General features: G+C 39.3%; 1 protein-coding gene across 1 annotated transcript; it reads left to right on the forward strand.

The window, feature by feature from the left end:
- Positions 1-83,903: 83,903 nt before the first annotated feature.
- On the forward strand, positions 83,904-218,714 carry LOC124163504 (protein bowel-like). The gene is made up of 4 exons (XM_046540456.1): positions 83,904-85,593; positions 142,090-142,598; positions 143,721-144,300; positions 214,599-218,714. The coding sequence occupies exons 2-4, from the start codon at positions 142,130-142,132 to the stop codon at positions 215,836-215,838; spliced, it is 2,289 nt and encodes a 762-aa protein (XP_046396412.1). The 5' UTR covers positions 83,904-85,593; positions 142,090-142,129; the 3' UTR covers positions 215,839-218,714.
- The last annotated feature ends 69,644 nt before the right edge of the window (positions 218,715-288,358 follow it).

Here is a 288,358-nt window from a genome sequence, read left to right on the forward strand (position 1 = left end):
CTGCTTCAACTAAAGTGTCCTGTTTATGGCTATGTGTATAAAATTGTTGTGTGTCCAATAAATTTGGTGAAAATTGACCCAGTTTTACTGTGATAGATATATTATTGAAATAACAGGTTGCAGCATTTTCCCACAATTGTTTAATGCGTACGACGCGTTTAGGCACCTAGAGCCATCATCCGAAGCAAGACAAGGCCTGGCGCAAGAAATTCCTGCATTAGTAATTTTTTTTATCCGGCTAGAGAAAATGCTTGCCCCCATTGCTTTGCAGTCCGCAACGGTCTAAGATTATCGAGTAAGTAATAAATCTTCGAGTATCGATCCTGGTTGTGAGTTTAGTCCGACTAGTTTAAATCACTTAAGCTTCCTCTTTCAGCATATACATAATACCCTGTGATCCACCTTCTGGGTGTTAGCCAAAGGGTGAGTTTTCACCATTATGGCATTGCGCTTCTCTCTTCCTTTCAAACTCCATTACGACCCAATAAAACAAGATGATAAGTAAGTCTTGCTGTTTTTTCTCTGAATAAATTGAAACATAACAGAGAGTTTGAAGTCCCCTGGTGATGATCAGGAGGGATTAGTCTGTGTGTTGTACGAAGGCAGCAAAGATCCAACCCCGTCCAAGGAATAGCTACAACGTGTTATTGGGAATCTTGGGTCAATTTTGCATCCATTAACATTGAAATTAGGCATTTTCGAGAGCATGACTTGATATTTCACACTCTCAGTCTTTTATCCTATGCTGTAATAGTTGTATCTTCCTCGATTTTTATCGATTTGAAAGATAAGATCGATGTGCTGGATTTCCTAGGTCAAAATCTAGTGGGAACGCGCTAGTGTGAACTCTCACAGGATAGCTACAGAGAATTGAATAATTCATTTTATCCCATGAATAACTTGCTTGAAATCAGATCGTGATACCGCTTAGAACATTAATGTGTCAATCATGAGCATAACATAAAATCGTGACTATGCGTTATGTACCACTCTATAAAATCGGGAATTCATGCTTCTGAGGAATAATGCAGAATTCAAAAGTGGTGAGGCCGCTCATGTTAAATTTGGATGATATGAATGTGAACATGATTGTATTACACACTGGGCTAGTTCGTCAATTTCAATTCGAAAAATAAGTGATTTATTCGGAGAATCACGATCATTGTTACCGGCGTGAGCAATTGCCATTTCCAGAGATTGTGAAAGTGTACTCAGTTTTCGTGTACGTGGTATATTCATCTCGATCGACGCCGTATTAATGAATTGGCTTTTGGATCATGCTTAATTGAAAAAATAATATTTGTTCATATACATTTATATAATACGTCGCAAGCCACTCCATAGGCCTGTGGCGAGGGGTGTAAGAGCACCAGCCGTTTGCAAATAAATAGGAAATTCTCTAACGAAATTACGCCTATCATTTATTAAATCCTTTATTGTTCGTGGGGAAAAGGAATTCCCCTACCTATCCGTTCGGAAAAGTATCCCTCTTCATTTATCGCCTCTGTCGGATCTGTAAACATAGTGGGGTTCTAATACGATGCTTGCCAGTAACGGATGCTCAAAAAACTTAAGGGGGGAGGGGGGCAAGAGATATCTTGAGGTAAGTACCTTTACTTTTATCGCAATGAAAAATTATGAAGTTACATGCAAAGTTTAAGAAAGTTTTATTTAAAACGATTAAACACATTTACATATCAATGCCATCTTATAATATAAAAAAGTTAGAATTGTGGTTCTGCAATGGTCGGCAATGCGGGCGGACCCGCAAGAGGGGGGGTGGGGGCGCGGGGCACCCCCAAATGTATCTGCCACTGTGCTTTCTGTGTCGCTCCTACCTATTCCCATTTACTCAAGCAATCTGCTACTGCCATGCCTCCGAGTTTATGGTGGTTCCTAGCCTAATTAATTTAATATCTGAGTAATGCTTTTCGTGCGTCCGTAGATGTTTTTGACGAATCGCGCAGCTTTCATAAGTATTTTTTTATTATTTAGCTCACGGATCAAGTATTTCTGCATCGTATCCCATACGCTCGCTGCATATTCAAGGTGTGGCCGGACGAGTGTGATACAGCGCCTCACTTTAACTTTCCCGTCCAAAGTTCTTCCCACGACATGTTTGACGAATCTTAGCTTCCTCGGGGCTCTGCCACAAATAGTTCTTATCTGCTCCCTGCGATAGGGTTGAAGCTATTATAACTCCCACCTGAAGCATTTAAAGATTTCTTTAGAATTGAAAGTACATACTTAAGGGAAGATACTTACTCTTACTTACTCTTACTCCCAGGGCCATACATATCTAAGTAGATATTTGGCCGCACCAACAATCCTCTTCCATCTATCTCTATTTCCTGCGTCCTCCTCGGTCGCTCCTAATCGCTCCAGGTCTACCTTCACTTGGTCCCACCACCTTCGCCTTGGTCTTCCTCTTGGCCTTCTTCCTTCAGGATTCCTCATTATAACTTGTTTTAAATGATTAGTGTCCTCTCTTCTCAAAATGTGCCCAGCCCATCTAATTCTTCTACATTTAAACTCGCACACTACATCTGGATCCTTGTATAGCTCTCTTAATTCTCTATTGTGTTTTCTCCTCCACTCTCCTCCTTCAGAGATTGGTCCATATATTTTCCTAAGGATCTTATTTTCAAAAACAATTAATTTTCTTTCTTCCTTTTTATCCAGTTTCCAAGTTTCACTTCCATATAACAGTACGGGTCTTATGATTGTTTTATATATTCTGGTTTTAGTAGTGTGTGATAGTAATTTTGAGGACATGAGTTTGTTGCAGGCGTAGAAGCATCTGTTAGCCAGATTTAGCCTGTTTTGTATTTCTATTGCTTCTTTGTTTTCTCTTGAAATAAAAACGCCTAAATACTTAAAGGAGTCCACTTTTTCAAATTTGTGGTTGTCTATGTAGAGAGGATTTTGATTCCTGTTCATTTCATTTCTTGTAAAGTGTATATATTTAGTTTTTCCATCATTTACTTTTAGTCCTAGCTTAGCTGTTTCTTCCATGAAAAGTTTTGTAAGCCGGCGTATGTCGTCTAAATTTTCTGCTAGAATTACCACATCGTCTGCAAAAGCAAGTATATTTATTCTGGAGCCAATTGTTACGCCTTCGTCCATTTTTGCTACTTTTTGAAGAGCTTCTTCTATTGCTAAGTTGAATAGGATTGGGGATAGTCCATCACCCTGTCTTACGCCTGCCTTTATCCTGAAAGGTTCCGACACCCGTGCATTTATTCGTACTGAGCATGTGGAGTCTGTCATACTTGTTTTAGCGAGGTTTATTAGCTTTTTTGGAATTCCGAACTTGTCCAACTTTTCCCACAGTCTCTCTCTATTAATACTGTCATATGCTTTTTGGAAATCGATAAATATTGCAAAAAATCTTTATTAAACTCCCAGTACTTCGATATAATTTCTTTGAGAATAAATATTTGATTTGTTGTGGACCTGCCTTTTACAAACCCTGCCTGGTGATCTAGAATTATTTCACATGTATATTATTCAATACGATTTAATATTATCTTAGATAGGACTTTATAAGGAATGCTAAGGAGTGAGATTCCTCTAAAATTACTGCACTCTACTTTCTCTCCTTTCTTGTGTATGGGGACAACTATTGCTTCCCTCCAGTCTTTTGGCATTTCTTCTCTTTCCCATATTATTTTCATTAATTCACATAGCTTATCTATGACTATATCTCCTCCCGTCTTCAATAGCTCTGCAGATATTTCATCCTTACCAGGAGCTCTATGGTTTTTTAGGGCTTTAACTGCTGCTTTGACTTCTTCTCTAGTTGGTATTTCTACTTTGGGTTGTACATGATAGTAGATATCTTCGTTATCGTAGTCAGGTGTGATGTCCACTCCTTCTTCATTTAATAGTTCACAGAAATATTCTCTCCATCTTTCTACAACTTTCTGCGTCTCCGTTGCCATAATTCCCTCTTTGTTCTTCACACCGTATGACTTCGGGGTGAATCCTTTTTTAAAGAATCTTACTTTTTTATAAAACTCTCTTGCATTATTTGCTGTCCGCTCTTGTTCTGCTTTTTCAATCAAACTGTTTATGTATATTCGTTTTTTCTTTCTTAATATCTTGTTTGTTTCTCGATTTATCTCATTGTATCGTATTTTATCCTCTAAGGAATTGCTGTTCATCCAGGTTCTCTTCTTCTCCCTCCGTTCTGTTACCTTCAGCTCACATTCTTCATCAAACCAGGGTTTTTTTGTTGTTTTTTTTGTTTTTCCCACACACTTCTCTTGCTGTTTCCAGAATATTTTCCTTAAAGTCGTTCCATTTTTTATCCACATCTTCTTCTTGTAGAGCTTGAAACCTATTTTCCACTTTCATCTCGAATTCCTTTGCTACCCGTATATCTTTTAGTTTTCCTGTATCTATATTTGCATTACACTTTTCTTTAAGGGAAGATAATGTGATATTAAACCTTCAAAATCAAATTTTTCGAATTAATCAACCTGAGCCAGAAGAAATAAGAAAAATTGATTTTGTAATCTCAAAGCACATCCTGTTATTCTAGTCCGACTTTTTCCACGTGTCGGGTTCTCCGATTCTCTTAGAATTCTATTTACGGATGGATAATCACAGCCCATCTGTTCCACGTATCTACCTGGCGATTTTTTCTTGATAATTAACGCATGAAGAGAGGGTCTAAATATCATTTCGTGACGATTCAAGCTTTGGGTTCACTCAAAAAATTTAATCAATTTTGTCATAATGAATGTACACGCATAAGATAGGTTGCAAAAATTATATTTTAGTAAACCGTCAAAATGAATTTTTCGAACTGATTATCTTCTCAATCAACCTGAGCCTGTAGGATTAAGAAAAGGCGACCTTACCGCCTTATATTTAATCTTACTAATCATTTTCGGGTCCGAATTTATTCATGTTTCGAGTTTCCCAATTCTCTTAGGATTCTATGTACTTACGGATGGATGATCATAGCCCATCTCTTTTCCACGTGTCTACCTGCCGAGTTTTTTCTGATCATTAAGTTATAAAGGGAAGGTTTAAATATTACTGTGACGATTACGGCTTTGGGTTGACCTAAAAAATTTAATCAATTTGTCGAATTGTAAACACATACTTACATAAGTGTGGTCACGAAAATCGTAATTATACTGTTAAAATTAATTTTTTTCGAATCAATCAGCTAATAAACCAAAGCCTGAAGATATGTATCTTAAATGTTCAGGCTTTACTTGGTGGAACCAGATATCTGTAATTCTAAATAATTCACTTAGTAATTTTCCACAAAACTGAATTATTTCGAAATTTGATTTCAACTAATTACCTTTATAATGACGATTTATTTGCTGAAACCCAGGATCGGATTGATGAAGTCATATATAAGGGTATACAAAGTGAGTTATTTCGCACTATTGAGCCGGTAGGACGAAGAAAAAGTGATTTTTCTCCGCGCACTTCGTCTTATTCGAGTTCGACTTCATTCACGTTTTGGGTTTTCCGATTCTCTTATAATTCTATGTACGGATGGATGATCATAGCCCATCTCTTTTCCACGAATCTGTCCGCCGAGTTTTTTTTTACGATCATCAACGTATGAGAGGAGGGCCCAAATATTAATCCGTGACGATCGCAGCTTTGGGTTCACCTAAAGCATTTAATCAAGGCGGTTAGGTCCACTCACTAACATAAGAGGGCGGAGGCGGATGTAAGTTACCGCTTGCCGCGTGTGAGAACCTCTCTGCTCTTGCAACCTGTTATTCCCCTTCGTCCGATTCGCGGAGCAACCTTCCCAGAACGACCAACCGCGGGGTCGTCAATACTCGGAATCTTTCCCGTGCCCCGGAGCGTTTGGGATAATTCCGGTTTGAGATATCATCGCCGTGCTCCGTAACCTCTCTCACTTCTTTTCTGGTAGCCGGCCAAGAGGAAGGAATATCCAATTTGTTACCGATTCCTGTCCTGCGTTGCCGGGTGCCACCTCATACGCGACGCAGTAGCTTTTAAGTCCCTTTTTCCCTCGTCGCTCCAAGAATCATGATTCATGCCTCATGGGTGAGGTCACTTGCACCGTTTTGGATCAGATGGTTGACGAGGTCTGATCAGCGGCGAGTCCAGAAATTTTTATTGAAGATTTATAATTTCACCTCCGCACCAATTTCAATAGGTCGGCTAGAATACGCTGATTATTGTTGACATCAGAGACCTCTGTATAGGTGCCTTTATTTTATTGTTGGCCGATCCGTACTATAGTAGTATGATGTTACGTTGGCCTTTTCATGATAGAGTAAGGTGTTACCAAATGCTGTTGCTATGCAAATGCTATTTGTCAATTAAATATTAATTTCGTTTGTTAATATCGTTTTTTTAAGGCTTTGAGTGGAATAGGGTGGTTTGCTATTATTTTTTTATTGCCTAAATCGAAAGATTATCACTCATGGAGTACGAATTTCACACTTTTAGATTTTTAAATGACGATATCTATTTTTCGCGATTCAACGAAAATTGAATAATTTCAAGCGCGCTAAAACGCGACGGCTAAGTAGGAATGATGGAAAAAAGTCCGTGTGACGTATTTCTAGTTCCCCCTGCCGCCTTGTGAGGTGACCTTGGAGCGAGGCTTGAGCGCTGATACGACGCAGGCTGCTAGCAGGTAGCTGAGTACCCCGCTAGCTGGTAGCGCTTGGCTTAAATAAGGATTATTATTCCCCTATAAAACGAAGGAAACTTTCCGAACTTAGGTATTTTTAATATGTGATTATTAAGAGATGTTTCCCCGAGCTTGCATTAGTAATCTCAGACGATGTAAAACTCCTATCTACTCGTATAGAAACTAGGTCCCTGTGACGTCACGTGGAGTGGCATCGCATGAGCGCGCGACCTATTTCAAATGAGGTTAAAATTGACCGTTGCCATTCGTCTAGACTGGAATTTCTAAAACTAAATAATTTTTATATTATGAATACACTAATGGTGGGTAAGGAATCGCAATCATTACATTTCGTTTTCTTTGATGAAGGAAACTACCCTATTGTTTTACGCTAGTGAGTTGAGTATTGGGCTACTGACCGAAGAGTTTGAATTTCGGGTGAAGTTCTAGGATATGCTGTACAAAAATCCTCTCTGGAATAAGTTTTTCCTCCAAACAATGAAAGACATTAATAATGGCTTTGTAGAACTAAGAAGCCAAAGCACTCTAAAGCGCCCCTTATTTTTGTAAACGGTTGACGTAAATACCTTTTTACCCAATACCCTCACGCCCATTGAATCGGCTGGTAGGGTGTACTTGTAGACACCAATAAGACAGGCCTGCAATGAAAACATTTTTTTACTGAAAATACCTTATTCTTATTTTTTTAAAGTTGCCGAATGCAAATATGATGGTTTTAAAGTTGGATCATCCACCATTTATTCACATTTTACAGTTAAATTTATGAAATGAAGCAATATTTTTAGAATTTAACAGCTTTTTATAGTTGTTAAAATGTAGGTCTAATGAACGAAGATTAAGGGGGATTAATGTTGGTACTTCACCGAGAAGTTCAGCAAGCGATTCATCGCAGAAAAAGCTACACAAGAAGCTTCAAGGAAAAAAGGGAAAGAAAATGTAGACCAATTCCAGTTGATAAGTGAACCCTGTATTATCACGCAGTAGTAAATACAAGCAATTTTATCACGATTTAGTGAACCGTAAATACAAACAATTTTATGATGTAACACAGTGTTTCATTGATTTTCCTCCATACAGTATAGGGGTATTAGACTGAATATTTAATACGTATTGCTTGGAAACTAAGGCCAGGTTTCGATTCGGCACATAAAAATCTATAAAGATCAGCTACTAAAATAAAAAAGTTTTCAAACAAAATTTTTTTGTTGGCCTGTGTAACTATTCACCGCCGCGATGCCGAGTTCGAAAGGATAAAATCGTGAATCTCTCGAAATTTACGCAGTGTTTGGATGCATACTTAATATTTAATCAACGGAGCCCAATTTCAGTAGTTAATGACCAGATTGCGCCGTATAGACCATTGGAATGGACTCAGCGCGCCGCCGGCGAGCGTCGCAAAAATTACCATCGGACGCCTTCGCCACCGAAGAATTCTGCAGTCAGTGCACAGGCCAACGCTACATGCTGGGAGGGAGCTACGGAAACGTTATGAATAAATTTCTGAACCTTTCACCACTTCATATTAACTTTCAAAGAACTCGTTCCTATTCGCAGTGGTTTAGTTCTGTTTACCTTATTATGAAGAGTGAATAAGCTGTCGTCGATCTCTACAGTCAGCGCACAGTTAGTGTTAATATGGATCTCACGTAAAAGTATTTTCTTCGGAAAAATTTATTCTTGATTGTAGAAAGCATTGAAATTGGGATATTTTGAATGAACAAGTTTATCGAGACTAGTAGCATGAAAAAGATGAAGATCACGATGAATTTTAGATGTCACTAACGAATGGAACAACCAAGTTTATCGAGATCAATAGTATGAAAAAGTAAACAAAACACGAATTGCTCAAAATTTCGAATTTCAGATGTTTTTTTAGAATGTTAAAAAAATTCCACTTCTCGAAAATAATAAAAGGGCCTAACTTCACAAAATTAGCACCTGCCGTAAAAATGCCGTAACTACGTGCGTACCGTGCCGTTGTGTGGAGCAGTAGCGCAGCGAGGGGGGGTTTTCTGGGGGATATACCCCCCCCAGAGCTCAGAGGGATATTAAATTTTAATCTATTTCACTTAATTGGATTAGAAATACTTATAGGATAGTGTTGGGATTAACAAAATATAACTCAGAAAGCCGTAAAACTCGCCATTTTGAACCATATTAAACTTAAAATTTTTCTGGGGGAGGGCTCCCGCAAATCCCGCTTACCCTAGCGGGTATGCGATACCCCCCCACCTCTAAGTATTAGTTACGCCTAAAACCCCCCCTAGCCTTAATTCTTAGCTGCGCCCCATTGCGTGGACAACACTGTTCATCGGTTGAAGCCTAAACCGCCAACGCCCTCGGCGCCTTTCGACCGGGCGACCCCAGGTTTCCCTCCGCTCTTTTTTTCCTACCCTTCCGTTGAGATACAAATGACATCTATCTATCTGCATACTACCTAGCTAGCCGCCTCAATGGGCGTGCGGCGGGAGATGCTAGATCACCAGCCGTTTTCGTGTAAAACAAAATAGCAAAAAAAGGCGCGTGCTATGAGTGATTTGACTGCTTAACTTCAGTCTAGCCTAGCATCAATTAAAGTCGTTTACTTTTCGCGAAAAAGCGAATGCCTGTACCTATCTGTTCCGCAAAATTTCTTTCAAAGTATGTTCTGTAAATATAGTTAATTTCTAAGATAATGTTCTCCGTGTCGCTCTGAAAGATATGCATTCGCTCAAGTCATCGTAGCCTGGAAGGTAGCCTCCGAATCTCTAGCAACTCGCAGCATAAATCGCGTAAAAGTTGTGTCACGGTTTCAGTTCGCTGGTGGGAGTGTTAGACGAATCGCCTAGCTTTCCTTTGTATTAAATTTAGTTCACAAAGTCAATCTTACTGCGCCGTATCCCATACGCATGCCTTAGTTACCAGTTACTTCCTACGATATAAAATTTCATGAAAGAAAGTTTAATATGGTACTGACGTAGTAAAATATAATGGGCATATTATTGTGGCGGGCAGCTTATTTTTGTCTCCATTTTTCATCCAACTCGCTCGCCGAAATAGCACCTCCGGCATCAATTCGCATTTGGATGACTCCCATGTTTGGCATTTCCTTTCCCCGGGCGCGTGTAATTATAGGCGAAAATCGCAGCGGTCATTCCTCTTCGAAACTGACACTAATTCATCCAATATAAGGCATTTTGAAAAACTAGGGCTATTTTTGCCATATTACATGTACGGCAAACACTATGAGCCATAATTGTTTCCTCAGCATTGAATCCTCATACATGGCTACAGGATTGGTTTGTGATTCGGCCAGGATTCCAGTCTTGTGGAAAAGAGAATTAAATCTCGTTAACGCGTACACCTGAAGATGTATTCACAATAGAAATATCCATCTTCGACGGAACCGCTGACCTTCCGCGATAAGCAATCATAGATTTCTAATTCTATTGTAAATCCAATTTCAATTATGAATGAAATGAATAAATGCTACGATGGAAGAAACCAATTTCTTGCCAGGGATAAGCATTTTTTGTGACAGGGGTAAATATTCTATGTGAACATTTCATGTAATTGTTCATCAACCGTTCAACTGCGACAGGGTTCAACTTGAATGAAGTGGAAGAGCGGAATGCGATGGAAAATGAAGCATATTAGTATGGTAGGAAATAAAACTTATTTCTATATTTTTAATCCTTCAAATGAGAGCCAACCAAGTCTCCAAAATGCTGTGAAATCGACCTTGCGATCAAAGCGATACCATAGTGCTCGAATATGCCAGAAATATGATGATTACGATCCCATTCCTCAGAAATTTAAGTATACCGGGACTAGCCACGGTGTTAACTTTACGGAGTCACCCGCAAGGCACAAATTGTGTGAATATTTCACATAGAAAAATATCATTCGTCATGACTGGGTTCGAATCCCGGTCAAGGCGAATGATTTTTTCTCTGTGGAACTTTCGCACTATTCCCAAGCAATACTGCTCAGCATTGTTGTTCGTATTCCTTGTACTTCGTGAAATACGGGAGGAACACTTGAACATTATGAACCTTGCACGAAGAATAGGATGGAATCAGTGCTGTAGACGCCGGTACGGCGTACCCCCTAAAATCCAAACTCGTTATATGCGTACCGGTTCAAATACCTTCGCGGCCAGATGTATAATACATGTTCAGCTGTTGGAATTTTTGGTGAGTACCGCCAAAATTTTTTCCAACTACAGAACTGGGTGGAATAGGATGTTGTAACAAGGAAGGAATACTGATGGATACAAATTTACACCAAAGGAATAGTAATAAATACTGTTGCCTTTTACTTCGGGGCATGGTACTAAGCCGCAGTTGTGACTAAGCTTATGTGTCATGCCTGAGAGAATTTTACGACATCATTTTCTTATTCTTAGCACGGAGAATACGAAAACAAAGGTTTAGAGAGCTCTCCGCTTTTAGATATTTCCATTTTTCCTCGAGTGAAACACCTACCATTCCTTTCACGTGTGCTTATGCGTAGTTTCAGAGAATTACGCCGAATGCGCTAGCATGAAAATTTTGAATGGCCATTTGGCTCCGTAGTCGATGTATATTGAAACATCAAATATTTCTCTCGCGGCTACCCTCAGGCATAACGTTCCGAAAATAATCCTGGGACGTGAGATTCCTCTACTCGCGTGGAATGTCGGTCTGAGACGCTTCTTTAATGTGCCGTATGGATCTCTAGCGCACTTGATCCATCTCGCATTACCATACCCACGCCGGTTCAGAATTCAAATGAGAGCCACTCAGGTCTCCAAAATGCTGTGAAATCTACCTAAGGATCACAGCGGCGCTGTAGGGGTCGAAATTTAAGCTTACAATGACCTCGCATCACCACAAGTCGTAAGAACCAAACCGCTTGTGAGTTATGCAGGCACGCGGTTAGAGTAAGGAGGTTGTAGCCGAGGAATTTGAAGGAATTCAACCCGCAGGGCCTAATACCGAAAACTCATAATGAAGCGAGTTTGATATCGCTCGGAACGGCAAACCACTCTTATTATCGGCATCCAAAGGTTACTTCGCCGAAAAGACCATTCCAGAAGGTCTTATAACTTAGATTTAAGTTAAATTAAATAAATAACAAATACGCATTTTTCAATAACAGTACAAATTGTACTCGAAAGTAAATAGTAGTTGATAGAAACACAAAAGATAGGGTTCAATAGATTGACACCCACGCCAGAGCGATAAGAGGATATTTTCCCCGTGTTACATTCTAATTTAAGTAAAGAGTGTGATGTAAAATTTTAGGTTTCCCCGGCGTATAGATTGATGATAAATTTCTCGGGATTCCTAATAATAACGGCAACCAGGAATATGAATATATTAACAAATAATTGAGTACCCTAGAAAAAGTACCATTAAGAGTCAATCGCTGAAGACTATGGCAGACTCAGCCATAGATACATTGGGAGAATTAACCCAATACCACACCCAGTGGTATTCCCTAGAAATGTTTCATCAAAGAGTGTGATGATTTTATACATCTGTTATAATTTAATTTTAGCTTTTCCTTATTAGCTGTGAATCATATAATATATTTTTGTTTATCTCTTAGTTTTTGGCATTGAATCTGCAAAAGATTGAATCTGAAAACAATCGTATTTAGGAATATTTTTAATAAAAATCATTAATGTGAGGAAATAAAAAATTAGATAAAAAAAAACAAAATTTTGGAATCACTGGGCCCGAGCTAGTCTCCTTCGACAACTTTTAGTGACAAAAGTTCTGTAAGAAACTAAGGCCATCTACTGATAAAACATTAAACTACTTATTCAAGTGGAAATTTATTTATTAGAGCACAATGGAACCAAATATCAAATGTCAGATTATAGAATATTATATTGCCAAAGGAAAAAAGCAAGTGTGCAAAATTTAAAGCCGATCAGACTATGGGAAGTGTGTAAAAAATCAAATACCAGGCGAAATAAGACAAACAAACGAAGCAAGTTAAGAAAAAAGCGTGTAAAAATTACGCATCTTTTCCACTCGTCCTGCGCATTACAGACACAGATACATGTTTACTAATGTGTAATCTATATATACCCAGAAAATTTCAAGATTTGTCGTAATCGACAGAAGATAAAATACAATCAGAGGGAGCAATTCGTCCTTTAAGGGGTTTTCATGGCGAAACGAGGTATATCTAACAATTAATTCATAATTCCAAAAGTCCGTCATGTTATATTAAATCCATTTTCGGTCTTTAAAATAAGCCGCTCCAACGCATGTATTTTGGAGATTTTATTTTTTAACATCGGAATTTTACGAGGAAATTTAGATTTTTTTTTCAATAAAATTTCATTAAAAAAAACAGTTTTAGGTGCCCCATAAAAGAAGGTCTAGTAATAAAAAAAATATGGACACTTCATATCATTGAGATTGATGTGGCGACTTAGTGCTTTATTGGAAAACGAAAATTTCTCAACTACCGAAATTAAAAAAAAAAAAAAAACGACTCGTGTATCCGAAAATTATTTCTTACCAGAGGGTCACATCACTCGACACCCGGGTCATTTTTTCTGTTTAATTCGTAATTTTTTAATCTCTCTTTTTTTCGATTGAATTCTGTGAATTTGGATTATTAAAAAATACAAAAGTGTTATTTAATACAAACTTTGTGCTGAAATTTGCTAAGGAATTTTGGTGGGCTTGCATTAAAACATTTGTGCACTCATTATTTTTTAAGATTTTTACTTTAGCCATTATTCATTTCATTTTATTACTGATTCCGAAGTATCAATCATCAAGTTTTTGAAGGATTGATGACCAAGCCTGTGAGCCACTAGTTCAAGCTCAGGAAAAGCTCCTGCGAATATCCCCGCTGTTAAAATGCTCGAGGCACAAGTTTTTATTACATGAAATTACAGATTGCCCAGGGAAAAGCTCCGCCTTAAACTGATCGAGTGAAATTCAAACGCCATTTGTAACTTGATTGCCAGAAACCCATAAATTCGATCATTGGCCTTGGGTTACCATTTTTAGCCTGCAAGGAGCTCTGCCCTCACAAATAAAATTAGATTTGGGTTTGTATTAGGGAAAATGTATGGTGACTCCATTAGGTTGGAGAAAGATGCTGAAAACACATGCACAGCAAATGAGAATTGATAATGGGTGTGAAAAGTCAATGAATGTATTTACCAATCAATGCTATTATTAGGGTATTATGCAGTGAAGGTATCGATATAGCTGACAGCTATATCGATACCTTCACTGCAACAACCCTCAATAATCGCCCACCGAATCAAATCCGCTCATCTAGTAGCCCAACAATACGCTACTGTTGGTACAGAATTTCGAAATTGTCTTCGCTTGAGTTTTCGACTGCTAAAAATAACCGTGAAGCTGAGTTGGCGTTAGCATAAATTTCATTGCAGTTCAAATTGCATTTGGACTCAAGCTGGGTTTTAACGTCGACATTGACTGCTGTGGCAAGTGAATATTATCGACTCCCATAATCAACAATTACGTCTGGACAGTGACTGGTAATTACTGCGAAAAGACTACGAATAGATTGATTTCGTCATAGATCATGATTCCATCTATAAGTAAAGTTGAAGCATTTAAACTTCGAACGATGTAGGAATCGATGATTAAGAATACGTCGCCGCACCAACTTGGAATATAATAGCTAGAAGAATATATACATATGGAAAAGAATATATTACTTGCTAATTTTTAATGTCGTACCATTGAGGAATTAATTATCTCTACAGCCCGAATTGGTCACTGATAACTAAAAATTGAGTTCCAATCGCCGCGAAGAAGAAAATAAAAATTAAATTATGAGTTTGAATCTTTGGGAGATCCACGATATTATTTTGAGCAGACTCGGAGAGGTCGTCGGAATCACCACACATAGTTGTCCGGAACTAGAAAAAAGGCGGTCGAAATTCATTTTTTCCACTTTTTTGAAACTCGTTTCGTGCAAAGAGTTTAAGACATGCTTATATTATATAAAAGGAGTTAAATTTCATTGAAATACTAGTAAAATACTAATTTTATGATTAAAGATCAGTCCAAACAGCAGTTCCTCAAGAAGCCTCAGATTTGCACTTCTTCAACGTAAATCAATGCGCCCAACAAACTTACCTTTAGCCATTGTTTTTGTTATTTAGTAATTTCAAAGATCATCAATTCTAACTATGTAATGGATTTTAATTTATTTTCATATTTAATCATAACTTACATTTGTCTATGCACTCAGTGTTATAATTAGCCAGTTAATAAATTACTGTTCCGCAATACCTTCTAAAACTATAGTTTTTTCGTAAATGTATACGCAGGAATAAAAATTGCTCGTAAAAAAAACATGAAGGGCACAATTTCAAAGCAACCCGACAAAATCTGATTTTTTTCCCTCTATTTCGCGATCCGGACCACTGTAAGACGTGGATGCAGTTTTCGATGATAGCGGATATTCACATGTGTATTTTCACAATGCATCGCGATGGTACGAAATAAGTACTCCATCTTCAAGCTTTCTATAAATTGAGACCCGTGGAACTGTCAGGAAAAATATTAGTATCATCCATGGTCGGGATCTAGCAGACAGAGGTTGATTTTCCGTGCAAGGACTTCGGCCAAGTCAAGGTTGAACCTCACAACCGAGCACCCGCGGTCTTAAAACAAATGGAGTCCATATTTATACAGAAAGCCTCTGTTGGATATGCCTTTCCGAGTCACGTCATTCGAAATAATGAGTCACTACTTGAAATTAATTACTCGCGTGGGAAGTTAATTTCTCAGATGGAGGCATCAGGATTTCCAGCCGCGATGACCTCATCCAGACTACTGATCCAAGAGATTGTATCGCTGCCGTGATGGAAGGCGTAACATCCGGCTACTTTTTCTCTTTATCTTCCATTATGCAGCAATTTGAGTTTATCTTGAATAAATATTCTATCGAATCAACTCTTTGTTTATCTTAATATCCGCCAGAATATGCTTGAGAGCCTTTTTCAGAAGAGCATTTTTTGAAAAGAGTTTTCATTTACTCAAAGGGTAAAGATTTAATCAGTCAGGGATTTTTCAGAATCCGTATAGTATTCTCCTTAAGGTTTTGTTGCAGTAATTTTGATTGCTAGTTTTATTTTAAGTCGTAAAAGTAAAATAGAGGTTGGCTTGACGAGGAAAGTTTCTATGTTAAAGAATGAGAACTTCATTTTTGATTATCATTCGTTGTCGATTTACTCAGTTAATGAGTGCTTCAACATGGAGGTAGTTTTACATTTTCATTGGCTTATGAATACATCTTGACCAAAGGTCAAAAATTAATAAATAATATTACAAATAGATAATTGTACATTAACGGAGACCATCTCCTAACAACGTATTGGCAATCGATTTTGCAGGATCCATCGATTTATTTTACCGTTGGAAATTAATTAAACATCGCCAATTGACCAAGCTTACTATGGATTATTAAAGTGGATTAGTCATATGATTCCGTATATCGCTTCTCGCAAACCATATCTTTGTCTGAAACACATATGAGATTTATAATAGCTCAGTTTTTTCTGTCGTTAACTAAGTATCTCTTTTGATGCATTTGTAGCATTTATTATTTGAAGATTTTTTCTTGGATGTATGTTTCGCTCATCCCATGGGCATTGCGTGGCTGAAAATATAATGGATATCGATTGCTAATCGTCGTCAATCGCCGATGCCGATCTTTTGGAAGTTGTGCCCAATTTACCTTTTTTGAAAGTAGTATTCTGCTGTGGTTAGTTTTATTATCTTTCATCGACTGTTAAGTAACAGATTTTGTTCTCCAATACGGGGGACTCGAAAGAACCTTTAAGCATTAATCAATTCATCTTCTTATAAGTAGGTAAAGTAGAAAGGAGCTGATAGGATGGAACTGATCACTGGCCGAGTCCTCCCAACAAGTTACGGAAAAATGTAGGTATGTCAAAATGATTTTTTGAGCAATCGATTTTTAATCTAAAAAAGTAAAAAACTCCACCTTTCAACAAAAATCGAAATTCAAACAGGAAGATCGATTAATCGAAAAAATACGGTTTGTACAAAAACACGTTTATTATACATTCGATTAACATTCAAAATCCACATTTGAGCAGAAGAAATAATCTACTGAGAATACATGTTTGAATTACTTATAAGTAGTTAAAATTTACAAAGGTACGCACATTAAGGAGTTTGTACCACCGCTTGGAAGCATTCGGTTTCAGTAAAATTTTTAACAAAGATCAACAGATTGCGATGTCTTCTTGGTGTTGGAGGGCGTGCTTTCCAATCAAACCGGCGTTAGAGCAAAGTCTTTCTCATTGACGGATGAGTTCATCATAGTGTCTCTGCTGAGATGAAAAGGAATGGTCAAGATCGAAGTTTAAAAATCAAGTTTGGATAGAAACTCGATTACCAAACCTCGATCTCGATTTCCTCGGTCTTTGGCATTTAAAACTCGATTTCCTTTTTAAATCGAAATCGATTTTTCTATCACCACTCACAACATGGCCCACGACCTTGTATTTTAAATGCCAAAATTCAGTAAATTCGCGTGGGATTATATTGATTTTTGACTTGTTTCGAGCTACTGTTCTGTTCTTTGAGCTGCTCTTTTTGAGCTATTAAGGTCGGTTTCCATGGAGTAGGCACTTCAGAAGCATTCTGGCAGCCTCACTATCCTCCATTTTCTTCCCTCTTCCATTCACAATAAGGCCTGCTCCATTTCATTCTATCTAAATATCCCATTCTTTACCTTCATATCCCCCGCAGGGGCGCAGCTAGGAATTAAGGCTTGGGGGGGGGGGGGGGGGGTTTAGGTGCAACTAATACCGGGGTGTGTGGGGGTATGGTATACCCACCAGGATAAGCGGTAGGTGCGAGATCAACAAATTGCTGAATTCTAAAGATAAATGGTTCAAAATGGTGAGTTTTACGCCTTTCTGAGGGATATATTTATCCTTAAACTATTCTATTAGTAATGTAAATCCAATTAATTAAAATGTATTAAACTTAAAAATTTCTCTGAGCTCTGGGGGGGGGGGGGGTTTATCCCCCAAAACCCCTCCCTCGCTGCGCCACTGCTCCCTCGTATACCTAAATTTCTACCCTCTAACACTGTTTTCGACATCCCCTCTCGGCTAAGTACTCGCTCCATCTATACCTTCTGGCTCTTCCGTTTCCAGCAACTCTTCGTTCCTCCTCTTTTCCGTCTACTTCAACTTCTCCATTCTCCTCCACACCCACATACCGAACGCCTTTAGTCTTCTCTTGTCCTCCTTCCTAAATGTACATGTTAATGCACCGTAAAGACTACACGCCAGATCAAACTCTTCACTAACCTTTTTCTTTAATCTCTTACTGTGTTTATATAAATTTGAATTAAAGCTACAGTCATTCATTATATTAGAGCGAAATCCAATGGATGAGCACTTATGAAAGCGAAATTTATGAAGAAAAACGTGAATAGATAATGACAGTATTGAGTCCCTTATCCTTTCTATGGACACCAGATGACGTCACAAAGGACGCGGGCAGAGTACATTGAGGAATAATGAAAAAACTTACCTTGGGCGGTAGTATCTTGACTAGATTATCATCGAAAATTTCGATTTTGGATTCATTTATAGATCAACCAATCTATGCTCAACTTGGCCTGGCTACTGCGTCTGACTTAACGTAAAACTGTCTATAATTGAGGAAATGGGCGCTAATCGACTAATTCCCAGTACAACATCCCCCATCAAGTCTTTTTCAAGCTTTGCACCGGAGCGGATCCCGCGTGGAAATTGATCTAGATGATGTCCCAAGAAGGGATGACCCTCCATCGTCTCGGTACCTTTATCGTCCATCTAGGCTCATAAACATCAAGACGCGACGCTAATTTATGAGTAAAAATACAATTTACGGTGGGGAGGAATTGAAGAGTGCGTCAAAGCAAAAAATAAAAATAAAAATCGGGAAGAATTAGCATTTAAATTGAAATCGACTGAAAAAAAACCAAAACCGCTCATCCCGTGGAATGGGTAACTGTACCCAACTATGGCCATCCTACGAGCTACCTAATAACTTCCCATTCTTTCTATTCGAAACTCAAAGAGGCGCAATTTTCCCATTTAACAACCCCTGAAGCACCATGAGATCCCCTTGTTTCACACCGGTCCAAGAGCTCTCCCGTTTTGTCCGAGAGAATAACCTCTCTTGAATCGGGGGAAATACGTTGTTTTAAAAATGAGAGGAGACAGTTTTTTGGGGCGCTATTAGCAACCGTAGGAAACAGAAATTGGTAATGACCTCGCTGCCGTTTAGATTGAATCACCTGCTCGCTGGTTGTGAAATTAATTTTACGCACTAGTAAGAATTCCGAAAATAGCGAATCCATTATCATGTTTCCGTTGGGTGATGCATGAATACTTTCCTGGACCATCCGGGGAATAGGAAAACTTGATAAACCAGAAGGCAAGGAAATTTCGTGGTTAGTTAATTAATTAAATTTCGGCTTCTTCTTATAATTTCCTCATTAATTGATAAATTTGCCGGTCTAATTGAAAATTGGAGATTAGAGTTAATTTCATTAAGACTTCATCCAGAAAAGTTATAAGTAAATGGCAGATAGCCCTCCAAGTGGAGAACCAATACTCAAGCAATGATAAGAGAGATTGAAAGCCTACTACGTTCATACCTGCGGTCATTCACATTGCACAACCCAGCATGAATGTGCATAAAATATTGCTATCAATTGTATTTGAATCAACAGGGCATCATATTTGTGACGACAGTTTAAAATAAATAGCCATTTTATAAGCCAAGGTTGTTTACTCTTACTCTGAAGAAAAATTTTATTTATAAGTTCTGTATATGAATTTGATGGATAGTCTTTTGAAATTTTAGAGTGGATATTTCACTGGTAAATAGTTAATATGTTTGAATACAGATGCAAATGTTAACTTCAACCGAAAATCCACCTTAATCTCGCATCTATATTTCAATTTCAGAGTTAAGCAGACGAAACGTTATTTTTATTTGATACCCTGAAAATGCTCAACATGAGGTATCCTTTGAGTTCACTTACCAATATTGAAATTAATAGAACATTAGCACTTAAACAGTAAATTATACTTAGGAAAATCCTTTGGGAATTCATCTCTTTTTATCTAGAAACTGTAAATTCTAGCTCGTATTCACAAAAAATCCGCCCCACGGTGTCTGCAACCCGAATTACTCCATTCTTGCGTACATTAGGACCATAGATGCCGAAAAGACTTTTAATAGATGATGAGTAGGCTTTTTGAAAGAGAAGTCCCTCAAGTATTTTAGAGCAGAGTCCGTAAATTTCACTTTGTCTAGCTACAATTTTTCCTCGCCTCACTCATTTTACCTACAAGGCCAGGAACGACAACTTCAATATTGTCCGTATGCGCAGATCATTGATTCTTCGGTTATATTCACGCGAAAAAAATATTCATACACTTCACCATCGAGGCAGTTGGTCTCAGCATTAACACTAACGACTTATGGCACAATTTTTATATTATCACCTCATGAGACCATTCATAACAGTTTTGGGTTAGCGTCAAATTTTACATGCGCAGGGCGCCTCATGAGATGTGTACTGTACTTGGCCCACACCGAACTCCTTATGACTCCTCATGAAAAAGTCTGACTATGGGACCATTATTTAACCCTAGCCACCCATTTACTGTTTACGTAATAAAAGCATTCTATCAATGAACTGATTCAATATTTTGATCCTGGGATGTGATGCAGATCCCAGAAAATATCATGAAGAACCAATCAGGTATTCTATAAAGCCTATCTAAAAGTAATTCATCTGCTAAATTCTTCCTTTTCCGGAAAAATATATAAAAAGCCTCAGTTCTTGATTACTGTGCACCTAGATTGAGCGCTCTTGTATTTCAGATGAATATGGGGATATTTATGCTTAACTCTGCGCTTTATATAATTCGACCAAATCTGCCTAAATTGGAAGTATAGGCGGGAGGTCAAGGCGTATTTTTGGTTGTAGTCCACACCTACAACTATATAAAAACATATGAACCATTTACCAGCCTACAATCTATATAGGAAAGCACCTGGGCTAATTAGCTTAAGATGGAGAGCAACTCGTCCTCCGATAAGTCAATTTCATAGATTGTTCAAATCATTTGCCAAGTGGAAGAACTGCGGAAGGAAAAGGCTAGACTCATTAGCTCAGGCCCTGATGACAATGGACGACTTATTCGTCGAAACGTCGGCCGTTATGGAGAACCTGAATATGGTAGAAATCCCGAACACTCTTGCACGATACAATAAGGAGATTTGTTGGAATATTACGCAGTCTCACGTAGGGTAACTCTGCTGTTTTCCTTCTCTGCCAACCTTAGAGCTGAAATGATTTATGTTTCTCCGCCACCTGTCCCTTCCTCCGCTGTCTTTCCCCCTTCCCTTGAAGCTCGCGTCCGTCAAACTCCGTTCTCCCCTGTGCGTTAGCCTTCCGACATTTTCGGCTCCGGGGAAAACCCTCAATTACGTTTCCTCCTTACTATTCCGTCCCCTCCCATGGCTCCCGAGCGACGGCCACTGCTCTATTTCACGGGATCACCGAGCATGGCTTCCACTCCTGCTTTACCGCCTCTAACTGGACAGAAGCGGATCCAGAAAAAAAGTTCAAAGTCAGAATCCCGACATAGATAGGGGTGTTTCAGAAGGAATCTGCAATGCCTTAGGAGGTGGTAGGGGAGACAATTTTAAGCATTTTCTTGTCCATAAACGTGGAAAAAACGCAACTCCTTAGTTATTGCTACTATGGCAACGCAAAAATGTTTTGGATTAACTTTGCAGTCGCCATGAAAACGTTTTTTTTTCTGTATTTAGTTTTGCGACATTTTGTTTAATACTAAGGATTTTTAAGGTCATTAAATAATTAAGGTTGGACGAAAATGTGCGATTATAATCGTCCAAAACCATCAATGTTTTAAAGCGTTAATTAAACGATGGTATTAGGCGTAGATTAATTTATTTGAATTTTAGGAGTGGAAAACCGTTTTGAGCGACAGTCAACAATATGATAGCGGAATCTCACCTATCTTGAGATAAATTGTAACGAAAAATTATGATTATAATCCGGTGAGGGGTAGCCAATATGTTTGAACAAGATTTATTAGACATCTTATTAAACTAAGAAGGGGTTTTAGTGTAATATTACGTAGTGTTACGCAATTATGCAGTGTATGGATTCGAAAAATCTCGATATTCATCTCACGTATTGCTTGAAGGTGTCATTTGTTTAAAATGGAGAGGACTTTAAAATAATTTATATTTACGAGAGAGAGGTATTAACTGTTTGCTCAACTGTTACCACGTGTTTGAAGAGACGGGGCCATTAAATATTAGTGACATACACACTCTCACCACACTCTCTGTGAACGTATTATGAAAATCAGTATCATTTTCGTATCGATGCGCCATATTGGTGTGAGCGTTTGGATTTAGAGAAAATATTATGAATTTATCATTAAGTTGAAGAAATAAGTCATTTTCTTCCCCAGGTTCCTACAATTTTTGGCAAAATGTCACTGATACAGGATGGTATTAGGCGTAACTTAACTTATTTGCATTTTAGGAGCGGAAAAAATAAGCGATACCGAACAAGTTTTAATCTTCTTACGCTCAGTGTCAAGCACTGTGATGATAAATGCAGGGTTGCTGACAAACAGAAAGGGAGTTTTTCATGATGTATTCCGATTTTGGGGCGATGTCCATATCATTTCACGGATACTATCTAAGGTGGGGAAACTCCGTTTAGTCTAAATTGACGTCATAAAACCATGATAAGGAAATCATACAGGGAGATAAACGACAGGCATGGCGAATACAAATACTTCCTGTCTATTAAAACTTGATGAGTTTGTAAGCATGTTTATCTCAGATCAGATTCCATCTGCATAGTTGGTAAGATGTAGTTTTTTTTCATTTTACGGTGGTTAGATGTTATCATTGGTCTTTTGAACACCAGATAAATTAATTTTATTTTCATCATTATAAAATATCGCAGCTCCAATATGTCTTACGTCTATTACTAAAACCTTATTAAAACTCTTCTCTTCAGCTTGTACAATCTTTGCTGAGAATGTTTTTATTGTACAAATGTCAACAAAAAATAGCTTTGAGGTACTTATCGGAGGGTCCTGGGTTTGATTTCAGGGTAAACCCCGAGAAAAACTCCTAAAAATGCGAGGTGGCTCAGAAAAGGAACTCCATCAAATAAAATCTACCTTCACTTACGGTGGTGAGGGCCGTTGTGTATAATGCCGAAACTTGGCTGAAACCATTAAAAATTTGTAGAAAATACAATATTAGTGTATACATGATTATGATTCTTGTGAATTGAAGTACTGAGGTAGAGTAAAACTATATCTACACTCACATCAACCAACGCCTTTAGCTTATAGCCTCATCATACTGTCCTCTTCCAAACCTCATCCAAAATTATTTTCTACTCCTACAGTATTTGCGCAATGGGATTGAGTAGCAATTTATTGACGGAAAAATCGATTTCGATTAAAATCGAATATCGAGTTATAAATGCCAAAGATCGAGGAAATCAAATCGAGCCTTGATGTTTGAGTTTCGATCCAAGCTCTTTCACTTCTATATTGCCCATTTCGTTTGATCTCAGCGGCAGCACTACCGGCCTATGATAATGTCATCCGTTCCATGTGTAGAAATTTTCTCTAAGGCCGATAAAATTGGAAAGCAAGATCGATCAATCATCGATCGGTCATCAAGAAAGATTCGCAACCAGTTCATCTTTTTTAAGAATTTTTGTGAAGCCTTATGGTTCCAAGCGGCGATCCCAATGCTGTAATGTGCGTGCACTTGTAAATATTTACTAATAGTAGTTCAAGCATCTATACTCATTTGATTTTTTTTCTACAAATAAAATGTGTATCTGATGTGATTTTTCGGTCGAATTATAAGCATTTTTGAACAAACTTTTTTAATAAAGAACCTCCGACTTTTTCTACTAATCGATCCTTTAGTTTAAACTTCAATTTTTGGTGTAAAGTCGTTCCTTTTATTTCGATTAATCGATCTTTCGGTTCAAATTTCGATTTTTTAAAAAAAGTCGATCTTTTCATTCCGATTAAAAATCGATTTCTCGAAAAATCGATTTTGACCGATATTTTTCTATCACTATATCCGATTCACGGTGTGAGGATTCATGTCTTCATTTTTTTCCGCGCCTCCCTCTAGCGCAGGTAGCACTACCAGCCGCCCCCTTCCCTCCGCCCCTACTTGCCTCATTAGCGGAGGCGGAGGAGGTTGGGCGTAAAGGTGGGAGCTGCTGGCAGACGGGAGGCGCCCCCCAGGTGCCCCCCAACGGAAGCACTTCCTCTTCTTCGCCCTCTGCCCCACACCGCTCTGACCCAAAACCACCGTTCACCAATCAGCCCACCACCACCACCTCCAGACCTTTTCGGTCGTTTTCACGGAAAAAAACAAGGGATTTCACGGCTGCTCCGCCAATAGTTAGACGGCTGGATGCTCCCTGTCCTTTCTTTTTTTCAAAGTTTTCAATCAATCATAATGGTTCTCTATCGGGGCAGTCGAGGATACTCTACCTTTTCTCAACTCTTGGTGGGTTTCACCAATTTTTCCACGTAATAGTAAAAACTGAAATTTATTTTTTCAAAGTATTCACATACTATTAAAAGGTGAAATGTATTTTTTCAAAGTTTTCAATCAATCATTTTGGTCGTATGCGAGAGCTTCAGGGAAAATCTTCAACCGTAGATTCGTTATTTGACAAAGATGGTAAACTTGTCACCGAAAATACTGACAAAGCTAACACGTTAACTTCCCACTACAAAAGTGTACATATACCCATATGACGATAAGTAATGAATTTAATTTTGACATCCCATGTACCTACTGCGAAACCGTTGGAAGAAATGACCCAGGCATGACCCAGGACATGACCCAGGCAAGTACCGTCCAATATAATTAACATCGATTATAGGCAAGATACTTGAGCATATCGTCGTTAGCAATATCATGACTTTCTTGGACAGTCGTAACTTCTTCCATGGCTGTCAGCACGGATTCCGAAAAGGTAGATCATGCGAAACACAGCTCGCGTTCTTTCTTCACGACGTTCTCAAATCCGGGGAATCGAAAATACAAGTTGATGCATTATTTCTAGATTTTAAGAAAGCTTTCGAAACAGTGCATCACAATAAACTGTTGTACAAATTACAGTCATGCGGATTAAACGAAACAGTGGTAAACTGGAAACGCGACTTTCTGAATGATCGTAAACAAAAAGTAGTTCTTGACGGGATCAGCTCTGATGTAGTTAAAGTGACATCAGGTGTTTCACAAGGAAGCGTGATCGACCCAATTTTGTTCATTATATACATTAATGGTCTCTGCTCCCGAATTAGCAGTAAAGTACGTTTATTTGCTGACGACGCTATCTTTATATTTATCTTCAGGCGCAAATTATGATTTGTTTATCTTATTATTGTTACCAAACTTTATACTTCACGACCCCTTATTATATATATATATATTTTTTTTATATCACGAGATGTGGGTCAAATGTAAATATTATTTATTTTTTCAAACTTTGCCTACGTTTCGGACATTATATTTGTCCATCCTCAGGGCTATAAAAATGATAATGTATGATACAAAATTAGTTAAATACAGGCACTTTTACAGTTGTTATACATTAAAATACATGGAAATACATATTCAAAATTTACCTTTAAGTCTGATGTTGTTTTTATTTATTTATTCAATTCCATGTAAAGACTGTGATAAAAATTATATAGGCCAAACATGTCAATATTTAAAAAATAGGATCTCACAACATAAAGCATCAATTAAGACCAAAATTCAAATTTGTGCATTAGCAGATCAATCAATTACAAACAGTCACTCATTTCGTTTCGAAGAGGCCAAAATTTTAGATACAGAACCAGTTTTATCAAAAAGATTATTCAAAGAAATGTACCACATATCCAGAAATAAAAAAAGCTGCAATAAAAGAACAGACATTACTTACCTTAGCAAAATTTATCATAATTTAATAAATGACATAACCAACAAAGAAAGAAATCCAAGCAACCAAATTGTAAATAAATAAAAACAACATCAGACTTAAAGGTAAATTTTGAATATGTATTTCCATGTATTTTAATGTATAACAACTGTAAAATTGCCTGTATTTAACTAATTTTGTATCATACATTATCATTTTTATAGCCCTGAGGATGGACAAATATAATGTCCGAAACGTAGGCAAAGTTTGAAAAAATAAATAATATTTACATTTGACCCACATCTCGTGATATAAAAAAATATATATATATATTATTGTTACCTAGTTACTTGATGAATTAAAAAAAATCTGGCGTCGTTAACATATGACATCGTGCATTATCCACGTTCATCCAATCAGCGTTTTATGGGTATAAGTCAAATATCCTCAGGACCCTTTACAAATTAATAAATCCCTTAATAAATTCTGGCGTCAGTTTTAAAATTCATTTGCAAAAACAAACAAAGCATTTGTGTTGTAAGATTTTACACTTTCCCGGCGAACAGAGTATTTAAAATTTTCTCGGGATTCCGCGCGGGTAAGATTTTCTGAGAGCGCCGACGTTTCGGGTTCCGACTCATTGCCCATTCTCACGGCTACTCTGTGTTAGTGCCCTGTAATAATAATCTCTAACAGGTCGGAACCAGAAATGTCGGCTCTCTTAGAAAATCTTACCCTCGCGGAATCCCTAAAAAAATTGAAAAACTATAAAACATTTGTGCTCTCCAATTCTATAAAGAACATATGCTACCTATGGACACTGTTTGGAATAGCAATAGGGTGGTTTCCTACTTTTTATAAATTGCCTAAATGGAAAGATTATTACTCCTGGAGTACCTATTTCACGCCTTTAGATTTTTTAATGACTATACATATTTTTTTCGTGATTAAGTGAAAAGTGAAAATTTTCAAGAGTGCGAAATTTCGACGGCAAAGTAAGAATGCTAGGAAAAGCCCGTGTGACGTCATTCTGGTTCCGGCTGCCGCAGTGAGAGGCCACCTTGGTGCGAGGCCATGAGAGCCCGCTACGATGCAGGCTGCTAGCAGGTAGCGATTGGCTTAAATAAGGATTATTAATACCCTATCAAACGAAGGAAACTCTCCGACCTAAGGCAGTTTTAATAGGTGATTATTAAGAGATGTTTCCCTGACCTCTGTGCCTCATGCATGCATTGATAATTTTAGACGATGGAAAACTCCTATCTACTCGTATAGCATATGGGTCCCTATGATGTCACGTGGAGTGGCATCGCATGGGCGCCAATCTGGCCTTTTTCAAATGAGGTTATAATTGACCATTAACATTCGTCTAAACTGGGATTTCTAAAACCAAATAATTTGTATATTATGAATACACCAATGGTGGGTAACGAATCGCAATCAATGTCTTTCGTTTTCTTTGATGAAGGAAATGATCCTATTGTTTAATATCACGGACATTACAGCTTGATTGTATATGTAACGTTATTTTTACAAATCGTCGTAGATGCTACAAATAACTGTATGTAACGTTGCCAAAATATCCACCGTGTATTAAAAACGCATTTTGGATACATCAACCTTATTTAGATATCCAATGGATATTGTCTGCTGTTTGCGTATTCAAGACTCCGGAATCTTTCTGAAACAAAATGCCGTAGTTTCCCGTTCGCTTTCCAAATTTCCTCTCTTCAATTTTTTCCCTTATCCCCTCGAAGAAGCGTGAGGACAGGAAGTTCGCTCCGTAGGGAATTTCTGGTAATCTCCCGGTTAAATACAGGGTTAGGTTGCTCTTCGCTGCCGAACGGGGCCGTCTAGAAAAAAACTGCCTTCGCAAGGAGTAATTTTTTTTGGAGGAGTAGGGCAGGTGCTGTCTTCATTTGCGTCGTCGGAGAACTAAGATGGTAGCCCATCTAGCTTCCTAGAGAAATCCGATATGAATCTGGCGGAATCATGATTACGGTGTGCGAGGTAGGAAAAGTCCGGTGGTTGGAGGCGGGACTAGAAATTAATCAGACCATCTGCAGAGCACGCCGTTGTCAGCATGCTGCCACTTTCAGAGGCCACAGATGAGCGATTAGTCATAAATGTGCCATTATTATACAAATCCCGCTTTCGATTTGTCGTCGATTTGTTTTCGCTTGCCGATTATCTCCAAAATTATACATTTGCGTAAATATTTGCTGTGGCCAAAACGAGTGCATTAATATTCATGGGGATTAACAGATAGAGAGCGACTTTTATCATAGAAATAAGCACATTTCTAATGTCCATGGAATTTGGATAGCGTAGTAGTTCGAGCTGTGGCCCATGAAACCAAAGGTCCGAGTTTCGAAAGTTTGCATTGAATTTTTAATCTACGAAAAAAAATAAATGAATGGTGGAGGCTGATGTATTGTAGAAATCCATTGTAGTATATGAAATGTATGCTTTGCCATTTTCCGTATAAATCCTTATTTCAAAGGAGTCAACAAGTTTCACTGGACTACAGTATCATCAGGACTTCTGATAATCATCAGCATATTCAGGCCTTCCAGTCCTGTTGATGCTACAGTACATTGAAATATGTTGACTCCATTGAAATAAAAATTAATGTGGAACACTGCAAAGTATTATTACCTCATACACTATGACATTAAAATAGCTTCAAAATATGTGAAATTCTCATTGCTTTTTTCCCAAAATAATAGTATTTCATAACTGGCTTTAGCCATCAGTCGTTAAAGATATGTATGGGAAAAATTTGCCTTTAATATCGGTCAAATAGACCAAGATCTGATCCCTATAATTGGGCAGATGAGTTACAAGTTATACTTGCAAGAGAGTGTTCCGGTGGAAGATATTGTGGTACGTTGATCGTTTTTAAATCTGATCGAAAATAAAGAGTATAGGCTACATTTTCAGTTCTGTGGAATGAACTTTTAATTGTATATTTCTACCCTTGGCCAATGAAAGGGAAATATTTGCTACATCATAAGCTTATTAAATACCATTTAGATTTGATTAGTCCCAGAAACGTCACTTCGGTCAGAAATCATAAGCATGATTTCTTCTTCTCAGCAAACATCTGTATATTGTTATCAGGACTCATGTTCAGCGCTCCAAGAATGCTCGCGAAAGATTACAATCTACTTTGCGAAGTATCGTGGGAGTGATGTTTTCAGGCTAGTATTATAATAATTTTAACCTAATATACTTATTGTAATACTTTTCCAGCATTTCAGGGCCGAAGAAGTGTGAAAGGTATTCCAACGATGCGCCGGTCGTCATAGAGATATTATGATGTGAAATTCATCTGGACCATACAACAGCCTAACCTCAAATCCTTCATTTTATTTCTCCAGTGATTTCAATTAGGTGAATATGCTTAATATTCAAGCTATATCATGCCCAAGCTATGACACAATGACCCTTGGGACACCGCGATTAGAGAAAAATTAGATTCAGTCGACCCTTCCTCCAGCAATTAGTGTTTAGTTCACTTAGCCAGCAATTCTAGTTTAACTTAGCTAGTTTTAATATACATGGCACGTTGCTACTTCCATTATAGCTTATATTTGCAAACAACTCGGAAATTGGAGTGGCAAGGTGTTTACGTTTTATTTTTACGATGATTTTAATGTTGCGATGCTCCTTTTGAAAATTTTCGATTCCATCATATTATATAATAAATTAAAATACTATTTTATTTTCTTTAAGGATGCCTCTTGAATGACGAGACGTTGAAATACTGGTTTGCCGGAACATTTTTTACTAAAAATGTCGATGTTTTTTGCGTAACGTTTTCAATAGGAAAGTCTGTTTCCATAAAATAACATCATAAACATCCTAATCATTTTATTCTTCTTTCAAATATTTTACAGGTAGTAATTATTTAAAATATGCCCTACTTTATTCTAATGGCTCTCCTTATATTCTCTCATTCCTTTGAATGATCGCAGCGCAGCCATCAGATTTTGGCGGCCATTTTTGCTCTAATCTCCATATTTAATTTGAAATTTTGAATGAAAATCGAGACAGTTGAAATCATAATAAAATTTTTAGAATATTCCATTGTCAAATGTTTCTGAATTTCCCTGAAAATTTCAGCTTGATAACTTATATGAAAGTGGGTTAAAATTGAGTGCACGATTTAACCCAGACAAGATAAGAAACAGCAAAGCGAGGTTATAAAAATGTTATAAAAAGAGTTTGGTCCGGACACGCTAAAGTAGTCACTTTGAATGCGGCCCTGGCTGTGGAGCGAAGCAAAATGTACGCCCAGAAGAGGAGTAGTTTTCGGGTTTTGGGGGCGTGTCCGAGGACTGGCGATACATCTGTGCTCTCTTTTTCTCGCCACGGTTCTAATTATTTTTTTTGTCGGAAAAAATCTCCCTCCTTCCACTCTCTTGTTAGCCTTAATCCTTGATCTAAAATTAAGGCCTTGGAGGGTTCCTTCCGTTCCTGGGGTCTCATGTTCCGTTCCGTGGAGTTTGGAGGGATAAAAACTGCCCGGAGTAACATCAGGTGCATCATGGGGCAGATGATGATGACCACCTAGTCTGAAAATCCTCACCTGTTCCACCAAGCATCTACCGCTGGCCACTCCGAGATGAAATCTCTCCCTAGCCTCTCCGGACCTGCGGTAATTAAAAGGCTTCCACATCAACCTTCGCCACCGACTCACAAGGACTCTCCTGGCTTGGCGAGAGCAATTTTTCTAAAGTTTGCTGCCGCAGAGCAGCTGTGGCTCATTTTTAATGTCTCTCTGATGGGATAGGTTGACCTGTGGGTAGGTAGAATTGAGCGAAAGGGTGCGTCGACGGCAGGGTCATTTTGCACCACTACTAGTTTGATTCAAGACGCATTATAAATGGATCTTTACTACGCAATTTGTTTACATAAAATAGAGGGGAACTTTTAAATTTTATTAAAAAGACCTATTTCCTTGAGAAACAAAATTGTACTACTTAAATTGGTGGGGTGGTCTCCTAGAATAGATTCTAGGTCCCCATCTAGTTTGAACCGTGTCCGACCGTCACGGTATTTGTCGCACTCTTTCAAGATATGTCGGATACTTAAAGGGCACCTACACTCATCACATTGAGGAGCTTGCTTCTCTTCGGTAAAAAGAAAGGCATGGGTCAGAGGGCAACCAATTAACCACTACTACAGGTCAACCAATTAACCAATTGGTTGACCTGTAGGATAGACCAATTGGTTAATTGGTTGACCTGTAGGATAGAATGAAGCCGATTATATCCTTGAACAGACATGAGTAACTGTAGTCAGCGAGTTCTTAAGGGACCTTGATGATAATAATAATAATGTTAAAATTCCCCTCAATAGCTTAGGGTTAGAATAGTCGAGCTGAAATGAAAATTCTCACTTAGAGGAAACAATGGTTCAGGAAAATTTGTCCTTAAGAGAGGTTTTTCTTAAGTAAGTGGTTACCAGGAGAAAACTTCCTATTTTCTTGTTGGCTTAACCTCGCGAGAATTATTGGCACAGAGATAAGAGGTTGGTGAGAAGAATACTTTGATGCCAGATATCAAACCTGAAAAATCAATCAGAAAAATTCGTTCGAATCTTGACTTTCAAAATTTGGGTAGTTATAAACGCAAATGTCACCTGTTCTAAATGAAGTCCATGGGTTACTTTAGTGTTTATGGGCCGTGGAAAAGCGATCAAGAGAAATTTTACCACGTGGTAAGAGATCGTTCTGAATTATAAAGGTTTAATATAATATATTTTAGAATTAGGAAAAGACCCTCACTCCTATCGAGCGGTATGCAGGGGAAGCATTTTCCCGTAAAGAGCGGTGCCTAAAGTTCGCGTCCTACGTAACTTTTGAATATATATTTCTAAAGATATTCTACATGTCTTTTCCCTATTTGTGTCCTTTATCTTTACTATTTTTCCATTTTTACTGTCCTAATCCCTCAATCTAATCATAAACTAATTATAGATAAGAAAATACAATTCTTAGAGATGCAACAAAAAGCCCATGCCAATATGGTCCCTTTAAATCAAAATGAATGGCGAAAAATATTCCCATATCCTGAAGTATGCAAAATAAATCCGTATGCAAAAGGCTCAATCCTCGTGCAAAACAACATCCTTTTGCAGGAGAGTTTAAAACTGCACCTAGATATGAGGTTTCCGGATGCATATGATAGGTAACTATGAGAATAAGTGAGGATTATGTGTTCCTTTTGTAAACTATCCTTCAATCATCCCATTCATTAGATGATGATAGCTGAACCTCGAGGCACGATCAATTCGTGTCAGCTCGTCTTTTCCCACGGATGAGACTGCAAATGAGAGCTATTCGATTAATCAGTGGCGAATATTTAGCGTTTTTCTTTTCCCAGTGATTCTAGGCGATTGTATAATTTGATATATCAGCAGGAAAGCGCTTAATTTAATGTGAAATTGTTGATAAAAATCAGACCAATGATTTATTGCCCATTGTTTTCTTAAATTTTACTTAATTAGTTTGTGCGCTGAATAATTTCCATTCATCTGTTTGTACCACGTGTTTAAATTATTTACGATTTCATTTGAATAACCTGAAATTAAATACGTTTAAGTTGAATAAATTTATATTTGGTGAGATAGCAGTGTAACATATCCAGATATAAGTTATGCTCCGTCGGAAAGAATACTGACGGATATAAAACGATTTTTTTACCCTAATCTTACATTAGTGGTAATTTTTTTCCTTGAATCGCTCTTCCAATCTTCTTATAATTATTATTATTTTTTTCCCTTTTCTTGACCTTGCTTAATATATAATATAGTATTTCTTGGAGTTTAGGTCATTTATAAAATAAGTTTCAGCCAACGTTTCGATTTATTTATTAAATCATCTTCAGGGCTATGTAAGAAAAAGTGTGAACAATATAAAATACAGAGAATAAAACTATACACATAATTTATACATAAAAAAGGTACAATCGGGTTTTTTTTATGCAATGTAATTTAAAGATCTGCATGTAAGCATTTCAATGCGTTCAATCAAGGAGTATAGATAATTTAGAATAGAATAGAATATATATTTAATATGCCGTGGGCATGCCCTTAGAGAAAAACACAACACAATTTACAATAATTTGCTCATCAGAAAGCTCAAAGTGCATGAAAAAATCAAATAATAACGATAAAGCAGTCTGATATACAAATAATAATGAAATAACAAGTAAACAAGGATTTGAATTTAACAACGCACTTAATATGTAGACTGTTTTTTATGAAGTGGTTTATTTTCGCTCTCTATTGAGTAGAGCTATGTATAATTTATATTTAAATGCATGGTTGGAGCCCTTCCGTTTCAGATCCTCAGGATGAGAATTCCAAAATGTAGATGCCTTAACTAGAAATGATTTCTGGTGGGCAGTTGTGTGTGGAGTTGTATTTACGGTTACATTTGTTTAATATTTGTGAATTCGCGAATTCCTCAATAATATTCAGATCTGTATATTACATTTGACAGTAGTATCAATAATATTTTTAATACTACCGCTGAATTATGATGGGATAATAAGTAATAAATGCCTTCTTCTTTCCTGTAACATTCAATGGCCTCATAAGAAGAGGGAATGTTAAATCTGAATCTCATCGTAAATAAGTCATTTTTTTAATGCCGATACTTTTATTACTCCTATTATTGTAGAAAGCTCATGCCTTGATAATAGAATTCTTTATGGAGAGATAAATACGCACGAAAAGAGGAATTACGCTAACAAAAATAGAATGAGTATTTTTTCCCCCGCAATTACTCTCAAGAGTATAAAAAATGACATGGAACCTCTTTAAATTTCAAAAATGGCTTAATACTCTCCGGTAATCACCAGTGATACCTCCACCTGGCCTTCTACTTGTTGCGTCTTCATCGTTTTTCTCAGAAATCTCTCGCTGCCCCTACAAGTAGAATCATTCGCCGCAGGTGGAGCGCCCCAGATAAACGGAGCAAGCAGTCTTTTCAAGCGAGGCTCAGCTGATATCCTCCATCCCAAGGGTCCCGTAAATGCAATGCTTCCATAAGCTTTTATGACGTTATTGCGCTTCTAGGCATCCATAAAACCTTAATTACTTACTTAGCCCCAACTGCTCATCCCTCCAGGTTATATAGCGTGATGGAATAAGCTTCTCAAGGCATGAGAACGGGATGAGAATGACAGTTTGCAAAAGAAAACTGAGTTCTCGTCATTGCCCGTTTATGCTGTACATCCTCGGCATTATTCGGCTGTAAAATGAGCGATGGCTTTTTTTTCAGTCGGTGTTCGGATCGTTAATGCTCCCTGCTGATTGCCGAATTGTTCCGCGAGAGATCGTTAAAGCTCTGTCGGAGGCGGTTTTTAAAGGAATTGTGTTGGACTTGCGTGCAATACTGTAATAGTTTTTTTTTTAACTTCAATTTCCTGGAATGCATGGAGCGAATGAGCATTTTATAACTCATTATGATTTCATTCCTGGAGATGAGACTTCAAGTACCCAGCCACATTGGATGGGTTATGAAACTAATTTCTCCGATTCATCGGGGATAATGAGTATGGATTAAAACTTTTAGTTTGCCAAAAAAACTCAAAAATATGCTACAAGGCAAACGACATATGCGAACGCAACTTGGCATGTCAGAGACTTTCAGTATAAATTGAAAATTTTCCATTTTCAAATGCATATCAATTTTTCATCATTTATGTACATCAGCAAATTATAATTTCAATTATAAAAAAGTGTTCGATACGGTACAACTATGTCTCTTGAACGTTTTCATCTATATGCTCTCGTCCTAGTGCAGTATTTCGTCGTAGATTTCAAATTTAATTTTAAGTTAATTTCTTTTAATTATTTTTATGGTATTTAATTCTCCATGTAAGTTACACCCTTCATAGTTTTAAAAATATTTTGCCATATATTTTTGTCTGTGGGCTAAATTAATGCAATGTATAGGGCAATATAGTGTCTGTTCGAGGGAAACCAAGAGCAGATCCCCGCATGACAATAGGGGAATTACAACGAATTGATTTGCATAAGGATTTCAATGCTTGTAATGTTTAACTGGTGTTTATTTCACAAATGTGAAAGTTCAATCTACTTTTGTAAATTTACCGCACTTCTTCGATATAATTTAAATCGTATTTTTTATCCTGCAAATTATTTCCAGTCCTCCATCATATCAGCTAAGTTACGACGGAGTCTACCTCCCCTGCGCTACCGTAGAACGGTCGTAAAGCCAGTCAGCGAATTCATACTAATAGTTAGCCATGTAGTTTGCAAAAAAGTATTTGGAACTTTTCTTTACCGTTCATTATTTTTTATCTTTTTTATCAGTTATTACCATTTATCCTATATAATTTCATAATAATAACAAACATGAAGAAGGAATTAGTTCCATTTTAAATTGATATTTAAAGGGCTGCAAATTCTAGTTTCTAGGCATACAAATGTGTGCGATCATATGAATGCAACTCGCTATGCTCGCTGGGGGGGCTCTGCCCCCCCTAGGCCCCCCGAAAAAGGCCTCCGGCCTGTTATGCTCACTGTGGGAGGTCTTACACTTTTAGTTTGCTACTTGTTTCTTAAGGATCGTTTACTTTTAAGCTGGGTAGGTAGGCTAGCTTAGGTATAAGCGATATTTCCACTTTCACGTAAAACGAGGTACGTAGGCTACAATGTGAATGTAAATATTTATAAAGAGAAACGTTTTTCTGAGGGGCTATAAAAAAGTAAAATAAATTTCTACGAGTTTCTCTAACTTATTCAATTCAAATACAAAAAACGTTGAGACCACGTCCCACTGTAAAACCCAATGCATACGTAATATCATAACATAACGACTTTACGTATTACAATTAAAAAACACGTTTATTAATTATTTTCCACAAAACTCAACCAAATTCATGATATACGAATAAGATGTAACAGCTGTTCCCCTTCGTAAACGAATTACGTAGGGACTGAATATCAATATTTAGAACAAATGCGCCTTAGCATGAATTGGGGCTAGTATGACGAATTTTATCGAAATATTATTTATCGTGATCGCGAATGATTTCACTTCAGAAATACCTCTATTTAAAGTTTTAATGAATCGGGATACACAAATATCTCAGCCTCAATATCCCACGCAATGCGCAATAAATCTGGTGAGTAACGGATCACAGCCTTTGGTGTACAAGACATTGTGAATGTCAAGACTTCGATAATTTTCACAGTTGAATAACTTTATCACTCAAGGAAACGTGATTTTCGCAAGACAAATAATTGAATAAGAAATACCTTTATTTGAACTTATCTTCCATATTGTATTATTCACTGCCTATTCACTCCTGCAGCTCACGGATAACATTGAACATTAAAAAGGACATTAACGGAAAAAAGAACGTAAACAAAAATAAAAAGTTATCACCATCACAAAAAATGAAAATAAAATCATTTTCACCTACCTATATTGTGTAAGACTTGTTTAAAAGTCTTTCTACCACAATCGTGTATCGCCAACAAGATACGAACTATAGTCAACAGCACGAATCATATTTCTAAATTGGCATTTAGTGCAATTGTTAACTTTGAAATTAATAACCACCACACTTTCGATGTAATATACCAAAAACAACAACTAATTTCCTACCTTATATTTCTCCGCTTTTCATTTGAATGCGCTTTGATTTAAATAGATGTTTGTTCTTGCGGAAAGAAGGCGCAAAGCAATAGGCACTTCAAATATTACTTTCTTAATTTCCTTCCTTATATTTATCAGTTTTTGTTTTAATTCCTTTATCTTCTTTCCCAATTTAGCTCCTCTTGTTTGCATAAACAAATATGTTGCTATGATTGTTCGTTTGTATGACTGCCGCGCCGCCATTGGAATTTGGTGGCCATTTTTTGAACTAATCCCCATACACTCAATTTTAATTGAATAGACGGATAAATAATTGTAAATTTAGTGTTTTCATAATTTTTCCTGGGGTTTCAGACAATTTTAGTGGGGGTCTTCATTAGACTTTTTGCCGTATCTCGTCTCGTTCACCCCAAACATTTGTATACGTGAATGAATGAATGAATGAATGAATGAATGAGTGGTCGTTAAGGGGCTTCATGGGGGCCGATTGTGTAACTTGGCTACCTTTCGTTCGTTAGAGATCCGTTCACTCTCGATTGAGTTCCCAGTATTCGAACGTTAGCTGTAAGTGCGATTGTGTATGGACGATCGTCAACAAGCAATCGAAAGTTACGACGTTGTCATATTTACTTGGAATTGGGAATAAGTTTCGCGATTGTTTTCCTTGAGCGCATGCGCAGTAAGGCCGAGAGTGGCTGTGTTTGTTTTGAATAGCGAAACTAAGTTAACAATATTGGTTTCAGATACAATCGGCCAATTAAGTTTATATTATTGAAAGAATTTAACTTTGCGTATAAATCAATCTTTCTCAATTCAGTATTAAATACCTTCCTTTCCGTTGGAGCGTAGCTGATATTTGGGATAAGTAGTTTTTACTCAGATATCGCTGACTATTTAGAAATGCCGCGGTAAGTCTCCATTTCGTTACTTTTGCAATTCGCGAAATAATAACTTGTATCATTTGTAATTGACTTAATTCCTTTAGAGGAAATATATGAGCGGATATTCGATATTGATAGGCTCTCGTCTTCGCCTTTGTGTGTCTGCAAGGAGCAATGCCGCAGAATATTGAATATTTGCTAGAAATAAAAACTGACGAGTGTGAATTAGTACGACGTCTTAATAATAGTCGTAAGGTAAACAGTTAAAAAAGCACGTAACTCATGAAATAAATAAGTACGTTAATATTCTCAATCAAAAACATTCTCATCATCACAAACCTTTCACCTATTACTTGAAAGAAAAAGCAAATATGCAGAGTCATCTTTGATATCTCCTCTCGCCTCAAACACCCGAATATCACTTCAAAAAATTTACCCTTTCTGAGGAAACCATATCGCATCAGAGACATTAATTGAAGTACATAAACCATATAAATTCAACTTAATTTAAGATGTCATTGAGAAGTTAAAATAAACTATTTGAATACATAAATTAAATCATTTACTTGTCAATAACTGCCCGATGATCCGAATTAAATTAAACATTGTAGAGAATATAATTTTGGCAATGTATTATAGCACAACTATAATTTACCTAATATACTATAGTGGAACCACGTTTAAATCAAGCATACAAAAACGATAATTTCATTTGAATTGCACACACATTACATAGCGAAGCAATTGTAAACGTCCTCATCTTTGTATCGTATAGTAAACTAACACGTACAAATTGTATTTATCGATGTAATTTCACTACTTATTCACGTTATTAAAAACATAACACAATGATGCATAAATTAAATAGAATGTTTAATTCACTTAATTCCACATGAGTTATCGTCAAGTGATGTGTTGACGAAGAGATGCTTTCGATCGAGAGCCGGAATACTTTCGAACGTAAAGTTACACAATCGGCCCCATGGGGCCGATTGTGTAACTTTACGTTCGAACGTAACGATCCGGTTCCCGTGGAATTTTGATCAACAACTCGAAAACAATTGAAGGAGCGATTGTGTAACTTTACGTTCGAAAGTATTCCGGCTCTCGATCGAAAGCATCTCTTCGTCAACACATCACTTGACGATAACTCATGTGGAATTAAGTGAATTAAACATTCTATTTAATTTATGCATCATTGTGTTATGTTTTTAATAACGTGAATAAGTAGTGAAATTACATCGATAAATACAATTTGTACGTGTTAGTTTACTATACGATACAAAGATGAGGACGTTTACAATTGCTTCGCTATGTAATGTGTGTGCAATTCAAATGAAATTATCGTTTTTGTATGCTTGATTTAAACGTGGTTCCACTATAGTATATTAGGTAAATTATAGTTGTGCTATAATACATTGCCAAAATTATATTCTCTACAATGTTTAATTTAATTCGGATCATCGGGCAGTTATTGACAAGTAAATGATTTAATTTATGTATTCAAATAGTTTATTTTAACTTCTCAATGACATCTTAAATTAAGTTGAATTTATATGGTTTATGTACTTCAATTAATGTCTCTGATGCGATATGGTTTCCTCAGAAAGGGTAAATTTTTTGAAGTGATATTCGGGTGTTTGAGGCGAGAGGAGATATCAAAGATGACTCTGCATATTTGCTTTTTCTTTCAAGTAATAGGTGAAAGGTTTGTGATGATGAGAATGTTTTTGATTGAGAATATTAACGTACTTATTTATTTCATGAGTTACGTGCTTTTTTAACTGTTTACCTTACGACTATTATTAAGACGTCGTACTAATTCACACTCGTCAGTTTTTATTTCTAGCAAATATTCAATATTCTGCGGCATTGCTCCTTGCAGACACACAAAGGCGAAGACGAGAGCCTATCAATATCGAATATCCGCTCATATATTTCCTCTAAAGGAATTAAGTCAATTACAAATGATACAAGTTATTATTTCGCGAATTGCAAAAGTAACGAAATGGAGACTTACCGCGGCATTTCTAAATAGTCAGCGATATCTGAGTAAAAACTACTTATCCCAAATATCAGCTACGCTCCAACGGAAAGGAAGGTATTTAATACTGAATTGAGAAAGATTGATTTATACGCAAAGTTAAATTCTTTCAATAATATAAACTTAATTGGCCGATTGTATCTGAAACCAATATTGTTAACTTAGTTTCGCTATTCAAAACAAACACAGCCACTCTCGGCCTTACTGCGCATGCGCTCAAGGAAAACAATCGCGAAACTTATTCCCAATTCCAAGTAAATATGACAACGTCGTAACTTTCGATTGCTTGTTGACGATCGTCCATACACAATCGCACTTACAGCTAACGTTCGAATACTGGGAACTCAATCGAGAGTGAACGGATCTCTAACGAACGAAAGGTAGCCAAGTTACACAATCGGCCCCCATGTTATATAGATTCCTATAAGAATGGGAAACCTTTTGTGACCGAGGGAGGCGATGGGATTTTCTACGCCTTGATATCCTCGTGCCGCAAGAATCGGGATCAAATGTGCAACGCATTATCATCAGCTAAAATCGACAGTTATTTTTAGAAGTTAATTTCCTCCTCCGACTTCCCGTGTTTGAAACAATGTGCTGCCTTTATTGGTGAATATCCGATTGAATTTTCGAGCTCCTACTTATTACTTGGTCTGCTGAGTTTCCTGCCGAGCTCTCCGCTTCCATATCTTCATACAACTGTTATATCACCCCAATCTAGGCTTTGGAAAGAAAATAATCCTTTGAACGGACTCCTCAGAATATTAAGTGTTGCCCGTTAGAGATGTATACCATTTGAGTTGATCCAAACATGTATCCCAAGATCAGTAAAAGGTTGATCACCTTCCAGTTTCGCAAACAAAAGCTTGACTAACGAAATACTGCATGAATTTTAAGTTCCAAATGCTTCAATAGCAAAATACTGATTGTAGAAACAGTCGTGATGTACACTAGTACATCTGTATTCTATTCCGTAGACAGCTTCATTGGTCATGTGCGGAGGACGTTTGGAAATGCACCGTGAGATTGAAAAAGGGCACTTGAAAACATGATACATAAATTATAGTGATAATACTTCTAGAATGAATTTTTTCCATTTATTCATCATTATTATCAGGTCCTTTAGTAAGAAAGAGGAATTATTGATCCTCACTGCTTGGAGAGGTTCTTGTGCTATTACGTTGTTAATTTTTGTCACAGGCTACTCTGATACGTGCTAGCTACAAGTTTTGCAACATAAAAAGGAAGATGCTGTATTAGATGTCATTTCTTCCTGGAGCATCGATTTTTATGAAAATCTAAATTCTTTGTTGGCTATTTGGTGACCCTTTTCTTAATATATATATTTTGAGAGATCGTTTAAATACAAGACATTGATAATGAAATTCACTTTACAGCTATTCGCAGTTGCAATAGCATGTTGACTTGAGTTACGTATAAGGAGGTGGCTTTCTATCGATTCTTTCCAATAGTATTCTGTCCGTGAAATCCTCTTTTTCCTTTTGATACTTCTGCACTTCTTTTTGTATGGTTTTCATTTGAGAAAATGTGTTTTAAAAGTGCATTGAACCCTTAATTTCCACCCTCTCTTTAGTCTTTAGTCTTACATTTACCAAAAATATGTAAGTTTATGTATAGTAAGAATACCAAGAGAACGCTGCGTAACGGATGGAAATGAATATTTGAAGGAAGAACCGCTGAAGCTCATTTGCATTTAGTATTAGTGGAAAAATTTATGAAGGAAAACTTCAGTACTTCCGGGAAAAATAGATAAATTGTAAATGAAATGGAAAACTCATCGATTATGCCTTGTATGAGACTATTATATTTTTTACCATTTAACTTACAGAAACGTGGAAAATTTAAGGAATTTGATGACATTAGCCAGGGAGCTAAATCGAAATAGGTACTAAAAAAATAACAACATTGGAGGAAAACCTCGATCTATTGTGAGTTAAAGAAAATAATGTTATAGGTACACGGGGTGCTAATGCTTTCACCAAATGCGACTGCCTGTTGGTTTAACTGCGCATCAACAGAAAAAAATCCATTATCACCTTCGGTAGGACACGTGATCTCGCGCTTGAATCACGCAACTAGGTCGTAGCGTAGAATCTTATCTTCATTGCAGTTTTCTTCCTTTTTTACGATTCTTTTCCCAAAATATCATTACTTTTTGTATCATTTTACTGCCGTTTCACGAGTAATGGAAGGGAATGAGATGGCATATCTGACTAACAAATAGCTTTCGGGTACTGAGTGACCTCAATTTATGCTCATTTCACTCATTGCATATCCTCATAATTACAAAAAATGTTTGATGTATCTCTTACCGCCAATTTGGCCTCGCAGTACCGACTACGTAATGACGTGGTATATCTTGATTAGCCTGGATTGTGCTGTTTTGCTGTGCTTATCGTGCAATGAGTTTAAATGAATAGTATCTGAATATTTTTCTTGGGCATTCTTCTATTCAAAGTGGGAGACTAAAGATGAATCAGAAATAAGAGGGTAACTAACGGTATTAAGGTCATAATAACAGCACTAGTTCCAAATTTACTCAAGATTTTACGGTGGAGGTTCATTTTTTCCTGGGTTTGACCTTCTTCTCATTATGTTGAAAAACCACTTTGCGGGAGAAACGTTGCACATAAAAATTTACGTGTGAAAATAATTCGTAAATACGTGTAAATGGAACTGACTGTAGGTGTGAATTTGAGCGTTTTTGATAGGTCTCTGGATGAATGGGCTATTTTGCGTCATGCCCAACCAGCCACGTCAGACATTCTTCTACTTCAGCATTTGATCGTTGAATTGGCTTGGTGCATTTTTCAAGACAACTTTTCTTTATGTTTTTTTTGTTAAAATTTTTGACTTTCTTCAAGTCTCCCATCCCAGGTCCACCCTAATCCTACCGAGGTCTTTCGTTTCAAATATTTTCCCCCATTCATATTTTCTGATATCATCTTATCGTACAATAGTCCCCACACGTCAAGTATTCCAGTTTCTTGCGTATTAGTCTGAATTATTCATTACTTTTAATGAGGCAGATTGCTCGAAATTTATCTTCCCAACTAAGATTGAGCAATCTCCCGTAGCACCTATGGTTAAAGCACCCAAATATCATTTTTTTCTAACTACTAAATTGTCCAGGTTCCACATCCGGGAAAAATTTTATATGCATGCTATCAAATATCTTCTCCTAGTTCACATATTTGTATTGTTTGTTCTATAGAGGTGTTATTTCTTCCTTACTGCTCTTTTTGCTTACCTATGTTATGTTACTTTTTATCTCCCTTTTTCTTCTAGTTACTGTAATAGCTAAAATCCTGGATAGCTAAATTTTATCGACCACCTTCCTTGTATTTTAGTAGCTGTGTTTAGTTAGTCCAACTTATGTTTGACCGACCATTTTTTAAAAATGTAGTGTTTTATATTCATCCCCCATGCGTGTCTCAAATTTTTAGCATGAACTCTTGATCCCTTTCACTTTATGACATTGCCACCATAACAATTCGAATGATATTTTACTTTTACCCCCGACCTTTTATCCCTTAATCTATTGAAATTCTCTACTCTTTATCAATACAGCTTAAAAAAAAACTCCCACCTTTAAAGGTGAATATAAATTTAGGGAAGAGAGCTCATTCATGCCTTTCTCCTGTACATATTTATATTTCTTTCTGTTCATTTTTTGTTTGTATCACTTTAGTTTCATTTTCAAACAATCTACCTCTCAATTATCAAACAACCTGTCTCTCTGCTACATGCTGTTTTTTTAATTTGATAGATTGTTGATCATTTGGCACCATCAAAAGCTTCGCCAATGTCTACGACGACTGAGTAGATTTTTATACATTTTTTAAAGTTTGATTAACAATATAAATTACAGTCCCAAAATGTTTTCTCTTGTTCCAACACCTTTCCAGAAACAAAATTGATCTTTCGTGAAAAATTCATTTTTCCTTTCTTTCCATTCGACGCAGTAACATTTAGGAGACAATTTTTGCCGCAAGAGAATCAGGCTAATTGAGTGAAATATATCAATTATAATTATCTTCCTGCTTCCTCGGAATGGGAACTATCACCTTTCACCTATGAAAACTCAGCTCATTCTTAAATTCTATTTTACTAAAAAATATGATACCAATTCCATCGGATGACCACTTTTCTTAGCTCTGATCTTATTTGAAACCAAAGTACTTCTCATTCTTGAACTACTAATAGAGTACCAAATCGACTGAGACCAGTATAAGCTCATTTGCAGGTCGAAATCTACGTACCAAGTATTGTTCGCCGTTTCTTTCTATATCGGGCAGAAAAGGGGAACTAATGGGTAGTGCTCTAGTCTTTTCACTGAATAGTCCTGAGTTCGAATCAAGGGTGAACTCAGGGGTGGATCCAGGATTTCTTTCTAGGGGGGGGGGGGCAAGCAAGGCCGTATCCAGGATTTTGTTCTGGAGGGTACAAGGATACCTCATAATATAAATAGAATGCAATGATAATGGGACCGTATTAAAATTTTTGCTTATATTTTAGGGTCTGGGGGGGGGGGGCACGTGCCCCTCTGCCCCCCCCTAGATACGCCTATGGGTGAACCCTTCGGACAACCTACCCGAAAAATTCTCCATATGCGAGGTTGTCCAGGGAAAGGAACTACCACCCCTACATTGATTTTGTATCATGCAAACTTCAGTGGTTTAGAGCAGGGGTGGCAAGTGAAACGAAACCAAATCTTTCGTTTCGACCCGGAGGGAAACTAAAATACGAGGCCTAGGTTTAGTTTCGTTCCCGCGCGAAATTAAATTCACCAAGGAGTTTAGTTTCGACCGGGGCTGAAACTCTATTCCCAAGAACGAAACTAAATTGATCGGATGTCCGCAGCTCTTAGCTAAGTTTCGATCCCAGAAACTGAGTGGATCGGGATAAGTGGGAATAGTTTCGACCCATTATGTTTGACGTACGTGTAGAGAGGTTAAAACATCGAGCTTAAAAATCGAATGGCCACTTTATGTTCACCGTTCTCTTGTTAATAGTAGTAATATGAGTGTCCCATTCATCTCATGGCGGTAGGGTGAACCTCTACTTCATTCAACCAAACCTCGTACTCGGTGTGTGGGTCGAAACTAAACTGTTCGAAGGTGAAGCACGTGGTCTTTTCGGTGCGAAACATTATATGTGTTTCGTTTCGTCCCAGAGTTTTAGTTTAGTGTCGACCTGAAGTAATTTGACTCCGATTTCGTTTCGACCCTGAGTTTAGCTCCTCAGGTTTAAATCCGTTTAGTTTCGATTCTATATTTCGCTCCTGGGAATGTAGCAATTGAAATTTTGCTGGTACTCTCGTTTACTTTCTTTTGCCATCCCTGGCTTAGAGTGGGGTATAGATTTACCTTCATCCATTCAAACCAACCTTCGAATTAAAGCACTGGGTGACGGGTTTTAGATCAGATCGAAAGCTGACTGCGTGAGCTAAAAATAAACTCAGATAAAATTTTTAAAAGGAAAGCTATCAGCTAGGGCCCGGAAATGATCCTTGTTTTTCTCGATTCACCCGAAAACACGCACTTGGCTTTGGATGTGTGGGGGTTCAACCGATCCGGATGAAAATTCCCGTGTATCGGTCCATTATCGGCACTTCTTGGAGACGGGATGGAGTCGCCGTCATCGGAATAGGTTGGTCGCGGTTGGGAGCCGTGAGAAACGAGCCTTTGGGGCCAGTGGGAGGTCATGCCGACCGCTTCTCGGAAGGCCTCGCGCCAGACTGCGTCCCGCCCACGACGAGAGGGCCTTTGCCGGGAGCGTGGGTGGAGGACTCCGCCTTTCACAAGTGCATGTTGGTCGCAGGGGTGAGCGTAAGATTGACGAGCAGATTACCGGAATTTGTTACGTTTTTAATAAAGCGAAAATATCCTAAATGGAAAAATACCGGTTCCTCGCGTATTTCTGCTCAACTGCTTCCCATATCGACCGCTCCTAGCCGCGAAGTAATATCTCAAAAAGTCATTTCTTGAAAATATCCTTCCCACATAGAGGAATAAAAGAGTGGAATGACCTACCTGAAGACATTTTTTAGATCTTCCCCGTAAATGCCAACATTTTTAGGAAAAAGTGCTCATCGATTCTTGTTTGATGACATTTCGTGGTTCGTGGTTTATGATGGAGAGTTTTAAATTGGGTTATTCGAGTCAATCTTCATCTGTTAGTTGTATGACGTTAGAATTAATGTATTATTTTATTTACTGTAGATGTATTTTCTAATTTTTTACTTTGCTATTAGATTGGTAGACCTGTCATTCATGAATTTAAATCTAATGCTGCCACCAAACAATAGCCTACTTGCAATTATATGTAATGAATAAATATATTCTATTCACGCGCATCTTGAATTTTTAGTTCAGAAATAATATGTGTAAAATTTAAGCCATTAAATAGTGTCTGAAATTTCATCTATAAAATCGTACATCGAAAACCAGACCACGAATCTGAAATGTCCAAAATTTTGGGCGGAAGTCCAACATAAGTTAGAAATCCATATCATCGGAATATCATCTAATCCTAATTATGAAAGAACTGCAGGAACAAGTGACTTTGTACGCAGTCACGCGCAAGGGTGCAAATTTAAATACACCAACGGATGAAGTTCGCCATGAAAAAATATTAAATAAAAAATACGTAGACGTCACAAGCCCACACTGTTGCACATGTGGCGAGGGTCGCACTTACTAAGCCACTGTTGGCCAGTTACACCACCAAGCCATTTTCTCAATGGCTTGGTGGTGTAACTGGCAAACACACATGACCGGCAATCGGGAGATCCGGGTTCGAATCCCGGCTAAGTCAAGTATTTTTTCATGACGAACTTCATCCGTTGGTGCATTTCCCATAATTATGCCTTATTTCCCCGTGAAACTAGGATCAATTTGTCATTCAGCGACACAAGTGGCCACTTCTGTAAACTCATTTAAATGTGGCGGTGGGCGACAAGTCGACAACACGATATGAGGCCGACTAGATGATGCTCTATTTTAATATTCGTGACTTTTTCTACGATCCTCCTGGTCATTTCCTTTTTCCAACGAAGCATTTTCTGATTTACGACGATGAGGGTTACGACGAAGCGATTTTACTTTTATACCGTATCGCCTTTTAGGTGAGCGCGTGTTGTCCTTTCCGTAAGTAGAATTGCCCTTGCACCGAGTGTATTGCTGCAAGGCTGAAATCCCCCACGTGCTCTGCGTGTGGGCGTGAAGTCGACCCTGGATGAGGTGGTGTTTCCGCGCCAAATACCGTCATCTTCGGAGCAGTGCGAATCCATTCACTGCGCCCGGGGATAAGAGTGTAACGTCGTCCTGGTGATTCTTCGAATCACTTCATCTTGTGATGCTGGGAAATGTTAGCGGACGGCCACGCCCATTGCATCCAGCCCTTGCAAGTCATCCCATCGGGAGAAAGTATAATTTGGTCGAATTTATTTCAGCCGAGAAATTATCGGCTTTTGAATTTCACACCCACGAGATGCCGAGAAAAGTTTTCACTTTAATTATAACGTTGATTAGTGTCTTGGAGTTTAAGTAATGAAGAATTGAAATGCATATTTTTGCTAACGTTTCGGTATGTTTATGTACCTTCATTAGGACTTGTTTTTGCAATTAATTGGATTTGCTTATTGTAAAATAAATATAAAAACACCAACACGCCAATAAAGATATACTATTATTATTTAATCAAGAAATCCAATTCATTGCAAAAAAAGCCCTGATGAAGGTGTATAAATATACAAAAACGATGGCAAACATTTGCATCTAAATTCTTCATGACCCTCACTCCAAGACTCTGATCAAACGTTAAATATAAAGGTGGAGAGGAAGAAGAGATATAATTCGTTTATGGTCTCAATGGGACGAAAGAGCGTTGAACCTCGTGGGCCATATTATGTGTGATTGAAGTTCTTTTACTCATTTTACTTATGAGTGTTGTTGTAAAGGTATTGCTTCGGCTATTATCGTGTGAAACGATTTATGGTGATGCTGTCAGAAGAGCACATATAAAATCACCTGATTCTTTTTATAAACTTACTATTGCTGGCATCAGGGGGGAGGGAGGGGAGGGGAGACGGGGATAAGCTTTAGCCTGTCCAAACCTATGCTCGTGGGTTCGAGTCCCGCATGGGCATGGATGTATTTTAATTTTTTGTCCAAATATATCAAAACGATCGGAATTTGGGGAACCTGTGATCATTACGGACATTAAATTCATTAAAATAAACATAATATTAACATTTTTTAATAAAAGTTAAATATGTACTAAGATCGGTACATTATACGGATAAGGTAACGGTACAGTACGGTACGGATACGGTAAAAATCTTTGTACCTACTCGCGAATAACGCCTTAGCATCTAAATGCGTCGTACCACATAAAATAATCTTCATTCAGCTAAATAATAATTAATAACGATGCATTAAAAAAACTAAATATCTAATTGGTTTCGGTATAAATATAGAAAATTAAAATTAGTTATTAGATTAAATAAATGAGGAGAAAATGAATTTAATGGCTTCCATTTTCCAATTCCACGAAGAGCCATCACAGATAAAATATAACTCAACCCAGTACTCCTCTGCCATCTTAGTAAACTGTCGTTAAAAAATATTTTTTTCTCTGAGTTTAGGTACTCATTACTCATGCTTGTTTTTATTCAATCTCATTCTCCCTCGGGTGCAATCACAATCACATTAGATCAGAGATATATTTTATTGAGCATATTAAATGATTACCGCTACTTTTCGAGGCACTGAGTTGAAGCGAAGTTATTTTGACAAATGATTTCGCCGCGAAATTAATTGATTCCATCGCTAACGACGATAATATTTTTCTTTCTTCGTCGGTGCGAATAACATTTTCACACGCCCAGTGCTTTAACATTCGGATATAACGCGAGCGTCATTGGTGTGCGAAATCAGTTGGGGCGCCGGCTCACCTCCTCATCAATCAATCACCACTAAACGTGTGTACCGATAATCCCTTTCACTTTGGTCCATCGCAGGCATTTCATCATGAGAATGACCCGGGAAAATTTGTCCTTCACTTCCTGTTCACCATTTTCGTCAAGTCTTGGTCACGCCCGAGTTGCTTTTGCTATTGGTCAAACCTTTCATATTGAACTTGAAATGACTTGACCTTCGATTTAACGTCGTACTTGAAAACTTTATACGATCATGTGGTGAAGATTTATGCATAATAAATACGTACATCGTATTTTTCAATAGCGGTCGATGATTGGGTGGTCGACCGCCGATGGAATAATTAGTTTGCGGATAATGAATATTGTTACCGTGGCTAGTTACTCGCAAATGATTTCAATTGTAAATTTACGCGAAAGTTAAAAGTAGCCTAAGTCTTTACGAAATAGATAGAAGACATTATATGAAGCATAATCCGCTATGGCATTACGAATTCCCCAATTTTGTATTTTATGCTAAGTATTTTCTGCAATGGTCTCTAAAGCGCTCTTCTGTTGGCTTGAACTTGGCGTTATCACTTCAATTCAAGAAAGGTTTGGACTCATTATTCGTTTTGAATACTGTCTAAGATCTATTTTTGTCGAAGGAAATTATATTTTTAGGCTAAAAATTAATCAAGCAGGTAGCTATTAATGATGTGTTGAATGCTGAAGCTTAGTCGAATTTACCTGGCACCATTGTGAGGAAATTTCCACCTTAAATATTGAAATAAATGACGAAAGGTAATGATTATCTTCATAATGAGTGTAAAAATATTGATAATTTGGTAGTTTTAAGAAGCCAAAACGTAGTAAATGGCATTACTGAGTTCTATCAAATCCTTATATAATTGTATCTCATTTGAGGAAAATATCGTAACAAGAGTAATCCTGATAAAATAATATGTGCATATTTATTTATTTTTTAATTATCTTACTTCTCAATTCGTTTCTACCTCCATCTCTCCAGAGCTTGCTTTTGGTTACGCAATAGATAAAACACCCCGTTCATTTATCAAAACGTTTTAAATATGTTCCCGAAATTTTCAATAAACCGTTTAGGTAGGCAAGGGCAATGGGAGAATTTCATATGCCGTGGATACTTCCAAGGGATCATATGATTTACCGATTACAATGCGAAGAATTCGTGCTGTCATGTGGTAGGCCCTCGCGCTCCGCGTACTGCAACTAAATGGTCGTAAGTCAATGAGCGACCGGGAACTAACCGTCACCGTTTTAGTGCCTGCCTACTCGAGGGAATTAAATACTACTTGCCCTCTTCCACCGGGCGTTGTCGTAAAGAAGGAAACATTTACATTTTGTGCCAAGTGTTTGGGACCACCCATGTGCCAGTGGCCGGTGGAATTGGTCATGAAAAATAAAAGAGATGGCCGAGGGAGGCGGTGTCCCTCCAGCGAGACCACGAAGGCCTCGCTCCAGCGACGAGGGGTCGCCCCGGACGTTTTACGGGGCAATTTCGTGAAAATGTGCGCCATAGGCCGTCCGCGGGGGCCTGTCAACCCGGGCGGGGATACGAAACTTGTTGCTCGCTGTTCCAACCCACCGTTCTCGTCTACGTTGGTGTTGTACAACCTTCTTCTTTTTTTCGCGCGAGCGCGGGCCGGGGCGGAAGGCGTTATTGCATTGTTTTGTCGCCTCGGAGTTGCGCCTCTTAAATTATATCCCATGGAAAATCTTCAGAATATCTACTTGACTATTTTTTTTACCGACCCATGGTGCATCAACTGTGAAAATGTTGACTTTCCCAATCATTGGCCAATGATATTCATAAGCAGGTTTGATTCAATATTATTTATATCATGAACAGGTAATTTGCCTATAAATACTCATATTCACTTTCGAAGCACGTTCCAGCAAGGGATGACTAGGTAACGGCTATTTCAAAAAAGATAATTAGGAGATTTTCCATCAAATAAAGTTTAAGAGGTGCAACTCCGATGAGATGGTATAACGCAACGATAAATATTTTCAATTAGACCCATGTAATGTACTTTAAATCTAGGTGACCTATTTATAAATGAATTTTGCAAAACGATGACTGGTTTCATACCCAAATAACATTTTTCATCGCATATAGTGTAATTTATCGAATGTTGTGTATGTGTTTCATGTTCGTACTTCCATCTCATCGGAGTTGAACATATTAAACTTTATTTTTTGGAAAATCTCCAAATTATCCAATGGAATTAGTTTTTACCAAGTCCTCCATTGATTAAATGTACTTCGTGCGTGAATATGAATTTCTATAGGCAAAGTCCTTGTCATCGACGAACAAATTTCGAATATCCGATTATTGATAGAAAGAAACGCTCCAGAAAAAGATTTTAAAGACATCTAATACATTAATAGTAATAATGACATACTGGTAATGATTTTTAGATAAATAAATTGTTACTAATAATGAGTAACGAATTATGATGTGATGAAAACCGAATACAGGAACAACGCATGACATTTGATTTGAGGAGTGACGATATTTGTACCTGAAATTTAGCATATTTACATATTTATGTTGAAAGCAAAGAACATCGCGTCCCACAAGAACAGTGGTAGGCTACTTTGTCGTGGCACAGTGTAAATAAGTGGATTTGAAATAGTTGCGTGACCTTAGAACTAAAACAATAATGCATCATTTTATAGCAATATATCTTTTTTCGAATAGTTTGTGAATATATTTCGATAAATAACACAAATCCTTTCTAAGGTGAATAAGTATTTCAGGTTAAAGTAAAGTGGCATTAATTTCGGCCTATACTTACATATATAACCTACATTCATAGAATTCTAAAGGATAGTAATTAAAATTAGCAAAATTCTATTAAATTGCATTGTTAAATTGCTTTTTATTATAATGGAAACAAAATCACTTTCATTTTCATCTAGTTCTGCCATGAGAAGATTAAGACGAGGAAACTCCCACTCTTTTTCGGCGGACTCTTAGACATCCACTCGCGGCCCGTATGTGTCTCGGAGGTTAGCGAGAAGAAGAAGAAGAAGTCATTGCATTGTTCCCCCCCACTTCCTCCCATTCTACCCTCCACTCTGCCCCATTAAACTCTCTCATTTTGAAATCCCCCACCAGAGAGCACCACCACCGCTGGTGAGACGCTTGCCCGCTCGCCACGGGAGTGCCCACACCTCCGGGCTGAATAAGGTGAGGCTGAAAAAATGCGAAACAAATTGCCTTGGCATTGTGGAGGGAGATGACCGGTGCGGGGTGGACTGGAGGAGGGGGTGTTACCATGGAAGGTGGAGGGAGGAGCCGGAATGAGTGTGGGCAATTATGGGGAGGGATATTTTCGTAGCCAAGGGATGGGGGGAGCGTTAAAAGATGGCGTCTAATAGATTGTCACTACCTATACCTTTTCCATCTTCAGGATAGGTTTAAAACAGACATTACGACAGTCGCATCGTAGATTATGTTAGGGAAAGGATACCTTCGTCGCCTTTCGATTGTAGACCAATTCGTACGTGCAGGCCTTGCGCAGATATGCTCTAGATCTGGCGCGTCCATATGGATGGCGGAATATGAAGGCTTAGGTTTTCATGTAATCTTGTATCACTCTTGTTGAAGCTTCTTCAACAAGGGCAGCTACTTTGAACTTCGAGCTGGAACTCCAAATCGACGTTCAAGCTCTATAATTCAGTAAAACTGAAAATTCTTTTTCGCAAAACTCTACTTAAAAGGGTATCTTGTTAATTACTTCGTCGAGATTCTAACTTTTGTAATTATCGGCCCGAAACCACAATGGAAATGCAGGAAAATGGATACTGTTTGGAATTTGTGAAACATGACTGCGTAACGTACGTGGGCGCCCCTGTTGCATAAGCAACACTCATTGCACATGGAGGTTGTTTAGTTCAAGAAATGTCGCGTGTATCACAGAAATTCTGTCATCTCATAGGATGGAAAGATATTTTCCTTTTTTCTCTGTTCCAACTACAAAGAATAACGTCGACTGGTTGAATGTTTGTCTGAGAGTAAGTTTCCATAGGAAATGCGTGATGTTAATTTTTTCTACTTCATCAGGTGATAGAGAAATTGATAGGAGAATAGTTAATGTGTATAAATGTCTGTCTCTCACTTAGCGCTAGAATTAAACTTGTCAGTAGGAGTGATAATATTTTTTTCTTTCTATTTCTTAGCTTGGGAATGAATCCTGTATCTTTCCTAGCATTTTAGATATAAATTAATTACTAATGCCTATCATTATCTTACAACGGCGTTACAGTCAAGCGGTTAGAAAGCATCTACATCGGCTGAAGATTTTCGAACTCAAATCCATGCGTAAAATTATTTCGACATCCCCAGTTGAATTACGCATAGTATTGGTGAAAAACCTATCATTTTATAAGAGTAGGTTTTCTTAATGTATATCAGTCTCCAAAATTCAAAAATGATACTAAATCATCGTATCACTCACAGTTTTTCCGCGAATGGTATACTTAGAAAAGGCCGAAGTATAAAAGTTTTTGTGGCTTGGCAATTTTTTTCTAGTGTTATCGGTGTGAGTGTCTGAATCAGCTTGTTAGAAATCTTGTGTACCTGCGACCCAAGATAAGTCACTCTACCCTACCGCCGTCCCTCAATTTGCGACTTTAATTTTCCTATGGCTTTATACGTGATAGTCTCTACCTTCTATAAAGTCTTAATTTCTGGTCGAGACTTTAGGAGCGAGATGGAGACAGTTATCACAAAAATCGCTTTCATTTTTCATCCTATTAGCATTCCAACTTCAACAACATAAGAATTTTTGCTTTTATCTCCCTAACAATAAATATAAATCTCCTCTTTTACCATTGCAGTACTCTAAATTTGAAAACCATATGAGTTGTAAGATTATTTTTTTCTGCTCTATTTGATAAAATTGTCAAATTGAAAATTTGTTCGTGAAAATTCACCCATGTGCGTTCCAAACTACCTGTTTAAAAAGAACAGTGGAAACCAATCCTCTCTATGTATTAGCATCGCATCGATTTTTTCGTGACGGCAGAGGCGCCAGGCCACGACTAAATCCATGCCTGACTTGATCACATCTCCATAGTGCGTGCGTCGAGGGACAGCTGCAATGTGGTGCAAGATTGGAGAGCCCTTTCGAAAGATTAGTGGTGGAAAAAGAATTAGTTTTTATGTTCCCACCGCCAGGGCTAAGGGAAAGGGTTGGCTCCGTACCATCGGAATAACTTGTGGAGGTGGGGAAGAGGGCTTCCGATGGCGATCATATTTTTGATGCAGATAAATGGGTGCTTTAAGGATCTTGGTTAGACAATCCTGCCCGTCGGAATATATATATTCTCTGCCCTAAGGGGGGGACCGTCCCTGGTTGAAAAGGGGTGGACCTTGGAGAGAGGTAGGAAGACAAGGGAATCCAAAAAAAGATACATATTTATATGTATAAAAAAACTGGGACTTTAGCCGGGAGCGTGTTATATGGCATTCCGTGTTCGAAAACTCACCCCCAAACGACCCGGGAGTGGAAAAAGTTGGGGTAGAAATCTGTGACCGTGGATTATTTCCCTCCTGCCCGTAACACCGTGTCCTTAATGAATCCTCTGGATGCCGTCCATACGGTGGCAACAGCTTGGGCTTTCGCCCCCCCGCAAGAAAAACGCATGCTCAATCCGATAATTTCCCGTTGATTTCCGTCCGCCGAAGGAGATTATTACCATGGCGCCCGAGGCTGCGTGCGAGTCTTCGAACGATCCCCCTTCACGCCATCTCGGAGGAAAAAAGTGGTATTAATTCCGGCCGTCTCTCCTCATTAAGCATTCCGGGTAAATCACGCGACGTTGCGGGAGCGCGTGGTGGCTTTTTCCCCCTAATGCGAGGCTTTTACATTCCACCCTGTTTTTTTTTCTTCCCCGGGACGAAATTCGTCCACAGCACCCGTGCCTACGCTGGCCATATGGCGATTGTGTTGTATGGTGGAAGAGAGAATGATCTGGGCGGGCTGTCTCTCACAAATTCGTTTCTTCTTTTTGGAATGATGGTATAATTCGATCACATCTATAATATTATTCAAGTGTTTTGAATTACTGTTGCTCGATCATGGGTCGTATATCGCCTGGAGGCTTTCTTTTTACCCGACTGTGGTGATCCGGTAGCTCAGGACTCTTATTTTTGTTTTCGTATTTTTTTATTCTTCGATTCCGTGAAGATCTTGAATATATTGTATTACTGAGACATTTCTTAGCACAGCATTGTTATTTGATCGCCTTGATTCTTGAATTTTGCTGCCTATTTATAATAAACATGGATTCTGCAACATTGAATACCTTTAAATCGTAGATGATTTCATATTTTTTGGCAGCTGGAATATGGAGATACTTTTCTCATTACAATGCGAAATCAGCGAAAAGCCATGCCCGCAAGAAAAGAAGATACTGGGGACTGTTGGATTCAAGAAATATAGTACTTAATATACGAGTAAATAATTGAATGCATGGAATTATTTTCTCTCTTCTAAAAACTATTTTCATATCGGTCAATCAAATTTATGAATTAAATCACGGGTTCTATTAGAGTGGCTGCTCATTATGTAGCGTACTATATCAAAGTTTATTTACCAACGTCTTCTATCTAAATAATAAAACGTTATTGTACTTTTCCACACGATTTAATTAATACGACCGGTTTCGTCGCAGAGGCGACATCATCAGGTACAGAATCCGTTATAATAACAGTTATTTTGTTCTTGTTTATCTGGTTGCTATTACGTTGGTAGGGGAGGGTTGCGTTGGGGTTGTAGCGTCAATCAGCTTCAGGGGAATCTCCAAGAGCGGGGAATAGTTTACAAAAATATTTTCATTTGCTAAAATTCCATTTTTTAAATGCTTCCTTATCTCCAACTCCTCCAAGCAGTCCATCCTTCTTCCCTTTCCCTCAAGGTGGAGAATTTCCGGAACAAAATTGCTCCTGTGGTCACTCTCCCATAGATGTTTCGCAAAATGCGATTTTTCTAACTCCCCGTTTCTCAAATGCCTTCCTCTGCTCTTACTCGGAACGAACGTCCAGTCTGGCCAATGTAATAGGTCTCACAGTCACTGCACTTGAGTCTGTAAATGCCACTTCTATCATTTAAGTCAATTTTATCTTTTGTATTGCATAATAACGCCCTTAAATTAGATGTGTTATAATATGCTATTTTAAAGTCTTCTCTGGGAAAAAGGTTTGCGGTTGCCTGTGAAATATTTCCATAATAACTCAGTTTGCACCAGCGTTTCTTATGCTTATTATGAATGGATGAATGGTATATCATTTTCTGTACCCGGAGGGAGTATTTCTTCCTTAACAATTTATCTATGACACTTTCTTCGTATCTGTTTTTAACTGCAATGCTTTTGATGGTTTTGATTTCCATGGCGAGGTTCTCGGCAGAGAGGGGGATGTTGAGTGCTCTGTTTAACATGGCATGAAAGGCGGCTAGCTTACCAACGTAATAGCAACCAGATAAACAAGAACAAAATAACTGTTATTATAACGGATTCTGTACCTGATGATGTCGCCTCTGCGACGAAACCGGTCGTATTAATTAAATCGTGTGGAAAAGTACAATAACGTTTTATTATTAAGAATGGATTTTCACAAAGTAAAGCCAGAAACAATCAAGTCTTCTATCTAAGTTGGACATTGTCTCCTGAAATTGGCTGTCCCTGAAGTATTACAGTAAAGCTATTCAAAAACTAAAGCAGATGATATCCTATGAATATGAAATGTTGCGCTAAAAATATTTTGACAAATGGTTGACGCCTGATGGATTTTGTATATATGAGAGGGCGATTGCTACATTCTTTCACTGCCTTGTGAAGGTAATTGAAACTTCTAACGGGAACCTAGAAAAGAGCTTTTTCAAACTCATCAAATTTTCCTTCAGGACATAATGAAGGACGTTCTTGCTCAATCGCCATTTACTCTTTTCTGGAAGCGGCCACATCGAAGCTTAGTCATCATTGTGTTTTGCCACTGAATTTAATCCCATTGATTGTGTCCCAAAACTATTGCTTACTTATAGATATGGCGTTGCCGGCCTCAGTGGCGGCGGGGTAAAGTCCGCAAACATTGGCAGGCGAGGACTTTATCGTTAATCGTTACTCAAAATTAAAACAAAGGAAAATAGACGATTTCTTTGTGAGCTAAAACGAAAGGTCGCGGGTTCGGGTCCCTCCTGGGTAATTTACCCTTGTCCAGGGCATGGATGTTTGTGAACGCTTGACTGTTAAATGTTATAAACCCCGATGTAAAGGGCGAACAGTGCTGTTTTCGGTGGTGTGTGAAATAAATAAATAACTAAACACACAAATAAATAAGTTACAAGTCGTCTACAATAGTATTATGCTAAACTGATGACATTACTATATCGAGCGACCGATATTGCCGTTCCTTTTACATGCGTAACGATGTGTACCTCTTTCTGCAGCAGTATCAAATTTTACGGCATAGGAAAATGCCGGGAAAGAATACGCAGGCTTGTATCGCCGAGATATAATCCACTCCTCTTCGGCGGTCCTTTGATGTCACTCGAGATATCTCGTCATTTCTTTGGCAAACTTAAAATGAGACAACATCTCACACCGCTCTGCATTCCGGGAATCGGAAGTATCCGAAAAAGATGGGTATCTCTGAGTATGATCTTGCACACGCAGTCCCACAAAATGCACCAACCATTTTATATTATTGTTTTTATATTGCTATTTGGTTTTGAAAGGTCTAGAAATTGATTTGGAAAGGTGGTACAGTAGAATCTCGTTTATCCGGACCTCAGTGATTCGGTTCTCTGGTTCGTCCGGATGAAAGACCTGGATCAATATTCCACGAAAAGTACCGTATAAGATTATCTTTTCCAATGCGGCACTGTATCTTCACGAAAATTAAAACAAAGGAAAATACATGATTTGTTTTTCACCTAAAATTAAATACTTTTCTCCTTTAAATTCTATTTTTAGTTTATTGTACAGTTAGCTGTGCTCATGGTCTACATTATGATAAATATATGGTAAGTTTTCCATTAAAAAAATGAAAAAAAAGGAGCATAGACGATTTCATTGTAAGCAAAAACTAAATACATCGCTCCTTTTATTTTTTGTGTATTGTGTAGTGAGTTGTGCTTATGGTCGATATCATGATAATTAAATGATAAGTTTTTCTATTACAGTATAGTGCTGACTGTTTTTTATAGATATTCCTATTGCTTCCGCTTTATCCTGATCATGTTAGGTCCCATTTAATCAGGAGGAACGAGGTTCTGTTGTAATTAAGATTTAGTTCAATTTCATTAAACAACCTCTCCAGTCAGCGGTGAACCTTTGGTGAATCACCATCAATCAAAGCGCTCGGAGCATGAAATTTTCCGTGATACAGTATATATTTTTACTGACTTAAATGAGAGAATACATTTTTTTAATTTCTTCAGAGGAGTAAGTGGAAGTGGCCGCCTTCAAATCTTCCAATAAAATCAATCATGTTGGTATCAATAAATTTGGACCCTTTGAAACTACCCAGATTCCCTCACTTAGGGGCCTCTATTGGAGCCCCTCATAGTTGATTGAATATTCTATTTCCTATTCTTACATAGGTATTTGTCTTTTGCGCCATTGGAAAGAGTAGGGAGGGATGGAGATAAACCTAGCGTCATCATTAGTCTGCTTTAAATGAAAGGTGCAAAGGGAACCACGGCTTAACATCCTATCCGTTGGACAGAGTACTTGACGTGTATAAAAAGTACTTCAAGCAAGGATCGGGCAGTTTAGATAATAACGGTTTCACTGAGTGATAGATGATTACGTTGCAATTGAAACATCATAATTTTTAAATTGAAACCACGGCAACTCAAGATGTCGTTCCCGATAATGCAATTACTTTTACTTGATTAATATATCATCTAAGATTAATAGTATGGATATCATGGGAAAATTCAAAGGGACACAGGGGTCCGGCTCTCCGCAAAATAAGGATTATTTTTAGCTACTAAGCTGTCTGCTTTCCATCGTTTAAAAATATCTAAGTACCTACCTATCTGTTTTTACTGCAATACCTCCTTCTTTTTAATAGACGTTATTTAAAAAATATATGATATTATGATAAGTCCTTATTTAACATTACTTAACTCAACCTTACTCCCTCCAACATATAATGGTGTACTTTACTGATGGGTATAATTGAGTATGACGCTTAAGCGTAAGAGGGAGGGAGGGAAATGAAGTGATCTCAGTCGGCAAGATGAGCGAACGGATTTCGTACTTCATTTTTTCCTCTCTCAGTTTTAATCCCGTCCGCGAAGTGCTTTCCCGCAGTGTGCAAACAGCCGCGTTTCACCGCATCCTTTACCGCCGCCGACGAGAACAACCGTCACCCGGAAAGCGCAAGTTCAGTATGAGTCTGCATCGAACATGTGGATAGAAGGTACACGGAAGGGGGAAGGGGGTTTGAGAGGGGCGGTGGGAAGGTGGGGCATGTGGATCTTCAGAGGATGGGAGCAAGGTGGGAGAGATCAAAGGAGATTCTTTTGTCGGGCCGCACACGTCGCGGAAGAAATAAAAAAAAACAAGATGGCCGAGAGCGCAATCTCTCACAATCCCGTCGCAAACTAGGCCTCGCCCACCTCTTCCTCCTCGTATAGGAATCATTAAAGTGGCTTAATGCTCGCGGCACGGGTGAATAATCCCATCTACCGTCTGACGAGCGGGTCTCGAGTGAAGTGCACATCGGACTAAATCCTACATCCAAGGGGATTCCGCCATCCGGGTGGATATAGAGAAAGGGTTAGCGACAAGGCCCTTCCTCCGGTTATCTCGGAAGCGTTATGGTTGCGTCGTATCCGAGCGGCATCCATGGAGACGAGTTTGCCTAAGCGGTGAGGCAATTGGCTTATAACGGAATGCTGACAGCCTCTAATCCCCCTACCATTATGAGTAGGTACTATTTCTTTATTACCCCCGTGAAAAAAGCTCGAGACCATTTGGGGAAATTTTTCTATTTTTCGCCAAAGATGGAGAAAAAGAATTATTCATTACTATTACTTTATTACCCTTGTAAAAGAAGTTCGTGGCCGTTTGGAGAAATGTCTCCATTTATCGCAAAAGAAGGAAAAAATAATTATTCCTGAAATAAGATATTTAATACGTGGATAAAATTCTAGGAACTATATTTTTTCAACTATCTATTGCGTGCCGATAAAAGAAAATGGTGATGAGCGATGTACTATACCAACGAGTCGTTTATAGTACTTACTGCATATACAGCTTTTTGGCATAGAATTTACTGGATAGAAAAATAATTTGCAGCGAAATTTTATCACTGGGTAGCTAATGCCAGTAGGAACCAAAATTACTGAAGAAATTAAGGTCGCAAACGCACCATTTTTTAACTTCGAGCCAAGCGCTCCGATTGCCCTGCTGCCGGATGCCTTGGATACACGCAATCTCCAGCAGGCTAAGCATTCGAAGCGATGAGTTGTTAAGGGCTAAAATTTCGTGTCACAACTTTCTGCAGAGAGCTAAAGATTTCAATAATAGACTGGCGTACTATTTGTTTCAGATTTAGATTTCATTTATATATTACCCCGGAAACCGACTCAATAAGCGTGTGGCGGAGGCCGTTAAGACAATAGCCGATAACGGAAGAGGAAATAAATGAAGAAAAAGTAAAAAAAAAAATAGATGCACATACTGAGTCCCAGAATATAAGTCCTTAACTGGTCGGGAGAAGAAAATCCTTTACCTATCCGTTCGGCAAATATGTCTCTTAATTTTTTGTTTCTGTCGTACAGCGAAATATGGTGAGATTTTTTGTCATACCCTTAATATATTGCTTTATTTTATGTTGGTGCTTTTCATGTACGTTTCTACAAGGCAAGAAAGAGTGGTGGGGAATTTCGCCATCCGGATGGAATCAGAGGAAGGGCTAGCGACAATGCTCTTCCACCGGTTATCTCGGGATCGCTATGGTTGCGTCACGAAAGAGTTTACCTAAGCCATCAGGCAGTTGACAAATCCTAGGAATTGCCTCTCAAACTCATGCTAACAGCCTATGACCAACGCTCACATTTATAGATGTCATTTTCCTCTGATGCGTAGCCAGCTGAAGACAATTTAGTCAAATTTTAAAAAGAGAACAACGAATCTTTCTCGGCATAAGGATTTTTACTGATATTTGTGATTATATTTATATAAAGTCAAAGAATGATATTCTGAAGCCCCTGATGGCTAGTAGAATAAAGGAAAACGTGACAGGTGATTTTTTCGCCTATGAGTCATTAATAATATAAGAAGTACCAATTAAAGACTCAGTATTATATTGATAATATTATTTATTGAAATTTCTCTCATACGACATTTCTGCCAATTCACAGTGATACAATAACAAACATGATATATTAATTCGTATTCAACGCATCATTATTATTATAACCTTTAGTAATATAGAGCAATTGAGAAATTAGAGACTAGTTGATGCTTTAAGTGAAATTATAAATGAATAGTTAAATAGAGTTAGAGAAATTAGTTAACCTGGAGAGTAAGAGAGCAGGAAATCTCGCTATCCAGGTGGAGTTTGAGAAAGGATTAGCCGCAAGTCTCCTCCACCAGGGTTATCTAAGGAGTATGGTGATGATAAAATCCGCTTGACATCCTGAGATGCCAGAGCTGCGAGGCAATTGACAAATCCTAGGAATTAGCCCATAAACGACTGATGACAGCCTTTGATCCTTGCAACTTAATAAATCCTTCTTTCTATTTAGTCCCGAAAATATAACACGTCTATGTAAACTGTGAAAAATGTCTACTTATGTCACAGAAAATAAGCAAAAAATTATTCCTGGTGTTGGGCTTGACATTATAACCATAAGAATAGGAGAATGATTGAAATAAAATTTTAATGCTTATCCAGCGAATGCTGTGGGTAAATTTTTCTCGGGATTCCCACCGGGTTGAAAACTCGATTTTTGCCGACGTTTCCAGCTTTGACTCGGGGCTCATCTGAAAAAAAAATCACCACTCACCTTTTCCTTTATTCTACACGCCATCGAGGACTCAAAAATATCGGCTTCTTAATGGCGTTTAATTTAAAATAAAACGAAATTCAGTAACCTTGAGGATGAGCCCAGAGACGGAACTCGAAACTAAACCAAAAATGGAGTTTTTAAACCGGTGGAAATCCCGAAGAAAGTTTCTCCTAAGGAGAGTCATTAATTTTCATTTTGAGGAAGTGAGCTTAGAACAAAGATACCAGAATAGTTTTTTTTCTTACACAGATGAATCGCATACCACATATACACAAATATAGCCTTTTAACCAAGTTACGGTGAACATAGAATACCGTGGTATTCCTAGAGGTATTAGGGACTTTGCTACGTTTACCCGAATTAGGACGCATGCCATTAAAGTCCATGGACGTTCACACCCCTGGTCCTCGGAAGGTGTTGGATTATGGGAATGATTAAAGAAGAGAGTCTTAACCGTGGCGAGGACGGTGACGCCCCCGCGTTGGGGTAGATTTGGAATCTCATTGGCGGGAAGTGCTGCCACTGGGGAAATCTGAGATGTTATGTTCCTAGAGTGATTCTAGTATGCCAGGACTAGCAACGGTGATGACTTAACGAAGCTAACCGCAATCCATAAATACACGAAATTACTCAAAGAAAAATCATTCGCTTCGACTGGGATTCGAACCCGGATTCGGACCCCTCGATTTCCGGCCGAGTGCTTAAGCCAGTTTAGCTATAGAGGATTCAATTCCTGCAGTGGATATTTGTGGACTTAACCGGACAAGATGGTCCCGGTCTAGTGACCAGTCCTTGTAATCAGTCAAGAGCGAACACCTCTAGTGTTCAAAGCTCGGGGTTTGCACTCCAGCAGTGTATTACAACTTGGACTGCTAGTCAAATAATATTCTCAGCAGTCCAGGGTTGGATAGCTTTACTGGCTAAAGCACTCGTCGGGAAAACGATGGATCCGGATCCTAATCTCGGTCTGGGCGAATGATTTTTTTCCACAGTGGTATTTCGCACATTCCCAGAGGACCGGATAAGGGGCTAGTTGATACTTTAAAACTTTATAAACGTGTAGGCAGATAAAATTATGCCGTCAAATAGAAACTGACAAGAAAGATAGCAGGAAATTCCGCTATCCAGGTGAAGTTTGTGGACTTAACCGGACAAGATGGTCCCGGTCTAGCGACCAGTCCAAATGTACTGTAATCAGTCAAGAGCGAATACCTCTAGTGTTCGAAGTACGGGATTTTCACTCCAGCTGCGGCGCATTGTCGCACGAATTGGACTGCTAGTCTCATAATATGCACAGCAGTCCAGACTAGGTGGCCAATAGATTTTTGTCTGAATTTACTCTGAGAAAAGTCTCCGTTCCTCGTGCTTTCAAAGTGGTCGTAAAAGCGTAGCTACAGGAAACGTAGGCGATCCGGAGGACGCCAATATGAGATGGGTTGTCTGGTACCGAAAGGGATGGCGGAAGACGACACCTGGCGAACGCGTTCGGTGGCCCATTTGCGGAAGCCATGCGGAAGAGGCTGGGACGTCGAGGCCTATGTGATGGGGAGGCTGAAGAAAACGGATCCGAAGCCCCACGCTGCCCTAAAACATGAGTAACGCAATCTAATTCAGCCAGCGGAACGGGAACTATTTATCAGGAAGGGCTGTAAAACACTAGTTTCCCGAACGTTTAATCCAGTGGAGAAAAAGGGGCCTCTGCAGAAGCCTAGGATAGGTTCGACGCGACGTGGCAGTCCCTCGCGTCCTTTTACTGGTATGCTCTGACGTTATTTACTGGTCTCTGGGCCAAACAAGGAATTATACAGACAATCCTTCAATTATTTGGGACCAAAAATATTTTGCTCACTACCCCCGGATCCGACCAAAATTAGTTGTAAAATGAAGTTCATGAAATACGTAAAAATTACTGGTTGCTTGATATTATAGTGGTTAAGTTTTTGCTCAATTCTTTTGAATAGAAGCGAGCTATCGCCAACACACGAAGAATGATGCAGGTATGTTGTAAAATAGTTAAATGTTTTCTTTTCTATTTATACTTAAATTCCAATTTTGAGCAATTTTTTCTCTATATGTCTATTTTGTATATTTTATCTTTGTTTTTACACTCCAGCAGTTAGTGTGTAAAAAGTGTATAAAAGTGAAAAATATGTATGCACCACAGACCAGTTTAAACTTTGAAATTTGGTATTATATGGTAATGAGTGAGTCGACAACCCTAAAGTGAGGAGAAAGTCTCAAAGAGCTTGCAATTCTAAATCTTTTATGTATAAATTTCATGCAATATTTGTTTTATGAGGAATAAAAATTATTGTTATTATTTCGGCAGTCAGTGGCGTATAAATGGGGGGGAGGATAAGGGGATAGATCCCCCCCAAGGCCTCACAGAAATTTAAAAAATATGCCTGATGCTATTCACCACGGTTTACAATTTGGCTCTAATATGTTTTCATTTATTTAAAGTTTAATATGCTCCCGAAGAAAAAAAGCGAGATAGATTTCTTTAAACAATAATCGTATCACCGGTGGCACCAACCAGTCGTTTTCTTTTGGGCCTGGTTGACACTTGCAATTCGTTGTAGAAATCACAATTACTACTTTTCGTTGACGAATAATCCTGATAATTTTTGGAGCTCAATCTTTTTGCTGGTAGAAGGCTCTAAGTTTTTATTAATTTAGGTCGGTCCCTCAATTGAATAAATTACTAGCGTTCTGAATATAACGGGCATAAGAATCTTTGGTATATGCTCAAGAGGGTATACCTATATCTATTTTTCGAACTCTTTCGTCAATGGTGAACAAGCCCACTGTGGTAAGTAAATATCGCTTTACTGTATAAATCCTTTCCTGAAGACAGATCGTAAAACTAACTCCATCGTAGACATGTTGAAATTTGGGTTATTTCCCGAGCGGGGAATCAATTTCAAGCGTCAGTGCATGTAAATATTGCTATGTTAGGAATGTATTCCGTTATTAAAGTTCGGGATAGAATCACATGATGAATAACATATTTCGCTAGTGCAGCCAAAATGACCTGTATTTGAAATTTTAAAAAAGCGTGCGCAAAATAACCAAGTCATAAGTCATTACATTGAGTTCATCTGTTCTCGATTTCTCAAGCTCAATCTAATCCTAGCAATTAGGGTCCCAGTCTCTAGCGGCTCGTAAAAATTTTTGTTACTTTCCTCTGTATTTTAAAGGGGCCACGGATTAAATATTTTTTGTTAAATATTTAAAGATTCTGCATGTTCAATCATTCAAACTTGAAATCAATGACATATGTCTCATGTTTCTGCACAGAATCTTTAGCGATTCCCTACGGACAAACGAAATTCTCCCTCTTTTCCGTTTTCATATTCCTCCTCGCCCCTTACGAAATAACTCTCTGCTTCACATTCCGCGATTCCGTCTCTCCATCTCTCAACGCTCTCTGTTCTACCGAATCCCCTCCTTGTTTAACTCCATAGCTTCAAAAATCCCTTCCCTGGACCTATTTTCCTCTGCTACTAGTTACAAAGCCACCTTAAAATGCCATCTGAATAATTCACCATTGTCTAATAAATAGTGCCCCTTCTTATGTTCAAAAATTTTGTTTTATGTTAGTTTTTATTTATTGTGCTATTGTTTGTTATCTTTTAGGTATTATTTATTTAAGGAACAGCCAATTTAAAAGCCTTTGTGCCGTTTTTGGTGATGAAATAAATAAATAAATATATTGTGTTAGTGCAGATAGAATTGGTGAAATTTGAAACTTTAAACAATCGTGGGCAGAATCAAACCAAATCGCCAGATAAAACCATCATAAGTGGAACTTATTGTAAGCCGGGGTCTTACTTTATGTAGCATAGTATATTATTTCGACGTCATAAGTGTTTTGCGAGACTGAGGTTTCACCCTCATCCTGCACGGTGCGGCGTCCGACCTTTCAGGGGCTGGTGGGCGTGGTCGGACCATCACGAAGGGGTGTGCTGTGTGGCAGGGATTAAAGGGGGAGAGGGGCGTGTTCGCAGGGGGTGGGGAAGGGAGGGGCGGCCTGGGGGAAGGGACGCCGTCGAAAAAAAAATGAAGGCGAGTCGACGCCGTCGGGCAAAAATGTTTTGGGACGCTGCAGGAAAAAAATGAGACCATCCATCTCCGTGCACTCCCTCCAAATCCTTCCTCGCTATCCCTTCCCAAAAGTCCACGTCGACCATCCCTTAACACAAAACACCCCTCTATCTCTCTCATATCGACTCCAGAACCTATTCCTTCTTTCTCACCCTGCCCTTTTTTTCACGTTACCTTTTCCAAAGCACCGAAGCTTGAGAGATTTCTCGGATGCACCTCAACCTTCAACGTGCGAGCTCAGCATCTTGTTTCCCGTACGGGTTTTCCTTGTTGAACAAACTTCCCTCTTAAAGTACTGCGGGGGTGTATATCATCTACATCTACGTACCTCTCTATTACTATTCGTACTAATATTTCTCTGATGCACTTCAACGTACGATCCCCACCAGGGGCGCAGCTAGGAATTAAGGCTGGGGGGGGGGGGGGTTTGGCACAACTAATACTGGGGTGTCTGGGGGTGAGGAATACCCGCCAGGGTAAGCGGGAGGTGCGGGGGCACTCCTTTAGAAAATTTTCATGATAAAGGGTTCAAAATGGTGAGTTATACGGCTTTCGGAGGGATATTTTATTAATATTTACACTATTCTATAAGTAATATTAATCCAATTAAGTAAAATGGATTAAACTTTAAAAAAGGTCTGAACTCTGGGGGGGGGGAGTTATCCCTCAAAATCCCCCCTCGCTGCGCCACTGATCCCCACCTCTATGCCTCCTTAAGGTTAACCTTGTCGAAATGTTTCAAGGCCGTTTTACACGGGGCACGAGATTGCGCAGGTTAGAACAGCATTAATTTCTAAAATGGCGTGGAATTGCGCGAAAGCATGAATGAAATTGGAACAGGGGCTATTTTGCCATCTCATGTCCACGCATTCTCGCATGTGTTCTAGCAATTCACCGCTTTACACGACGCAATTTTGACTGCGCCTTCGTACACACATCAGATTGTACAACTACGTGCCCCGTGTAAAACGGCCTTTACCCTTTGGGGTACTGGAGGGGTGCTTTTCATCCACATTCCACCCCGCAAGTTGCCTCAATAGGCGTGTGTCGGGGGATGTTTGGACACCATGCGTTTACAAATTAAAAGGAAATTCTCTAATGAAATCCCGAATAGATTTTATTCAAGTCTTTTATTGTTCGAAGGAAACACAAAATCGCGTATCTATCCTTTTGGCTGAACATCTCGAAATAAGTTAAAGCACTCGGCGAAAAAATCTAACAACCGGGTCATGGGGTATTTAAAACGGATTTTATAAGAAGTAACGTATCTCTCTTAATTTATCGCTTAGGTCGGACTGGAAATACAGTACGGTTCTAATATATCTATTATGAATTGCTAAAGCAATCTTAGCTTAGCGCACAGCCTGCGAGTCTCTATTCGTCTTACATGGGTGTAACGCTTTCTGTTCGGCCGTAGCAGTTTTTGAGGAATCGCGCAGCTTTTCTTTGTATTTTATCAAGTTCATAGACTAAATCCATCAGCACCGGACCCCAAATGCTCTTTACGTGTTGAGCATAATAATCGCGAATGGGTGGTTCTCCAGTCGCTCATTAAGTGCGCTATCACCCACCACGAATTTAAATTGGTTTACCAAAGTTACCTTTCTCGACGCTGCCGGGCCGAGCGCTCCTATTTGCACTTGGAAATGATTTTTGCGGAAAGTTAAAAGTGGTATAATAAAATAAACCGAACTCACAACTTTTATGGTGATTCTCGCCAGTATAAATGAACTGTTGCAAACGTTGGAAATATTTGTATCATTCAGCGCTTATCTCCGCGCTGCGGGCATTTTAGGAAACCGATTGAACTGCGAGCGAAGTGGCTCATGAATGACGCTTATGCGTGACGGTCTTGGGCCTCCTCTATTTAGCCCCTTTGATTGCAATGCAATAACTAAAAATTATCGATTGCCTCTAACGTTGATATTGTAATTAGCCATCGCCACGGTGTAGTCATTCGTCAATCGATGACAATCGTATCATGGTCATCTGTTGTTGACACGGTTCTCTATAATAGCATTCAATCGATAGGCCTAGTCATGCCTCTATAGAAATTGCCTGTATTGATAGATAATCGTTGATTTTCCATCATCAGTCACTATAAAGGCGATAGAGGTCCAATGATGTACAAGAATTGGTTATCATGAAAACCTTTGACTCTCATAGGACTAATCTTTGATTTAAAGTTCTCTAACAAGTGAGGCATCTTAATGATAATGATAACTTGAGATGAGTGAAAATCGCAAATGCGATAAATGCGATATAGATGCGATGTGCACAAATAAATGCGACATAGATGCGATGACTGGACTTTTTAAAAATATTTTTACGCAAATTTGCCTTTTCTACGGCAAAATTCGTACATTTTGTGCCGAGCGCAGTTTAAATGCTCCGCCGACACTCAAAGTATGTGAGCGACTCGCCAGCTGCTAGTTGGCTGGGACTCTACGTGGCCGCGAACTACAAGTGGGAGCGGGCAAGCTACACCTCCGCCATTATATGTCTTATTCCTTAATTTATTATTGTTCTACAACATAATTATTTAAAATATTCTGTATTTTTTCATATAACTGTGTTTCACTACATTTTATCGTCATCTACCTGATTATGAAAATAAAAAAATAGACGCTACAAAATGCGATAAACTGTTATTTAAAGTGCGATAGAATAAAAATGAAAGTGCGATTTTCACGTATCTCTAATGATAACTATTCCATTGGAATTCGATGTCAATAAATGATTAACAATCTGTTGAAAATCAATGATCGACTTTCGAGGAAGTAACGACGTATTCCTTACCTTTTATATCAAAGGTCGCGGTTAAATGTTTTGGCTTGACGGTTGTCATGTCCTCTCGAATCCGCTCCTGTAATGTCAGGCGTCCTGCCCTCTGGGCCGTTGTGGGAAGCCAAAAGACATTCGGGAAGGAAGTGGTGTGCAACCGATGCGATGTATGAATTTCACGTGGGAAGGAAGGGGCTTGGCAAACGGCAGTGACACTTCGTCTCATCCTGTTATGGCAATTTTCAAAACACCGGATAAATATTCATTGCCTAATTATTACCAAATATTTAATGCTGACGCCGCTGATATTTTAGTGTGATTCACAAAGATTGTATGATATATTATTATTTCATCAAATAGATTATTCCTCAAATGGGGAAAAGGGCTGAAGGTAATGTATGATATATTTAACGGCTTTTTATGTATCATTTGAGCCTAAAAACATACCGCATAAAGCGAAAACTTCTAAAGGTTTTACATAATTACACTTCACTCCAAGGGTGAAAATCGCTAAGAAAAAAAATCATTTGGCTTGACCGGGATTCAATCCCTGATCTCTCGATTGCCGGTAAAGTTTACTATCATTTACACACAACCTGACCCGAAATCGAGATATCTGGGTGCGAATACCGGCTTAGCCAAACGTTTTTTTTTCTTGATGAATTTCACCCTCGGTGTAAACTTTGCATCCGTGCGCGTGGCTTCATGCAAAGCCACTTGTTACGGCACTCCGTAAATCAGTGGCGTGACAAGGAATATGTTTTGGGGGATGAGGGTCCTAGGGGGTTACTCCCCCCCAAGCAATCGGGGTCCGATAAAATTTTTGAAAAATTACCTGCCTGGAAATGCATTTTACATCATTTTGATATTTAAAATTTAACTTTAAGTAGATGCATTTATTATGCATCAAAAATAGGCAATAGTTTTATAATATTTTTTCTCTGAGGGGGATATATTTTGCGGGGGATCTATCTCCCCATAGTTACGCCACTGCCATAAATTTTAACGGAAAAAGAAGGCGTCCAAGGTATATACGGTGAGCATGAGAAGAAAAAGTACCCGTTTAACCAGTTATTACCCAGAACTGATTCTGGGAGAAATTAAATTTCAAGATTTTTCATTTTGACAACTTGAAGATTTTACACTCAATGATAATTATCGTGGCAGCTAACTATTTCATCATTAAAATTTACACTACAAAATAATGGGTATTTTAGATATTTCCTGAATAGAGCTGAACGTTTGAACATTTTTGATGTTGCTTAGAAGCAACATTGGGTTATTAAGGGTTAGGTATTTCTTCCACATTTTATACTTACCTTGAATTATAGACAATTACTGATTTTCGATCGTCAGCCATTAGGCAGACGACTCTGGTTACGAATTGTGATCTCGAGCTCTGGCTATCAAAGGTGATTTCTAATGCCCCTGATTGAAAATTGATCGGAGATTACTGAATTAGGCAGATTGTCTATAGACTACTATTTGGAATCAAAGTTCAGGAACAATTGAAGTAAGTATTAATTATTTGACATTAGTATACCCGCGTACTCTGCTTACAATTACAGAGTAAATAGCTGCATGACGCAAGTCATAGGGGATTCACTCAGCTCACGTCATTTTGTGGAGTTGAATTGAGCAGTATAAGCGGTGTGAGTTTTGTGAATCTATATACCTACTACTGCGCTTAACGCTACTACGCGCTGCTATCTGCGCCAACCGTTGTCAGCGCTTCCTCCATTTGTGCGAATTGGATTCCAAAATAAGCTATTGCTTTATTCGAGATTCTCATCACTTGGACTTGTCGTCGCATTTCACCGCTTTATTTTATCATATTTTGACTCATCTGCGTCTTAATATTCTTCTTTCTGCTCCTTCATCAGGATACAAAGGAAGTTGGACGAATCATTGAGTACTAACTGTAGTCATTTATCGTCGTGAGAAATCACCCGTTGAAAATAACTCCTGTTCGGATGCACTTTAAAAAATTTATCGAGGTGAATGAATAATTTCGGAAGTTTTTTTTTTAATTACTTCCGTGTAACATGACGCAAATCCCTCAGAATTAGCATAGCCTGGCTCAATGCCCGTGAACGGGTCCATTAACTTCGCCGAATGATTAGCAATTTCCCATGCACGAGAAAGAAGGGGAGATAATGTGGCCCCAGGAGAAATTCCGTTTTAAATACCCTAACACCTGGTTGCTAGATTTTGTCGCCGAGTGCTTTAACTTATTTCGAAGGTTATGCCGCGGCATTGAGCATGCCTTAACAGCTCGATGAAAACTAATACATCTAATAAAAGTACATAATATATAATAATAATATGTTCGTTTTTACGCTTTCAATGTCATCATGGCGCTGACATCCAAGGTGTTTCTTCAGATGAAAAAACGTGAAAATCATTTGGCGCTAGGTCGGGACTGTATGGAAGATGGCCAAATTATTCCCAACGTAACAATGCAATGAGATCTTGAGTTCAATTGGCTGCATGTGGAAGGGCATTGTCATGTATGTCTTGACATTCCTTCAGCGTTATGATGGCTAAGGTCAGGATTATTTTTAAGCGAAATTGTCATAGGCAATGAAAAATGGGTAGCCTACGTTTCACATGCATTAAAACAGGAATTCATGGTGGCATTCGTCATCGCCCAAGAGAGTTTAAAAATGGCATTCTTGCAGTGCCTCTCCACTCAGGCGGCAATTTTCTACGACGGTAAGCAAATTCTTGTAGGTCGATATGAACAGTGCCTTAATATTTAATAAACGTAAAACAAATTGTAGAAAATTAGTTTAAAGTTTGGGCTTTTATGTAAAAATAAAATTTTTACAAAAAATTTACTATTTTTTTAAGTTTAAAAACGGTAGTTACTCAAAAAACGCGCCTAGTAGTTGACTATACGAGGCAAAAATTGAGTACGAATAGTGCGGAAAACTCAATATTTTCAGTGAAACCTTTCTCCGGTATTGTGAGCCTACAGTATCGTCATTTTAATGAAAGTAACGTATTTAGCATTAAATTACTGTGCTAATTTTCTTACAGCTAAATATATTTGCTCGACGAGCTGTCTTGTCTTCATTTTATCACGATTTTATAATTATGACGGGCTCAATATATCAGCAGTTATCTTATTGAAACTTTCATAATGTGATCGATACCTATATTTTGCGACGCATATCTAAGCGCATCGCTTTCGCCAAATTAATAATTCTAGCCCCAAACTCGCAGCCGCCATGGCTTTGCTTTCATCAACCAAGTAGCCACCTTGCCATTACACGGTCTTCCCTGCCTAATTTTTGTCTCTACAGTTCGTCTTGCGGTGCCGGCCATGGATTGTTCATTATTATTTAACCAGTTTTACCAAAAAAATTTTCGTCGGATCCATAATGTTTAGTTAAATTTTACGAAGTACCTAAGTTAGTCGGTTGTAGATATTAGCAAAAACTCTGAATTTCCTTATGCATATATTGTAATGGAGAACCTGGATTTCGTTGTAGAATCAACAAGTAAGTTCGAAGCATAATCGGGTTCATTTTCAATTTTTTTTTCTAATTAGGTGACCTGAAATCCAAAAAAGTGAAAATTTACCTCATAATGATGCTATTTTGTGGGAAAACGCGGATTGTGCCATAAAAATTATGAATGTGGAACTGGTATTATTTAATTTCAATGGATAAAGTCCACAAAGTTACGCCTGGAATTGCTAATTTTACTTTTGCTGACGATTTTTAAATTTATGACCACGAGTTTCACTTACCGTAGTTTCAAGGTATTTTGCCTTAGTTAACTTTCATTTGTCACGCTACAAGCTATCTCAAGTAAAGTTATGGGTGTATCACGTGACGGTTAATGCTGACCTGGCATCATAAAATGAAATGGTGAAATTAATGCATTGTGTTTGAGTGCTTGCTGTGAAATTAATGCATTAGTTCTACTGCATAAAATGGTTCGATTCAAATGGGCTCAAACAGGAAGCTCCTAATTATTTCGCCGAGAACTATAACTAGCTTAACTACTAAAATACTTCTCTCCTGCACCTTTAATAGGTTCTACAGACAGGAGGGCGTGTGATTTCCGGTCTAGGTACCCCTATTTCTTTAGAAAAAGGATATATCTAGAACTAAGTGTCTACTTCAATTTTGGCATTGGCATTTGGCATTATCTCCGAATGATTTAAGCCCATCTTTGGCTTAAATTCTTTCGAGAATCCTAAATTGAACTTAAATTATAATTACTTCCATGAACTCAAACTTAAATGATACATTACAAGAAGGTCTGGAATGTATGGTTTTCTGAGAAACGACTCCCTGTTCTGTTTTCCTTATTAGTTTCTTCTGTTAAAATTAATCTGTTGAGTGTCGACGCCCTGGATTATTCTTCATTATTTTAATAAGCAAGGGATTTTTAAAATAATATTTTCATAAATATTTTACTGCAACTATGTAATTTTTACCGTCATTTGTCTAGAAACTTGGATACTAATAGGGAGTGTTGACTTAATTTGCTAGTTTAACATCCAATCCATGAACTCTGCCCGTTAACAGTTATCTAAGCTTATAAAACGTTATTGTTTTTTTTTTTTTTAGCAGTATGAGGGCGAAATAAATGGCGAAGAGTGTTGCTAGTTTAACATCCATGTCTCCAACTCCAGGTCTTTGGCTAAAGGATGTCTTTTACGAAGTAATATTATTGGCTCTAACAGACTAATATATAATAAATGGAGAGCGACAGCCATAAAGCTCGCCGAATTGCTTCAACATTGACATGTCTAGACCATCACTTAAGTATTGACTTGATATGTCAATGGAATAGAATTTTTCAAATACATTGTGGCTATAGATAAGAAGGATTAAATACAGCACTCATGAATAAAAGAAAAAATCGCTACGATAGATGCTCCAAAAATCATCAGATAAGCAAAGAAAATTCAGTCGATCCTTTCAACAATCGATTTCTTCGGATCGAAGGTTATGCTTCCGTGTTTTGGCTCATAAAGGTGTTTTGCTCGTGGATTTCATGCCGCCGATGACAACGTTAATGCAGCTGCCTACTGGGAAAAATTATGCACATTCCCGTTAAAAATAAAAGAAGAGACATGCTGACTTCTGGAAGTGTTCTGATTCATGACAACGCCCGTCATCTCAGCGCTGATTCAGCCCAACTGATCCTTAAGCAACTTCAATGGGACATTTTCGATCACCCGCCGTACAATGCCGTCCTAGTGCCGTTTGATTTCCATCTGTACGCTGTAATAAAAATGTGGCTAGGAGGGAAGCGTTTTCAAACGGGCGATAAGCTTCAGGACAAAGGCAACTTTCATTTGAAGTCATTGGTGTGAAGAAGGTATGGTAAAGCTTGTCCATAGGCACAACCCCATCCTCAATCGCCGTGGCTATTATGTCGAAAGGACGTCACAAGTGCGCTCAATATTGAGCTATGAAATAGTTTTTAATCAATCATTTCGTCTTCTGTTCATGGCCGATCGGAGCTTAAAAAAACGGTACTCGTATTTCAGACTTTGTCATTTATCGATAAAAATCATATTGATATTAATGCCCATTTATGCTTAATCAAAACTGGAGCTTCGTACAATTTAAGCATTCGTAAAATTCTAAATCATGCGTATCTACTCTACATTTATTTTAGGCGATTCATAGCAACTACAGTATACCAGTATCATTTGTTAATGCAAATAAATTTACAGAAGAATGTGACTGATCTCATTAGGATTGGGATCTCGGTGAAAAAAATGTACAGATTCTTTTCCATTCCCACGATCCTGAGGTTGTGAGGGTATGGAAAACGCGGCAGCAATCCGCCTAAATTACGCACCAATGTTCAAGATATTTTAGTGACCCCAAAATAGGTTGCCATAACCCGCAATTTTTGCAGATAGTTACCTAAAACAATGCCAAATGCAAGATAGAGCGGCGGAAAGCAATAATCAGGTAATGAAAAGGGCTTCAACAAAAAAAAAAGGAATTCAGGAAACATCCTACGACGAAAATGGCTCCAAAACACAGACCCAGATGTAACTGCTGACCTCAAATACTTATAGACCAATTCATTGAGCCGGCGCCTCCGAAAGATTAATAAAAAACCAGTTGGCGGACGGCGCATCGGATAGATTTACCTAGAACGCCATTTCGAGATCGCCAAATTCATTATATCTAACGTAGGATAAGGATAGAGACCAACTTCGGCCGAAATGGACTCGAGTTCGCAAATAATGAACCGAGAAATTTTGTTCCATGAAGACAGTCTCTCCCACCTCCCACCTAACCCTGTATTAGGCGTCGGGTTGAAAATTGCCTTTTGACGTCTTCCACGAAATGAAAGGGAATGGGGTATAAGGGCTGGGAGGAAGAGGGTGGTAGAGATAGGTTCAAGAGGAAGGTCATGGTATGAAGAAGACGCATCCCTTACCTTCAACTGTCTTTTTATCGATGGATTTCTCGCTTATAACTTATGCTATCATATGGAAATTTACAGGGTTTATACCGGAGCACGTTTACGCGGATTTTTTTCCATTGAATATTCTAATTTTTATGTTTGGACTCAGGAAATTTTAGACATTGTGGTTTTATAAATCAGTTAATAAAGCTAAAATTCGTGTAATCACCTTTTGGCCCGTTTGTTATTTTAACCATAAAAGAAAATGTCCAAGTAATTTAAAATATTATTTGAGTCTTTTGCGTACACTTGCGCCAAAAACGGGCACAGTTTACGTAGCAGACTCAAATTAGTTTTTCAATTTTAGAAAATTATTTAAAAAAATATAAATAATGCCTTGCCAATTGTAAAGTAAAGAAAATTTATTACAGGCTGAACATCATATTTAAGCTAAATAGGCATGATGGCAGAACTATATTATCGTAAGTCATAAGAAATCAATCTGTTACTCAATTAAACAACAAATGATGATTGTCCAAAGTATAAAGTCTGAAAATACTAAAAAGGTTTTTGACAGAAAGAAGCAAAAAAGCTCCAGGCGCGCGTTTGCGTAGTAAAAACAAAAAGGTGCCTCGATGTCAATGCGTAAATGTGCCCCGTCACTCCGTTTGGATTTATTTTTAACGTGTAACGAAAATCGGTAACATTCCTGTTCATACAAAAAAGTTCCCAAAAAAGAATAAAAATCTGCTACTGTTTATGTATTTGTTCATACTCAAGTAAGTATTATTAGTTCATAAAAAGTTTTGATAAGTGCAGCACAGAATTTACTCATCTTGACAGAAAAAATGTTATCCTTTACGCATGCTAGACCGATGTTCGACTGAAGCTCAAAATCTTGTGAGAATGCCCCTTATGTCAGGGCTGGTGGCGCGCCATTTAAAACTCATCTAGGGAAAAGTGCACTGCTTAATCGAGCCCCGATCTATCCTAGACTCTTGACAACCATGGCTGGCATATAAAATTTGAAAATTTCGTGTCAGTATTTTCTCAGATTTCATACTTTTACGTTTGATGCACTAGAAAAAATTGAAAAAGTTCTCCTGCGCATACCTTGAAAATGTCAAGACGATAGCACTAGTTTTAAACTATCTAGTCATCTTGAGGAAGGAAAAATGCGACCGGTCGAGAGGGTGTAAGGCGTCCTCATAAACATATTCAACAGAAAGGTCTATATGAAATATATATTTCATATTTCCTGGCACTCGTTCGATACAGTTGCCATCGGTTTCTTTGTTTCTGAGTCCAATTCGTGTATCTTGGAAATTTTACAGATCAGAAAACTGAATCCATAATGAACAGTTTCATTTTCGCGGAAAAACTATTAAAAGTTGCTCGTACAACGTTTTAACAATATCCATGAACGTAAAAACCAGGTGTTAATACGTGAGCATAAACCAGTAATTACAGACACAATAAGAAAAAAAATATCTCCATGAAGATATTACACATATAAATCAAAGAAAAAAAAAAACGAAGGGAATATGCCAAATAAATAATGCATGCAAAAATTAACAAAAACAAGACTCTTTACCTTAAATTGATTTACATTTTCATTCATTGCATTGCATGTGTATACGGCCGCTTCGTTAACAAATTTATATTTTCAGTGCACCTTATTGCTCCCGTAGGGCATTCCACGACTAATTCCGTATTCCATTTACAAAAACCTGGTTCCTTACAAAATTTCGCTATCACTGGACCTCAAGATACTACACTCGTAATGTGCGCCGGTTGAATTTTGGCTAATTTTTTTCTCTAATTCAGCCTTCACTCTGATCTTTCTTCAAGGTCCTCATAAGGTGGAGGGTGCATTTATTAGGTTTCCATTAGAAAGCTGGATTCGGCCGCGAGAGCAAGTGGGAGCATCCGTGGCTGTAGTGATGAGCAGGCGCGATCGATTGAGGGATATCAATCACCCGTGACCCTTTGAGCTTTCCGTGACAGTTAGAATGAAGACATCAGGCTGGTAGGCGACTTCACTTCGTGGTCCTCTCGGCACACCGAACGGTGTTTGACTGACGTATGGTAATGACACACTTTGCGTTGGCAAATGCGCATCTTCACCATCTGTAAAGCCCATCGATGGACCGCACAGTTCCTCATGCCGATCTCACGATCCTCTCGCGAAAGGCGGACGAACGAGACGCAAAAATTATGAGGACTCATCACTTCCGCTCAATGTGTTTTTGCGGCGAACTTCTTTCTCAATACTTTCGCTGTATTTTGGAAATTTTCGAGCATATGTGGAAGCCAGTTTTAAAGTTTGCATGTATTTGAAAATAAAAATAAAATGTCCTCGTCATTTTCTTTAAAGTATATTTTTTGTGTTTGGGTAAATAATCACATACCTAATAATGCAGTGTATATAACTTTATTTTCAAACCACCGAATACAGCTCATATTGGCCATTTTAAATCGGGGAATTCAACAAAATTTTACAAGTAAACGTACACGAACAACAATGCTCTGGACCGGGGAAACGTACCCAAGCGGGTGTCGACCCGCGGCCTTTTGTTTGGCAGGCGAGGACGTTACGCCGCCGCCACCGAGGCCGGCATATGTAGTAATAATATATATGGTAATAAGGTAGCGGGCGTGATTTGGTGGAAATCCGCTACTGTAGGAGTTAAAAGAATAAAAACTTTGCTTGTCCCACATGGTGATTTCTTTTGTCCGACCATGGTTTCGTTACATTGCAATATTTACATTGTAATTTATAAAAGGTTTTTCAACATTTAAAATGTTATGCTCAAACGAAAACATACTCGGGCAAAATAAATCACAATGTGGAAAAAGCAAAAATTTTATCGCGTCAACTCGTAAAATAATCAAAAGTTGATATGGGTTTGATTTAGACTGTAAACTCTTTCAAATAATCAATTTAAAAGTAATAAATGAAGAGTATTTCCAATTTGAGCTTTGTTTTCTGAACGCTTTCGATTTCCTGGCGTCCTTTCCAATAATGTCATTTGAAGAAAAAATATTGGATTAAATCATTTAAAATATTAATGAAAAAATCCTGAACGTAAGAGTAAATTGTAAAAAGACACCGCGCTCAGAAGACGCAACTCCCGTACCTATTTTTTATTTTTACGGGGAAGAACTCGTTAAAAACTTACGCAATCCTCTATTTTAGGCAAATCTTGATTACTTATATATTGTAGAGTAAAACGTAGTCAATATTTTTTTTTATCTCAAGCGTAAACATTCTTTGTAGATAATTATCTGAAAAGATAATGAGGTAAAATTTTCAAATGTGAGACAAACAGTAAAAAGTTCCCTGATTAGCCTGAAAATTTAAAGTATGTGTATAGATTTAAATTAAAAGTGTGATTTTAATAAAGTGAGGCCTCGTTCACGGCGGCTTGATTACATTTTATTTTGTGCGAACTGGTAATTGAAAACCTGAAAATATCTTTCACGGATTTACTACAAGCGAAAAAGTTGTAACTCGACTTTTAATGAACATTAGTTGGAACAAGAACTTTCTTTTAAAAGTAAGCAGTAGCGAGGAAGAGTAATATTTATCGACAGTTTTTACGCAATCCAAAAGCTCTTTCAAATCGACTTTATGATTAATACACAGTCTGAGCTGTGATTGCTTGATTATTTCACTTATTAATCTGTGAGTAATATTAAGTCAGTATAAGAAAATTAAATTTTAAGTGAACGGGGCTCAATCTGTCGCGAAAAAATACCAGGTAGAACAAGAGTGATGCGTTCTCTAAACAATGCCGTTACCACGTGCTTTGGATGGATCCAGTTCAATTCGTCTCCCGTCGGATTTTCGACGCTCTTTCTTCCGTAGGGGCCAAGCGGGTGAGTTAGGTGGTTGTAGCCAAGGCCCCTTGCCTGAGCTGACATTTGTTCATGTTCGCCGGGCAATCCTTCAAGTCGGCTCGCAATCTTTCATCCACTCTCAACTGATGGGATTGAAATAAAATACGGCGATAATTTTCATCGAATCGCGATTCTTCTCGGAGCGGACCACTTGTTCCTCGCCGGTCATTAATCATCTCGTTCCGTTCCCGGCTCGTTTTTCAGTGATTCGGCACCCATCATCTTTGAGATCAGCTCTGCGTTCTCTAGACGGCCGTAAAACCCCTGGGGACATCTCATTGTCGTCCACCAGGTGAGCGTCTAAATGTTTCCGGGTCAAAAATGAGAGTGCAAAGTGCGACGGCGAGTAGAAACTTAGGTGAGATAGAACTTAGGTGAGGGTAGAAGCATGGGAAAAATTAGGGGGAGGGCTCGGGGGCACGTGCCACCCAGACGCTTAAAAAAAGATAAGATTTTTTATACGTTTATCATTATATTCGTTTTGTTTTGTATATTACAGAGCCCTCATCATTTAACTTCATATTAATAACTTTTTTATTAATTAATAATATTAATAAATTTCACATAGAGAGAATATTCCGCATAGTAATTGTTGTTAATCCCAAATATATGAAGACCGTTTGTATGCCAGGCCCCCCCAGAAAAATTCTGGATCCGGCCTTGGGTAGAAGGCTATAGGGTGGAAGAGGGGACTTCTTAGTCTCAACCTCGCCCGAATAAAGGCATAATATTATTATTATGATAGACCAGGCTGGGCAAAATAGAGGCTGAGGAGTGTTTGAAACACAAAATACCGCTCCAAATGCATTTGAAATGCAAAATACAGAATACCTTTCACTTGGGGTTTTTGAAAAACAATCTAGAAAATAGTATTTTAAATGCCTTTGAAAATACAAAATACATTTGTAAGGGAACTAAGAGATCATAAAAAGTGTCATTCTTCGTAGATCTTAATCATTTTCTCTTCATAAATGCAGCCTACTTTTATGAGAAAGTTGTCATTTTTTCAACTAACGGACATTCTAAAATATAACCTGCCAAGGCAGGTTTTGGATAGTTGCAAACATGAAGAAAAAGATTTCAACGAAAACGAAGTAATCTCTGAAGCATATTGCTACAGCAGTGTTATCAGAGCTATTTCAAAAGTATTTAAAAATGTATTTTTATTTTAGAATAGGAAAATACCAAAAATCTGTTTTTGAAATACAAAATACTAGATACGTTCAGGTCGTGTATTTGAAATACCAAATATAAATTACAAATGTATTTCAAAGACGTATTTTAAATTACTTGCACTTGAAATACTGCCCAGCCCTGGGTAAAGAATAGAATAGATTCGGTTTATTACATCCAGTCAGTATATACAGGGTGGTGAAAATTTTTGTCACTAAATGTTAACCCTATACAGCTGATGCCAGAGGGAACCAAAATTACAAATTATTTTTCGTTCCAAGGCGCACCATTTTTAAACAATTGACGGATGCCTTGGATGCATCGCGATCTCCGGCAAGCAATTCAGTCGAAGTCATGTGTTGTCCAGAGCATCCAGCAAAAAGGGTAACTTCCAGGCCAATCGGAGCGCTTGGCTCAAAGTTTCTTTAGTTTAAGAGCGGTCGATCTAAATATCGGCGTTTTCGATGTAAAATTTAGTGTATGTAGTAATTTTGGTTTCTACTGGCATCAGCTACAGTGACGTCATGGTAAAATGAACAATGCCGGAACGCACTTTCCTTAATTTTTTTGGAAGTGAAATATCACTCTGTGTTATATTTGTTGCAAGTTATTTTATTACATTTTTTGTTTTGGCTACAAATACATCTATTAGAAATTTTGAAGAACAACAAAATTGATTAAATTGTTATTTGACTATTATGACTTTTTTTTAACCAGTTCCGGCACGTTCCGCCCCCATGACACCACTGATCAGCTATCCAGAGTTAAAATTTCGTGACACGATTTTTCTCCATCCTGTGTAATAAAATAATTAATTACTGAATACAAAAAATAAATGTTTTTTATAATCATTTTAGGTTATTGCCTGTGGTATAAATCATGAGTGCGTGCGTATGTTGGTATCTCTTACGCGGTGTGCGAATTCGGGAAACCCGGGTATTGGTACAATAGGCAAATGGGCCAATTATAACGTCTATAGTGATAATTAAAATGAACTAAGTTTACAATAATAAACGTGATTCAGCAAAGTCTCATACTTCCTCCCAATATAAAGGCCTTTCATGCCCGCGATGAAAAAACAGATGGACTTGTTTAAGTAGGTGAAAGATGTTTCCGTTCGTTGATAAAAATAAAAAGTAAATTCCTGAGTGTTTTTATTCGTGACTGAGGTCAGAAAATGTAACTTTTTCGGTGTATTTGCAAAAGACATTTTACCTTCAATTTGTTAAGTTATGCAAAGTCAAATATTTACCGATTTTCATCGTACTGTGTTCTTAAAGTTGCGTTCTATGCGAATAAAAGCAAAGCGGGCATCAATTTTTTTTTTTCAAAGATACATGCATCGAAACCTTTAATTTTTCTGGACGTTCGTTTTTGTCACATTTTTTGGGCGAATGTAAAATCTAAACTTCGCTAAATCGTGGATAGTATATTTTTATTTTGACCAAAAGATAAGCAATATTTTTAAATCAGAGCGGTATTTCATTTTTCTTCACTAAATATTTCCAGATATACTGCGTCTTAAAGTTTCCAAAACTGCCGGCTCATGCTGCTGCAGGAGGCAGCGAATTTGGGTCAAAAAATGGCCCCATCTCATCAAAAATTCAATTGGTGACTACAATATTTTACCAATTATCAATTAAACCATTTGCTAGTACTTTCCGAAAATTTCATCGAAATCCGTGATGGTCGAGCGGGTAATTCTCTGAAATATAACCACCTGACATGGAATGCCCCGATATCACTACATAAGTATGTAAGCGAGTTCAATGGTAGTAGGTGCGCAGTGAAACAGGAAAAATTAACATGCATGCAAAATTTATTTTTTTACGGAAATCGATGTAAATCAACGCGAAATCTTACAGAAAAAAATTGAAAGCGCATTAAATAAGAGTAAATTCGTGACCAGTCTATGACAAAAGGTCCGTAGAGCACGATAAAATTCGTAATCCTTGTGAAACGTGTACAGAAAACGAGAGCGTCTTAAGCAAGACACAGAGTTCACAGGCGAAGAAGTTGCATAGATAAACTGAGAACAATTTTCTCAGGATTAACAGTGATTAAAAAGCTATTTTTCTGGTTGGCCCTGAAGGGATCGCTAAAATATGAGCCTGTTTGATAGTAAAGTTTTACGATTTACTTTCTCTTCTTTTAATCGAGGTCGCCTATGTCATTGTGAGGAATGAAAAAAAAAACACACAGAAATCTACCACGCTACTCTCGGTCAGAGTTGCGAAATGCCACGCCTTGTATTTTTAGTGTATTTTTTACATACCTATTTTCTGTAAGTTCGTGTTGTATTTGCAATTATTTGTGGTAAAAAGAATGGAGGATTTGATTCTTCATACTAATTTAAACTGACGTTATCTGGCTTTCACACGGATTTGAGTTTAGTAATGCCTTCGTTATCCTCGTCTTTTGAGGCTTAGGAAACGGAGGTCAGAGGTGTACCTGTTAAGGTCTCCAACAATAGGTCAAGATGGCTTCGAATAAAAGGCGCCGATATTATTTATAATGGCACTCCAGGTAAACTATTGCAGCCATGGTCCTCTTGGGAGGCTTGCCCCTTCTCTTATCCAAGCCCATATTTTTTCTCGGAACCTTAAAAACTACCTTAATCCTCTTAAGGAGACACATCACTGCCGCTCTACTCCACAAGGACGGATTGCCAACTCGCTACTTAGCCTTTCATGTTGAAAATTTCAGAGTAAATTGAAGTGATGTAGATAGTGTGAACAGAGTGGTTCGTAGTTAACATTTTTCTGTGAGGAAAATTGGAAGATTTTACCTCAGTGTGTTCTCATTCGTAATATTTGAATCAGACAAGAAGGTATTTAAACAAGAGTATACTCTACCTGCGATGAAAATTTCAAGATGATAGCGTAAGAATCAAGCGAGTAAATTTTCGCGATAAAAGACCGTCAAAGTGATATGTCCCCTTCAACGTTCGTTAATGTCCACTATCCCATTAATATAAACTATACTCCAGCCGCTATTAGGCATCTTCTCGAGGAGAAATGAATGCTACAAATAATACTGCAGCTAAATGCGAAAAAGCAAACATACCTATTCTTTTTTAAAACGTATTCATAAAACTCTAATGTGAGCTTCAATGGTAGGCTTAATGCCTTTTCACTTTTAAAATGATTGCCTCTGATCGATTTATTAACACATTACTGTAGATAGTTCTTCGAATGAAGCTTGGAATGGTACTTGTTATTTTATTCTACTCCTTGCACCTATTTCATTCTAAGATATTTAATTTACCTGTACGCAGTAGCGGATACAGAAAAAAAACTCAAGGGTGGGGGGCGCAAAAGATATCTTGATTTACCTTTCCTTTTATCGTTATGAAAAATAATCAAGTCACCTGCAAAGTAAAAGAAATTTTTATACACTGATTACACACATATAAAAGACTATGTCACATTGTAATATTAAAAAGTTACAACTGTAGTTCTGAAATGTTCGGCAATACGGGCGGCACCGCAAGGTAAACTTGGAACTTGGGTTTTAGACCGAATAGTGATGTAAGTAGACTGGATAATTCTGAGAGAAGACTTCGCCATCATTTACGTATTACGAAACGCCAGATTCACTACTTGCTCCAGCCTCTTGTCCTTTTTGTAAAGTCCTCCCTCTTCCCTCTCACACAACCCTACTTTTTTCCTCAATCCCTCATCCTCTCCACCTTTATCCTCTTAAGAGTCCGTCCATCGTCCTCCACTCCTTTCCCAACCCAACCTCTTCCCCAAGCCAATCTTTAGCATCTTTCTTCTTTTTTTAACATATATGTATGCATGTATACCGCTTAACCCATCCCTCCCCACTTCCTCCGACTTCTCCTACACTCCGAGGAGGGCCGCTCCTCTACATCCCCTCCCACTATTCATTCTCCCCTCCATTCCTCCACACTCATTCCACAGGGCCTCCAGTCTTATACCCCCTCCACCGCTTCCCCAAGAGAAGCACTCTCATTCCACACACACTGTCTCTCAGCCCATTCCAATCTCCCGTCTTATCCTTTCTCTCCCCTCACACCACCGACCTTTTTCCCTCCTGCAATCCTTTAGTCCTCCCCATCCCCCTCCCCGTTCCCTTTCCCCGCCCGCCCCCACCCCCGTACTCCATTTCATCCGCTGCCGCCGCCAGCACACAACCTCCCCCCCGCCTCACAGATTCCCCATCCCACCCACCCTTCCCCTACTCTCCCCAAGCGCCACTACCGCCTCCTACGGACGCGGACACCGCCGCTACTGCCGCCTGATCAAAAGCTTCCAGGCGAGGAAGGAGTTAGGGAGTCCGCCACAGCTTATAATGCTTCTCGATCGTGGGCCAAGTTGAGGCCGTGAAGGAAGAAGGCTGCGTCGTTGCCTGAATGCAAACCGTCGAGTTTTTATCGTTTGAGTATTTCGTTTTATCGTTGTTATTGCGTTCGAGTCAACCTGTTAGGCAAACGGTGGTCGAACTTTGTCCTCCAGATCGGAGGGTTTGGGTGTTTTGGGTCCTCTACCCAATAAACAGTCCGGGCGTGTGCAAGATCATCTCACAATCACGCGGTGCTCGAGCTGTGTCCTTCAGATTGGAGAAAGTGGAATAGTTCTGTGACACTCTTGAAAGAGAATCCTACATCAATCAAGTGAGGTGCTCAGCTCATCGAATTCGTGACACTGGACTGATCTTTTTCCTCCTGGACCGGATCGGCACATCGAGGCAGTGCTCCCAGCCGGCCAGATTAGAAGGTCAGAGCTGCTGAGGTCTGGTAGCGGAGGCTGCTCAGTGGTCCATTCCAAGGATCCGAGAGACCGCCTTGGATTTTTCTCTCCTCTCATTGAGACGGCGTTTTTATCAGAAGCGGGCTCTGCACGGTTGGTGCCACTGGCGTATCAACGCGCAAGGTGTGCTCGCGAAAGGGTCGTCTTATCGGGTTTGGCGTAGTTGCGAACGTGGATTAGCTGCAAAAGTGTGCTAAAAGCTGCTGATGTGCTCAGAGGAATTTGCAGAAACGTGGGTGCACTGTTTTGTGTCCATGAGTTTGTTGCGCGTGACGTCGTCGGCTTCACTTGGGAAGCACCGGCCGGGTGCTTGACTTCGTGTACTAATGTTACGTTGTTGTTGACTTCACAAGCCTCACTGTGTACAGTGGGCCAGTGCAATTTCTACCGCAGTGGACATGTGACCCAAGCATCGTCAAAGATGACCTGAACCAATGACCCCTCTCGTTTGTTTGTGTCCCACACGGACGTGTTTACTCGCGTGAGTGAATGATATGTTATTGTGGTTACGACTGTGACGTACTACAAAGGGGCAGAAGGACATTGACGAGTTTTCTGAACCATAACCTGTGCACCTGTTCTATTTTGCCCAGAAAGGCGAGAAGGACCTGAGTGGCACTTAAGTGTTTCCTTAAGTGCGGAGACTTCTACCCACCATTTAAACTGCAGTGCTCTTCGTTCATTCCCTGGATAATTGAACGGAGATCACTCTCCCCTATTGAGATGTTAAATAAAAAAAACTTTAAGCACGGCTAAAGCAGTAATTAGATTACCGAACTCATGTAAAAATCGCTTGTCCTTAAAACCAGCGCATCAGTGGAATTGCTTGTAAAAACACGATTTGTCGAGACCAACTGGTTGCTAAAATATAGGAGAGACTATTGGTGACTACTTTTTGAAAACAGTGCGCATATATCGAAGGATTCCGAAATCTCACTCGATTTGTTTGTGGAGAAAGAGAGAAAGGCCTTAGCCTTATTGAACGGGCCTACATTTCCCAGAAATTTCGTAAAATAAATAAAACAAAATCAACGGAGCAGGAGAAATCAGTGGATTATTTACTTAAAAGAACAAACATTTTCCGGGAAAATCAAACTTCTTCGGTGTCCTCTTCTCGGAATCCCATCCCGTCGTTCCAGACTTCGGAGGACCAATCTGGACCATAAGAGGTGAGGGAGAAATTTGCTCTATTGTGAGAAGTGTATCGGGGGAACAGTGTACTTTGTTGATCATTTGTTTGTCATTTTTGTTGTTGTCGTCCGGGAGGGAGGAGGTGAATGTGATCTGAAGTGAACCTCCCGACCCGCGCGATCTTTCTGGAAGCATTCCTCCCGTTGTGATACAGTTCCATTCGTCCCCATGATTTATTCGTATTGCGACTCCCAAGCCGTGACGAGTGATGGAGTGAGAGAGTGGTAGGAATAACAATAATATAAAGAGAGCGGCGGGGGAGGAGAGAGAGAGAAAGAGATCGTTTCTAATACACAAGAGGAGAGCGGGGAGCGGTGACGCCGGATCCCACTGCTGCCCTCTCCGCGTTGGAAGTTGTGAGGGAGACAAGGTTCTTTCTTCTTAGGGCTTCGGAGTAGGAGGAGAAGGAGGTAGCCGTCTTCTCCCTGCTTCTCTCTTTTGAGGGGGAACGCCCAAGTCGAGAGAGGGGGGAGGAGAAGGCGGTTGAGTTGGCTGGTGGGGAGCAGCAGCCAGCCGGCTTTCTTGGACCCGCCAAGGTGAGCGGCAGGAGCATCTCCTCTCCACATTCTCCTCCTGCTCCTACTCTGCCTCCTCCTCCTCCTGATCCTTCACCCATCCAGTCGCCGCCGCCAGTTCGCCCCTTTCCTCCTCCCCAGACCAGCCTCCTCCTGGTATCCAGTCATTCTTTAACCTCCTCCCACCCAACCGCCCCAACCTCGCGGCATCCCATCACTCTTTCCCCCACCCCACCCCTCCTGCCGCCCACCTCCTCCCCCTCTCCCCTGGTCCACCATCCCGGGCAGTGTTGCCAACAGTCCCGGGATGAAGACGGTGTGGATGCGAGAGAGGAAAGAGCAGCGGAGCTAGGTTTGCTCCAGACTCCTTCCTATTGTTTTTATAGCCTTTCTTCCGTCTACGATGTTTCCCCCGTAGGAATACTTTTTGTTTTGCCTTTTCCTGTATTTCCGTATTACGTAACAGCAAATGTAGCAGTCCAATGTTTCCCTCACATTCATGGGCGTACCCAGTAGGGGGCAGCTGCTCCCTCCCAAGAAGTAAAAGTAAATTTAGATCGAAACGAAATATTTGAGCAAATTTTCTGTAAATCCAAGAAAAGTGATATGAGTATAAAACATGTAATTAATATAAAAATATTTTTAGGAGCAAATAACTTCTAAAAATAAAAAAGCGCTGTTATAATTTTCTTGAAATTTTGTTTTCGCAACCTTATCTGTGTTACTACGCGAACGACCATGGCTTACCCCTCTCTAGTTTTGACCCTGGGTATGCCCTCCTCAGATTCATTGACAGCTCTGAAATGTCCCTCAAAGTATAATATATCTTCAGCCTTTGCTGAAGTGAAACAAGTTTCACCATGTCTCGTTGGAAGCAATATCTCTCCACTCCTCTCCGTGGGAAGACTATTTTTTGCCTGTTTACGTTTTCAAGCGGTACTGAACAGCAAATCTAGCTTGCCAAGGTGTCCCTCATTTTCAATGACAACTCAGAAAATTTCCTCAAAGGATAATAGCCCTTTATCCTTAATTGAAGTTTTACCGTAGGTATCCCGTTGGAAGCAATGCCTTTCCACTTATCTCTTATTATCTTTTATTATGCTTGCCTGACATAGATGACTATTGAAGTTTGGCAGGGTTCACTACAACGCTTTGGTTTTATATTTTGTCACCGGCTCGTACTGATATTTTTCGCTGTTACCAGTGTGTCGTTTGTATTACGTGGTATTACGACGTGATCGTTTTCAGTGACTATTCTGTGGGAAAGATAGGAAAACAGCTTTTCTTAAGCCTTGTCATTTTGTGCATATTATAATTGCAGGAACACAGTTCTATCGCTTCATAGGAGCTTTTGCAGTTTTAATTGAAAATGTTTCGCCGTAGTACCTTCCATTGGTATTAATCAGGAAATATAGCATCAAGGCTCGTATTCAATGCAAACGCGAAAGTTTCCCATATATATTATGTGTTAAAGCGAAATTCTTCTTTGTTAAAGTTTTACAAAATTCTGCGCATCTCCTTTGAGGCAATACCTCTCCTACTATCTTCAATTTCGCTTTCCTCAAATCGATGACAGAGTTTTGCAATTATTCGCGTTAGTTGTTATATTTAATGGTGATAGTTACTTTTCTTTATTAAATCATATATTATATTGCTGTGCACTTAAAGGTTTTAAGTAGGATTGCTTCCTCGGATCTCAAGATTGGTTTTAGCTATTTTTGCAATGTGATTCATACTTCTCCACAGATTTATTTATTTACTCAACGAATTTAAATGTTTTTACATTTTACGTATGTTGCCTTTCATCAAAGACCTTCGAGAATGAAACTAAAATAATTCAACAAGTCGAATCGCTGATAAATGCGAGGAAACTTGGACGCTTAATGGCTAAAAATTGTTGTCTTTTATCTTTTGGAGTTAAAAGTTATCCAACGTATCCGGCTTGACTTTCACCTTGTATTTTACCTTCCTCGCCTTATGTTAATGATATTTTAGGAAGCCAATCTTTAGTGATAATTACTCATGTGATCAATTGCTCCTTTGATGCATGAGAAAAGTGGAGAACTGTATAGTCTTCTGCGACCCAGTGTTATCCACTCTCTCCCATATTTATTTTTTCCTCAGAAAGTCCACAACTTTCAAAGTTTTGAATCCTGAATTATGGCACTAGTTTAAGCTGAGGTTGTTGCGTAGGAGTCTGTAAGTAGTTATTGGCATGAAATTTCAATGAGGGATTAGTTACACCTCGTGTGTCACTTATTTTTTTGTAGTTGTTGCCGCTTATAAGGAAACTATTAACCCGGCTGATATATTGCGTGTGCTCCGTTAGTTTCGTTGTGAAGGGTTTGGAAAACCATTAAATTAGAAAGTAGGCTGTTCTAGATGGCTCGAAGGGTGGTCCACACTTCATCCTCCAGACTCCATTTTCAGTGATTTTTTTCTCTCTGAATACCAGTGTGTCGGGTAAGTTATTTTTTCAAATGGTTGTTGTATTTTCGTCTCCTCGAATCTTGGATCGAACGAATATTTCGCTTACATCCTGCTGTTAACTATCTTCGACCGCATATTTTAAGGAATAGGGTTAATTTAAGAAACAAGTTGTTGTTAATTTTTTCTATGGAAATTAAATTTGGGTTATTAGTAATTCTGTTTGTATTTGGCAAGATGCAAAATACAGATGGAATTCCGACAACCTTGTCCTCCCCTTCCCACGAAGTTGAACTGCACAGTTTGGTTGTGACTATCTTGGATTTCAATCGTGAAGTAGCTTGCAAATATACTCCCACTACTGAGTTTCTCTCGAACTCAAGTCAGTGTTTGATTGTTAAAGCATTTTATTACTTTTGAAATGAGTTCTACGTTTTCATTTGACTACCGCTTTGTTCAGCTACTCATTACGTTGTGAATGATAGGGTTGCATCTTGCTATATACCTCCGTTTATGTTTTGCATTTAGGTGAGCGTTCGAGTGGCATATTTTGTAACCTTGGCAGTCGCTAACCATAGTATCGTGAGCACTCGAGTGTTAAAACACTTGCGCGTGACAGACGTACAGACACATCGTGGAAAGATTTGAGAATCGTTTCCTTAAACTCCGTTTGAACCTGCGCCGCGGCGTGCAAACAGAAGACTGTCAATTTTCGGAATCGTAAAGTGGCGCTGTTGGTAGCGATTCTCGGGATGGATGGTGCTATTGCGTATTGCCGGTTGCATTTTGCACCCAATCTCTGTCTCCTTTCTCTTAGCGTTGTTGGCGCGTGCGCGATAATTCCTTGCATTGACGTATTCTTTGGAAAAACAGTGTGACACTTTGGGAATGTCATTGATATTTGGAATTTCGCGTAATACTTATTCTCAACCCTCGCGTATTGTTTTTTCGTCGTAAATCGGGTACTGTTGTTTGTGTTTCCTATAAGTAGGAACATCACACTTTATTACGCATTTTGAGGTATATTATCGAAAGAATCACCAATATATTAGCTTTGTGTAAAGTATCTAGTTTTCGTACGCTTTTAGATGTCAAACCATAGTTCAATTCCAGTGTGATCTTGATGAAAAGGATTCTGATCTCTGATCGGAGCTATCGAACATTTGTTTACTTACGCTGGCTAATTGACTTAGTTTATATCGATATTCAATGGGAAGCGTGTTGCTTGTCATTTTTTGTGTTATGTAACTCCTATTTTCGTACATATTGACATTAGTTAAAATATTGAAAAATTATGAAACATTTCCTTCCTGAATTTCCAAAAAATAGTGGAAAAAATGGAAACTAATGAGTGTATATAACTTTTTTTCCCTATGGTCTAAACGATAGCTGTCTCCTGGTAGGTAGAAGTGTTTGCTGCATCAATATAAATGCATATTTATCCAGCCTCAGAGTCGTGCTTTACGCTAATCCAGGTTTTATGTGCCTTTATTTCACGACTATGGAATGTTCAAGGTATGATCACGTTTCTTAGTACGTCAGTCGATCTGAAATTCCCAGCGTTGCACCTGGGTTTGAAGTTACCATGTGCTGTCAGTAGAATTAGGATTTCAATGCTAATAACCGTTTTCCTATGTCTTTTAACGATTCAGTTGATTGTAGAGTCATCTAACGTGTGCTGGAAACTTCCATGTCCCCTGCTTTCCCCATAAACTTGAAGGGAAATGCGTCCTAAAACACTTTATTATTTGAGTGCTACCAAAGAGAATCCCTCTGTCGTGTTACGTAAGGGATTTTAAGGTAACGATTTCAACAGTTTGAATGAATTCAACGATTTTTGATTCCTCCTGATTTTTGTAACAAAAAGTGGACTACTATATGGGCTAAAATAAGGTGTGAATGAAGTTGGCGTTCATTCTCAGTTACGTAATATTTCTCGACGCATCTTCATGTTGCCATTTATTTTAACTAGCAGGGGGGAAATCTCGGTTCTTTCCACACTTGTGAAAAAATGTACTTTCACCGAAAACAAGATTGAACTTGATCCTTCCGAAGGCTATTACTCATCTAAAATCGATCCATAATTTGTTGTGCCTGCAGGCAAAGGTACAAGTTTTCTGTAAACTGGTTTGGAGGAACCTCTTTCGTCATGTACGGGTCCCCTCGTAAATCAATGCAAAGTGATTGTGTTCCTACTTAGCAAACCTCTTACATTGTGTTTCTTATTGCCCAAAAATGTGTTCAATATCGCTCCAGGGAAGGTTCAAAGTTTCTAGGCGATGGACGCGGCCCTCTTCTTCTATATTTCATCGTGATTGAGGATGCTGATATTGAACTTAGATGGTAGAGGTCAATAAATATAGTCAAAGAATGTTTACTTTTTATCCGGAATATTTTTTATCTACTCAATGATTACTGATGTAGCCTGCAAAACCATAAATGTCATAATATCTAAGCATCGATCCGCTCTAGTGTGTGTTGGTGGAACTATTCTACCAATTGTGTTCAAGGTAAATATTTAGTTGGGTAGACTTTGACTTGCTCTCAACTGCAAAACATAATTTTATTTTAATTGATGTGTATACCAATTTTAGTTTTTCATTCTGTATACGGGGTACTTTGAAATTATATCACATCGAAATGAAACACCTAGAATTTCATTAGGTTATAATATCTTGTGTTTTTTTAAATGGAGGTCTGTTTGGCTGTTATTCTTGAAGATGTGCTGAACTTTGAAATTTGTGAGGAATGTGTTAATTTATGTAAAAATATCACAAATAATTGAGTTGCAGCTGACATTCGGCTTTCAAAATATCTCCCACGTCATTCCTGATTTTACTCTTATCCTTATGAACTTTGGCAAATCAAATACCACTCAGTTTTGAAAACGTAGTAAAAAATTCGGTGCTGAAATAATTAATATATATATTGTCATGTCTCAATTTATTCACCGTAATGTTAATATCACTTTTTAATGTTAGTTATCACAGCATCAATGTTTTTATCGAGCCAATAATTTTTTCTATATTTTTGCTTACTAGCGATGCCGCTTGAAAGAACGATTTAGGTGATTTTAATATTTTACTTTATACGAAATTGCGTTATTGGAACTAAGACTCAACTGTGATTTATGCGCGGATTGCATGAGGGATGGTAAATATTTGGCGAAAAACTCAGAAGGCTCTCTTTTGGTGGTGGACATTGAGACAACAGAGATTTATGAGTTGCTATGGCCAAGGCCATAACGCAACCAAAACTGAGATGGAGAACTTACATATTGCGTCGAAGCAAATCTGCCTCAGGTGGCATTTTTCCTGCTGGAAAGATTATTCCAAGGCACCTCCAATAATTCTTGACGAACTAGGTTTGTTATTTACAGCCACTAGATGTTGCTCACATTTTAACTCCTATCTCAAATGCTTCAGCGTCTTGAAATGGCATTCCTGAAGGTGTTTAGAAAGGGAGGTATCATATTCCGCGGATGAGTTTACAGCTGGGACTACAAATGTTGATGCGTAGAAATGAATTTTTTTCTGCTCTAACGTTTGCGTCTAAAACGAAATATGACATCTTCAAAGATTTTCCTTGCAGGTCTTGCCTTTGGCCTATTCAGAGAATGTTGTAACTGACTCAGTGGCTACAGGTAATGTTAAAGTCGTAATATACATATTATCATTTTGCACAGAAAACTTATTGAATTGGAGTGAAATTCAGCTACCTACAGACATTTGGTTGTTCCATCTCATGGGGCAGTCAGTCAGTGACAAGGTTACCTGTTGGAATGGAGGCAGAATTGGATATGGGCCCGGAAACATTATGCCAGAAATATATCTGAGTAAATCATAAATTTGCTGTTGTTAAGTTACGATTGTAAAATCTATTGTTACGAAAAGGAGTACAGATGGAACTATACATTTTCTAGGTGCAAGTTGTAATGGAATAATTTCATGATCCCATCTGTGATTTTTTGATTCCGTGGCAAAAAAAAACCCTTGTGTTTCTCAAGTTATGCAACCAAATTTCTTCCATTCTTGCTGCTGCATGCGACGGATTTAGTCCATTAGAGGATATGAAGAAGGGTTGGGCAATTTACCGATGATAAGACTGCGTAAAGAGGTCTCTGGCCTGCCTTCGTTCCGGAAACTGGACTGCTGCCGACGTTTCGACAACCTACTCGGAAATCGTATTTTGAAATGGTAGAGTGGAGAAGAATTATTGATTTGTTTATACAGAGCCACATGTACTGTTCAACGTGATTGTATTTGAGCGGGTCAGTAATTTTCCCTCGATACTCTCACTCCTGAAGACGATTGCCAAGTAGGTCGTCGAAACGTCGGCTGCAGTCCAGTTCCAGACCCAGTGGCAGTCCTGAGAACTCTAAAGGACCCAATGGTGTCACGTTAAACTACTATAGTGAAAATTTCTCGGCATTTTGATCGGGTTAGATTCACTATGTGTACCGACATGGGGAGCTTACTTGGTTGAATCAAGCCCCAAGAAAATTTCATTAATATTTTTCGCTGCCATCGAGAAAGTTATGACCAGGGGTGTAGTCAGAAGTGTTGGGGACACGACATGGGGAGTCAGGAGATCGAACCCTCCTCTTGGGACATTGTGAACATTTTTATCTCCAGAAATCACATTTTATGCTATTTTAGTACTTAAAATTACGGAATTGATATGCCGTCGGGAAGCTGTTTTGCTGAAACATATTGGTGAAGTAGAATAAATTTGTTTTATAGGTTAATATTTTTCTGCTTAAACTAATTGGTTTAGGGGGGCACGTGCACCCTGCGCCCCCCTGGCCACGCCACTCGTTATAACTCTCAGGTAATTAAGACTTGTTCTTCTTAATTCGAAAAAAGGAAACCGTATATCTACCTTAAATTGTAAATACTGAGCTAGTTATTTTCCATCACTACCCGCCCGATGGAAAGAGTTAGTGCCTCGAGCTGGACGCGACCCAGAAACGTCCGAAGCCGGGCCGAGGAGGAGAAGGAAGACGCGGGGGGTGAGGGGTCCGGGAGGGTTGTGCGAGGTTGAGCTCGGCTTCGACTGCTGGAGCGGTCACTGCCCTTCCCCGATCGCCTCCTTACTTCGCCCCACTCCTCTTCTCGATAGAATTCCAGAGCAGCACGAGGGATCGGCCGTCAACTCACCTCCTCCTCCCCCCCCCCGCGCCCCCCGGGGGGGTACGGGAGAGTGGAGAGCGGCCCGCGTTGTTGGATCGTGGACTTCGCGTGCTCCGTCAGCCGTGTTAAAACCTCGTCTTCTTCTCGCGACGCGATGCCGAACAACTTCGCCTCTCGGAGACTTCCAGGGTGAAGAACCATCATCGGTGCAGGGAGGGCGGAAGCTATGCTCGCCTTATTTCTACGTTAAGAGAACGTTTAAAGGAAGGTTGAAGGGTTTGGAGGAAAACGATTTTGATGGCATATCAAACAAAGTCTACAATTATAGCATTAATAGTAGTTCTTTACATTTTATATTCATTAAGAAGCTTCAGAATTTTTGTCGTCGAAGTTTATTAGATGTTTCTGTTATAATAGTGTTCTACATGAAGAGATTGCGTGAAGGAAGATAGAAGGATTTAGAAGAGAACGATTATGATGACATATCAAAATAGTCTTCAGTGATAGCTTTCATAGTAGTTCTATACAACTTGTGTGCGTGCAGAAGCTTTAGAATTTTGGTCGTCGAAGTGGTAAGACCCATATTTTAATAATAATACCGTTATACGTGGAGAGAAAACTTAAAGGGAAGTAGACGGATTTTGGAAAGAAGGGATTTTGATCACATATCAAACGAAGTCTTCAGTTATAGCTTTCATAGTACTTCCATATTTCTTGTGTACGTTCAGAAGCTTCTGGATTTTCGTAATTGAAGGGTATAATATCTGTTTTTCTACAACCATAGCCTTCTGCAAAATAATGTTAATATTTTCTTGCCGTTTTGCCCTATTTCAGACATTAAAATATTTTTGCGTAAGACTACTGTAAGCATTTAACTTGGCCTCTCGGAGGCTTATAAGGGTGAAGGACCAGTATCGGAGGAGGGAGGGCGGAAACTACGTTTGTCTTATTTATACGTGAAGAGAAAGCTTGATGGAAGGTGGAGGAGTTTAGGATGAAAGGATTTTGATCCCATATCAAGCATAGTCTTCAGTGATATCATTCATAGTACTTCATATGTGGTGTTAGTTCTGAAGCTTCAGGGCTTTCGTCGTTGAAGTGTATTATATGCACGGTGTTCCAGGAATCTGTAAGATAAGCACCGAAAAAGAATCAAGTCCTATTTTGGGGCTGCAAGGTCCTAATAATTGAATACAACAAACGGTCTCCTTTACGGCTTTTTGTGATAATCAGAGCGTTTTCTTTTTAAACAGATCTTACGCAAGCCAATAATATTTTTCAACTTATCTCTTTGTACTATGCATATTTCGCTTACAATTAGATGAAGAGCAAACATTGAATTAAAAACTCATGGCTGAGATTTGAAAAGAACTAGCAACTCCAATAATCACTCTAAATTTGTATCTATCCCAAGTCTCTCTTTTAAGATCCTTGAAGCTGTCTCCCGCTCGTCAGCTGTCGGTCCTATCACGGAACCCCATGACGCTGTGAATTTCAAATAAGGCCATCAAGGAAAATCTCAAATCAAGTCCACGGCGTTGGAAAAGTTTTCTTAAGGGTGTCGTAAAAAATATAAGCTTCTAATGCATTAGTATTCGTCTTCCCTTTCAGTTCTCATTTAAAGTTCTGCCACGTTTTGGTGGCTGTATTCTCAATCTCTCGATCAAATTCTTTAACTGCTTAATGTTCCCCCTATCTTTCCTGGTCGCCAAAGAACGAGTTGGAAGATCCAGTGAATGTTGATATAACCTGAACCCGGAGAAAAGTTAATTCTTCTTCTCCTGCGACTCCCGGTTTATTTTTTGAAAGCATGCGCTTGAAAAGTGAACTTGAATTTTGACTGCCAATTACAATTGAACCTCGATTAACTACTTCAATTAATAGAAAAAGCTGCGAGGATGAGTAATGTCGAATTAAAAAAAATATTTAGTCCGTATTTTACGTTAATTGAAATTGGTTGAAAATTTGAACAATAAAATTTTAAGTAATGATGTTAGTATTAAAGCAAAAATATGCTGCCAGAGTTAATAACTACAGAGGCAACGGAGAATAACTAGTCACCTCGCTAATTTTCATAATACCCGTGACGGGATACACGTCTTCCGTTGGTGCAAAACTTTTTGCTTGCTTCAGTTGCGATGGGAAAACCGTTTGAAGCTCTTTGTAATTTTTTTCATGAATACTTTGTGATATTGGCACAGTCATCGTCTCATTATGCGTATCGCAAGCTTCATTGTTCTCCCAAGATTTCTTTGCGAACCTAAAGTGGATCTTGTCCTGGGTGTAGGCGGAAGTATTTTCACTGCCTCTGGTGTTCAGACTGTGTAGCCCTGACGCGGAAGTGTATCGGCGCCGGCCATTGTTGGAAACGATCTCGGGCTTTCGTAGCCCCAGGGCTCCAAGCCGCAAACCGCGTGCCGTGGTCAAAGAAATGGGACGATTACCACTCTAGGGGGTGGAAGTCCATTTCGTTTTTTAATATTAACATAACTGTAACGGAATGAGCTCCATAGTTGACTCATGGTCTTTGGCTAATGCAATCTTCGTTCATGCGATGGTTTTCTTTCTCAACTTCAATCAGTGCTATGAATGTACCCGGAATACTGAAAATTTGTCGTCATTGAATTGCGCTCTGTAGATTGATCATTGAATTGCTGTGGATGATGAAAGTTAAATTTTTGTTCCATATAACCTTTGTTGTATTCCATTCCTTTGTTTTCAAACTATAAACCATCTCTGATTTATATTCGTCACCATTAAGAGATAGACGATTAGAACCACTTAATAGTGACACGAGTGAAAATGTGAGGAAATTCCTTGAACAATTTGAATTTAAACATTTGTAACCAGTGGTTTAAAATAGACAAAAAGAGAAATTATTTATTCACTACCCTTAAATTTACTCACCTGATTATTTTAGTGATGCATTTATTACCCTGTATGCGGGGCGAGTTTCAGTTTAAGAACATTATTGTGTGAATAGAATCTGTTTCCATTATATTTCGGCGTTCTTAAATATCATTGAAATATGCGCCGAAGTGTACACGTTTACCTCCCCGTCCGCCTTAATGGTGAGAGCGTTGGTCACTGGTAACTTCATCGTTTTTATTGATAAATTTTTTTGGCTATAAATGTTTTTAATGCGATGACTGCCATGAAAAGGTAAAGGAGGGTTTCGAATCATTGTTAGATCACTTGCTGCTTTACATACAATGGAACAAGAATATCCTATCTTCCCGGTGCTGAGTTGGGTGAGAAAGGTTTATTAGAAATCCATTGTTAGGGATCGTACTCTCGGTAGTAAATTTGACTTAGTCACTGCAAGAACTGTTCTTGTCATCTTCTGCACTTCTGTTTAATATGCAGCATGTCTAGAGGAAAAATCAAATATTTTTTTGCTCGTTGTTTCTTTGTTGTTTTTTATTTTACAAAACAGCGAAGGGGTGTGCAATTGTACGTCGTTCTCTGATGACGCACGTCTAACATTTCATTAGAATGGTATGCACTATTGCAGCAATTCTCTCGAAAGCCTTTCCTGGCAATAGGTAATGCAAAATTCAAATCCTTGTTCACGAAGGAATCTTCTTAATAGGTCAATGTGATTTTTGAATCCACCTTCCATTGTTGCATTCGCTTACTAAACTTATCACTGTTGTATGAAAGTATTTGTGGTACTCTCTTATGGAAAATACCTTGAATTTGATATTTTAGCTTGGGAAAATTTCGAAAAAATTAAATTCACGATAATTTATCTGATGACTTAAATTTCTTGGTGTGTTTCTGGATTTTTTATGATATCAAGGTTTTGGATTGAGCACTGGGTGAGGTTTTAGATAGCTTTTTTAGAAATAGAATCGAGGGTTTAACAGGGAATAAGTTTGATATTGTCTAAACCTTTGTGATTAATGAGGTCACCGTAATCGGACGGGAGAACCGATGCGCGCGTTGAAGTCTCCAAGGTAGAGAGGACCTCCATGGAAACTTCAACGCCCGAATAAGTCACGTAATTACCCGTTGTTATTGGTTGCAGCTCTTTTTGTCTCTTACTTTACCTCGGGAAGGATATTTTAAACTGTAGTAGACCAGACTCTTAGAGTGCCCAGTATAATACTTCCCGCATGATAACTGGTGGGCAGAATGGTACTCCTAGATTGAGTTTAAAGAGGATTATCTGCAAGAGTTTACTGCGCGTGAATTATCTTGCGTGAATTATCTCATGAAGTGGACGGGGGAAATGTACCTGTGGTTGCCTTCGATAGCGGCCGTGGTCAAGGATAACTTGTTATGACGAGCTGGGATATTCGCACACGCACACATACATACGCTTTGGGGTTTGTTCTCGTGCGTTGATCTTAACCACGTGGCGAGAAGTGCATAAAAACCTGAAATGCCTTCTTGCGAGCGTGCAACTCATCCCTCCTTTGTCCTTCGACTGCAACCATTGTCTGACAAGCAGCAAATCCGAGAGAAAACTTATTGTATCAACGTATGCGCTCTGATTAATACCACTCTCTGAGGAAATTTAGGCTCTTTTCTACTTGTTATGGATAACTTTTATTAAAGTTACTGTACTGAACGTAGTTGATAAAACTGTTTAAGGAAACCCGAATAGAAAGTTAAGACGCTGTAAATATGTGTGAACGAAAACCTGGCTATAAAATCTTGTTATATAAATTGAGTTAGTCTATTGCCAACGTCCACTTTTCCTCGCAAACTACGTCTGAATTCGGCTCAGTTAACATTTAGATATTTTTTTACGTGTTGGCTTAAGCTGTCTGAGGAGCAGATACCTATCTACAAAAGCGCAAATTCAGACATAAACCTTGTCTTCTACGTTTATTTTGGTAGAATAACGTGTCATGCGAAAACATTTAAACATTTATGCATGCGTTTTTGCTTTATGGAAATCTATGCTTTCATCCTCGTATTTTCGTAAGTTTAAGATCATTTCCTATTCACCCCATGTATACCTTTTTCCTCATTAAATAGATTGATGAATGTAAAAGTGTCATGGGTGAGGCCAGTATAAAGGATTCGTCTGATTTAATTGCATAAGTTGCATAATTATCTGCACGGAAGTTATATATATTATATTGAAAAATTTGAAGACCAAGTGACACACCGCACTCCAAAATTTGATTGACGGAGACGAATACCGATACGCGCAGCATTCGATAGGATTATTTGAATTTAGCTTTGAAGAAAACAATTTTTTAATGTTAAATTTTATTACTTTTGCCTTTTTTGGAACATAACGATAATGCTTGCTCATATTAACTCTGAAAGTTGAACTGAAGGCTATTGTACCTGCTGCTTCTTCGCCTTCATTGAAATCTATTGTACCTGCTGCCTCTAATATATTTCTCCTGATCGCAGTAAATCCTTCTCGGGATTTCTTCCGGGTAATCTCATCAATCTCCATCGCTGCCGACGTTTCGATGGAATTCTTTTCAATCGTCATCAGCCCTGATGACGATGGAGATTATCCGGATGAAATCCTAAGACAAATTAGCTGCCACCATTCGCCTGAAAAAGTCCTATATTTCCCTTGGTGTTTATAGAAACAGCAAAATGAATAAGGAACCGTTCTCATCCGTTCTTCGCGCGTTTGTGTGAATAATAATTATCCCCGACTGCGCGTCGTGTAATATAAGGATATGACCCGCCGTAGCGATTGCCACAAACGGCGGGACTGTGAAGTTGAGCCAAGAATTCCTCCCCGCGGTGCGTTAGGCACCCAGCGACGCCCACGGCTTCCCCGGCGACGTCGCCGTCGGATGAAGCCCACCCACTCTCCAGACCTCGGGCCATGCGACCCTTTTCTGTACCTCCCAACACCTCCGCTTCACCCACGATGCCTGTCGTGGAGTCGAGAGCCAAGATAGGACGCCCCCCCTGCTGAGCTGCTAAAGCAGCCAACACGACTACCAGTCTTCTTCGTCCCTTCTGTAATGGCTGGCTGTGCTTTCAGTCGCATGGGCGTGGACTCACCTCCTGTCGGACGAAGGACGTTAAAGATGCGATGCCATTGTGGTGCAAAATGGAAAAGAGAGCAATGTCTCGGGGAGTGTCGCGAATGGAGTCGGCGGCTCTTCCGCCCTCGTCACCCGCCGTCTGTTGTCGCCTCCCCTCGCGTGCCATCTCCGGCATTTGGATTCGCGCCCATGGCATCGTGGGTGGCAGTCCTGGCTGTGTGGGTGATGAAAGATTTTCAGACTCTATTTCAAGGAGGTATTTGTAATATAGTATTTTCCCCATAGTTACAATCACAATGGCGCAGTTTAAGCGCACAGAAGGATTGTCTGTGTTCGAAGGATTGCGCAGGGTATATTTGTCGTCCGCCAACCTTACGACTGCAAGATTAAGCCTTAAATTTGCAGGATTCCCATTACCAAAGGGAAATGCATGCACTCATCTCCATCGCTAACATTTTATCTGTGATATCGTCTGATGGAATGTACAACGAAGGGTTTCCCACCACCACGGAAATACATTGTAGGAGCTGACATCTTTAATATGCATGAGATGATAATCGTAAATAGTCCATATAATCGAAGTAGTAAATGTTGCACACCTCACAGAAAAAGTAGGGGAGTACTTGCGCTATCTTAAGGGAGAAATGCATAATCCAATGTACATGCGTTTGCAATGGATATAAATGCAGTTTTATTTAGGCTGTCAGACAATCCTTCTATACGCCTTAAATCTGATAGAACATGTGCATTGTGCAGTAGCAAATGAAAGTAATTCATGAGATTAAATTCAGCTTCACAGATCAAACTCTTCGAGGCCCTATCTTATCGAAATTTCACAGTGAAAAAACTTAGTTTATCCGGAGAGTTTCTTGGTTTAAGCTTATTATTCAACCAGATTTCGTTGATAGGTCTGTGGCGAATGAAACTCGGCAGCATTAAAATGTAATCTTTGGGCTTAGAAAGTTTTTCTTTAAGGCGTTAAACTGTTCTTATAGCGATTTTTTCGGACTATTACGACAATTATCTCACGCAGATTGAATAAAGATGTTAGCTCCTAAAATGTATTTCCGTGGTAGTGGGAAACTCTTCGCGTTACATTCCATCTGAAAGAGCAACAGGGACATAATATCACTGATATAACGTCAGCTATGGAAATGAGGTGCATGAATTGCACTTTAGTAGTTGAAATGCTACAAATATAGGGCTCAGTCTTTTGGTCGTTAGGCTGGTGGACCTCAACAGTACCCTTCTTTCTACTGAGGTCCGAAACTGTTAGAGTTTACGCCCGTGTGTGTGAGACTAGGGCATTTGGGGTTGCCGGGAGCACCCTTGACCTCTCCCCGGTCACGCGCTCTCCATTAAAGTGCTTCCTTAAGAGGATGCTGTCGCTTTTCCCATTTCCTCGCCTATTTCCTCCGCTGTTCAAGTGGTCGACTCGGCGCGGGCCTTCCGAAAGGGCTCCCGGTGAGCGATGGCCGCCCGCCCTGCCTATTTTTACCGCCACCGCTCCCTTGTGATTGTCCGTGCTCTCCGGAGCGGCGTCCCATTACCCGTCGCGCCTAATTGATTCGAAAGCCGTGAGAAGTCGCTGCCTTACATCGTCCCTCGCACCCAGGGAGACCGGAGTCGGAGTATTTGTTACCCCTCAATTACCTCATGCGTTTTTTCCGTAAAAAGACTACAGAAGACTCCGGTCGTGAACGCGGGGATTTTAAATCGAGCCTAACGTGCATAGTATTTTAATACTGTTTGATACATTTAATGAAGTGCCTCCCTTGGATGACGCACCAGGTCCTATGAATTTTCAACGCTTACTTCCCAACGCACATTGGCATTTTTATTCATCAATAAGACAAAACCTACGTCTACGTCTAATACATAAAACCCATGCTAGAAGTGTTGATTTGGGATGGTTATGACTACACACAGCGTTTAAGAATGTTGAAAAAGTATTTTCTGCATATTAATAACTATAAATAATCCTATATAGAGTGTAGTTCTATACACACTATTCGTGTTGCCCGACAAATATTTCTCCTTACTTTCAGTTATTCACCACGTTCTTCACGCCAAAAATTTGTTTTACTCAATGGCCAGGATCTTTCAGTGTAACTGTAAATGATGCGATAAACACATGCCCGTCGTTCAATTTCACAAATAATGCTTTCTCGGACTTGAACCGAGATCCCGCATTGATTCGGCGTCGGATCGTGGGGTTGGAGTCGGTCGTGGAGAGTCGGGAGCAGCCGCGGGCCGGGCGCAGTGACCCGAGACCGGTGCACTCATTGAGGAGGAGGCAGCGGTAATGGGGGTTTTGGAGTGCGGCCATGCGGAGAGGCGTCGGCGGGCGTCACCTCTCCATCCGCCGGGATTCGACGCCTCGCCCTCCTTTCCCACCCGAGTGCGGTGCGAAGCCCACACCATGTCGACCCGTGTGCCGGAAGTGCCCGATTATGCGACAAGCACCCGTGCGATCCTCATCGGGCCGACTCGCACCGCATCGGGTTACCTCGGGTCTGGGGAGCGGCAGAAGGAGAAATATCGATTTTGGGAAGTAGCCAGCATTCGCTCAACAAAACCCTAAACACTCTATTGACACCACTTTGGAACTATACAGAAAATCCACACTGTAAATATTCAAGATCAAAAACCGCAATTACACGCCCAATACAGTAAAAAAAAAAACATAGCCACATAAAACAATAACGCCACACGTAAAATAAAAAGCCAAAACGTCGATTACCAGCAACGGCTGAACATCGAAAACATAACTGATAGCAGTTAACTTTTAGTTAACAGTTATCAGTTTAGTTAAGTAGCGGTTAACAGTTATAACTTAACGATATCATTGGTAAAAGAAATTCTCGGTAAAGCTATCAAATCATTGTTAATGTGTCCAGTTTAATGAGTTCATATTTAGCGTAGCCTAGCCTTTCTAAACCAATTGTTCTCATACCCAATGTAGTCTGTGGATCCCTCGTCGGTCGCAATGATGTTCTTAGGCGCCGCCGTAGTAATGATATAAGTTGACCATACTTAGGAGGAATCGGCCCTTTTATTGTGAGAATTTAATTGAAAATGGTTGGATGATAAAATTCTCCGACTTAAACAATGTTCAAATCAATGGATTTCGAGTTAAATTCGTGGAATAGTGACGTGATAGATTAAAAAATTAACTTTGTCGTATTCCATACAGTATTTATTAAAAAAACTGTACCGGTTTCGATATTTTCAGATCATCATCAAGAGGTAAAAGGTTCTTAAGGAATGAGTTGTACATTTTGTTGTTTGAATAAGGTGTTCTTATGATTACATGCGGTCGGCTGAGTTGGCCGACAATAAATTAACGATACCATTGGTAAAAGAAATTCTTGGTAAAGTTATTAAATCCTTGTTAATGTGTCCAGTGTAGACGATGGTTTTTCCTCTTAGAAAATGAGGCCCAAATTTATGTTGATTTCTTTTACATCTCGCTGAAAATTCTTTAATTACCTGTATGTAATTTTTCGCGCTATTTAAGATGAAAAGAGCGAACTCGCGATCGGATACAAGAAATTGTGTTATATTAGTGGGCGTGACTTGGTTGAAATTCTTTTTTGTAGGCGTTGAACGAATTAAAATTTTGTTTTTTCCACTTGGTAATTCATTTTGTCCGACCATGGTTTCGTTACAGTGTAAAATTTTCAAGGTGTTACAATACCTCGAAAATGTTACACTGTAACGAAACCAAGGTCGGATAAATCACTATTGGAAAAAGCAAAGTTTTTATTACTTCAACTCCTAGGGTACAAAGTGAGCAAATTTCATCCAAAATACATTTCGTTTCAAAATCTTCACTGTTTACAGCCCCCATGTCACATGTTGTGTCCATGCGCTATGTTAATGTCCTCTGCTGCTAGGGTATTTGATTGTGATGTCATATTGACGTTTCCCCATGATGCTCCTTTCTCCACGTGGTCGTCGCTGGTATCTCCCCCACCGGACCGTCGGGCATGTAAAAGGGCTGTAGGGAAAAAGGGCGGTCGGCCAATAAAAAGGGGCGAGGCCCATTTGACGGCTTGGGGGGATGGTAAGAACTGGTCTCCCTCTCTCGCGGCGGAAGCATTAAAAGGCGGCAAATGACTTTCGCACTTGACTCGGAGGAGAAGGGAAATTACGGTGGATGCGTACTCAATCATTATGTGGCGACCTCCCGTCTCAAAAGTTTCCGGTACTCCGAGCTTCACCTAACCGTTTAGCGATCGTGTAAAAATGATAAACAGTTGTGTTTGCGCTTCGGCGTCACGGAAAAAAAGAGACACGTTTTTGATACACTCGATGGGAAACTCAATCACCACGCCCGTTCGAACTACGCGGTGCAGTCTAGTCATAAGGCCTCTGGTTTTTTTCTAACTGGCTACTCTCCCGAAAACTATGAACCTAGTGTTACTTCTCGACGTAATCTTCCTGCACTTACGTGGGCGTACCCAGCGAGGGGCAGGAGGGGGCAGCTTTCCCCCCCCAGAAGCAAATATCGCAAATGTCTCTTAGGAAAATAATATTTTTTCAAGCAAATAATTTTAAAAACTAATGAAGAGCTGTTACAGCTTCCTTAAAATTGGTGGGTAAAATAAATAAAGGTCTGTTTTTGACCACTGGAAAATCACCTAGATTGTTTTGTTCTTGTTGTCACTCTATGTTCTACTATCATTAAACTGTCGCACCCATGGACGCACTTTCGACTCATCCATATCTCTGTAACCACATCTCTCATTCAAATGTCTATGAAGTTCAAATGGTGTCGTTCTATGAAAGTGTAGAAAACGAATGATTACACGCTGTTCGTTCAAAGAAAACGTCGTCATTTTAAGTACCTGTACTTTGACTTGATATGAACCCTCCTAGCCATTTTGTTGTACAGTTATTATTTTGTAAACTTTTCTCATGCCATGTAAATAACTTTTTAGATGCTGAATGCAATCATTTCATTTTGTCATTTTGGTGTGTTTTATCTATAACAGTTCTCATTCTACACGCTACCGAAAGAGTTCTATCTTTCCTACTGTTTAATTTCTCTCTGATTCCTCGCGAGTGCTTGATTCATCATGAGTACACTTCACTATGCAAAGTTTACCTGGTAATCAATGAAAGGGTAATCCGTAACAGTGGCGCAGCGACGGGGGGGTTTTGGGGGATAAAACCCCCCCAGAGCTCACAGAAATTACTTAATTGGATTAATACTGCTTATAGAATAGTGTGAGGATTATTAAAATATCCCTCAGAAGGCCGTAAAAATCACCATTTTGAACCATTTATCTTCATTTTTTCGGCGGAAGGCCTCCGCCTCTCCCGCTTACCCTGGCGGGTATGCAATACCCCAAGCTCTCCAGTATTAGTTGCGCCTGAAACCACCCCCTAGCCTATATTCCTAGATGCGCCCCTGATCCGTAAAGCGACTGTTTCCGACGTAAAGACTTTGAAACCAGTATTTCCACTTTCCGGGAAGACAATCTATCAAGAATGATCGGGAATAGATTTTGCTATGAAGATCTAGGCTTAGATTTAGCTAAGCATTGCTCCAGCACCCCTTTTCTTCTTCATTCCCGGTGAATCACCATCTCTGCCTCTAAATCTTTTCTAATAAATTCTTTCACAGTATTCTTCTTTAATGATATCGAATTTATTAGTATTATTTAATGCCTGTAATGAGTAAAATATGGATTTTAGTTATTGAATTTATACAAGCTTTAAAAAGCTGGTTTCTACATAACGTTTCGAGCGTACCGTTTTACGACCTGAACTTTGCCTTTCACACGTCAGACATTTCGTGGCAAACAGGCTGCCGTCGCACAAGTATTAAGTATGGAGACCTTACTTACTCATCCCGTGATAATCATCCAAGTTTGATGTAGTAGTAATAGTTTCAAGGACTTATGCTTTACAATACTACTTCGTTTTCCATGTTGCGATGTTCACGATGTTTCTGCCCTTATCGACGTTGACGAACCATTTCCTTCCAAGTTGAGTTTACGGCCAGGGAGCGTTATACTCTAGAACGTGGACCCGCAGGGCGAGGGGAGTGATCCAGCCGTACCTACAAAAGATCAGTGTATCGCGTCCCTTGTTAGCGGAAACCGTAAATTCACATTAGGATGGTAATAGCGTCGGTTTTTTTTCGCGAATCCAGAGAGGAAGTTGAGGTTAGGTGGAAGTTCATTCGGCCCCTTTAGATCGCCCATGGGAACGGCTGAAATTACGCAGCCCTCAAAGTTTGTTCGCATTCGCGGTCCACTTATGCAAAGCTGAACCTGTGCGTAAGACCACCGTATCTTCATGTAATTTACTTTGAACTACGGGCGGGATACTACACGTAGTAAAATTTACGTACGGCAGATTTTAATTCAATGTTTATTAGGAATATCGTATTTATTCATAAAAAACAGCTTTATCCTCATGTGTTCCATTTTCTCACAAGTAAAGAAAATTAAAATTCTGAAGTATTCATTTAAGTGGGAAGTAATATATTTACGTATTTACCATTCAATTAAATAGGTAATGCATGCATGTATTTTCGGACAAATTGAGGTACGGTTTTGAGGGATTTTCAGTGCTATGCGATGGGTATATTCTGTTTTTTTGCCTTCGTTCGGCTATGAATTATAGATGAAAGTAGATGAAATTTGAAAAATAGAAACGGATTAATCCGTAAGATTTCACTAAACATCATAGAGCCCCGCATGCTATGTGGTGGATTTCAGACTTCCGAAATCAACTCATATCCGATAAAATGCGAGTGAATGAAACATAATTGTGTAAAATTTGTATAAAAAACAAACACCAATTATGCTTCGTGGAAGAGGAGTAATAATTTTTATACTCAGCAAAAATAGAATTTATCATGGTTCCGCTGCCAATTGCATTATAATATTTTGAAGCTCCTTGTAACAAATGGCCGGGGTTCATTATGAGAATTTATATTTTTAACATTTTGACGGTTTTCTTTCCAAATCCTTCCAAAATTCTTACCCAAAATTATCTTTTCCATCAAAACATCGCCGTGATAGATTAAGGAAAAAATTTGTCTGGTAAAAATGGAAAGATGCGTCAAAGTATGCAAACAGTCAATACGAAACAGCCCAAAATCCTTGATAAAACAGTGTTAAAAACCATAATTTCCGTGTAATTTAGCGATCAAAACGATAACGAATGTTATTTTGGGTGCGGGGAATTGATTTTGTTTTGTTTCGAGAGCTTCCTCGCGCCAAACGTTAGGGGCGTTGTGAACGTGACGCTTTAGACACGCCCAGAAATCGTTTAAACGGAGTTGAATCCATTGATCTAGGTGGCCCATTTGACCTCCCACTACCCGATTCCTCCCCACCCGCCTCGCTTCTGCGTTGCTCTGGCTCCCATACTCTTCTTTCCCTATCTAGCCTCGCCGCTCGTCGACAGTCAATTGTCCCTCGTGGCGGCAGTCGCCGTACGTCACCTTGATGGATGTCGCCCATCGCTCAAAAGACTTCGCCGCGATAGGGAAGGGTAAAAATGGCCCTCCCAAGCTTGCCTCGTTTGCATGCGCGAATGCAGCTGGGCAGCGGTCTCTTTTATGCTCACACCGCTGGCGTTTCGTCACTTGAGTCTTTTTTTTCCTCTCCCGGGAAGAGCGAAATAACGTTGTCAAAAACATGCCGAAAGCGGTGAAGTGAAAGGATCCCAGGGGCATAGTGTTGTTCAACGCTTTGGAATCTGTTGAAATTTAAATGACTCATTCGGACACACGCCGAAAAAATCCAATTCCGCTCGTGTTGATGACCGGCTATGATTCGGTGGAATAAAAATGTTTGTTGCTTCCTCTCTTTTCAGAGGTAATCCTTACCGGTTTCAACTTAAGCGTGCTACTCTCAAGGAGCAATTATGTTGCTTCGTATAAGTGCGGTTTGCAGTAGAATGAAGGCAAATGACGTGGAACTGCACGATTGTTGCGTACTTCTTGTGATTTCCTAAGTTCTTAATTCTATCCACCCCCGAACAATTTAAGAAATGCCTGTTGCATTTTTTTAAGGATGCGTTATTTACATTTACAGCACAGTACAGATTATATGAGCATTTAGTGGTCCCTCGATATATTTTTTTTTAATTCTGCTTTTATTTTGTAAAGTAAGTATATATTTTTCTTCGCTTACCGTAAATTTATAGTAATAAAGAAAATTAGGTTTAGATCGCTATATATCTGCTTTTGACAGTGTTCACTGAACATATTATTCACCCTTTGACGGGCAGCAGAACTGTTCATTGTGGTTGGAATCTTGGATTCTTTACTTGAATGTGACTCTTTAACAGTTACTAATAAAAAAACCCGTGATTTTCCTTTATTAATTACTCGTGGAAAACCCGCTTATACAATTGATATTAAGCTAAATTTACTATCTATCTTTATTTTCGCTTACTTTGGATACATTTTCCATTTCTCTTCTGTATGGAATAGCATGTATTTGTAGTTTCTCTTAAACATATACACTCCTTTTCAGCATTAAAATTTCCAATTATATAATAAGTGTTATATGATATGAATCTTACTTGCTGGAAGTAATATCTAATTCTCATCCTCGAAAAATAGCTTAGTCTTTTGAAGTCCATTACACAGTGTGATGCTAAAAACAAAAGATTCCTCCAGAAGATATAACTATAGATCGAAGTTTTTTTTACCTTATCAATTGTTAGACTTCTAGTTCTGTTATTCTGAGCTGGTTTATGATATTATTGTTCGATCTCTAATAATGATTAATTCAACAAGGGTGAACATCGCCATTACAAATTAATTAAGCTTAGCCTAGATTATTACCTGAATTTTCTATAACGGTTAAGTACGCTGACAATTACACCACCAAGGCATCTATCTCCAAAGGATAGTTGTAGACTAGGACCGTAAATTAATTATTCTTCAATTCCCTCGGAGCTTATAGCGTTCACCTTTGGAGAAATCATTAAATGTATAGTTTTATTTTGTTTAATATTTTTCTCCCCTGCTGCAAAAACTATTTTCTGAGGGAGAAATTTCGGTTTTATTTCCCTGTAAGCACGTATTTTTTTCTGCCCGAGTGAAGTGTCTTAAAAGAGTCTCCGTTTGGCAAGACGTTGGAATTCACCAGTGGGCCGGAATTCTCGGAGAGTTTATGTAGGTATTTCTTGTGGTCGTGTCTTCCTTCTCGTAATTTACCATCCACCGAGACTCTCAGCGTCATAGGCCGCGTCGTCGTTTTGCTGCTTCCAAGCAAAGCATTGAAAGCCATGTTTCTTGCGAATTCAGCATTCACCACTTCCTACTAGCGAGGTTTCTGGAGGTATTCAACGCAATTTTTTAGCTCCCTTAGCTTATATCAAATGCTCAATTATTAGACTGTGAATGTTAATTATCAGCTCACTTACCCTACTCGTATTGCGGCTTAAAATTTTTCTTATGCTTACAAAAAGTCTGTCTGTCTTTTTGTGCAATATATTCCAAACATATGACTTATTTATGTATTTTATGGAATTAAAAGTAGTAAAATTCATCAAAAAAATGGAAATCCACAGTAATGATGTGGACATTTTTTGTTTGGGTTCTATTTACATACGAATATGTCGCACAAGTTAAGCATGCAATATTAATTATTAGATGATGATTCTTCGAGGTTCTATTGAAGCGGTAGTTGCACGAATGTGTATAATAAGTCATCAATTTTCTTCTTATTATGCTCTTCTACTAACCTCTCGGTGAGGGAAATCTTTATGATCCCGTGGTAAGTGAATGTCGATCGTCGAAAGCAATTAGGCCAACTTAATCATAATTAAATTTGCCAGCTAATTCTCGCGAGCCATCACCGTCGTGCACCTTTTCGCCGCTCTCTGCGTGCCCGTCGATTAATATTCATTTGTCGGCCGTCGCTTCCGACTCAAAGGCGACGAGTCCGCGCTCCTCGGCAGTCGCGTCCCATCAATCCACGCGTCTGTCTCTCTCTCTCTCTCGGCCCATTCGACCAGGTAGTGGATTTCGTCATCAACCCATAAATCGCGCTCCATTCATTGTTTCAACGGACACTGTGCTGAAATCACCCTGGAAAGCTGCTCACATTGTCCTTGCTGACTATTTCCTCTTGAAATAGGTACTAGCAAGCAGGGGCGGTTCAGGATTTTTATCTGGAAGGGGGCGCAAGGGTCTGGCAGGTCATCCCATGTTTGAGATTATAATCAGGGCACAAACATTTCTGTAAAAATATTCTCTTTATATTGTTATGAAAATTATTAATATGAAATTAAATGATTGAGGCTCCGTAATACACAAAATAAAACGAACGTAATAATAACCTTATTAAAAATCTTGTCTACTTTTTAAGCGTCTGAGGGGGGGAGGGGCTTTCAAAAATATCCGCGGCGTTGTGATGAGTGCAATGCGATCCACTTTTTTTTCCAATATTTTGCTGTATAATGTTTGTCAGTCCGATTAAAATAGCATGAAAGAGTTATGAATTTAATAAATCATGCCTAATTGAATGTAAATTTCGGTAGATACCCTTATTAACACCTTATTTTCCCGTGAAACTCGAATCAATTTGTCCGTCAGCGACCCGAGTGGTGACTTCTGTAAACCCACTTAAATGCGCGGTATGTGACAATATATTTAGGGGCCGACTTAAGTATCCTCTTTTGTAATATTGGTGGGTACTACATTAGGACCGTAAATTACTTTTCCCTGATTTCCCTATGCGCTATTTACATTCGCCTGTGGGGGAATCCGGATGAGGTATTTCTCTATTATATTCTCATTTATAATTTTCTTTTCTTTAATATCTTTACCCCTTATTGCAAAAGTTATTGCATGGGTTAGTGTGTTTGGTTTAATTTCCTTCTAAGCACGTATTTTTTCTACCTAAGTGACTAACTGCCTAACTATTCGACGCCCATTTCAAATCTCTCCAAGAAGTTATTATTATCAATATCATGTGAGCTATGGCGATGGTAATTTTTGTTTAAAATTTTTCTTCTCCCCGAAACTTACTTTAATCATGCTCTTTATAAGTGTGGATCTTTGTGTTGTATACAGTGAACAATATAATGTAATTGGAATTATTTCATAACTTCTTATCGCCTTTATGAGGAATCTGAAAGTTAGCTGATATCATTGTCCTCCCATAACGCTAAAGTTCGACTAATTGTTTCTCGTAATACCTCTCCTAATTTGTCTCTCTTTTATAATGTGTGTACTGCTATTTTTCCGTGGAAAAACATGAGATTATGAGTACCAATACGTATTTAGTTTAATCATAGACTTAAAAAAGGGATCTAATTGATAGTTTATGCGCGGTATTTGAGTTACCTACCAGAACATTCAGATTTATGTATTCATTGTCTCTTCGTGTTGCTGCACTCATTTTCAAAGATTTTCCTCTCATTTACGGTTGATGGGGTAGGACATGAACAGTTTTTTTTATCGTGAGATATTAAAGCTACGATTTATATTCTGATGCTAGATTAGCGTCTATTTTGAATCTATTAATATATTTTTACTGCATCGTTTATAGAAACATAAATATACTTTTGTCTTAAAATAATTCAGATATGCACACCAATTTTTATAATTACGATTGATCATGAAATTAGAACTCATGGACCTAATACTATTTTGTATAGCTTTCGACAGTTGAGGACTATTCGGCTGGAATGTAAGTTATTACTAGCTCATATCCTAATAACACCGGGATGGAATTTGAACAAGATTACTATAGAAAGTGTCCAACTTTCTGTCTTGAATGAATCGGTATTGATGTCGGCTTACGCCTCAAGTGATTTTCAGCGTGTTCTGCCGAATTTTCATTTTCTTTCTTAGATTCTCTCCTTTTGGGAAGGATCACGCCATTAGTAATTCCACCGCAATCTTTCCATCTTAAACACCCGGAAGGTTTCCATTGCGTGTTCAGCTCGTCGAAGGTATGCCATTCTCATTCTCCCGCCGGCGCGGGCGGTGGGTCCGTGTGTTGATTTCGTGTTAAAAATGCCCACAGAAAACTACTTGTTTTCTTTGTGTTTTACTGCGTCTACGTAACGTACAACGCAGCATAACCTCTAAACTCTCCTTAGTTCAATTTTGTTTTCTGTGTTCGATTTTATTCATCATTGTTGAGTGATGATTCACAAAACAGGTTTTTCTTAAAAGGATGTTTTCTTTTTCGGCAACCCGACCGCTAGGAATTTCATTTTTATGCGTTTTGTTCACCTTTTTAAATAGTAAAAGAAACAAGGTTTGATATTTTTTGTCCTGCAATGTTAACATGAAAATTTACACTGTTTCTTCTGGCCAAAATCATCATTTCTGTTATATTTATACATTCGGTGTTAGAGGTTTAAAATGGCTGTTCTTTTGAGAGCTTCGTTGAGATATAGGAAAATATTTCGATCATTTCCGTTATCTGAACTGGTTTTGTGGTGGGAATGATAGGCCTATGCATCTCTGAAAGCGAAAGTGATTGCTAGAATGTGGTATCTCAGGTATATTGAAAGTTTAAGAAACGTCCAGGGAAATAGCTCTAATCGGTATCACAATGTTACTGGAAACAAGTGTTATCTGTCTGTTAATGATTTTTACCTGGGTTCGTATTTTAAAGGTTTTTTATGTTTATATGTGAACATAAAAAAATATTGTAGTTTAGAACAAATTGAAAACTGATTGTAAATTATTTTCCCCTCCATAATCCAATTCTAAATACATTGGGTTCTTTGTAGGCAAGTACCTGGTTGCTTTTTGCATGGTATTAAGCATGAGTTAAGCTCCACTGGATGTTTTCATCAATATGCAATATCAAATTATTACGGAGGCTTCCGCGGTTAGTTGATTGGTGATGGTTTTATCAACGCTATCAACGCGGTGTAAACCCCGGAAAACCATCTCCAATATGCAATATCGTATTGGATAAAAAATTACTGGCTTATGCATGTATTTGCACGTGAATGGAGTTAACTTCCTCACTAGGAATGAGCTAACCCTAAATATTTAAAACTAATAAGTTACAAAATATTTTTCAAGTCGACCCTTAGTGTTATTCCTTCCCTTGAACTGAATGTTTTAACAGTGGTGCCAATTTTAGTCTACTACTCTTTTTTATAATTGGTATGTCTTATTGGTGATTTTAACTTATCGGTTACATACTCTTGTCACATGTGTTCTATTTGCTCTTTTTATTTAACCAACGTAGCCTCAAGGTATCAATATATTCATTTAGTAAATTTTAAAAATATCTTGGTTAGAATATACCCTGTTATATAAGTATTTTATTGAACCTTGGAATGCAGACAATGCAAACCATTGCCCCAAGGAACATAGGTAATATTATCCCTTTGATTGACTTAACCCACCTAAACATGCAAACGTTGTGTGGATGCATGTATGTAGGTGAAAAATATGCATGTATTCCGCATCGTACGTAGCAAAGCTTGTCAGCGACAGGAGTTTGTAAATCTGATAATGCGAGCGTTTCCGTCTCTCGAGGAAGATTTCTCCCGCCAAACCTGTGCTATACCACGTGGCCGCTTGCAATTGAGATGTCCGTTTTTCCATCGTGCCCCCATACCACCACCCGATCTTCTCAGCTTCAAAGCCAGTTTTCGAACTGTGAGGTAACCTTTGGTTTATGACCAGCAGAAGATGTAGTAAGAATTCCCCGAGTGGTCAGTTCAACACTGACTCTTGCTGCTGCAGTGTTCTTGCATAGGTGCGGAAATGTATTCTATGGCTTAATTAAAGTGGCTTTCTATATGTACTCTTTTATTTTGTCCTATATTTGGTATGTGCTTTCTCCATTTGACGAGATTGTTTTGTCTCCATGAACCGTATCTAATATCTATATCTTTTATCTTACTACACAGAGAATATCCGGTATCGAAGGAAAAAATCCTTCCTTGACGATATTTCTTCGAAGCTTCAAAATAGATCGAGGAACTCGAGAGATTTTTTGCTGGCGCATATTTTTTTAATATCCTTGTAAATTCCACGCTTAGGTGTTCATTGCCTTCTAATATTTTCTAAGCACATACAGACGTCAGTGCTTTTTCTTAGAATCGTGCTTGAAGTATGCTTTTCTTTGGCAGACCGACCTCTAGGAAATTGGGAATTAAATTTTTATGTCCTTTGTTTGCTTTTAAAATTTGTTTGATTTTCCCAAAAAGGAGAAACATCATTTGAGATTTTTTCCCGCAATGTTACCGTGAAATCCATGGAAGTTTTAGCGGCACACATCATAATTTGCAACACTATTTTGAATGTACTACACAATTTACATTTGAATTAATCGTTTAAACCTGATTTTCAATTAAAATTACATGATGTGGCTTTAAAATACGAAACAAAACCGGAAAGTACTGTTCAATTGACAGTAGCTGGTCCCAGAATGCCTACAAATTTTTGGCTTCATGAGTTACTTTTTGGAAGTTTACAAATATACTAGCATACTCAAAATATCTTCTCTAATCCGTTAGTTCCACATTCTTTATCCTTGCCAATAAATGCCATTGACGGGCCAAGAACCTTCAGCCAAGATTTATTCACTTCGCTAAATTTCAGTTAATCAATTTTGCGATGCCTATTAGCCAATATTATCTTTTTCAATGGACATTTCGAGATGATGCTAAAAGTTTATTCAGAGCACGTATCGGAGAAAGCGATAGCTCCACCGATCGTCGGGAGATGGTGAAGTTGTTTCGGGAACCTTGGGAATTCTTTAGTCGAACGTCATCCGAAATCACCTCTTCGCTTGTGCCCAGAGGGTCGGGGGGGAGTGAAGTTATCGCCGTAATGTTGGTAGTACCGTTCCAGCCCCGCGGCGTCCCTCGTTCTCGCTCCATCTGACTCCCCCTCCCCTTCCCACCATCCCTCACGCTCCGACACAAGTCAACCCGCTTTCACGCGCCGCGCGTCCATTTTTTTCTTCTTTTATTCATCTCTCCGAGTCTTCCTCCTCACATTTCCTTTTACCCTTTCAGGAAAGTGTTTCTCATGCTCCGTTCATCCAAAGCGTGTACCTATGCTCGATCTTCGCAGAGCGCTGGTTATGTAAAATAGCCAGGCAATTATGGCTGGCGTGTGTGCGAAAGCATTACCTCCGGTTTTACCTGGTGGAAATTATGATATCATTCATAATTTATCATTAAATTTTGTGGAGTAGAATCAAGTCTTATTATTTAGCGTAATTGACTGAGTGTCTTTCAGATTCATTAAAATTCGGGTCATCATCATAAGTCAACCGTCCAAAGATTGGTTTGAAGCAGCTCTCCATTCTGCTCTCGTATTCGCTATCCTTTTCATTCTGACGTATTTCTTATCTTTTACATCCTTTATAACCTGTCCTATGTAACTCATTACGGGCCGTCCGTTACCCTCCATCCCTTCCACCTGTTCTACGATTGTTTTCATTAGGGCATCATGCCCCACAATGTGGCCAACTTAGTTGTTTCGGGTATTCATGATTAAAACGACATTATCTCACCTCAACTAGCGAACACCTTATATACAGTTGTGAGATAGAAGTCTCACATGATATGGATTTCTATCGAGGGAAGCTGCGTTCACAGTATGCATGGAAGCGCACCTAGTTTCTTTGCTGGAAGTGATATAATATCATTAATTAAATGTTTTTGGAATGAAAACTGGAATTGCCACTCTGGTGGCGAGGGAATCATTTTTTGGGCACATGTTACTCATGAATTTTTTGTGTAAAAATTAGCTTAACTGCTTACAAAGACCATTTTTGCTAAAACTTGCACACTGAAATTCAGAATCATTAAGAATTTCTTTTTTTAGTTCCGCAAATGGAAATTCCTCAAACCCTGTTAACCAACTTTTTTTTTGGCAACATTTATCCATGATATGTCGGTATTATATTGTTTATCGTGCTCATGGGTTGTCCCTTGCTCGACTTCTATTTGTTGTATTCTCATTCTATATAAAAACTCTATTCTTTTTCTACCTCTCCCTCATTCTGCTGCTGTTGTTGAAAATGACGATGAAAAGTCTATACAAGGATTTCGTATGATTCGGACCTTGAGGATCTTGCCGACCTCGCCACTTACGACACCCGCCCTTAAGGGCCGGGTCCCGGGATTGCATCCTAGGCTCGTTCGATCAAACTCCATGTTTTCAGGGAAGGGATAGTTGGCAGGGTGTTCCAATTCCATTCCAACATTGTTTTTTTTACGTGACACCATCACGTGGACTACCTTTCGTATGTCACCTACCCTTCGACCAGTTTGGCATGGGCGGCCCTACCGGGAGTAACATATAATTAATACCGCCAGTGCAGCTCTAGGGATCATAGAAACGCGCAAGCCTTTCCACCGCGGCAAGGTTTTAGCCCAAGGGAAAGGTTTACTTATCTTAAGATCTAACAATTACGTGCGTAGCCACAGGTGTCGTGTGAACAGTGAACTATTCTTCCTGATGCAGAAAAGTTTCTCGGGTTTTCCACCGGTTGATGTCGTCTATGTCTCCCGACGTTTCGATCCGCGACTTGCTGATCATCCTCAGGGGATCTTCCGAATCATCCTCAGGGATCCGATCTTCGGAAGATCCCCTGAAGAGATCAGCAAGTCGCGGATCGAAACGTCGGGAGACATGGACGACATCAACCGATGGAAAACCCGAGAAACTTTTCTGCAACTGATACCCCGGGAAAACCTAAGATCATACATATTCTTCCTGACTTGGCTTTCATTTTCCTCCTCCACCTCCTCCTCTTTAAGTCCCACTCTACCTCTAGGAAACCCTTTGAAGAGAAGTGCTCATTCGAAGCCGCTCTCTCTCCGAGACGAAAAGTGCTGGAGCTCTTTGCCTCCGATGGGAGAAGTGAAGGAACTCGCGGCTGCAGTACGACGCGACGTCACTCGCCTCAAAAGCTTGGAGGCGTGCTGTAATATCGCCCTTTAGGATGGTCGACGCGACAGGAGGCATTTCTGCCTTGGAGCAACACCGCGGTAGAGTTCAGAGGAGAGGGAAGGATTCCGACGGCTCAATTATCGGGGACGTGCCAGGTTTCATTCATGGCCCCGTCGCTGCAGATTCCTTTGAGAAGCCAGGATGCCCACGCTGTTGTAGTTGACGCACATTCTTGTGTTTTTGGCTTTAAGCGTCCTCGGCTATTCAAAAATCTTCGGGTAGCATGCACTGTAAACGTCCTAAGTAAGCCGAAAACGCTAAAATTCTTCTAATTTTTAATGAACTTTGAATATTATGAGAGTTTGAAGAAAATTAATTGCTGCTATTTTCACTCACGAATTTATGACGACATTCGGATCATTTCTTCCCTACGCCGTGATGTCAAGGTGACCGTGAATAATTTTTCAGCCAGTAGCTCGTGCTGTTCAACGTATAGGTACTGATGCTAAAGTATTCTAGGGACAAATGTAATAAATAAGCATAATTGAAATTCTTACCATGAGAGTAATTCTGGTGTTTTGATCATTATTAAATGTTGAAATAGCACTTTTTTGTCGCCAAGAATATTTTATTATTATTTAGAAGTCTTTGGGATTGCATGGATATTGATTGGATCTCTCATGCTACGGTTTTCTTTCGGGGTAAACTCATCCGCGTGTACAGCATTAAGTGACGCGCTCCTTTTATTTATGTTAGAAGTGATGGCAATGTTTTAAATTCAGTTTTTTAATAAATGAAAAAGCTAGAATAGAGCTAAGAATTAGATATACACAAAGTTGCTTAATCCCTATTTAAGGAGTTGAGTTATTCTCTATTGGAAGTTGAAAAATCAATTCCAGAAATTAGATATACTGATATTAATTTTATCTTGAAATTTATTTTATAATTATAACTCTTCAGAGTAGGGTTCCAAGAAAGTCCTACATCTTGGCTACGAGGCGGTTACTATGCGTGATATTTTGGTCACTCTTATAAAATTCAAGTTCTGTGGTACAAGTAGCTGCTTTAAAGTCATGGTACGTGAGAAGCCTCTTAATAAACTAGGAGTGTATTCATCAGTGAAGACGTGTAAAAAAAACGATTTTGGTTATTTCAAATATGAACTCATTTCATTCTACAATTTTTTGATGGCTAAATTTCAATACAATGCCTGCTCAAGCACGCATATTCTGCTGATGATAAAAAAACGCATATTCAGTCATCATTTTTAATAAAGCGCGCGCATCATTAGCCTCCTTTGAATTTGCGATGAAGTTAAAATTCACCTTCATTAGGTTTTTTTTAATCAGCGCCTCTTGGTCACATTGTTGCTGCCAGTAGAAAAATGTGTGTTCATATCTGAAATGGAGTGCGTTTGAGGACTCTACTTTTACGCATAGAGACATTTAATTTTCTTGAGTGTAAAGTCAATTTTTTTACGATAGTTTGGTAAGTGCTAAGGAAAAAGTGCTAGCAGTTGCGTGACTATGGGGAGGAAAGCCTCTGAAAGTTTTGTAGTTTACTAATGCTTTCCTTGCTGTGATAATTTCCCGCCGAATTGCGAGTGAAACCCAAATTTTAAGTGCAAAAACGATGTAAAATGTATTTCCAAGCAAGTAATTTTTAAAAAATTTCCCCTCCAAAGCATATTCTTAATCACGCCAGTGGTTTGAAGTAATAATCACCAAGTTAAAATTAGCCTACTAATCATAAATAACTAATAGAAGTATTTCCTGGAAGGAAGATTTGGAGATGGAAAGAAGTATTTAAGAAGGGTGTAATTTTTTTAAATTTTATGAGTGAAGGACTGGTACATGGAATTTCGAGGTCCACCCGTTCAAATACTGTATTTTTGAATTATACCGAGTTATAAAATCCGTGTGTGTTTGCATTATCGGTTTTTGACTATAGACTGTGACGGAGAATTATGACGACCTATGTTGGGGACTACGAGGCGATCTTAGATCATGTTGAAATCCATGGTTGCTCACCAGGTGGCTTCTGCGTTCAATGGCGCCCTCAAAATTTGACACTTACGTATTTTGTTTCATTCAAGCCCTTGCCATATCGAGCGACAGCGGTTACCACGTTACCATAATACAATGGGGTGCTCTCATAAAATTAAGAAGGTAATTTTTTTTACATGTCTAGATAAGTAAGTTAAATTTATTAACGTATGCGAAGCATGACTTCATAATTCTCTATATTCTTGTTGCTAGTGAGCTTCAAAGTTCGCAAAAATTAATAAATTCTTTCGCGCTACGAGAACGCCCTGTGACATCAGAATGCGAGTAAGCAGACTCGCTCCATGGCAATAATAAAACATTAACGACGATAACAAACATCTACGACGATACTGATTAATAACTTGAATGGTGTGCGAAAACAGTTGTGAATAGTTTAATAGTTTTACGGTGCGTGTATTGCGCAATGGTTGATTCCGACTTCGAAAAGACATTTTCTGCGATCATTCTGAAGGTAGATTAATTTAGTAATTTCCAAATACTGTGGAAATCGCCGTAGATAAAGATGATGAAAAAGTAATGAGCGCTATTTGTCAAGACTGCTTCATATTCTAGCATGCTTACATTCTATAAACCTGTCAATTATTCAGGATAAATATTCCACATGACTGATGATGAAATTAGCATATAAAAAAATAAATTGTACAGAGAGATACACAGGTTTTTCTAAAACTGGGACAAATAGTCTACTCTCTACTGGCACCGCGTAAACGTATTGTTTACTGGACTCTGACGTCACGATCAGCCAACATGGCGATGGGTCGTTTGGAGCGCAAGATTCAAAGACAATTTTCAAATTGGAATTTTACGAATAATACGGAGGTTAGAGAAGAACTGCTTTCACTGTAGTTTTCAGCAGGAAGGATATTTTTTATCGCATAATCATCCATTTTCAGTGGAATTCCCCATTCCATCGCTATAGATTTTCGAAACGTCATCGTCCGCTTTGTACGAGCTAATTTATTCTTCTCTCCTCAGTCATCGATGGGATGGGTCAAATTAATAAAAAAATAGGCAGCCTAGGCAACTCGCATTGTTTGTTTTTCGGTTGGAGATAGAAGTATGCCTCCAGTGAGGAGGTCAAATCCATTTTTTTATTTCGTCAGAAAATAGGCTGTGATTGTCTATTGTTTTTTTTCAGTATTGTGACGTGTGGCCACGTTCAATCGGTGTATTGCACCAAGATTTGGTGGGTGGTGTCATGAAATTTGAATTTTAACGCCTTGACATGGCAATAATAATTATTACCCCTAGTCTCCTGCTGAATGAGTGATGAAAGGTAGCATTGAAGCTATAATCATTTATTTCCTATGTTGCAGTGATGAATATTCAAGCTCCGTGGGATTGAAAAAAAAACTTGTTTCGCTATGGAACTTGGACGATTTTTGCGGTCGTAATAAATTTTACGTCTTCTATTGGTTGTTATATGACGTCAAGTGTTTTTTATGGAGGAAATACGTGTAGAAGTTATAGGGCTGTACGTTCACACCTGAATACGGGGAACTTTTATTTCTTTGCGCTGTTGATGGATCAGGTGTTATTAACATAGTAAAGCAAGAGTTTTTATTGATAATGAGCAGTTATTGGTCGATTCAGGCATTCTTATGTGTCATCTAGGAGCCTATATTCTTTCTCTACGGCTTTGAAACGGAATCGATGTTAGATAAAATAACTCCGTGCATATTATTATTATTATTTTTGCCCGTTAAGGGTTTTCAGCGATTTACCGATCGATTGCCGATTTCGCGTTACTGTTTACTTCAGTGGCGTAACTAGGAACGTGCTTTGAGGGGTGATGGAATGTCTTGCGGTGGCGACCCCCCTCCCGGGTAACGGGGGGTCCGGGAAGATTACTGAAAAATGACATGGTTGGAAATAAATTTTACGTCATTTTGATATTAAAATTCAACTTTAGGAAGATGCAATTATTGAATGTCAAAACTAGGCAAAAGCTTTAAATATTTTTTTTTATTTATCCAAGGCTTTGGGGGGGGATCTATCCTCTCATCCCCCCCTTAATTACGCCACTGGTCTATTCTCATAATTCCCTACAGTTTACTCATCCTGTTTCCTTATCCTATGCCATAAGCTTTTGCGACAGCTGTATACAGAAATTTGGGATGTGGTATTAAAAAAAAATATTTGTTTGGTATTTACTGCTAGCGGCTCTGTGAGAATTCCAGAGGTAGTGTTGCAGCGGTGTGAGGGGGTTGAAGGTCGTCTGGGCCTCTCCGTGGCATTCTCATGTGGGAATGAGCAATGTAGCGCGTCAAGGTGGTCGTGTGGAGAAGGATTTACGTTCAAATGGTTGAGTAGAGTTGGGTGCCGTTGACGGAGCATGTGGAGTCATCCGGGGACGTAGTTATCGCGCGCCTAAAACACTCGCTCCTATCCCCTAATCCATCATCTACACGAGCCTCTTGTAAGAGTGGCAAATGATATCCTCTTCCAACTCGTCACGCGGTGTGCGAAGGTACTGAGTTTTCACCATAGAGTGGTTTTAGTATCGAGATTGAGGGTTTTTTGAAAAAGTAATTTGCTTTTTGCCGTACCATCCCCACGACCAAGAGAATTCATCAACCTGCCAGCTTTTTTTTCACAAATATTACTTGCTGAAATGTTTGCAGTTGTCTAGAATTTTTTAGGACACGTAGTATAAGCCCCCGAATAAATTTTCCTGCCCCAAGCATTTTAAAAATTTTGCGTCTATTTTCTCAGATGTATGTATTATAAATTCAGACGAAAAACGAGAATTAACGAAAGTTTATAATCGGAAAAACGCAAGAGCATAGGACTAATTTTTAACAATCGTTGTGTGACCTGAAAGATTTACATCGCTTTTTCTTTTCTTTCATATTTTAGTCTGTGAAAAGTAATGGTTCATTTTTCGTTCCTGCACTGAGTGTTATCCAAGTTTGAAATCGCCCAAAATATTTGAGTCCTCGAGCCATTCCTAATATCTCCACCATTCCTATAAATAATCACTTGCCTGACCTTCCCGTGTCGGTCATGAAAGAGCATGGTGAGATCTAAGCCGAAATTGATTTAACCTTGATTAGGACGATCATAGTATTTTTTGTATCTGCTGACTTTAGTCCATGGATATCTATTTACTCACTTTGAGTCGTTTAATTATTCAGTGGGCCCCAGAATCTAATGTAACGTTGCCAGAAAGAACTATATTCCACCTATTAGTCTGTTTTTGCCTACTTTTTCAAAGGAACGAAGAAAAGTGTATAAATTCGATTTTTAATTCCATTCAACTCTAGTATGTAAAAATATAATAGATATGTGCTACATTGTTTGAAGCCTTATTTAATGTGAATGATCAAGACATTCTGGTTTTAATACCATTATTTTGGTCCCGTCATACTGTGTTTTCAGTGAAATGCTTATCGTCAATAAAACATGCTGCGGGCAATTGCAAGATCTCATGTAAGTAATTACGAAGGTGAATAAACTTCGCTGTCCGTATGGAGCTTCTATCTTTGTAGCAACCTTGCTGATGGATAATTTGATGCTTTAATTCCCATGCTTAACTACTGTAGTCGTATACGGTGCCAAGTCCAAAGTTTTCGTTAAGAGTTTTTTCTCATCTCATCTCTACTCTTCTAAGATAATGCGTACGACTGCATATATGTACCGCAAAAAAATGCAAGGCATCCGTCCCCGTTGACTTTGGCCTGTTTGTTCGTCCCATGGTCTCTTTCCTTTCCTTCCAATCCGGGCAGGGTGATGTAAAGCGAAGAACTTGGCCTCTCCGTTAGCGACTCGCCATGTCATGGTCCTCGGGTGTAAAGGAAGCGGATTCCGGGGACGAAGTGCAAATAGAGGCCGGGAGATGGGCAAAGGAGTGCCGCCGCGTCAGGGAAGTTCTCCGCCCCATGGAACAAGCCGTCCTCAAACACGACGTTCCCTCACTTTTAGGGTCCAACATCATGACGGGCCAACTCTTGCTCCATCCGGGTGGTTGGTGTTTGACTTGCATCCCATCTTAAGGGAGATGTGAGTGCGTTCCATTTTAATCATGATCATTGAAATAATGACATCACTTGCGGGCAATTACCCCCTACTTATTTTTTTTAAACGAAGGAAAGACAAATATCACATTGGTGACGGTATTTAATGGCGTTAAGTGATGAGAAATAACCCCGGGAATTAATTATAAAAATCACTATTCACTTCGTGCATCCTAGTCCATTTTTTTAATGAGAGGATCACGTTGGTGACGGTATTTAATGGCGTTAAATCATGGTAAATAATCTGGAGGATTTATTATAAAAATCATTATTCACTTTGTACTTCCACACTATACTGATATTCAGTGTATATGGTGGTGCCGAAACTGTGAAACTGGCTGTACGCTCGAATTAAAAATGCTGTAGAAGTACAGTCTACACTGATCGTTATAACCGTGCAAACCTATCGCAAAATAAGGCCTAAAACCATTAATTTATTTGAATGTATGGCTCAAATTGTATTCAAACCTACCTTGTATTGTTTCGCTGTACTTTTATACAGTTACGAGACCTGTACGAGGACCAGCCGTTAAAAATCTCATTCCCTTGTGTGAAAAAAATTCTATTTGTCGAATCAAGGTGAGTATGATGAATATTTATAGCTCTGGCTGGGACTAAAATTGACAAATGCATAAGTAGTTCGTAAATTACCAAAAATCACGTAATACTCGAATTATCTCGGATCGGAATTAGACTCGAATTTCTTTGTTACTCGAGTGGGATTTAAGTAAGGTCGAATATGACTCTTGCATAGAAAATTTGATGTAATAATGCTAAAAAAAATCGTTTTGTTCACAATTTTTGATCTATCATAAGCCAAATAAGATCATATCGACTCTTGTCTAGTGTAAAAATTTTACTAAGTGCCTAATGTCTTAATGTAATTCATAACCTCGTATTGGAAAACTAGTTCGTAAATTACCCAAAAATCACATAATACTCGAATACTTATTTCTTTGTTACTCAATTCGGATTTAAAGGAGGCAAAATATAAATTCACTCTTGAGTAGAATTTTTGAGGGAATAGTGCGCTTAAAATCATTTTGTATACAATTTACGATATATCATAAACCAAATAAGATCAATGTTGAATCTAGCCTTGGGTAAAAAGTTGTACTAAATGCCAAACCACTTAATATAATTAATAACCTCGTATAGGGAATATACCCGGGCATTGGGAAGATGATTGGGTAAATATCCATGGATAATTATTCTTATTAATAAGAATTTTCCCGATCCACATCACTAATTCCATCTCATTCGAATCTTCTCGATTCAGATTTTTTTATGCACACTCCTTTCCCCTCTACCTATTTCCTACTCTACCTTTTAGTTCCCCTCCGTCGAGTGTCTGGGACGTCAGGTAATGGAGAGGCTTTTAGATTCCCATCGCATTACAACCTTTTAAGATCCCGAGTTGAGATCACGAGTTCGTAATTCACCCGCAGACGCGTCAACGTCGGCACTGAATGGTGAGAGGATTTCCCCTTATCGCAGATGCACTGCGTGGGTATTATCATAAATAAATTGCGAATACTCGGGAGATAATTTCTGCGCTGCGGCGGTGGATCTTATCTTTGCTGTCTAGATTATCCATGAATGTGCCTCTGACGCTTGCATTCTGGTGTGATTCAAGGCTCTGTCGATGATAAAGATGGTTGAATTTTTTTTCGCAGTTTTTGCTCTCGCGGCTATTTTATTATGATTTCCGATACGATTAGTTTTACGTTTTTTGGTATCACATGCATTTTCTTCTGCGTTGTGATAAGCAATACATTTTCAGTTATATATTAGTCGACAAAAAATTTTCATTTTCGCATTTCTAATTAATATAGCGTTGGTATTGAAAAGCTCCATAAGTAGAGATCTAAATGTTATTTTGTACATTTTTATGATTTAGATTCATTAAGATATCATTTGTTTCAATCGTCTTCACAGTACGACTGCACAGTATTTTTGCGGAAACGGTGAAGTTTCTCCACTGTAAAAATATATTCACCAAGATTTTTGATATGTTCATTTTGGAACAAAAGGTTTGGCTGCAAACGTTCTTGATTCTGAAATAAACAGTCAGCCATCACCCCCTGCTGTCGTGCTTTAGTCATATGGGAGCTCAAACATAGTCGTGGATCGAAATGCAGTAATCGAGTCAAAAACTCTGTCTTGTGCTTAGCATTTTTAGACCATATTATGATATTAAAAATCTATGCCGGGGGCTTTTTCCAGGAATTTGAGAGGAGATAGACGTGCTCGATGTTGTGAAATTTTTCCGAAATTATAGAATTAAATAAAGATTTTCAATAACAATAGCAAAAGATTGCCTGAAACAATTTTTACTTATTTTTCCTTAAGGGAGTTTATAATATCCTGGGCATAGACCTTCCTTGGTACGTACTACTTATTCTTGCCATAGGATCCTGGCGAAAGTTTCAGCAAATAAATAGAGCGATTCACCTTCAGGCTGCATAACTTTCAATCGATATTGCTGCTTGAAAACTATAGAGTATTTAGGTACAGCCATATTAGAAATGGACATGCTGCCAATTAATCTATTATCTGTTTTCTGATCTCTCACTAGGGCTTGCGGAATCGATGACCGTACTGAACAACAGTTCCTCTTTGCGCTAAGCCTTATTCCAATCTATCATACACGACAGTCCTACCCTCTTCTGAATCGATTTGACTCTTACAAGCGACCCCTTACCCGCCCCAGCTCTCTTAACCAAGATTTATGGCGAGCCAGTTGTTTTCATTTTGTTTAATTGCCGGTCCAGAAAATGTCATGTACGAGTCGATAGCATCTGAAGGTAACTACCTCCCGTTTTGGTAATCCCATACTTGTTGCAAGTCGACTTTTTATTTACGGCCCATCATGTGTGAGTCGGCGTTAAAATAATTTTTACTTTTGTGCCTCGCGAAGGCTTCGAAGAGCTCGCTTCATAATTTCCCGCTTAAAGATCACTCCAGCGTATCCCCCGGCACATTCAAGTGACATGACCATTAGAAGAAAGGTAAAGATGTTGAATTTGTCTTCAGGCGTATCCATATGGAAAAAAATGTTTGGTTATGCATATAAATGGAATTTAGTTAATGCAACCGAAAGAAGACATAATTTGTCTTGCGTGAAGGGTAGAAAAGGTGTATGGAGAGAAACCCAGCCTCTAAGTTTGGAAAAGGAAAATTGCCGTAGTATTCATAATTGTTTTGGCCTTAAGCATGAATTATCTGGTAAATTTGAAGAATAAGTAGATAAAATCGTATCGAAAGGATATTCAATAAATTGTTTATTGTCCAAAAAATCTTTTTTTCCTAATATTTTGAGATGAAGAATTCATTTACGTATGAAATTTGACTCTCATCATATCCACATGCATTCAGCTAGCACTGATTTAAGTGCGACAATCATATAAATAATTGTCACATACGCCATAAAGATCCTGGAAATTAAAATGTCGGGGTATTAATACTTTTAAATGCCTATGGCACTTACATGAGTGACAACCACCAGGATAATTTACTCCACTTAACTATTGCTGACATATTGCTCAAATTCTTCTGCATTTCTTTCTTAACCATCGTTAATCTAGAACACACGTCTTCAACCTTTTATAATGCAAGCGCCACAAATCGATTTAACATCGTCCGGAGGGCCGCAATGCTTCATGTCACTTTACCACCTCATCATTAAAATTAAAGAAAACATTATTTCAAAGTGCAATAACCTTTATTGGTTAGAAGTTCAATCAATCAATGCGATTTTTGACATTGTTTATTTTTACGAGTGTGTCGATATTTGGTTCGCGAAACAATATTTCCTTTAGCCTCCATAGGGGTCGCGGTTTGAAGACCCCTGCTCTAGAGAGTGCTGAATTCTACGTGCTATACACGATTTACGATTTACTTTCCCAATCCAATCCCGTAGCGTTTAAACTGCCATCCAATGCCTCCAGCTACTTCGTTTCGCTCCTCCTTAAGAACGTGACTCTTCGTAAAGAAGGATGTTTTATTCGGTCTGGCAGGAACCGCGTTTGCTTTTCCCAAGCCAACACGCTTTTAGCGGCTGAAAAGTCTCCTTCGGCCGCCAGTCCTCTCGACGAGTGCCAATTGGCGTGGAACCTAGGAAATTAAGAGTTCTCGCGGGCGGGAGGAACATCTCGACGGCCTTAAAGTCTCCTTCGGGCCCCTGAGTAAATATATGAAGTGGAGTCCTACATGTGGCAGCGTACCGGCTGAAACCTAAGGCCATTACAGAATCCATGCAACTTAGGATTAAATCCGATATTTTTATTGAAACTGGAAATTAAAATATGCAGTGATAGCCTTAATGAATACTATAGCATACATTTCTTAAAAATAACGCTGAGGAAAAAAAATCATTCGAACCCGTATTTCCGGTCGAGTGCTTCAGCCAGTTAAGCTACCGAGGCGACATTCTTCCCTGTGAAAATTTCAATTGAAGTGGAAATTTGGAAGGATGACGCCTCGTTAGCTTTAACTGGCTTAAGCACTCGTCCGGAGATTGGGGGATCCGGGTTCGAATCCCGGTCAAAGCGAATGATTTCTTTCCCTTCGTAATTTTCGCACAATTTATGCATTGCGGGTGACTTTAAAAGTTATCACCGAAGCTAGTCCCGGTATACTTTAATTAGCATAAATAATAGCATTTGAAAATGACTAGTGGTTCTATATTACTTGCACAGACGAAACATATGCAGAGGAGATATGGAATTGGTCATTAATTATATCATTTGAATTCACCGAAATGGAATCAATCTTTGTCTGGAAAAAAAATGTAACCAGAAAAGGTTATGAAACCAAAATTTCAAGTAAATTATTACGGCGCTTTATAATTTTTTAATAATATTTGCTCAGGAAATATACTTTAATTTTAATTACATGCTTTATACTACTATCACTTTTCTTGGATTTAAAGAAAATTTGTTCAAGAATATCGTTTTTAACTAAATTTACTTTTGCATCTAGGGGGCTGCTCCCCCCTCCTGCCCCCCCCTCCTGCCCCCCCTCGGGGTATGCCCATGTATCCACGTGAAAAGTGGATATAGATGACTGTTAGTAGCGATTTTAAGATCTGATTTAGTGCGCACGGAAGCGAGATCAATTCTAGAAGCAGACTTGAGAATCCTCTAATGTAAAATTCGTGGAAGTTCCCTTGGTGAGTGAAATCCCGTGGATTAGAGTTCCCTCTGTCGGTAATAACATCTCCGCCCGCCCAGCAGTCTCTCACCAAAGCACGCCAAGCTGCTTCTCGTCCTCCAGATGTCGCGCGCGTTCCTGTCGTGCGTGTAGGAAGTTCAAAGGAAAGCGCTCCGAGTGGCGGGAGCCCTCAACTCCCCTTCCGCCTTCTCGCTCGCGCTTTACGCCCGGCGATCGTGTTTTTTCTTCTTTCTCTCACTCATTTTTTTCTCGTGTTTTTTGGGTTTTTTCTTCTTCATTTTTTTGGCCCATTGCCCGTCGCTCGTGGAGGAAGTCTCTTGTGTCGTACGGTTTTTTTGGTGGTAAATAAATCGTGCAGTATGGGTGGTCAGGCAGTTGTGTCGCGTGTTCTCTTCAGAGCTGAATTTGTTTTAATTGGTTGAATTTCGTATTCATTAAGGCCTTGAAGTTGTTTAGCTTTGAAAATTTCGTGAACGCGTCATGGTAATGCAAAAAAAAAATCTCAACGATTTGGATGCAATTCTGCGATTTCCATTCCTGGCGTAAAAATTTGCTAGGCTCGTTGGCTGTGGGGTTAAATCCTCGCCGGCCAAACGGGAGGTCGCGGGTTCGATCCCCGCCTGGTTTTACTGCCTCGATTCAGGATATGGGTGTTTGTGACCATCTTTCGTTGTTATTCGTCAGATTCCCTCGATGTAAAGACTTTAAATAAGCTGTTTTCGGGGAGATTAAGAAAATGAAACGAAAAATAAAAGAAAATGAAATTATAAAAATTTTAAAAATGAAAAAAACTTGTAAATTATTATAATAAAACCAGTTGCTGCTGGCTAGAATCCCTGCTCAGGCTAGCTTTTTGGGCCTAATGCAAATTAGTGACCCATCACATCTACTCTCCAATCAATTGAATCTCGCTTCTTTTATCACTTACCGTGCTGACCTTAGTAATACGGATCTGCACCCTAGTGCTGACCATTTACAATATTTATGTGTTATTTCTAAGCGATTAACATTCGATGTTAGGAATAGGTGTTTTCTATATTTTTATAGAATGAACTTAGCTTTTATCATTATGTTTATTTAGATGTTGGTACCACTTTGCTAAAAAAAGGAAAACTTCGATTTTTCAAAAGACGGATGGCGTAATAATACGTCCATAGCACGCGAAGTGTTGTCCCCTCGACGTGATCTTTAAGGCACTGTAGACCTCCGGGATTGCACGCTTACAGCCCACCAACCCTATGTTGGTCGGGTTTTTCTTTCATTATCTTTCACGTCTCTCGACTTTCACTCTATAGAGTATCCACCTCACCGACTCTCGTTTTCTGCATCAGCTGAAGACATATTGGACCAAGGAGGAAGGTGTACTGGAGAGTGAGATGATGATACGTTGGCAGAAGAATCCGACGGTTAAACTGTCATTCGTCCGTAAAGACACTCGATATTCGCGCGCCTTAACTATCGAAACTGATTTCTTCGAAGAGATCAGTGGAGGAATGTGGCCCGAGAGTCGATTCATATATCAGTTTCATAAAAATTTGAAAGTAAGCTCTTGCAATTGTACTTTATTTGTTGTCAGTGAGATAAATATGATTTCCGTTCTAAATATTGTAGATTTGAATATTCCATTTTTACAAAGGCTCTTCTGGCGGTACTTACCTGAGCATGCAATTAGCGTTGAAAACCCCCACCGCCATGGGGAAATAAGGAATAATTAGTGGTCGGCAGCGATTCTTCCGGGTTTCCTTCCGCGTTTCCTTAATCTGAGCAAATGCATTCGGTACAGTCCTTGCGAAATTCGTCCAACTATAACCATGTTTATTCTATGGATGGTATTAGCATTGGGGCAACAGACGAAGTGAAGTACCTGGGAGTTACGATAACCTCGAACCTCTCGTGGGGAACACATCATTTAAGGAATTATTGCGGCATAAGCCTGAAGAAATTAGGATTCATCAAGCGTATTGTAGGAATATTTTTGGATGAGAAAGTAAAAGAACGGTGCTATTTCACACTCGTCCGACCGCACATTTAATATGGAGCGAGCGCATGGGATCCAGTGCAGAAAGACTTAATCCGCGAACTGAACAAAATACAAAGAAAGGCTGCGAGGTTCGTCAAAAACCGCTACGGGCGTACAGACAGCGTTACACAAATGTAAAGCGAATTAGGCTGGGAGCCTCTTGAGACTCGGAGGCTGCGCGATAATCTTATATTGCTTGAGCGATGGATATCTTTAAGAGCGACACAGGGAACATAATATTAGAGCCACACTATATTTCCAGGGCCGATATAGGCGACAAATTAAGAGAGATGTTTTGCCGAACGGATGGATATGGGAATTCGTTTTTCCCCCGAACCATAAAGGATTTAATAAACGCTAGTCCCAACTTCGTTAGAGTACTTCTAATTTTTATGAATAAACGGCTGGTGTCCTAACACCCCCAGTCACACGCCTTTTAGGCGGCTTTGCGGGGTATTATGTAGATGTTTACCCATTTTACTGGTCAATATTTCGCCAACGTTCCAGTTGGCTTTCTCAGGTTCACGGAAGACTTCTTCTTTCAGTGGACCTGAGAACCAACTTCAGTAGACCTGAGGAAGCCAACTGGATCGTTGGCGAAATATTGTCCATTAAAATGGATAAACGCGGAAGGAAACCCGGAAGAATCGACCGTCATAATCTCCGTGGAAGCCTGCTTCGAAACTTTGCAATTAGGGGTGTTAACCAAAATTTATGTACACGGTGATTGTAAACTAACAAAATTCACTTTTCCATGCTATTCCTCGCAATTAAAAACACCATACTGCAAAATATAGGAAAGAAAAGAAGTGGATCGCATTGCACTCATCACCGCGCCGCGGACATTTTTGAAAACCGAATCAGATGCGACCGAAGTGGCAACAGAAGTAAACCTTTTATGGTATCGATTTGGGCATCCTCTCTGCAGTCCCCTTGGATGATCTTATGACCCCTATACTTCCCCATTTTTAGCTGCGACCTGTCATCATCTCACCCCACAAAACCTTCCAATCCGCGGCGGAAAGTTTTAGTACGCGGCAAGGGAAGGTAAACGCCCACATATCTCCTCATGGAACTGAGAATTTGGAAATTACAATGGCTTGTCTTGCTATCCCCCACTTCTGCGTTTTTCCTCCCACACCCAAATCCTATCCTCCTCTCCCCCCACCTCAATCTCTCCCCCCTCCCCTGTTCTCTTCCTCCACACACCTTTCGGGATGAACGTGGGTTGCGCCATCGCGGGCGGCGTTGCCAAGTTTACCCACCGAGTCTGAAAACATACTGGAGCGACGTTGCGGGGGTGTTGCCCGCGTGGAAGCGGTGGGGGGAGATTGTGGAAAGGGGAGGGGAGAAAGACGGAGGCTGGTTGGTCGCTCGCCCGGGTGGTTGCTAGGTTACCGATCCGAAGATCCGCGGCGGCGGCGTGTAGACATCGGCGTGGAAGCCATATTGAATTTTATTACGCGGGTTATGTCCGACGCCCAGGGACTCGCCGCGTCACGACAAAAGGGCTTCCTCCCACTTCGACTCACGCCTTTCCCATTCCAACGGATCCTTACTTGGACCAGGGAACCCCTCACGCCACGTCTTCTCCTCCCCGCCCCCCCCTCACGTGTTCTTTCCCTATCGCCTGAACTTGGGGGTTTCTTTTCTCCCTTTCCATTCATGCTTTACTGTTTCCTATCCCTCCCTCCCCCCCTTTTCGTCTCCCTGCTGTCCCATTCAACGCGCCCCGCCGTGATGCGAGCGATGTTACGCGTGCGTTGAAAATGCCGATAACGGACGTGACAGTTATGTTTTTGCTCGAAACATTTCATTGGTGTTCTCGCGATATTTTAATATTTTTAATGCAAGATCATAATTTTTTTGCGTTAACACACAGATAGATTATCTACTCCGGGCGTTACCTAAAAGAGATTAGTTGTATGAGTAATGTCGAGTATAATATCACTCCTAAATTTTCTATAACATTTAATATACCGTAAAAATCTTCCAAAGGTTCTGCAATTTTGTAATTTTGCTCGGAAAGGGCTGGAATACTGTCGTAGATTCTTTTACCTTATCCAATGTAAATTATAATCACTTCATTCACACATTTACGGGTTCATGTAGGCCTAAGTTTTCCTTACAATGCGCCTACATCCAGTACTTTTTCTTTCTCCATCCCTCTCCTGTCTCACATAGCTTTTAAGTCTCTCTCTACATTCTGTAGTTACCTCTTCATCAGTCAACCACCCGGCTACATGATGCCTTAGGCCCAGTATTTTTCCCATGTTTTGGAAGAAATCTAGTAATCCAAGCTGAGCTTCTTTAAATGTTTTCCACCTTAAGAAAATTGTTATTGGCTCAGAATACAAGGCTAGAGATTCCTTCACCTTTTGAAAGCTATCGCTGTTGAACTATCGCTGTAAGCATTTTCAAACAGTTCCTTGCTAGTGAGATAGACCACTACGGAAGGTGGCAGAGACTTTCCTTAAAGGTTACGTTTATAATTGAAGCCGATTTCATCTTGCTCTGTTATAAACAGGTCGTTTACAGTCTTTTGAGATACACTTGCGGTTCGGTAGATCGTAAATTGCTTGCGGAATTCGGCTTGCGAGCGCTTTTACTTTCGACCTTGCAACCTTCGACCTCATGACTCACAATGTATTGGCGTAAGCGTGCTGGTACCTGTTCGTTCCAATGGAGACGTGTTGGGTGGACATTTTGGTTGCCGTAACAAACGCTAATTTCAACGAGGTATTTTGAGTTCCTAGTGAGATAATTTATCCCCACCGTAAAAGTCATGCGGGAACATACTGAATCCATATCTGCGACTTCGATTACTACCGCGACCTCGTTGAATCCGGTGTGTTTGAACAAAAGGTCTGAGAGAAAAATAGAAAGCAAGTTCGGAGAATAGGAGGGAGTAGCCTCTCCTTGACAGGTCGTTACAATCGCGAGAGAAAGGTTACTGACTCCTGGAAGAATTTATGAGAAACAACCAGGGAAAATCTGTATTAGCTTTGGGCTTCTACGATAGTGATAACTTAAGTTTCTTCACTGATAATGGCGTCATCAATTCTTTAATTGCAATGGTATATCATTGTCCGATAGGTTTTTGGCGGCGTGGTAAAATCAATCTCTTTTTTATTCTTTTCGTATAATCCTTTTTAGCGCTTTGTTAATCGATGTATCTTTTTATTTACGCTCGCAAACTTAATACAAAAGTACTTCTTTGCTATTATGTCGATGTTTTGCTCACGGTTAAAACTTTTTCGTGTCTATAAAATCGTTTAGTCGAGAGATGTTACTACCATTAACACGGGAAATAGACGATCCGAATTTTAATAATAATAATTAAATTTAAAAAACGTATTATTAACTTCTTTTGAGATAATTTATACTGGTATTGTTAATGAAAGAGTCATTTTAAAAAAATGATCAAGACTCTTTCTTATCATTTTATTCCTTGAGCAAATTATTTTCTTAGCATATTGGACAGTTAGCAAGACTAAGTTATTTCATTAATTTAATACCAATCAAATAAATACTCAGGATATGAATGGAAAAGGTCGAGACAATGGGGTAGCTAGGAATTTCGTTCAGGGGGGCCGATCCAAAACTAGGGGGAACATTTTTGAAAAATAGGGTACTATGTAGAGGGTTTTAAAATAATGTTAACACTTTTCATAAGCGAAAAAAAACTTCATTTGTCAAATAAATCTTTTGAAAATTCATGATTTTTCAATATTTTGTTTCCTTTTATAAAGGAAAGAAATTGTGTTTTTATATTTCGGGGGGTCCGGACCCACCGCACGTCCCCCCTTGCTACGCTGGGTCGACATTATGTGGAAATCCGTTCATAATCAAGGAGAATTATGCTTTTCCCTCGTGTTCAGTGGCTTTGCTTGAGGAAATTAGGTAACTGTAATCGTTTGTTATTCGTTCAAATCATGCATATACAGAAACGTTTAGAACGCACACTTTACATCGACATTTTATTTTGAAGTCATAACCTAATTTTAGAGATGAATTTAGATGATCTTCAACACCTTCAGAGCTAATTATATAGATGTGATAGATGTCAATACGAATGGCCTTTCAAGAAAACAATTCAAAGTACTCCTTCTCTTGCTTCAATTTAGGCATTTTTTAATTCCAGTGCTGTCACTCTTAAAAGGGCTTGAAGTTTATTGGGCGTTGTGAGAAAGTCTCCGCCGTAAATTTGAGGTCTCTGCGGAGGCATTGGGAAACGATCGTATTTCCTAATGGCTGTGGCAAACGCCTCCGGCTGGCTTTCAACGGGAATGCGTGTGTGTCAGGGTCTTTTGAAGTCGAAGGCAAGGACTTGGTGGGTTTCTAGCAGGGGTGAGTCGATTCGTTTTCTTTTTTTCGATTCCAATTCCGATTCTTTCAAATTCCCTTAATGTCATAAGAGTCAGATAAATTATATTTTTTGTATGCGACAAAAGAGTACAGAGCCTTGGAATGACCGGGATAATCAAGAATTTAAAGTAATTTAAGTATACCGGACTAGCCATGGTGATGACTCTACGGAGTCACAGGCAATGTACAAATAGGGTAGTTTCCTTCATCAAAGAAAACGAAAGGCATTGATTGCGATTCGTTACCCACCATTAGTGTATTCATAATACACAAATTATTTGGTTTTTGAAATACCGGTTTAGACGAATGGCATGGGTCAAATTTTATCCTCATTTGAAAAAGGCCAGATTGGCGCCCATGCGATTCCACTCCGCATGACGTCACAGGGACCTAGTTTCTACACGAGAGGATAGGAGTTATACATCGTCTGAGGTTACCAATGCATGCACGAGGCACAGAGCTCAGGGAAACATATCTTAATAATCACCTATTAAAACTGGCTAAGTTCGGAAAGTTTTCTTCGTTTGATAAGGTATTAATAAACCTTTTTTAAGCCAAGCGCTACCAGACAGCAAGGTACTAGGCTAGCCGCTAGCAGCCTGCGTCGTATCAGCGCTAAGCCTCGCCTCAAGGTCACCTCGCAGGGCGGGAGGGGGAACCAGAAATACGTCACGCAGAGAGACTTCCCGACATTCATACTTAAGCGTCGCGTTTTCGCGCGCTTGATAATTTTCACTTTTCATTTAATCGCGAAAAATAGATGTTGTCATTTAAAAATCTAAAAGCGTGAAATACGTACTCCAGGAGTAATAATCTTTCGATTAAAGCAATAAAAAAATAAACGGAAACCACCCTATTGTGCGAAAAACGCTGGTGACTGGGAGCTTTGACTGACTGACTTTGCGGGTGGCTCCGTAAAGTTATCACCGTGGCTAGTCCCGGTATACTTAAATTAGTCAATAGCCACCGCCTCTATGTGGCCAAAGTTCGGGCTTTGCTCTCCGGCTGTGGCGCTGTGTGCACGATTTGGACTGCTTGTGGCTTCATATACTCAGCAGTCCATATCATCATGTCCAGTTTAGTCCTTAAATTTCCATTATTTAATCAGTAGCTGAACTGGCTACACTGCATCGGCAGCGCTAGATCGGAAACCCAGGGATCAAGGTTCAAATCCCGGTCAAAGCAAATGATTTTTTTCACTGTGTTTTTTTCGCTTAAGTATTTAAAGGAATTTTAGGCGCGTTCAAACTTTGGGTGTATCTTATTTATGGTTTTCAAGTTTTATTTTACTGAAGGGGCGTCCATCAATTTCGTGATTTTGGCGATTTTGCCCCCTCTCTCCTTATGAGATATAGCGAGATTTGGCTCGACCCCCTCCCCCATACCCCTAATCTCACGTGAGATTGTTCAACATGCGTATTTTCAGTGTAAGTACGTTATTATACGCTTCATACGTTGAATTTATTTAAAAAAGCTATTTCCTTAATTATTTTTATCTAAGATAAGTAAATTATTAAGTCATATGACCTTGAAAATATCATATAATGTGATAAAATGTCGAAACCATGGTCGGTAGTGGAGTTTTATGAAGGCTGCATTTTTCCGGGTTTCACCGCGTCGTCGTTGTGATGGAGACAACGGTTTCTCCTGCATTCCAGCAGACGTTTTCAGGTCGAAGCGCTTGATGCCGCGTCTTAGCCGCCCTTTTATCGTGTGGTGTGTGTTGTCAGTGGCGTTTTACATTAAACTGTGGGAATTACGATTTGTTGTTATTATCGCTTATATATCGTGTTTTCACGTCAAGCCTGAAACGATTTTATACGTTCCCAACCTTGTAATCTGTTTTAAAAACATTTTTTTCCTAGAATCGGCTCAAAGGCGATCGATTCTCGATGACGATTCCGTGCCCGAGAATCGGTTGAATCGGGAATCGACATTAGGAATCGACTCCACCCTAGTTGATAGCGGGGAAGAGTCTATGGCGGTTTCCCACTTGTCGGGTTGGGGGATAGCCGCGACAAACATTCCATTCTCCCGATGAACATAGAGAAGGCGGATCGGTGAAGCAGCGTTCCCCCCGCCCCCCTACATGTCCGCCTTTCTTGAAAATTAGCAATCCCGCCTCATTGTTTCAGCGAGAAAGTCAGACTCACACTACAGCGCTTTAGCCTTCAACCTGTGGGGTCGTGGCTCGTTTGCCTTTAAGAGTTAACTCGTTGCGAAGTGTCCGCGCCTTTTTTTCCATCTTTTTAATCGGGAACGCACATTTCGTCATTTTATCAGCCAGTTTTTCTTTCGGGTTAATTTTAATGGTTACGGAGTTGGTCGGGAATTCGTGGAAATGTATGTAGAATGAATGAGGAGTATAGCTTATATATCTTATTCAGTAGACCTAAATGACGATTTCACTTTTTCCCGGCGTATGATGGCGGTGAATTCTTCTCGGGTTTCCATCCGGGTGAGCTCCATCTCCATCGCTGCCGACGTTTCGATAGAATCCTTTTCTATCGTCATCAGGGCCGATGATGCCAGTAGGAAAGTGCCAGGTTTATATATCCTCTACATATATATAAATATGGCACTTTCCTACTGCCATCATCGGCCCTGATGACGATAGAAAAGGATTCTATCGAAACGTCGGCAGCGATGGAGATGGAGCTCACCCGGATGGAAACCCGAGAAGAATTCACCAGACCTTAATGACGTTTTGTACCTATACGTTTTCATCAATGAGTCACCCAACATTAACCCAGAAAAATAATGAGCGTATGATATTCAGCAATATGAATTGTAATCGGAAAACTGAATTCGTAATTCAATTTTAGAATTGAAGGCGATCGTCAAATCCTTCATGACTTGGTTTAATAAATGTTTATATTTATGGGTTGAATGGCCTTTCAAGAAAAACCAACCGAGGTAGAATATGCTTAAAAGGCTGGGCTGAATTCGTTCAATAATTGACGAAACCATTCCCGGAGTGAATCAAATCAAATCTTATTTACCCTCGCAGCGTATCAAAGAAAAGGAAAGATTGGACAGTGAGGATAGAACTCACCCCATACTAAGCCATCATTTCATGAATCGCACATTCAGAGTGAGACCGATTTGTATCCTCTTGAAGATATTGCCAAGTTCTGGCAGACAGAAAATCAAACCAAGTCTGGGGTTTTTCAATTTACGGGGAATGAAATCCACTCCGTCCACAACTTAAAGGCTTAGACATTTGGATGACGAGGCACAGAAAAATATCTCGAGTTTCTCCCGTACCTACAGCGCTAACTAAACTGCGTAATTTATAATCAACAAACACATGTATGTACGCCGATAAAATCCAAATCAACTAACAAAAAAGGAGGACATGCTTTCATGGTAAATTCGGCGGAAACTGATATTATTGCTCGTTGAATTATAGAACATCACTTATATTGTTGATTTTTCGGTCATATTATTTTTTCCAACTTTCGATTTCAGATACCTATCATGAAAAATTTATTAATCTTTCTTATTGTTTTTATTGTTGCATTTTTCATGATAATCATAAAAAAATGATGACAATATCCTGCATCTGCTTCTGATTAGAAGCTCAGAGAATACGAGACGATCGTAATTCAAGAGGGAGAAATAGATACCTGCTTGAGACATCTGGACCAGAAAGCTCGACATGACGTTATTGTGGTGGAATTTTATTAAACCTTGAAAATCTTAGAATGGAGTGATCTCTCCCGCGATTTCATGGGCTCTCTGAATCACAGAATAGGTTCATGAAGATCATGAATTATGATCGAAAATGCGATTGGAAGGGAAGCCAGATGATGTTTTCGCTGATGAACAATCGTGAAGCACTCTAACCTTTATCATCTCGGGAATGTGAGTAGAATAGAATGGGTTTGTATAGTATAGAATGAGTTTGGTTCATAGCCAACTTTTTCTAACTGAAAAAAGAACCGCAACTTCCTCTATGGGTGCTTTAAAAAATCTATTATTTCAAAAATATTCCGGATCGTTACAAGTAAGAGCTTGCCAGTTAATCTTCGTGGTGTATTCATTGCCTTAAGCAAATCATAGAACTTTCTAATGGTATGAAAGCATTACCTTTCTTAAAGAACCGTTATAAAACCATTTATTCAGTTGGGTGCTAGGAATTTTACGATTTTGCGTGATGTGAATATTAGAATGAGAAAATAAATAATCAGTGATGAAACATAAATGAATACTTATCTTAGCAGGACAATGGATATAATAAGCCCTGTAAACGCCATGATTCAGTAATGTTTAACATCTACCGCTATAATAAAATTATAATTTCCTTTCCAGAGAAAACGTAAACATATTGAGATATGAAATTGACATCACGTTTCGAAATTTTTTCACACCATTATTAATATCAGCGATTTTCGTATTCATGTTGCCTGAATTTCTAATTATATTCCTCAAAGTAGATTATATGACTATTGGGATATCATGTTTAAGGAATATAAAAATGAGTGACATTTCTATTATGATGATGCAAATTTATGGGGCTAACGAAGATCTATCAACTCTAATAATTACAAATGCTATCATCGACCTTTTTCAATAAATGAACTACCTTGGTTGGGAAAAAAACCTTTTTCATACACGTCCCACTTTTTAAATGGCTCTGGACCCCCAATTGAACACGACAGTGACCAAGGGAAATTTTGATTGGAAAATTTCTACGCAACTAAATTTGAGTAGGTCCAATCAAGTATACGTAAAAAATATTGGATGCGCAAGATAAGGGAACCTCTGTACTACGTAAATCATCAGGAAATTCAAAGTTTCTATCAAATTCAAATTTTCCGTATAGGTTTTCCTGGTACAATTCTTATTTAGATGCTTTGGCCAACAAAAAGAGTGCCCATTACTTTTTAATGGAATGGAATGAATTTTAAACTTTTCCAGAATCTTATATTCGTCTGCCTAATAGAAACGAAACATTAATTTGTGGTGAATGCATAAGTAAGTCTTCATTTTTGAAACGACTAATGTCTGGGTTTTTACCATTTGTAATCCGCTCAATTTATAGTCATATTTGAGTTACATGTAGTTTGTATCCTAGCGTTGATATTTTTCTCCTATCCCAAATATTACGGTAGATCTCAGCACTATTACACTAGCACTACTAGCACTATTAGCACTATTAGCACTACTAGCACTGACATCTTATTCTTTTTTATCACAGAATCTATTCTCCTTTTCTTTTATGTCGAAACCCAGTATTACCTCGCCACCAAAAACATCACACTTAGCTCGAATAAATGAGGAAATGAACTACTCCGAAATGGACTTACGATAGCTGGAATAAATCTTTGAATTCCAATTTGATCTATGCATCTAAAAGTTGAATAATGATAAAATGACCTCTAGATTGTCACTATTCTTTGGTGTTCAGTGGTTGTTTGCAGTCGTTGTTGTATGGTTTCATTGTCTTTATTTCACGCTATTAATCGACCTAAGATGTCCATGCCTACCGCGGACATAGAATGCCACCGTCGCAATGTCGATGCCCGATTTTGATGGTCAATGGTCTGACAGAAGGTTTGAAAAAACGTGCACCACGTAGGTCCTACGATTTCCATCCTCGGAGCTCAAATAATATTTTTTCCTCGCCCACGTTCACCCACACAGACGTTAGAAGGAAATAGGAAAGCCAAGGCCGAGGAGGAGGATGGATGGTTTAATATTTTTTTTTCATTTTTCGTTCTTTTTCTTCGTCCTTCGTCCGGTTGAATTTTTTTTCGGAGGAGAATTTTTCGTTTTGAAGTCAGGCGGAGCTGATGAGAGGGGAAAAGAGTCGAAGGAAATTAGACATCACCTGGAATGTTCTTGTCCCAAGTTCCCCAGAGCCGTGGCATTCCTAGTGGAAAATCCAAGCGTTTATTTCTCACTCGTCAGGGAAAATGATATTTTTTTATCGTTTCTCGGTCGATGGTAACGATCCGTTTTTATCCCTCAGAAAAGCGAAGTGGAAGAATAGGATATAATAGCAAATTTCATTTTTGAGAAATTTTTGTGGTTTATTAGGCGAATTTCCTTTGCGTCTCTGGAATTTCTCAAGTTATTGTTGATAGGAAACAATATCTTTACTACATGAAGAAAAATCATCAGTAATATAACTATCTACATCTTCCTACTGTCTACTACATACCTCAGTAGGCGTATGGTGAGGCGTCGAGCAAAAACAATTAGCTTGAGAGAATGTATGTATTATTAAAATAGAAATAATTGTCTATAACTATTTGTATTGAATCAAAGGCGAATACCCTGATAGGCAACTATTAATTTTGGCCTACATATGGATACAGTTTTGAGACGGTTAATAGTGTTGCACACTGTTGAAAAAAATACTTTGTATAGTACACATACATTTTAATTCATGTACCGCGAGAGTGAGTGCGTGTAATGTAACATGAGCGGAGTCATGATACAATTTTAGTGAACGCCCATTGATTTTTTAACAATTTTATTTTTGAATTTATGTGAGAGCTATCAAAGAAAGACTTGAAATGCAGATTTAACTTATCATATTTCGCGACATGAAATTTATTGTCAAAAGTTCTCTCATATGTCTCATAATATTGCAGAATTAACATCCGATATGAATAATCCTAAAATATCCATATTTTTTGACGTTATATGAAAATATTTCCTTGCTCTTCCCTGGAAAGTGACTATCCTCAAAGATGCCGCAGAGTGAGATGTAATTTGATCATAGCGAGACCTCCGCGGATTTCCATTCATGCTATGAGGCGCCCATTAGTGTTTCTGGCTTTCAGCTTGGCCACGCCGTGCCGTAAAGTTTAGATAATTCATGTTATTGTGGGTGATCTTTCACCTTATGACTTTGCGGACCGAAGACGATCCGTCGTGGATGGTAATGACACAAATAGCTGGACGTGCGCATCCCATTATAGTGGAAACTTTTTCCGAATACTGCATGCTGCTTCACGGAATTAACAAGAGTAAAATTTATTGTAGGTTGGAAAAGATTTGATCTCAAGGTTGTATATTTTACAGTAGTACCACTAGCATCTTTTTTTGTAATAGTTTTTGTGCCATTGCAGCTTTTCTCTACGTTTCTTATTTTTTATACGAATTGCCCATTGAAACGACAAGGGGATACTGTTTTTTGGACGTTTAAGTCATGTTTTCACTTCGAATCCCATTTCGTAGAAGATATTTATTCGTTGATGCTGCAATATCTTGTTATATTGTTAATGTAAAATTCTGAGAAATATTATGAAAAACAAAGGACGACTTGATCGCCTTACCAGAAGAATTACAGACCCGATGAATGGATAACAGAAAGAAGGGTAGCGAGCTATCAAGACATATAAACCTGTGGTTTCATTGTGCCATTCAATAATTACCCATATAGAGCAGCTATCATCGCTTAAAGCCCGTACTGTGTAAATAGCTAAAGAAAGGTTCTGTCCATCAATTTTCGCCGAGAAAAGCTTAAGCAGTAGCTGACGGATCCAGAAACGGTATTTTTATACGGGCCACTTTCTTTCGTAAGCAATATCAAAATCAACACTTAAAAAATGATGAACGAGTATATTGACAGAGAAGATTACCTTTTACGTTCAAAAGATAAAAGAAGCCCTTGGTAAGAAAAATAAATATATTAATTAAGATCTAAAAATTATCCCAGTCAGGCCGCATTTTTACCATCCGATTTCTGTATTTTTCCATCTACAACAGCGCCGTTGTACTCGTCCCATTTTTCTATGCGTTCCTGTCCTCTTTTTCCTATTCGTTTAATTTATTTGTGTATAAATGAATAAAAAAGAAATATATGCATGCATACATAAAAAATATACATACAAGTCATATCCTGTGACTGCTTTTTTAACCTTTGTCCCTTTTCTCTCCCTTCAAAGGAGCACATCCCCGCAGTGACCCGCCCCAGCGTCGATCAAGATGCCGACGGAGAGCGAGGCGCCTTCGAGGCGTGGCTCGGTTGGCGGTGGCTCGACGGCTGTGTCCGCCGCTGCGGCCGCCGCCTTCCACCTTCAGGCACCTGGGCTGGGCCTTCTGGGTCCGGGCCGCGAGTCCTCGGCCTTCGTGCCCGTGGTCCCGTCCCGCGTGCACCAACAGCAGCAGCAGAGGCCGGGTGGCGGCCCGCTCGTCTCGCCCTACCACCATCCGCACCACCTGCACCCGGGGCACCCCGCCCTGCACCACCATCATCACCACCACCACGCCGTGGCCCACCATCACCTCCTCTCGGCCGCCGCCGCTGCAGAATACTTGGCAAACTCGTCCTCCGGCGCCCCACCACAGCAGTCGCCTTCCGGTGGCTCCGGGGGAGGCGGGTCCGGTAGCTCTTCTTCAGGGACGACCTCTTCCGGGGGTTCCTCCGCGTCCGGGCCACCCGCATCTCCCAAAGGTTAGTCGATTGCCCTCGATGAATATATTTTATTCTCTCATCAATGTCAAATCCGTCCTTTAACATAGTTACCGCTTCCCCTTACCGATCTTATTCTGATCTCAGGTAGTCGGAATGCTGGTTTTGTCACCGTTAATATGCTTTGTTTTATTCATTAATTTTTTTACTTTTATTTGCTGTTGATAAATATTTTATTAAATACATGGTGCCAGGGAATCAAAATTAAACTATGATTGATATAATAACGAATGTGTTTGCGATAAGCATATAGTATTTGCGGAAAAGGGAGTAAAATATACAGAACCAAATGATGTATTGGTTGCCACATCAAAATTTTCACACAATTTAAGATATGATTAATGTGTAATTTGCAATGCAATTAATGATATTAGTATTGTAAACTCTCCTGGAATTAGATAAAAATGGAACTTTCCCGTGTGGGACAAATAAAGATTTCAGTAAAGCAGAAAGTTATTTCTATACCACGCTTTTTATTTTCTCACAGATTCCAGTAGAAGTTATAGAATTAAAACTCTAGTAGCATTGTGTCGCTTCTTAATTTAATAATGACTACTAGTGTCGATATTCGAAAAATCCTTTCCTGTACACCTAAAAACAGTCAAGGAATGTATTTGCTGAGCAGTGAATGAAAAAACCCATGTACTACTTATGGTCAATCAGACTCTTGCAATTTATTCGGTTTAAAAGATAGAGAGGTGGCCCTAGACACACCTAGGGAGCATGCCACTGTTAGGAAGGGATATGCGCGGAGTGTTGAAAGTGATAGGAGAGAATGGGATGGGAAAGAGAAGGCAATATTGCTTCATTCAGGCTTAACCTCCTAGGTCCTGGCGTATTGTTCTTGACTAACAATAAGTGAAATATCGTTATTGCAATTCAATTGTCGTTAAATGCTTCCTGACAGATAATAGCATCATACAGAAGCACCTAAATCGCTTATGTTACTTGTTAACATCCAATTAATAAAAAAAGACAAAAAAGGAACGGCATTTATCCCGGGAATGAGGAGGTTAATAATCACCTTGAACTTTTAGATTATTTTCAGATATTGCTTTTTTAATTGGGCGTTGAAATCACCAATCTATGTCTTCAATCCATCAGGTGACTCCGAGACACCACGGAGACCCAGCTTTGACTTCATGTCCTTAATGGCTGACAAGCGGAAGGAGCTGGCCCTGAGAGAGGCCGCCGTCGCGGCCGCCGCTATGCTCATGCCCTCACGGGGCCCTCCACCGCCGGGCATGATGGTCGAGGGGCTCCCGATGGGCCCACCTCCCCCGCCACCCCCAGCACAGGTCTACGCTCTGCCCTCCAAAGTGACCGGCGCTCCGGGAAGCTCTGGAGGCGGCAGTGGCGGCGGGGTTTTCCATCATCCCTTCCCGTTCCCACCGGGACTGGCGGCTGCAGCGGCCGCCGCAGCCGCTGCCGTGGCGGGTGCGGGGAGCGGCGTCAACTTCCCCGGCTCCGCACCCGGCCCGTCCTCACTCGACCGGCGCCTGCTCCGAGGCCCGGGACGAGCGTCGCGTCCCAAGAAGCAGTTCATCTGTCGCTTCTGCCAGCGCCAGTTCACCAAGTCGTACAACTTGTTGATCCACGAGAGGACCCACACGGACGAGCGGCCCTACTCGTGCGACATCTGTGGAAAGGCCTTCCGGAGGCAGGACCATCTCAGAGACCACAGGTGAGTGTCTCTAAGACCACTAATGTTTTATCATTTAAATGTAGTTTCGGATGATCGAACCAATGATCAGATCGAACTATGGTTGTCCAATCGTATCTTCTCGTGGTGCCTAGTCTGCTGCAAGTGGCAGGCTGGGTGAGCATGGGGTATGCACAATGTATCAAGAAAGGTCTATGTGCCTGGGCACCTGATGAAGGTCCCCCAACCATGCAGTCAGCTATCGGGTATGCTGCAGAAACTTACGGGCATTAGTAATTGAGGATGTTAATGTTTTCTTCAAGCCTCCTGGAAGAACCGAAAATTAGCCTTTTCTTTATAGTCTTCGAAGCTTATTGCTTCATAATGCTTGAAACGTTTTTAAATCTTTCATTATGAATAAACTTTCATATACATTTTCATCTTGAAAAATATTGTCCTTGAGTCTCTGGCTAAACCTTTAGTGGTCGTTGTAAGTACAATATAGTATAGCCGCCAACGGAGATAAATCTTCAAGCGAATAGAGTTCCCTGCTCTAGTAGTCAGTCGACCTCGATATTTCTGATAACCATGATTTTATTAGGTTATTTCTTCGGAATTCTTTGTAAAAATGTATTTTTAAGTGGATAGCTCTGATTTTGTAATAAAAGGTATGATATCTACACTGACATCGTTTAAATTATGCAGTGTTATGAATTCCCAAATCTACTTATCGAACCTTCATACATAAAACTGTCTTCCACTGACAATGAGTATAAATTACCTCTATATCATTATGATGTTCACGATTTTTGCACCTGGTATCTCCAAGTACAATTTGCGGTTCCACTTCACGGCGTTTCCGTGAAATTTGCATTATATCTACTGGAACTGTTAATTGTGTTATAAGCATTAAAAAAATCATGATGGGATGATAGCACTAAATGCCTCTTCCTTCATAGTGGCTCTGCCCTCATTTGCCACTCTTCTTCGTCTTATCTTTTCTCTCATCATATACTCGGTGCATTAACAGGATGGAAATAATATCGAACCACTTATAATTTCTTGTTTGTAATATAATTTACTCTCAAAGGAATAAAAAATGGCGTGTATGATAATGCTATGATAGATAGGTGACCGTGTGTCAAATTATAAGGGTCATCAGAATATTTATGAGCCGCTTGTTGAGTCAGGTGTATGCAATCGTTGTGAAAACACGATTGTCACCATTCCAGTCGAATCCGCATTATCTCGGATTAACGTTTGTTATCGTCGTGGCAGGTGGGCTGCGTTAATACCTCTATAATAACTGGTTTGTGCGCTTTTGAATGTTTCCTCCTGAAATAGCTGTCTGCAATCTTGAATTCTTTTAATGACGCCCTTTATGTCGATATGGGAACGAGTTGATTGCGCCTCCACTTTAACGGATGGCTCTACCTTTTTTTTCCAGACCGCGACGAATAATTAGATTGGTAGCGATTTAAAATACTAGTGAATGCATGATATAAGGTAAAAAGCCCGTATTCATTTACGCACAATTATTCATGACGCAACGGGCCCGTAAGTGTAGCGGTGAGAAGGACGTACTTTGGGTTGCATGATTGGGTAGATATTTTCAGTGGAGCGAATGTCTTAGCATTAAGACATTCATTTTTAATGGGAAAAACTTTCCTTTGAAGGCAATCTGCGATATATTTGAGATGAAAATGGTCCAAATTCTTTTCTGATAACTGTTACGCGTTTTTATTAAATACTTCCAACTGCTGAGGTTCATCATGATCACTACCTTAGTATCTATATCAATTAACGTTGATTATGTCTGGGAGTGTTGGTCTTGAAGTATTTAAATGTTAAAATATATTTATGCATTTAAAATTTTCAACACCCACGTTCCAAGACACTAATCAGCGTTAAAAATAGAGGTCGAGAGACAGGAATAAGTACTCAGTACTTACATCAAATAAAATCTTACTATAGTCAGTGTATATCCAACACCTAAAAGAATACTTTTTATTGATAAATTTCATGAAGTCTTCAGTACTTATCCTCATTTTGGGCATTTCTCCAGGCCATGTGTGTATTCCCATTTATAAATACTCAGTTCACAGCCTCATTCGGCGTCATCATTATAGATACGGCGTGGAACTGTGAACTCTATTCGTCACCCCTATAGCTATCTTCTGTCAGCCTCGTTTAAAATGTGGAACTGCCGGAGAAGAGGTGCGTTGAAACCCACATTGTGTCGAGGGCGGCGTACATGAGTTGGTGGCTTTGTGACAATGGGGGCTCAGGGCCTGGAGATGGCGCGCATTAATGCAAATGCATTCGGCGCTATCTATTGCTCCCCTCGAGTGCCCCATTCAATTCTCTTCCTCCAACCACCACCTCCGCATTTGACTCCCGTCCTTCTCCATGGCTCCTCCCATTGTCTGGGGCGTTGTATGGGTGCCCCAGCGTCAGTGCTTAGGCGCGCTCGTAACCTTTCTTCTTATCCTACTTGCTCAGAAAGACTGCCTCCACCTCATTATTCGCCGTCACCATGGTAACGCCCCGTTGTCGCCCCGTTGCACGTATAATTTACTTAACTTCTTCCCCTGACACCCCGCTGGGGGGAGACGCTCGTATTTAATTTTCTCGCCGGCGAAAGCGGCTTCCGCCTCCCCAAGCGCAGAGGTGATTGATTTGCTAATTTTTTTGCGAGTGCACAATCCATGGAAACGTTTAACTCCAGAAAAAGCTGGTGTGCTTTATGTTCAATCGCTTTGCTGAAAACGTCGTGACCTTTTCATTTTCATGCTGGGTGAAAGAAGCGTACTTCACATTTAAATATAAGTTGAGTATTCATTTTTCGTTTCCTTGGGCAAGAAAAGCATGAGTGCCTGAGTGCTGAGTACATGAGTGCTGAGTACCTGAGTACTGAGTACCTGAGTACTCATGCTTTTCTTGCCCAAGTATTTAGTATATCCTGTTGCCCAACATCTAGTAGTTAGTCCATCTTCGCTTAAACTAAGTATGATTTAGTACCGTTGCTGACGACTTCACGTAATTGGAGATGCCAGGAAAAATACATTTGGTATCCATTAGAGGTTGAATTCTAAAATGTAAGATTAAAAGTATCCCAAATTATGAATTCCTTATTCATGGACTAAACCACCATATGATCTTTATTGAGCTAATCTAATGGCAATGGTTTAGTAATCAGTTAGCAGGTACGAAGCATTTAGTTCATGAATAGAAGAATATGTGCTATAAGCTACTGAAAGTGGAGAAGTCTTTAACGTAAGGAATAGTGAGCTTTTATGACTTGATTTTCTTTTGACTGGCAGCCTAGAGGTCGTTTTTTGGCCTGTCTTTCCGTGTATTTTTGTCTTTTTAATGCCTTTTGCAATCCTCGATAATTATCATCTCCAAAGTTTTTGCTCTTCCTTTTTAATTGATTTTCATTTCATTCCGCAAGAAGTTTCACTAGATATTTAATTTTATACTCACCTGTTCATTTTTTATTTTTTTATCTTCAATCTTATAAGCTGATTTTTTATTAGTAATGCCTGGAGGCTTTATCAGATCTATTTGTTGCACTTCCAACACTTAGGGAAATTAGAATAGGAATTAGAGCCGTTCTTACTTATACTTATTACATATTTTTTGTTCTATTCAACAATGTATTTCTTCTACAACTTTTATAAAATCGTGTTGTCCTCTTGAAAACGCTGTTATTTATGGATTGTGATTGTATCCAGCGATATTCATAAAAAAAACCTGCATCCACTTTCATTTCCTTGGAGTACTGGAAAGCTCGTGACACATTTTGTTATCCTGCTTTATGATTTGAGGTTTTAAAACTAAATGTGGAACCGCAACTCATACTTGTATAGTGTCCACGAAAGCTGACAGTAGTGAGAAGGCGAACAATTGCGATTACCAGGAGGAAATAGTGATAACGATCAAGGTATCCAATTCCACCATTCTAGGTCAAGGATTATCTGTGTTTACAGTTTCAATTGAGGTTCGCCGTGTGTGTGGGCGAGAAAAGCAGTGTATTTATTTGTTCTGTGGTTCACTTTTAAATGGTAGGTAATGAAATGATGTTTTGTAATTTGTAATAGATGTAGAATTGTGAAATAAAATGTGATTATTAAACATGGAGAACACTGCTATCGCTACTCGAATAAAATCATTTTAATCCTTCCAATGCATCATGTTTCATGAAATACGAATTACTTATTTATACTATGTGTGTTTTAAAATTTTAAAGTTTTCAAAATAATTATAATGTTCCTCTAAGTAGGGCTAAAAATATTAAAATCCAATGACGAGATACACTCGTCATTGCGCGGTATAGAGTCGAAAGTTCATGACGAGCTAGACTCGTCATTACAGCGCAAGGGGTTAATCGATGTGCAAGCTTTCACCGGAACTTTGTTAATTGTTAACCATTATCTCCCGGTGATCTCATTTGAGATCACCGGGAGATAATGGGTCAAGAAGCGTTCTGGCAGCCTCCCCTTCCTTCATGCACTTCCCTCTTGAATTCATAATAGCACTCAAAAAATGAGGAAGACGGCCTTTTACGCATTTTGTACTGGATATGCGCTAGTGTCGAGTTCGAATTCTTCTTCGAGGGGAACATGCTCGAGTGGGGATGGTTGAAACGTGATACGGGTGGTCGGGTAGAGTCGAGAGAGAGAAGGGTTGGTTAAGCGTGAGCACGCGGGGGGGTTTTAGGGGAGTGAACCGAGAATGATAGAGTGGCGGCCCAGGACGGCATCCTTGAGGTACGCCTGCTTGTTTTACAGGGGGTCACGCTCGTCGGCGCGGAAGGAACAGCGTGTCGCGAAAAACTCCCACAGTCCACTCGAGAGCCAACGCATCAGCAAATCCACCACCTTCATTCGCACCGCAGACCACCGCTTCCCCCTCCCCCACCTCCTCTCGTATTTACTTTCCTCCCACACCCCACGCGCCTAGCCTTAATCTTGATTCACGCAACACGGCTCCGATGGTGATGGTGTCGGAAGTGGTCGCTTCTAGGCGCCACAATCGCGAGCATAGATCTCTCTCCGGTGCGGGATTGGTCGTCAGCTGCGGCGATTTGAGTCAGCACCCGGGCCAGGGACAATTAGTCTTCTTCCTCTCCCCTACCCTCATTTTCCACCTGACCCGCCCACTTTCAAAGGCCGACGCAAGCCGAATGGTATGCCAAGCGAGGGAACTTGTCTTTCTGCGTGTCCTGAAATTTCCGTAACGGATCTCCAAGGGAACTGCATAGATGAGGCCAAATTCTATCACCTAGATGGCTGATTTCTGTTGCCACTTCGGTCGCATTTTAATCGGTTTTCAAAAATGTCCGGGGCAAAATGTGTTAGCGCAATGCCACCCTCTTTTTACCAATATTTTCCATTAAAATGTTTGTATTTGGATGGAATGGCGTTGAAAAATTGATAGATCACATAGCCATATGCATGAATTTCGGTTAACACACCTAGTTATGCCTCTTTTTCCAAAATCGAATTCCAAAAACCATTTGTTTGGAAAAATATCTCCCTTATTTCACATTTCCTGATGTACCTAGAGAAGTACTGAGGTTATAATAGGAAATTAAACCTATTAATGCGTGACATAGTGGACTTCGGTCGAATTTTAATCGGCATTCAAAAACATCTGCAGCGTGGTAATGAGTGCAATGCGATCCACTTTTTTCACTATTTTGCAGGATGACGTTTGTTATTGCGAGGAATGGCATTGAAAAGTTATAAATTTGGTAGATCACATCATCATGTTTATTAATTTTTATTAAAACCTTTAAATATACCTTATTTACCCGTGAAACTGGGATCACTTTGCCCGTCAGTTACGCGATTGACGACTTAAGTAAATCCATTTAAATGCGCGGTGGTAGACAACACATTTAGAGACCGTCTTGAGGGCCTTCTTTTGTAATATTCGTGCGGATATTATTCCCTAGCAAAGGGCCAATTTCCGTCATTCCCTTGCAATTCGTAATGTCCGTTGTTAATGCTTATTTTCCCTAAGGACTTCCTCAAGATGAACAGTTTGCTACCTTGGTTTGACAAGGTTCTAACTGACCTTCAGCTGGTTTTGAGAAAAACCTTGTCAAAGTTTTAAACTGCTCTTTTTCTATTATTAATAGGAATTTACTTTTGATTTTTGGCACATACACTAGTGATCCACTAGATACACTTGTAATTATTACTTTAAGAAAATATGCTATTTATTTTATTTTTTTACATGTTTATATGAGTAATAAAATAAGTAAAATGCAGTAAGAACCTTGTCACACCAAATATTAGTTTTTTCTCCTTGCAGTTGGAACTTTGTCACTGTTCTAAATCTGTTATTATTTTACATAGAGGAATAAAAACCGGTGAACACATAGAGAAACATAAACTTAGTTATCTTGAGTGAAAACACCAAATTTTGCAAAAATGTCGGTTAGAACCTTGTCAAACCAAGGTAGCGAGTTGTTTATCTTTTGTGCCGTGTTTCTGAAGCCTGACTTTTGTGGAGACGGTGAACATAATGAATGCGCTTTGGTTTACTTTGATAAAAATCCTCCTGAAAACAATCCATACCCTTTTAAGTCTTTTTGTAGCAATTGATTTTCATGGTAATACCCTGTGGAAATCCAGAATCGATATCATGATAGACATAAAACAGTTTTTTAATTTCCACCGATTTTATTTCATAACCGACATAGGTTTCGACAGTATACTCTGTCATTTTCTAGGTATCTTTGCCATTAACATGTCATACATTAATAATGAAGCCTAGTTCGGTTTAGAAATAAAATCTGTGAAAATAAAACAACCGCTTTATCTTTATCATGATATCATTTTTTTGTGATAAATTTATCACCTCAAATTAAGAACTGTCTCTTTACCTTTCAGCGTATAAAATGGCGAGTTTCCTCATTTTTAGGTCTTCAGCCAAAGTGATGATTGGAATACCTACGTACATATCGCTACCTCCACTGCACAAGCGCCCAACAATCGCCAACCAAATCAAATCCGCTCATCTAGTAGCCTAGCAACACAAATGCGATCAGTTGGCAGTAGCCGAAGTAAATATATACGCTCACCTCCAATCCTCCAAACTTTGTAGGTGAGCGTTTATGCTCTGACTACTGCCAGCTGAGCGTATGCGAATTGCCGGTCTCCTAAATGAGCGGATTTGATTCGGTGGGTGATGCCTCGTTCACATTACGATTGTCTGAGTGATCGTGCCAACGATAGTTGGCCAAATTAGCCGTGTAAATGCATGTACTAAGTTTAGGTTTTAACCATCGTCGTGTGAATGCACGATAATTCCAACGATTGCTGGAACAATCGTAATCTGAACGAGGGATGATTGTTGAGCGCTTTTGCAGTGGAGATATCGATAGGTTGCCTATTTTTGCTGGTTCTTACCAATATCCATTTCACTGTGGTGTGCAGTGTCTTAATACACTGCAATCGTTTCCTCTCGTTAGTCTTCTGAAGGAAGCGGAGCCATAACCATGGGTCGATAGGGTAGACTTCGCGAGCGGTCAACCGTTGCGTTTCATTCCTCCCTCTTATGGAAGGGGTTTTGCTCGCGCCCCCTACGCCATCAATTTCCCATGGGTTGCCTCGAGGGACGGCGGGGTTTGGCCAAGTGACGGCGTTTGGGGGAGACGAAAACATGCGTGTACAGGCGCGAAAACATTTCTCCCGTGCAGCGCACGCCCATGGCGTGAGTCCGCGGCATTACCCGCCGGAATCACGATAAATCACGAAGCTTTTGACTTGCCGTCTGTGACATCTCCTCCGGCTCCGGTGAACTTTCACTCTCCTCACGATTTATGCTTTTGCATTCTCTTTCAAGTGGATTTCAACGCGGCTACGTGAGTCAATTCAAATACTAATTCACAAAATTTTTCGTCTCATTTAAAAAGTATCGATTTCTCTGATAGCTGTGCAGTTATTTTACGTACGTAAAGAACATATAATTATAGCTTATCTAGTAGATTATGTGCATTTTAAGTTATTATTATGCTATTCAGGTTTGATTTCTTATGGAACTCACTCTACAATTTGAAGTGTCCTTACCTGAATATGCACTTATGTTTCTATAAACACAATTGAGTGTAAATGAAAAATTAATAAAATGATAACTTACTTTTTCTACAGTTTGGCCTTTAGGAACTACTGAGGCGTTATTTACTCCAAATTCTTGCTTTTGGTTGCGATTTATAAGTCGAATCTTCATAGCTTAATACTTCACGGTAGTAAGGTTTTGCCTTGGACGTGAGGTCTAGCTCATTGATGAGCTTTTCGGAAAATTCTTTTCCATTTGCAGATAAATTTCTAACTAAGAATATTTTTCATCGTAAGTATAGCTATTTTTTCAATAGCCTGGAATACGCTGTATTCCAAGATGACATGCCTTAGTTGCCCGAAAACTTAATGAAAGCCTAAAAGTATGCAAATATGTCGGTGATTAAATAATAATTATATATCTGTGGGATGAAAGGATAGTAGTGGACCCAGGTGTTCATTATGTTATCTGATGCTGTCACCTCTAACAATAAGTAAATATTATATTTATCCTCATCATGTATAACTTACAATTAGTGTAATATTCCTCGAAGAGAAAACTATTTTTTAAAGTAGGCAATGTGAAAATGTCATGACCCTATGAGGTAATTGCACTGTAATTTGCTAATTCCTGTGGAAATTCAGTGTAAATTTTTTTATACGGAAAAGTATGAATCCGCGCACGATCTGTTTTACTACGGAAACTCCTGAAGGAGTAATATGGGAACCCAACGGGAATTGACTAAGGATATTCTTTCCCTCTGCTGCTCTAGAGGAGGGTCAAATGCTTGATAAGGATAAGGCTTGATGTGAATTGGAGCGTCGATGTGATCTCATTTCCTATGGCCAACGAAGGGGGCGGACCGTCTTGTCGGGTAGTCAAGAAGAACTTCCCGGGCCGCGTGCTTCCGAGCCATCGCTCCTTAATTCCCGCTGAGGGCTCGCGTCTCATTCGTTACTCCATAAGTTGGTGGTGGGTTTGAAGATTCGGAAGTAGCCCCTCTCCTAACCCCGGGGAATGCTTATTGTGGATACATACGTCTAGGTTGATATTAATATTATTTCTAAGGAGTCCTATTTTATTTCCTTAAGGGTGAGAATTGGTATGCATTACCTGAGGTAATTAAACTTGATGAGGAATGTGTAACAAAAGTATTATTTTAGGAAAAAAAACTCAACGCTAGATATTCTGTAGGCCTTTAGATATAACTTTGTTTATGCCTTGAAGTCTACCTTAAACGATAGACACCTATGTGGATTTCTGTAGAAGGAACGATCATGAAACTTAATTGGATACCTTTTTCAGGTTAAACCTACATTAATGTTGAACGATGCATGATCATGCCACGAAACTGTATTTGATATATAATTGTATCTGTCAAAATTGTGGGAGTATTGATGATAAGTTCTAGTGAGGGTTTAGAATTGAAAAACCTCATGTCCACCTTCACTTCATTGTAATTATGCGTTTACCACCCCTGAATAATATTACTCTTTCATGATTATCTTTCTCCTAACAGGACTATGAGGTTCTTTGCTTGCTTTGAGTAGAAAGTGACCAGAAAAACTCAGTATTGACTCCTAACTTTAAAAGTCACAATGCTTAGAATTTTGTGTTTTTTTTTAACTTTTGCATTACGCACTCTTTTATTGAGCCACATCTTAACTCGCCGAAGCACCACGTTTCTGCAATGTATATGTATAGAGGTATATTAGCTGATCCAGGATAGGGACGAGGGGGTGGTAGGTGGGGCTCCTGGGGGTTAACCTTCCAGCAAAAGTGGGGGTCCGGAAGGTTACTAGGCTTGTAGCACCTTTTAAGGTTACCTCGTTAGTAATTTTCCGAGGAATTAAGTTTTTAAAACACTAATTTATGTGCATTTTTAGTAATTTTACAGAATTACCATTTTATCTAGCGTAAATTGGATACCCCGGGAGGAGATAGCCCCTCTCTGTATCCGCCACTGCATGGGGATATAAATTGACAGAAAGGTTAGGAACCTTGCTCCATGCGACTAAAGTTTGCCCTAGGAAGAAGAACGGTGCTTCTTCTCGCCAGAGCTTGATGCCGCGTAACTCAAAAGGCAATATCACGGCTAGCACCTCCGAGAGTCATAGGGCACCTCGCTCACAGACGGATGCAACGGGGAGACTCCCGACCCACAGGAGGCTGGGTGCCCATTAATAAACCCGCGATAACCTTTACTCCCTCCCGCTCTCGCTGCGTGGCTGCCCGTAGATCATGGCTGGCGGGGGCCGCGGCGTAAAATGTGGGACCGTCTAATGCCGCCAGGAACCTCTTTCTACGCTTCTCCCGCCAACCCATTTGACAGGTCTCCCTGCCTCCTTTTGTGGTGTGTGCATAGGGGCCGTGGGCGGGTTCGCGCGCATGCGCCCTCTTGCGCGGCAGGTTGCTCTGGTGGGGGTCGAGCTCCCCCCCTTTTGAGAGGGAGGTTTCGCTATGAAATATTCATGAGATGCCGAAGGGGGAGTGTGGGTGGGAAGCAGCTCCTGCCGCCGACCCCGCATATCCTCCCACAACGATGCCAACCTTCTTTTTTCACCCAACGTGGACTTCTTTCGTTCACCTTTTCCTCATCCCAATGTTTACTCCCATAGTGCATCGCAAACGGTTCCGCGTCTAAAGGCAGCGTGCCAATATTAACAGGTCGATCATGCCTGTGCTTTGTTTTCGCTGGGAACTTTGTTTTATCTATTCCCATACTACCGAATACAGCACATATTGGCTATTTTAGCATTTATTGGATATTAGAGTCTTCAATAAGTTTAACAATTACACTTGCACGATCATCCATCCACTGCATAGGGGCGACCTACCCTGGGAGGACTCGAACCCGCAACCTCTTGTATGGTAGACGAGAGCTTTACTACGCCGCCACCAAAGCCGGCAATATGCGGATTTTCTTGCGGCAGTAAGGTGGAGTTAACCCTCTAAAATTTAAAACCAAATCTATTCCTTGGTATTAGCATACAATTACATTTTTCCAAGCAAGTTAAGTCTTAAAAGTCTTTGACCTTTATTAGGAGGCGAAGACCGACATTACCACCAACATCGACGATTCCACTTATAATCTCAACTTTGAGTGATACAAATTGTTAATTTGTATGAGAACAGGATAATTACGGGTGATTTTTTGCTAAACTTTATGGGAGATTACTTTAATTGTTAAAAAAGTTCAATAAATCGTTAATAATAAACAATTTTCTTCAAATTGATGTGTAATGACTATTTTTATAGCTAGGTGTGTTTTTTTAAAACTCAATAGCGCTTAATGACCATATTTGGAGCCAGGCAGCTCTCACGTTTCGAAATTTATCGCTAATTAATAGGCTTTAAAATGGGGGAGAACCTTGCACTTCATCCCTCGATGACTGCATACGCTCCTTGCGATTGATCCCAGCCCTTCATTTGGTTTTCTCTCGGCGATGTGCGTCGGAGGTTGTATACCCGCAGCAGGATTGCGTCGTCTTATGCCGGCCACGTAGTATCCTTCAACCTTTCCTCTCCTTCTCTCTGCGTGTGTGCCCTCGTCTCTCGGCTTCGCTGCTCGCACGCCTCATTTTCCCGTGACCGACCGCAGCTCATTGCCGGAGCAAAGGCGAACGTTGGAAAGGACTGCAGGGGGTAGTAGGGGAGAAGGCTGCGAACAACTCGAACCTTCCAAGACTCTTTATATTCCTCCTCAACCTGTGGTTCGGTTGAAGCCACATAGAGGACTGCTTATCATTGTTAAGACGAGAAAAAATACAGGAATGCAAGTTTTCGAAGTAATTTTGAAAAATTGGATTCCTGAAAATTTACTCCTTATTGTTATTATTATTATTCGAAGCCGTCTTAGGATGGATTACAATAATTACCCATAGTGTAATAATTATTGATCGTTACTCAAATCTTCGATGCGGCGGGAAGGTGTTTATTTAATGAGTAGGGTCTAGATGACGTATCCAAGGGTATCTATTTTAAAGTCGGGTGAATGCGGATGTTTTGCTATAGGTTCTTAACCTGTGGTCCTGGTGAAGCAGCAAAGAGGACTGTACAGTATATATCATTGTTAAGAGGAGAAAAAAATATCAGGGATCAAAGTTTTCACAATTATTATTCGAAGTGGTCTTCGAATGGATTACCATAATTACTTATTATGTAAAAATTATAAATCGTTACCCAAAACTTCGGTGTGTTTGGAAAGTGTGTATTTGATAAGTGGGGTCTGAACTTCGTATCGAATGGCCTCAGGTTCAAAGCCAGGTGAATGCAGGAGCGAGTTTATTTGATGGGCAGGGCTGGAACTGCTTATAAAGGGGTTTCTGGTTCAAAGTTTGCTAAACGCGGATGTTCTGCTTTAGATCTTTGCTCAGATATTAAAACAATACGTTGCCGAACTGAACTTACTTACCGCGATAATATTTTAGGTAATTTGAGTTTTGTTAAAAGGATCTGTGGTTCTTGTATTTCATTTTGTTTATGCTCTTCTCATAAAAAAAATGTGTTGGAAATAATAGGGGTTAGCTCTAAGTTTACATTCATTGCTACGCTTTCGACTATTTCTAATTTAGTGAAAAGATCCTAATGCATTGAAAGATAAGGAAAGTGGAAGGAAAGAAGGGTAAGGGACGGCCCGGAATGAGTTACGCAGGTCAGGTTATGAAGGTTGTAAAATAGAAAAAATACGTCGCTATGAAAAGGCTAGTGGATGGGAGAGAGTAATGAAGAGACCAATCTTAGGTTCGTTGACTAATGATGATGATTAAAAAAAGACGGTTAAATATGCAAGTATTGCATTACAATTTCGGGACCTGAACAGGAAAACAGGTTGTTGAAAACAATGTTATGAGGATTGGGGTGAAGTCGATAGGGGGTTGCAATTGTAGTAGAGGGAGTGGAAGACAGTCTTCTTCATCGAGTCACCACATGAAAGAGCCCGGCCGACTGCCGGCTGCTTGAGTCTCTCTTGACATCGCGTTCCTGGAACCGTCCGGAAAAAATAAAAAAATAAAAACACTCCCCCTTTCAACTCATTCCACTGCGAATATCTTCCCTGGAGCTCCTCCATCCTTTGCCAGTCCAATGCCATCAGCCCACCTGCTCCCCATACATATAGCTCCATTCTTAGCATCTCTCCTGGAAAACAAGAACCAAGGCTTTCATGAGCTAGATATTAAAGTCCTCCCATTCCGAGGGCGCCGCTTTTGAGTGACGTGAAATTTCTTTCGATTATATCCACCGCTTTTGTGTGGCAAGGCGAATCGAGAATGTGAAATTACAAGCAGCGTTTCAGGAGATGACTCGTATCTGAGCGCCGTGGTTGTGTTTTCATTATTGTGGGTAGGAAATGAGTTTGCCTTCCCTCTATCGTTGGCGTGAAAGTTTTTTTTCCTGCATAACTATCGCTTGCCTTAGGGTCACCTTAATGGTTTTTTTCTTTTCGCGGTGCTCAGATGGGTGTAACCTATTTGTTCGTATGTATTCGAGATGAATAATTCTCTTTGCTGAAACTAAGCCAATATGCAGATGTATTTTGAAAGGGTAGATGTAAATGCCGTTAAAGTATAGAAAATAGAAAGGATTAAGAATGAAGGCTGAATTGATGGAGTCAGTATAGAATGGACTGCTTTAGTATTTATTCTTTCATCAGTCAATTCATATCTTTTGTGGCTCAGAAGAAAGACTTTTCCTCGCATATGCCATGCATTTTAATTTCTCAACTGCCGTATAAACCGCATTCTCGGAGTAGAATTTCGTGTTGTATTAATGAAGTTTTGTGCTGATGGAAATAATTATATTCCGGTTGGTTGCGAAGTTAAATCTATTTTAAGATATATATTTAATGTATTTAGTGAAATATCCATTCCAAATAGCAAACTTTGTAAACTGCTCACAGACTATTCAGTTTGGATACAGATTTGGGCATTTCCAAGCTAGGATATTGGAATATCCCTGCTTTTAATGACTGGAAGAGAGAATCCGCAGTTAGAGCGTAACACAACCAAATAAATCCGTCTGTAAAATAAGATTGTATTGGCTTTTGATTGTAATTTCCCATACTAACTCATACAGATAAAAAAATATTTACTCTCTGGTCGAATCTATGAATTTTTTTTAATTGTATACAGAAACTGTTATTTCAAACTGGTCTTGTGAATTGCGATGAATATATACTTATAGGTATGAGATACATGCTTCGTCTTGTCGTGAAACTTTTCCCAGGCTAGGCTCTCCGGCTACAATATATTAGGTAGGAGCATGTGATGGTGTTCCTTGACCAATGATTACGTGATCCTCTCTTGCTTTCAATGCCTCGAATCATCTTCCCTCTTTCTTCTGGATCGTGTGAATCGAAACCATGCATCATCTTGCCTTCGTCCTTGCCTTAATTGCTAATTATATCCCGCCTCGATCCTCGCATATATCTATCCTCGCATCCCCTCTCCCGTATCCCAACGGACACCAGCCTCGGCGCCAGTAATTGCTGCCTCATCGGCCAATCTTTGAGATGAAACTCTTCTGCGAAGCGACGCCGAGCGTTGAAGTTTCTCCCTGGCAAGTGTTAACTTTTCGACCGTCCAGCGATGAAATTCTCGCGAAAATGCCTTTAGCATCCTGCCGCACTTGTTATCCCCGTATGTTTCAGTCTTTCTCATTTTTTAGTCAATGTCTTGGGTGCTAAAATCGATAAATAATTTCTCTGATGTCCCCCTGATTACCGACAGGAAAATTGGTATTTTAGTTGCATCGGAACGAACTCATAATTCGCTACAAACTTGGGCATGGAGTAACATTGATTTATTGATTATTACATTTAGTTGGAATTATTAGTTTCAGTCTAATGATTATTTTTTATTCTTACGGGATGATTTTACATAATATTTTTTGTTGGTTTTATTTTGAATTTTTAAAATTCTCTAGGTGAGTGCTACTTTTTTTCAACCCCTCCATTTTTTCAGTTTAGCTGTCAATATTCATTTTAGTAATAGGAATAAACACTTGTTTGGCTGCTGAAATGAAAATGAACTAGCTTATGTCTTCCCGGTAATCGCAATCGCTACCATTCAATGTTCATCTTAGTGCATAATTATTCAAGATAGCTTTCGTAAAATTTAAAGTTTTCGTAATAATTCTTCAGTCTCTTATGTCTTGATGATTTTCACGCTGTAGTTTTTCTGAATGGGGAGAAATTCTGTACCTTCAGGGGGTTTGGAATCTACTAATAAGCGCTGATTTTTTATTGGTTGGCATGACTCCAAGTCGCAGCAATGGGAGTGTCACGATGTTTTACTGCGTTCATAAGAGTAAATTACGACTTCCGTGTGACTCCGCGCGCGGCATCCCACTTTTTCAAGCATCGTGATCAATTTGCGACCGTTTATCTCTCCGGAAGGCCGACTCCGACTATCAAATATTTTCCTTTCTTTGCAGCCGATGGTGAAATGAAACATTGTAAGGATTATAGCGCTTCATAATCCTTTTCGTGGACCACTTTCCCCTTTCGGCACGATATTCTCGCCCTGCCGCTTCCTTCACAGACCAAACCGAGGATTACTTACGATTAGACCTTTGCGCCAGCTGCAAGATTCCTCGGCGTTGACGTTCACTCCAAGTCAGCGGCGCGGTGTGAACGTCTATATAGTGCAGTGTAGTAGCTTTCGTATATTTGTGGTAATAGTTTATTAAACGAAGAATATCATTTTTTCTTATCGATTTCACTATCATAAGGCTTCACATGTTTTGAAAGAACGAAATATTTGGTTAATACTCTTGTTACAAAGGTAAATTACTACATATTTTTGTATCAAGTATTATTTATCAGGAGAAGGCGTATTTACCGTGACTAAAGCCGTGTGCCATTATATGGAGACTCAATAATTTACGATTGAATTCAAATTTTAAATTTTATTCAATACTGCATTGCCGAATACATTCAGATTAATTTCATAATTGCTATTTGTTTTTTTGCTCAACATTAACAAATTAGCAAAGCTTGCGTGACGATGAAACAGTATTATATTCCAAATTTCAAAAATATTTAATGAACGCCGATTTTATAATGACGGCAGTCTTCCCGAATTTTCGAGGAATCGATTTTCAATCGAAATGAAAAACTCAACTTTTCATCAAAAATCGAAATTGAAACCGAACGGTCGATCAAACGAAAAAATCTATCGTTCTTTTCTTTAACCCTGGGTTAGTTCGGTGGTGTGTTTAGACACCCCAAGATTGTATTTTTGCTCACATTTTAGCTATGTTAGCACTGATAAACCACATATTGTGATTACCCGCCTAAATATATTTAAATTATATTTTTCATATCAATTATATCTCTCATGATCTGTGTGAAAAAAAATATAGTTTTCCTGTTGGGGTGTTCAAACACCCCAGTGCACTAACAAAGGTATGGAAATACAAAATTCCTCTTTATTATATCTTTTAATAATGTTTCTCATATTGACGTTTTGTTTGCACTTAGTTGTGACGTAAACCATGACATATGTATCAAAGATTTTATGCTTGAGCTCGGAAAATAAATAAACTTAGGGTGATGCTCAGTACGCCATCTATTTTCTATTTTTGAAGTGGAGGTCGATTTAAGCCTACGATGAGTTACTTTGAATTTTCAGCTGAATTACTTTGTAGTTCCGAGATAATATTTTGCAAAAAGAATTGCTTACTGAAATTGGGCAGTATCTGAAGAGCTAACCGAAGCGGAGGTCCTAGTACCGAGAAGTCAGAAGCACTATCTGCAAAGTCACCAAGTCACTTGGAATGTCCACACACACCACCCTACCAACAGCACACCTAACAAAAGCACACCGGAAAAACTCAGGGTTAAATATAGTTTGTGCAAAAGCATGTTTCATAAACATTCGAAAAACCATGAAAATACGCTTTTGAAACGTAAAATCCTTTAAAACTCGACTTGGAATACATGCGTGAATTATTAGTTGTAAAAATTTACAAGTACTCGCACATTTAAGTTGTGGGATCACCGCGTGGAACCAATCGGCTTCACTAAATGTTTTCTAGAGAGATCAACTGATAAGAGATGCTCTTTTTGATGAACGAGGGCGTGCTTTTCAAATTTACCGGCCTTTGAGTAAAGTCTTACACAGGGAACGGATGACGTTATCATAACCCGGTATTGACTCTGCTGAATATCAAACGAAATAGTGAAGATCGAAGTCGAAAAATCCTGTTTTGATCGAAACTCGAAGGCTCGACCTCGATTTCCTGAATCTTTGGCATTTAATACTCGATTTTAGATTTGTCCATCGCTAGCTGCAATTATGGGGTGGGTTCGTCGGCTTGACGCTAAGGGTTCAATGGTCCGATGTTCCTCTAAGCATCCTCAACGGTTTGTGTGGGAACAGGCGGGTCCCAGCAAGGAAAGCGCGTGCTGGAGGAACGCGGATTTCCGCTGTGTTTTCCAATTTGGAACCCCGGCCACTCCCCCTTCTGGTTTCCTACCAATGGCCTCCCACGCCAAGGCATCGGAGAGCGAGCGCGTCGAGATTCTTGGCGGATTAATCCGCGTGACTCCGGGCCTTCGAGGCAGAGGGGACGTGGCCAGGCGGCTACACGAGCCATGACGTCAACTCCCGATGCGATGCCCGCGTGGTCTAATGGGTCGTGAGGCCAATTTTACTCTGTGGACGCCACTTCTGGTGGGCTCAGCACTGTCCTAGCCTCTATTATCATAATTTTCGCGGTAGAATACAAGCGTGCTTGGAGTTAGTGCTAGCGTGTTGTGGAATACCCCTCGGTTGGTTCCTCTTTCAGTGCTTAAGCCCGAATCCAAATATTACGAAAGAGGATATTCGAATCGGCCTTTAAATATGCTGCCACCCACGGCTCATTTAAATGAGTTTACAGAAGTCGCCACTCGCGTCGCTGACGGACAAATTGGTCCGTTTTTCACAGGGAAATAAAATATAATTAGGGGATTTAACAGTAAGCTTCATTCATGATGATGTGGCTTATCAAATTTATAAATCCTCATTGCAATTCCTTGCATTTGCAAAGACCATTGAGCAAAATATTGGAAAAAAGCGGATCGCATTGCACTCATCACCGCGGCGTGGGCATTTTTGGAAGCCGATTAAAATGCGACCGAAGTGGCAACAGAAAATCCGCCTTCTATGGGAAGGAATTAGGCCTGCTCTGTGCAGTCCCCTTATCTGAATCACACGATCATTTTTTCCATCTCTTTCGAATGATATTTCCAGCTATTGCTTCAATGATGGTGAAAAAATTGACCGTTTCACTCTATCATTTACGCGATCGCTCTAGGGATAGAAATCCCATCTATTTTTACGGCACTCGGCAATTTCCTTTTTCCGTAGTTGAAACCATCGCTGGCACCGTCCTTCAGCCGATGAGAACGCACTGCCGCTAACACCGACTGTAATGCCACGCTTGTCTTTTAATTAACCGAAAGTTGTAAGTGCGTAAAGTGACGAAAAAAGCGACGGAAAACGGGACGGTGTGAATGACCGTGCGAATCAGAAAATGATGGGTCGAGCGATCAATCTAAGTGCTGAACTTAACTCTGCAACTAATTCTGAACAAATGGTACTCTTAATACGGGACATAAAAAAAGATTGTGCTCACTCTGAAAAATTTCCGTTCCCGGGTTTCGAACAGGGATTCAAAAGGTCAGAGTTCAATACCCTAACTACTACATTCACCTTGCCCATTTCGATTTTTCTCTTGGAAAAAATAATTTCTCTTGAAATCGAATTAGTCATAGCCGCGCTACTTTTATTCGTAACATTTTTTACTCAGACGTCCGAGATGCCTTCCGTATCAGATGATTCATTTTCATATCACATATCTTCATCATCTTACGCCTGTCTCTTTGATCCAGCACCAGCCTTCAACTCTCTCGACCTCCGCACATGTCCCTTGAAAGGCGAACAAAGCTCCTTTTGTCCCTTGAAGTAGCACCCGTCTGTCGTGTTTTGTCCTATGCGCGAAACTCAATATTCTGCTCACTTTCCGTATCTCTCTACGAATAAGATGATTCACCCACCGCGTGGCTGAGAAATACGCGGGTGTCACGTTCTACCCAGAGCTTTTCCTAAGGGTTATATGTCAAACCGCGAACCTTTCACGCCCGGTGGCAGTCAGACAATGGCGACGTTGTCTGGGGTGTCCTGTGCAACTGTACCGAATTAATTTTCAGCTATCTCGGGCTTAGTCCATGTATATGCGTAGCTGTTGATACGGCCAGGGAAGGAATACGCTTGTGTCGTGTTATAAATTAAAAGTGGAATACTAGGAGTTAGCCTTCCTTACTTACCACCCCGCCCTGTTGGTGGCCTCGGTCATAACTTTGGACAGCTTGAGGAAGGCGACTCTCATGTTTCAATGTCTCAAGTGCAGGGAGCCTTTGTTCTGAACTGAAACACTAGCTTTGGCAGAGCATCGTAAGGCATTTGGTTGAAAGTGGGATTGAGTAGCAGGTAAATTAATAGTTTCATATGAAGATCCCACAGATCGCACACTTGTGAGTATCTGTTCGGAGGCGCTAGATATGAAGATAGGCTTGATTCTCCGTTCACTTCTATCTAACTTGGCGTAAATTGACCTATTACTGACGAGACCAATTTTAGACCAATTTCTTCACTCACACCACTAACTGCACCTCCGTTGTGAATAGGGCTTCAGTAGGATTAGCATAGTTTTTGTATGTTTACCTAGGCCACCGTGCACTTGGAAATTTGTGCACTTGGAAGTGGTGTCCGAAGGGTTACTAAGTATTGGAACCGGGACCCTTTGGTCAGTAATCAAGAGATCAATCCACTAGGCCGCCACGAACCAATGGGTTATTTACCCTGCTCTAAATTCCTTCGTACTTAACATTACCACATATGTATGAATTTGGTGTGAGCCTTTATAAAGCGTTACTACATTGAAAAGGTTCCCGCTCAAGATATCTCCCTCTACATTGCTCTGAATACACATTATCCTTGTTCTCGCTACGATCACGGAGGTTTGCCACGCCCTCATAAGTCATCTTCGCGGTGGGTTGGTTATAAAACTCCCTTCCCCCCCCCTGTACTCCTTGCTTCAAGTCGATCCCCTCCCCCTCCCTTCCCATAGTTCCCGCGGCACCTGTCTCGCTCCCGTTCTCTTTTCCCACCCACTCCATTATCTCCTGCAGCCACCTCCCCTCCCCTTCCCTCCGACGGCCACGCTGTCCTGATACCCTTGTGCACTCCACGGTGGACGCGTTGCCGTGCCGGTTCGCGTCCAGCGCGCCTCTCCACGGTCGCGTTGTCGCCTGGGAAACTGTGTCGCTGGCTGAGTGCGACGTCCCTTTCCCTTTGGACTTGTACCTCCCGGAAACAAAACACGGTGGAACGGTTCAATTGGAACTAGCCAAAATGCTCACCTTTATTTAACTGGCATGATCGTCTATATTTGTAAAATACGATGCCTGTTTCCCTGTGCGCTAAGCGTTCCCATACAACTTCAGAGATTGGGGGGATGAGGTGATAGATCGCCCCCCAAAGCCTCAGAGAAATAAAGAAATTATTTAAAACCATTGTCTAATTTTGACGCATAATAACTACATCTGCTTTAAGTTAAACTTTTAGTGCCAAAATGTTGCAAAATATATTTCCAGGTATGTCATTTTTCTTAATTTAACCAGATTTTGTCTGGGGGAAGGGTCGTCACCCCATCCCCCAAGGCATATTCCTAGTTAAGCCATTGCTGCCGGTTAGGCCCACCTCTTGACTGGCTCAAAGAGGAAACAAAATTTTATTCTAAGTGACAATGGATTCCAAGTTTCTCACTTCCCTGGGAGCCGCGTGGCTTGCTAGTTTTCCTCAAAATAGTGATTGGTATTATGTCGTCAATATCTTCCTAATGGACTTCTTTATCCATGTATCCATTATAAATATAGAGTGTACGTCGTCAGCTCGAGTACTCGAGTCTCAAATCACCGGTGGCGGCGCTGAATGCGCTGACGTAATTTGCCAATATGACCGATGTATCGAGGATAGTGTTTTGGTGGTATCGTTGGTGAATAGGACGAATCGTCGAGCCAATGCCAAAAATTAAGTACTTAGAAAGTGTCAACGAAGATTTTTCTTGGTTTTGAGAGGGCATTTGGATACCCAAGGGGAATAAAAGATAGCAGCAAATATTCAGGGAATAATAAATTATAGCTGTAATGAATTATAGCTGAAATATCCTCTATAAGGTCAATGCGACTACTATAAGGGTTTATAATAACCAGAAATGAGTGACTCCGATAAAAACGCTATTCATAGTAGGGTGGATAAGAATAATTGTTGTACGTTGGCTGATTCAAACGCCTTAAACCAACAAACCACCGTCACAGTTAATGATGAATTTTAGAAATGAATGGCAATTAAAAGGCATTATACATTAGATATGAATGCATAAAACACAACTTATGCCGTTATGATTGCTAAATACTATCAAAATAACGAGAGAAATCAGAGAATACCTAACAATGCCAATGATGTGTAAACGTGGTTTCCGAAGGTGATTGCTTGGTATTCTCGGAGCTCTACTTCCGAATTCGGGCGATAGTTGGCATCTCACTTGTCTGAATTCTCGAATTATTGAATGCTGTTCGGGTGCTCCTCCGGGTAATCTCCGGGCAGGTGAAAGCCCAAACCACCCGAGCAGCCCACACTACCAGAATAGACCGTGAAAGCATCAGGTCTTTTTTTCTTCAGGTTGGGTGATTAAAAAATAATCATTCCTCGCCAACGTATCGGTATTTAATGAATTCCATCTCCAGGGCCTCAAGCGTTGGAAAAATGTGATTTTTTTTACCCAAATTGACGATTCCATGGATGTTACCGTCGTCATCATGGGTCATTAATCCGGTTATTGATTCGACGCAGCTCTCCGCTCAATTCTCCTTTCCGCTAATATTTTAAACAGTCATAATCATTCTGTTTTGCTCCCTTCATCTTCTGCTCAGTATATCTCATCCTAGCCTCCCTTTCCCGTCCTTCCTTCCACTTCTACGATTGTTTTCTTCTGACCGTCGTGTTTCTGATGCCCGACTAAGTTGTCCAGTATTACTGACAATCTTTTAAAAGAGCAAAATTTTACAGTAAATATCCCACAATGTGAGCTCCGCGGAAAATGCGGAAAGTCAGCCTTGCTCTTTATTTAATTTACTCTGATCAAATATCCAAAAAATATAAATAAAGAAGGTATGAGGAACCTCAATGCTATCTCAACTGCATGAGACCTAAAAAAAAGGTAAGCGAATAGTTTATTGATACAAGAAAATGAATCTACAATGGTGTCTCAGATGCTGGACTTGTATGATTTTATGTCCGAAGTAGTTAGGTTTTCCTCATCGAAGTCATATATTGTGCTGAAAAAAATGTTTAGGTAGGTTTTAGGCGTTTGAATCAGCTCAGATATAATAATTTTGGACCGATAAGTCTCATAATTACGCATTAACATTGGAGATAGGGTGTGTTGACTGATAAAATGTTTGCTTTCCGATCGGTTCTGCCATGTTTCCTTTGACTGGTAGTTCAAACATTGCGCGGGTTGCTTCATTTGCGAAAGACACAGGAGATCACTTATCCGTCCGTTTAATTCCCGTCGTGGAAGTGTATGTTGCAATGTTGGTCTAAAGAAGGTAAATATGACGGAGAAGTCGGCTCTGCTATTGGCAAGCCTTGCGCAATTCCTTCGGATAAGAGGCTAATCGCGATGACAGTTTCCGTGGGAAGGGAAAGCGATAGAGTGCTTGTGTTCCTCTGATTTTCATTACACTATCATCTGCAATATTGTTACATCTTGCGCACCAATTCCAGGACATATTTTCATTTATTCATCAAATAAGATTGATTGTTATAAAATGAATTATTAAAGATCCCAGATTTTTTAGGGAAAATAAAACTTTTAAAGAATATGCATTAAAACTATTCACAAAAAGCTTCCCAATTTTTTATTACATTGCTATATCAGAGTATAGGGGGATAATGACCGGGAGGAGTTAGTATTTAATAATACTGTTGAGAGTGCAATGAATTTTTTGGTAATGAAAGAGATAATCTCTTTGACAAAGAAGCCGCACACACAAAATATTTGTAGGATTTAAAAACAATGAGTAAATGTACATCAAGTGGCCGAATTTATAAGAAAATTTACAAAATTTATCACTAAGAGGCATGAATAAGCGAAATAAAAAAATCTCGTACCAAACAGGAATCATCTCGATATTTTATTGTCTTCATTTCACTTCCCTGTTTACTGTCAGCCATTCCCTCTATTTTGAGTTTTTACAATTCTCCGACCTTCGGTATCTATTACATCAATTTATTCTGTGCGTCCTAACCTCTAACTATCGTTTCTTATCTTCTCCCGCTGTGTAGTTTTCTGCAACAAGCTAAATTTGAGGAAGTATACTTTTCCTGAGTTTAAGGTAAAACCTCCTAAAACATCTCCGTTTTCTTGGGCCATATGACGAATGGAACTTGAATCGGACTTGGTTGTTTATTATCCTCAACCTTGTTACTTGACCTCACTAACCTTCACGAGCATTATTTCAACACCGAATTAAGTTTCGCCACAAACAACCTCGAGCACTGTAATCAAATGATTATTATTGCTTGACGAAACAGAGGCATTGGAGTGGTCTATTACAGCGCTGGATTGCTGATCGAGGGGTCTCTGGTTCGAGTCGTGGGTAAACCTTTCCGACACGCCAGATAAAAATCCTAGAAGTGCGAGGTGGCCCAGGGAAATGAATTTGTCCCCCTATCCTGAATACGTGTGACTCGCACGCCTCTGGCTTAATATAGAGGAGCTCTAACCTTACTACCTATTCACACCAACCTTCAGGTTGAAACACTAAGAGTTGGGTTTATAATGTCTGGTGAACGCTAAACATAAGATGATATTGCCTTCCACTTTAGCTGCCGGTAGCTAGAAGTTCTGGTTAACTTGAATTCTGATCTTATACAAAAGCTAAAAAAAGCTAAAAAAAATCTTCATTCACCGTCTGGTTAAGTGGAAGGCATTATCACCTTATGGTTAGCATTAACTAGGAATTAGAAATCCGGCCCTTTACTTCTCGGATAACGTGAAAAATAAAGTGAATAATGAAACGGAAAGAAACTGTGTTTTTTTTTATTTTATTTATTTATTTATTTATTTTACACACCACCGAAAACAGCACTGTACGGCCTTTACATCGGGGTTGCTAACATTTAACAATCACAAACATCCATGCCCTGGATAACGGTAACTTACCCAGGCGGGACTCGAACCCGCGACCTTCGGTTTGGCAGGCGAGGACTTTACCCCGCCGCCACCTTGGTTCTCCTGGCGAAAAAGGCCCACGAAAATTTAAGAATTTTTTAGTGCTTTAAGAAAAAATACAATGTGGAGCTACACTCTACGTATCACTTTATTGTTTTTTTATTTTACTAAAACGGAATTACTTGTTTGTTATCGTATTATAATATCGTGCCGGCCTCGGTGGCGGCGGGGTAACGCTCTCGCCTGCCAAACAAGAGGTCGCGGGTTCGAGTCCCGCCTGGGTAGGCTTCCCCGGTCCAGGGCATGGTCATTTGTGTACGTTTACTTGTTACGTTCGTTGAACACCCCGGTGTAAAATGGCCAATAAGAGCTGTATCCGGTGGTTTGAGAATTAAAAAAAAAATACATTGGATGAATGATACAACAAAATTGATTAACTTATTACGATTAAAATCTGATCCATGCTCGAGTCGATATATCGGTTGGTGACACTTTTCACCCGTGGAGCAAAAGCCGACGTATCGTCCCGTAGCACTTAGAGTGGTTAAAAAAGACATTTCAAAATTTCCTTTCACCTAGTGAAATTTGATTGAGATCTGGTGGTGGTAGTGGAAGGACCTCCCTTGCAAGTCTCTCGATAGCTTCCCGATCGGGGAGAAATGATCGCGGAGATACTGGATGAGATCTTCGACTCCTCCGAAGTGTTTGTAGGAGGACTGACTAGATGGAGGCATTGGACGGAGGCGGAGTTGGAGCCTAAATTTTCATTACTGTAATTTTTCAAATCACGCCTTCACCTTGATTCCCGAGCTACAACCCCTTCCCTTTCTCCTCCTCCCCCTCCCCCCCAGATTTTTCTCCTACCCTCTCCACCTCCTCAAGGACGCCTCTCCCCTTCTCCTTCCGCAGAGATCTTCCCCCCCCACCCCCACCCACCTCCGCTTCGCGCTCGTTTTTTGTTTCTTTGCTCCTTCAACTCATCAAGAGACCGACCGTTTTCTTTCCTCTCCCGGCACGCGGCAGAGTCGCTTTACCGCAACGTTGGAGAAGGAAAAAAAACTTTAAAAAAAGTTTTTTCCTTCACCTTCTTTGTGTTGGGGCGCCCGTGGAATGGTTTATTTCGGCGACGCCAAGATCCGCGGGGTGCCCAAGTGAACTAACCTCCCAGGGATCGTACTCGTATGAGATCCGACGGGTCTACACGAGAGAGATTTGTGTGTGCTCAGAAAAGCCAGGCTTTGAAGTTCTCTTTTTTTTCAATCTCTCTTTTTATCCCGCGGCATCCCAACCATCTCCTCCGGTTCTATATAAATAAGGCCCCACAAAGGACTAATAATATTTTGATAAGGGTCCTTGAGGTTGTTTGTGGCGACACTTAATTTGCTGTTGAAATATTGCTCGTGGATGGAAGTGAGATAGAGGGGGTATGGCGTGTTACCGAGTCACAAGGTGGGACTTGACTGTAATAAACAACCGAGGCGGAGTCCAAGTCTATTTGTCATGCGACCGACGAAAAGCGAGATGGTTTAGGAGATATTTACCTCAATACCAGGAAAAAGTTATTTTCCTTATAATTTAGCCTGTTAAAGAAAAAAGGGGTGTTTGCAAGAATGTGACGACAAAGCCATATTTATCCCCTAAGCCTTAATGAGCTTGTTACTCTCAACGTTGCATGGGTTTAAACACGTAAATGGGTCAAATATGTATAAGTATTTTAATTGTATCAAATATAAATTTTTATTTGTCATAAGACAGCCTAACCGAAGAAAAATAATCCTTAAGCCGTAGTAATGATGGATTGATTTTTCTTGATCTCTTATTTTGCGGTTGAATTTGTTTTTGAGTATAGAATTATATTAATTTACATTGATTAATTTTCCATTATTATTATTTTTGGCTACATTTACATGTAATGATGATTCAATTTTGCATCACACCTTTTGCATTGCATTGCATTTTGCATTGGTCTTGGGTCATTGATGATTAACAGAAATTAGTATACTTAGTATAATTTTGTTCCATGGAAGTGGCGCTGCGTATCATTTATCGGGCAGGAAAGTGTTCTGAAAGCTAATAATCGCAAATATTTGTAAGTCCGTTGCATATCAATTTGTTTTTTCGAATTCTGAGGAATACTAATAGAATAACGTAGAAACGGTTTATTTGTTAATCAAGGGGAAATGTCGCAATTAGTTTTCTGATAATTTCGCAGAGTAGCAGCGATAAATTATACTTACACTTGCAATTAGCATGTTTATTTGCAAATATTTACAAATTTTATTGAAGTAAAAGCATAATTTTATTAAATGTGCCACATATGATCACATAAATTGAATTAGAAAACTTTACTAATAGATAATAGGTTGATCATTTTATTTTCATACTCTGACTTTTTTATGACTGTGTGATTGTTTGTTAATGCATTCATTTTAGAATTAGAATCACTATTTCTATGTCATTTGAATGCTACTTCGCTCATCTTCTTTCGAGAAAATCGTTTATCCATACAAAATCGTGACTCCAGGGATTACCTAATGTCGCTAAATTAACCATCGGTTTGAGTTGGGCTTTAAAGATATGGATAGCGTGATAATCTTTGTGCTTAGTCAGTGTAAAAAATATCGTTAAATTATCTAGCATTCATGAATGTATTTCAGTATTCATAGGCCATTTTAGATCATCTAAAGCACCAATTGTATTTTAGTGCGCTATTATTCCATGATTTATCTTCACGCGGAAGCCCGTGGATGGAATTCATCCAAATCTCTTTGTTGTAGGTCTTAGTGCGCAGCCCGGCCGCTAATGCGCTGCTATCCGCCAATAGGCCACCGCCGAAAACTTTGCTCTGGGGGCCGAAAACTTCGTGACCTCGTTTCAGTTCGCGTAAACGCCCTAGCGACCGCTCGGAAACGACCCGCGAGAGTCACATTTTTTTGTTCTATTAATTTTCAGAGCAGCGTTTCCCCTCCCTCGGCGAGGAAAGCAATTTGATTTCCCTTAAAAGAAAAGAGCACTTTCGATTAATTCGAAATGGAGTCAGTTGATTGCTCCCCAGCACCGAGAGAGCCTTCGGCATAGTGGGAAACCCATAAAAGGGTCATTATGGTCGGGACGCAATTATCTCAATCTCTAATCACGACTGCAATCATGTAAATGTTCACGGTGTCTCTCCTTCTCAAGTCCCCCCACCACTTCCTTTGCTCCCTCGTCCGTACGGTTTTCTTTACGTCTTTTGATAGACTCCCCCACTTGTAATTCCCTCTCAGCAATCCGAAAATCTTCATTTTCCGCCGTCTTCCCATCCCAGACTCGAGAGGCGCGCACGAGCAATTAACCACTCCATGAGGACTATCTCTGCCATCTCGGCCCGTTTGACGACAATAGCGCCACTGTCGGACGTAGCGGCCGGTTGCGGAGGAGAAGCCAAACAACGACTGCGCTTCATGCGGGCTGATGCGGACGCGCTTCCAGTCAGCCGCCGCGCCGCGTTAGTCTTCTGTTTCTTTTTCCCCGTTTTTCGTCTCTAGGAGGCGGGGTTTGCGGTCGCGGATGGTGTGACGTAATCGCCATGCTCTTGGGCGGTCCTTTGCTTGGTATATTGCCTTGTGTTTTTTATTTCTTTCTTTCTTTTCTCGTCTTGCTCCTTCGGGGGCATGAAGGGAAATGATAATGCTTTCAGTGGAATTGTGCGCTCTTTCTCCCAGCATTCCTTGATTTTTCTGCGCTGTTTTTCATCTCCGCCGACATCTCGTGACGTCTCCATCATATTTCCTCCTCTTCTCGGTCCTTTTTGCTTCCCTCATCAACCCCCTCGGGGCTATATCACTCGCTCAGTGCTCTCACAGCTGCACATTTAAAGCGGACGCCTTTCGCGTAACTACTGCTCATGGCGGAACGACTTGTATACGTGCGTGGGATTACATCCGGGCTCTGGTTTGACAAATCGGTCTGGGAGCAAGGAGGGGATTCCAATTTCGTCCCACTGCATTTTTTAAATTATTCCCTCGACGGTCGACGAACGCAAGCCAGATTTGCGTTTTAATTCACCATGGCAATGATTCACTGTTGATAATTTCATCGATAGATATAAAGATGAGATTCAAGTTGACATAAAAGTTAACGCACTTGTCCACAATTAATTTATGCGTACGATGCCTGGAGCTATCATCAGATACAATATCAGATGTACCAGATGATAGCTCTGTGAGCCATTAAAATAATTGTGGAAAAATACATATACCTTTTAGTTCTTCCATTATATCACGCCTGGATTGGTTGAATTTATAGGATTTAAGGAACGAAGAAGATTAACACGAGGAAAAATTATGGGAGAAAACTTATAATGCTGACTTAAAACTGAAGGAATAACCTTGCTCTTTAGAGGTGTGATATTCTAACATTATGGAGATGACATTATTACTCGATGGCTGGACTTCAGAACGGAGGATCTCAGCTTCAAAGCGGTGGGATACCGAGAGACTTCCAATATATTTCAATTCCATTGTGATACCTCGCACAGTGGATGCAGACAAATAGGTCTGCCTTAATTTTTACAATTCGTCTGATATCCCTTTATTGTTGTTTATAAACACTGCGAAATCGCTGATTGAAAATATTATTTGCAATTAATGCAAGAAGCTTTTTGATGCTCTGATGAAAGAGTGAGGAGCAAACCCAGTCCAATGGCGTCATAATTATACTCATTGAAGAGTGGTTCCCTGGGCTACTAAGAAAGGTTTTACCTGGCCTTGTTGTAAAGTTTCAACATGGTGTGCACGTGGTACTATTTTTATTTGTCTAACGCATTATCTGTGGCTTGGAAGGATGATAGGTACAAATTATACATATCGATGATAGCTAGCTTGCTTCGCTTAAAAAGGATTCGAAAATCAACCATTATACCTTGAGAATTGAAATTATTGCGCTTTATCGGGCTTGATAGTTTGATGGTTTGATGTATGGTTTTTAACTGAGGGGATCTTCTTATAACATGAGCGATTAGCTTCGACTCTAATTCCTTGAAAAATGCATTTTTATAATTTTTAAACAGCGTGGAAAATAAAGGGGTTAGAAAAAGATGTTACCTCACTATCATTATTTTTTGAATTTTTACGTGTCTGTAACTTGCTGTAACATGAACACTACTTCCAAGCAAACGTTTAGCTGAGTTACTTAGTATTCTTGGCATTTTTAATTATTTAATGAGCGAGTTTTTCATGCTTATTTTCTTTCTTTGGATCTATTACTTAAGGATATATCTCGATGAAAACATAAAAAAATTGGAAAACTGTATTCGTTGATGTGATATTTAAAATATAAGATTATTACCGCTAATTCTATCTCGCTGATTTATCGGACGTGAGATCCATAGGTCATTTGGATGTTGCTCTAGAACCTAACGCTCAGGTGGGAATATTAATGATCAGGGGTTGAGTTCAAAATCGCCAGCCGGACCTTATTCACACTGTAACAAGAGAATCAAATACTTTCGTCTGGCCATTTTGAGATGCCGCTGCAAAAAATACTTTATTCTTTGCGTGCTCTTTGTTAGAGCAGCAATGCCGATGTTCTGTTTTTTTCCATCCTGTCCCTCGCCTTCGCATGGGGTGTAATCGATTTCCATCATGTTCCTCAAGTCTGCCCGCCATCTTTCATCCGAGCTCAAACGCTTTTATATTTTTTCAATCCCCTTCACTCTTACAGCTCCACGCTCCAGAAAAATTTCGACCGCTCGAATTCCGACGGCGTTAATCGATCCTCCACGTGTGTCCATGCAAGAACGACCATTAAGTTTCATTATGGCCCGGAAAACATTTGCCAGTTTTTTTTTCCTGAAAATCCACGTTTTCCTCGGTCATGGTTCTATTGCTTGAATGCCGGTGATAGCTGCAAAAAGATTTTTTAAACTACGCGTACGAAGTCGATACCATGATTATTGCTTTTACAGTTTCCTTATATCGCGATTTTGTTCTACGAACGCGCCGTACACATTTCTTTTGTTTCGCGCATTGACCACTCCTTTTCAGCACCGCCTAAAGGATCGCGAGGCGTGGAAGTGAGATTGATTTGCCATTTAAATCATTCGAGATATTTAAGAAAAAGTGGGCGTATTTCGTTTTCATTTTCAATTGTGCGCGAGCTGTATCTGTGGTTATAGATGCATTCCATTCGAGGGAATTGACCATTACGCAATCCTTTTCCATAGGTTTATTGCTTTTGTCACGGTAATGTTGTCTAGTTGAATTATTCGGAAAAATGTCAAATTTTTATATTTAATCAGAGTAAATTTTATTTTGAACAACTCTGCAACATGTATTTTAAGCTGTGAGTCAAGCAATATATCTCTTGTTTACTTTTGGTTCCACGTGCATTTTATTTCGATTTTCACCTTGTTTTGCGCAGAAAGTCTTATATGTGCTCAAAATGTTAAACATTTTATTGAGAAAATTATGGCTTTTAGGCAGGGGCGCCGACTTATAAAAAATATTGGGGGGGCCCATATCCGAGGTCTTGCCCCGGGAAGAGGTTAAATTCAAAGTGTGTCGCAGCACCGAAACACTATCATGATTCACACTACCTGATTCAGTTGGACCTGCTTAACCTTATAATTATTTGTTTTAACACATTGTTGAATTTATTTTAAAAGGTAACTATTGTCAAACATGGGAAATAAAAATTACCAATATATTTTTGTGATTTCACAAAGCATAATATAACTTAATTATTTTCTTGAAACATTGAGGGGGCTCCGCCCCCCCAAACGAATCTTTGAGGGGGCTCGGGCCCCCTCAGGCCCCATGGAGTCGGCGCCACTGCTTTTAGGGTAGAAAAAGATGTAATTAGCTCCCGTAACGTAAGTCATTTAAAACAAAGTTGATATATTATTTTGATATCATTCAATGGGAAGGTCTGCTGTTGTGAACTTGGGTAAAAATTTTAACATTTTACTGTAGATACCTTCCACTATTAATGAATTCAATGAGCACATGTATTTCGATGAGAGATCTAATGATGACGTTGAAATCTTCGTAACACTGTCAGAAAATTCTGTAGACAAATATTTGACGGAAAAGTAATATTTCATTATTAAATACGCTCTTTCATTCCCCTTCTACAAATATTGCTCGTGAAAACCATGATTCATTCGATATTAATGCCCTTTTACTGGCCCAGTTTTGAACCGTCATATTTTTGGGTCATTTTCCCTGTCTCCGTTCTCGGATTTGATTTTTGTGGAACGTTATTTTCATCAGGCTCGTCAGGATTTGTGACGAGTGGTAAATCGGTCATCCCAGAGGGCTTGGCGAAAGTATCTCTTCTCTGGCAGTTCACAATGTTCCGGTATTTCCGCGTTCAGGCCAAGTGTCTCGATAAAAATGCCTGACGCTCCCTCAGGGTGTCTTTTTGGAAAGCCTCGGAACCTATGGCGAATAGCTCATTATACCAGCTTTCTTGCATCTCCCGTCTATCCTTTTTTGCTGGGGTATGCGTACGTCCAGGGACGTTGTGAGGTGATAAGGGGCCCTCGCCTGGGACTCATGATGGGGCCCTCCTTAGCGGGGGAATCGGGGGTCCTTCCCTGGAAAAAATTAGGAAATTGATTGCCCGGAAATGGATTTTGACATATTTCTGCCCCTTTAAAATAGATAAAAGTTAATAAAAAATAGCAATTTCGTAAGAAGAAAACACTATGAAAAGCAGTGGCGGATCCAGAATAGGGAGAATTGGGGGGTTGACCTACAAGCAGTAGTGGGGGTCCGAAAATTCCCCCCCCCCATAGATCCGCCACTGATGAAAAGTGAGAATTTCGTAGCTCGTACGATTTTATTATGAAATATGATTACATTATCTATTAAGTGAATTTTTTCCTTGAAACTTTATTGAAATCTAAAAAAACTAATAGAATTTACGAATAAAACTTTCAAAAAAAGGTTTGTTTTCTAATGCCTATATTTTATTTATTTTTATTTAGTTTTGCTATTCTGAGTATGTTGTAAGTAAAGAAAATAACGAAAGCGTAGAATTTTATGATAGCAAAAAAATTGGTTCCAATAATATGAGTCTTTTTATTACACCTTTCGTGTACGCTTCACGAAGGCGCGAGCGTTATGGGGGTCCCCTAAGTTCGGGGCCCTCGGCGATTGCCGACCAGCCGACCTGACCAGACCGCCCCTGCGTACGTCTCCACTTGCATTCAATACACCTTTGTCCTTTCCCTAACTATTGAAATAACATTCGGGTTTACATTTGTGTTATTTTGTTGTGAATCCTTTGTTTCAGTGAAATATGTGCCTTTCCCTTGATAACCTTCGCAACTTATCGCAGGTATTCGATGTATTTTCAGTAGAATGAATTTTGCTGCGTTTTGTTTTGCTTTTTTTGGCTGTGTGATGGGATCTTGCCGCTGTCGACTCCAGAGTGCTATAATTATTTTTAGGGACCCTAGTTCCGATTCCTTGGGTGTAGGTTGGTTTTCTATTATACGATATTTCTTTCGTTGTATCTAAGCTTTTGTTACGTGTGATATACAAGAAGTATTATCACCACTATTCATTTACGCCAGTGCATGATATGAAATTTTCTATCCCAGATTCCTTACGTATGGAAAGCGTAGGTATTTCAAGAGAGATATTTGATTTATATTGTTAGCACTGAAAACCGCCCGTCAGACAACGCTGACAGAAAATATGATTTTTCAAAGAATATTAAAATCATCGAGGACAATTAGCAATCGAAATTAAAGCATACCATGCTGCCCTCGACAGCATATATCACCTTCTTACAAACTGTAAACATTTTTCATCATTCCAATTGATTGCAGCGTCAATTAACACCATTATATAAACTCAAGTGTACGATACCTACCATTGACATGGCAGAATTCGGATCGCGTCGCCGATGACTCAAGCACGTGTGCGATTTTCGATAGATCGAAACTTTTACGCATATGCGAGTTACGATAAATCGAATTAGCCTGCTGTTATTCTATCAACATTTACTAATATTCCAATTAATTGAAGTATGAACGATCACCATTAAAGAAAACCAAGTGTACGATACCTACCATTGCCATCAAAGAGATAGCATCGCGTCGCGGATTACCAAAACACGTGTGCGAGTTTCGATAAATCGAACTAGCCTATTGCTACGTGTACGAACTCGCATTTTCTCGCCCGGACCCCATCCTCCTATTCCCGATCAAACACTTCCCCCACTCTTCTCCGAGAGCCGCGCCGAGAGGAAAATCCCCCGAGAAACTCCAATTACAACGCTCTCCCCCGTCCATCTCCCGCCGCCGCCGACGAGTTCATGTCCCGCCGGGGGCGTGGGCGGCCGCGGTTGCTGCACCGGCCGGCCCCCAACACCCTCCCAGCCATCCCTTCGCCCGCGAAACAACATCGCTGCATGCTTCAAGGGGGTTTGGATGCCACGCCGGAAAATCCGTTTGCAGGCCGTGGTTTTTAACGTCGTCATGTTAATGTTCAAACAAAAGAGCTGTTTTCACTCTTGGGAGCTTAGAGAGACTCCACTGCAACTACTTACTTAATATCAACTCCTTGAATTGTTAACATTAATTCCGTAAACTAAACGTTACACAATTACTATTCTATTAAAGTCAACTTTTTTCGGCTAGATATCGTGGAACAGCATATTGAATGATAAAGATATCGCACTTCGCACTACTTTCATTTAACAGTTCACAACACCTGCTTTGCAATCATCATCAGTATCCGAATAAATAAAATTAGTCGGCAGTACGATATATTTGTTTATCTTTACTATACTATGTACGCTATTAATGGCACTTAGATGCTGTGACCCTGATCGAACTCGAAATAGCAGTTTATTTTCGTGGTACAAAATGCTTCGACGCTTCAGTGTCACAGTGTTTTGCTTCTATAGGTAGTTACTTCCATTTACTTAAGCGTGATACTATTGAACCCTAATGAAAATAGCGTAGATGGAATCTTATCATTATAATATTGCTATCATGTGTGATAGCCTGCAGGGCTAAAAGAAAAGTAAAATCAGCAAGCACGTTGACTACTAGTAGTGACTAGTAGTCAGGGAATTTGTTTTTCATGAAGTAATTTTTCCTTGCAGTTAGAGCTGGCTATGAATCTATTCTTATTTATTTGATTGCGATGAATGCAGTTGTAGCTTTTTTTTTTAATTATCATTATGCTTTAACAATCCACTTATTAATTCATTAAGGATTCAACTTGTAGAATAATGGTGATGTGGCTTGATTTTATCTTTATTATTAGGCTTGACCTCAGACTGTTTAATTAAGTTATTTCATGAAAGCGATATACATTTAAGCAATAACCCATTTTCATAATGCTGTGAGGGGAAATTTGCAAAAAGGAGCAAATAAAAATATCATCGAAGTCCTTTCAGTATCAGTTTAAAAATTCATTATTTAAGTGCTTGAAAATGTATTCGTCTCGTATAAATACATGCGACGTAATACAGTAATTCCTCTCTTACTTCAGCATAACAACGTGCGCACTTTCGCATGCAAGCATTTTATTCCCATCGAATAATTACAATGGTGCAGAGATGGACGTAGGTTAACTCTCGTCTCCATTGGAATTGGTCGGATATGCTGGCGGGTTAATGTGTTAGAGAGAATTTTTAAAACCTCGTTTGGGTGGGATAAACTTGGGTAGCTGCTTTATTTGAGAGCAGGTCGAGATCCTTTTTCCACGGTTCGCCTTGCGTGTTTCACTTTTTTTACACCTGCACACTACGCCCTCTTGGGCGCGCGTGGGAAAATCGAATGTTGACTGCCAAGGTAGTTTCCGATACGCATTTGTGCCGTGCAGCGGTCGAAGTTTATTTCGTTTGGCATTTATTTGCGATCGACGTTTGATACGAAAATGGAAATTTATATTTTACCTTTATGGTAACGAGAAAAAAAAACTTTTTGGGCAACTCCACGACCGGTTTTTTTACTAATTAATACATCGTCAAGTTTCGTAAACTCATCAAGAAGTGTATCTGATGATGACTTTTCATTAAGCGAGACCACTTGGGTATTGAAATATCGCGTTGACCACCTTTCTTTATGCAGCATTGAGCAGACAGCAGCCTTATATCCTAAAACATTACCTACGGATCTTACATCAATAGATTGAGTTTCTCATTCCTGTTATATCTGCCTCGTTCATCTCATTGACTGGCACTGGTTTATGACGAAATTTATTGGTCGTTCCTCTATTCTTATTAGCACTGATGCATGGCGTTTACGTGGTTGGTAAACATAAATCCTTGAGAACGTAAATTTATGCGTTTACTCGGATACTAACATTTCGGAGAGATGACAGTGTAAAGAGAATTTTTGATCTGGTTTCTTTCTTGGAAAAAGGTGTCATAAAATGAGATCTGGATTATTCTAAGTGGTAATTTCAAATATAAGCCCATATAAATTGAACCGCCTTCGGCTTTTAGCCCGTCAATAATTCATATTTGAAAAAAACTAACTTTTAATGGGTACTAAACTTTTAATGGAAAATAGCAAAACATTTTGTACATTTTTCATACTTCTCGATCATACGTCTTTAACCTTGCAATTTTGCTCATAGTAATGGCCAAGGAAGTTTCGTCATGGTTCTCAGAAATTAATTTTTAAATTCTTAAGTCACGTGTAAAACTTAATCTCTTTTTGTCTGTGGATTCTATTATATTTTCTTAGTAACGTCTTTGCACAAATTTCCAAGAAATAGTTGTCTGGAAAATTCTCTTATTGCTTAGATATTTAGTATGGTACACATTCCTTCGATGCAGTTCAACAAAAAGTTTTTTTGCATATCTAAATGTTCATTCAAAAATTCTTCCTTAAAATACTATTAAACTTTGTATAAGTGGTATAAATTATTCATTTTACTTATTTGCTACGTACTATTTCGGAGACATTCCAAGTTTCTGAGCAGAATTTTGTTTTCAATTCATCCAAGCTTATGCGAAATTACTACGTGGCCTTTTATCGAATTGAGGATATTTTACCGGAGTTGCATATTAGAGTTTCAAATACTCTAGAAAAAGTTACTGAGGAAAAATAAGTTTATGCTTGCAATTTCTCAGCAAGTACCTGAATTTTACCTAAGCAGTGTTTAAAATAATTTTTAATATTAAAAATGAATTATTTAAAATGAATTCAAAATCCTCTCTATCCACAACTTGCTCTTTCATAGTCCATCAGAAAAAAAGCTAGAACAACCCCTTAATGTTAATTCTTGTATTATTAACGAAGAGCAGTTACTACTAGACTACGCAGGACGTAGCAGCCTACCCATAGCAACCTGCCTGTCTTTGACTTCGCCATTCCTCTAGGGTGGAACAAACCATTCCGGACATAGCGTCTGTGGCCTTTCCATGGTTTCCTTATGAGAGGTACCCGAAAACCCTTTCAACCTTAGGGTCGATGCTGGGTGGTGATGAAGAGACAGCCGGTGTTTGGGGCGTTATTAAGGAAGATACGGAAGGCATGGAAACTATTTCAACCTGTGTTAGTGTGAGTCAGGGGTTTCTGTGAAATTGGTGGTTGGATGTTGGTTGGGGGAGGGTCTGGTAGTGGGCGGTTGGGCTGCTAGGATACGCGCCGCCGGGCTAACCGAGGGTTTTAGGGTCGATGATGAAGGGGGCCTTGGCAATGGATGGCTTCGTGGGCCCTTGTCCGCCCCCGACTTCAGTCAAACTCTTAGCCCTCCGTCTCCTCCACGGTCCTCTGAAGCCACTCTCCCAGCCTAGACGTCTGTGATTCCCTTTTATAACTATTTTTTTATGGCTCTTGCTGCCAGTATAGTGTTCATTACGGGAGAAGCTCTATTTTTGTGCTGGCAGCATCATATCTATTTATCATATCTGCCAATACGTTTTTGCCATTTTTAGAGAATAAGGAAAAATCAGTCGACTGCTGAACCTCAGTTTTCCTTCTACTATTGTTCATCTACAAACATCGATCGTTGTCGTGAATATGTTCCATGCTAAGACATTTGAGATTAATTTTACAGTTCCCGTTCATACATATTTACCACTTTTCCAGTCTAGACGTCTGTGATTCTCTAATGCAGCTATTTTAATGCTCTTGCTGCCAGTGTTAGGTCATCAAGGGATGAACGTGATTTTTATTTATGTGTGCAACATCACAGCTCCTCTTTTTCGGCTGCTATGTCCCTCGTTTGTAACAACTCCTATTAATTTCGGAGTACAAATGCTAAAAATCTGTTCCCTTGCCTGTTGAAAAAATCCGTTAATGAATCCTGAAATAAAGAAAAACAATTCTTTCAAGGAACCAATATTTTCTCATGCGACTTCTTCGCTATGATGATGAAATCCATTGAAGTATTTGATTATCAATGGTCATAAAATTTTCATGGTTATAATGGCAATCTATTACCTGCATTTTTCTTTCTTTGAGAGAAAATCAGTAGACTTCTGAACCTCAACTTGCCTTCTACAATATCAATAAATTTTCAGCAACTAACATCCATTGTCGTCGTGAATCTGTTCTATGCGTAGGACTTTTAGATAAAATTTGTACGTTGTCTTTTATAAGTATGAGCGACTTTTTTCAACTGCCCATCGTCCATAAGCCACTTACCCAAAACTAGTTGTCAATTTATTGTTGCGATATGTAGAGAATTAGGATAATCGATTCCGTCGGCTGTTTGAGTAAAGTAGCGTATTTATTTAGCTATTATTTGACACTGGGTTGTCTAACGGCAGTCTTAAGAGTATCTATCGATAACCAGTCCGCCATTCGATCGGTATGACTGTTAATAATTAAAATAGTGCTATCTTTGTACGCCATGGAAATGATTGGTCAATGTAGTTTAGTCGATGGTTTTGAGGTGATTTCGATTAATCGTATCGAAGTCTCACTTCGTCTGGTATTACAGTTGGATGTCTAGCGTCGGCAAATCCTCCGGCCCTACCTCCCCTCAACACACTGCTGAGCTTCGCGGTGATTCTGGAACCGGTTCCCGTGGAATCCTTCCTCCCCCTCCTCTGCAACATCTTCTTCCTCCCTCGCAACCCCAAACCTCGCCTCATCTCCCGCCCCCTCTCCTCCATCCCCCCAGGTGATTGCCCACAACCCCCTTCGCACTACATTCTGACCCTTCCATTACCCTTCCTACCCGCCCACCTGTTGCGACTTCACACGCAGTGGCCGGGACTCATCCGCGTAGTATCCCATCCACCGGCTTCGAGGTGGTTCCTACGTAGAAATTTAGTAAATTCGTATCATCATTGGAACCATTAGCTCCTAGTACCGGGAATATTTATCCCGCGATATATATTGCTATTTCGATGACCAGTGACGATCGAAAATTCAGGACCATCTAGGCTTCTAGATGGTTCCTCCGTAGAAATTAAGTAAATTTATATCACCATTGGCAACATTAATACCTCTTACCAGGATTATATATCCCGCGGAATGTCACTACTTCGATGGTCAGTATAGGTCGAAAACCTGGAGCTTCGATAGTCGTCAGGGTGGTCAAAATGAAGTATCTGATGCCTCGGCTAAATTTGAGAAAATGTTAGTGTTCGAATCATTCATTTGCCGACTTGGTATATTCCTAGGAATACATTGACCCTTCGATTAGAGTGAGACCATCAATTTTTGCTCTATTTTCTAGTAGAGTGTTAAATAAGTATCGCGTCCTGAGTAGGTTTGCAATCACTCAGTGTGTGCCTTGCTTATTATCGATGTCATGGATACGTGGTACTATTATATTTTCCTTGACTAATTCAGGAATCTGTCAGAAATTTTTGAGAAATATTTTGCTTGTAGTTCGTTTGGAGTTGGTAGCCGTCGTAATGCCGGCCTCGGTGGCGGCGGGGTAACGTCCTCGCCTGTCAAATAAGAATTCGCGGGTTCGAGTCCCGCCTGTGTAGGTTTCCCCTGACCAGGGCATGGTTGTTCGTGTACTTGTTTACATGTTAATTTTCTGGATACCCCGATATAAAATGTCCAATATGAGCTGTATTCGGGGGATTGAGGATAAAATAAAAAATGAAATAAATAAAATAATCTCAGTTTTCCTGTGATCATGTGAAGTTTTTTTCTCTGGAGCTTGTTAGCATTTGTCTTTTTCGACTTTTCCATTTTATGCATGGCTCATATTTTTTAATTTAGAGACAATAATATCCTGGAGTAATCATTATATTGCCTATAGTGTTCTTCCCACGCGCCATCATACGAAGCAGGATTCAAAGCTCTGCTCCTCGCTCCAGGTTCAAGGATCGCGTTTCATCCGTTGACTACGTTTGCAGCCCCATTGCGTTCCGTCCTTGGTATCAAATACCTTGGCGCCTGCCCGCAAGGTCATACCCGGATCATTACCCCGCGTAATATTCACCTCAGTCGTTACTTGTGTGACACAAAGAATGGCCAAATCCTTGGGACACCCTTACTGAGAGACGTTATGATGCACATAGTCCTTCCCCCCGTATTGCCGTAAAATTTTAGTAGCTTAGGGACTCATTTTATGGGTGGCGCCTGTGTATCTATCTACCATCTCTGCTATTAAGTCCCGTGATGACCAGCCTTTTTAAGAGTCCGCTGGACTTCAAGAGTTCATTCGCGTCCACACTGTACTCGTGCGTCCTTTGCGGTTCAGACTAGTGCTCTGCCCCACGAGAAACCTCTAACCGTAAATAACGCTCTGTGGTCGCGTACATTTAATTTATGTGACGGCCTCTCCCAGGTTTTACTCCCATACCTCATAGGATTTTCCTTCCCACATCTCCTCATGAGAGCTTCTTAAACATTTTGTAGTCCTTTTCCTACCTCGTTTGAGCCCATAAAATCTCGGATTTAAAACTCTTTTCTCGAGATATCTCGAGCTCCATGGCGACGCGAGTGGTAGGAATAATTTCAAGCATCGGTGTCGTGCACTGCAGGATTTCAACTGTTTACATGTTTTTGGATGTTTGTTGGAGGCAGAACTCTATATCTCCCTTTCATATGGCTTCGTGTCATAGCGAAATCCGGTAGCTCAGTCGTGGCGCAGTTTCTCGTGGCGCAATTTTTCAAGAATCGCCAATTACGGCAACATATTACGGAAGGTCGGTTGTCAATGGCCTGCTGCAGGGGCCGGAAGAAAGTGAAGGCGCAGAAATCAGTGGCCGCTTCATGTTTTACTGTGTGCGCGTATATGTTTGAAAGATAAATTTGTCATATTCTTTGTTCAAATTCTGTTTGCTTGCTGAATGCTTTTAGTTATCTCCTTTGCTTTGCATTTGTCTTGCAGAATTTTCAGTCATTACCATTTTATCGAATTTTTCCAATGTTTACCAGTATATATGATCTTTATAATCTATTTTGATTTATATTCTATTTATTGTTAATAAATTATTAAATGTATTTAAGGGAACAATTGTATTTTCGATTCCGTAAGTAATATTTGGGGTGCGTGGTAGCTTAGTGGGTAGAGGGCTTGGCTGCTGATCGAGGTGTCCCGGGTTCATATCACAGGCGAAGCCTTCGCACACCCCCAAAGAAAATCATTAAAGTACGAGGTGGTCCAGGCAATGGATATTACCCCCCACCGTGTGTGAAATCCACTCGTCTGTAGCTTAGTAGAGTGAGCACTACCCTCACCTGTCCAAACCAATAGAAGAATGGTTTCGGGTTGAATCACTGAGTGAGTGAAGTTGTAATACCTGATTTATGCAGTGTTAAAGTAAATGATTATGGTCGCAGATCCTTGTATAATATATGGCGTTATTAAAAATGGGAGATTTTACCTTGGAATTACTTGTTTTTCTTATCACTTATTTTTATTCCTTTTCATATTAATTATTTCATATTATTTCCCAGTGGAAGATTCCTTCGTAAGGGTTGGTTTGATTTTTGTCTCTGCCTAAGGCATTTGAACAGGAGTGTACTCATTCAGTTGATGTAATTTAATTTCTTCGGTCTTCGTTTTGGTATGCAGACTCACAACGAGCATAGTCTTCGAAAGATCCCTTAATGTAGGTATGGAATTCTAATCAAGTTTTAAAATACATCTAGCCTTCTTCTACAAGAGTACAGTAATGCTGAAGTGTACCCGAGGTAGACGCTGCTACTTGGTTGGATACGCGTAGGTCATTCCAGATTTTCTGAAGGATACGTGACCCATGCCTCCTCATATAATATTCCGTAGCAGGCTTGTTCTTCTTGGGGCTTAGTTCTTGATATAAGGTCCCGGACGCACGTGACTATCACGCAAAGAATCCCTTTATTTTACTCCATAAAGAACACTTTGGGAGGAAAGAAAAAGCTCTCAGGAGAATGGTTGTCACTTAAGACTTTGCGATTTATGTAGCACGTTCACGTCTTCAAACGCTCCCGCTATGGTGGAGCTTAGCGTTTTCCCCGAGCGGAGATTCGGAACGTTCAAGAATTCATCCCTCCCCACCCTTACCTCTTTAAAAAAACTATTTTCTCTCCTCTCAAGAAGAACACAGATATTATTATTTAAACAGCGTTTTCCCCTTTTTATCATAATATATTTGCGCCCTCTGTAAGGACCTATGGGAGGGAAAAGATTGCTCTTATTTAGCTTGAAATTGTTCATAGGATGTTTATATAATGTTTTGGTTAGCTTTAAAGTGGCCGAATTCCGCCTTTACTTTGCGGGCCACTAACAGTATCATTTTATGTCACTCCTTTTCAATTGAACTCGTTTAAATGTAATCTCGAGGTAATCATATTTTCGGATTTGAAGTAAATTCTTATTATTATGTGACGAATCTGCCAGTAAACCGAGACTGTTAGGGTATATATTTTCAAGCCAAATTTTTTGGGATACATATCCGGATTTTTTGCCCAGGTTTTCCATTCTGCGACTTGGTAACCGTTGCTGGATGTTGGGTGTAGGCGATCTCTATCTGAAGATGGTAACGGGATATCGAACGGTCAGATCCTACTTTAGGATGGTATTCCATTGTTGAGGGCGGGGTTTTGTTGTCCTCTCCTATTCTCGGGAGGGAGACACAGTCGCAGCGTGCTTTACAAGCTCAATTGGCGTCGCTCTCGTCTTGTCTCTTCCCGCGCGCGGGAGATCGTGGGGTGCGAGGCGCGCTCACCTCGCGCGCTGTCCATGGCTGCAGTGACAAGGAAAAGTGGGAGGAAAGTGTCGATCTCAGTCGGAGAGTATGGATGTACGAAGTAAAGGGACTGCGTAGAGAAGGGTCCAGTCAGTTCCGTTGAAGTCTGATTTGTGCTGAGCCTTGCCACACGTTCTTATCGGTTTCCAGAAATGTCCGCGGTGCGGCGATAAGCGCAGAGCGATCCATTTCTTCCAAATGCAACTAGGAATGGCATTATTATAGCAAAGTTATTTTAGTGTATATACATTTTTTTATGGCGAACATGAATTTTGGTTTACATCTATAACTATGGCTGAATTCAGTGTGAATCTCAGGTTTCTCAAAAAAATTAATCCCTGAAGAAACTTGGGAAGAAAGTGACTTCGCTTTGTGTGTTGTAAATTTTCGGATTCAGTTGTTGTTCGTTATTTTTTCCAATATTACGCGGTATAATTAGAAGAATTGAAAATGGGGAAGGTACTTAAGTCGGATTACATTTCTGTTGAAGCTATTCAATTATGTTGAGTTGGATATTAAAAAGGTTAACATTAAAATTGAAAAATTAGAAAAGATTGAATGATTACTCAGAAATTGCCCTAGCTTTGATTCTTAAATTGAACACACATTACTAAGGGAAAAAATAATTTGTTTCACAATCCGGAGTCTTATTTGAAGCTATTTATTTTCGTCCACTTTTTCGAGGAAGAACCTTCTGTTCTCTTAAAGCGAACGTTATCTAAGAGCTTTGGAGGGCACATAACTCTCTTCACGTCCACTCGATTAAACGAGAAGAAAAAAAAGTCCTCAAGGTGACAGTGAGGCTAAATACATTTTTATATGAGTACAGTTAAGCGGATGGAATAAATTAGGTGGTATCTTTGAGGAGGCTTAAGGGGGTAGCGTAACAGCCCAAGCCGTCGCGGAGATTTCGGCTGGGATGAGGTGGACACTTTGGACAGAGGAGTGTGGGGTTGCCGTGAGTGGTGGAGGCTCTGGTGGAGTGGGTTTGGGTGGTGGGCGAGCGAGGCTAGTTCTCTGGTGAGTTGTGAGCTGAAGGCGTCGCTTCCCGGCGGGGGGCCGCAGTATCCATCGCCGCATGCGGCCCCTCGTATTCAAAGTCTTTGAATGATCGTCTTTGGGGATGGGAGGAAGGCTTATGGGAGCTTGGAAAATACGTACCTCGAAAGAGATGGTGATTACATAAAAATTATCCTTTACTTCATGCCTGCTTCCTTTTCTGTGAATACCTTTTTTGAACAAACTTTCATTTCCCTTGAGAGATCAGCGTAGGGCCGTTCAAGTTTTCTACGGTTTAATATACAGTTCATATGTTATTAAAGTAAATTGTTCTGCCAAAGAAGTTTTATGGAGGTGGTAATGTAATTTTATGGCGTACTCGTATGGTTAGGCATGGCGTATGGTAATGTATTTATTTATGAGAGAGAAAGTTAGGCCTCATAGAGTTCGGCGTAATTCTGTTGTTTACCATTTAAGGGGAATGTGTGTATACAGTTTGGTTGTTGTGGCCACTGTGAGGTTGACATGGCAAATTGTAGTACATTTTTTTATCTATTATTTCCGTGATTTTCATTAAAATTGGAATAATTATGATTTTATGAGATTTGGTACCAACGTCGACCAACGTATTTTTTTAGGTTCAGGTGTTACAACTTTAATTTATATAAATACATGCATTGGTCAAATTCTATTATAAAATTGGCTATTTTTTTTTGTCTGATACTGTAAAAAATATCATTTTGAAAACCCCTACCAGAAGTCATCCTTATAGAAAATCCTAATTTCTTCAACGTGGATTGTTTCACCTCATTATTTGATGGATTTCGTAATTGCGAGTGATGACCCACCTTAAGTCTCGAACACCCGACTAATTATTACTAATTTTAAAGTCACTACATTTTGCTTTTTTCACAAAATTTCATCTATTTTTTCTTTAGGGAATGAGTGTATTTGGTTTAATATTTCATTAACGCATTTCAGAATTTTTGAAGTTAGCCAAACTACAGGCTTATTGCCTCACAGGCTACCTTACTTCCATGAATAGAAATAAAATACTGCATGCACTTATATGGAAGAAAAATATTATTATAATCATTATAATTATGAATTTTGAGCATCTACCATGCTCTCCCCGCAACAGATTTCTCTCGCGACGAAGTCCCTCCCTCGTTTTTAAACTCCAACTTGATCTCTCTCATCCCGTCTACTTTTTCTGCTTACCACCTCCTGTGACCAAACGACCAATTCATCTGTCCACCGGAGGTGGGGCCACCGCCCGTTTTATCGTATGCAAAGGCATACTTCGAGGCTCCTTAGGGTCGGCTCTCTTCGTCGGCTCCTTTCAAAACTGCTCGTGGGTTTTCTCCCGCGCTTTCATATCGGTTGTATTTATGTACGAGCCTTTTCTCGCCCTACCGCTCTTACAGGTCCAATAAAATGGCTCGTGAAGTTTGGTGATGGGAGGAGGATGGGCCATCTCAGCATGGGCCATCTTCCACGCCCGTGAATGGCCGTGCAATTGAATGGCGCCGTCGAAGAATTCGACACCGGTCCTAATTTGTTCGGCCACCGGATCAATTGAACGTACACACTTGCATCTTGCTTATTCTTCGTGCGCGAAGTCATCATGTTGGATAGTGTACTCACGGAGAGAAAATTTTTACTTTTATTGTCGAGTGCTGCTTGAAAGTTTGAAAACAGGAACAGATCATACTAACAATAAGACTAAGTTTTAATTCTCAGCTAAGTCACTTTAAAATTATCGGATGTACTTTGGACGTAAGAAACTATGCTTGTATTTTATGAGTAAATTTGTGTGATTTGTGGATGACGACCCAGCATTAATTCAAAGTTGTCCAATACTCGAGTGAAAATTTTAGATAGTTCTGTGAACTGTTTTGGACTAATGACCCAATAACCATTTACTGGTTGGAAGTCAATTGTTTACGGTGCGTAATATTGCGTTGCACAATTTATTTCTGCCGTGAAGATGATCCACTGCCTACATGTCATCCCTGCTATCACGTTTAAACAATGGATTGAAATTATAGCTCTAAGCATTTATTATTATCGTTCTAGTTTTTGACACATGCAGTCATTATCAATCACTCTTTGACCTTTAAAATAAATTTTAATCTATATCAAAATCTAGTTTGATTTAAATAAAAAGTTATTAGCTCTAAAATGTTTTCCTTTTTACCGTGAAATAAAGTACAAAATTACGCTGCACGCCGTGGAGAGTATGGTTGCAATTCCCCCGTGCTGGATTTCGTCACGCGGATTCCATTTCTACCCCATTGTTCGTCCCAGTTTCCTTGTGGAACGAATCCGCAGACACTGCAGACTCGAGAGGCAATCCCAGACCCCCAAGCTAGCTCATCTATTTCACGAGCGTAAGCACAGATGAGCCCCTGACCCTCCTTCCTATTCCCTGGGGAGCACCGAAAATCCATCTGTCGGGGTGCTGCATACCTGCGCCAAGCATCATCATTATCGTCATCTCGGCCGCCTTGCCTTTTGCATTCCTATTCACGTACGTGATGCTATTGCATCTCCCAGCCTCCAACCTCCCCCTCTCTCGACTACCGCCTCTCCAACCGCGTGGTCCCACCGCACCTGTGCCGCGGGAAGTGAAGCGACCCCTCCCCTCAGGAAGTTTTTCCTCCCACTCTGTTGCGCACCACGCCATCTTCATTCGCCCATCTCGCATACCTGGATCTTCCCCCGCCCGGCTCATCCTAGCCCGTCTCCGGGTGGGACCGTAGATAATGTGTCGTCCTCGCGACTCTGGGAAAAGGCTTTGATAAATATTAGTTAATTAAGACATTGCCATATTTCAACTGAATTTATTTGAGCATGACTCTCTTAGTTGTAACAGCAACAAGGTATTTAGGGTCTGAGGGTGTTTCTCTTATAAATTAAGTGTAAATATTCCAATGTCCTCTTTAACTTACATTAATAACTCCCTGCAAATCGAGCCATGTATCATGCTAGGTTTTAATGAAGACCTACTGATTCACCTAGTGAGTTAATCCCAAATCAGTGTGGATTGTTGAGGTAGAGATCACCATAGGCTTCGACAAAGACGTGTAGTATCACATTTTCAGAGGTAGAGGGGGCAGTTTTATTTCCTGGCTGGTATACCATCCTCGCGGCTCTGGAGTCTCACTCACTCAATAGTTCCCTCCGTTTCTGTGTGTAACTATGTAACTATGGATTCTATGAGCATCTATTTGTTTTACATATATGTTACACATAGTATATTCGTGATCAATTCCATTTATGTACAACCTAGTTTGAGTAACCTTATTTTCTTACACACTTACACTCGTGTATCTTATTCTTTATTTGTATGACTTCAACCGTGGCCGGTTGATTGGAATCAGACATCTTTATGTCAGTCTTCAGTAGGCTAAGACGTCCTCTTAGAATCTTCAGTGGTTGGACAGATTTGAATGTAAAATTGATTGTTTGAGGCGTAACTTGTTGAAAGCGATTCATAATTAACATTAAAAAGAAGAACTTTGTGCTTTCACATTAATACTAATATTAATTTACTTTGTACTTTCACATTTTACTTTGCACTTTCACATTAATAATATAATAATAATTTATTATTGTGATAAAGCACAAAGATTTGAATGTGTTTACGTGCTAATACCTCTCAAGCGTGGTAAGTGGAGCAAAAGCTCTGGCAAGGGAGGTGGCTATCCAGGCGACATGAGATTCAAGCCATGAGAAAGCTCTTCTATTTCACTGAGGCTAACATCGAAGGTATACATCTTCGGAAATATGCCGTTATTTTACGGAAAATGGAATAGTGCTAAATACTTACGATATCCAAGTTTATAAATGCGATTTAAATATTTTCCATTTAAACATAAGAACCACTTTTCATAACCATCATTATCCGAACTCATCCCCATCTAATCGTGTTTACTGTCAATGGAATAATTGGTGTATTGGAATGGAATAATTGGAGGTCTGCTCTGTCGTAGATGGGTGAGTGAAGTTATTTTAAGCCCTCCTGCTCATATCTGTCTGCATGCGCAGAAGCCAGTAATCTTTCTCCCCTATTTTTAGCAGTGACACGAGGTAAAGGAAAAATTTAACCGTGTGACTGTGTGTTCTAACATCCCTAGACTCTCATGGGCTGATTTTAATTTTTTTTTCAATTGTCAAACAGTTGTATGAACAATGAACGCGTCATAATAAGTACGGCGTATTTTTTCCAGAAGGCAATAGGATTGTTACGTGTTTTTATGTCTCTCCCCTGCCTTGGATGCAGGCTTACTATTTCGTATTCTTGTAGTTGATAGAATAAGTCCGTTAATTAACTTCGCTCCCTCAGAATTCACCGTGTTTCTTCCGTCCGATTTTTCACGCTCTTCATCATTGTCCTTTTCTCCTTGGGCTTATCGTTCATCGCTTACCCTCAGTGTGGAGCCTTTGTGATTTCCCGACTCCCGATTCGATGGAAACTGTAGCCCTAGAAGTGAAAGCGGTAGTAGTTTAATAAGGGTGAAATAGTTAACGTAGCGAAAGGAATCGATAGCTTCCTAGTTGCGGGTTGGCAAAGTGATTAATGTCCATGGTATTTCGGCAGATGTTACCGATTATATCTCGGGGTCGAAATGCTCCAAATGACCTCTTCGGTCACGTGAGATTTATGGTCGATCCGTGAGATTTTAAATGGCATTTTCTTTCCTCAAATTGAGAATGAGATAAGACGAGGAACTTGACTACACACTCGATTTTGGTGACAGTGAGAAACGATCCTCTTACCTTTATCATGCTGATTGTCGTAGCCTTTACTATCGTTTTCTCCTGGTCTTGGTTCCTTGCTTGATACTGCTTATAAAATGAGTTATCCACCGTTCAAAATTATTGTTGTAATATAGTGAAATAAATTATCTATCTAAAGTCAATCAATTATTTAAGCTTGGAAAATGCAGCCAGAGCCAACGAAGTAATGAAAAGTAATTCCGAATAACGATCAGTGAAGCAGTTGACCTCAAGTGGTAGACATAGTTAACTCTAATTTTTATGCTCTCAAAACAACTTTACTATAAATTGTTTTTTTTACGAACGTAAGTGATTGAATTAATTTCTAGTATTTAAAATCAGGCCTAATTTTGCTTACTCGAGAAAATAACCCTTGCGGAGGGCGATAGTTCCCATTTTCTCTCCCCTCTCCTCTTTCCCAGCCTACCAACCCCCCAAATGGCTAGGTCCACACACTCCGCCCTTAATATTCCCCACCCGAAGACTTATTAGCCTTCCGATAAGGTGAGCCGGGTGAGGGCGGGCCAGTCCAACCAGACCAGAGCACGGTACCCGCTCGCGGAAGGGTGGGGTCGGGGTGGGAGGTGATTGCATGCAGAACGGGTCTCTCCCCTACTCTTTATGAGTTACGAACGGCCTCTTTTTGATTGGTCGGCTCTGTAGGGGGAGGTCGACCCAGCCCAGTAAAGGTGGCCTGTCTGTGGAACATGGCTTCTAGCCAACCGCCAATTAGCACCTCGTTTGGCAAAACCCGCGCACTAAAGGTCTCCCACGTAGATACGAACCGATTGGTTTGTTACTCTTTGGAAGTTCTTCGGTAATTGACTAGTTTCGCCCTTAAAGGGTGCATAGTTATCATCTGTGAGTGCCTTGTATCTCAGTGGCGGTCGGCTATTTTCAATGATTTCCCATCAGGTTTTGTGCACCATATGTGCAGCCAAAGTCTTATCTCTCTAATAAATGCTCTTTAAAATGCTAGAAAAATTAAGCATTAGGCATTTATTGGTACAAAATAATTTTATCAGGTCAGGTATTTTTCGAGTTTCTCCCCAGATCACGTCAGCATTATATTTCTGCGCAAACTTAAGACTGATCTTAAACATAATTTACCATACTTGTAAAATTCGAGGAATCAAGCGAGATGGAGTGAAATTGATTCATAATGAAACACTGACTTGCAATTTTCCACAAAAATAAAATTTTAATTCGACTCGAGTTTCGATGTCACTACATCAGTTGTACCTTGAAAATGATGTGGTAACATCGAAACTCGAGTCGAATTAAAATTTTATTTTTGTGGAAAATTGCAAGTCAGTGTTTCATTATTACCATACTTGCTTGTGCAGAGCTTCAACATGAAGAATTAATGGATACATAAAGTATTTGGATTGATGAAGTATGGTGAGAGGGGTAGAGTTCACCATGGACAAAGATGTGTGTGCGATTTCGCATATTCTACGGATAAATTTTAGAAAAATGAAAATTCTTGTGTTTATATTAGTCGTGGTAGACCTCTCTCTATTTAAGGTGATCGGTTAGTATTGAATGAGCACATTTTTCCAAGAATTAAATCTACATCTACATGATGCCCTGCGAGCCACCTCTAGGGTATTTGGCAGGGGGTGATCAATCGCCAGCATGCAGCATGCAATAGGATATCCACATGCACACCACATGGTACAAAAATCGTTACGCATACTAAAAAAATATTCTACCGCACTCATTCAAAGGAAAAACTTGCAAACTACTCAAAAAGGCTATCAGCCGATAAAGCCAGACCGCACAAAACGTACTGTTAGAAATTAGTTCTTGGTTAGGGAGACAATAACAAGTAACCACATCAAGTAGTGACCATGCCCTCCGATCCTTTTGAGGTCTTACATTCCTTCCCCGTTCGTGAGACTATGACGGGCGTGAAGCATGTTGATATCTCGTTTCAGTTCTGTTTGAATAAAATATTTTGCTCGCCCTCCTTCCCCCAAGCACGCTTCGGCGTGAATGCATTCGATCAATGTGGACGAATCAAGATAGTGGCGAGCTTAATAGCGCCCGAGAGTTTATGTTGTTTTGCGATTTATAGGTCCTCCTCCCCCTCGCCCCCGTGCCGTGTCTTAACTGGCCCTTAATTATAACCGTCGCGTCTAACTGGTCCGAGGAATCGAAAGAGAAAAAGAGGGCAATAATACTACCCATCTGGTCGCTTCTGAAACGGGCGCAATTTAATAACGAAATGAAAAAAATGTTCGTGAATCGTAATTATTATATGGATATTAAACCACGGTGGCACTATCACCGTTCACAATCTTGATGAGTAATTCGTGCTCGTATTAGCGGCTGAGAAATTTTATGCCGTCGTATATTCATACACGCCGCGGCTGTTAACTACTCTTCCGCAAACTTGTTTGAGTTTTCGTTGAAGCTTGTCCTCATAAAAATATTCCTATTTCAATTTCGTCTTTTTTCACGAACAGGTGTTTAAGTTCAGCGCCCATTTAAGCGTCTCTGTTAATTAAATCTCAACTTATTTGCAGATAGTGATTATTATTACGTCTTTTTCTCAAATACTAAATTTATAACTAACGTTTTCTAGCAGAAATACGCTATCAATTTCTAGTTTATTTATTATGTTGAGATATCCACGTAACATAATTATTTTTATTTGATATTATTTGTATAAATATTGATTAAATTAAAAACGCGTTAGTAGGGTTGTACGAGAAGAAATTTTGATGTGCATCGCCATTGAACTGATAGAAATTTTCAGATATTTTTCACACTGAAGTTGTGAGCATAATTTGTTTTGATAACTCTGCGGAGGACAGTAGCAAAGGGAGATATTCGAATTTTCCCAAAATTGTGTAAACTTAAGTTCCCGGTTGTGGCATATTATAGAGAAAACTTTAAAAAAGTGTACGAGGTAAAATTCATGCGAAAACTGTTGTGCGGTCGTAAGGCTAATGGTGAAAAATCCTGGAAAAACAAACAATGGAATCTCCTTTTATTTTTATTTTCACGCGAATATGACATAAATATTAGAAAACGGAGTCGTGATTGAAAAACTCATGTATTTCATTTAGAGCTGAAATATCTTTGAATCTCACGAAGGAGAATGTCTGGAAACGCTTAAAAATTGGCAACGCTGCGTACACGATTAAGGAAAAGAAAACGGAGAACAAAAGCGTTTAGCTCTTCCCTTTTCACGGTATCCCCTCTTCGCATGGTCGTCTTAGGGTTGGGCCTACTGCTACACTTTTCCCGGAATCCAAATTTTAAGGCCTAAATTTTCGTGTGGTTCTCGATTATCTTTTTGCGCTCATGCTTTCAAGTTCCTTGTTTTGTTCGGTATTTTTCGGAAACTGTCCGTTTTCCACCAGTATAGAATAAAGGAATGATCCGATGCAGAACATCGCGGAGGGTATCCCTAATCTTACCTCATTTACCTGGCAAAGACGACTACGGCTCCTCATTTTGCACAAGCGTGATCTGGACCTTAGGGTTGGATATGAATGCTGAACATTCCGGGTTTTGCGAGGATATGATCCATATTTCCTTCTGAAATGAGCCGTGTACGAGTTCTTGGTCCTCTATCAGCTCTGTAAGTTCATGCTGGCTGCTACACTTATCTTCCATCATTTTGAAAATCGGTTCTTGGAGATGTTGTTGCGTCGTTGGCAGCTCTGTAGAAACGATATGCTATGTCTGCTAAAGGACATGGAAGTCTGAAGACGGCATGAGCATTTCTTATGATGCATGATTTCTTGAACATAAAACTGGAGAACAAGCGTTGGAGTCGTTTGATTTTTGGGCTGATTGTTGACACAACCTAGCTAGCGAGAATCTTTATGCAGTTATTCGATATGTTTCTGAAGTGCGGAATTTTTAAAGAGGAAAAATGATACTGAACGCAACTAATGTGAATTTAGATTGGAGAAGATTCAGTGGTTGAACCATTCCTTATTATGATTTCTCTTTAAAAACATTAAAATTGAATTAAAATTTTAGCTCTACTATATTTAGATGATTCTTTCAGTCATCTATGCGGAGGAAAACTGCGAGGTAATATGCAGTCCGTATATCTGTTGAATTTTTTGAAGGTGGAAAAGTCTTTCATTAATTACAGAGTAGCACTCTAGTTCAAACCTTTACCCACAAGTTTGGACCCTGTAGGTGGTCCTTTAGCTGATCAAAAAACGGAATCTGAATTTTCATTTTCATGCTATTGGCTTTTAGGGTATATTCTTATGCGGAAAATCTTGAGTTGTTTTGGTCTTCTTCCACTGTCATTTAAGGGAGCAATAGCAATGAAAGTATAATACCCACCGTATCGGTAAATAAGGCTAATAATTAGATGATAGTCTCACACTGTAAATATCAAAGGGAGAAGGTTTGTTTGCTTTCTATGAATAAGAATTTATATATTTTTCATTCACTATGCAGTCCTCGTATTATTTTGCACCACTAATTTAGTTTCACCCTGTCGTTTAGGCTGGAAGCGAGAATCTGCTTTCTTTGGCTCTGTAAGGTCCCATTCCATTTACTTCAGCATGTTGAGGTATTATGATACGTAATAAGGAAATAACAATTTTAAATATACGCCACTGCTTTTGATAAAGGATCCTTGACGAGAAATGATCAAATTAATCATATCGACTGACATCATCATATTTGTTCATAAAATGATTAAAAAAATATAAATCCCATATTTTACAACAAATAAGCTCTAAAGCTCCAAGCGATACGATCCATTTCCTTACGGTGTCTGCGTTTAAATATATTTTATCATAAACGTTTCTATCTAATAGTTAAAACAAGAAAATTTGGAATTTTTTTGTTCTCACTAGTGCCGGGAATATGGATACGCTTTTATCAAAGCCAAGCCCCGTATTCGTTCATATTAGAATATCTATTATTAATTCTTAATTGCTTTTGTGATTTATATGTTAGCCTTTACCATTTTATAATTTTCTATTTAGTGCCGGAGTACCTCGAGGCGTTTGGAAGGATAAGATGTAGATCAATCCGAAAGATTTTCGTGTTCTTTTTTTTTAATGAGCGCGAAGGGTCCCGGAAACTTTTCGCGGTATAATTCACCTCGCGTCGGTCCAGTTATGTTTTCCACTGTCATCGGATCTTTCCCATTCCCAAACCTCATCCCAGAGTTCCCTTTCTCTCAGTCTGCGCCTTCCCGGAGGTTAGTGGTGCGACGGCCGGCCACGAGCGTGCTAGCCTCCGGGCGAGACTGGGGAAAGAGGCGAGGTACGAGGCAAAAAGGAGAGGGAAAGAACATACGAGATATATATACCAGAGGATGGGCAGATAAGGGAAGGAGCAAAGAACGACGAGGGTGGCTCCGGAGCGTAGCCTCGAACCAGGTGCCGGCGCGGAATTCTCGTGGACGTCATTTGCGGTCTTGCGGTCGCTCTGAGGATGCACAAAGATGGATGGATTTTTCTGCCCCCCCCCCACCGTCGGCAAGAAGGATAGCAGGAAGATCAAAGTGAAATGATGGATGCGGTTTTACGTCTGTTTCGCGACCTCGATTTTTTTATTTCGTTAATTTTTTCGCATTATCCACGCGAATTTCTCGTGAGTACCCCAAGGGTACGTTCTGGATCGTCTTTTTTGATATACCTGAATGTAGTTTTTTTAAAGCTGTCTACACCAATGGAAATTTTGGGGAAAATATTTGAGTAATATGTGAATGTGGTTTCTAATATTGCGAGTCTACGTTCCATTTCACAAAAATTAAGCTGTTTTCGTAGATTTATCTCCATATTAGTCTGTGTACTGTTAGTCTGTTACATTAGAAGGTAAAAATGGAGCGATTTTCTAATGAAATTAGAAATTCAGCAAGTGGAAAGAAATTATAATTTATTTTTCTTAAAAAAATTGCAGTGATAACTCATTTACTGTTTCTTTTTTTTGTTCATGTTCATAATGTAATTTAATTTTAGAATTTGGATAAAAATGGACAATCAGTTTCGCTGGGACATTGTACTTATTGGCCAATTAACCATAAATTTGTTTGGAATTCCTTTTTTTCTCGACCTTTGCCGTAATTATTTTTTTTTATTGCTAGTTATGTTCATTGCAGTATGAGCTTCCCTGTTATTCGATTGAATTAATGTGTTTATTGATGTATTCTGACCACTCTGTCCTCGTTTTTTGGAGTCTATGTGACCGATAATGTTTTTGCTCCCACTCCAGATACCAATAAAATATTTTGCAATCAAACGGAATCTTAGTTTTTTGGGATTGTGAAAAGCATTTGATTTCATAGATACCTCTTCTCAATGTCATATTTTTCAACTCTGTTCATTTTCTTCCTTTTTTCCTTTATATAATTGCTACCACGAGAGCTGGATTACTGACTGCTTAGTATTACTTACTGCTTGGTATAGTATTCGTAATGAGGCCTGAGTAGTGTATTGAAGGAGTAGAGGATGTAAATCACTAGAATCTTTTATAATTTTATGTTGCATTAAAAATAATTTCTGGTGTACCCTTCGGCAAATGGTATAAACCCCAGGAAAACACTCTGGAATCCTACTCGCCCCCTCTATACTGAATAATAAGTCTTTTATGCATTGGTGGCTCCGATAGTATAAAAGCCAATTATTTTTTCGTTTATGCCTTGGGGGAAGCGTCAATCGTTACTTTTTATCCGAACGTATTATGGCAGCTTGGGTAAAATTCCGTAAAAAACCGCCCCGCCCTTATTTCCAAGTCGTCTTAGCCGGACGTGGCCATCGCTTGCTGTCCGGAGGCGGGAGTGGTCCTTGTTTCACTGTCCAAGTAATTGAATATTAACTACCCAAGAACAACTACCAGACGCCCTCCTGCAAGTGGTTGGTGCGAAATATTGATGCTAATGGAATTCCAGCTTTCTTACCGACACATTCGGAGAGTGATAACCCATGCCATTTACATTTTTGGGGCACCCCCAAACAAAACCTTCTCGATATGGCCTCTTCATTGGCTCAAACCGCCGTAGGTTCGTATATTGAATCTTTTTCTATGCAATGTGTAATTTTTCAGCATTTGAAGGACGAGGGACATGAATAATAAAATCCGAAGATCCAAGTTGATGGAGTGAAATTTTTCCATACTTAAATAAGCACTTGCAATTTTCCCCGGTGATGTTATCATGGGTAATTACAACGGTTTATTTCAATGTTGCCTCAAAGGGGGCCTTCAAAAAATGCATATATTTTCATTTGTATTTGGAAACATGAGCATCTTTTTTCTGAAGAATTTCAATGAGTAACTGATTTTGTTTTACACTTAGCTCAGTGTAAAGATTAGTGAGTGAGATAGATCTGAGCAATTTAGATATTAGTAGGTTTCGATCAGTGGTGGCCCATCTATGCACGATGGCAGGTATTCGATAAATCGCTTCCAGGTCCGCTTTGTTGGTAGCGCAGGAAGAATAATTCATAATATTAGTCAACCGTTGAAATAATTTGGAGTACATCTTGATACATTAGGGAGGGCTCGTAGCTTTCTTATTTTATTTCTCTCCACAATTAATCCTGAGTTTGAAATAAAAAGTTATCTCAACTCTTCTTTATTACTCGGAAAGGTGTTATGGTTTCCGTCCGAAAATATGCGAGAAATGGTCGCACATAAAATAGGTAGTGCTTTTTTCTCCAACCAGTTGTCCCTCCGTCGCCTCAAAGTCTCAATAAAAAACATCAAATGGGTATTTATTTAGGGAGACAAGCCTTTTTCCACTGGGTCATTTCAGGTTTCTTCCATCACGACAATAATAATGTCTCTAGCAGACCGGATGAGACCTGTTTTTTTCCTTGTCGCTCAGTCTTAAGTGTCAAAATGTGGAAGAGATAAGGCTTTGAATCGTTAAGTGGGGACTCCCTGGATGGCGGGAAAACACCTGTTTTGATGCGAACGGTGGAAAAAAAAATATTCGAGAGGTCGATTTCGCGTCAAATGGGACGAGTTCCGGCGCGAACTGCTGTAAATTATTTCACCCCAATGTCTTTTCCACCTGAGGGCGGAAGCAAGGCGTGTCGACATGGGCGCGTGCCGGATTCGGTTACGCACCTGCCAACGCGTGCTTATCCATCCAGTGGCCTTGGGTTATCTAAAACGCATCTTTTTCTTTTGACAGTCGCATGGAAATTTCCAGTGAAGCACGGAAACTTTCAGAATTCTACGTTTCGTCCATGTTAAAATCACACTGTTGTCCGTCGCCTCATATTGATCGACCGTTTCCTGCCACTGTTATATTCTGCGGTTTGGTTAGCCATTTCTTCATTTGTTCAGCCCCAGTTTTCTTACACGGAAGGTGACGTAATGTTTTTTAAATAAATTAAATTGCTGATTTCATCCTACCCACCTGCTGCTTTATTTCGAAAACTCTTTGATTCAAAAAATGCTGTATTAAAAAAAATGTTCCCACATATTTTGGTTATTTGATACTGGAAAAGAATATGTTACGATTTATGTGTAACAGGCTGTATTTTAAGTATGAAATTCGCCTTTTGAATGAATGTAGTTAGCCTATTTAACTATTAGTAAGATGTAGGAGCCGTTTTGTTATGCCGTCCAATCGGATGAGCTTGTGAATTTTAGGCTTTGATATTGTGCGATTATACCACGCCAAGAGGATCATTCTATCTTTCTCTTATGAGTATTGCCGCTGTTATGATTGATGGTTAGTAATAAAAAAAGAGGGCCAGACGGCCGTATCTGAATGAATGAGGGAAAACAGTAAGTAATTTGGGAGAAAAAGTTTTAATAAACTGAATATGTATACATATCCCATCGAAATGTTGGCATATTTAGGCAAGACCGTATGTCTCGTCGAAAAATAGAATTAATTTTTAAAACTGTATGGGAGGGCTCGTTTCCGTTTTTCTCGTCATCAATCACTGTTTATGGAATATGGAGAGACATTAATATTACTTCCTACATTCATGATATGGCGATGATGATGCTACACTACAGTTATTTCCAGGAAACAATACCTCTGAACTAGTAGTGAAACCACGGACTTATAGCTTCTCAATACAAAGAATTCGTCAAGTATTCGGATAGATGGATTGCAAGGGTCTATCACCATTAAACTTGGTAAAAGTTGGCATTAGAACCAAGAAACCATGATTAGCGCAAATGGTCCGTCATTTATCCCGGTCCTTGGTAGTTTTTTCCGTGGGATTTTACCGTGAATCCCTCCGCCGTTCAACGTGGAATATGCCACAAATGATGACGCTATTTTACGTTTTACCATGCAACTTGGCACAGCAATATGAAAGCTTGCGGCTTAGAAAAGAATTTTCTGACGCATTTGTGCGCACATAACTTTTGGAATCACTCCTCTCCACTGAAGTTGGAACCCTTTAGAATACAATGCCGAATAGACTCTGGTGTCGAGGACTTACTGATTTCGATGATACGGGAATATACGAGAAGCGAACTCACTGGTATCCGTGCGGCGCCTGGCTGACTTCTTCCACCCTCGTCCGTTTCTTTGGCTCCATCCCTTTCACCTTTTTCTTCCTTATATCCCTTTGCTAGACGTCCCATCCCTTTCTCTTGGGAAGAAGCTGAATCCCAGGGTCTAGAATCAGGTATAAGAAACGTTTTTTTTTATTCCTTCCTTATGAAATCGTGTACTCTCCGTCGAGCCAAAGGGACAGTTCCTCGAATCTTTCTCCGAGTATGTCTGAGTGTATGTATATATTTTTTTATAATCCGCGTGTATCCTTTTTGGAGAAAATCGTGCGTTTATAAGTGGAATTCGTGAGGACAATGGTGACTGCTTGGGTTTGGAAACTCGAGGATTTTCTCGGTTGGGAGATCTTGAAGGGGGGTGGAAACCGAAATTTATTGGTTCCACCCGAAGGACTCCAGTGTCCCCCAACTCTTTCTTGTCTGTGTCGCTTTCTCATTTATTTTCCCTCCGTCTTCCTCCTTCCTTAATCCCTACCCACCCGATAACTCCGTTCCCATCACATTCTTCGTCAGCTCGAACGAGTAGCTCGGACTTCTATAGAAGCGTCTTGGCTAATGGCCAATACTTTGTTTGACCTTTCCAAGAGTTAATAAATCTAGGATAAGAGCGCGAGCAATGCGATTCGATTGGTAATCTTGTACTTCAGACACGGCTGTGTTAAGTTTAAAAATTTCAGCATGATGTTATGACTTTTTTTCAGAAAATGTGGAGGAAAATCCAAGGTTTACAGTCATGAAAATACCTTGGTACTCTTACAGATGTTAGAGTTATTTCATGTCGTTCATAAACTCAATAGACTATTGTACTGATCGAGTCATTTAGCTTGTGTCGTGAATTAGTAGTGAATTATTGTTAACGTGATACCACGAATTTACCTTTGTCGTATTCTCATAGATTATTACAATGCACCGAAGCAATAAAATATTTTCATAAACCCGCAAATTTGATTTTTGCCACTATTTATTCATGTTAAATAATGCTCATATGCCAAGGGCGTTAGGGCGTTATATTACATGGCATTCCTTGATATCACCAAGGCAATCATCTTGGTCGATGAAGAGGGACAAATATGCCATTATTTAATTCCAATTTTTAATATCCACGTGTGTTTGGGGATAGCCATCATCGGATATTCTGTTCACTATTAAGCCTGAAGCTATTACCAAGAGCATGTTTACATCTATGCCATAAAAATCATTGCCCAAATATATTTGCATCGTCATGAATATTAATGACAGTCAATTTTGATGCTGAAATCCGGGCACTAAGTGATTCCATCACGTGCTTTTGATTGCATATATTCTGGCCAACCTCACCAGCATGATTTTTATAACCATTTTGAGATTGATTTGGTTGACTAGATTGGTGCCTGAGGAGTGTAAAAATCCTATTAAATATCTATTTTTACATCCCACGTTTGTAATAATTAGTTTGACAGGCTGCGATATTCAGGCTGTATCTTCCAACCATGCATTTGGTCGCGTGGGTCGCCTGGAAGAATCTCAATTTTCTTGATACAACAATAGCTTAACGCCCGCAGTACATATTCGCAGTACGTGGGCACTTTTCGCTAGTACCGCCAAATTTCGGTGGCTTTAAGACAGTTTAACTAATAATAATTCCATATCGATAGAATTCGTGCTCCTAGGCGTCACGGCTTCGCCTTAGTTGATTCCGTTCTCTCTTGGAACCGATGGGGTCCGTCGCTTACATCTTGAGCGAGATAGTCTTAATGTGAGGTTCGGTTCCGCTGTCGCTTGGTATGACGGCGGCACTGAAGCGAGGTGTAAGAGCTCTTTCGAGTGCCAGCCGTGGGAATTGGATTCCGTGCCTCGGGGTCTGCGCACCTGTTGCCCGCAAATAGTTTCCGCCAACACTCGCTCCAGACACTGGTCCTCGTGCTTCGGGACCTTGAGTTGTGGATTTCTGTTGAAGTTCGTAATTTTTTTTCTCGTCGAAGTCGTTTTACCTTCGGCTCAGACATGCTGACTCATCGTTTTTATGTTCGTAGTGGTAAATGAGCACTCGCTTTTCGAAAATTGGCAGTTTCTTTTTGGTCCAGGGCACTCATATTTGCTTGAAATTGGTATCTGGCTCTATCCCTTTCTAATAATAATTCGAAAGGCTCCTGATATTACATCAAGGTTGATATATATTAAATATTTATAAATTACAGGTATAAAGTACAGGTAAGTACTTGATAATGATCTCTATGGTTCGAAACATGTCGTACGGACGAAATAAATCAGTGGAAATCAACGAAGTCTCCTTTTCATTTTTGTGGTATACTTTTAGGTACACTTCAGTATTTGTACAGAAATTTCAAAGATTCGTTCTAGATCTTTTTAAGAGAGAATAATCTTGAAGATAATGTTTGAATTTGGGGTTGAATATGGAAATAGTCTGTTTACTAGGCCCTTTAACCTATGGTGGTGATGAAAATGTTACTTGAAATAAAAAAAATTTAATATCATTTCCTAACCCTCGGATTAAGAATTGCTATAGGTGATACTTAAATGCGACAATTGGTCGTATCGTAAAGCTGATCACTGCGACAGTATTTCAGAATCTTATTGAATCTTTGTTAATTTATTGAAAATGACAAGGTTTTTATTCCAATATATTATTAGCATGTTATCAATAACAAACACTTACTTCCACAATATTTTTAAAACCTTTTTTGACCGGTTTCGGGTATTACACCATTATCTGTACTTTTTTATATTACTACTGTAAAATTATTTTTCTACGCTTGCTATTTATTTTCAAAAAATAATATTTTCTGTATTGGGTAATGCTGTAACTGCCGAAGCCCGTCAAAAAAAAAAAATATATTTTGGAAGTGACAAAGTGTACGTTATTGACAACATGGAGCCCTTCCACCACGTACATGCTTCAAGTTTCGATTTAATTTTATCAGCATTTATACTTAAATAGTTTTAATGGAACAAGTAGGCAGGGGGATAAAAAGTAGCGGAGAATCTTTGTACGTACTCCATTGATTGATATGCGATTCAAATGATATGCCCTGCAGAAAATGAATGTTGTTTTCAAATGAATTTTAAACGTGATTGAAAAACTCTGATGCGCATTTATTTATCACGAAAAGAATTTTTATACAAATACTTCAAAGTATTGGTTCAGATAATATTTATAAAATCGGCATTATTGCATTTACTTATAAAGTATAGCCGGTCAGGAAAATATTACGTGTCATCATTTTTAATTGAATTGCCTGCTGCGAACCACCACGATCTTTTCCATGGCGTCAAACAGCGAGTACGGCTCTACCATTTACCTTTTTTGTTTCGTCATCGGTGATTTTTTCTGCGTCTTATGCACGATGTCTTCTCTGAAACGAATGGTTGGTTTTTGCATTCAGAGATGAAGTCTCAGGTGCGGTAGAAAGAGCTTTATGATCTTGATAATTGTGTGACATATTCATGCTAAGTCACTTTGGTCTCTCTAACTGCATTCCGCTTGTAAACATGAGAGAATTCTCAACTATATTTTTTGAAAGCTTGTTTCGACTCAAAAATGTGTGAATGTCGGAACCTTTGTATAATAGTTTTGATTGAAAAAAATTAACATTGCTTGTGGTGGTGTATCTGCTTTTGCGTAATGAATGCGGCTATTACTCCTTAAGATTCTCGGCGGTTACAATCTATCTCCACAGTATGACAATCAATATTTATTTGAATATCCCGTCAAGTTTTTAAATAGTGTCTCAAAATAGTTAGAAACGCCCACACCAGTGAATCAAAAAGTAATAATTTAGTCACCCAAGGTAGTTGCGTGATCATGCAGAAAAATATCATCAATGTTTTTCAACGCTTTCACCGTAGGGTCTCTGTTTTTGAAACCGTTGAGGAGTTTTCGCTTGCGAGTTGAAATTTTGTTCCCACAACTTTTCTCGTGTTTTTATTTCGTCTGCAAATCTATGAACATCTGCTTTGTGAAGAGCGTCCTTAGACATGCTGACAGCAAAATTACGTTATTTTCATTGCTCAAAAATATCTTGCCAAAGCTGGATAGGAATTTTTCCAGGAAATAATGATATTTCGTCATTTCGTGTGAAATAGGAGTCTTACAATGGTGTCACTAATATTATTATGTTGAATTGCCTTTGAATCGTAATATTATGTCTTAAAAAAAGCAACACACCTGAGTTTTAGAAGCTCTTGCGTCTAAACGAAGCAATCAATTTCAATGCAACAAAAAGCATACAAAATAGAAGTAATTCCTACGTTGAATCATATACTTATAAAAATCTTCGTCTCCTTATTATTACCTGCACTTAATTTTTTCTCAAAAAAGTACCTGTTTTTTGAGCGTAAAATCAAGTTGTCCAGCTTTGAGCGCTTGGTATTTCCGTAATTTTCGTTTGAGTTACTTGCAATTTTGATGTAAGAAAGCCAGAACTAATATTACCAGTTTTCAGAAAACAAATTGTTTTCACCACTTAAATTGATTGATTCGTTGTAAATTACGCAAATCTCTGCTAACTTCAGAACCAATGGGTCAATTGGAACTTAATTGGCACTGTTGTGTGCTGCAGAATGTAAGAAATGCTGGTACGTATAGCAAACACGTTGTATGTCAGCAGACATTTCAATATCGTTTGAAATTTTTACTATTGTTTTGAGATCTGGTCATCATTTATTAGTGGAGATAGGTAGTTTTATCTGAGCGAACATCATTTATTAGTGGAGGATTTTTCGTTGAGAAAAGATAAACTGTTTTAAGCTGTAACTCTAAACCGTTAGAATAAAAAAATAATAATTTCAAACGACTAAAAAAATTTTTTTTAGGCCTAATTACGGCGAAAAAGTCAAGCATGGACAGAATGCTGATAATTTTTTCCTCGTATTAAATCCGTATTCACTTAAAATTCATCTTTGGTTGCTTTGCCATACATTGAAATAATTTAAAAAATATATTATACGCACTTTGTTAGTATTATTTTTGCAATTTGTCATTTCTTTAATTGTATGCGTTCTTGTTACGATTGGAATAGGCTTCAAACGGCGTCCATAGCTCTTGCTTCTCCCATTTTTTCCCTACCAACTCCCATCTTACATATTAAGTAGATGTATATGGTCCGGACAACTTATTAGCTATCTCGCTTCGAGAACCAGTTTGGACCAGCTTTCGTGGCAAATAAATGAGACGCATGGGCTCTACTCCGGCGGCTACGGGCGTCCGGTCGAGACAGAATCCATGCATAGCAAATGACACACGGAGTGGGATGGGAAATGGGCGAGCAGCCCAAGGGATTGGTGGCTCTAAAGGCAATGGGCAGGGGGTGTGTGTGTGTGTGCTTATCGTCTTCCTCTCAAACGGACACTCCTCTCTATATCCCTATATCCGTTTCATCTGGATTAGTAAGCATTCAAAAAATATATTTTTTACCCTCTCGATTCTAATTTTGAAAATAACTGATTTACATTCATAGTCATAGATGATTATGCACTGATATTATGTTCGCCCAGGAATCCAAGTGAATAAAAATTGCTTTTTTAAAATAATAGATAAAACTAGATTTTATCACGATGCACGGAAAAATACGGCTAACAATGCAAATCCATTGAAAATTCGTTGATTTTTCATGGAGGAATTCCGCATTGCTACACATAATACTGTTGCGTACAACCTTATATATGCTAAATTAATGTTTGACTATTCTCCCCAGTTAGTTATCACAATTGCACAATGCAAAATGGCGTGAATTAATCGTTATAGTAAAGTTTTTCCGATCTTATACTTTTCAAATTTAGTAGTGAAAAACTATCATCTTAACAATTACTATATAGCTATGCATGGGGTTTCTGGTATTCGGTTTTTTGATACTCGTCGTCGAAATCAAAATCTGTAATAAGTAATTTTTAAACATTCAGAAGAAATATTGAGGCATCTGTAAATGATCATGTAGAATAGCCAATTTTTCTCCATCGAATTTTCAAATCTTTATAACCACCCAGGTTTCTTCCTTTTTCGTTTTATTGTTATGACATCACCAGCCTGCGTTCAGATTATGCTGAATGCGAACCTCGGTAGTAGTTGATATCTTTAAAGCTCGTTATATTTGCATAATTTATGCATCATAATGTATTTTGAAACTGAAGGAAGTGAATCCCCCATAGTAGTTCAGTGTCTCATAGATTTTATACTCGAAGTTCGTTTTTTATTTCCTTTAACTACAATATCTTTAGATTTAATTCTATTCTTCGAGACTCGCATTTGAAAACAATCAACCAACGAAGGAGCCTAGTTCGATGTCTTTCGTCCGCCTTGAGGAGACGGCGAGCCATTACCCCGTCCTTCTTCCCCGGCCTGTGGTCCTTTCCTCGTTGCCTCCCCATCCCCGATGCTCCGAACCGCAGGTCTGCGGACCCCGGGGGTGTATTGAGATTGGAGGTGGGAAAAAAGTGCACCTCTCTGGGATTGGGGCGAGGTGGTGGATCGCCTCCCACTTGATTTCACCCTCTCCTTTATCATCAGAGTTTTTTGTCCGACCACCGCTTCTTTCTCCTCCCTTCACTGCCGAGACACCAGACCCACCACCACCGGCCCTTTGGAAGTTCCCCTAACTTCCTTGCAGTTCTGGAGCGCTAGAGTAACTGGAACCACTGAAGAATATTACTTAAACAAAATACTATATTTTTCATGATTTTAGAATTATGCAATTAAATAATGATCAATGAATATATCGTTATGTCCACAAATTTTATTAACAGCGTAACACGCGTGTTTCAATTGTTACACAATCGTCATCAGTTACTAACTTCGTTAGGTACTATTCTCAGTTAGTACCTGATAATGAAAAGATTCATACCTAAAAGTTAGAACTTGATATTTAGTGTGTAACAATTGAAACACATGCAATACGCTGTTAATAAAATTCGTGGGCAATACGATATCTTCGTTGATTATTAGATATGTTGATCCGCGACATCTCTCCACAAAAAGTTGACTATCAGTAATTAAACTTACTGTCAATTTTCCATTTTAAAAATGTAGATTTTGAAGCAAATGAGAGTTTCGACCAGTACGGTCATTACTAAGTTGGTCCTTCACATTGGCATATCATGGAAAATCGTGACGTTATTCAGTTTTAAAAATCGATATGTGTTTCTCAAGGTGACCTGACGATGAAGCCATCCGTCAAAACGTGTTGTTAAGGCAATCAAAATAAAAAGAATAGAAAAATACAAATAAAACTTTGATTTTTTTAATTCAAAATTTTGTTCCGCCGCATATCACTAAATAAATCGAACTCATTAGATAGAGTGGTTCCATGTGTAAAGAGAGAGGTAGATACTCTAAAACAGGCCAACACTACCTAGATTCCTTTTTATTCTCCTTATGCATCTAATGAGTGAATTCTAATGTCATGAGTGTTTTCTCCGCTGTCTGTTAATTATCGGGCTGATTTTCAGCATACCAGACTGACAATACTGAAACTATTTTTTTTTATCCGATGAAAGTTTCAGGTACGGGATAGTTGAGTTGGGAAACGTTCAGTAACTACGTTGCAAAGAATTCATGCTGACTAATTTCATTTTTTCTTTATGCGATTAGTTCAGCATCCTAAATTTGGTGTACCTGCAATTTGCTACGAGTAGCAAAACACAAATAATATTCTGACTTAATACGATTATAAGGATAAAATTATTGTTTCCTTCGATTTTCATTGAATATTTCAATCACTGAAAAGAAATCTTCGTGCACTATGGCCTGTTTGACATTGGACAATTTCCATTTAATTAGGGCCCTACGAATGATTTTCTTCAAGGACCTGGTCACTGTCTATGGAGCTTCTTTTTTTTAAGGTTGATTTGGGTGGAATCAGCAATTTTTTAACGCCTAATATGAATCTTAATCGATAAAATATTAACCTTGGTTCCTCAATATGAGTTCTTCCTAAAGCTTGGAATAAAAAGCACTTGAATATTTTTGCCTGTGCTATTTTATTAGCGTAAGATATATCCTAGTTATCATGGTGTCTATCATAGTTTTGTAAGACACCTTATACATTTAAGCTAAAGTATTTTATTTAATTATTATCAGTTCTCCCTGAAGTTGACGACATAGCGTCATTGAAATAAAGAGGGCCTTCATGAATACTTTAGCCTCATTGTTATTCATGACGTCAAATAATTCCTAATTATTGTGTTTTCTTTCGTAAAGTTGTAAGTGGAAACATTATCAAGTATTTTATGGCGTTTTGAAATTATGCTCGAACTCAACTATTTCATTTGATCATAATCAGTTCTCCTTAAATCTGACCACATTGCACCATTGGAATAAAAAGCGAATCCATGAATATTTTTGCCTCCGTGTTATTTTATTGTCGTCAGATACCTCCTAATTATCTGTTTTCTTTCGTTGTGTTGTAAGAGGAAACTTTTCCTATTGTACTTTAGTGGCGTTTCGAAGTTTCGTTGCGGGTCGCAATGTCATTAGCAATGCTATATATATTTTATACCTACTCTCACTGTGGTCTGAGCATCTTTCTTTTCCTCCACCCGACCCTTCCCACATTTATCCCTTCCTCCTCTATCTTATAAGCTTCTCTTGAGTTGAGCCCCGGGCAAGAGCAACCGGTCCGTTGGCGATGTTGCCAAATCTCTTTTTTTTTTTTTGAGGTTCCGCGTTGTGTGTGCCCGCGCTCCTAGCGCCGCCAACTCACGCAAAGGCGGTCGGACTCTATTTTTTTCAACCTGTCTCTGCTTTTCCACCTTCCTGCCACGATCCAACGCGCGTACCTACGCATACTCTTCTTCCATCGGCTAAGTTCTTGTACTCTCTTCCTTGCTTCTACCACGAATATTACGATGGTGGATTCTTAATTTGCATGCTTGATGTATTATCACCAAACGCCCATTTAAAGGGTTTACAGAAGTCAAAACTAGCGCCAAACAAGCAAAAGCAAACAAGCTGTAATAAGGGGTTAAGCTGGTATTTTAGGTGTGATGTAATGGAACCATTTCACTATGAATGAAAAATCCTTTGATGGTTTCACCAAAAAACGCCAAGAATTTAATTGCTATGGAAACGCTATAAAACAATTTTTAAGTGAAATCGGCGAAGTGTATTTCATTCATAATAAAAATTATGGGCTTGTCGAAGAACATAGAATCAACCTTGGCGAGTTCAAGTACTCTATTGAAGACACGTGGATCGTTGTGTAGACTTTTGAAAACCGATTAATATGAGAGCAAATTGTCAGCATAATTCAAACATTTACGGAGCGGATAGAAAATCTTCTACGCAGTACCTTTGATTTTCCTCATAGTCCGTCCCCAATGCTATTCACATTTTCCTGGTAAACTCTGCGTTATCGTGAAAGTGTAATGCCTTTAAATTCGTAAAACTACACTTCCTTGGTATGACTTCCGAATGAAATTCAAGTCAGAATTTAGGAAGGGAAATTTGGAGGTTAATATGCAGATATACCCGAATAAACAGAGATCACTGAACATAAAAATAAAAAATAATCGATGTCTGCCATTGATACGAAAAGATGAAAAGTAGCGTAATAAGCTGGCTTGTGTAGAAAATACCTTTAAAATGAAAACGAAGGAAACTTTCTACATTCTTCAATAACGAAAGAGAACTGACCAATGTTTCAGAATCTAGAGGTGATGGCACCAGGTGCTGAAACTGTTGTAGATAAAACCCCACCAGAGCCCAGAGAAATTTTTAAGTTTAATCCATTTTACTTAATTAGATCAGTATTACTTATAGCATAGTGTTAGGATTAATCAAATATCCCTCAGAAAACCGTAAAAATCGCCATTTGAACAAATATCCTTAAAGTTTTTCTGGAGGAGGGCCCCCGCAACGCCTGCTTACCCTGGTGGGTATGCAATACCCCTATACCCCAAAGTATTAGTTGCGCCCCTGATTGTAGGTATTGTGCGGGTCGTAAATTCATTATATTTTGTGGAATTTTAAGAAATCTTCATCCAGTGGAGAAAACCTCTATTGTGATTATGATCTATCAATCCATTAGTCGTGCTTACCTCATATTCTTCTTTTCTAAATCTCACTGCGTCACTAAAAAATTCACCCCTCCCCTCATCCTTCCAAACCCAACTAATACCTCGGAACTATTGCCTAAACTTCCCGGGCCAGCGGAGGTGAAAACTACCGTAGGGGGTGTAACCTCCCCCTCTTAAAGCCAAAAAATGGTGCCCACATTGTGAGGGATGGGCTTGTGATGGTAAGGAAAAGAAAGATTTCCATTCCCTCCCCCTCGCCTGCCCCCTAGATTGGGACGGTGTTGGGTAGGTAGCCCTTGGCGTTTAGGTATACTCTCAGCTGAGGTAGTGTGACGGAGACAGGTGCATTCGTAGTATCTTCCATCCTTCCTCCCACACCCTCATCACCTTTGGCTTTTATCTCGGGGGCCTATGCTGAATGGTGGGCTACCCCCGAATCTTTCCCGAACCACCGGTGCATCTCTCGGCGATGACTTTGCTACCTGCATACAGGTGGTAGGCTGTATTTTTTTCACTCACGAAGAAAACTCACAGGGACTGATTCGATTGTGTTCCTTGGTTCGGTCGTATATCAGGTGTGAGATGGGCTGTGATTCGTTCCCGATACCATTGTGCTCAAATATTACCGTCGGGCGCTGTTCACTGTTCCCTAATATTATTTTTGGTCGGGTGGAAATATGGCTTCACCTGCGGTTATACTACTCTCTAGTGACTATTTTTGTTTTGTTAAATTCCCCGAGTAAGTATTACAAATTTAAAATACACACACATAGTACTACCGAGATCACCCATTTTATTTTATTTATAAAATGAATAAAACAAAATAAATAAAACAAAATGTTTCGAGTTTAAAAAATTTAAGTTACACAAAGTGCTACCGAGCAAAAATTGATCCTTTAAACTATAATATTTGATGCCTGTAGTGAGATGAAATCACTATTAATCCTTATTGCTTACTTATGCGTTATGCGATATGAGAGAAAGTGTGTGTGTTAAGAAAAGTTATCCATGTGTAAATTACTGTAAATTCACAATCGAATGCAATCGTCAAGAAAACAAATCACTCAATTAAACGAAATAAATGTATTTTTTTATGTATGTTAGCACCAGTCATGTTCTAAATAGTGTATGATGGTAGCCCCAAAACCTTTCCACAAAGGGGTACCTATATATTCCACAATTATTACAGTTTTTTTTGTTTTTCTCGATGTAATATATTGAATATGAGTGGAATAAAATTATATTATTATATTATATACTTAGTAACACATGATGCACAACAATCGTCATTATTCAAATGATAGGTGTGTTTATTAAACGAATCTATTTCACTAATTTATTTAAAAAATTAAAACATTTGGATCCACGCCAACTGACTTTTACCATTGTTACAATTTAGCGTCTAATTTTTAAGGTTGTCAAAAAAAGGTGAAAAGAAGGAATTAAAACGACCATTCAAAATGGTAACAGTCAATTCACGACTCTCCAAGGCGCACGAGGAAACAGCTTCTTCGATGTTTTTACTGCTGTGGGCCCTAATATCTACTTGAGGCCTCCTACCTCGAGTTTCCATTTCTGACCCATTTGGTTTTCGACTACCAGTCGGTGGTAGAGAAAGTAACATATCACGCGTCGCCTTTTGCCCTCTCCGTTTCCATTTGCGATCGTAAACGTCCAATATGACGTTTTACGGCCAGTGGCCCGTAGCGCTGTAATAAAAGAACTCCAGAGGAAAAAAATGCTACGACTGCCATTACTAATTTTGGGCCTGGTATTATCATAAAGCCCCATTAAAATAAAAAAATGAATTGGGTCGTCGTAAAAATTAGTTATTTACTGAGGAGCTGTTTGGATTGTGCTCAGATTGTTGATTTTTAGTCATGTTGGTTCGCACAACGAAACTAGATTGTTTGGGGAAGTGAGAATTTTTCTCAATATTGTTACATTAATAGCCTTGAAATATAGTTTTGGGATTGATTTTTATTGTGCTCATTAACTTTAGTGGGTCATAAGATCTTAGAGTGGTCATTGAGTCGAGAGGCAATTGGACTTTAAAAAATAACTAAAATCGGCTCATAGGAATTGAGTATTGCTTTTGGTTTGGAACAGTGTTTTTTAGAAGAATTAGAAGAAAAGGACCATGATAATCAGCTGAAGTAAGAAACTACTCATCGCGTGCAATTTTCATTTGCATGGGAAACCGCAGCCTCCATTTTCCATCTGAAAGGGTTATACTATAAAAAAATGTATTACTGTAATGTGTGATATTTTTCCGAATCAACTAATGATAGTTATGATGAACTATTTTTTTTCTATCCTGCGAATCAATGCAGCGGCGTAGTTTACTAATTTTTAGCTGACAATTTACAAAATAATAAAATTTTCCTCTTAGTATTTATGGATTTACTCAGGATTTCCTGTGGAAATGTTGCAATGTTTCGTTTAACTACTATTGAAAACTATCACCACATCATGCTGCATATCATACAATACATTCATAAAATGTATTTTTTTTGCCAAAATATTCCTTAAGAGTGCAAAAAAGAAGTGTAGTGTACGATACGAGAAATCTAATGCCAACAATCTCTCCCTTCATCCCTCAGGTATATCCACAGCAAGGAGAAGCCGTTCGTGTGCGGGGAATGCGGCAAGGGATTCTGCCAGAGCCGCACCCTGGCCGTCCACCGCATACTGCACCTCGAGGAGTCGCCGCACAAGTGCCCCGTTTGCAGCCGCGCCTTCAACCAGCGCTCCAACCTCAAGACGCACCTCCTCACCCACACCGACCACAAACCCTACGATTGTCCCTCGTGCGGAAAAGTGTTCCGGCGCAACTGCGACCTCCGGCGTCATGCCCTGACTCACGCCGTTGGGGACGCCCCACCGGACAACCCGCCGCCCCCCGGGGGCGGACCGCCTTCCTCCACGTCCCCGTCCTCCTCCACCGCCTCCTCATCCTCCTCTCCGCCCCCGAGGCTGGTCCATGCAAACGCCCCCGAGACCATCCACGTCGACGAAAGGTCCAGGCACCATCATCACCACCACCACCACTCCCCGGAAAGACACCACAGGGGTCGCTCCGAAGAAGGGGAGCGGAGGAGATCGCACAGCGGAGACCTCGGTGGTCAGTACCAGCCGTCCGCTTCGACATCCTCCAACGCTCCCTCCGGACCACCCTTCTTCCGGATGGGTTACGAGGCCCAACAGCAGAGGTTGATGCTGAGGCCTATCAGGAGCTCGGCGTCCACCAGTTCGAGCCCTGGGACATCATCGTCGTCGACTTCAGGGGGAGCCCATGATCTGCTCCCGGTTTCCATCAAGAGGCGCCCGTATGACTACCTTAGACCGCCCAATGCGTCTCCCTCCACTTCTGGGGTGGTCATCATGTCGTCCTCTTCGTCCGGGAGGTCACTCTCTCCGCCCCCGAGACCTCCACCGGCTCCATCATCGCCCCCGGCTCTGTCCTCGCCGGTCCACCAGGCCCCTCCCCAAATATCTCACCGTCCACACCAGTCGTCGATGTCTTCGACTTCAAGGGAGGGTTCGGGTTGCGCCCAGCCGCCTCCGTGTCCACAGTCTCCTCAACCCGGGCCATCCTCCATGATACAGCCGCGCTCAATCCCGCAGGAGACGGTCTCTAGTGGTCAGAGGAGGATGGATCACCCGGCTGATCCAGGGGGAGGTGCGGGACCCTCTGGGCTGTCTTCGGCATCGACGTCCAGTTTGCCTCCGCCACGAGTGGACGCGCAGCCGACGTACCAGCCGCAGCCCAAGCCCCCGGGTCAGCAGAGGCCGTCGCAGAAGATGCACGGGTTCTCTATCGAAGATATAATGCGTCGGTAGATCAGTACTCAAGCACTCACCTATGACATTTCATGCGCGAAGCCTCGTGAGTTCTTGGGATATTTTTTAGATCATTGTGTTGAACTCTTGAGTTAGTTAGCTTTTTTTAATGACTGACGTGATGCTATCTTCGTGGTCTGATGGACTTCTATACACTACATCGTAGTGGACTCGTGTGTTAGAAAACGTGACTGAAAAACTATTATTGTCGCATTGTACGGCATTTCAAATTGGGTTATGTCAAAACTTTGAAGAGTACTTTTGCCCACAGGCATGGTAAAATTATTATTTTTGATGCCTAGTACGAAGTGGATACAACGGTCATTGTGCGTTAAGTTGCTTAATGAATGGTCTAGAAAATCCAGTAATGATTTTGAAATTGAAAAGGCTAACATAAGTGAATATTGTTTAAATTGTTAAACGAATCTGAAATTGTGATTGAGATTTTATGACGATGTATCTGTTTGCAATTTCTCGCTGGGCTTGTCGAAAATCAGTCTGGAGTATACTCAGTGCATTTCGAGTATGTCATCATTCTGGTGAAAATCCTAAGATTCGTGGCTGGTGGAGAAGGCTTTTCACTGAGTGCAAAGTTTTTAATTTCCGAATTTCAAACGATGAAGATCGCCAAAGCCGTCATACCAGCCTTTGTTACGTTTGTGTTGGGCAGTGATGAAAAAGTATTACGAATTTATTTCGAGGAAATGTCAACGTTTTTGTGATAAGTCACGTGAAAATCGAACTCATGAAAAAATCATAACCCTATTAAGACGTTGACGTGTAACCAGAGACTGAGGTGTTGAGTTACAAGATATTATTTACAGAAAAAGAATTGAACTTGATGTGTCGTGAGCTTTGCTTTTTTCTATCCAAGTTTTCGATTTTCATGTAATTTCATTCACTCATTTTCAGCCTAAAATTTGAGACTTTTTATTCAAGCTCTTATCAAGCCTAGGAGGCAAAATATCTGAAAATGCATTGAATGACTGGAAAGGCTTCTGTAATATTACCGATTGTATTTTTTATACATCATTGGTGCATTGGGGTTTGAAGAAGAACTGTACGTATAGGTTGAAGTGAAGATAATTATTTCATTTCGATGAAACTACTTCTAGAATGGCACAAAAGTGAGTTGGGTGAAATTTATGGCTGATTTGTAACTTGTACTCAAGTTTAGAAGAGTCCAAGCCTATTTTCAATTATTGTGCCTCAGCGTATAGGTTATGTTCTGGTGAGCTCACATTCGCAATTAATTGCAGTTAGAGTACTATTACAGTTAATTTTGTGTGGACTTTTAGCTGGATTATTTCTTATCAAACCATCCATGAGTGTAGCATAGCTATGGTTCAATTTTTAGAATAAGATACAGATTTTAGACTGTTAGTCAATACTGTGAAGTTCCAGAGAGAATTTCTTGACCCTTAATTGAAACATCGATGTCATATAATAGTATTTTGAGCATTTCATTGGTCATATTCATCGATGTAAATGTGAAAATATTATGTATCTAGTTGAAGGAGGAACATGTAAAGTTTGGTATAAGTTGATTTGACATTCCATTTGGGGAACAATCGAAGTATTACTTTCGTAAATACGAAGTAAGTGTTGCACTATTTTGTGAGTATCGTTCGATTGATAGAGAGTTTTTCTAACTTATTGATGCCTAATAAGGCTATTCATCCAAAGTAATTTGTACAAAATTTTATATCGATTGCTTTAACGAATGAATGCGATCTAATTTTGTTCTTGTGTTAAATTCTTATTCTTGTGTATATAATGACTGTTTTTGTAAATAGTGAGCACCATTGTTTCGTATAAGTTTTAAGAGCTTTAGCCCCTGAAGGAGCGAATCGAAATGTATATAATTTAGATTTTTCAAAGGAAAATTTATCTTTAATAATTTCTTTCAAAAAAGAAATTTTATTCGCATTTGATGAATAAGTGAGTCTTTAGGAAATAGGCCATTGTTCGTTGCCTAATGTTTGAATCTCTTTGTCGGAGTTCAGTGAGAGATTCTCTCGGTGGAATTAAGGAAAGATCACTCTTTCATATTCACTTTTTGTGTTCTGAAGATTGTTTATATACAGCAATGATCATTGCTCATCAGATGAAATAGATTTTGGACTTTGAATTCTCTTTTAACTCGGCTAAACATGAGTTCGGTTCAGTTATCTTAGGGGTAAATTGATCACTGTTGATCTCGCGAGGAGAATCCTAGATGGGGACTTCAAACTTAGTGTAAATAAAATTTTAAAAACATAGAATGAACATATGGATAATATATATATTCAAGACGCATAGATACAGACAACTTTTTCATGTGTGACACTGGGTGTATTAGCCGTTATTACGAACAATGTTGGTACCCTTCATTTTATCTCTCGAATTCTTTAAAGCAATTAAGCCTTCGGTTATGCATTCATATTACTATCCATAGTCTATATATATAATTGCAAGTACTTCATAGATCTCTCTTGATGTACGTTCAGTGGTTTTGAAAGAGTTTTCTCATGAGTATATTTTAAGCCGTAGGCTTAAACGGTTTTTTTCATCTGTTACTTCCTTATTTCCTTGTGCAATTGTGTGGAAGTTGTTGGTGTTGGGGCGAACACAATATGTGATGGATCGTGAGAAAAAATATGTGATGATATTTTTGTTAATTCAGTGTGAATATTGGGAAATATACTATTTGATTGCTTGAAAAAGATGGATTTAGCGGTATATATGTGGTGTTCGCTCTAGGCCTCTGTGAAGGCGACATGTTGTAGATGATGGAGCAAGTGATGCAGAAGAAAAAATAACTTTGTGTCAGTAATTGTACATTACTATCTTTTTGTGTGCAACTCTTTTTCAATAAATCATCCATGAATAAATAACATGCTTTTTTTCATTTGCCCTAATACTTGAATAATTGGAATTATAGAGAACGTCCTGGACTTCTCATTATGCTCATATTTCTTATTTGAATTACATTGACTGCAATTTTCCAGTGGCATTTATGTAAGTCGGTCCAGATCTGAAAACTCTGACGAAGAGCTTGTACAATAGAAGATGTTTCAACAATGTAAAGAAGAAATAATCAAGTGCAAGATAATTAAAATGAAATAATTTATAGCAACTTGATGAACGTAGGGAAATGATTAACATCATACTGAGCATGTTTATATAATTTTCAATCGGTATATGACTGATACATGACCAAGTACGGGAAGATGACGGGCAGCTTGGTAATGAAGTGGAGTATTACTGATCATTGTTCTGTAATTATCAGCATGTCAGTACTGTATGTAGCTGCACGTGTTTCCTCAGTTCAACTCAAGGTATTAGAAAATTATTGATTCAGAGGTTACTCGGGATTTCAACCCGGAAGTCCTCAATCAGCTGTTTTAAGGTGTCTCGGTAATGAATAATTAATAATATCCCGCATTGATACTGAAGTTAATGTTTAAATTTTGGCCTTGGCTGTTAGCTAAGGAGCATCTAAATTGAGCACTCTTGAATACATTAATAACGAGCTCTTATATTACCAAAGAGGATTTCCTGTCACTTGCCGCGCATTTAAACGTGTTAACAGAAGCAGCCACTCGCGATACTGAATTTCACGGGGAAATGAACTATAATTAGGGCCGTTATCAGAAATTTGCATCAGAGACGATAGAATCTATCGAATTCGTAACAATTTAATGCAATTCTTTGCTGGAGGAAATTCTCTACATCGCCGACACTGGGAGTATAAGTCTCTCCGCCGCTCTTATCTCTACTTATCGCCGCTCCGCGGAAAATTTTGAAAATCGATTAACACTAGAACTACCGATGGAGTCATTTTGACTCCTCGCCATTTTTATTTCTCTGCCCTGTCTAAAATTTTCCGAATTCCGGCCTGAAATTCCGCGACTTTTATTCATTTTCGACACAAAATAAGGCTGTGCGATCAAAATAATTCTAGAAAATAAAATAGTGCACGTTTTTCAAAATTTACCTTTAACTACCAAAGGGAGTCATTTTGACTCCCTAATGTATTTTGCTTGTCTTTTCACCAAATAGTAATATTTATACGAGTTTTTATCTCTTCTTATGTCAATAATAATTAATATAAATCAATCAAAGGCTTAAATATGCAATTATTTTCCTTTTGGCTCATATTTGCGAGACTTTGAAAGCATTTCTTATTTTACGGGTCTGTGTTTGGATCTACAAGCTATGTGAATGTCCTGATATTATTTTTACCTTGCGATAAAGTGGTGAATATGCAATTCATAGCATTTTCAAATCCATGTGTTTAGAATCCGTTGTGTCTGTCCCTCCTCCGTTACCCTTTCCTTCTCGCCGCCCACCTTTGCCGCCGCCCGCTAATACTGTGCATTGCGCTGCAGCACTTTTATTTCAGCCTTGACTGCGTGGAAGTTGATTTTCAAATATGAAACAGTACCTCTGATATACCGATTCCCCAGAAAAATTGATATACTGATGAGCCAGGAAAATAAATCAGTAGAATGAAATAAAGTTACTGTCCTAGCACGTTCGGCTCTGACAGCGCTGGCTGCCGGGTGCCGCACAGGAAAACCGTGCGCTGTCCTTTGCATTAGTGAATCCAGTGAACTCTCGAGTGGACTGCAAAACTCCTATGAAGCAAGGATTTCATTTTTCCTGACTGGGAGTATGGCTAGAAGAAGTAGGCGAAAGCGTGAAGAAGTCCTATCTATATTGCATTCTACACCGGAAGGTGAATCGGAACGCGAAACAAAAGATCATTTCGGCTGTGACGAAGTCGAGGATTTTATTCCTCAAAACGTTTCTAGTGAGTCTGAAGATTCAGACGAAACGCGCGCGAAATATAAGCAGTAATTTACATTTACTTTCCCTTTCATGGGTAGTTACAAAAAAAGGTATTATATACGATTATTTATCGATTCGTTTATACTGACTCACATAAAGCGATGTACAATTGTGGAACCACGCAGGCAAAATTACGAAGATTTTACACTTTCCGATGTGGAGCTAGTTGCATGTATAGCCATATTTTATGCCCGAAGAATACCAGGTACAAATGATTACTCTATTGAGAGTATTTGGTCAAACGACTGGGGAATACCATTTTCTACAACGAACGACTAGGTTTGTTAACATTTTGCAATGTCTAAGAGTTGATGAGAAATCTAATTGATTCCAGCGGCTCATAACTGTCAAGTTTACCCTCTTTTCAATAGTGTACTATAGATTCATAGAGAATTACATTGCTTGTTACAAACCTGGTCCGTACATTATAGTTGATGAACAACTTTTTCCCAGTGTAATTAGGTATATTTCACTCTGTACATTCCTTCTAATCCGAACAAATACGGCCATGAATATTGGCTACCCGTTGACAAGGAGAACAAATATCTTGCAAATGCCTTCCCTTATGTTGGAAAAGGTAATTCACTTCATGCAGATTGCCGTTTAGCAGTACTGAAACCAATGCAACCATTTCTGAAAAAGGGCGAAATGTTACTGTATATAATTACTTTACCTCAGTCAAACTCGCTGAAAAGCAAAAAAATCCAGGGTACTAGCATTGTGGGAAAGGTAAATAAAAGAGAATAGAAGAACCAAAAGAGATGAAATCACAAATATGCCACAAGAACGTCTACTCAGTGATAGCCTATCTACTCGTTGGAAAATACTCCCGACTTAGCCGGTGTTCATGGATAGTGTACAATGAGACTACCTAAAACATTTCGCGCAAGACGTTTTAGATAAAGCTCGTCACAGAGTTGGCTGATCCTCATGTTAGATGTAGATAAAAGCGTTGCGTGTCCAATGCCGCAGATTCTTCTGACGGGTTTCTGCAAAAAAATTATTTCCAGGCAAAACGAAAGTGCAAAAATAATCTATCAGTTGGGAATTGTAAGACCTGCCAAAAGTTTTTGTGTGGGCAATGAAAATGAACGACAATGCTTGAACTCTAAAGCACCTTAGACAAATGCGTGGCGTATCAAATGCACTTTTTTGCTTTAGTTAATTATCTTCCCAACTACCATGTAGCCTAAGTAATATTTTTGATCATTCAAACAATATGATAAAATGTGTTGAAAAGTCTACGTTTGCTGTTTTATCCAATTCCTCCATTATAATTCTAATAAAACAACATAACATGTAAGAAAAAAGAATTTCAAAGCAACACTGTCGAATCTCGCATTTTAAAAAAATATTTTTTTTTGTTAAAACGACGTCTGAAATATTGCAATTATTAACAAAAATGATAAACTAATGCAATCTATCAATAAAAACAGACATAAACAGCAAAAATACACAATAATAAGGTAGGAGTCAAAATGACTCCATTCGGTAGTTCTAGGGGGGGTGACAAGTCCGGTATTCCTAGTGTTAAAAGGCGATCATACTTGAAGAACTGACTGGGGTCTCCTCCATGCAGTACCCTCGACTCAGAGCTTCAATATCCTTCAGCAGGGGCGCAGCTAGGAAGTAAGGCTGGGGGGGTTTAGGTGCAACTAATACCGGGGTGTGTGGGGGTATGGAATACCCACCAGGATAGGCGGTAGGTGCGAGATTAATAAATTGCGGAATATTAAGATAAATGGTTCAAAATGGTGAGTTTTACGGCTTTTTGAGGGATTTTATTAGTCCTTAAACTATTCTATTAGTAATATCAATCCAATTAAGTAAAATGGATTTCCCATAAAAATTTCTCTGAGCTCTGGGGGGGGGGGGGGGGTTTATCCCCCAAAACCCCCCACGCTGCGCCACAGTCCTTCAGCACTTTCTCGCGACCCAAAATACAGGTAATATTATCTGGGCATGTGCACATTCCTACATCGCGATCGGACGCCACTTGACGCCCGGAGTCTACTTTGAGTTATGAGAGTGCACGCGAGTGAACCTCGCTCCGTGAAAATCCGCGGCCACGTGGGATGACAACCTGTTATTTGCACACGGCTGCCTCTCGGAGTGCGCAAGTCGCCACCTGCTATTGTTCTGCGGATCCATGCGTGATTGCAAGGAGGCCCATCTTCATAGCGCCAGAGGTCAAATTCAGCCCCGATCCGAGATGAAGGCAAAGCTGATGTTTGAGGTAAGTGCATGTTCTCAGCACCCACCTAAGCCATGTCGAGGGAGCAGCTATTTCGGCCTTGTTTTCTTAAGGCCGTTTTAGAAGAGGTGCTTAAGTGGACGTATGGGAATCAGTGTACATTTTTCATAAAAATCCCCATATATTGCTAGTAATGCAGACAGAGGATTTTTTTAAAATTTCATACCACCGAAAAAAGCGCACAATGGTTTATTAATTTATAGGGTTTATTCAATAGTTCAACAATTATACTCCACGAACAATTGTGCCCTGGTTCCACCTACCCTGGTGAGGCTCGAACCCGCGATCTTTCCTTTGGCAGGTGATGACTTATACCCTGATGCCACGAAGGTCGGCAAGGGTTTCCAATCGGCCACTAAATGTTCTAAGCAGGGGTGGAAATCGAAACTAAACGAAAGTCAAAACCACTAAAATTTCAATGGTATCGTTCCCGGGAGCGAAATGTAGAAACGAAACGAAAAAGAATAAAATCCAGAGAGCTAGACTCAAGGTCGAAACGAAATCGGAGTCACAACTACTACTGCTCGAAACATAACTAAACCTCTGAGACGAAATGAAACGCAGATTATGCTTCGCATCGGAGGAACCGCGTGCTTTACCTCCGAACAGTTTAGTTTGGATCCACACAGCGAGTGCGTAGCATGGTTGAAAGAAGTAGAGGCTCGGCCTACCGCCATTAGGTTCATGGGGCAGTGGAGCACTCATATTTTTACCATTAACAGGAGAATGGTGAACGCAAACTGACCATTCAATTTTTTAGTCGGTAAATTCGGACAAGACGTTTTCCCAGGCAACGTGAAACATCCTTCGTTTGCCATCGCACTACGGTAGACGTGATCAAGAAAAGAAAATAAAAGACTGAAAAACAGATAGGTTTAAAATGTCATTCTTTCCTCTTACCATCAAGGATTACAACGGTGTCTCATTTAATAGAAGTAATGGCGTCACTCGCTTGGACGAATCACTTCATGGTATTTATTTTTTCCATTTCTATAACCTCGCATGGCTAAGTTATAGGAATAACTAACCGTTGGAAAGTTTTGCCTTTGAATGAATATGCACGCACATTTTTGATATTAAGTGAAATATTTCTACGACCGTGCGGTATGCATGTGGCGGTCCTTTTGAATGCTGCACGTTTGTGATTGGTCACCCCCTGCCAAACACCCTGGAGGTGGCTCGTAGAGTATTATGTAGATGTTTATCACAACATGGGCTGCGACGCCTTGTTTAAAGGTACATCCGTCTTTTTAATAATGAGCGAGTTATTGGACCAATAAATGCGTTGGAATTTCAAAATTGTATTGACGGAACTGAAGCCTTTCATTCATTCAGTTGTAGGCAAAAGTGTTCACTCGACGTACTTCCTGTTTTATATGCTTCAATATACCTCATACTCGCGCAAGTATTAATTTCAAACAAGTATTAATTTTCAGCCATAGCCATGAACCGCGAAAAAATATAGGGATATTCCGGATTTCTACTATATCCCTGAAAGCTGGACAAGGGGTCAAAGGTCTTACTTTGTCAGGAAGATATAAAAGAAAATTGCATTAGCAGAGGGATATATGCAAGGGGTGGCAAGGGCCTTCCTTGCATAGGCCCCTGTGCTGATGCAATTATCTTTCATATCCGCCAACTCCCTAAAATGAGGTAAAATAGATAAAAAAATAGGTACCTACCGTGGTCTTAATTAGTTTAATAAGTTATGCGCGACCGCATGTTGTCATACTTTATCATATGTACTACAATTCCATTTTATCAATTGAAATGTAAATGATCATGGGTACTTTCATAAAAAATCAGTAAACCTAGCCATAGAATAATCTTCCCCCCTCCAATATTATCTTTTGGAGCTTTGTTTATTAATTTCAAGAATATAATTTTAGCCGCGGGAGATACCAGAATAAATAACCCAACTCCCAACCTTTCTAGCGAATTTTTTTAATTCACTACATTTACAAACAGTACATTTTGCTCATGAAATTTATACATACTCTTGCATTCAATTATGAATAATTATCTAGCCGCTGGTGGTTTTCATTTCCGCGATTGCAGTGTCATGCGCGAAAAATAAAGGCAGCTAACAGAAGTCTTAAACAGATTTCCGTGACTCCTAGAGATTTATGGCTTTCTCTTTTCATGGGTTCGCGAAAGGTTACGTGTTTGAGTGAGCTCTGCAAAGTATTGTTATCGAACGAGACGTGCAATTTCACTATCGCGACGGAGGTTCTTATTACGAATGCAGCTCCTTGTGACAAGTGGATTGGATAAGAACGCATTTTTATCTTGAAATAAATCCCACCTGAGAGATTCTGGGAAAAATACGATTGTGACTGCAGAAGCGTCATTAAACCACTGTTACCCACAACCAACCTGCTGATAAAGTGTCTGTTCCGTGGATATGACGACACTAATGCAAGGGAAGTAATTTAATTGAAACTTAGGGCACTATCTTTCGTAAAAGCTCGGCAGACCCATAACATTTGTTGTTGTTTAAATAATTTTTATTTCAAAAATGAGAATCGGAAGGGAATAAGGGCGTGGTCACTTAAGTCATTATATTCCGTTTATTTTGTATTTAAGAAGACTTAAATTGTAATTGAAACACGAATACTATCTCATCGGTTCCTGATAACAATGATGTTTGCTTTCAGCCGTAAATATAGAATCAACATGAATACTCTACGTGAAACTCTGTTAACATTTTATTAGCCTAAGGTTGCCGGGGATTTATCATTACACAAACAGGAAGCACTAACGCCACTAGCGCCATTTCCTCGCAAAATGTTTCGAAAAAGGCTCAACGCTGCACTTGCCTGTCTGTGTGAGGCAGCTGAAATAGTTGGTATGTGAAGTTTCCATGGTTAACAAATGGGAAAAATCCTTATGCTACTACTGAATGATGCTATGTAAAATCTGCATCCTTCAATCTCATCCTTACCTCAAGAGAGACAACTCATCTTGATATCTGTAGAAAGAACGTTCACAAAAGATTTTACTCATGTCATATTATGCGTTAAGGCAATTTAAGAGAAGGTCATACTGTTCATTTAGATCAATATCTGATTAAAAGTACTTAATGGGGAGAATTTGTCCTTCGTGAGCAGATATCTCATTCGCTTTCTGCAATCCTTCACGCCTGCTCGCCTTGCTGCCTCAAAACGCTCTCGCAGTTCATTGTTTATTTTTAAAAATTTGAAAAAGTCGGTGATTTCTTCTGTCTTTGGCTTAATATTATTATTCTCTAATAATTTCCCCGTGGAAAGGAGGCAGGTCATCACAAGGAATGCAAATAGATACCTGGGTGTGACGTGAATTTACGTTCGATAGAGTGTGTAAACCCAAAATTTTTCTTATTTTAGTATGTGCCTTATTTCAGTAAGGGAAAAGAATTAATGTGAAAATATGATCCATATATTGAGACAATGAGTGATATAGAAGATAGTGATTACAATGGAAAGCAATTTAGTGTTTCTATGTTTCTCATTGTCAGAAATCGTGTTTTACACTTTTCAAATCTCTTTGCGGTTTTCTGGGAGTTGTCTTTTGTGACCCAGAGACACATTTCCAAGATAACCATCTACGAAAAAGCCGACGGGTCATTGCCCGTGATGATTAAAAAAATACTTTCGTCGTCATTTTCACATCAACAGCGTATTTAACGTATTGAGTTCATCAATACAGGAAATCTAATTCTAAATGTTGGATATTTTCATTAAGTGATGGCAGCTCACTGCCTAAGACTTGCTGCCATTCCGTGAGCGATAAGGAAAATTCACTTACATGTTTATGGTCGGACAACGTGATGGTCATTTATGGAAAGGAAGGACATTTATTACTGCCGCTATCTGTAAAACTGTTGGTAACCGAAAGCCATAGACTCTGAGCTGTTGTATAGCTACTGTCTCGGAATTTGTGAAATATAGTCATGCTATTCAGACATAGTATTTCTATGCTATATAGTCTTATTATTTATTGACTCTCAGGAGTTACTATAAAAATCGTGTCGCCGAATTGTTAAGCACTTGGGTGCATTGTTGGCATTAAGAGTAACTTAAGAAAGTAATAGAGAATGCAGGTGCATGATAAAAAACATTTTTACAAACTTACAGCTTAGTTTATTTATTCGAAGATTAACCTGAAAATGGCCAACTGCATGACTTCATGGTAATAAGAATGCTACTCTATTCAGAAGGAGAAGACGTCCTAAATCTCATATTATATAAAGGCTTTTTTACACAGGGCACGCCATTGCGTAGGTGAGCGCCAAACAATTCGTTAAAATTGCGAGGAATTAGAGCAGGGGCTATTTTCCATCTCGCATGCGTTCTGGAAATTCACCGCTTTAAACGATGCAATTTTGACTGCAATTGTAAATATGTCAGACTGCGCAAGGGCATGCTCCGTCTAAAACGGCCTAAATAGTCTCTCAGCCGGGCAATGACTACTTGCAGTGGTCCATGCCTGTGTACTCTCAGCTCTAGCCGCTAGAACCGCCTTACTGCGCCACACGGGGCATCGTGACGCATTTTCCAAGCCGCCAACCCGCAGAGAAAGAAGAGGTGTTTCTCGGCACTGAAACTCAACCTGGAGAAACCTCCGTCCCTTTTGTCCTCAAGCCGCGAAACGGTTTCGGTGGGTGGCCCCATCTGACGCGGGATGACTCGAGAGTCAAATGGGGGAATCGAGGTTGTACGTCGCTTTTTTACTCCCATGGTAGCGGGGGAGGTGTATCCAGGTGGGTGAAACTCCGGTGTGGGGAGAAGGGGAGGTGGAGGCGGGGGAAGCGAAGAATACGAGGCCCTTTTGAGGAGGGGGGAGGGCGGGAAGAGATTGAAATTTTACAAGAGCTCTCTTCCTCCAGTCTGGGAGGCATCTTCGCCTCAACCCATTTAAATCCTTTTCCTTCCTCGCTCAGCCTCTCCCGTGACTTTTTTTTTCCTCCCCACACCACTGCGACCCTTATTCTTTCGTCTTCCTTTTATATCATCTCTTCCGAGGATCGCGCGGCGTTGCCAAGTCGACGATTTCCACCTCCGATAACAGAGGCTGGATTGTTTATGATAATCCGTGGAACGCCTCCCGGTCGCCTCCTCACACCAGCGCCCCCTCAACTCACACCACACCACGCATCTCCGCTTTGCTTGCTTCGTCTTTTATTCTCTCTTAGCCCGCCGGCCTTGTTTTTTTTTTATTCCTAACTTTTTCTTTTTTTTTTTAATCTCCCCAACTCTCTTTCGTTTCTCTATCTCTCACTCTCATTCCATCCGTTGCTCACTAATAATCCGGGTTGCTTCATCATATTATTTTTTTTTCATCCCTCCAGAGGCTTTTAATCTTCTTGAGTTCTTCCCCCATGCCCTTCTCATCCTTTGGCCAAATTTTTTTTTTCGAATGCGTCTTGTCCCCCACTCCCACTGCTCTCATTTTTCCCCTTCTTCCTCCGCGTCGAGGTGAGGTTACAGCCATTGCGTCTTGAGAAAAAATGCCACCAGTAATATCGTTCTGAAATAAACGAGCTTGCCAAGGGAATGGGCTATAGGTCCCTCCTTTGAGGATTTTCTCATTGACATGGAAAAATCCGGAAAATCCGTATTTTTGGCGATGCCTGACTTGTAGTAGGAAATCTATGTTGGCATGGTATTGGGAGGAGGCGACCGACAGCTGAGGTCATTTGCGCCATGAGGGAAGGGTGGAGAGAAACCCGGCGTCGGCATTAGCCTGCTCTTAACGAAAGGTGCCAAGGAGACCACGGCTTAACGTCCCATCCGACGGACGGAGTGTTGCGCTTGAAATGCCCTCCACTTGGCATTAAAGCAGGGATCGGGCAGTCTCTGAAAATTATCTGCCACTGCTGGGATTTGAACCCGAGCCCGCCCGGTGGTAAGCCAACACTCTAGCCACCACACCAACCCGATCCCCAAGGAAAACTAAATTTTACAACTTTCGCAATGCAGAGCCGCATTAATAATAATTTATTCACTGCTAGCCTACGGAAATTAGCCCTTAGGCTGCGGGAGTTTACGATTTTAGCTGCCAGCCAATGCAGAAGAGACCCCTTGTGCAGGAGGCACCCCCTGCCACGGGGGCTGGTCTGGTATAGTTAAGCCCCTTATCCCTTTAGAGTTAAGTCCTTATGGTCAGGGAAAGTGCCCAAGTGCAAGATATCCTGTCAGCAATAAACATTTTGGGTAAATATCGCAGTCAGCGTACAAAAAGTAAAAAAAACGTCCGCCCACTCTAAGGGTTAGTGAGTAATTACTACACGTAATATTTTAACAGTACATATTCTTTGAAAATAAAGTGTAAATTAATAATAATAATATGCGATGAATCAATCATATAAGAACTAGTTTTTTACTTAAGTACTTACGCGATTTACTTAAAATACCAAACCAAACTTCATTCCAAACTCCGCAGAGGAATATAATGCCTAAGTAGCTTAGTTGATAGAGCATCTGAAGTAAATTTGGGGGACCGGGTTTCGAATGCCAGCCAGGTTAATTCATTTACCTCAATGAAATTTACGCTCTTTGTAGTTAATGATTCCTTATAGAAGAGAATGCATTGGTACCCGAGCTATTTCATGCAATCGGTGCTGATTTGATCGACCAGGAATCCTGGCTTGAATTCAATTCGAGGCTGGCGAATTTTCTTCGGGAAATTTTCCGCTCTCCCTGCGCGTTGGTGAGTGACTTTTCTTTCATTTACTCCACGGTCGCTTATTTATGGCGGTAGATTCGCGACTGTACTGTTGATAACAAATAAATTACGCTGAAGTTATTTAAATGACGTTTCTGCATGCCACATCCGCTGAGGCTAAAAAACAAAATAAAGATACTGAGAACGATGGTTATGTAATGACTGAATTTAAATTTATAAAGCCAATACTTTTGCCATTTTGAAGCCAATTAAAAAGCCAATTAATTTATAAAGCCAATGCCATTTTGAAGCTACTAAGGAGGTAAGGCTATTATAGTAGCATTCATAGCTCAAAAAGTAGCTGGGGAACGCATACTAACTTTCTATTTTTAGCACGATTCTGATAGTAAATTCTGTATTCTGAAGATATAAATATTTTTTTCTAGATGAAAATATATTCCAGCATAAATCAATATTTTTGCCTGCGTAAGAGTATCAATAAGAAAATTTATGAAATAAGGTTTTCGTAATCAAATAATTAGCATACAAAATCTTTTTTGTGGTAGTCAGTCGATCACATATAATTAGAAAAGCATATTTAGAAGCTTTCATGAAATTGACATTTTCTTCATATACGAATAATCGTGGAAAATTGCAATTATTTATTTCAATTCGGAAAAATTCCGCTTCGTCACGATTGAATCTTTAGATTTTAGTCTCTTACTTCGTTTACGGACAATGCTGCGTAAACTAAATTTTTAGCATTGTTCCGTGTCTTTTGTTATAGGGTCCGTTACATCCTTGATACGGTGCTTCGGTTATACGAAGTAAAGCACTGGCAAAGCAAGCAAGTTCCTATCCACAGTTCCTCTCTTCGTTGAATGTGAAAATACCTTCTAGTCCGCCTTTACGTCCACCTCACCTGATAAGATTCCACTTATTCCGCTCCATCTCATATCTAATATATTAGCTGGCTAACGTGTACTTACGACCTACTTTTTCATGATAATTGTATTGTGAAAATTTGAATCGATTTTTATCCAAAATGGCAATGTATGTTAGCACAAATAAATATGTTAGCTTGCTTACTCATTAAGAGCCTTTATGAAAAAGAAGATTCCCATAATATTAAAAATGGAAATTTACCTTTTCTTGAGGACTGCAGTGGACAGCACACAATTAGAAGACCATATTTGGAAATTTTCATGAAAATAGCGTTTACTTCGTTTCCTGGACAAGTCTCAAAAAAAATTAATACTCGGAATTGTTCTATTCCTCTTGCAACAGGGTTCTTGATATTTGTGATTTGATTCTTTGGACATACGAAGTAAAGCAAGCGCTCCGTTCCTATCCGCAAGTCCTCTCTTCGTTGAATGTGAAAATACCTTCTGGCTCACCTTTGCGTCCAGCTCACATGTTTCGATTCCACGCATTCATCTCCATCTCATTATCGCCTCCTTCTCCCTGTTTCTCCTTCATCACTCCCATTCTTCCTCGCCCTTTCTTCCCTCTCCAACTTCATCCCGGTCTCCACTTCCACCTTCCTTTATTCTCCACCCTAATTTATTCCAAGCTAAAGCCGCACGGTCGCCTCCAATCCTGCTCCTCCCGTAACGTGTTTGGCGAGAAGAAATTTCTCCCTCTTACCTCGCCACCCATGCGATTTTACACCGCCTTGAACTTCCTTAAAACTTTTTGATCAACAATATATTTTTTGCACATGCATTTCGTGAAAACTTCATACAGGTTTATTTTTAAAATTTAATAAATCCATTAACTTTTTTCTGCCTAAAATAATAAAGAACCTAAAATTTTAAAGTAACGTCATCGGATTTTCAGTTCATAATATTTTACCACCTCTCAGTGTATTAATATACTTTCAGGTAAGCTTATGATCGATGGCTGGAAAAGGTTATGTTTCTTTAATATACTATACTTTAAAAAATAACCTGCAAAGTAGTGCAGGAAAATCTGGTGTGCCAATAACTGGAAAACTGTTTGCCAATAAATGGGGAAATGGTGCCAATAACAGGGGTTATTGGACTTTTTTAAACAATTATTATTAGTAAATAGGTGTATGTAGAGCATAACTCGCTTACATGAGGAAACTAAAGTAGCATGTCTCTCAGATCTAAGGCAAGTTATGAACAAACTGAAACGGTGATAAAACGGTCACAAGGGTTAATTTTCTTCATCAAGCTCCTTTAAGTGCCAATAACTGGGTAGTTTACCCTAGATGCTAAAATATTTATGAATTAGCTAGGAAAATTCTAATATTCCATGGGAGAAAATAGCGAAAGAAGTAATGGAAATAAAAGGAATAAAACTTCGTAAGGTTTACTTGTGTATTTGAATATGCACGACCCGGGTTTCGTAACGTAGCTACAACTTCAGGTCAGATGTAACTACGTTACGAAACCCGGGTCGTACCCATTTAAATACACAAGTAAACTTTATAAAGTTTTAACCTTTTTATTTCTAATATGGAGAGGCTCAAAATCAAGCCTGAAGTTATCAGTTATATTTCGAATAAGTAAAATGGTAGTCAAATCTAAATGAAGAGATAATGATCGAAAGATACTGAATAGGAACGTATTTTCGCATTAAAATACCTTTGATCATTTCTTTGTTTATATTCTTCATTTTTTGAAAGTAGAAAAATTGTTTTTTTTGTTTGATATTGAAAACACACTTCCAAAGATAGTCCCACTAAAGATTGTTAATTAGTGAAACGTTTTTTCATCAACGCCTGAAAGCTATAGCCCACTGTCTCAAGTAGACTTGAAAATTGAAAAGATAAAATATAAATTACCAGCATGAATCCCTTGATTTTCAAGTAGCAATCAAACTTAGAGACCCTTAAGAGTTCTAGAAATTTTCCGCTAAATGAAATGTAATTGGTGAATTTCCTACTCCCTTTCCCGATATCAGTCATTGAGTGTTCTTTTGATATAAACGCATGGAAATTAAACTCCTTTAAAGGGTGATAATTTAACTAGTTAAGGTGCTATTATTAAAAAGGTATCGGGTGTAAAGCTAGCCAGAAAACGAAATCACAACGAAAGGGTGAAGCAAAGCCTATTGATACTAATTCTCAAGCATGATATCCTGTTATTTTGCAGGATTTTTGTAATAATTTTATCTGGAATTAACTACTACAATCTGAAATTTCATCCGCAAACAGAGTATAGTATTCATTTGTATTTTTTAACCCTTAGAGTGCCGGGGAGCGCTATCTCCCTCCTCCTATCTCTCGCGAAAAGTGCCAGGAGCGCGATAGCGCTCCTCCTGCTATGTCTCTCTTAATTGCTGATTGTTCACTAATCATTCAATAGTCAGTATTCATTTTATTTTAACATTAACAATTTTCTTTTAATTATAAAAAATTTACTCTAATTACCAAAAATTCGTCAAATAATACACTAAAAAGGTGAAACCGCATACAATAAAGATTTCTTAAAGTTTTTGAATATATACCTTTAGTGGTTTTTGAGACCTAATTTTTTCCTAACCTACTGCAAATCAGCAAAAATGCCTCGGCACTTTTAGCATAGTACCTGGAAAACAGGTTGGCATCTCTCTTTATCTTAAGAAAATATTCGAATATATTTATTTTTATTTCTATATCTCTCATTTCCTTTCTATTCGTTTTGAAATAATTTTCTTAAGCCCACTTATTAGTATTAGGAACTTCTCTTACGACTCTTTAAATGCAAAAGGCCATTATTTCTTGAATGGCATTTTTTCAAATTTGTATTAATTGCCCTTGGGTTTGGATTTACGAATGAGAAAATAAAGCCGCCAAGAGCTTAGGCTCTATTTTCCAGTTTATTCGAGGTGCCAATAATAGCCGTCTATTGATTTTTACGATTTATAAGCAATTTTTAATGCAAGGCTACAACTCATAGCCAAATAAATAGATCTCCAAAATTTATTTAACTTAAAATCTGAAAAATCGTGCCAGATGATTTTTTCGTTGCACAAAATACTATTAAGTCCAATTAGATTGGGCTAAAAGGAACAACGGTTAACAAAAGACATAAGAGTCAAATAACAATTTTACGAATTTTGGTGCCTCAAATTTTCTAATATATACATTCGTAATCAAGAATAACTCTCTAATAAAATGTAAATAATAATTTCTAATAAAGAAACACATAGAGTGAGATTTCACTTGTAAAAAATTTAAGGAAAGTGCGGTCCGGCATTGCTAATTTTTCCGTGACACCACTGGTCAGGATATTCAGTTTAAAAAGCCCAAAGCTATTACAATAAAACATGCGTGTTTGAATTTGCACCCCTTGTAATATTGTTTTAAAGCTTTTATGCAAATTCATAAATAGGGTTACGTTTAGATGGATACAATTGGTAGCAATGATGTTAAAACGCTCTTATAAGAGTAGAAGCGATCTGTGACGTAATTATGACAAAGGAAATTAACAGATTTATATATTCTGGTTTACCACTGTTCTATTTTGTAGTTTATTAAAACATTAAAGTAAAAATTATTCCATTACTTGCGAATCGAATAAAATACATTGATTTCAATATTCGAGCTTATTTCATAGGTTAATGATTCACATCGCAGCATGGGCTCTACCTGCTGCGTAATATAATGCTATCTGGATCATGGTGATAGCAGTTATTTGCGAAAAAATACTGCCATTTATATTGCACCATAAAATTTAAATGGAAGCTACTAATCCCATACATTATATTAATTTATGCATGGATGCATGGATATAATACATTATCAATTTATGAATTACGTGTAAATAGAGTGAGAGGTATTCCAATACACAGCACAACACATGCCATAAGTTGCACCCCAGCCAGCAAAATACATCTGACAAAATATGAAAAATATTTAGCTACAATTCATGTATGGCAAACAGTATTTACGAGACATAAACTTTAAAATGAAACAGCCATACCCTAATTCAGTGCATAAACCTTAATATTCCAACAGAAGTCTTAGGCTTATAATTCACTCTGTACCTTCTGCCTAATGTTTACGCATGAATTATATGTTTTATCGAATATTACTACAACTGGATATTAGCGTCATTATTATGTGGAAATTAACTTGGGTATTGTGGGCACAATTCGTACTTATAAATTAACGGTTAATTCCCGAAGTACCCTAAAATGTCGGCATTCCTCCAAAAGTTATCATAAATCACGGGGTAGCAAAAAAATGTGAACGAATGAACCGATTAGCAAAAAAAAACATACGAGTTTTTTAAGTCGCCCATTCCCATATCGTCGGTTTTCCTGTATCCGCCTTTGTGAATAAAATAATCTTCCTCCTCAATAGCGTGGCGTGATTTGCGTTGCGTGCTCCACGGAGCTTAAAGAAAGACCAATGGGAAGATGTGGGCATACTTTTCATGGGAATGGGACTCTGCCATTTTCGTTGGTGCCTCCTCTGAAAAGGGATTACCTTTCCTCGTAAATATGAAATTTGTCTCTGGAACACCTCTCATCTTTTATTCTCGTTCCTTCCACCTCTTTTTCTCGCTTCCTTCTTATAACCTCTCCGCCGCACGCAAAAATGTCCCCTTTACCCCCCCTTTCAAACTCCCCCTATTCTTAATACTCGCTCATTTCTTTCCTCCTCAGCCCATTCCCCCTTTACAGCAGATTTAGCCTCGACTGCTCCGCCCCGTTCTGTTTCATTTTTCTCTCTCTTTTATTTTCGTTTTTTTCTTTTCTTTTTTTTAATGCGAAGCCGTCCCGCGCTATCAGTTGCTCATCTTTTTCATCCGACGGCGGACCGCCTGGGAGGAGGAGAGGAGGAAGAGGAATGGTGAAGAGGTAGGGGTGAATAAGAGAGAAGTCCTCAAGGAAGTTCCACTGCAACGCAGAAAATAAATTTTGCAAAAGCGAAATAAAATGACGCGATGAATACAATAATATCTAATTGCGTAAAATAATAAAAATGATGCAAAATTATAAAAAATAAATGAGTAATGAAAGTGAAAAGCAATATATCTAATTTATTCATTCTTAGTATTAGTTTTATAAAGGGTTGGTCTTTTGTTATGTATTCACCTTTCACTGTTTTCTTGTTTTGTTACTTAATTAAAGATGTGATGAGTTGCTTTACCTGAAAATATGGTAAGGGAATTGCATTAAACTTAGTCATTCTTCCACCTACTCTTACTGTTACACTTACAATTTGGCTACCGAGATTTATCTACCAACTATTACCTTGAACCTTTGTAATGCAGGAATTAAGGAGAATTTTTTTTGCGAAAAGCAAGAATATAAATAATTAACAACTCATATGAAAATGAAACAGAGCATAGAATAGTCATTAACTTCACCGTAGGGAATAACATTATGAGCAGGTTAATACTTCAGCCATTTTCAGAATACTGTAGAATAACGAAAAGATCGTATATGTTCAATTAAGAGAGTGGTAATAGTCGATAAAAATTTCAAACTGATTTTTGATGATTCCATTTTCCGGCAAAATTGTGGTCGCAAGAATAATTAGACACTGTTTAAGGAAGGTTTTCATTGAAACTTTGAAAAGGCGGAAGAAAAGACTGTGACGATAAGACTATCCTATTGTCCTTTTGTGCCAATTGTTGAATCATTTTATTATGTGGAACGTAGTAAGATTATAGTTACTGCGTTAAATTGCTGCCTTTTCCAGAAATTGAAATCTCGAGCCCGCAGTTTTTTTTACTATGAAAATCATATTAGAGTGTTTTTTCGGGAATAAAGTTTGTAAATTTTCGTACGAACTGCATTATATTTAAGCAAATCCTTTAGTACCTCAAAGATCGCATGGAAGTAGTACATATTGTTTTTAAAAGATATTTAAAAACTATGCAAACTGAGTGACTGAAAACAAAATCTTCATTTGAATTTATATGAAAAGCGGATATATTTTGAATGAGACCTCATACAACGGTAGCGAAACTTCTTAAATCAATGAAACTTCAATGAACTAAACTTCACACTTCTCCGTCAAAGCATCTTACGTATAACGATAGGGTATCACGTTTCTAGGATTAGTATATTGCAGCCTTCTATTTCCTACTATCCTTTCACAGTTATTTTACTTCCTCTTTTCTATTCGATTTCCCATTGGAAGCTTCTTAAAGAAGAAAAATTCCTACCTTATTTGTTCTCACTACTTCTCTGCACCTCATTCATTACACCTTCCCCAAATAGCGTCCCCGTGTTTTCCCACGCATTTAACCAAGTTTAAAATCTTATTTCACTCGAATAAAAATTCATTGACGAAAAAGAGTTCAATTGATCCCATTGTTGTTTTAAAAATGTGATGCTCTTTATGTGGTTGTGATCCTTAGATCGAGGATGATTTTGATAACATGACCATTGGTACCGACATTTGGCGACTATTGTATCATATTTTTTTGACAAGAAATTAAAACTTTTCCATGTAATTTTGCTTTGTACGAATATCTTCGCTTTACGCTAATGAATTACATAAAGATTTCAATGTCCTGTTAAAAATCATTTTAAATTTCCTCCATATCATGACTTAAACCATGTATAATATTGTGTCAAATGCATATTAATTCTCTTTAGCCTCAAATAGGACAACTTAATGGGTAATATCATGAGAACCGATGGCCTGATGAAAACATGAAAAAGATGGAAAGGACGGTGAAAGAAAGCCTTTGATGAGATATATGGAGTGGGTGTTGAAGGACGTGAAGCAAATGAATTAGGTAAGTGTTAAAATATTCGGTTAATGAGGAATTATGCACAGAGTTGTTTCAAAATGATCTTCATATTGCTGAATATTGATGACGATATTAAATATTTGCTCGACTGGCATTCCCAAAACATATCTGTTAAGTTGCATGTCATTTTTAAATTTTAATTACTTGATGTTCCAAGCCATTAACAGCTCTTTCTGAAGACTATGGAATAGTGGTTTTTGAATGATTTAGTGGATTATTTTAATTATTTTTTCGATTTTCAATGGTTGTTGGACTTGCAGAAGTGTAACTGTGAAAGGAATTGTTTGGAATACATTTCAAAAGAGGACAAAGGTTTATTAACCAACGTGAGTGTTTTAAAATTGAACATTTTTTATCCAAGTCATGTCCGGTGTTCTAGATATAGTAGATGTGAGTAAGAGTGCGTATACTTAGTTATGAAAGTGTATTTAATTTAGGTAGATTAACCTGCAGAAGTTATCTTTTATAATCCCCTTCACGGCGGTGCCGCGGACTGAATGGAAAAATAGGTACTGCTTTTTTCAGGCGTTGAAGTCTCCGCTCTGGTTTCGTTCCGCGGGTTGAAGTCTCCTGGGCAGCCGCTAATCCTGTCCCGTCGCTGCAGTCGCAAGGGCGGTCTTTCTTCTGAAAACTTCTCGCATGGAAAAATCCATCCGACTGCATCACTGCCTCCGACGAGTTTGTGAAGTGCTCGCACGGCGTGTCTGACTCGCTTCACGTACCTATCTTGATATCTAGAGGAATAATTTGCTACCGCATTAAAGGCAGAACAAGGGAATCCGAAAAAAAGGTGGCTCATGTTACGAGGAGGTGGGAGCTGTTTTCTTCAAATATTTTTTTATACATGCTGCTTCTATCAGCTTAAATTAGCTCCATCTTCCGTTGAACAGGTGTTGCTTTGTTTCTCGCAAAAGCAAAGAAATTAATTTTTTCATTTTTTCAAATTTCACGTCTGTTGGTCGAGTGAGAGATTTCAATAGGCTGAAATCGTGTATTTTAGCCTTTCTTTACAGCAAATACAGGTTTGCAATAAACATGTTTTGAGGGAGTAGAGCTTTTCAGGATAGAAATACGGACTCAAGTATAATATACTTTGGCAACGCTGCAACACTTGACTTTTAGATGAGAAATGTCACCATTCCATCCATGGGCTAGGCCGTCTAAGGATAGCATTGCTATAGGTTTTGCGAATGAGCGCAGTGTCTAAGTTCGGGAAAGTAGCAGGGCTACTAGCACTAAAATTTGTATATTACATAATTTCGGTATGATATTTTATGTTATATTGTGAATTGCAAACATCTGAATAGAAAACAGTCTTATTCTTTTTATTGCCTTGGACTCAATCTTTTATATAGGTCTCATGATAAAGTATATTTTTTCGTCGCCTAGGAAGCATTTTAAGAGACTTAATTAAGTAGGTAATAGTAGACGATGACCTTTTTAGATTATTATACATTTATCATCTTATATAACTGAAATACATGCTCATCGCTACCATTATGACGAGTCAAACGTTACTCCAGTTGTGAAAAGTAAATAATTGTCTTAACCTACGAAAATTTGTTACTGCTAGAAAACTTGGACCTTGATGAGAATAGAGGCAGGTAACTTAGATGTATATTTTTATTTCGTATATTCGTTGTAACGTGAACAAAAATGTGCTTACGTTAAAATCCTTCCAAATAGCTAGCTGGGAAATAAATGCATAAAACATCTGATATTACTTCGAAATAAGATCTCATTTCAAAGCCTTTTCTGTACTTCTAGCGTGACTGCGTACGAGTGTGAAGCATTATCCACATTCACGTAATATTCTGTACAGTTTCATTTACGGGGGTGAAAATTGTTCAAAAGTATGAGCTATCTCATTTTCTCGCCTCCATGGTGTAACTAACTTTGATTCTGTTTTCTCGTATTTGAAGGTCTCTCACTCCCACGCTATAATTCCTATTCTGCATTCCACTATATACTTATTCTCCTAACGCCATGACTTCGTGGATTTACGGCAAGAGCACTATAATTAAGCTAACACTACCTATCATATCTCGCGTATCCAACAACGGTTGAGTGTCATTATGCCTCGATTCAGTTTTATTTGTATCACTCGGCAAGTATGCTGATAATCAGGACTATTCTGTTAGCTCTGTCAATTTGCCTCTCTGTCTTGTCCATCCGGTCACGCCTTATCCATACCTTAATTATTATGTAGCTGACTGGCACTTAGTTCCTGTGCGCAGCAGTATTTTGCTGGGACAGTGAAATTATTGGGCTTGGGAAACCTTCCTTTAGTTACCTACCAGGGAATAGTCTTTCTCATGTGCATATGGAAAAGTTGAGTTCCTTCATGCCTGGTAGATACTACATAAAATATGGATGTATGCCAGTTTAAAAAAATAGACCAATAATGCGTGAAAAGTGAAGAAAGTTTAAATAGAGGTACGAGTCATAGGAAAAAATCAAAATTGTTCAAAGTATGATCAGAGGAAACACGTGCAGCCTCTACTAGAAGGATTTATTATCATTTTAAAAGCTATAAAAATATATCATTAATTGGATTCATTCTAGTCTATTGATATAGATTTTCCGTTCTAGATAGTCTGTCGATCCACTTGTATCGTTATTTTTTGTTCCTTAAGTGGAAATTCTTAAAATTGACTTAATTCTACTTTAGATTTCTAATTCACCACATATTGCCGTGGGGAATATTATGTTTAGATTTTAGTGAAAGGAGGAAGGAGAAGAGAAAATGTAACAAACTTTCGCCCAAAATGGGAAGGGGACAACAGATCAAAGAATACATCGAGTATTAATACATAGAACTTTATTGAAAAATTTATTATGTGCTTTTCTCAATAATTTGAACTTTTCTGTAAACAATTGAGCGTATGTATCATGCTGTTTATTTTGGAAATCTAATTAATTAATCCAAGAACTTTAAGATGCTCTAACGTCTACGAGGAGAGGAAACTTAGGTTTTTAAATAAATTCTGCTGAAGGGTAATTCATTGACCAGACTACCTCATTTCCTAATTTATAGGTTTAAACTTGGAAAAATATCCCTTGCTAAATGTACATAGTTCAAATGAAATTTTCAAAAGTTTGTATTAATTTTTACCGATGTCATAGTTGCGGTATATTCCTCCCTTCGTCTTCCAACCAATCCAAAGGATGCAGACTCTATTGAATTTTTGCAAGTCTACATCAAAAGATATCTTTTATAAATATTAATAAATTGAAAATATTATTTTTGAAGATTTTTTAATGCATAGGAATTCATTCCGGGCCTCACGTGTGGTAAGCTTATTTAGCAACCACTAAAAATTTTCCCACAGTCTCTAATTTTGTTTGGGAAACATTTACTCTCACCTTGAGACTTCTCTGCTAGCTTGAGCAGAAAGAAATGTCCATAGCGCCGGTCGCTATTATGCCGTCTCCCAGTTCCCCGAATTTCCCATTTGCGCTGGCCTTGCAACGTCTCCTAAATCCGCGATCGGCATGACGAATCCCCAGCGGCTGTTTGCATCTCCTCTCCCTTTCAGTGCAATCCCTTCCGGACCTCAAGAGGAGTTCCCTCCGCCATTGTTGACAACTTTAACGTACCCCAAACCCCTCCTTGAACATTATTTATGCGTTACACTTTCGCTTGCTGGTGGCCGAAAAAAAGAAAACAATCCCTTTCAGACTTTTTCGAACCATTCTCACTTTTCCTCTCCACGTAATAAGCCAAGTCCTTCATCCTTGACCTGGAAAATGGTGAGGAGGCTCGTCTGAAGAAGGTGTAGGTGAGGTGGGTAAGGTTTAGGGCTTTTCGGTGGCTGCTGTTTGGGGCCTTTTTTTCTTCGGGCCCGAACTAAAGGGCCCTACTGGCCCAGTCACTAAAGCAGGAGACTTCCGCGGGAGTGACAAGGTCACCCGAGGGAAAGACTGGACCTCCGTGGGTGTAGAGAGATCTTCCTCCTGACCGAACGATTTTTTCCAAGACGGTCTCTATGCTGAGATAAAGGTTTTTGGGGGGCGGTCTTGTGTTTCTCCTGAGAACTCCACGTGTATGTCTGACTATTTTCGGGTGCTCCCTAACCATGGCTGGAAATTCTTCCACGGTGGCAATCCATAATGGCTCGGTCGGTTTTTGGGTTGTGTCTGGGCAATTTTGTCGAGATTTACGGCTTATTTTGGGTGGGTGGCTTTGGAAATGGAGTCGGGGGGAAGGGTGTCACGAATTCCCACAGGAAGCATGTCGAAAAGCTCACGAGCTGACGTGCTGAAGTGAAGGCAAACACAATGCGGATTTTGGGGCGAGACCTTGAGCATCAAAATCTCTGTGGCAATTGTTTGGACACAAAATATTTCTTCCGGGTTCGTTTTTGTAAGCATTTTGGCAGTAGTAAAAACAAAACCTATGTTAATTGTAGAATAAAAATTCGTACTTTGTTGGAGGCGCAGAGTGATTAAATCGCTTTTTAATCTTACTAGTTGACCTAGTTCACCTAGGTAGAGCGCTGAACTGGGGTTCGCGGGGTCTTCGGTTCAAATCCCCGTTGATGGCTAAGGGCACACTCAAACTATATCTCTCGAAGTGTAATGTGACCCAGGGAAAGGATCTGACTATGTGAGATTCATACAGCCGTGGCTTAGACCATAGTGAGCTCTAACACCACCATTACCAACCAACCTTCATATTTCATAACTGAGTGAGTAAGAACCAAGAATACAATGCCAGAATTAAATTAAGAAAGTAAAGTGTAAATAGATCCACTCGTAAATTTTGAACCACTTAAGTTCGTATTTCGTAGAATGATTTCCATGACAAGAATTATGCGTCACTTAGTGTTGACGTTGTTTTGAACGTAAGTGACCCTAGAAATTGGTCGTCTTTTATGATAATCGATATAATGCTTTTACCAATGGACACTTTATTCTAAATTTCTATTCACAATAAAACGAGGAATTTTAATGCAACCGTCACAAGCAGTGTTCGACCCTCATATATAGCACTGTCACTAGCCCAAGACTATTGAAAAAGTAGAGCATTGGTTGCCGTGAAAGATCGGGTTGGTTTCCTAGCTGGAGTGCTGCCATCTGACTCTGAGGGCCCGGGTTCTTACCCTGTGGGTCCGACGGCGGTGCTGTAGATTTTTCAGCCCTATCCCTAATTGAGTGCATAGTGGAGGGTTTTTCCATCGCAGAACTCCGTCTGTCAGATGGGACGTTAAGCCATGGTCCCCTTTGCGCCTTTCTTTAACAGAAGGCTGACACAGACGCCGGGTTTCTCTCTAACCTTCTTTCACTATCCTAGTGGTGTCGCTGTAGTGTTCGGTCGCCTCCAACTGCCATAACGTACCATGATTGCCATGCATAAAAAATTATTTATATACGGTAAAAACATCATGTACGAATGATTTTGACTTGATTAGGCTCAATATCGTTTGATGCATGCCTGTTTTTTTACTAAATTTTCTTTTCGTTGTAGATTTAAAGAAAATTGAACTCCTATGAAGCAATAAATCCCGACATTCTTTGAGTGACTGATAAATCTACCGTTGCCTGGTGGTAGTTTATCCGTATGTGCCTATTTCAACAGAGAGAAATTGTTTGACCTTGTTCCTATATTTACCTTTAATTTATAGCCATCTGCATCAATCACGTCTAAAGCTCCATTAAATGGGAGGAACTTTCATTGAAGTAAGGACGTCACTAAATCTGCCAGCGCTTGGTTATAGAAGGTCAGTAAAGCTCGGTAGGTGTTCGTCACTCACGTCATGAGAGTTACAGGAATATCTATGAAATGAGATGTGACCCGCAACATCCTGTATTGGTTTTACGACTGATTGATATATTGTTAGAGCATAATTTTTAAATGACAGTGTTCCTTACGTATATTTTAGTTTGGCAAATACGCACTTCCTTTTCCTGTAGATCTTAGAATGTTTCTCAATCTCTATCTCAGAATATTTTATCAACAACAGCTCGGTTGACATCTTATGTGAACTTTAGGAAAAGTGGTCCCGAGAAAGGAACAGAATGCGTGAGATTCATACACCCGAGGTTTAGGTCATAGTGAGTACTAACCCCACCATTACCAACCAACCTTTATATTTCATCACTGAGTTAATAAGAATCAAGAAGAAAATACCAGAATTAAATTAAAAATGTAAAATGTAAATAGACTCACTCATAATTTCTGCCCATTTATTCTCATTGTGGCCAAAATATTATGGCAAACTATCAAATCAATCAATTTCCATCGTCTTTAATATGATTTATTTTCCATTCCTCGTTAAAATGAGAATTTCATGCCAAAATTAAAAAAAAACTCGCGATTTTCTGAAAATTTGCGATAGTTGTAAGGAACCTCACAACAATGAAAGGCAAGTTGTTAGAAACATGATAAATTAAAAATGGAGATGGAAGTTTAACAGACGATGAAATTAGGTACCGACTTACAGCGATTGGTTTGAGTTGAAAAACATGTCAAGGCCGAGAGTGGAGCCAAGAAGTTTTGGTCGAAACTAAGAGGTTACACCGTGGAATTACTGTGCAGGCAGTGAGAGACGACAGTGAATGGGAGACGAGACAAGTCTTCGCCATTTCAATTTTGGCGTTCTCCGAAATTCGCGTGCCGAATTCCTTTCCTCTAGTCCCAAGGGCACACGACCTTTGTGTCATTCTCGCTAATGTGACGTCCCTCTACTCAGCCACTGACAACACTCCCTCAAAAATCTACCCGCAAAGAGGTAGTTCTCGTTCTGAGCTTCCCTTTTGGGATGAGTTCTCGGTTCTTGGTTTAAAACATTTTCAGGGATTAGGGCATGCTTAACTTAGGAGGAGACATCGCTCGACTGGTCATTTTTTCTGATGTATTGCTAGTAACTATCACTGATGTAGGAGCACGATACCCTAGTGTTTGATGCTGATTGAGGGGTCCTGAGTTTAAATCCCGAGTGATGCCCTCGAACACTCCCAAACTAAATCCTCGAACTACGAGGTGGCGCAGGAAAAGGAACTGCCCCCCCCCCCTGCACTGAATGTGTGATATCCACACTCCTATTTCTTAGCTCAAGGTGAGCTCTATCATTGCCTATCCGATCCAAACCAACATTCGTGTTGAAATACTCAGTGATTACCAACTTATGCCGTCAAAAACTTTTAGGTCTAATAGAGTAGACCCATTTTAAAACTTGCCTATATCTAAAAGTTGAAAATATTTTTTCAGTATTTTCTCGGAGGCTAAAATTTTTATATCTGAGCTACAGTCAAATGTTATGATCAACCTCGGAAAATCAATGCACATGGGAAAATAACCATTAATAATGCTTATAAATGCATATGGGGTTTGGCGGATTTTTAATCATTCGAAAAATATGGGTGACAGCTTTTTAACGCGCTGTATCGTAAATATTAGTTTCATGCGCTGGCCACCCGTGTTTCGCCGGCTCAAACCGTGCATTATTTGAAGAGAAATCTTGGAATGAAGAATAACAATGATACAATAATGGAGTGGAGAGGTAAACAGCGGAAAATAGATGGAATCAGCCAGGACGGGGCAGTATTTCAAGTAAAAGTGTTTTAAAATACATTTTTGAAATACATTTCTAATTTATATTTGGTATTTCAAATACACGACCTGAAATATATCTTTATATCTCGTATTTTGTATTTCAAATGCAGATTTTTGGTATTTTCCCAATCAAAAATAAAAAGAATACATGTATTTGTAAAATACTTTTGAAGTATCTCTTGTAACACTTTTGTAACATCATGCTTCAGAACTTACTTCGCTTTCGTTAGAATCGTTTTCTTAGTGTTTACAAATATCCATAACGTGCCGAGGCATATTATATTTTTTTAAGATCTCTTAGTTTCCATGCAAATGTATTTTGTATTTTAAAAGGCATTTAAAATACTATTTTCTAGTTTCTTTTTTGAATACCCAAGTAAAAGGTATTTTGTATTTTGCATTTCAAATACATTTGGAACGGTATTTTGTATTTCAAATAATCCTCGGTCTGTATTTTTCCCAGCCCTGGGCACAGCTGAGAAACAATTCACTTCAGTTTCTATGCGGTGTGCCCGGCAGTCTGCAACTAGTTCCGAATAGGTATGGCAGATGGCGAAGAGGACGTGTCAATATTTTTAACATACGCCCCAGAGCTATTACGTAATTTTTTTAAGGGCTATATTCAATTTTTCGTATTTTTTCTCCAAACTGGTCGCTGGTCATCCATGTTTCGCCGGCTCTAACAGTGCATTATCAAGGAAGATATCTTGGTATGAAGAATTACATTCACACAATAATGGAGCGAAGAAGTAAACACCCGGAAAGACATGGACACAGCTAAAAAAACAATTGAATTCAGTTTCTATACTATGTGCGCGGCAGTTTGCTGCTAGTTCTGCATAAGAATGGTAGATGTTGTCGAGCACGTGTTAATTTTATTTATAAACGCCCATGAGCTATTACGCTAATTTTTCGTATTTTTTCTCTCCAAACCGGACTTTCGTCTGCACGCGGATGTGGTAACTACCGCCGCCGCCGCGTTGGCTTCCTATCATTAAGAAACCAAACGAAGGAGGCGCGCGCCAACTCTGGATGGAATTATGAGCGGCGAATGTGGGAAGCACGACAAGTAGGGAGGGAATTAAAGAAGCGACATATTTCACGGACTGCAAAGACTTCCACGTCCATTGTCTCGCGAGAGATTAGCATAAAATACTCCGGGGTGCCACTAACAAACCCACCCAACGGCATTCGCGAGGATTTTATCCTACCGCATCAGAATTCCTTTTTCTTTTAATTCTCTCGGCTTTGCGGTCGTTTGATTCGTGCGAAAGCACCTCGGGCCAAATTTATAAAAAAGTTCTTATGTTGGCTGCACAGCGACCAAAATTGGAGGTCAGCAACCCCAATGTATTTTATGGGAATATATATATTTCATTAAAAACCAAGTACATTACATTCTTGGAGAGGATTTAGTATAATAACAGTAAAATTTTTAATTTGATTAAACTACAAGAAGCCAATGCTATCGTCCTAATGATCAAATGACGGAATAATGGAATGTCCTGCGGGAGTTGATCTTTTCTATTACTGAGACCATGCGTTCTAAAGAGTGCTCTGAAGAGCTTGAATTTAGGAAAATAAGCCGCCACTACCTCGCAACTAGTACTGCTTTATTCAAGTCGCCGACAGCAACAAAACGCACGTACATGTACGTGAAAAACACTGACATCGAGTTTTCTTATTAGAAAAGTTTATCCATGACTATAAAAGGAAGAAAGGAATTATATTTCTGATATAAACTTATTTATTTACAACACTATGACTAGTTGACACTGTCATTAACAACAGCTATTCAAAATATATTTTTGCTAAATTACCCCTTGAAAAACTCGACGAACCAACATACGGACTATCGGTTCCCTCACAGTTACCCGACTGCCATTTTGTAAACAAATGCTATTCCCTCAGTTACACAGCCGAATTTAACCATCAAAATAGACTTTACGAGCCTGAATGGCAAAAAACTAAAAGAATAGAAAAATACATTCCAGAAAAGCAGCTGATATAAAGTTGATATCAAATCCTTTTATGGGAGTAGCATTGATGCATAAGACGTTAGAGGTCTAGGCAGAAAAAATGAAATATTTTTTTGCATAAAATCAATGAATGATTTATTTTATATCAGCTCACTTCTTAAAATATTACACCTCCACACGGCGTTCGCCTCATTAAGCGGAAACTTTCTTACACCCGATCGGTGACAGCGTATGACCGATGTCATTGCATGTGATTATTTTACTGGAGAAAATTCAAATGCACCCATATAAGAAGTCGCTTGAGGAAGACAGAAGACACATGGGAAAAAATGACGTAGAGGTCGTTGGCAGTCAGCGCGCCCAAAAAAAGAAAAAAGGAAATCTTTGGAAGGAGGAAAAACGCATGATGACTTTCGGGCCATTAGGTTCAAGCCATGCGTGGAAAATAAGTAGTGGTAGGACGTAAAAGGCCACAGGCAGGATTTTTGGACGTTGCTTATTTCGGTTTCGTAAATGGTAGTAGTCACCTAAGAAGGGAGGGACGTGAAAATTTTCTGCATCCATTTATCTCCGTGTGAGAAAACACGCCTGAATTCATTTTTTTTTAATTTCGGCTGAGAATATTTCCGCCTAACAGACTCGAACGATGTGCCTATCGCTAGAAAATTGTTGTTGTCCTGATTCAGTCGATACAGATGGATGTAAGATTTAAAATATTTGAATTTGCTTTAATTTTTAAGTTGAATTTAAAAGTTACATGTAAGGTAATCGAACTTCTTACAAAATTTAGCCATTCTTATTGTGTCAATATTCCATCCAAGTTTTTATATCCCTAGCGTATCGGTATTTTCTGTAGCGATGCTTTACATATTAACGTTGATGAGCTATTTCATTTAGTCCATGGATTTAGTGCTTCTGTTTCAGAAAGTTGCCGTGTGTTTGAGGTGTGAAATAACCATATTGGTCTATCACGTTTTCGTTGCATAAATTCGGTATTGAATGATTTATCAATCCTAGATATGTTGTACCTAATAACTATGCTGAAAATTCTTCATCTCTTTGGCCTCCAGAGTTTAAATGGCGGCGACACCTTTGGCAAATGTGATAAATAATTACCTCTCCTTAGTATGATTACCATTGTGACATTAGGTCGCAAAATCCAACGGCAGATATTTGGGAATGCGAAATAATCGTCATGTATTTGAAAAAGCATCCTTATTTTTATGTCAAGAGAATAAATGTTTCATATTCCTTCATCCTAATTCCAATATTTCTATCAACTCGAGGTCAAATGCCTTAGTGTAATGTTATTTTTTCAATTCTGGTAGTTTTTGTGCAGCTACGCATCAACTACTCTTCATGGTCGAACGGAAAAGTTACTCTAGCCGTAGCAACGATTCTTGGAACTTCTTTCCCTTATAGAATCATGCATCTTACAGGAATCACGTGTGGGCTCATGGGACTCCCAGTGCTAATATGTTTCCTTATACCCCGTTCCGATTACGATTGTCCCAGCGATCGTCCTAACCAAGGCCGTAGCCAGGGGAGGGATCAAGGGGGATTGATCCCCCTTCGAAATGAAAAAAAAATTAGATATTACCTACTCTATGCTCGCTTGGTGCTCACACGACGATTGTATATAGCGGCGCAGTGACGTATAGTAGTGAGTGGTGATAGTACGTAGTATCACTAATCACTACTAAATGTCACTAGATAGCACGTACTACGCCAACTGCGCAAGCAACGAAACTTCGGGGTCGTGTTCGAATTGAATTAAGGAATAGTCGATAGGCTTAGAGATTCCAGATATTCAAAAACTTCTAAAGCTCTTCGCAACACTGCCTATTTCCACATGTACTCCTGAGAGGACTTTCTCTCCTCTAAAACGCCTCAAAACTTATTTAAGAAACTCTACAGGCCAAGAAAGACTATGCGGTTTGGCTTTGATGTCAATGCACCCCAGAATTGATATCGACACCGAGGAGTTAATTGATTTGTTCACTATAAAATAAACTAGAAGGCTAAAGTTAATTTTATAATAATATATTTGTATTTTCCTTTAAGGGTTTATAATAAATGTGTATATTTAACTGTATACGCTATTTTATTTATCTTATAAAAATAATTTTATATTTGTCTACTTTTCCATAAACCCCCCCCCCCCCCCGAAAATATTTTCTGGCTACGGCCTTGGTCCTAACGATAGTTGGCCGAACTAGCAGTGTGAATGCATGTACTGGCAATAGTTACTGTAGTTCCGAACGTTGCCACTTTACGATGGTTAGGCGCTGCGTAACCGGAAGAGGAAGCGACAAGAGAAAGACGAGAAGTTCGTAAACCTCCCTTCGGTCTATTTTTTTTCATTGATTTGTCCAAGCAAGGAAGAATATGGGTGGAAGAAAAATTATTCGTTAAAAACACGTTGAACAAAGTAATGTCTTGAACCTGCATACCTGCATACGATCGTTGGAACAATCGTCATCTGAACGAGGCATTATAGAAGAAAATAAGGTGGCTGGAGAGTGCCAAACCATTCAAGATTGTTTCATCGAGATGTAAAATGTCATTTTCGTGAACTCTTCAAAAACTTAAGACATTAGTGCAAGAACCAGATGATAACCAAAGGTTTCATTTTTTAGAAAAATGATAAATAATAATAGTTTTTGATCTCAGAGAGTGGATTTTAAATTTTCAAAAATGTCTGCTGAACTCATTTAGAACTTATTTTTAAAAAATGTCTGCTCCTAAAGATGAGGAGGATATCCATGTATTTTTGGAAATCTTATTTTTGGAAAAATTACAACCCAAGTATTTTTATTGTACCGAAGATAGTACCGAAGAAAACAAAATATTTCAGTAACGTGAACCCATTTAATTGCCTGAAGTCACGTTAATATGACTATGCAACAGTACACCGAAATAAAATTATTTATAGAGGTCAATAAACCAAAAAATAAATATTCCATTTCACCGATAATGCAATTTCATTTTAACCATCGTTGTGTGAATGCACGATAGTTCCAAAGATTGCTGGAACAATCGTAATGTGAACGTGGCATTAGTGGAGGAGAACGTTTAGGGAACTGGACGGAAAGTGTTGTTGGATAGTCATGAAGATGACGGTAGGAGGAGTGACACACCAGCGCTTGACGTCTAGAGGACAAGAAAGGGTTTGGAGAGGACCGTTTGCACAGGCGGGACAGGGTCGTGTGTACTCGTTTAAGTGGGACAAAGGAAATGGAAATGCTCGCCATGGGATTCTTAGAAGACGTGCCCGGTTGCCGGGGCGGAGTTTCCCGGAACGGCACAGGTGTTAGAGGGATGGGAGGACTGTTGAGTCGAGAGATTACATACGGAGGCAGTCTCCGTACGTGAATACATTCGAGTGAAAGGCTTTAGTGGCGTGCACACAGTGAGGCGTATGGCGTTGAATATTTAAGTGCCTCGCTGAGACGGCAAACATTTTGGTCCGGGTGTGGTGGGATATAAGTCCATATTGTACCTGTGTGTTTGAACGTTACTCTGTAATGTGAATTTTTCGGATGAATTTTAGCGACATCAAACATTTTATTACGAGTGGTGTTATGAGTTATCATGATTTGTTATGGTTTCGTATGTCGAAGATGGAATACTTTTGAAAAATCACGTGTTGAAATAGAGGATTAAGATTATTTACCCGTTTAGCGTGGGTATACGGTTGCTATTTCGGCTGTCATCCAACTCGAAGGATAGCGTTTAGGTCTATTTCTTAATTAAAAGTCCTCTTTTACGGGGAATCTTTTTTTATTTTTAGCTCAAAAAATGAAGACGATAAGAAATATAAGATTTCCAAGTATTAAAAAATATTTATACAAATTTTTATGATAATTCTGTGAATTTAAATTGATAGAAATGTAAAAATGATTTAAAATTCCTGTCCTTATTACAATATTATTTTTTCATTCATTGGTACTGTAATCTAGATCTCATCTTAGATAATATCTCTAGAAGTGTTTTGCATTTGACTAATTTCATCACGTTTGAACAGTAACTTGATTCGTGATTCACAATAAATTACAACCTACATATCATTCATTATATTGCACAAAATATCTCTTCGGATATCATAAAAGGAAGCAGAAAACACGTAATAAAAAAAAGATTTCGGACTTCACCTGTGCATGAGCATTGACTGGATGAAATTTTCGGGTTTTAAACCGCATGACTTGCTCATTATTATACCCGAAATTTAATTATCTAAATCATTCCCTGTCATCAATGTGATGAAAAAATCCTATTCCAGGAAAAACCGAACGCCAATTAAAGTTTGAGAAAATAAATACCTACGACACTATTTATTTTTCTTTGGATAGGAAATCATGTATGAGAAATAGAATAAGTGTTGACCCGCCGAGAGGTGGGTTAAGAGTGAGCAGACTCTTAGCCTCGCCTCAGTGGATTGATGTCTGTTCCTCCTCCCAGATGATAGCCAAGTCAATCGAGAAGACAAATTTCTGTGATTTTATATTTTTCCAGCGATAATATGTATACGGATATTTATGTCTTCGGACATTTTCACATAAGCAAATTAGTAGATCAAATTAATTGTTCCCATCAGGAAATAATTGGATGGATTTGGCATAAGAGATAAGAAAACGGCATTGAAAACACGGGTATGAATTCGTTTATTTTTCCTACCACTCACATTTTTACTAAACTGCTGTGCTAAGAATGTGCTGTTTTAATATAAAATCACCGCACACATTTGTTATCCGTAACTTTTTACTCACGATGTACTGCCCAAACCATTCCTTTCTGTTGATATTTTAAAGTTTTTGTTGATCTCATCATAGAGAAACTTGTTCCTTTCTAAGATGTGCTGTTGGTCACCTTTGTAGAACTTGTGGGAGTGGAGGGAATCGCGGTACATGATTCCGGTATTGTTGGGAGAATTGTGACTTGCAATGTTCGTCGCAGGAATACCATCCTTGGTACAACGTGGAGGCGTGTTGTGTGCCTTCTTGAGCGACGTCACCTTCCTAAACACTTCGCTTTTGAATGCTGTCGTCGTGAATGCGAGGTAGGTGGATTCCGGAGGTCTCAAATTGGATGTCATTGTGGGTGACGGAACGGCTCGTAAGAACTCGCTGGGGATGCCTCGTTCGCGGAAAGGACGTATTTTTGAGTTACGAGGAAGGGACATTTTTTCAATTAGCGAGTTGATTTCATGCATTGAGCGGCTCAGATGTTGTTCGATGATGTGTACGGGGAAGCTCAGGTTCCGAGAAGCTGCCAATAGGAACTTGTATTTGAGCAGGAGACATCCCCGTCGAGTGATTCTGATGAGAAGACTTAGCTCATGTCAAGCAAATGAGGCGTAAAGATGAGTTGCAACAGTATAAGCCATAGTAAACATGCCAAATATAAGAAAAAATGACTTGTTTTCTGCATTGAAATCATAAAATGTCGAAAATATTTTAGAATTGCTGAAGAGAGAATAAATTTTCAAACTTTGATTGATATGAAAATTATATTTAGGGAAGATTAACAAAATAATTTTGTCTCATACTCGTTCATGAAAACAGATGGATAAAAGACGCAGGGATTAGAATCCTATTTAATTTTCGTTCTTTTTAGCAAAGGAATTTTATTCGAATTTGACATTGATATAAACGAGGTTGCATTAAAAATTGTTCCTAGACCACGTAATTGATTCAACTCACTCACGCGACCTTACATAAATATGCGTTGTCAAAGTTAGTTGAACAAAGAAATCTTCAAGAATTTGTAGGTTGTGTGGTATTATGTGTGGTATGATCTATATAAAGAGGTTAGATTGTGAGGGAAACGATATGTTCCACAAAGACTTTGCTTTTCTCCTCAGTTAGTATATAATTCGATTTTTTTAAATGGTGGAGTGTAGTTATGTCTGTAAATAAAATGGGGAAGTAAAATTCATATTTTACTTAAAAATATTGCGGTATTAAAATATTTATTGAGAAATCCCAGAACAGTAATTTAGTTATTTTATATTAAGGTGTTTGTCCCATGCCCAATGGGAATTACAATGAGAGACACGCCAAGCAAAGAAAATTGATGAAAATAATGAGCCTTTTTTGGTCATTACTTTATGTATTTATGGGTAAAAGGCATGACAGGAAGTTATGGGAATACGAAGCATAATTAATAGCATTATGCATTCAAATTTACATGGTATGAAATAAAAAGTCCACGTCCGCAAGTTTGCAATTATATCCTGCCCAAAAAGAACCTGCTCTCTGTTTATTTTGCTGTGAATGCTGCCAAGAAATTCCATTGTTAAGGCTAATTTAGAATATTTAATGATGTTCAGCATCCGTGAAATCCTTTGAAGTCAGAGCGCCACCTATCATTTGTTATGCGGTCAAACCATTTCGACACGGTGGAATAATATCTTTTGAAAGCAGGTTAATAAAGGGAAATTCTCCAAGTGATGACCGTATTAAAATTTTAGGTGAGCATATCTGATAATAATCGGAAAAACAAGATGGTTGAGACAAAAATATTATTTGCAAACGCTCATTCGCTCAATCATGTTATCCGATGCTTTGAGGAATATAGATGGAATGCAAATTTAAGAAAACTCTTCTCTGTCACTCCTTAATTAGGAAAGGGGACGATACTCTACCTTTTCTAATGATGTTTTAATTAATTCGTACAAAACATCTCTTAATAGTGAATCAAAGACAGATAAATATTGATTGTGAGGCTTATCTCAACATTTCTAATTCAAGTCGGATGCAATTAGTGCAAATCGTGTTACGTCGAGCAATTATGCTATTCCAGTACCATAAAGCACTTCATTATGCTCGCACACGTTCAAGAGATAAGGATTTTTTAGTTTTCTCGAGCACCATCTCGTTACCCCTTGACGACGGGGCATCGCGTCTTGCTCGAGTTCCCGCAGTTATCTTCTCGTGGCGCTGCCGAAGAAAAGACTTGGTTCACGCGCTACGATGCTCTCATTTTATTGCCGGGAAGCTTATTTCCCGCCCTCTTTCCTTCGGTAGTGAAGTTTCCACTTGAATATTTTTTTGTTTACGGCCCCTCATATCCTCCTTCGCTCCATTCGATATGGATATCGTCACGTCAGGGTGCCATTCTATCGAATCCCCGTCTTCCTCTCAATTGCTGCTGAATACCACTCTTTCCCGCCGCAAGAGGCAGCACCGCTGGGCGAAAATATTTTATCACCCATAGCTCAAGCGGGAAGATAGCCCGCCTGGTCGCTTGGGGTAGTTAAATTAGGCAGATAGTCACGGTGGTCGCTTCTACAGAACTCGCGAAGCTTTCGGATGTTTGCATTTTTTCTGTGCGCGAATTAATTCAGTCATTTCTTCCGCCGTTTTCCCCTTAGCCGGATGCACCTGTCATTATTTCTTCATTTAGCTTCTTTCTTGTGCTCCCGCCCGGCAGTCATTTCCGCTTGCTCGCCAGCCAGTCATTTCGAAGTTCTTCGGGCTCTTTCGAATGGCTTGAGGAAATTGCACCGAGAACCAACCATGTATATTTTACGTGGAATACTTTTTCACCTTGTTGGCGATAGCGGAATGAGCTGATTTTTATTTGCTATTCAAAGCAATGCTTTTTAGTTCATGACTAATTGAGAGGGATGCAATAATTATTAAAATTCAGAATAAATTAGGAATTATAATGCATTATATCATATCGATCGAAATTAAAAATCATAATAAATTATAATTTATCATACTCCCTGGTTTGTAAAATGTCACGTCAATGGAGGCCTTGGTCCAGGGATACGTTTTAGTGCACTCTGCTTAGGATCCAATAAAAATCTTCATTGAACTTTTCTTATAACCGTTACCATTTACAAACGGATTACTAATGTTATGTCAAGTCTGTTAGATTTTTTTCCCTGTCATATTTCTCGTCGCAGAACTTGAAGAACACATCTGCTGCTACATTTAAAATTTCAAACCTCCCTTCATCCCTCAGCTTGACAAAAAATTTGTCCTATTCAGCAAATCCTTGTTCCTAATTTTGATAACTTTCTTTTTGATTTGATATCGCTTCTTAGAATACTTCCCACCTTTATGCACTGTCACCTAGGAGGGCTACGCGGTTCGTCAAAAACTGCTACGGGTGTACAGTCAGCGTTACTCAGATATTAAGCAAATTAGGAGCCGCTAGAGACTCGGAGGCTGCGCGCTAGGTTTACATAGCTTGAAAAATTGAGAGTAAACAGAGCGACACTGAGAACGTAATTCTAGAGCCTCACTATATTCCCAGGTCCGACAGATGTGATATTTAGCCGAACGGATAGATATGGGAATTCGTTTTTCCGCCAAACCGGAAAGGGCTTAAATAAATTCTAATCGTTATTTCGCACTTCCTTTTTATGCGTCAACGGCTGGTGTCCAAATCCCTCCTGCCGCGCGACTTTTTTAGCGGCTTGAGGGGTAGTATGTAGATGTAGAAATACGTCTTAAGATATAAATACTGTCGAAAATAATATTCCATCCTTATAAGAGAAAACATTAGATGATCTAGGTTCATCGTTGACAGTGATTGTTATTTACCGCTGCTTTACTTGTGATGAATAGTCATTTGAAGTTTTTTTTTGACAGGATATGGACGGCCAAGGCGGTAGCAAGAAAAGAAACCTGTGGAGGTTATGGTACAAATGTATTAATGGATAAAAAAATGAGGGTAACTTTTAATTCATTCAATTGAGTCATTAGAGTTGGTTAGTCCTCATCCCACTGAATAGTTGGTGTTGACTCATGTCTGTTTGATAACACAGCTGCGCTCATTATTTTCGTTTTCCCACCTGCCGGATTGTGTGAGCATTGGAGCTTTCAAGGCACTTGCTCTGAGGCCCAAGCGGAATAAAGCAGCGGCTACTGGGCAGCAATTCTCATTCTTATCGATGCGGTGGTTGCTGCCGGGGAAATTGCACGTGGCAAACGAATAATTAGGTTCACTCGGCCTTGCGCTAGATTCCATTCAGTTGGAGATGTCTTATTGCTTAATTTCATTGCCGTGAATGAAAGATCCGGGCTCCGTTTAAAAATATTTTGCCTCTCAAATTAACTTTATTTTATTATTTTAAGAAAAATAAATCCAACCGGAAATATGCTTTTAAATTGAGCCATTCTTTTAATGTGTAGGTCATGCGCGAGCTCCATTTAATTTAATTAAACACAAATACTCATTTTTATGCTCTAATTGTAAGTGATAATTCTAAAATAAAAGTTGCTATGGAATAAATATTTGCTGTAGTTGTTTTAAAATTGCGCCTTGTTGTTGTTTCATTTCCATAATGATAATTTTTGTAAGTGCTAAAGGTGATTTGTGAACAACATTTTGATGCACGACCTGTGCCAGATTTATTTATAATCTGCCAAAGACTAGCTTTGTTAGCTTTAGGTGGCGACAATCTTTTAATTGCGGATATTGCAGTTTAATTTCTTTCTATGTTGCACAAAACTCTGGCGCGTAAAAAATCTTCCCACGCCTTGAGTCTAACCTGGATCTCCTGCGTTCGCGTTTAGTTGCCACCCCAAGAAATTGTTGTACTTCGATTAAAATAAGCGTACATAAGCACTACGCTTGGCAGCTGATTCCAAGAGGTCAACACTTGATAGTCCCCGGTTGCTTCTAAGGTTGTTAATTTTACATTCTGTAGACTTAATTCTCGCATCCATTATTTGAAAAATATGCCAATCCTAAACTTTAAAATAATTCCAAGATTATTCTCTTTTCGAATCAAACTCTTTTGAGTCATGTGCTTCGATTAGCAGCGGGCTTGCCGCATGACTTGGATACATCGCAATCTCCGGCAGGCAAGGCATGAGTTGTCCAGAGCATCCGGCAACAGGGCAAACTCGCGGCCAATCGGAGCTCAGGGCGCAAAGTTTCTATATTTTACAAATGGTACGTTTTCGATCTAAAAATTATTAGTAATTTTAGTTCCTTCTGGCGCTAGCTGTCTTGGGCTAAAATTTCGTGACAAAACTATTCTCCATCCTGTATATGATTAATCTTTGGACAGTGGCGGCTTGCCCATAAGGACTCTCGGACGCCGCCTCTCCCAAAGATTTGAAAAAGGAAAAAAAAATTAAATACCCATTCAATTGTAATTATACATCTATTAACCAAGATGTTTTTTTCAATCACATCCATCAAAAATGTAGGAAAATCACGCAAAATAGCGCGAGAAGTTCGCATTTGTAGCCGCGGGGCGCTAGCCAGAACGTCCCAATCCATCACCATATATATGAAGAGTGGTAGTGGTGGAGGCTGCTGGTGCTATGACGCGTCTAAGCTTGTGCCTTATGTGCGTCTTGGGACGCCGCCCGAGCATGCGCAGAGCGATGTATCTAGTGAGTTGACATCGCCGCGCCGCCCGACGGCCGTATAATCTTGGTGTTGCAGTGTTGCAGAATAACTTGTTTTGGTGACCAGTTGACTTATTATGTGTAAATTGTTTTAATGTAAGTAGGCCTAGTTGTAGTTGAGTTAATCGAGTTAGTGATTGTTAGTGTTGTAATGTTAGTGATTGTTTTGTGTATTAGTGGTCTCTAGATTGCCTGAAAAACTCACTAAAATTCACAAAATATTCAAAAATTTCGACTAACGGTGGAGTGTGTCCCTCCCAGCATTTGACTCACGAGCTGCCACTGTCTTTGCACCCCCTCCTAAGGATCATGTTATTAATTCTCCTTTTTATCGAACACCACGCTTGCTGGTAAAATGCTGCGAGTAATACCCTCCTGCAGCCTTTATTTTTCATCCACTCACTGAGTAATCAATAAAATAATGTTACCTGTGCAGTTTGCTTCCTGCTTATTGCCTCGCTTTCTTTTTCGTAGGCAACCTGATGATGCCTTTAGCCTCCTAGTGGTGTCAGATATTTCCTCAGCCGTGGGCATGCGAAATATTACGGTAATTTATTACCTGTTTTGGTATGTATACGATACACTGCAATCAAGTGTGGCACCTCTCAGTGCGGAGGCATAATATACGATTCACCGCGTGAGTACAGGAGGAGAAAAAAAAGCCTGCTTTAGAGGCGAAAACCTTCATTGTCCGTGCATAATGCAGTGGCGGGCCTGGGTTGCGCTCAACCAGTGGCCTTGGTACATATTGTCCATTGTCCACCTAGCATTTTTGTTGCGACGGTCCTTGCAGCGAAAGTGACAGCTCACGCGTGGGAAAGTGAAATCTGTTCACTGAGAATCTAGTAGGGTCTCACTTTGGGAGTTTTCGCCACGTAAGCCCCCCCACTTAAATGGTAATATGTGCAATGAAAACAAAAATATAAAAAGTTTGAATAAATTTTAGTCTTTGTTATTACTTAAAATGCTGTTTTCAGTGGCTAATATGAACAAATTTTCCTGGAGAGTTCCCTGAAAACTTTGTTTATTTGAGACCCCGGGTATTCCCGGTTCATTGGGGCTATCTCCTAGCCCCAAACCTCACGTCAGGATCGCTGGTCTTCTCCTACCATGTAATATAATTAATGTATTATTTACGCCACAACGTTTATTCTGCATTAGAGAATCATGTTGAGTAAAAAGGTATGTTGAATGAGTACGAATTGGAAACAAAGTGAAAGAAGAGTCATAAATGAAACTACCCTACATATCTACATAAATGAAACAAGTAAAAATACTCTTTCTGCATGATGTAATTAATCAGTCGGGAAACTAATTTTTAGTCCCAGCAAAAAATATAAGGCTAAAAAAGAACATTATATACAACAAGTGTAAATAAAAATTATTGTTTAAATGCACCCATGAATAGAATATGCATCTTATTTAATGTATTTTCAAGCTAATTAAATATAAATTTACCTGAAGAAATTTTTCGCGGACAGAAATCGTCGTCGTTAGTGACTTTACAAACTTGTGCAGAATTTTGAATGTGGCACTAAGCTGGCCTTGACTGATTTGGAAATTAGTTGTTTTATTAGTGTATTAGTCCGTTTTGAATTATGATTGTAATTATGTTTAATTGTGAAAATATTTTATCCTTTATTCGTGCTTTCATGTTGGGTGAACTTAAATTATCATTAAATAAATTATAAAATAAAAACATCACCCTAAAAACTATCAACATTACCCATGCTCATGATCCAGAGTTTTCGATTGGTCGTAGATCTAATCCTTGGACAAACGTTATGGAGCATCTAATTTTCGCGAGCACGGATTGGTTCTCTCGGACTCCCAAAGGACGGCGCTCATCGCTCACTTGTTTGATATTCACGTGACAAGGGCGACGACAGCCGATGCTTCATCTCCCGCCTCCTCGTTAAGCTCTTTTTCGGACATCCCATCCAAACGCTGCCGGGGATTGGAACATGATACATCCCGTGAAGGTTCAGCAGAGCTCTAACGAGACCTTGGGGAATGCCAATTAAAAAAAAAGTTCCTGCCCGTAGAGCGAAAGGAAGACTGGAAAGGATTGGCCTATATGGTCTCCCGACCCTGCAAGCACACGCTGTGAATCTTACAGGGCCAATTTAGCCCGCCATCTTATCATTGCTAAGTGGATCTCTCACTCCAAGATGGACGCTTTCAGATAAGACCACATTCTCCCCTCCTCAGTGACAAGCTCTCTCGTATCTTTAGCTGGTTTCTGTCCCTTAGCTCTTGATTTATGTGGATTAATTAAATTTCTCGTCCGAAATTAATTTCTAACCGTAATTAATTTCTCCCTGCCACATTTCTGACGTGCACCATTGTAATGGCGTCATGCCTGAAGAGGAAGTCCATCGAGAGAGAGCAGCTTAAAGAGTGAGATATTAAACATGGTGAAAATTATAATAATAGTTTTTACAAATGATTTTCTTTATCACTTCCGTCGCTAGTTATAGGAATATATTCAGGACATTTTCACATACATCAAATCCCAAGCAGTTTGCTTATGATATTTATATATGAATATGGATGATATGTAATATTTGCACCCTTTCAAATTCGTCGTTAAAGTGCTTTGTGCATTGTATTTATTCATTTCGTTTTCGATGTCACCTCAAACAGCATTGATTTAACATGACTGAGGTGGCTATGAAAACCATTCTGCAATCGTATAGTATCGCCAAGCTGGCCGAGTCGTTGCAATGGTCAGAATATTTTCTCCACATGTTTTCTGGGTTCCGTGGGTGACAGCGGAGAATTTCAAAAGAACACCTTGTCTTTTTCGTGTTTTATGCATAGACCTTCGTGACAATCATAAACATACACTAAGAGCGACTTTCGGCTACTGCACGTAGGGCTAATATTGACATGGCAAAATCCAAGTGTTTCTTTATTTTCATCAGTTAATCAAATAAAATGAAATATCCTCATTTTACAGATTCATTGGGAACCAAGTGATGGGCCCGATTGGCTATTTACGACGATAGCGCTTGTTTTTCTGTTTTCTTATTTTTGAATTCGATTCGAATTTCTGTCAAATCAAATTCGAAGACGCAGAAGTCTTAGTTTTTTAATTTAATCAATTTATAAGCTAATCATTTGCTGACTTTTTCAATTTCCCATACAATTACCGAGGTAATACAAGGGTTTCACTTTCAGAGGTAATACAGGGGCCAAGTCTTTTGGTTATTGCGCAGATATATCTGTGATTTTTCAGATAACAGTTTCACCGGCAAAGCTATCAGCTCCTTTGATCGGTGAATTGAAGATGTAGTAGTTTGGCCAAGTAATAACTGACATCCTTTGGGTTAATTATTTTTTGCTTGTCTGTCAGACATCGATATTAATACACGAAGGCGCTTCAATGCGTTAAAAATGAGTGGTCTTCTTCCAAATGGAAGCTTCGAATGGCGGGAAATTATGCGATCCATAGGTATAGGCTGTGTTTTTATGACATTATCATTTTTAAAATTACCTAGGATATCAAGTGTTTCTTTATTTTCATCAGTTAATCAAATAAAATGAAATATCCTCATTTTACAGATTCATTGGGAACAAAGTAGTTTTGAGAGACGGATATTTTTCCTGCTAGAAGTTTTAACTCTAGAAGAAGACCCTTTTCATATTCCTGGCGCGAATAAAACGAAAGTACTCTTGTGGAGTACTTTCGGATTTATGGCAGTAAATCAACTGAGGCAAATGCTTTCACTGAATAAAGCCTTCGACAAATTACGCGCATTCGTTTTCAGTGGTAGCTAACTACGTTTCGGTGAATTCCAGCAACATTGCAGCGGGGATGTATTGGCTCTTAGCTGCAGTGATGTCCCTGCTTCTTGCAGCCTCGCATAAATCAAGGTTTTCCCGTTCGAAGGCCGAGATAACTCCAGGAGTGCTTAAGCAGCGTTCTGCGACCCTTGTCCGGTGGTGAATGGAAGGATATTTTACGACGCCAACCGCGGTAAAATCGGGACCACCCCGCCGTTGAGATGGCCGACAAAGCCTGTGAGACGTTTTATCTCTTGCACTTCGATGAGCGACGCCCTATAGCATCGATGCTCGGCTAAAAGTGCCCATCACTGTATTCACGATACACTCAGGACTTCAGTTTAGATAACGATTACATTTGCAGCGCCAACTAACGAGGTATTTGATATTTTCAGGGGTTAATATCATAATGACCGACGGATTTATCTATGCATGAATCATTGAAGGGCTTTATATAAGACCAGGCGTCCTCGAAATGAGGAGAATCCTTCAAAGGTTTATTGTGATGCTGCTTTGCGCTTCCTGGCTATTGGCTGTTTATGCAATGATATGATTTATTGTTCGTGAAATACGATCGAGAGGATATAATAAATTAATACTATCGATTAATGACAAATTGATCTTGTAATAGCTCGCGAAAAGGAGTTCAAATTCCTCCTAAAAATTATAGTCCTCCATCAATTTCTTTTTCATTTTATTCGTATTTTTTCCATATTTTTGAGTCACTATTTATTTTTTTTAGGTTATTTTATCTCTTTTCTTTTTTAAAATTAATGTTCCGATATTTTTATATGCCGAATTCTATCGAATTTTTCTTGTTTTAGAGCAAGGCATTATGCAAAATTACATTATATCTTAAATATGGAATAGGAAATCTGTATAAGTTGAGCCATGGGGGAAGGGTTGAGGCCTCATTTCATCCAAAATAAATGGAAAATACAGATATTTCTTCGCCTCGCTATGATCACGACTATGAGTAGTGCGTCATGGGGAATTTTTAGGAAATGTTATCTGTGGTGCTAGAGACAGTAGTGTCAATTAGTCTACTGCGAAATGCACTGGGCATGGTTGCTGCCGTAACTCTGGTTGCAGTTGCATCTATACGAGTGGCAGCCGAGAGAAATCAAAGACTCGAGGGTGATTGGTGGTACTGGTATAGGAAACACGCCACCTTCTCCCCCAACGTGTTTTCCGAATGGGACCCCTCAGTTTCTGTGTGCGTGGGTGGATGCAATTGGCCCATAACTCACGCAGTGCCGAGAGGTAGGAGGAGTGAGGAGGACAGTGGTTATTGTATGGGGTGCGTCGCGCGCTTCGTGAGAACCAGTGGGGCGGCTCTAACTGGCCGCGGGTCAAATGGGGTGGGTCAAATAGGGGTGGTGAGCCGTGTGTGTTTACTTTCGGTGCGATTTAGACCCGGAAGGGAGTGAAGGTTGAGACAAATTAAAGAGAAAAGGTCTTTTTGTAGTGGGTGTGATCTGTGCGGCCCTTTGCATTGTTTGGGGGTGTGAGCTGGGTGGGGGTTGATAGGAAATTGCCCCTCTTTTCGATTCGGAGTTGAAGGGAGGGATGATTGGCTGTGCCGTGTTGGAATGAAAAGGTACGGACGAAAACGGTTTGCTGTAGGACGTATTTCCGGTGCCCTGGGCCAGGCTGCTCATCAAAATGGGTATTTGTAAAGGCCGTTTTACACGGGGCACGGAATTGCGCAGGTTAGAGATGCATTTATATCTAAAATGGCGCGGAATTGCGCGAATGCATGAACGAAATTAGAACTGGGGATTTTGCCGTCTCGCATCCACGCATTCTCGTGTGTTCTAGCAATTCACCGCTTTACACGACGCAGTTTTGATTGCGCCTTCGCACGTACGTCAGATTGCGCAATTCTGTGTACCGAGTGAAACGGCCTTAAGAGTTCTCACTATCAGAAATCTGAAAGCCTCAACTCTCAAGGTTCGCACAAGTGAGTTTAAAACCCATGCCATCCATGGGCGTACTCAACGAGGGGCTAGAGGGGGGGGGGGGGCAGCTGCCCACCCCAGAAGCAAAAATCTCTAAAGTCTTTAACAAAATCAGTACCGAATTGAAACGAAAGTATCAAAACCCACGGAAAATGATATGAATTAGCATAAGATATGTAACTAAAATAAAAATATTTTTCAAGGAAATAATCTCATAAACTAATAAAGCGCTGTTATAATTTTCTTAAAATGTTGGTTTCATTCACCTTTTACATACTAAAATGTCGCATCTCGGCTTGCTCCCCCCTAGACCATGGCTTGCCGCCCCTAGTTATGATCCTGGATACGCCCTTAATGCCATCTTCAACTGGGCATCTTTTAGAGGATTGGCACTCATAGTCTTCGTTTTTCCCATATAATATACACAGATTTTACAAATATTTCCTATCGTTGTAGAAAACGTAATGAATTCATTAAAATTTTAACAGCAATTTTAAAGGCGTTATTAGATAAATTCACTAAAACAATGATAAAGTATCGGAAGTGGTTGGATAAAGGATAGATAGTAGCAAACTTCCTAATGATTTGCATTCTAGCTGATAGCTCGACTAGATATTTGCGAAAAACCGTGATTTAGTATTTAAGCTCCCTCATGCATTGGGTAAAAGTATTAAGTACACAAATAAAATCAAATTGCATGTAACTCAATCTTTAATGCTAGCCAGGTCATTGTCGTGAATTGAAGTCGAATTTCTTTTTAAAAAAAAGCAGAAACGAATTTTTGTCTGAGTTTTTTGTCATCTTAATAAATAAATTAAAAGATAGCAAATAATAATGAGTGAACTTTTTGAATCCATATGAGGTTGACGCTACTTTTAATTCTATATTTATCACGAATAATTTTCAAAGTTTGTGATTATAAATTGTAAGTACTTTTTTCTGGATGCCAATGGTGACCCTTCGCAGAAGCGTCCATTTATCTGTGCGTGTGTTTCATGTAGAGGCAGTATATTTTCTGCGAGATATAATTACCCCTTTTATTGCCTCATTTTCAGAAGCATATACAACTCTCTAGCTTTCCAAACGTTAAATACTTTTTCAACGCTTTTATTAAAAAAAAAACAAGCTTTTAATTTCACGCAAAACGTGAAAATTCTTATTTCATTTTGAGCTGTTTATTAATCCTCCCTAATCAAGACCGCAGTAAAGGAAATCAGTTGTCATCTTGCGTCTGCGAACGAACATAATTTACCTTGAACACCGGATACCCTTCTGATCAGAAGCTGGATCCCGTATTGAGCATCATGTCTGAGTTTGTACTTCCTCTAACTCAATCGCCGGCATTGAAAGGTATTTCACCAGATGTCTCAGATATTGCGAGATCTCTGCAACTTAATACTCATCTACTCGGAGTCGCTTCCTTTCGCAATCTCGTCCTATCTTTCCACTCATCAATTGACGTTATTGCATCAACGAGTGCACGGAAATGACTTAAAAGTTCCCGCATCCACAACAAACATCATTGCTTTCGAAATTGACAGCGAATGGGACTCTGCTAGTCCTCTTATAGATTTCATTCTGACAGCATTCGTCCTAATTTATCATTCCACAAAGGATCATCTAAACACTCAATAAATATTATGCAAGACAAAGATGAAATGACCATTACTGCGGATTTAAAACTAGCATATTGATGTAAATTAAGTAAAGAAAAATTCTGTTCCTCGTTTTTAATGTTAAAACTTAAATTAAGCATTTGAAATTAGTAAAAATCGAGCGTACCATAAAAAATTCCATCCAATTAGGATCCTACTAGGATGTTCAATGGCAGATGTGCATGTAATATTACTATTTATTGCAATTAGTAAAAATCGAGCGTACCATAAAAAATTCCATCCAATTAGGATCCTATTAGGATGTTCAATGGCAGATGTGCATGTAATATTACTACTTATTGCAATTAATGACTGGAAACAAAGAATATCTCTCATTGCAGTGTAATGAATTGTAATTCTTGTTAGTATATGAACGGTGAACAATTTATTGTCATAGTAATTTTGAGCCCAATGTCTATTATAGCTCCAATAAATACCAAATTTCGCCCCGTATTCGTGCAATAAGAAGGATGACCAAATTGATTTATCTACCCATTTGAACATTTTGTTTATCTCTGAGTCCACTCAGACAGAGGCCTGGTAGTTGATTCCAGTGCCGGCGAATGCAGCATGTACGTGGTTAATGGATTTAGGAAAGGATGACCTCCGTTTTTCAGGGGGTAACAGACAAACTGAGTCGAGCATCAGCTGGCTTCCCCGTGTGACCGGAAGGGGAGCTGTCAAGGGCGGGGCGGAGATAATATTGGGTACTTTTACTGGGAGAGCGAAACCAGTACCTCTCCCATCTCGCTGTGTACCTACTTTAATGCATTTACCGGCGGGGGGTCGGAATGTCAATGCTTATGGGTTTTGTGTCGGGCAGAAGAGAAAGATTTGTTCGCTCGATTGTGCGCACGTGGCTGTCGTCACCCTTGTTGCGCACAGCTGCCCTCTGCGGGGGGTAACGTGAAGTAAAGTGGGACAAAATGGCGTTCTCCGTTCAATTCTAACAGACGGTATGTCACCTCGACCTTTCACTTATTTTAAGTCTTTACACATATTTTGAACGCCCCTCACAGTAATGGAATTATTTGAATATTCTCTTCTTGTTTAACTTTTTAAATATATCCTTCTTTTGTGACTTTACCGGTGGCCATTAAAATGGGTCGCATCTTAAAATTATTCTTATGCATTCTCTGTTATTCCATCACTACTTCTCAACCGGTCGTGTTTTTTTGTGAAGTATTTCTCGTTCAAAATGTATCTTGAATGCAATTTATTAAAAAAAATGCTATACAGAACTATTTTTTTAATAATCAGTCACTTAGTACAATTATAAGAGCATGCTTTGATATTTATGCGAAAATCTATGCGAATACATAGTTTCTCGCATAAATCTTCTTTCCTTCTTCATATTAAGGATAAAGGCAAATACACGCACATTTAACTTGGATAATTAACATTAGTTCCATTTGATTCTTTAACCCACAAATGTATTCATTATTTTTTTTAACTCTTAGTCTAATTTATTTAAAGGCTGTCAGTATTGAAAAGTACAATATTTGGAGATTGAGCTTGAAATAGTACTTAGTTTTAAGTTCTATGGGGCATATAAAGATAACAGCAGGAGTTAAAAAAGGCCGTAGAATAAGTTTTTCCTGGATATACTCAATTACTTATACCACTTATTTTTTTATATCAGAGCGCGACCCGGGTTTCAATGAATTATCATCATCTAGGCGGGTCGCGCTCTGACATAAAAAAATAAGTGGTATAAGTAATTGTGTATATCCAGGAAAAACTTATAATTTGTGAAATAATGAGTGAATTTTTTTTTAGGCCGTAGAATATCTTTCTAAGTCCTCTTTTTTCCCTTCTGTAAGGAAAGTGGGATGAAGTGTTAAAAAATATTGTTCATTAAAAATATTTATTCCAATCATAACTGTCAGATTGACTTCAGTAATAATAAAATTAAGTGTGTTAGCCGAACGGATGGATAATATAGCTTAAGTTGGAAGAAAGATAAAGTATGTGTGAAGTAATATTGAAGTTTTTCATTTATATAATCGCTCTGACACATTTAAGGGAAACAGTGATCACAGAAGGTGTTTAAAGAAGACCTTAGAATGGTTTTTACAATATTAATAAGACCCGAGCCATAAAGAACTTAGATAAATGCTAGTCGTAATTTTATTCTGGCTTTATTATTTATTATTTCTTTTTAAATGAAAACGGTTTGCTTTCTAACACTTCCTACCACATGCCTTATGAAGCGGCTTGCGGAGTAGTATGTAGATACAGATAAAGTATGATTTTGGCATTTGCGGGTGAAATCTCTCAGGAATAGAATTATTTTAATTTTAGAATTTAGAGTAGCCACGTGTGGCGCCATCACTTAGCGAAGGCGGGAAGCTACGATAGACAATATTTCCACGGCATAAGCCTCTTTGCGTGATCAAGTCGCCGATACTCCTTCGCTCATCTCCTTCCACTTCCACACTGCAGCCAGAGCGGAAGTAATAGCGTTTGTGGAAGTGTGAGGGATGGACGCCATTCAACCTCGCAGCAATCAGATGATGGATATAAGTGCTGCCCCCCTCGGGGCTATTACGGTGCCCTCTCTCGGGCTGCAGCCGAATCAAAGGGCGGAGGTTGGACGCGTGGCCTGTGTGATACTTGGCGTCCGCCCACTAGGCCGTTTAGCGCCGTGCTGCATCACGTTCCCAAAGGACCCGGCCAACGTAATCTTGTTGGATGGCTGGGCGGCTCTCCATTTAGGATTGTTTGAAAATGGGTGCATGGGAGATAGAGGAGACCAGGGTCAGGGGACGTTAAAGGGGTGAGCTAAGTAATTCGGTGTGGGCAAATACCTCTTGTGATGGGTATTTGGATGGATAATGAGGTTTTTCTGGGAGTTTAACCACTAGAAATTTGGGTATATATGATTATTTGAACTTGGGCTCGAAGTAGGTAGTATTTTGCTCCAACTTTGAAGGAAATGTATGCACGACATAACTTTAAGGTACCTATGTATTTATATACGATTCCATTCTTTTTATGTGTTTCATTTTCTGAAGTTTATCTGTTGTTTGTCGTATTTGATTTTCGATTTTTAATTGAGTTGGTGCCTTGGTTACTGAGATAAAAACAATGGTTTGTTGTGGAAGAAGCCATATTGATAATTACAGGATAAAGAAAGATAGAAGAATGTCAAGCGATATTGAAGTTTTTCTCTTATATAATCGCTTTGATACATTAAGGGGATACAGTGATCACGGAAGGAGTTAAAATGATCGTAGAATGCCTTCATAGGAAAACTTTTTTTCCTTCATTATGGAGGAGAGACGGGTGCGGGGTACTCTGAAATTCCCTAAAATTTTTACAAAGTCTTAAATACCTATTTTTGTAGGTTGTTTGGAGGCTAATGGACAGGAAAGTATGCAGTTATATCCTATTGAGCTGCTCGATTCAAATTGCACCTAAATCAAATCATTGAGCACTCTCTATTATGAGTTTAAAATGTTTCTTGAAATGAGTTAGTTAGCATAAAATGATAGCTTGTATGATATAGCAATTACTTTTTCTCTGTTTGCCTTATTAATACCTACTTGTTTTTTTGCGGATAATGTCCCTATCCTTGTATCTCTGAAGGGCCTTTCCATATATATCAAAGCATAATTTGCCAGAAATTCTCTCCTTGGGGGCGCTAGGGTAGTGTGCGATGTCTATACTAATATTTTTTTCGATAATTCACAAGGACCGGAAATCCATATATCTCATCAAATTAGCTATACACTTAATTTGTGTAGTGCTAAAAGATAAGTTAATCCTTTGTTTTCAGCAGGCAATTTTTTAAAAATAATACTTATCCTAAAATAGAGGTTTTTCTCTCTTCAGAAAATATACTATGGGTAGTTGCCACAGGAGAAGTAAATTCTGATGACGAACCTGTCCCCCCGTAAGTTTAGCTAGTTTTAAATCACTAATTCCTCAAAAGAAATCATTGATAGCCTCCCTTTTTCAAACTGCGCGGAGTAAGTTAACCAATAAGTTGCAAGCAAGTTAAGACTTTCATATTAAATCTGCTCATTATAAGTCCTGTGTAATATTTCGAAGTCTGCCGCGTAATCGGCGGTGAAATATGCATGAGTTGCCATGAGAAAAATTCCCCTGATCCGGGAATTCAACCACGGACCTTTGACTTTCCGCTTAGACCATCATACTGTCCACGTTCTAAGGACCACGAGGATTGGTAAAATTACAATGGGAATTTAAGAATAGGGTAGTTTCCTTCATCAGAGAAAACAAAATGCATTGATAGCTATTCGTTACCCACCATTAGGGTTTTCATAATATACAAATTATTTGCTTTTAGGAATCCCAGTTTAAACGAATGGCAATGGTCAATTTTAACCTCATTTGAAAAAGGCCAGATTGGCGCCCATGCGATGCCACTCCACGTGACATCACAGGGACCTAGTGTCTACACGAGAGGATAGGAGTTTTACATCGTCTGAGATTGCCAATGCATGCATGAGTCACAGAACTCAGGGAAACATCTCTTAATAATCACTTATTAAAATTGTCTAAGGTCGGAAAGTTTCCTTCGTTTGATAAGGTAGCAATAATCCATATTTAAGCCAAGCGCTGCCTGCTAGCAGGGTACTCTGCAACCTGCTCGCAGCCTGCGTCGTATCAGCGCTCAAGCCTCACCTCAAGGTCACCTTACAGGGCGGCAGCGGGAACCAGAAATGCGTCACACGGACTTTCCCCATCATTCCTACTTAGCCGTCGCGTTTTCGCGCGCTTGAAAAATTTCTCTTTTCGGTTAATCGCGAAAAATAGATATCGTCATTTGAAAATTTAAAAGCGTGAAATGCGTACTCCAGGAGTAATAATTTTTCGATTAGGCAAAAAAAATGATAGGAAACCACCCTATTGGGATACTGTATTGGTCGGCGCAGTGGACCGGAAAGTCAAAAGTCCGGGGTTCGATTCCCGGTCCAGGGGAATTATTTCTCTTGTCAATTAATGCATTTCATGTTCCCTTTTTCAATTGAGGTTGTGCACTGATTTTGGGATATATTCTAATTGCTTATATTCTTTAGATAGTGTTTTGAGTTCAGGACACTATTCTCTTTTAAGGCCTGGTTAAACAGTACATTGGAGTTCACAAGATTCTGTATATTTGTATGAATGGTTTTCTGTACAGATTCTTTACATTTACAAGGATAAGATCCACAAATAAGTGGTTACACGCTGCGTTTATTCAGACAAGTTTTCGAACATTTTCAAATGCGCATTTAGCATTTTCGTTTGTTTTTCCTCATTATTTCAACTTTGGTTGCGTTACATAAACCAATTAAAACACAGGGAAGCCGTTGACTTTTAGTAAGTAGACGAAAGCTGCTTAATAATAACCTTATTTTATATTTCCACCTGGTGGTAGGAATTGGAAACGACACATTCAGTAGTCATCTTGTTTGTGTCAGCGGTTTCCTTAATTACGTGTGATAAGATTTTTTTGGCCTCTTTCTTGTCTTAGATTTTTCTCTACCAGTTTGACCTTTACTTTGTGTGGCCCTTAACTCTCCTGATCCTGACCCCTGCGCCTCGTTGAACTACCCGGACAGAGATGTATTAAAATTGCGAACATTGGACCATACTTTCCCGATTATGACCCTTAGCGCTGCTTGGATTATTATCGCGGCTCACATATTCAGCGCCATTTATTCAGATCCTCCCTTTCACCCATCCCCTTTTCTTCCGTTCCTTCCTTTCACTACCAATAACCATCGGTATAGAATCCAAGATAGGCAAGAGGTCAAAGTCAAAATAACAATAGGAGCCGCACGTAAACAATGTAGTCGTAAATACAAGCCGGATGAAATGTGTCGTTAGCGTGGTCTGCCACTAGGTGACTCTGTTATGAGTTCAACTTGTACGATTGTCTGAACGAAATTAGAACAGGTTATTCTTCGTAGTCAGAAATTCATACATTCGTACATTTTCGCGTGCTTACACGGTGAATTTTCGCGCACATTCTGAGATACAGGCATTTTCATGTTATCTTGTACATTCTAATGTACCGTGTTACCAGGCCTTAGAAAAATTACGTTCAGCTGGAATTGTTTCGCGAGAGCGGCTTGGTTGAAAATTCTGACGAGGAAAATTCTTTCACGGAAACAAGGACCTCATCCATTATCCTCTTGCCAACAGTCGCTCCTGCGATAAGCCCATTAGGGAACGACAGGAGACGATATACGTAGGCGTCGAAATTTCCCACCCTCCCGATCACCCATCCAATTGGGAAGACACCCAATATCAAGACGTTTGGTCCCTTGTCTAATTATGCAACGGGTCCGACACATGGGCTTTCCGTCCATGATTGGCTCCATTTGACGTTCCCGCGTCACGGCCGGCGAACCAACGCGCAGCGGCGACGGCGCTCACCGAGTTGGGGCGCTGGGGTGCTCAATCACCCGCGCCGAAAGGTTAACCGTTTATGGTGAGTGGGGGGGGGGGGTTGACACCCGACGCCACTGAGGGAGGGGATGGGTCGGGAACATTTCGAGCGAAAACCTACGAGTAAATGTATAAAAGAACACTTCTCATCTGTGGCGCAGCGAATGGGGATAAACCCCCCCCTCCCCCCAGAGCTCGGAGAAATTTTTGCGATGAATCCATTTTACGTAATTTGATTAATATTACTCATAGAATAGTGTAAGGATTAATAAAATATCCCCCAGAAAGCCGTAAAACTTACCATTTTGAACCATTTATTATAAAAATTTTCTAGGCGAGGGCCCTCGCACCTCCTGCTTACCCTGGCGGGTACTCCACACCCCATAACCCCCAGTATAAGTTGCACCCAAAACCCCCCCTAGCCTTAATTCCTATCTGCGCCACTGCTTAATTGTGGCTGCTTGGTTCTAGCGATTTGATCGTTGGATTATTCTTCCTTATTGGATCTCTAAAATCCATCTCTAAATTCGCTGGCTCAGTAATGGCTTTGCCTGGTTTCGCTATTTAGTTGGGCCCTCGTCGCTTCTATACCGTTAAGGTGTTTTACCCCGTCAATCCCTTCCAACCCTATCCTACCCCAGAGGCGTCGTCGGGCTCCTATCGCGGCGGCCCCTCTTTCCCTTTTCCTTCCTGTCCTCCCCCTGCCCGGGTGATCGGGCGTATCAGCAAGATTGCTGGGTCCCGGCCCCGGTGTGATGTATCCTCGAAGGGCTCCTCTTGAGCCCTGATTCATCTTGTGGCTGCTTGACAAGCGATAGCTGAGGCCAGCATAAGCAACTCTAGAAGAGGGTAGTTTCCTTCGTCAATGAAAACGAAAGGAATTGATTGTAATTGCCATTAGTGCATTCATAATATAAAAATTATTTGGTTTCAGAAATCCCAGTTTAGACGAATGTTAATGGTCAGTTTTAACCTCATTTGAAAAAGGCCAGATTGGCGCCCATGCGATGCCACTCCACGTGACATAACAGGGACCTAGTGTCTACACGAGAGGATAGGAGTTTTACATCGTCTGAGATTGCCAATGCATGCATGAGTCACAGAGCTCAGGGAAACATCTCTTAATAATTACCTATTACATTAGCCTATGGTCGGTTTCCTACTCTTGATAGGGTGGTAATAATCCTTATTAAAGCCAAGGCCTACCTACAAGCAGAGTACTCTTCTACCTACTAGCAGCCTGCATCGTATCGGTGTTTATAGCCTCGTACCATGGTGTCCTCACACAGCGGCAGCTGGAACCAGAATGACATCACACCGGGTTTTCCCAGCATTCATACATAACCGTCGCGTTGTCACGCGCTTGAAAATTTTCACTTTCCATTTAATCACGAATAATAGATATCGTCATTTAAAAATCGAAAAGCGCGAAATATGTACTCCAGGATTAATAATCTTTCGATTTAGGCAATAACAAAATAGGAAACCACCCTATTGTAATGGGAAATGGAAGAAAGTAAGCGAATGATATGAATACTTATAAATAGTTTTCATTAAAATCTTGGCACTTCTTTTTGCATTGCACAATTCAATATCCATTGAACGTCGGTAGGTTCAAAAATAAACTTTGTTTTATTCCAGAAAGTATTCATTCAAAACTATGCCGGTTTCGACCTTTTCAGGTTCTCTGTTACCTCTTGATAATGACCGGAAAGGGTCGAAAGCAGTAGAGCTCTTGCAATAAATGCTATGTGGAATACAACAATGTTTTTTTTTTAATCCATCATGTCACCATTCCACGAAGTGAACTCGCGAACAATTGATTTGATGCATTGAACTTCAGCTTGAATGGATATTAAAATATTTCTTTTATTTGACTGATATTATCTGGTCATTGCTCTCCTGTTTTATTGCATTTACATCACCTTTGCAAGAATGATATTATGCATTTGAAATGTTGAGGACTTTACGAGCTCATAAAACGGTATTATTTTAGGAAAATTTGGAGCTATTAAGCTCATGAATGCATACTTTTACTTCCTTACCAATACTTTCCCAGAGGTAGGCCCCTGTCCTGGTATTGAAACATTGGCAAGGCTATGGCTTCGTCCATAAGGAGTTATCGCCTCTCAAAAATAAATACCCTGGAATTAGGATGTTAGCTCAAGAATAGAAATCACAAAGTAATCTAATTCCTATTCTAAACAACTCATTCTGCTTTTTAACCACGACATATGTCACCTGTGACGGCAGCCCATCTTTAAAATACATATCAAATAGGAACTGTATCTATGTTGAATCGCTCAGTGGCGAACTAATGTGATTGAATAATATGCCCGGATAAGTAATTTTCTACACGGTGTTTTATTTTTTCCGATTTATGGTTTTGCTACAGAGTAGCATTTCCCCTAAAAATTTTATGTTAAACTATTATTAGGTAACGAAACCATGGTCAGCGAAAATAAAACACTATAACGTTTTGAAATTAAAAAAATAAATATTTATTCACTGTTGACAGGCAACCTTTGTTGTCAGTTGTTGTTGATGAAAAAGAATAGGGGAATTGTTGGGAAGAAAAGTAATGGAGAAAGGTGTTTGAAGGAGTGATACGATAAAAAACTGTGATTTGAAGTAAATAAAGTTTTCTTTTTTAAACAATCGAATGACGTTACAATACCATTTGGAGAAAGCAAAGTTTTAATTCCTTCAAAGCCTATACACCCGTTATTGTGTTCGAGGGATTCCTCCAAGTGGAGATTAGAATGGAAAGATTCACGAACGAAAGAGATCGATATTCAGGGAAATAAGATTGATAGAGATCACGTGTGGAAGGGGGTTGGGATCGGTGGGCCTTTGGTAGTCGAAATTGGTGAGCGTGGGAAATCACTCTTTTTCTTCTCGGAAGGGATGACTTGATGAAGGGCCTCTCGCGCGGCCAGAAGGTCGCCCCGCTGAAATTGACTTCCTCCCCTTTCGGATCTCCTGTCCACATCCCTCTCCTCTCCCATCCAACCCTCCCCCTCCTTCCCCACACCCCTCACCCTCACTACGGCCACTCTCATCTTCCCGTCCTCACGGAGTACCTGCTGCGGTTGTCCGGTCGCCCGATTAATCCAAGTTGTAGCTGATAACTTGGTCCGTTCAGTGAACTCGATAGTCTGCATCTTCAAATGGGGCTGTACATATAGTGGAGTCCCCTTTTGGGGAATTGGCGATTTTTGTGAACCCAAAAGTGCACAGAAGGTGTTCAGTGTACACTAGGGTGCCTCGTTTTGCCACATTTTTTTAGGAGCGAATTCTAATACCCGGCAGAAGTTGCGTACCAGGATGGGTATTACACATGTGATATTTTTTCCAAATCGGTTGATATCCACTGTTCGCCATTTTGCTTTGAAATTTCGAAATTTTTATCGGAAAATGTAAAAAATGTAAATCATTTGAATTTGGTTTTTAGCGAGCACTGATATGCTACATTGAGGTAACGCTGGACTTTGGTTGATATTTAATACCAAAGACGTAAGCTATATTTCTTTTAATTATAGAGAAAATGACTTTTTATCGTGTCACCGAAAGCAGTTTTGTGGGGTAGGTAACCCGCAACACGTCGTCTCATTTTACGCTATGCATGCGATAAATGACGCCAAATTGAGACATTTTCAGTCAAAAACGTGGAAATCATGCCTGATAATGTCAAGGGTAGTCACAAAGATGTTCACCACACCATGTAGACCACTACACGTGCAGTGTATACTGTACCTACACTTCACGTGTAGTGGTCAACTGGAATATCCTCTGTTGTAATATCCGTGATTTATACATTACAATGACGATCACGGTATACCACACACAGTTTCAACTGAAGTTAGGTCGGCAATATTTGGCTGCACCTCGGCATATACAGGAATATATATTTGAAATGTTGAGTAAGGAATGTTTGCTAAAGGCAAACAGTGATGGAGATCATGAAAATTGGCGGCAAATATATATAATAATAATATAATAATAATAATTCGGCGATATATGTTACATTAAACTTATGAGGGAATAGCTAAAGGAGAGAGATTAAGATTTATTTTCGTCATAACTACCTATCATTTCGTCACTTCTCCCTATTATTCACTGCATTCCGTTGAAGAAGAGCAATTTTGTATGTGTGTAAAATACCCTTTTTTCATTTTACTCTCTATTTACTTTTCCTCATTGTGTGTAAAATTATCCCAATGCAACCCTATCCCTCCATGATGGAAATAATTTAGGGTGGACGCGAAAGGGATATACAATAGATGAACTAGATTAAAGTAGACCGCCGCCCAAGCAGTACTGATCTGAATTGCTCAATCCTCCGATTCAGTTTCCAGTATCTGAAACTTTTCGGATCCGTGGTGGACAATTTTATGGCCACAGGTCGCCTCCTTGGGGTACACCTTCCCGCCCCGACCACGTGGCCACCTCCACAGACCTATAGCCACCTATAGTAGGAAGGGAGGCAGGAGAGTGGGTTTCTCACAAGCACATGCGCACTGCACCACGACTCTATGTTTGCGGCATGAAGTCCGACAATGAGACAACCCCCTCCTTCCCCCCGGGTACGTGCTTTGCGCACAATAGCACGGCAGGATAGCGTTCGTCAGTCGTTTCACTCGAGGCGCGGCTGGCGACAAGGAAATGGAGGGAAGGGAATTTCAATCAAGCCCTGAAGAAGGGGCGGGTGAATAGGGGGGAGGAACTGAGGTGATCACGGGAAGTAGTGGTTTTATGGAGGCTGCGTGGGTGAGAAGTTTGGACGGAAATTAAGTAAACATGGACGCGCGTGATGGGGAGGCAAGGGCGGTCTAAGCCGGGGTCGATGGGCGGGTCGTGGGCGGGATTATAGCATGGGTGCGCGGCTAGAGTTGAGTAGGCCAGGATCCCAGCATCCCATCCCTCTACCTAACGTCTACCTTTCTTTCCCCGTCCTCCGAGAAATTAGAGCGAATGCACTCACGAGCATGGAGGCATTGAGTGATATTATTCATCACAGAGAATTGTTTTTTTTAAGTTTTTTTTTTCCTTGCTATACTCATTCTTTTCTCTATTTTGTGAGTTTTAACAGTGTCCAAGTCATATGGTTGAGTCCAAAATATGATTAATTTCGTGGACTTTATTGTAATCCTTTCCATATCATCAACTAATATTGATCTTCCCTTCGGCCGTGGGGAAGACATTAGATCCATCTGATTGATGGAGTTTCATTGATGCAGATAAATTTTACCCATGATTTGTATTACCCCGAGAGTAATTAATTATCATCATTCATTAGTAGAATTTTAATGATCTTTGCTTCTTCATGAAATTCCTATTTCAACATTTGTAATAAAGAATACTCAGACATGCGTTTTTCACCACTACAAGCAAGATCTCATGCGAATGACATGTATTCGAACCTATAATCCATTGATGCACCTGAGTTTTATCGTCTTCGAAGTATCTGCCATTCAAATTGTCACCCAAACGTAAATACTACCATAAATCAGGCGCTTCCGGTACCTAATTGGTTAATACAGCTTATATAAATGGAGAATATGTTTTGATCGCTGTATCACTGTAATTATTGTGTATTTATATGGGTTCTAGCCGAAAAATCTATAAAAAAGACAATAATGAATAATTCAAATGGTTGATGGGAATATTGTACGTATTACATCATTAGAATTTCCATGAATTAACGGAAAAGTAGAATACCAATCACTGCAGTAATGAGGCATAATTTTTATAACTTTAGGAAGCTAAACCATTCTAAAAATATTATCAGAAAAGTATTGTCTTATTTAATCTATACATTCCCGGTCACAGCTATTTTTACCATTTTTTGGGATAGTAATGTTTTTAAGATGCTGTGCACTAACAGAGCCTCACACATTAACGTAAATCACCTCTTTTTCTGAGTGTGTTATTGCTGGCAAACGATTACAGACGCCAACAGCGCTTTCAGGTGGTAGTGCATCTCATTGGGCCTCTTGACAAAGTTTTGACATCTCATGATTCCCGGTCGCGTGAGAGAAGAATTCGGGTCGGGAGAGTGAAAAGGGGCAACAATAAGGTTTTGTACGAGCGAGGCGTGGTCTCACCGTGAGACGGGGTAGGGCAAAGAGGGATACACATGGTGAAAGGGGAAGGAGGAGGAGATGATTAATAGGCGTGGATGGGAGGAAGGCATAGTGAAACGGAGGACTCGAGGGGATGTAAAGGAAATGTTGCAGCAGGTATTGAATTAAGTGATTTCAATGCAGAGATCGTCTTATGGAAAGGATGGGTCTCTGCATATGTTCATAAGAAAGATTCGTTCAACTCAAGTCATTACGATTGAAGTATTTATTTACTACCATCGAAAACAGCACTATTTGCCTTTAAAATGTTTAAAAAAAGTAATAATCAAACAGACACGAACATCAATGGCTTGGATAGGGGAAAATTATGCAGGAGGGACTCGATCCCGTGAACTCTTGCGGGCAGGCAACGACTTTACCTCTCCGACACCGGGGCCGGCGATTATGCATAATGGCGAAGGTTTTTGGGTTTTCTCCCCGTCAAGATGTTTTGAGGTGACCTAAAGTCATTACAGGCGGCAGAATGCTCGAAAACGTTTTCCATCACAAATGGTTAATAGCTTATGCATTTAAGCAGCAGATATCCCCTTTAGATGCTTCACCTTGTTTCCTCTGCTTTGTAATTAAGCCCTTGTTACACTGAAATGAAAAGACTTCCATTTGGGACAAAGTTTACGCCCTAACTGATTATTTTCGCTCTTGAACCTTTCCTTGGGCTCAGTATTAATTTCAATTACCGTTTTTCGGATCCTCAGAATTTTTGTGTTAGCTTGGTTCACTTGCAACTGACTAGTTATAAATAGTTATAAAGACACCTGCTATGACTATTATCGCCCCATGTGACCCATCGATTCTATTCATCACCGGAGCTGCGCGACTCGTGACATGCCTTTTTTTTAGAACCTGGTAACATATGGTTCGGAGATTTTTTATTTGGAAATGTATTTACATTTAAAATATACCTATTTGTTACTCAGTTTTTGATAGATCAACAAGTGAGAAAATAAGCGGTTCATCCGTCGTTATGAACTTCTTGGAGAATAATTTGTTGTACCAATCAGTAACTATTTCTGCTGAATATTTCATTACCACATGTAATTATCAATACGGTATGGTATTTGGAGAAGGCGACCAACAGCTAAGGTCATTTGTGCCACGAGGAAAGGGTATGAAAGGAAGGGTGGAGGAAAACCCGGCGTCAGCATTCGCAAACTCTAATTGAAAGTCACCAAAAGGACCACTACCCAACGTCCTACCCGACGGGTGGTGTGCTGCACTTGAAATGCCCTCCACACATCATTTAGGCAGGGATTGAGCAGCCTCTGAAAGTTCTCCGCCAGCGCCGGGATTTGAACCCGGACCATCTGAATGGTAAGTCAGCACTCTAGCCGCTATACCTACCCGATCCCAATATAATTATCCATAGCCTGTCTGTAAGACTAATAACATTTCCCATTTATTTCCGCCGTGGGTGGGAATAAATGAGCGTTGAATTAAAGCGACCCAGCTTCGGAGACGCCGATGGGAGTGTTGAAAATCAGGCAGAAACGGAAAGGTGGAGGAACTAAGAAACGAAGGAAACAGGAGGAAGAGGAGGAAAAGGAATATGGGATAAGGAGAAACATAGGCGAGGTTTTTTGGAGATGGAAATAAGAATGGGTGGATAATTACACGCTGTGTTCTCCGTGATATGGACCTAAATGCCTACTTCCCCAATCCGATGCTCAGCCATGCATTCAGCATGCTAATGGAGTCCGTAAGAATCTCCAGCTCGATGGAAATGAACGGGTTTCGGTATTTGAGACCGTTCCCCGTGGGCACGGAGGGCATTGGGGGTAATTCCAAGAGTGTGGGGGTCCCGCCTTCCTTCGCCCTGATGTTTCGGCCACGCCATGTCGTCGACATTGACGCCTCTGATCCATCCGATGGGACGAGAGAGAGAAGCTGTGATTTTTTGATCGGAAGCCAAGATACTCTCTTTGCGTGAGAAACTCCAGTGTCTCTCCACGTTTTCCCAAGCAATATTAGCCTCCTGCTATTAATCGATGGGCGAGTACCCAAAATATGGCGAGGCAATGGTAATGGAAGCAATTATTATTATTCAAAACCTTGCATGAAACAAGTGACTTTGAACGAAGTTACACCCACTGGTGCAAAGTTATACACCAAGGATGAAGTGCATTATTTTAAAGCCTACCGCGTGAATGGCGGTTAAATAAACATGAGTTGTAGAAATCGAGTTTTTCTCGGCGTATGCTCTTCAGGAATAGTTCTCGGGTTTCCCATCGGGTGAAGAATTTGGTCACAAGTCCCAAAGTTTAGATTACTAAGTCCGCCATCGTCTTCAAGGGTTGAATGTGAAGCAAAGTTCTTGCCCGTATTCATACTCTGGAGAGCCGTTAAATGTGCCTTGATTAGTCCGTGTGGTTTATACTATATTGGTACGTGTGGTGTAGTGGTTGATGACACCCTTCCATGTATTACTTAACTGGAAGCCTTTGTCGCCAATGATGTTCTTTTTTTACAGGTTGATATGTATTTATTGGATGAATGCTTGTTAAGAAAGATCAACTGGACATAATGCCCTCTTGATGATTGAGGGCACCCCTTTCCAATTTTGCCGGCTTTAGAGATAAGTCCATCACATAATGCCGATGATGTTATCATAGGCCTGTAGTGACGTGCTGAGATCAAACGAAATGCTCAAGATCGAATTTGGCAAATCGAGTTTCGATCGAAACTCGAAGATCAAGGCTTAATCTCAATATATTCTTTTTGAAATGAAAAAAAGATTGAAGTCCTCATTTACACCTGCTCTAGGAAGGCAAAGGACTTGGAGGAACGGGTGGGCAAGAGAAAAGAATAAACATCCCTATTCCTGCTATATAGAAACGGCAATGAAAAGGCGGAATATTAAAAACAAGTCCCTCCACCCACTTGCTTGAGTGCAAACAGTCGAATGGTTGAGTGCCGTGATATCGGTGAAGTGGGCCCAAAAACTCTTCTCCAGCTGTTTGCAAGACGCTTTAGATGAATTAAAAGAGGTGGGGTCAAGTTAACAGGAGTCGGTCCAGGGCGGGTATTTTTCCGGTTCGTGTGTGGGATTGTTGTTGGGGAATGAGGTTGAAGTTCGTTTGCTCGGTGGGCCATGTGCTCCTTCAAGTTTTCCTGGATATCACAAAATTACTTTTACCACTTATTTTTAAAGAGCGCGACCCGTGTTTCAATGAATTATCATCATATTCAGGCGCAAATTATGATTTGTTTATCTTACTATTGTTACCTAGTTACTTGATGAATTGAAAAATATTTTTTTTTTAATTATTGAAAGTCGGGACAGTGCTCTTATAAATGAATATCTCTACCTATCCTTTTCCCCTATTCTGGCGTATGTTTTAAAATTCATCAAGTAACTTGGTAACAATAATAAGATAAACAAATCATAATTTGCGCCTGAAGATGATGATAATTCATTGAAACCCGGGTCGCGCTCTTTAAAAACAAGTAGTATAAGTAATTGAGTAATATCCAGGAAAACTTATAATGGAATTACACAAACTAAATAATGAGTTTGTGAATTTTGTTCATGTGCTCCTTCACCAAACTTTTCTATCGTCGATTGGGACTGAGATTGAAAATAAAAGATACCCTTATGTTTTAGTTTTTCTGTCCTGCGTCTCTCTCTCGAGCTATTGGATACGAAAAATCAACATCCTTGACTCTTTCGCAAAAAAGTTGATGACGTAACCAGCCCATGCGGAGCGGGTCAAAGATTCTCAGCTATTTCTCGGTATTTTGTCTGTACCGTGCGTGGTTCATTGTTGTTTGAACTCTTGCTTCTAACAATAAGTAACATCAAAAATGTACACATTTTCCCCTATATTCAGGAAATATTTAAACAACGTGTTCTTTGGTGCTGTAAAGCTAAATGGTGTAATATGCTGCTGCCACAATAGTTATGAGTGGGCAGAAAATTTTTACATTTTGAAAATGAGAAGTCTTGAAATTTAATTTCTCCCAGAGGAAACTCTGGGTTAGAAAGCGTTAATATATCTTTCCCATATTTTAAATGAAAATAGAATGGTCAACAAAGGATATTTTTGTTGTGTATATTACATATTATTTTCCCATTAACTTTTCTTTCCCTTCCAAATACCGAATTCTTTTGATGAATTTCAGGTATTATTGACGACCTCTTTTTGAGTATTCAATAAGAGATATTGTTGATGTTTGTTTTCCGGGATAATTCTGCGTCGAAAAAAATCATTAATTATTTATTATTTCTATCCAGGAAAACAATCATCAATTTAATCATCGCGAAAGCCTCCGTGACAAGAGAAATTATTATTCCGAATTCTATGCATAGTTACATCGGTGCTTAGAAATAATAACTGCGATATAGACAAGAGAACCACATATTCAACACCCATTTTGGTTTCAGCATCAATATTCGGATGAAAAAGTCTCTATCGATTAAGAATTCGATATTGATATGGAACCGTCGGATATATACGTTTATAGCTTAAGGGAAATGATGAAACAATGACTATATTTCGACCGAGTTAATCCATTTAATAATTTCGGTGGTTATTATTAAGTCCTATTATAGAACGACCGTCTTCGCCGTTTTGTATGGTATGATGGCCTAAGATTTGATAATAGTGATAGACTCTATTAGTAATAACTATACTTAAATAACGGAATCTGTTTGATCATTACCTATAGATATTTCATGGACAATTGGCCAGCTTTTTTCCACCGATATAAAATTTATTTACTACTTTGGATTGTTAGTTGGCCATATAAATAAATAGTTCGATTACGATCGTCAAATATCGTTTGGAATTGACTATCGAAATAAGAGTCAGAGGGTTATATAGAGACAAAAAGAGGTGCAAGGAAAAATTTCGTAGATTCAGACTGGAATATATCTTCTGAAAATTAATGAAATTGTCTAGAAGAGCCATCAGGAAAATTTAAAATTTGGGCTAAAACACATCTGAATCTGTTGCTCTAATGAGCCTCAAAATATGTTGAAGCAGTTACAGCGCACCTATTTATTACCGACTTATTAATTTCAAATTTAGTTTTGATGTCTATTATTTTCTTAATTTCAAATTTAGTTTTGATATCTATTTACTTTCAAGATCAAGAGGATTCAACACTGGTCAAAAGAAGTTCAAGACAATTGAATTAAACTTGTCACAGTTTCATCTCAAGCAAATGCGAGTTACTTTGCAAGTACTTAATGGTGGTGAAACTTATGCTGGTGAACGGTTTTACATGTCTTAGACTTAGAATGGGTCGAGCTCTACCCTCGCCAGTCCACAAAAACCCTTCCAGTTGAATTACTGAGCGAAGATATATTCAGGAGGCGTGGGTGTAAACAAGCCTGGACTTGTAACGGATGCAACGTTTTTTTTCTTTTTCCAGGAGAGGTCTTCCATTGAGAGGTAACCATACCCCTGACCCCTTTAAGACCCTTTGTTCCTCAAAGCCTCCCCTCCTCCTATCCCAAGAAACCTTTCCCAACTCATCCCAAGTCTCGCATTGAATTAGGAGGCAAATTGAATTGAATGGGATGAGTGGCTGTGCTTTCGTCGCCAGTCATTTTTCACGGCGCGCTGCTGGTTTGTTCACGATGAGTGTTCAGCGTGTCGCTGTGTGCTTAAAGAAAAATTGATTCAAGAGAAAATCTTCACTTTGAATGTCACCTACGAGCCAATAAATTTTTAATGAATCATTGACTCAGTTTAGCAAAAGAGGCGTTCATGAACGGGAAGGAGCTGATGAGAGGATCGATCTGATAAGAGTTTAAAGAAAAGCCTCGTGAAGAGTCTGGTATGGAGTATGGTGATTTACGGCACGGAAACGAGGGCACTTGATCCACGTATACACCGGAGTTTGAAACGAGTGCTTCAAACAAAAGTTGCAAACATCTCAAAAAGCGCGCATTAGTAGATGAAAATTTTCGCTGTTGCAAACAGTTTTTCAGTGTTTGAAACAGAAATTTTTTTTCCACCTGAAGTCGGTAAAGGTTAAAGGGTGTGGCAAACTTTTCTTTGAAACATTTGTTTCTGTAACTATGTGCCGTTGAAACATGAAACAGAAATGTTTCCCCCGCTATCCCTCCGCGCAACCACCCCCACTACCACTCACGTGATCACTCGTCGCGCCTTGCTGTCATCAGGGTAGTCATCAAGGTCGAAAGTGTTTCAAACATTTTCATGAAACATGGAAATAAAAACCACGATAGAAAAATTTCAAACTTTTGTTTGAAACTGCGGTGTAAACGCGGGTTTAGGAAAGAGGACGAGAGAAGACTAGAGGATTTCGAGATGGTTAGGAAAAAAACGGAAACGGCGAAGAGGCCGCAGAGGAGGAGGAACGAAGAAGTGCTCGACATGGTGGGTGAAGAGAGAGAGCTTCTAGATGAGATACGGAGGATAGAGAAAGTACGGATGTAGGAAGTACTTAGTGGGGAGGGAATTTTGAAAATATTTTAGAGGATAGAATGCCAGGTAAACGTGGGAGACGAAGGAAGAGAATAGGATTTTCAGATAAAATGAAAGGGAGAAGGCCTTATTGTGAATTTAAGAGGGATGTCCACGAAGAGATTGGAGACTGCCAGAATACTTCGTAATTACCCCATGCAAACCAACCTTAATCGATGGATTGCTTTTATGAATAACGAGTATTTTAGCGCCTGAATTCTTTAAGCAGGTTTTAATTGGTATAGAGATGTGTTTGTGCCACGTGTGTTCGGGCAATGCGCCCAATAAATGGTGAAAATATGGACAAAGTCACTCAATAATTCTCAAATAAAACCATGGAAACCTACCTTAATCATTGGAATACTTAAATTAGAAAATGATAAAGCAGTGACTTGGTTTTCTTCAACAATTATCGTTTATTGTTACAGCATCCCTCAATATACCGTTAACGTAATAAGTCTGTAGAAGAAACCAAGTTACTGTTTCATTTGTGAAATTCAATTCAAGCCTGGCTTTATTGCATGCATTGTTGATGAGAACTATACTTTGAAGATTTACTGGTGTTTCATAGGCAGTTGAATCTCCCGGGTTACCAATTGGGTAACTTCGTTTAAGTCCAGGGTACCTGTCCCCGCACTCTCCATCCCTAAATAAGGTGGCGGTGTAAGCGACTGAAACAAGTCGTAGTTCAAAAAAGTTACCCGGATGGAAACCTGAACAAAAAAGAACTAATGGGGAAAGAAACACTCCAATGGCCGTAACAAGGGACCTCGTCACAGGTATAAACAAAACACTGTGTGGTATGCTGGAACGGGAAAATTCGCAGCAGTGACCAACCCCAGCCTCTCAACCGGAAACCCTTCACTAACACACGATCAACAGTGTAGAAACCTTCGCGATGGATTTGGGGGACCTCGCTAAGGTTGCTCACGTTGAAACAATCACTCGCTTAACTATGAAGGAACCTTCGCGAGGGTTTTCTTTCCCCATTTGACCTTGATTCCGTAGAGCTCACCTTTTTATCTAAAAAAGAACTATTTGAAAAATCTACAGGGATGTGGTTTATTTAAAAAGATCAAAAATTTCCATATACAGATGTCCCCTTGATTTAACGGAATTTTTTCAGAATTGGAATAGCGGTAGATGTAATTGGAATTTAACGCAGCAGGTTTACATCAGTATTCACTCAATTTTATCCTCTAATTAAGCAAAATACATAAAAATTGAAGACCCTCAATGGAAGTTTGTATAAGATTCTTCATTTTTCCCGTGTTAACCAACTGAAAAAGTTTGCCTGGATATATTTTTTATATTAGAATTTTACTATAACTAAGAATAATAATAAAAAATAATATCTTATCATCAATATTATTATTTAAATAGCATTCCTAGAGTATTATTTTCAATAGTAATATAATTTCGACTCGTGAATTTTAGTTCGCAAGGTTTTTCTATACCTACACTGCATAAAGGCTCAACAATCGCCCACCGAATCAAATCGGCTCATGTAGATAGCCCTTATAATACTACATTAGCGGATTTGATTCAGTCGGCGATTGTTGAGCGTTTATGCAGTGGAGGTATCGTTTTTTGACATGAAAAATGTCAAGAGGTAGAACTAAAAAGCGTGGATGGCCAATATTTCTCCTCAGAAATTATTTATAACGATTTTCATGTTGTAATGAAATATATAATTATTGCTTGGTCTCAGCTTTTTGCTGAGATCAAGGAACCAATAAGATAAACAGTGAAAGCCTCTGGAACAATTAAATGAGAGAGTTCTCAAAGTTGCTCTCATACGTAAAAAATAATAAACTGGGCTTTGAAAAGAAAATTAGGCCGCTGCTCATAAGAGGTCATAAAAATGGAGAGCTCTTTCGAATAAAAGCTGTCAAACACAAATATGACAACAATAGCCTCTTCTCTTCTTTTTTTATGGTCTGAAAGTTATTTCCAGGCACTTCGGAATGCTTTGAAAATTAGACAGTAGTATAATGAACCGGAAAGTTTTGGTCGGGCGCATAAAATATGTTTTCATATTACTGCTGGAAAATTGTTCCCACTTCGAATTCTCTCGAAATTTTTTGTTAAGGCTTCTGCCCTTGCATTCCGAATATTAATGGCTACCTACTTTATTTCTGCTACGTTATTATTATTATCTTCCTCCTTCGTTTCAGGTGGTTGGACTTGATGAGGTTGGAGTCGAAGTGCGTTCGAGTTCCCCAGGCTCAGAATGCATTCGTCGATTCCTGCAAAAGATTTAATTTTATTTTCCAGGTGGCTGGAGAAATGCTCCAGTGGAGCATTCATTGCTGGAAAACCACCTATGGATGTGGAATTCGCATGAGTTTTTTACTGTCATAGATCACACGCCACGAGTTTAAAACCAACAATTCTCAGAGGGCAGATTTTTAAGTCAAATACTTTACAAGAATGCGATGAAGTTCAGTATCTTTCGTCAATATTGCCGAGGAAATAAAAGAGCGACCATGCGATTTTATGAATTCAAGAATTAATACTCCATACAAGTGATAATATGACTGATTCTGGAATTTGAAGCGATATTTGATAGCATACCTGACCGTCAATCGGGAGGTTCACGTACAAACTCCTGTTAAGACAAATTATATTTTCATGGTGAATTCATCGTTGGTTTAAATAGCTATCAAATTCTTATTATATAATATTTAATGATATATATAAATATTTATTATATTAATATCTATTTATTAATTCTTTCTTTAAATTTTATTTCAATTTCTATATTTAATTATAATGCTAATGTCTCATTAATTGCTTTGAAAGACTTTAGAAAATTATGAACGCTCATAGTATTCATTTAATCACTTATAAGAACAGATCGTGATTTATTTAAGGGGTTAAAGAACGCAAATTAAAGAAATTTTGAGAAAGAAAATAATACAAATGATATACTTTCTGCGTGGTTGCCAGAGTTGTAATTGGTTTTATTAACATGAAAATTCTGTGTGTTGAAATTAAAATTGTATGTAAATATATCATCACTAATAACTCAGCTGTGTAATAAATATTAATTCTAGCTTTTCTAACTCCTAGTCTAATCGAATTTTAACTTTCTTCCTTCTAGTTACGTAATTGGATCTGATTTTTTTAAGCATAAAAACTCAGTGGTTAATGTTCGATGGTCGTTTGCTCCCTCCAACAAGGTGATGGGTGAATAGCTCTAGGGAGGAAGAAAACTATTTACCGTGTTGCTGAAAAAATAAAGGAACACACTTTAAGATTTGGAAATAGAAATGTTAACCAAGTCTGCGGAATGAGATTATTCTCTCGTACAATGAAGACATTATATGTCAACATTGTATGCCATTAAAGACATTATATGCCAACCAAAATATCAGAAAATGAATTTCAAGCATGAGTTATTTGATAATATTCAAAATAGATTGCGCGGAAAAACTAAGAGCACGATGAACAGTGTACCTCTGCGCCGCCAACACCGAAGTATAGTCCACGCTGCGGCGCCGATGCCAAATTTACTGTTAACAAGATCGTGAGTTAATTAGAGAAATCCAAAATAAACCCAATACAGAGATTCATACTCAATATTTTTTAATCGATACTGTAAAATAATTCGTCTTAGTTCAAACTTCTAAGTTCTTGGAGATGAATTTTTAATCGTTAGTGATCGATTCGTGCCAATGAGACCATCGGCGCAGGGGCGCAGCTAGGAATTAAGGCTAGTGGGGGTTTTAGGATAACTAATACTTACGGGTGTGGGGTATTGCATACCCACTAGTGTAAGCAGGAGTTGAGGGGGCCCTCCTCCAGAAAAAAATTAAGAATTATGACTCAAAATAGCGAGTTTTACGGCTTTCTAAGGGAAATTTGATAAATCCTTACACTATTTTATAAGTAATACTGATCCAAATAAGTAAAATAGATTAAACTTAAAAAAATTTCTGAGCTCTGGGGGGGGGGTTTATCCCCCAAAAACCCCCCCTCGCTGCGACACTGCATCGGCATATACGTAAATTAAGCCATGCGCCGCTGAAAACACTCCTAGATTACATATTTTTACTGATCAATTGGACATACGGCACATAAGAGAGTCATTTTTAGACAGAGCATCAAGTCGACCTCGAATGACAAGGCCATTTACCCCTGGAGCGTTCTAAGAGCTTGAGAAAGGAACTGTGGCTCTAGAAATAAGTGAAGAGGAGTTTGGAAATTGGATAAAGGCACGCGGTCGACGTTAATGCTATGCAGGACGCGTCTTGCTTCGTATAATTGGCTCCCCTCTCCGGCCGTGGAAGGCAAGGGAGGTAGCGTTGTGATTGTAGGAATCTGTGGAGAAATTGGTGGTAATCAGGGTGGGATGAGTTTGGAGGGGTAGTACCTCCCAAGGGCAAGGGAAGATGTAATATGAAGTGGAAGGAGGGATATGGAGGGAATGAATATGCAAATTATCCATGCGGCAGAAAGTGTAAATTATTTAAATGAATAATCTGACCGCTACGTCGCCCGGAAGACGTATTGCTGTTTATTGATTCAGGAAAATGTTTTTGGGAGGGATTCCGTGTGAGTGGACGAGGGACAGGTCATCCATCTCTTGTTTATTATTCAAATCCATGCTCTGGATTCATCAAGCTATGCGAAGGATGAGAGATCGCTCTGAAAAAACTTAATAGCGGAGTAAAACATGATGAACTGCGCTAGATGGATTTTAATGATGGGGAAAATCGTGGATAAACTAGGAAATATTTAATTATC

The sequence above is a fragment of the Ischnura elegans genome, chromosome 8 (genome assembly GCF_921293095.1).
Source record: "Ischnura elegans chromosome 8, ioIscEleg1.1, whole genome shotgun sequence".
In the NCBI taxonomy this organism is placed as follows: Eukaryota; Metazoa; Arthropoda; class Insecta; order Odonata; family Coenagrionidae; genus Ischnura; species Ischnura elegans.

Excerpts from the sequence above, each read along its gene's own strand:
- LOC124163504 (XM_046540456.1), top strand. The coding sequence starts at position 142,130 with ATGCCGACGGAGAGCGAGGCGCCTTCGAGGCGTGGCTCGGTTGGCGGT. Across the intron at positions 142,599-143,720 it reads GCCACCCGCATCTCCCAAAG|GTGACTCCGAGACACCACGG; the intron begins GTTAGTCGATTG and ends TCAATCCATCAG. Across the intron at positions 144,301-214,598 it reads GACCATCTCAGAGACCACAG|GTATATCCACAGCAAGGAGA; the intron begins GTGAGTGTCTCT and ends TTCATCCCTCAG.